This window comes from Mobula birostris, chromosome 11 (genome assembly GCF_030028105.1).
Source record: "Mobula birostris isolate sMobBir1 chromosome 11, sMobBir1.hap1, whole genome shotgun sequence".
NCBI classification, from domain to species: Eukaryota; Metazoa; Chordata; class Chondrichthyes; order Myliobatiformes; family Myliobatidae; genus Mobula; species Mobula birostris.
Window position 1 is genome coordinate 27,316,855 of NC_092380.1, and position 287,627 is coordinate 27,604,481.

At 43.1% G+C, this 287,627-nt stretch overlaps 3 protein-coding genes and 1 non-coding gene across 11 annotated transcripts; 3 read left to right on the forward strand and 1 right to left on the reverse strand.

Moving 5' to 3' along the window:
• The first annotated feature begins 36,411 nt into the window (after window positions 1–36,411).
• LOC140204954 (transcription intermediary factor 1-beta-like) lies at window positions 36,412–155,190 on the forward strand. Of its 6 annotated transcripts, none has more exons than XM_072271961.1 (20): window positions 36,412–36,804; window positions 100,656–100,771; window positions 111,565–111,712; window positions 114,812–114,944; window positions 123,154–123,270; window positions 124,801–124,915; window positions 128,108–128,254; window positions 128,811–128,928; window positions 129,392–129,921; window positions 133,645–133,989; window positions 137,920–138,087; window positions 139,992–140,183; window positions 141,170–141,239; window positions 143,060–143,108; window positions 144,013–144,199; window positions 145,898–146,229; window positions 149,212–149,335; window positions 151,825–151,902; window positions 152,439–152,573; window positions 154,557–155,190. In XM_072271961.1, the coding sequence occupies exons 1-20, from the start codon at window positions 36,531–36,533 to the stop codon at window positions 154,773–154,775; spliced, it is 3,597 nt and encodes a 1,198-aa protein (XP_072128062.1). In that variant the 5' UTR covers window positions 36,412–36,530; the 3' UTR covers window positions 154,776–155,190. The 6 variants fall into 6 exon arrangements, with proteins under 6 accessions (XP_072128062.1, XP_072128063.1, XP_072128064.1 ...); XM_072271962.1 differs by having other exon boundaries at window positions 114,815–114,944; XM_072271963.1 differs by having other exon boundaries at window positions 100,656–100,762.
• Window positions 155,191–164,922: 9,732 nt separating this feature from the next.
• ube2m (ubiquitin conjugating enzyme E2 M) lies at window positions 164,923–212,374 on the forward strand. 2 transcript variants are annotated; one of them, XM_072271968.1, is made up of 6 exons: window positions 164,923–165,116; window positions 179,622–179,716; window positions 185,689–185,727; window positions 196,739–196,842; window positions 203,506–203,569; window positions 209,821–212,374. In XM_072271968.1, the coding sequence occupies exons 1-6, from the start codon at window positions 164,936–164,938 to the stop codon at window positions 209,959–209,961; spliced, it is 624 nt and encodes a 207-aa protein (XP_072128069.1). In that variant the 5' UTR covers window positions 164,923–164,935; the 3' UTR covers window positions 209,962–212,374. The 2 variants fall into 2 exon arrangements, with proteins under 2 accessions (XP_072128069.1, XP_072128070.1); XM_072271969.1 differs by having other exon boundaries at window positions 164,923–165,110.
• Window positions 209,321–209,427, reverse strand: LOC140205630 (U6 spliceosomal RNA). The gene has a single exon (XR_011887898.1). It is a non-coding gene; the product is annotated as a U6 spliceosomal RNA (small nuclear RNA).
• Window positions 212,375–238,007: 25,633 nt separating the features above from the next.
• chmp2a (charged multivesicular body protein 2A) lies at window positions 238,008–256,608 on the forward strand. 2 transcript variants are annotated; one of them, XM_072271970.1, is made up of 6 exons: window positions 238,008–238,146; window positions 245,237–245,418; window positions 250,068–250,247; window positions 251,797–251,927; window positions 254,264–254,325; window positions 255,618–256,608. In XM_072271970.1, the coding sequence occupies exons 2-6, from the start codon at window positions 245,251–245,253 to the stop codon at window positions 255,734–255,736; spliced, it is 660 nt and encodes a 219-aa protein (XP_072128071.1). In that variant the 5' UTR covers window positions 238,008–238,146; window positions 245,237–245,250; the 3' UTR covers window positions 255,737–256,608. The 2 variants fall into 2 exon arrangements, with proteins under 2 accessions (XP_072128071.1, XP_072128072.1); XM_072271971.1 differs by having other exon boundaries at window positions 238,008–238,109.
• Window positions 256,609–287,627: the final 31,019 nt, after the last annotated feature.

Genomic DNA, 287,627 nt, shown 5'->3' on the forward strand with positions numbered 1-287,627 from the left:
TGCCTTTCATCACAATAGTTGTACAATAGATGTAATCTCACTGGCTCTTCTCTCAGCCTTGGATCACCAGGACAATAGTATTATTTATGTCGGGCTGCTACTTAGCATTCAACACAATCATAGCCTCAATTCTAATCAAAAAGCTGAAAAACATGGGCCTCTGTACCACCCTCTGCAACTGGATCTTTGACTTCCTCACCAGGAGACTACTGTCTGTTAAGATCAAAATTAATATTTCCTCTGCTAACAATCAACACTGGCACATCTCAGGGATGCGTGCTTAGCCCACTACTCTACTTTCTGTACACCCACGACTGTGTGTCTAGGCATGGCTCAATTCCATCTATAAATTTGCTGAGGACACAACTACTGTTGGCAGAATTTCAGGTGGTGATGAGGAGGCGTACAGAAGCGAGATCAATCAGCTGGTTGAGTGGTGTCGCAGCAACAACCTCGCACTCAACGTCAGTAAGACCAAGAAATTGATTGTGGACTTCAGGAATGGTAAGCTGAGGGAAAACACACCAGTCCTCATCAAGGGATCAGAGTGGTAAGGGTGAGCAGTTTCAAGTTCTTGGGTATCAACATCTCTGAGGATCTATCCTAGGCCCAACATACTGATGCAACTACAAAGAAGACTTGACAGTGGCTATATTTCATTAGGGAGTTGAGGAATGACACGTCGCCAACAACATTTGCAAATTTCTACAGATATACTCTGGAGAGCATTCTAGCTGTTTGCTTCACTGTCTGGTATAGAGGGGCCACTGCACAGGATTGGAAAGAGCTGCAGAAAGTTGTAAACTCAGCTAGCTCCATCATGGGCCCAAACCTCCCCAACATCGAGGGCACCTTCAAAAGGTGATGCCTCAAAAAGGCAGCATCCATCATTAAGGACCCACCGTCACCCAGAACATACCCTCTTCTCATTGGTACCATCAAGGAGAAGGTACAGGCGCCAAAAGGCACACTCTCAACATTGCAGGAACTGCTTCTTCCCCTCCACCATTGGGTTTCTGAATGGACAATAAATCTATAAACCAGCCTTAGTATTTTGTTTCCCTCTTTTTTTGCACTACTTATTTAATTTGTTGTTTTATATATACACGTTGCAATTTATCATTTTTATTGTTATGTATTTCAATGTACTGTTGCTGCAAAACAACAAATTTCACGACATAATATTAAACCTGACTTCGATTCTGATTCCTTGATCTAACATGCATGGCCCTAATTACTACGCCTCTGTAGTAACTCCATGAACTCTTTGCACAGCATGGACCAATTGTGTTCTTTCTTACAAAAAAAAACTGTTCATAATTTATGTTTATGTCATTTCTTGTGAATACTGCTGATCAGATATTGTGCCTGTGATACTTAAGGTAAGATGGACTCCTGCCCTCAGAACTTACCTTGTCGTGTCCTTGCACCTTATTACCTGCCTGAAATGGACCTTCTTGGCATTGCTTTACCCTGTACTACTGATGTGAGGAATGTTCCCTATGGATAACCTACCAAACAAGTTTTTACTGTGCCTTGGAAAAAGCGATTAATACACTAATTTACCAATGGTTGTGTGATATTTATACGGAACCCAACTATACTTTAATTAGCTCTTAAAATTAACCACCATATTTATAGAGACCAGTAGTAGCTACAAAGTTTAAAGTCCAAAATAAAATTTATTATCAGAGTACATACGCATCACCACATTTTTTTTTCCTGCAGGCATACTTAGCAAATCTATAGAAGAGTAACTACAAACTGTAAACATCAGAAACTATAAACTGTAAACAAACTGTGCAAATGCAGATATAACAAATAACAATAAATAATGAGCATGAAATAACAAGATAAAATAGTCCTTAAATGAGTGAACTTATCCTCTTTTGTTCAAGAGCCTGGTGGTTGAAGGGTAGTAACTGTTCTTGAACCTGGTGGTGTGAGTCCTGAGGCACCTGTACCTTCTACCTGATGGCAGCAGCGAGAAAAGAGCATGGCCTGGGTGGTGAGGATCTTTGGTGCTTTTCTACAGCAACATTTCATATAGATGTGCTCAGTGGTTGGGATGGTTTTCCCGTGATGTGCCTTCAGTCTGTACATAAGTACATGTTTAATCAGACAATAGATGTGATCTGTCCATGAGACATTCTGGGATGCCTGGCCACATGTACAGAGACCATAGAATGTCATGGTCAGGTGGATGAGACAAAGGTCAGTATGAACCAGAATCCACATTCTCACCTGGAGAGATACAGCCAACACAAAAAGGTAAATTGAAGATGTGTATCAGTGTTAAGGATCTGGCCTGAATACTGGGTCGAAGGGCCTCTGCTGGTAGCTCTGCATCACGACAGTCTTTAATTTCTGTTTTCTTTCACCTGGTCATGTGGGTTCTGGCCCAGTCCCTTTCCTTTTTGGACTTCCTCCAATTACCTGCTTGTCTCCTCATTTTGCACACACCTGTTTCTAATTTTCACTCATTACCCTGTCTATTTAAACCCTGCCTTGACTAGCATTCTCTGCCAGTTCGTCCCAGTTCTGACCTGTGTCATTCTAGCCCATCATTGTGACTTCTGCCAACCGATTTTGCCTGATTCTGTGTTTTGGACTTTGCCTGTTCTTGGACCTGATTTTTGCCTGTACGCTCTGGATTGTCTGCCCTCGCCTGACTGCCTTTCCTGGTTAAGGCCTCGGCCTGTCACTTCCAATTCGTGCCTGCCTTCTGTTTTTGAAAGATTGTTGCCTTTGTGCTCCCTAATAAATCCTGGTGAGAAAGTATTCATTGGTCTGCACTTGAGTCCCACCAAAACCTGACAGAACGAACTGGCCAAGATGGACTCAGCAGACCCCAACCAGATGGGTGAGGCCCTCTCCCGACAGGGCGTGTTGTTAGGGAGACATGAAACGCAGTTCGCCGCTATCAACCAGTCGATGGAAGCCTTCTCTGCCACTCTGACCAGCATACCCTCCCAGCTACAGCAGATTCAGCTGGCGCTGAGCTCTGACCCGCCTTCTCTTGCTGTGCCAACAGCCCCACAGACTCCAACCCAACCAGCCCGAGAGCCCCGTTTACCTCCACCTGAACTGTACAATGGTGAACCAGGCACCTGCAGACCCTTCCTGTCTCAATGCTCGCTGATTTTCAAGCTGCAGCCCACTACCGTTCCCACTGATCGATCCCGTATTGCTTATGTTATCATGCTGCTGTCAGGAAGAGCAAGAGAGTGGGGTACAGCCGTGTGGGACAGCAGAGCTCCTTTTTGCCATGAGGAGATGAGAAGAGTCTTTGACCGTTCGCAGCAGGGGCGAGAGGCAGCAAGGGAGGTGTTGCGAGTTCGTCAGGGTAACTGTTCTGTTTCGGACTACGCCATTCAGTTCCGCACACTAGCCGCCACTACCAACTGGAATTCGGCGGCCCAATCTGACGCGTTCCTCTATGGGCTTAGCGAAGAGGTTAAGGATGAACTAGCCACCTGCGACCTGCCTGCTGGCTTCCAAGAGCTGGTCGATTTGGCCATTAAGATTGACAGCCGCATAAAACAGCGTCAGCAGGAGCGTGATTTGCGGGGGTCACGAAGAACCACCAGGGGGCGTCTGACCTCTTCCCAGCCAGCACCCAGATCTCCTTCCCCGAGTCCTCAGTCACCCCCATCCAGCCCAACAGATCTCATGTAGATTGATCGTACCCATCTGTTTCCTTCGGAAAGAAGGGGGAGAGTCAGTACCAACTCCTGTCTGTATTGTGGTCAGGCCAGTCACTATGTATCTACCTGTCCTGTAAAAGCCAACGCTCGCTCGTAAAGAGGGGACTACGGGCGAGCGGTACTTCCTTCCCCCAGTTCCCCGTCACTCGAACCCTGCTACCAGCTTTTATACTGGCTGAATGGAGGAGACGCACCGTTTCAGTTTTCATCAACTCTGGAGCTGAGGGAAACTTTATCAGTTCCAGTTTCGCAGCCAATCTCGGGATGCCACTCTCCCATCTGAAGCAACCCCTGGAGGCCAGAGGCTTAACCAGAGTGAAACTTGCCATAGTTACCCACTCTACAGCTCCAGTGAGTCTCCTCATTTCTGGCAATCACCAGGAGAGCATTGCTTTCCATGTAATAGATTCCCCCAAAGCTGACATTGTGTTAGGCCACCCATGGCTAGCTCAGCACGGTCCACACATTGATTGGTCTAACAACAGAGTGTTAAGCTGGAGTCCTTTCTGCCGAAGTCATTGTCTGCATGTTGCTCATGCTACTCAAAGTCCGGTTCCTCTGCCTACAGAAGAGTTTCCCAATCTGTCCTCTGTACCCCCGGAATATCTGGACCTAAAGCTGGTATTCAGCAATCACCTCACCCCCACATCACCCCTATGACTGCGCTATAGATCTCCTTCCGGAAACCTCGCCACATAGTCTGTATTCCCTGTCTCCACTTGAAAGGGAAGCGATGGACGAGTATATCCAGGAGGCCTTGGCTGCAGGAATTATCCATCCCTCTTCCTCCCCAGTAGGTGCAGGGTTCTTCTTTGTAGCCAAGAAGGACGGGTCCCTGCATCTGTGCGTGGACTATAGAGGTCTCAATGAGGTCACTGTTAAGAACCGCTATCCTCCTCCTCTTATGTCATCTGAATTTGAATTGCTCCAGGGTGCTTCTATCTTCTCCAAGCGCGACCTCTGCAATGCTTACCATCTGGTCCGCATAAGAGATGGGGATGAGTGGAAGACCGCGTTCAATACGCCATCTGGGCACTACGAATATTTGGTAATGCCTTTCGGACTTTCTAATGGTCCTGCTGTGTTCCAGTCCCTGGTGAATGACGTCCTCAGAGACATGCTGAATCAATTTGTATTCGTGCACTTAGATGATATTCTGATATTTTCTAGGTCCCTCTCTGAACACATCCAACACGTCCGTCGGGTGCTCCAACGACTCCTGGAGAATCAGTTATTGGTGAAGGTGGAAAAGTGTGAATTTCACCAGAGTTCAACTTCGTTTCTGGGATATGTGATCAGCGCTGGAGGAATCCAGGTGGACCCTCAGAAGATCAAGGCAGTAGAGAAGTGGCCACAACCTGCCTCTCGACGAGATGTCCAACGCTTTCTTGGGTTTGCCAACTTCTATTGCCGATTCATTCGAAATTTCAGCATCCTGGCCGCCCTGTTGACTGCTCTAACCTCCTCCAAGTCGAAGTTCGCCTGGAATCCAGCGGCTGAGAAAGCCTTTTCTGATCTAAAGACTCGTTCCACGGCACCTGTCCTCCTTCAGCCCGATCCTACAAGGCAGTTTATTGTAGAGACTGACGCCTCTGATGTAGGAGTAGGGGCTGTACTGTCACAGCGTTCAGCACAGGACGGCAAGCTACACCCGTGCACCTTTTTCCCCACAAATTTTCACCCGCAGAACACAACTATGCCAATGGCAATCGAGAATTATTGGCTGTTAAACTTGCTCCTGAGGAATGGCAGCATTGGCTGGAGGGAACGACTACTCCTTTTCTAGTCTGGAGGGATCACAAGAACCTGGTATATATCCATTCAGCCAAACACCTCAACTCCCGCCAGGCTCGGTGGTCCCTGCTTTTTGCCCATTTTAGATTCACCCTGGCCTACCGTCCTGGCTCTAAGAACGGCAAGCCTGACGCGCTCTCCAGGCAGTTTCCAACAACCAACGAGGCACCCGAGGTTACGACCATTCTCCCCAGGCAATATCTGGTCGCCGCAGCACAGTGGGAGATTGAATCTGTGGTCCAGTCTGCCCAGCAGGGTGAGTCTGTTCCTAGTGCCTGCCCTACTAATCTATTGTATGTTTCCCAGTCTGTCCGCTCCCAGGTTCTCCAGTGGGGACACACCTCCAGACTGGCATGTCACCCTGGCATCAGAGGCACGACGGCCTTCATCAGTCGAAGATTTTGGTGGCCATCCCTGAGGAAGGATGTTGAGAGCTTCATTTCTGCCTGCCCAGTCTGTGCACAGAACAAGACCTCCAGCCAGCCACCAACTGGTCTCCTGCAAGCCCTGCCTGTTCCTAGAAGGCCCTGGTCACACATTGCACTGGACTTTGTCACTGGACTCCCTCCGTCCGACGGTAACACTACCGCTCTTACCATAGTGGATCGTTTCTCCAAATCGGTCCACTTAGTTCCCCTTCCCAAGCTGCCCTCTGCCAAGGAGGCTGCCAACCTGGTGATTCAGCATGTTTTCCGTATTCACGGTCTCCCCGTTGAAGTGGTATCTGATAAAGGTTCGCAATTTACCTCCCACTTTCGGAGGGCCTTTTGCAAACTACTCAGGATCAGGGTTAACCTCTCATCTGGGTTTCATCCACAGAGTAATGGCCAGACCGAGCGGGCTAATCAGCAGATGGAGGTGATGCTCCATTGTGTGACGTCTCAGGAATCTTCCTCTTGGAGGCAGCAACTTCCCTGGGTCGAGTACGCCATTAATTCTTTGCCTTCTGCTTCATCAAGTTTATCTCCATTCTAGTGCTGTCTTGGCTAACAACCCCCCTTATTCACGTCTCAGGAGGAGGTGAGCGTTCCCTCAGCTGAAGCGTTTGTCCAGAGGTGTTCACGGACCTGGAGTCGAGCCCGAAAGGCGCTGCTTCAATTTACAGCCAGAATGAAGCAGCAAGCAGACCGTCACCGCATCGAGGCCCCCCATCATCGCCAGGGTCAGAAGGTGTGGTTATCTTCGCATGATATCCCCTTGAAGGTGGACTCCCGCAAGCTGGTGCCACACTACGTTGGACCTTTCCCCATCACCAAAGTGATCAGCCCTTCGGTGGTGCATCTAAAACTACCCCCACCTTTCGCAGAATCCATCCTACATTCCATGTTTCAAGGATTAAGCCCTTTGTCTGCAGCCCCCTCTGTCTCACCCCCAAGCCCCCTCCCCATCTCATGGATGGCTCAGAGACCTTCACTGTGCGCCAATTACTGGACGTTCAACGCGGAGGTCGTGGACTGCAATACCTCGTTGATTGGGAGGGCCATGGCCCCGAAGAGAGGTGTTGGGTTGCCGTTCGAGATACCCTGGATCCCTCTCTCATTAAGGACTTTCATAGGAGCCATCCCGTACCAGCAAGTAGGGCGTCTGGAGACGCCCGTGGGGGGAGGGGTACTGTTAAGGATCCGGCCTGAATACTGGGTCAAAGGGCCTCTGCTCATAGCTCTGCATCACAACAGTCTTTAATTTCTGTTTTCTTTCACGAGGCCATGTAGGTTCTGGCCCAGCCCCTTTCCTTTTTGGACTTCCTCCAATTACCTGCTTGTCTCCTCATTTGCACCAACCTGTTTCTAATTTTCACTTATTACCCTGTCCATTTAAACCCCACCTTGACTAGCACTCTCTGCCAGTTCATCCCAGTTCTGACCTGTGTGGTTCCAGCCTGTCATTGCGAATTCTGCCAACCGATTTTGCCTGATTCTGTGTTTTGGATTTTGCCCGTTCTTGGACCTGATTTTTGCCTGTGTGCTCTAGATTGTCTGCCCTCGCCTGAATGCCTTTCCTGGTTAAGACCTCTGCCTGCCATTTCGGATTCATGTCTGCCTTCTGTTTTTGAAAGATTGTGCCTTTGTGCTCCCTAATAAATCCTGGTGAAAAAGTATTCATTGGTCTGCACTTGAGTCCCACCAAAACCTGACACTCAGATGGCCCATGGAAGCAGACAAGTTATGAATGGACCAGGCATTAAGGATTCAATGCATTTGTGAATGAAGATATCTTGTAATATTGCAAAACTAAAGCAGATGATAGGCACAGAACTAGGGTGGAGAGGTGATCACTGAAAAGTGACACCAGACTCACCGAAAATGGTTATAGATATATGTAATGCCCAATCACTCACCTGCCACACTTTATGGTATCTAGATTATGTAAAACAGATGCTGCATGCATTCGGATTCACCCAGTGACATTCCCATTTAATTTCTCTGAATGCATGCTTATTATTAAGAATGAATAAAGACTTCTCCCAACATTAAGTGGCTCTTCATCCACAACACCCAAGATTTCCAAAGGTTATCTATCGATCCAATCAGGAAATAGTCCCCACATAATCAGAAGCAGCCTCCATCCAATCAGAACATACACCAATCAGGAATTGGTTCCATCCAATCAGACACTACACTCATTCAACCAGAAACAATCATCATTGAATCGGGAAGGTTATCCATCAAATCAGAAACCCCGTCCAATTAGTGATCATACTCCACCAATATAAGAATTATTTCCCATCTTCCATTGTTCTACCTTATCAATTATTTTGCCATGCCCCCAAATTTGGAATATTTGGGGTTTAATCCTGTCTCCACTTGTCAGGTCTCAGTGGGAGTTAACCAATGGACATGCTCATGAGCCTGGTGTTGTCGGCTGTACTCATCCAGGCAAGTCGAGAGGCTTTTGTCTCTGTCCTCATTTGTGTCTTGGATTCTGGTTTATGAGGAGGCAAGACCATCTCTGCAAGTTTTCTAGCCTCTGAATGCTGTATGAGAGAGTGAGTTAGTTGTTAGTGACACTCCCTGACTTGGTAATGGTTTGCCACTGAATGTCAGTGGTAAATGATCAGACTTTCTGGTTGGAACTGGCCATTGCCAGGAACTGGTGTGATGCAATGTCAGAGTTGAGGAATTGTGGATGGAACTGAGCATTATGCTGTCATCAGACACTATCAGTATGTGATTTGAGCAAGAATATGTTCTTCAACTGTGACCTCAACAGTGAGTGATTTCATTCAAATTCCAGATCACCATGGAGACAAAGACCTAGCTGTAATGAATCAGAAGATATTGTTGTCTCTTCATAAACTGTTGTGATAGTTGCTGGACAAAGTATTTCTCACTGCAAACTGGAATTTTCATGGACCTGAGGTCTCTGTCACTTTAGCGAGCTTGAGGTGAGATAAAGTGTGAAATGGATCAAACTTATGGGGTTATTGCTGCTGACTCTGAACTTTAACCTCAGGCCCAACAAAAGGCACAGTTCACAAACACAAAATAATCTGCAGATGCTGTGATCAAAGCAATACTTTCAGTACGCTGGATGAACTCAGCAGGTCGGGCAGCATCAGTTAGAAATGATGAGTCAACGTTTTGGGCCGGAACCCTTCATCAGGACTGAAGAATGAAAGATGGGGAAGGATTTGAAGAATGCTTGTAGCTTCAGTTCAGCAAAGGTCTCATTCATTCATAGTCAGTGTGTGGAAGGTTGAGCCTTTATGTTCCCAAAGACAAAGAGGAGGAAAGCTTTGGTACACAAGGCAATGTGATGGGTGACTTTTTATGAAGTGCACACACCCGGCTCTGATGTCTGATGACAGCACAGTGCCCAGATCCATCATGAAGTCTGAGAGAAAATGGGTAATGGGAAAAGGAAGTTCTGGGGTTGGAGCAGCCAAGTACAAGTGATATGCAGTCACTGTGGACTGTGCCTTTGTTACTTCCTGCTTTCTATGTCCTGTAAACCTGAGGTCATCTGAAACTCTGCTACCAGTGTTCTTACTGCAGCCAGCTGCATTCACCTATCACCCTATCCTCTGACCTACACTGAAGCACAACTCAGATTAGAATTTCACCACTTTGTGATTTTCACCATGCCTTCATCCTCTCTCCTCTTCCCACCCACACCCAACCCCGCACTATAAAACCTCAGACACTTCCAGTTCCAACATCATTTCCCCTGATAGTGATTTCTCCACCATCAACAGACTGGGACTAAAGCTCTGGAACATCCCCTTTCCTTCCCCACTCTAAACTAGTGTCTGAGTGTCTTTTTCTTCATTTAAAATGAGTAAACATTTAATGTTTTCCCATCAGAATCTGCTTGTATAGTAAGGCTTAAATTCTCTTCATTTGATAACATCCCCAAAGCTAAGTGTTCAAATTGTTGGTAGTTATTTCTCCAAATTGTTGCAACTCGATAAAACTCTGGTCAGATGACTCTTGGAGCATTATGGTCAGTTCCAGTTGTGGAAGATTTGGAGAGGGTGCAGAGGAGATTTACCAGGATACTGCCTGGACTAGAGAGCATGCCTTATGAGGATAGTGTTATGTACCATTCAGCTAGGTCTTCTAATATACAGAAACAAACTACAACAAATTCAGATTGGGCCAATTTATAGATGCATTTATTCACTTGCAAGGGAAGCTACTACACATACGTTACACCTGGAAATAGCTTACACCTTATACTTATAGCTTAAAACAAACCACTTTTATACTTTTTACAGAGAACAATACTTAATTCTATTCCATAACATTCCTCTGTTATCTGCATCTTTATCTGGTCATGACATTTGTTCTTTAGAAGCTGTGGCCTATTGATCTCTGTTGTCAAAACGATCCCCCCAACATAAAACACATATCTCCTGTCATAAAACACACATGGCTTCCTATAAGCCTCCATCCAAACGAACAAAGCACTCTGGGATTTCATAGGTTCCATTTTGTTACATTGCATTTTTAAAAAGTTACAAATTCATAAAGGCTGCAGGATTATATTTCCACAATAGATTAAGTGAGTTAAGGCTTCTCTGTTTGGAGTAAGGAGGACGAGAGGAGACTTGATAGAGGTGTATAAGATGATAAGAAGCATAGATAGTGGACATCCAGCACTCTTCTTCCAGGGTGACAATGGCTAATACCAGAGGATATCCTTTTAAGGTGAGTGGAGAAAAGTTTAGTGGAGAAGTCAAAGGTAGTTTTTTTTTAACACAGAGTATGGTAAGTGTCTAGAATGCATTGTAGAGACAGGTATATTTAAGAGACAGTTAGAGAGGCACTTGGATGTAGAAAAATTAAGGTCTGGGCTGCGGAGGAGGGAATGGTTAGATTGATTCTGGAGGAGTTTTATGTAGTCTCAGCATAATTATATGGGCTAAAGAGGCTGTACTGTGCTGTACTATGTTCTAAGTTCAATCATCAGTGGTATTTAGTTTTCTAGAATCCAACTGAAAATGACATTGGAAGAATTGTTGGAAGGATATGGGAATGGTTGAGGATACAACTAAGAATGCAGGAAAATAGAAGCTGAAGGAGGCCATTTGGCTTCTAATGTTGGTCTGTAGGGTGTGGGTGAAGGGAGGAATGGTTGCATTCAACCTGACACCCAAAAAAAGGCAGAACAGTATCAACAAACTATGCATTTGTATAAGACCCTTTAATCTATCAAGATCATCCAAATATGAGAACATCACTGAGCAAAGACTGATGTGACCCAGAGTTAGTGACAGTGTTAGGTGTTGAGATGGGACCTTAAGAGGTTTAATGTCATTTCTTTCTCCTCAGTAACTGCTCTTTGTGTGTTGATATAGAGGCAGCAATGGACCTACTGCAGCCATACCTGGAGCTGCTCATCTCCTTTTATCTGCCAATGATAATCTTTGACAAGGAGATCACTGACACTTTACATTGGATGATTGGGATCTCCTCCTGTGGGATCAGGCAGATGTACACCATGACGGCCAACAAAATTGAAGTTCCCCGGCGACAAGTTCATGGATCAACTGCCTGCAGGTTTAAAGGTGAAGGATCAGCATTTTCCCAGAGACTGATGTTTGTAGCAGTTTCTACAGGAATCGTGGAGGACCTGCCCTCAGGTGCAGGGCTGGGCAGTGTGGATACTCCACCCATTCACTAAAAAGCACAGGTTCCCATTATGCATTGAGAGAACTAATCTTCTAGAAGGTTCTGAATGAGGGCTGTGGGCTGTCCTGTTGAATGACAATAAGGAAACAAGAGGCCAGGCTACCTGTGGCATTTGTATATCCCAAGAGCAAGCCTTTGTAATTGGGAGGCATAGGGACATCGTTTATAGAACCACTGCCTGATAGATCCAGAGACCAGGTTCAATCCTACCCTCAGGTGCTGTCTATATGGAGTTTGCATGCTTACCTCCAGTCATAAATTCATGGAATCAAATTCCCTTCAGCCCTCCCCCACCGTCTATGCTGACCAAGTAATTATCTCTACTCATTTCATTCACCAGCCCTTCATCTGTTCCCTTCTACCCATTGAGAGGTTGAGTACTTGCCCAGATATTTCTGAGCTCCTGCGGAAGTCGCTTCCCTCACCATCCCTCCAGAGTTTGCTTCACATATCAGCATGAGGTGCCTCACCAGCCATTGCCCATTCCACACAGGGATGTGGCAAAGAGATTCAAGGGGAGTTGATGGTCATGTTACAGGGGAAGAAGAGGGTGGCATAGGTGAATCTTATTGGGAGAAGGTAAGGACCCAATGGGCTGAATGGCCTTCCTCTCTAGTGGCAGTAATTAATTTATTTTCCAAACAGATGTAAAGATAAAATCCCAAAGGACCTTAATGAAGCTCATTGAGTCTCCAACCCAAATCCCTTATTTCACGCTCATCCTCGTCTATTGGTTTCTCCTGGTCATCGCTAACTTTGTGCCCAAGTGGTTGTACATTCCCTGGGTCCTACACTGCTCACTGGACCAGCTGGTGGTGCTCTTCCGCTGGTCGAGGTGCTACAGAAACTTCCATCAAGAGGGTCTACAAGATGTCGACACCTTCCAACAGTCTGGCAACTACCTGGTAAGTAAAGACTTCATGAGTTATCATTGTTTACACAATGTGTTGCTGCCAACAAGGCCAGAATGTTATACCCAGGATGTGATAGTGATGGTATCCCTCTTCTCTGGGAGGCCTGAAATGGAAATACCTATTACCTCAGTCTTTTGAATGTTATCATTAACCAGGTGTGAATCCAGTTAGTAATCATCTTGTGGTAGTTAGCAATCATTGTTAGCAATAGATGGATAGATACTTTCTTGACCCCAAAGGAAATTTCAGTGTGACAGTAGCATTACAAGTGCACAGATATTAATATTAGAAGTAGAAAGAATAAAAAATAAGTTGCCTCAAACAGTTGAGCAGGAGAGGGGGGACATCACTTCCCCAGCAATAGGTTGACTCATTATAGAGCCTAATGGCCGAGGGTAAGAATGACCTCATATGGTGCTCTTTGGAGCAATGTAGTTGTCTTAGTCTTTTACTAAAAGTGCTCCTCTGATCAGCCAAGGTAGAATGGAGAGGGTGAGAAACATCGTCCAGAATTGCCAGGATTTTCCATAGGGTCCTTTGTTCTACCACAGCCTCCAGTGTGTCCAGTCTGATTCCTTTCTAATCACGTGGCAGTCACAGCCAATGGGAGACGGAACCACCTACAGTACTTCTGGTGCATTTGGATCTTTTCCAGCACCCGATTAGTTTAATTTTTCAAAAATAAACCTTATTGATATGAGTATGTACAGGAATTGTTACCAAAATAATTGATGTGTTCTATCGTTATATTCACAGTGCCATGTTCTGTGCACAAAATACCACTGCCACTTGCAGCCCCTTTGAACAGTGCACTCGTCCAGTGTTTGTACCTCAGAATCAGTACCCGATGACAGCCAGGTGTTGGCTCATAATCCATTAGAACATATCATTTTTGAATTCCTGGTGTACTGCTGGTCTCTTCCACAGTGAAGACTGACGTAAAATACTTAATAAGTTTGTCTGCCATTTCTTTGTCGCTCCATTACTACCTCTCCTGCCTCATTTTCCAGCACTCCAATATCCACTCTTGCCTCTGCTGTCCTTGTTATGTAACTGAAAAAAGCTTTGTTTTTTTTTATATTATTGGCTAGCTTACCTTCATATTCAATTTTTTTTCTCTCCTTATTGCTTCTTTTAGTTGTCTTCTGTTGGTTTTTGAAAGCTTCCCAATGTTTATGGGGCTGTCAATCAGACTAATTATCCAATCACAGCTGGGTCTTGGCTCACAGACTTTTCCCTCAGTCTTTAAAGTGTCTGCACCAAGTTTCAGTGCATCCCTCATTTGGCAGCATTCCCTGACGGACACCTTACTGTACTGGAACATCAAGTTTGGGACAGACCAACGTGTGTTTTTCCTCGAGCTGAGGATCTTACAGCTGCTCTTGTTTGTGTTTGGTGTGTGTCCCTGGGAACAGCATGGCTGTCTGAAATGAACAGGGCCTTGGCATCATTTTCTATGACCCAAGGGCATTGCGAGTGTGATTCCAACTCGGCAGGCGTGACCACTCTCACCCTCAGCCAAGTAAGGTCTTGGTGCTTGATAGTGAGGTCCTATCATTTAATGAAGTTGTCACTTACCCAGTGCCCATTTCTACCTGTTTTAACATGAACTACAGCCAAAAACTCCACGTCACAGTCCAGTGGAACAGTCTCATCTGTGGACCAGGACAGGAAGCATACAGTGCCAGGTTATCACTTCTCGTGCTGGTTGAGAAGTGATAAGCTGATGTTGGGGACTTTGCTGATGTCGGGGACTTGACTGGGCAGTTTCAGGACTAACTGCAGAACTTCAGCACACGACTGAGGCCTGCAAAGCCTACAAGATCACCTCAAATACTGATGCAGCCGGTGCGTGAGAGGTGACACCAGGCTTTGGGTTCTATTACTGCAAGCATCAGTGTGCCTGTAACTGACCATTCAGGGTCCGTCGGGTCCTAGGGTAACTAATGGAATCCTGGCACATCAATAAAGAACTTATTTCCCTCCCATCTGTAGCCAAAATGACCACTTCTGCAGTTATTCATTGGGATTTTTTTTTCATTTACACAGCCTGACCTCCTGGGCATATCCCACAGCTTGCTTTTAGCAGCACTACACAAAGTGTCATCATCCCCAAATGATCCTGTTTGACTCATCTTCACCCAGTCAAAGATGGTTGACCCATCACTCTCCTCTCCACACAGGGTATGATCTGTGGATTCTCCCTGCGGGCTGTGGAAGCTCGATCGCTGGGCTATTCGACAATTCAGGGAGTTCAGCACTGTGGGCTGTGGAAGCTCGATCACTGGGCGATTGGACAATTCAGGGAGTTCAGCACTGTGTTCTGTGGAAGTTCAATCACTGGGGATTTCGACAGTTGAGGCTGATGAGCAAGATATAGTCAGAGCCCATGGTATTAAAGGGAAGATTCTAGCAAGGATAGAAGATGGCAGACTGCCAGGGGGCAAAGAGTAGGAATAAAGGGGGTCTTTTTTAGTTGGCTGCCGGTGACTAGTGGTGCTCTGCAGGGGGTCGGTGTTGGGACCGTTTCTTTTCATGTTATATATCAACGATTTGCATGACAGAATTGATGGCTTTGTGGTCAAGTTTGCACCAGATACAAAGATAGGTGGGGGGGCAGGTAGTGTTGAGTAAACAGAAGGACAGATTAGGAGAACGGACAAAGAGTGGTAGATGAAATATAGTGTTGGGAAGTGTATGGTCCTGCACTTTTGTAGAAGGAATAAAGGCCTGTTTTCTCAATGGGGAGAAAATTCAAAAATCAGAGGTGCAGAGGAGCTTGGTCCTCATGCAGGATTCCCTAACTTGTCAGTTGAGCAGGTGGGAAGGAAGGCAAATGCAATGTTAACGTTCATTTCAAGGGACGAGAATATTAAAACAAGGATGTAACGCTGAGGCTTTATAAGGTCTTTGTCAGATCGCTCTTGGAGTATTGAGAGCGGATTTGGGTCCCATGTCTAAGGAAAGGGTCCAGAGAGGTTCATGAGAATTATTCCGGGAATGAAAGGGTTAACGTGGGATAAGCATTTGACGGTTCCGGGCCTGTACTCACAGGAATTTAGAAGCATGAGGGGAGGATCTTCTTGAAGCCTATTGAATATTGAAAGGCCTAGACAGCGTGGATGTGGAGAGGATGTTTCATATAGTGGGGGAGTCTAGAACCAGAGGGCACAGGCTCAGAATAGATACAGGTCCATTTAGAATGGAGAAGAGGAAGAGTTTTTTTCAGCCACAGATGGCTGTGGAGGCCAAGTCATTGGGTCTATTTAAAGCAGAGGCTGATCAGTTCTTGATTCATAAGGGCAGCAAAGGTTACAGGGAGGAGACAGGAGAATGGTGTTGAGAGGGATGATAAATCACCCATGATGGAATGGTGGAGCAGACTTGATGGGCTGAATGGCCCTAATGTTGCTCCTATGTCTTATGGTACATGTGCCTTCCCAACCTGTGAAGAAGTGGTGGAGAGAGTGACCATGTATGACATTGGTATGGGGGCAGCTCACTACTGACCTGCTGTGCTTTTGCTTTGTTTTCAGCTGGCTGAAGACTTTCAGTGGAAGCAGCACCTCGAGAATGACTGCCTCAGAATCAAGAAGATGATAGAAAAGGAACAAATGGTATGGGTGACTGGGGCTGCTGAGGGAAGAATGTTTGGATGAATGGGGCTGCTGAGGGAGTGATGTTTGGATGAATGGGGCTGCTGAGGGAGTGATGTTTGGATGACTGGGGCTGCTGAGGGAGGAATGTTTGGATGAATGGGGCTGCTGAGGGAGGAATGTTTGGATGAATGGGGCTGCTGAGGAAGGAATGTATGGATGAATGGGGCTGCTGAGGGAGTGATGTTTGGATGAATGGGGCTGCTGAGGGAGGAATGTTTGGATGAATGGGGCTGCTGAGGGAGGGATGTGTGGATGAATGGGGCTGCTGAGGGAGGGATGTTTGGATGAATGGGGCTGCTGTGGGAGGAATGTTTGGATGACTTAGGCTGCTGAGGGAGGGATGTTTGGATGACTGGGGCTGCTGAGGGAGGAATGTTTGGATGAATGGGGCTGCCGAGGGAAGAATGTTTGGATGACTGGGGCTGCTGAGGGATAGATGTTTGGAGGACTGGAGCTGCTGAGGGAGGAATGTTTGGATGAATGGGGCTGCTGAGGGAAGAATGTTTGGATGAATGGGGCTGCTGAGGGAGGGATGTTTGGATGACTGGGGCTGCTGAGGGAGTGATGTTTGGATGAATGGAGCTGCTGAGGGATAGATGTTTGGAGGACTGGGGCTGCTGAGGGATAGATGTTTGGAGGACTGGGGCTGCTGAGTGAGGGATATGCTCCACTCCCAACCACAGCTGTATGTGACTTAACACACGTTACTGGGCCAATACAGCTGTTCCCTTCTGTGGCTTGCCAGTAGTAGTGTGGTTGATTATCTGCAATGTTTTAATTTAAATCTGAATACCAGATCTGGAATTGTGTCGGAGAATAAAGGCTGAACTGTGAGTGGGATTGGAACGGAACTGGGTGGAGTGGGGACTGAAGGGATGGTAGGTGGATGTTCAAAAGTTCAAAGGTTCATTATTAAAGTATGTATGCAGGAGACAACTCAGATTCTTCTTCTCCAGATAGCCACAAAGCAAGACAAACATGGAAGTCAGTTCAGAGAGAAACAGCAAGCCCACCCTCCTGCACAATAAAAGAACAGCAATATGATCATCGACCTCCTCCCCCACACAAAACGCAACAAGAATGGCAGCCCCCAAGCCCCCCCGAAACCACCCCCAACATGAAATGTAACAAGAACATTGGCCTCCTAATACCCCTTTCCTCGCACAAAAACTAACAGAAACGCAATGAGAACATCGATCCCCAGACCACACCCCCCACACACAGAACACCACAAGATCATTGACCCCCCCCCCCCACCAAACCCACTCCCCTGCACAAAAGAACAATGAGAAAGGACGGGAAAAAATCACAGAATATAAAAACCATTAAAAAATCCATAGCCCAAATCCATACATACAGAAACCTCAGTAACATCCTCCAAGATTACTGAAAGAGAGAGACGCAGCGATAGGCCACAAAGGCTCCATCTCCAGCAGCACAGAGATCCCACCAGCAATCAGAAGGCAGGCAGCTGGCTCCGCATTCACCCCGACGTTTCAATCTTCCTCGTCACTTTAACTGGCGAACAATTGGAGCTTTAATATGGAGTCAAACATCGGCGCATGCATAGAAGACAGACAAAGTAGAGGTGGTATTTTCACTGGAACCTTTGGAGTTTGAGAGGTATATGTATACATGCCAAGTATCATCTCATAATTTCTTCACCTCGAGGCTCACACTCACTGCTTTTTGAAATCTTCCCACAGATAGCAAAGTGGTGAATCACTCAATTGTAAATCTCCAAACTGTTAATTGCAGGCTCTAACAGATCCAGAAACACATTCAAGATGAAAAGCAGACGTAAACGAAATGAAATAAATAGTTTCGTAGTCTATCCAGAAGATGGCTACTGAGGGAGCATTGTACGCAGGTTCACACCTGCAGGGGGAGCGGGGTTATGGAGTCATGGAGAGATGCAGCACGAAACAGGCTCTTTGGGCCATTATGTTCACCGATCACCGAGCATCCATTTACACTTGTCCCATCTTTTCTTCTTGCCAAGTTCTCATTAACCTCCCCTGACTTTACCCCTCGGCCTACATGGTGTGTCGGGGGGTGGGTTTGGGAGGGGGAGATAATTTGCAGAGGTCAATTGACCCACCAACTTGCATGTCTTTGGGATGTGGGAAGCAATCAGAGCTCCTGGGGGGAAACTCAGGTGTACAGGCAGACTCCGCATAGTCAGCACTGAAGCTGGGTCACTGGCGCTGTGAGGAAATAGCTCTACAAATGTGCCACTGCTTCGTCCTAGTGCTGTGTAAAAGAAATCAATATCATCATGATAGAACACAAGTCCTTTCTCCATGGTGATCTGCTCAATGATTTTTACTCCTCGTATATGAAGGATATAAGTAATAAAGTCAAGTCAGGTCAAGTCAAGTCAATTCATTGTGTTTTTCCCTGTTGGGTGGCAGTTTTACAGCATCGAATCCCCGCATGTCATGCAGAGTCACGTGGGCATTGAGGAAGATGCCAGGCGCTTAATCAGAATCCGCAAGGCAGCAATTCTGCAGGAACTGAAGAAGAAGTTGACCCAGCAGATGGCCAAGATACAGGCAAGCATACACTGGGCTCATACTGAAAGGTAGACTTGCATCTTCACAGTGCCTTTTACATCCCCTTTGGGATGTTCAAAATGCCTTACACCCACAGACTCAGGTGGAGATACATTCACTGTTGTAATATGGGAATTTGCATAGCTCATTCCCACAGACAATATGATGACATCATTGTTAGTGATGCTCAGTGACTGATAAGTATCAAGCTCTATATGCCTGGTCATCAGCTAAACAGAGGAATCTTTTCCTTTCAACTAGACAATCACGAGTCATTTTAGTTTAACCTCTTTAGCCATGTAACATTTCCTCCAATGCCCTGTGATCCAGCATTTTCTCTAGTCAGGAAAATATCTGATAATTTGGCACACTCACCTTTGATGCCAGATGGGCAGATATTCTGGATTATTGATTAATGGCCCAACACACTTCAGATTTTTTTTTGTTTGACTATTACAAAGTATTATAGTAAATGCTAGATTTAAAGGGAACATGGGAATGGGAGCCCTGCTGTGTGAAAAGGGAAGCCTACTTTTACCTGGCGATCTGGGTGCCGAAACTTGGGATTTCCAAACAGCCGGTCAGCAGATGAGTAGAATTTAACTGGGATTACCATATAACCTGAAGAGGCAAAATTCCTTTTTTGTACAGATTGGAAAGTCTAGATTTGGACAAGCTCATCGTCCCCCCTATCAGAGGTTTCCACGCCTATGAGGACCCTGTAGAATCCAGCATCACATTGCCTCTTTATCTGTTTCAGCACTAATGCTGTCATTCTAGAAATCTTGCTCCAAACCCTTTTCAGGGAACCTATTCAGGAATCTCTCCTAAACACAATACTAGAATCTTTTATCTCCAAAGTCCTGACAACGAATCTGAGGTTCACAAAAATGAACCCAGGAATGAAAGGGTTAACATTTGAGAAGCATTTGATTGCTCTGGGCCTGTACTCACAGGAATTTAGAAGAATGAGGGGAGGAATGTCATTGGAAGCTATCAAGTGATGAAAGGTCTGAATAAAGTGGATGTGGAGAGGACGTGTCCCATAGTGGGGGAGTCTAGGCCCAGAGGACACAACCTCATAATTGAGAGATGTCCATTTAGAACAGAGATGAGGAGAAATTTCTTCAGCCAGAGGGTGATGAATCATTAGAATTCATTGCCACAGATGGTTCTCCAGGTCAAGTCATTGGATAGATTTAAAGCGGAGGTTGATAGGTTCTTGATTAATCATAGAGAGTCAAAAGTTGCGGGAAGAAGGCAGGAGAATGGTGTTGAGAGGGGTAATAATGGAGCAGACTTGATGGGCTGAATGGCCTAATTTGGCTCCTATGCCTAATGGACTAAGACAGGAAACAATATGGCCAATATCATTTTTCAACACTCACTATTCCTCCCAACTTTGTGGTCCTTTGAGATCTGCTTGGGTATCAAGTTAAAACCCAAACGCATCATGTCTAAACCCAAACTGACCCAGACCTAAGGACTTCCAATTTCCACATGTTCCCAAGAATATAGCAATCTCAGAGGTGCTCTTCATCTGCTTGAGGTTGAAACACCAAATAACGGAGGAACTGTGCAGTTAGACCACAACTCTGCAGGGCCAGGTCTGCCTGACTCTTCTCTCAGGATGTACACCCCACTGAACCCTGTTGCACACATTCAGGGCCCTAGAGGCCTGGGTCAGATGCATTCTATTATTTGTACGTTAACAGATTAAAGTGAAACCGAGCTGATGTGGGCCAAGCAAACGTAATGCATTGGTTTTGTTGCAGGAACTGATGAAACAATGTGAGCAAGCTGCAGGTCAGAAACACCGTCCAAGCCTTAACAGATGTTGATATTGTCAATAAAGACAAGATTATCTTGATATCTGTGGCTGCCTCAATCTGTCTTCCACCCTTTTCCCTCTCAAGCTTTCTGGTCCTCTCTCTTCCATGCTCCCCTCGCTCAGAGGCGTTTAAATAATTGCCCCGAGTTACACAAGGCAAATGAGCAAAAGGTTGCCCTAGTTTGTAGGAGGGAGGGTGATCAGAGGGTTTAGGGAGTTAATTCCAAACCACTGTCCAGGCTGCTGAAGACACGCCTTGCCTTGCGCTCTCTGTACAGCAACAGGAAATCATCATCATAGGCATCCGTTAGTCTCGTGAGACCATGGATTTGCACCTTGGAAGGTTTCCAGGGTGCAGGCCTGGGCAAGGTTGTATGGAAGACCAGCAATTGCCCATGCTGCAAGTCTCCCCTCTCCACGCCACTGATGTTGTCCAAGGGAAGGGCATTAGAACCCATTCAGCTTAGCACCAGTGCAGTCACAGAGCAATGTGTGGTTAAGTGTCTTGCTCAAGGACACAACACACTGCCTCAGCCAAGGTTTAAACTAACGACCTTCAGACCACTAGATGAATGCCTTAACCACTTGGCCATGCACCAACACTCAGGGAAGTAGCAGGTGATTATATAACACTGTGCAAAAGTCTTAGCAAGAGCACTTAAAGACTTTTGCACGGCACTGTATTTATCAACGTGGAGCAAGGCGTGTGTTTATAAATCTGGCAGGAGCAAAGGATGTTGGGAATGATGAGGGTGGAATGCTGCGGGAGGGCTGACGGACAGGTAGCAGAGAAGGAATGCCAGGTGCAGGTGGTGGCATAGGTGCAGTCACACCCAGCCCTGAGACTGCAAGCAGGGTTAGTTGTTTCCAAATAACTAGCTTATTGATCATTACAGCATGCCCTTCTGGTGCTTCCCTCTCCCTTCCTCTTTTCTCAACCATGATTCCCCTCTCCCTGTCCCCTTCCCTCTCTTAGTCCACAATAGTGACTGAGATCAGAATCAGGTTTATCATCACTCACATATGTCATGAAATTTGTTTCCTGCTGCAGCAGCAACAGTTGTTCAATACATAAAATTAGTACAATACTGTGCAAAAGTCGTACCCTATCTGTGCCTAAGACCTTTGCACAGTACTGCAGTGAAGGAATGCGGGGAACTCAGGAAGACTATTGGTTTCAAAACAAATGTGAAAAGAACATGAGTGCCGGTGTGGACAAGTCAAAGTGATGACTGTGGACTTCAGGAAGGCACAGGTCAACCACTCTCCCTTGCACATCAATGGCTCTGCTATGGAGAGAGTGAAGAGCACAAAGTTCCTTGGTGTGCACATAATGGACGATCTAATCTGGACCAGTAGTGCCTCCTCAGTAGTCAAGAAAGAGTAGCAACATCTATACTTTCTGAGGCGATCGGGCTGTGCAAGGCTCCACACCCCCATTCTAACAACTTTCAACAGGAGTACCATCGACAGTGTCCTGTCTGGCTGAACCATTGTATGGTAAGAAAGTTACATGGCATTGGAATGAAAGACCCTACGGAGGACAGTAAAAAACATCTGAGAGGATCACCAAGGTCTCCTTTGCCCCTATTTTGTGACATTTACTGGGGGTATTGTATAAAAGGGGCCCAAAGTATTGCTGAAGATCCCTACCACCCATTCCACAATCTCTTTGGACCCACTACCATCAGGAAGAAGGCCATCAGGACCAGGACTGCCAGACTGGGTAACAGCTTCTTCCCTCAGGCTGTGAGACTAATGAGTACCCTGGCACCACCGAGGTCTCATCACTAGGACAGCAAGCTGTTTACTATCTACAGTACTGTTTACTGTTCACCTGTGCTGTACAGTACATGCATTTTTAATCACATTTTATTAACTAATTGGTGGTACATTTTGTTTTATATGCTGTGCATGATATAAGTTTTATGCCACACCATGGTCCAGAGGAATGTTGCTTTATTTTGTTGTATATAATGTACAGTCAGATGACAATAAACTTGAAGTTGAACTTGGAGGAGCTAGGAGGGATTCAGAAAGAAGGCTGTGAAATTGAATAGCGAGTTTTGTTAAACAGGGACCTAGTAAGGACTTGGGGAGATGGATGAATGGAACAATGTTGATTTAGAATTTATTATGGGAGGCCAAACATGAGAATAGTCTCATTCTAAACATATTTTTTTTTTCTTTTCTTGGTGAATCTACACTGCCATCTCACTATGTCCTAGCCCAGATGATGTGACCCACTAATTCTTAATGTTGAAGACAAAGACTGCCCAAGTTCTTGGGAAAACAGCTGATGGGATATCCATAGTCTGTTGATTCGACACAATGGACCAATACAGTGCCTGGTGTTATTATTCTACGCAATATATCATCTTTATGAAAATAGGAAGTGGGATTTTGGGTATTGCAAACCAGATTTATATATGGTGATCCTCACTACAGATTATACCGTTCCCTTTAGCAGAACATTCTCTCCACTGAGTCGTGCTGCAAATCTGAAATCAAAGCTGCAATTGCTGGAAATAGTCAGCAGGTCAGGCAGCATCTATGTAGAGAGACACAAAAAGAAGGTCTCAGGCTGATGACTCCTTATAGTTACGCAGAATGCGTGGGTGATTTCTGTTGACCTTAGATCTCTTGGGTTCCTGTGATCAATTGGTGAGATGGAAACTAAGATTTCCAAATATTATCCCTGGTCAAGAACATCCTTCACCATTTCAGCCAGCTCCAATGCAACCCACCACCAGTCATAAGCTTCCTGCTTTCAGGGGGGATTGCTCTTCACAATAACTCGGTTAACCCCAACCACCCCTGTCTGTCTCCTGGCATTTCTCCCTGCTACCGAAGGAGATGTTACACCTGTCCCTTCACTTCTTCCATCACCACCATGCAGGGACTAAACGAGTGAGGCAGAGGTTCCCTTGCCCCTCTTCTAACTTGGTTTACTGCATTCAGTGTTCACAAGAAGGCTGTCCCTGCATTGTGCAAACCGGATATAGATTAACCAACTGTTTTGCAGATCATCTGTGCTCTGTCGCAACCAGTATCTCCAGCTTCCGGTTGCATATTTCCCACCCCCACAGTGACCAGTCTGTCCTCGGACTTCTCCACTGCATCCGAGAGGCCAAAAGCAAATTGAATTAACAACATCTCACATTCTGCTTGGGCAGCTGACAACCCAATAGCATGAGTATTTAATTTACGTGTTTCAGGTAATCTACATCCCTGGTGCTCTCCCCCACACACTCACCTAGCTACCTGATTTTCTTTGTTCACTCGTCCCATCCCCATTCCATTTCTCCACCTGGATTCACCTGTCCATTCTCCCCTTCCCACCTGGTTCACCTATCACACACCATCCTCCTCGATGTGCTATACACTGGCACTTTCCTCATCCGTCTCAGTCCTGATGCAGGACCCAAAACACTGACTATTCCTTTCTCTTCCACAGATGCTGCTCAGCCCAATGTGTTCCTCCAGCAGATGAATTTTTGCTCCACATTCCATCTTTTTTTGTCATTTTCAGGGAACAATGGACTTGCACATCGAGATCCCTCTTTATATCAATGCTCCCAAGGATTCTGTCTTTTACTCTATGCACTTCCTTTACATTTGACCTCCTAAAATGCAGCACCTCACACTTATGCAGATCAAAATCTTGTTGATTATTTCCTGCATTTTCTGTTTTCCTTTATTTCAGATTTTTAGCATCTTCAGCTTCTGAAACACAGCTGGGAGCTGTTGAGGTTTAGGGTGGACTTAACTCCTGACTCCACACTGATCTGGCCACAAACACATTTGTCCTGTGCTGTTCCAGAGGGGAGGCTGTAACTCTGAAACCTAACAAGGAATGGCACACCCCAGCCAGGGCCATACACCTAGCCCACACTCTGCACCCTGGTTCCAGTACTACCTGTGCACTAGTTGTAGTCTTCAGTACCTGTGCTGCGTTGGTGGACAAATTGCGGAAACATCCTCAAACTGCCCAGATCGCATTGAGATATCCAACCTCAGAGCCCAGATGCACAAGTATGGTGTCTCGTCCCAGTCATCTGTAGAAAGCTAAGTGTAATGCCCTGGTTAAGATTTCTACTGTGATGCTGTAGGTATTTCATTTTAACAGTTCTGTGCAAAAGCAGTGTGTCCTGCTGGTAGAATGTATTGGTTTCGGCTAAAGATAAGAAACCCTGCTATTCAACTTAGGAATATTGTGTCAGCCAATCAGGATGGTGGGGCCTAGAGAAAGTTCTAGAGAGAGGGGGGAGGAGAGAGATTTGATTTGTTAGTTATATTTGCTTAGTACATTGCTTTACTCTCTTTGCTCTCTCATGGCCCTGCAGCTAGACATAGCTTGTACACATCTATATATAGCTACTGACAGCAATGTTGTTGACGGAATCTCAGATGGTGACAAGGAGGCTTACAGGAGTGAAATAGATCAGCTGGTTGAGTGGTGTCACTCAATATCAGCAAGATCAAGGAATAGATTGTGGACTTCAAGGAAGTGATGTTGGGAGAATATACTCCAGCCATTGAAGGGCCAATGGTGTAAAGGGTGAGCAGCTTCAAGTTCCTAGATGCCAATATCTCTGAGGATCTATCCTAGATTCAACACATTGTCTTGGACGTTTTTACTGTGATTGCAAGACCCTATTGGAATTTAGTAATTGGAAATTAGTAATGTAGAATACTGCAAGTCTGGTTCACTGGGACATTGGTGAGGCTGACAGCTGGGGAGCTGCATTGCCTCGGTCATCGCAAGGACCAAACCTTCATGTCGCGGCGTTGCCTGTCACAGCCGACCAGGAGAAACGATGCCAGGGTAGTGTGGGTGGGAGCAAAGGCCTCTATGGGCATGCTAGAATATGTACTGCATTGGGAGTTGGCCCTTCCCGTTTGTGCTGCCCTCTAGTGCTCGCTCTGTGGAAGTCAAGCTGGACCAGGACAACATCCCACGTACCATCAATGTACAAGCCAAGCCATTCAGGGACTTGGGCTATATTTTTTTGGTGACAGATTGTATGCTTTTTTCTGCTATTGTAACCATATACAATGTGTACTGGTGCTGTGTGCTGTTGGTTATGTGTTTTGCAGCTCGGCCCTGGAGGAACCTGTTTCATTTGGCTGTATTCATGTATGGTTGAATAATAATTAAGGCGAGTGTGGCTCCCCACCCCCTCCTATTTTGACCAATTTTTACAGGAGCATCACCGGGAGTGTCCTGACCAGCTGCATCACCGTCTGGAATGGGAATTGCAAGGCATCTGACTGCAGTCCCTGCAAAGGATTGTGAGGACTGCTGAGATGATCACCCATAGGAGATAGTTATCAGGAGTGCTGTGTGTGCAAGAACCTTAGCATTGTCAATGATCCCTTCCATCCGTCCAACAATCTCTAACCCCCTACCATCAGGCAGGAGATACTGCAGTATGAGGACACCAACTGTTAGGCTAGGAAACAGCTTCTTTCCCCAGGCCATGAGATGACTGAACTTCTTGACACCAGATATGAATCTCGTCATAAGACCATAAGGTATAGGAACAGAATCAGGCCATTTGGCCCATCAGGTCTGCTCTGCCATTACATCATGGCTGATACAATTTTCCTCTCAGACCCAATCTCCTGCATCTTCCCGTATCCCGTCATTCTCTCACCAGTCAACAATCTATTAACCTGTGCCTTAAATATACATAAAGACTTGGCCTCCACGGCTGCCTGCGGCAAAGAATTCCACAGATTCACTACTCTCTGGCTAAGGAAATTCCTCCTCATCTCCTTTCTAAAATGGTGCCCCTCTATTCTGAGGCTGTGTCCTCTGGTCTTAGACCCTCCCACCATAGGAAACATCCTCTCCACATCCACTCTATCAAGACCTTTCATCATTTGATAGGTTTCAATGAATGCACCCCTCATTCTTCTGAATTCCAGTGAATACAGGCCCAGAGCTATCAAACGCTCTTCACCTGACAAGCCATTCAATCCTGGAATCATTTTCGTGAACCCTCCCCAGTTTTAACACGTCCTTTCTCAGATAAGGGGCCCAAAACTGCTCACAATACTCTAAGAGGGAGCTCACCAGTGATTTATGAAGTCTCAACAAGACATCCTTACTTGTATAGTTTAGTAGTTTTCTTGAAGTGAATGCTAACATCATATTTGCATTCTGCACCAGAGATTCAACCTGCAAATTAACCTTTAGGGAATCCTGCACAAGGATTCCCCAGATGCTTTGCAACCCAGTGTTTTGGTATTTAATCTCCATTTAGAAAACAGTCAACCCTTTCAGTTCTTCTACCAAAGTACTTCAGCATACACTTCCCCACACTGTATTCCATCTGTCACTTTTTTGCCCATTCTTCTAATTTGTCTAAATACTTCTGCAGTCTCTCCACTTCCTCAAAACTACCTGCCCCTCCACCTAGCTTCATATCATCTACAAACTTTGCAACAAAGCCATCAATTCCATCATCCAACTCATTTGCATATAATGTAAAAAAATTCAGTTCCAACACAGCCCCCTTTCGAACACCACTAGTCACTGGCAGTCAATCAGAAAAGGCTCCCTTTATCCCCACTCTTTGCTGACTGTCACGGTCTCATCATGTATGAAATGCCAGTAGCGTTATGCCGTTTACTTTTTAACTTGTATCATATATGCAGCTTATTATTTGTTAATTTATTTGTGGTAATGTTAAGTTATGTGTTATGTGTGTGTTGTACACCTTGGTCCAGAGTAAAGTTTTGTTTGGTGATATACATGTGTACGGTTGAATGACAATAAACTGAACATGAAAATGAACTTGAATTACAGTCAATTTTGTCATGATGCAATCATGACAAAGGCACTCAGCTGCTGTGCTTCGTTAGGAGTTTGAGGTAATTTGGTATGTCACCAAAGACTGTTGCAAATTTCTGCAGATTGGAGAGCACTTTGGCTGGTTGTGCAACGACCTGGTAAGGAGCCTCCAATGGGAAGGATTACTAGAGACTTCATCATGGTTGCAAGAATATTTTGAAGAGGCAGTGCTCCAAGACAGCAGCATCCATCATTAAGCACACTTACTAAGTGGGACATGCCCTCTTCTTTTTACACCCATCAGGCCTCACCTGGAAGGACTGTCTGGGGTATAGAAGGCCACATCGGGAGCACTGGACGCAGTATATCACCCCAGCTGACCCACAGGTGAAGTGTCACCTCACCTGTGAGTCGGCTGGGGTGATATACTGCATCCGGTGCTCCCAAAGCAGCCTTCTATATTTTGGCAAGACCCAATGCAGGCTGGGAGATCATTTCGCTGAACACCTATGCTCTATCCGCCAGAGAAAGCAGGATCTCCCAGTGGCCACACATTTTAATTGCATGTCCCATTCCCATTCTGACATGTCTATCCACGGCCTCCTCTACTGTAAAGATGAAGCCACACTCAGGTTGGAGGAATAACACCTTATATTCCGTCTGGGTAGCCTCCAACCTGATGGCATAAATATTGACTTCTCAAACTTCCGCTAATGCCCCACCTCTCCCTCGTACCCCATCCGTTATTTATTTATATACACACATTCTTTCTCTCTCTCTCCTTTTTCTCTCTCTCCTTTTTCTCCCTCTGTCCCTCTCACTATACCCCTTGCCCATCCTCTGGGCTTCCCCCCTCCCGTCTTCTTTCTCCCTAGCCCTCCTGTCCCATGATCCTCTCACATCCCTTTTGCCAATCACCTGCCCAGCTCTTGGCTCCATCCCTCCCCCTCCTGCCTTCTCCTATCATTTCCGATCTCCCCCTCCCCCTCCCACTTTCAAACCTCTTACTAGCTCTTCTTTCAGTTAGTCCCGACGAAGGGTCTCGGCCCGAAACATCGACTGTACCTCTTCCTAGAGATGCTGCCTGGCCTGCTGCGTTCACCAGCAACTTTTATGTGTGTAAGCCTGATTCTGTTCTGTCCAGCTGTTTCTGATTGTTTTAGGTGTGTGTGTCTTCGTGATCTTTTAGCTCTATTTTAATAAACAAATTTCAGCAATGTTTTTATTTTAACAGGTCTTGCTAGGTTTCTGAAGTTTTAAAATGTCAAACATGCCATCAAAATTAAAGCTTTGGCACCTGGTCTTCGAGGATGGTGTCCCTCTGCCTCTCAAACCCATCTTGTTATTGCAGCCAGGTCACTGTCCTGAGCCGGGCTCCCAGCAGCAGTTTAGGCTAAGGACCACGCTGTAGCCTTTGCCGACCTCACAGGCCACCTGACTGCACATATTTAGTATTGGTCGGTAATGCAGTCCTGATGGGTTCCTACCCTCCTCCCATCCGTTCTCCCCATCTCCCTCACTTGATTCCATGCTCTCCAATCAGTCTCCATCATCTTCAGCCCTTTGTTGCCTCCACCTACCACCTCCAGCCACTTTGCTCCCCCTACGCTCAGCTGCCTATCAACCCTGTCATGGCCAATTAACTGGACTCTGAAAACTTGCACTAGTTCCTCAAGCACAGTTTATTCCCAAGAACAGTATGACCCCTGTCACCAAACTGCTCTAATGTTTGAACAAAGTGATATGAGTTTTATACAGAAATGGACTAATTGTGTACAGATATCGACCAATCAGTAACCTCATGGATGTTCCAATTCTTTATTTGCATAATCAATCACCAATCACACTACGATAATACAGGTATTAATAGAAAACATAATCTCCATGTTAAAGCCCCAGAATCTGTAAAGTAACTGACCATTTGTAATGGGCACCCTAGAATCCTTAGCTTGCATCATAATCTTGTCTTGGTATGCCAAATGGCTCTGGGCCCCTGCTGTGCAAAGGGGAGATATGCTCTTCAAAGACCTTTCTTGACTGTGCTGTCTGTATACCACCTGTAAAATATCCTCTCCCATACATTATCTTAACTATTCCTTATTAGAGGACTCTCTGATCTATGGGCTGTTCCCGGGGACGCACACGGAGACCAACATCCGGTGCTGCTGGCAGATCATCAACTCGGTGAGAGACGCTCTTTGGTTGGCCCGAAACTTGATGATCTACCAGCACATGGAGATGTCTGTGGGAGAAAGCTGCCGACTGGCACATTCTTGGCTGCAGGAGTACGTGCTGAGGGACGCACTGAAACTTGGTGCAGCCACTGCAAGGGCCCAGTGGGGAAGGACCACAGTTTAGGTTTCTTCTCCTGCGGGAGTGGGAGGGGTCGGGTGGCGGGGAGTACACCCCTCAACAATGGTGTAGTAAGGTGAACCAACGGAGTGCCACGTGGGTGGCCAAAGTATGGATATGTAGAGACCATATGGGAAACATATGTAAAGGATTGAGAGTCATTGAATGGTTTATTGTATATAATTTTATTTTTGAATAAAGTATATTTTGAAAAACAAACTATTCCTTATCGCGATTTTCACACCCCTCCTCACCTGGATTCACCTATCGCTTGTTAACTCTGGTACTAACTTTTCCTCATACTTTTACACTGACTATGCCCCCCTTTAACTTTCAGAATCCACTTGAAAGAGGTACAGGAGCTTTATGACTCACACCCCAAGTTCAGGAACAGTCATTACCCCTCATCCATCAGGCTCTTGAACCAAAGGAGATAACTTCACTTGCCCCATCATTGAACTGTTCCCACAACCAATGGACTCACTTTCAAGGACTCTGCATCTCATGCGCTCAATATTTATTGCTTATTTATTTTTTATTATTATTATTATTATTATTTATATTTGCATAGTTTGCTGTATTCTGCAATCTGGTTGAATGCCATAGTTGGGCAGTCTTTCATTGATTCTGTTGTGGTTATTAGTTTATTGATCTATTGAGTATGCCTACAAGAAAATGAATCTCAAGGTTGTATATATGTCCTTTGACAATAAATTAATTTTGAATATTGATGTATCTTGATACAAAATGTTGATTGTTCATCCTTCTCCATAGATGTTACTTAGATTTCCTCCGGGGGATTTCCATAAGTTCTGAAAAGCTCTTCAAAACTTTTGCATGTCCATTCTTGATGTAACTCATGGATGTCATGCACTGCTGACCACAACTTTTTTTTCCATCAGCTTTTCCCATCACTGCAAGATGTTCGAGCTTCTCTTTCAGCTGATCCCAGAAATTCCAGCTGCCGTGTTCTGATTGATGGTAACATCTCTCTTCTTATTCCAGGTTTACACAACACTTCCTCATTTGTTCCTCTGTCCTTCCACAATATTTTCGCTATTCTTCTCAAAAACCACATTAAGGGCATAGATAAGTTGAATTGTCACAGTCTAAAGTGCATAGGTTTTATAAGAGAGAGGGAAATTTAAAGGGGATGTGAGAGACAGCTTTTTCACAAAGGATTGTGGGTATGTGGAATGAGTTTCCAGATGAAATGGTGGAGGTGGCTAGAATTACAGATTTTAAAAGACATTTGGATGAATACGTGGATAGGACAGGTTTAGAGAAATATGGGCCAAATGTAAGCAAATTGAACTAGATTGGATCTAGTGTTTTTCTGGCATATACAACGAATATATTCTTCTCGGGCTTTCAGCTGGTTAGAGATATTGACTTTAACTGATGTTTCGATGACAAGATCTGCCATCTTCATCAGGGGTGATGTCTGGGCACGTATATTCCGGTGGTACTTATACCCCCATCGTCCGTCCCTCCAGATTGGTTAGTCCACATCCAAGATGGGACAGCGGAAACCTGACTGGGTGAGGTCTAACCAATCAGGAGGGTCAGACAATGGGGGTATAAATTCAACCGGACTAGACTGGCTCAGGCATCATCCCTGATGAAGATGGCAGAGTTTGTCATTGAAACATTGGTTAACATCAATACCTGTACCTGGCTGGAAGTCCAAGAAGAGTGTATTGGAATTGCTTAGGTAGACAACATGGTTAGAATGAACAAGTAAAGCCAAAGGGCCTTTTTTCCCATGTTGTATAACTCTGTGAATCTATTGAAAATGTGACAAGCTACCTGCACACTAGATTCCAATAAATAGTGGTGTAATATTGACTAACCATGAAGAATTAAGATTGGTAAGGAGAACAGTTATTGTGATCCAAGCTAATGCAGTGGGATTCCCTGCACTCACAAAGAGATATGGAAATGTACTTTTCTTGTAGTAGTAACAAAATGGCAATTTTGTCTGTAACAAAATGGAACCTGTACTGTACCAGAGTGCCTAGCTAACAGAGTTTTTGCAACATTATGCCAATGGACCTTCAGTACATGACAAACTGCAGAAGGACAAGCAGATACGTTACTGGAAGAATGAGAAGTACACTAATTAAACAGGTGAACAGAATGTACCCTGACCTTGAACTGGCATGCAGTAGCTACCGCTTGTGCATAAAGGAGTGACTATGTTGTTTTTTTTTTCTTTTCGAAGCTATCACCAGCTCTTGTGTGGTACTCGTCTTCCCTTGCTGCAAGTAAAATAATTGATCCACTCCGAGTTAATTGTTGTTTGTTTTAAGACGTAGCAAAAAGGTGGGTGACAGAAAGCAGCCTCTGTTGAAAGCAATATCTTTGATATCCAGCAATCCCTCACTATGACATTATTTTCATAGTTTACAGAGTCGGGCTTGAACCCATTTCTGTTCGACATTTGTGGACAACTCATTGGTCAAGTACATGATAGCATCTGGATTGCTCGGCAGAGCAGTTTTTATTGAGGTGCAAAGCTGCTCAGGAAAAAGAACCACATTCATTATTGTATTTATTTATTTTATTAATTTAGAGATACAGCGCAGAATAGGCGCTTTTGGCCCTTTGACCAGCGACCCCCAATTTAACCCTAACCCTAATTACGGGTGTGGGCACGTGGCCAAGTGGTTAAGGCATTGGACTAGCGACCTGAAGGTCGTGAGTTCGAGCCCCATCTGAGGGAACGTGTTGTGTCCTTGAGCAAGGCACTTAATCACACATTGCTCTGCGACAACACTGGTGCCAAGCTGTATGGGTCCTAATGCCCCTCCCTTGGACAACATTGGTGTCATGGAGAGGGGAGACTTGCAGCATGGGCAACTGCTGGTCTTCCATACAACCTTGCCCAGGCCTGCGCCCTGGAGAGTGCAGACTTTCCAGGCGCAGATCCATGGTCTCCCAAGACTAACGGATGCCTTTACTTTAATTATGGGTCAATTCACAATGATCAATTAACCCAACTGTATGTTTTTGAACTGTGAGAGGAATCTGGAGCACCTGGAGAAATCAGAATCAGGCTTATTATGACCGGAATGTGCCGTGAAATTTGTTCACTTAGCAGCAGCAGTTCAATGCAATACCTAATATAGAAGAGGAAAAAAATAATCGATTACAGTATACATTGCAAAAAAAACCAAGAAATAATATATATTAGAAAAGTGAGGTGGTGTTCATGGGTTCGACGTCCATTTAGGAATCGGATGGCAGAGGGCAAGAAGCTGTTCCTGAATCACTGAGTGTGTGCCTTCAGGCTTCTGTACCTCCTTCCTGATGGTAACAGTGAGAAAAGGGCATGCCCTGGGTGCTGGGGGTCCTTAATAATGAATGCTGCCTTTCTGAGACAACGCTCCTTGAAGATGTCCTGGGTACTTTGTAGGCTAGTACCCAAGATGGAGCCGACTAAATTTAGAACCCTCTGCAGCTTCTTTCGGTCCTGTGCAGTAGCCCCCCCCCCACCTCCTACCCCCATACCAGACAGTGACACAGTCTGTCAGAATTCTCTCCACAGTACATCTGAAGAAGTTTTTGAGCGTATTTGTTGACATGCCAAATCTCTTCAAACTCCTAATGAAGTATAGTGACGGTCTTGCCTTCTTTATAACTGCATCGATATGTTGGGACCAGGTTAGATCCTCAGAAATCTTGACACCCAGGAACTCGAAACTGCTCCTCTCTCCACTTCTGATCCCTCTATGAGGATCGGTATGTGTTCCTTCGTCTTACCCTTCCTGAAGTCCACAATCAGCTCTTTCATCTCACTGATGTTGAGTACCAGGTTGTTGCTGCGGCAGCACTCCACTAGTTGGCATATCACACTCCTGTATGCCCTCTCTTCACCACCTGAGATTTGACCAACAATGGTTGTATCATCAGCAAATTTATAGCTGGTATTTGAGCTATGCCTAGCCACACAGTCATGGGTATAGAGAGAGTAGAGCAGTGGGCTAAGCACACACCCCTGAGGTGCACCAGTGTTGATCGTCAGCGAGGAGGAGATATTATCACCACTTCGCACTAACTGTGGTCTTCCAGTTAGGAAGCTGAGGATCCAATTGCAGATGGATGTACAGAGGCCCATGTTCTGTAACTTCTCAATCAGGATTGTGAGAATGATGGTGTTGAATGCTGAGCTATAGTCAATGAACAGTATCCTGACATAGATGTTTGTACTGCCCAGTGGTCTAAGGCCATGTGGAGAGTGATTTAGATTGCATCTGCCATTGACCTATTGTGGCAATAGGCAAATTACAATGGGTCCAGGTCCTTGCTGAGGCAGGAGTTCAGTCTAGTCATGACCAACCTCTCAAAGCATTTTATCACTGTAGGTGTGAATGCTACTGGGCAATAGTCATTAAGGCAGCTGACATTCCACTGGGAGCATTCCTTACAGGTGACACTGGGATTAAATTCTGATGCCCCAAGATGTAATAGCATTGCACCAAGCCATACACTACCATGGTGCCCAATTAGTGTCTTTCATGCTCCCTCCTGAAGCAGGTGACAATGAATGAAGTCACTTCATTCTCCTCTGTTGTCTTGTGGTTTGTTGTTTCACCACAGTGCTGTATTGTGGCAGCTGCTGGGTTACACCTGAAACACCAAACCTAAGCCCAGCTGCTAACACGATAGCTCCTGGAGAGGTATCTCCAGAGACTTAGTCAATAAACCAACCCTGACTGACGAAGGCCAGCGTGCCAACAGCCTTCTTACCACGTTGTCTGTCTGTGACGCCACTTTCAAGAACCAGGAACCTGAACTCCAAGGTCCCTCTGTTCTACAACACTCTCCAGTACCCTACCGTCTGCACCTTCTGAGGATTTATTGAGCATTTTTCCCCCGGATCACACACAGTCAATATGATGGCAAATTTCACATACGTGGTGAAGGATCCCACAACACACTGAAAGAATGTGAAATGCTCTACGTAGATGCGAAGCTCTCCCTCCAACTTCCGACAGGACTTGTGCCTAGCACAAAATGCTGGAGGAACTCATCATTGGAAATGAATAAACCATCAAAGCTTCAGGCTGACACCTCAATGACTATCACCCAGTAGCATTTACATCCACAGTGATGAAGTGTTCTGAGAGCTTGGTGATGAAACTCCTGCCCGAGAAGTCACTTAGATCCCTTTCAATTTGCCTACCACAGCACAACTCTTTACTCAACTCTAGTACATCTGGTCAGCAAAGATGAATATATCAGGATGCTCTTTACTGACTACAGCTCAGAATTCAATAACCTCATCCCCTCAAGACTAATCAATAAGCTCCAAGACCTTGGCCTCAATACCTGCTTGTTCAATTGGATCCTGGATTTCCTCACTTGCAGACCCCGGTCGGTTTGGATTGACAACAACGTCCCTTCCACGAACCCCATCAGCACAGGTGCAGCACAAGGCTGTGTGCCTAGCCCCCTGCTCTACTTGCTTTATGGTTATGACTGTGTGGCTAAGCACAGCTCCAATGCCATATTCCAGTCCGCTGATGACTCCACAGTTTAGGCCGATTCAAAAGTGGTGATACATTGACATATAGGAGGGAGATTGAAAATCTGGCTGAGTGGTGTCATAGCAACAGTGTCTTACTCAATGTCAGCAAGACCAAGGAGCCGATGATATAATTCAGGAGAAGGAAACCGGAAGTCCATAAGCCGGTCCTCATTGAAGGATCAGAGGTGGAGAGAATTAGCAACTTTAAATTCTTGGGTGTTATTATTTCAGAGGACCTGTCCTGGGCGCGTAAGTGCAATTCAAAGAAAGCACGATAACGGCTCTACTTCCTTTGGAGGTTACCGACCTTCGGCATGACATCTATAGATGTGTATTGGTGAATATATTGATTGGCTGGTATGGAAAGAAAAAACCTACAAAAAGTAGTGGATACGGCACAGTCCATCACGGACAAAGCCACCGCAACCATTGAGCACACCTAGATGAAACGCTGTTACAGGAAAGCAGCATCCATCATCAGGGACCCCCACCACCCAGGACATGCTCTCTTCTCGATGGTACAAGAACCTCAGGACTCACACCGCCAGGTTCAGGAACAGTTACTACCCCTCAACCATCAGGCTCTTTAAGCAAAGTGGATAATGTAGGTTTTCACAAATAAAACGGCGTTGACGTTTTATCTTTAGGGAAATACGTAACAATTATTTAACGTCAAAAAACTAAACACAAAGCGCCTTAAAAGTCCTGTACGTAATTGCATCATCACGTCAGATCCCCCTCTTAAAGATGAACCCCAACTCGATGTCGGGGGTTGTGAATTACGTTATGCAATAACCTCATTGAAATATTCCCTCAACCAAAGGACTCACTTTCAAGGACTCTTGATCATATTCTCGATACTTAATGCTTACTTATTTATTATTATTTCTTCGTTTTGTATTTTCATTCTGGTTGAACGTCCTAGTTTTGCGGTCTTTTATTGATTCTATTTTGGTTATTATTCAATGGATTTATTGAGTATTCCCCAAAAAAATCAATGTCGGGGTTGTATATGTACTTTGATAATTTACTTTGAACTTTGAAACCCTTCATCAGGACGTCGCTAATAGAAGCCTGACGTAGTCTCTATGTATGATGTCACAAGTGGAGGCCCCGCCCCTTGGCTCTCGCGAGAGCTGAGCTGGGCTGTGCTGCCGATGGAGGTGATGGCTGTCGAGTACAATGGAGCGGAGCGCTGCTGAGCGGCCGAGGGCCGGAGCGCGGGGACTGAGCAGCGGGGAGCCGCGCCATGGACGCTGTAGCCGCGCCTGCTGACCTGCTGGCGTGCGGGGGCAGCGGGGAGTCGAGCCCCGGGAGGGGAGCGGACGGGCCGCCGCCGGGCCCCGATGCCGATCCTGACGCAGTGAGGCTGGTAGAGCCGAGCCCGAGCCTGCTGGAGCGCTGCGGCGTGTGCAAGGGCTGGCTGCGGGAGCGCCAACCCCGCCTGCTCCCCTGCCTGCACTCGGTGTGCAAGGGATGCCTGCATGGCGCGCTCAGTGCGGGCTCTAGCCCGCAGGCTGAAGGTAAGGCCTGGGCTGGAGAGAGGAGGGCAGGGACCCGGGGCGAGTGCGATGAGATCGGGGCAGTGGACGACATGATTTGGGGGAGGGGCGCGAATGTGCTGAAGGAGAATGGTACATCTGACCGGACGAGGACTGGGTTGATGGAGTTTGTCTGAGTGGCCGTGAATTAGGAGAGTATCGCCGGAGAGTAGGGTGCGTAAGGGGACCAGGGGTTGTGATGTGGGCTTGTTGATAGGGAGAGACATGGGGGGGGGCTGCCGATCAGGAGGGAGGGCGATTGGGGGATGAGGAAGAGAAGACTGGGGCGTGGGACGGCGTGCGAGTTTGAGGGATGCCGCAAATTGTGTGGGGAGGATAAGAGGGAATGCAGTGGATCTGTGAGGCAGTACTGACGGAGGATTGTTGGGAATAGGGTATGGGTGACTGGATTTTGCTGGTGGAAGTTCTTAGAATAATGTGCACGTTGGAATGAGTGGACCAGAGAATAAATGGTCAGTCTGGTCCGATGGTGTGGCATTCGTACAAATGGTGGAGTAAAAAGGTTACTACAGTGAGGAGGTTCTGGAGCTGGAGAGCGGGAAGTTCAGCAAATTTCTGTAGTAGAAGAATGAAGGTGGGTGGTCTGCGATCGAGGCCAGTATCCCGTGTTACCTGCATTGGTGGAAGGGGGAATATGTGCCAGCGGCCTTGCTTCAATTTCGTGGAATACTGAAAGTTTGCATTGGGTGGATGACAAGTTGAGAAGGAAGAGTGATGATTAGAAAACGGAGTAAGTCTGAAGTTCAATATCTGTGGAAAAAAGAGGGAATTTTTTTGGATAGGGGATCAAGGAGCAGCGTTCAGACTCGGAAGTAAGAATAAAGTTACTGCTTTGAAGCTACACTGGATGTTTTTTTTTGGTCACTGAATGAATTGTAGAGGGGCTTGTTTTGTCATGAACAGGAACACGATTACTTCCCAAATGTGTTGTCAGAGTTAGTTGCAATAAAGTGCACAAGAATGATCTGATTCTGTTTCTAATTCAAGTGAGTTATTCAGTAACATCATTCAGTAACTGTCATTCAGTAACATCATCAGTACTTCGGCAAATTCAGAACTGACTTAATGGACCGAATGGCCTAACTCTGCACTTTTGTCTTGTGGTCTTACAGATTGCTGATTTGTTCTGAAAACTTGCTGTTCATTCTTGCTTGAGTTAATCCCATATGAAATAAGTAAGATATTTCCCAGTGGGATGCTGGATTTCTTTATTCATTTTTGGGGATCTGGGCATTTTGGCCAGGCCAGCAGTTACTGAGCACCCCTAACTGTTTGGGAGCAGGTGGGTGGTGAGCTGCTGCCCCTACATGCAGCAGTCCTTCTGGTGCCGCTATCATGTTGGGCCTTGAAATCCAAGACCTAGGCGATGTCAGGATTCTGTTCAACTTGTTGGATAGAGCAGTTGTTTTTTGCAATCCAAGTGTAAACTGCTAGGGGTGGAGTGCATTAGTTTGTAAGGACTGGATGAATATGCATCATTAGACAGTTTTTGGAAAACTCAATCAGCTTTAATTGAACTACTTATTGGCCAAGTATCGAAAGAATGATTTCTGTGCTTTAGTTCTCTTTCCTGTCCAAAAGTGCTTTCCAGCCTCACGCAGTACTTGTGAAATCTTGTCAATGTTGTTATGTTGTGTATCGTAGGCAGCCAATTTGTACAGATCAACCTCTCTCAAAGAACTATGTGATGTTGGGTGGATAATCTGAGTCACGGATAAGTGATGGTACTGATAGTGATCATACTGTCCGGCTTTTCAAAGTGGTGATGCACCCACCTGAGAGGGAAGACTGCCTTTCTCTGAAAGATGGCACTTAAGACAGCAATGCTTTTCCTCCCTTGTGTACAATCTAAATGTCAGAGTAGGTCTTGACCATATTATTTTGCCTCCAAATGTTACCAGCCAGGCCACACTGAGAGCTTGTAGGATTGCAAAGTCTACTGAATTTACCAACGTCATCATTCAATTGAAAGCTACTCTTGCTCAGACGCATTCAGTGGATTGAATAGTAGGTGGTTGGGGGGGGGGAGGTGGGGAAGAACAAGCATGCAGGAACAATGCAAGCTTCTGGCGTCTGGCATTAAAGGTACTAGGAGCTGCATTGTCCACAGTGGCTCTTGCACTACAAAAATGCAAGTAATTTTAGTAGTAATTTGTCATCATGCTTCAACTTTGAGGAAATTTCTTTGGATGCTAGCATTTTTCATTGTCCTCCTATCACATTTTCATGCTTCGTTGTACTCTGCTTGCATGAGTGATATTGATTGTACAGAGCATTCAGTAAATGAGTGATTGCCAACACCAGCTATTTCTGAGAGATCTGTGGATAGATGATCATTTTAAAGCACATGAAGGTGCATTAGCACCAGTATAACTTGTGGAGAATTACAGAGAACTGAGGTAATTCTGTTCAGTGGAACATGCAAAGAGATGTGTGGATAAAAAATATCATGTTAAGGTACCTCTCTAAATAGAAGACAGTGTTCTTATCGCTTATCACAGCAGACTTCTCAGTGAAAACAGGCCCGATTACTGGCCAGCAGAGAAGTTAGGAACTACACAGAAAGCAGTATTCTATAGGATATTTACTGAGGATGGTGAAAGCAGTTTCAGTTTCTCAGAAAGTACATCTCAAAGCATTAAAGGTTGTTGGTTGAAGTAAGATTTCTTGTCTGTTTTAATGATTAATACAGCAAAACATCTGACCATTGCTCACTGTCTTGTACAATTCTTAAGTATTCTCATTATAGCAGGTTAGACAAACTTGAGTTGTTTTCTCTGGAGTGGCAGAGGCTGCCGGGAGATAAATAAGATTATGAGAGGCATAGATAGAGTAGGCAGAGAGTATATGTGAACTGTACACATTACTCCAAGTGTGATCTCACCAAAAACTTTTACAGATGTAGCATGATGTCCCAGCTGTCTTCTCAATAGCCTGACTGAATACACCCTATCTGTGTCTCCACTTTGAGGAAACTATTCACCTGAAGCCCTAGGTCTTTCCGTTCTACAACACTTTTCAGGGCCCTGCCATTTATTGTATAAGTCCTGCTGTGCTTAACTTACCAATTTCAATATCTTACTCATGTCTGAATTAAAATCCATCTGCTGTTCCTTAGCACTTCCCCAGTTGATCTAGCTCCTGTTGTAATCATAGATAACCCTCTTGACTATCTACTGTACCACCACTAATTGTGTACTTGCAAGCCTACTAATGATGTCAATTTATTCTCATCCAAATCATTAATATTGGTGACAAGCAATAGTGGATCCCAATCCCTACGAGACACCACTGGTTACAGGTTTTCAATCTGATGAGCAACCCTTTACTACCACATTCTGACTCATTTCATGTAGCCAATTTTTTATCCAGTTTGCTAGCTCATCCTGGATCCTTTGATCTAATCTTCTGAACTAATGCATAGAACCTTGTCAAAACTCTTGCTAAAGTCCATGTAGACAATGTCACTGCCCTGCCCTTGCATTCCTTTTTATTATCTCATCTGAAAACTGATTTGTCAGGAAGTCATGTTGACTAACCCGTATCAGTCCTTGTCCTTACAAGTGCTCGTGGATCCGGTTCCCTCAAACTTCCTCCAGTAATTTACCACTGATCCTAGGTTCACTGGCCTGGAGTTTCCCTGGTTGTTTTTCAACCCTTAAAGACAGTTATAGCATTAGCCATCTCCAGGTGACTCACCCTTGTGTATAGATTTTGCAAGTATTTCTACCATGGACCCTGCAATTTATTTCCTACTTTCTCACAGCATCCTAGGATGATCTTCTTGGGCAGGTCTCGGGGACCTCATTACTACCGTAAGGGAGGAGGTACAGGAGATTGAGGAACAGCTCCTTCTCCTTTGCCATAAGATTTCTGAACTGTAAATGAACACTATTTATTAATCCTTTCTGAACTATTTTTATATTTTGTAATTTATAATTTTTCTCTTTGTACTTTTCTGCTGCCACAAACCAACAAATTTGACATGAATGGCAACACACAAAATGCTGAAGGAACTCAGCAGGTCAGGCAGCATCTATGGAAAGGAATAAACAGTCAACGTTTTGGGCCGAGATCCTTCATCGGCTTTGGAAAAACAAGATGAGAGGTCAGAGTATGAAGCACTTCCTCCAGTTTTTTGTGTTCCTCCAGCACTTTGATTTCCAGCATCTGCAGATTTGAAATTTCACATCATATAAGACTGTGATAATAAATCTGATGTTAAAGTATCCACCCTAATGCTTTAAGACTACCAGCATGTTTATTGTAATGTGGATGCGTTCCAATCACCACCATACATTTTCCTTAGCTTACATACCTCTGTTGTAAACACTGATGAGAAGTACTCAGTTCGGACCTGATGGTGAGCTGCTACTCCATTTACAGGACACCTGGGGGTATTGGTTGATTTGTGCTGAGTGTTGCAGTGTTTATGTGTAATCTCAAAAGATTAAAGATTAGTTTTATTTATCACATGTACATCAAAATAGTCATAGTCATACTTTATTAATCCCAGAGGAAATTGATTTTCGTTACAGTTGCTCCATAAATAATAAATAGTAATAGAACCATAAATAGTTAAATAGTAATATGTAAAATATGCCAGTAAATTATGAAATAAGTCCAGGACCAGCCTATTGGCACATGATGTCTGTCCCTCCAAGGGAGGAGTTGTAAAGTTTGATGGCCTCAGGCAGGAATGACTTCCTATGACGCTCAGTGCTGCATCTTGGTGGAATGAGTCTCTGGCTGAATGTACTACTGTGTCCACCCAGTACATTATGTAGTGGATGGGAGATATTGACCAAGATGGCATACAATTTGGACAGCATCCTCTTTTCAGACACCACCGTGAGAGAGTCCAGTTCCATCCCCACAACATCACTGGCCTTACGAATGAGTTTGTTGATTCTGTTGGTGTCTGCCACCCTCAGCCTGCTGCCCCAGCACACAGCAGCAAGCATGATAGCACTGGCCACCACAGACTCGTAGAACATCCTCAGCATCGTCTGGCAGATGTTAAAGGACCTTGGTGTCCTCAGGAAATAGAGACTGCTCTGATCCTTCTTGTAGACAGCCTCAGTGTTCTTTGACCAGTCCAGTTTATTGTCAATTCGTGTCCCCAGGTATTTGTAATCCTCCACCATGTCCACACTGATCCCCTGGATGGAAACAGGGGTCACCGGTACCTTAGCTCTCCTCAGGTCTACCACCAGCTCCTTAGTCTTTTTCACATTAAGCTGCAGATAATTCTGCTCACACCATGTGACAAAGTTTCCTACCGTAGCCCTGTACTCAGCCTCATCTCTCTTGCTGATGCATCCAACTATGGCAGAGTCATCCGAAAATTTCTGAAGATGACAAGACTCTGTGCAGTAGTTGAAGTCCGAGGTGTAAATGGTGAAGAGAAAGGGAGACAAGACAGTCCCCTGTGGAGCCCCAGTGCTGCTGATCACTCTGTCGGACACACAGTGTTGCAAGCATACGTACTGTGGTCTGCCAGTCAGGTAATCAGGAATCCATGACACCAGGGAAGCATCCACCTGCATCGCTGTCAGCTTCTCCCTCAGCAGAGCAGGGCGGATGGTGTTGAACGCACTGGAGAAGTCAAAAAAACATGACCCTCACAGTGCTCACTGGCTTGTGCAGGTGGGCGTAGACACAGTTCAGCAGGAAGATGATGGCATCCTCAACTCCTAGTCGGGGCTGGTAGGCGAACTGGAGAGGATCTAAGTGTGGCCTGACCATAGGCCGGAGCAGCTCCAGAACAAGTCTGTCCAGGGTCTTCATGATGTGGGAGGTCAATGCCACCGGTCTGTAGTCATTGAGGCCGCTGGGGCACGATGTCTTCGGCACAGGGACGAGGCAGGACGTCTTCTACAATACAGGAACCCTCCGGAGCCTCAGGCTCATGTTGAATACATAGCGAAGTACTCCACATAGCTGAGGGGCACAGGCTTTGAGCACCCTGGTACTGACACCATCCGGTCCTGCAGCCTTGCTTGGGTTGAGACGTTTCAGCTGTCTTCTCACCTGTAGAGCTGTGAAGCCCACCGTGGTGGTTTTGTGTGGGGATGGTGTATAGTCATGAGAGCAGGGTGGGGGACTGTGAGGAGGGGAGAGTGGAATATTTGTTGGTTTGGGGCTGACAACAGATGGCTCATGTGTGGGATGGACAGGGGTCACACTGTGAAATCTGTTAAAGAACAGGTTAAGTTGTACAGTGATATGCCTCCATTGCATCAAGACTTAACACAGTACGAAGGAATATGTGCTGCCTAATATTGAAGTACTTAAATATACTTTTTTTCTGAATTAAGAAAATAAATCGGTGTTTAGTTAATGCTTTTAGTACAAATTTCTTAATTGCGAAAATAGCATTTAACTTAGTTTTGCTACTTCGGCAAATACTTTTTAAATAGATGCTTCTTGGCAGTATCTTGTTTAATAACAGCTGCAAGAAACAGTTCAGGTCAATTTAAAGTAACTAATTTGCAGTTAATGGTTTTGCTTTCTTAAAAGAAACTTATTTTTGGGTCCTTTTGAAGTTCTATTTCTACTATTTGCTTTCCTGTTAATGCCATTAAGTATTTGCAAGGTAAGCAAACAGACAATGTATAATAGTTCTTCATTTTAGTTAACTGAACCGATTTTCAGATATTTCTGATCTGGAATCAGATATGTATTCTGGAACTGATTTCAAGTTCTGCAGAGTGCAAACACACAGGGTAAATGGTCTCCTGTGATGCATGAAAGTGTGGCAGAAATGTTAAGGTTGGTAGACCTTGGTAGAAATAGAGGGAATGTTAAAATGAGCAGATGCATGACAATTAATTTCATACAAAGTCAAAATGAAAGTGAAGTTTGTTATATGCACAGGTGCAATGAAAAAATTACTTGGAGCAGCATTCATAAGAGAAAGCAGGCAAAAACAAGGTGACAATTTTTAGAAGAAAGATGGGGGAAATGAGAGAAATAAAAGGCCTAATCTGCGCTGTATCTCTAAATGCGTATATGTGTGCGGTACATGCATACAAATTGTACAATGTTTAAAAAAGATTCAGAATGGTCATCTATGCATGGAGCCAAAAGAGATGGGGGAGATTTTAAATGGAGTTTTTGCATCTGTATTTACTTGGGAGATGGACACAGAGTCTAGAGGAGTGAAGCAAAACAGCAGTGAAATCATAGACTATTTATAAATTATAGAGTAGGTGGTGTTTGCTGCCTTGAGGCAAATTAGGGTGGATAAACCTCCAGGGTTTGACAAGATGTTCCCTCGGACCTTGTTGGAGGCTAGTGCAGAAATTACAAGGGCCTTAGCCGACATATTTTTAAAAAATTCCTTAGCTGCAGGTGAGGTGCCGGATGATTGGAAGATAGTTAATGTTTCTTTGTTTAAGAAAGGTTCTGTGAGTAAGCTGGGAAATAGTAGGCTGATGAGCCTGACATCAGTAGTGGGAAGTTATTGGAAGGTATTCTAAAGGACTGGATGTACAGGGTTCGATTAGGAATAATCATTGTGGCTCAGTGATTGGTAGGCTGTGTGTAACTATTGTCGAGTTTTTTGAGGAAGTTCTAAGAAAAGTTGATGACAAGATAGTGGATGTTGTCTATGTGGAATATAGCAAGGTCCATCATGGAAGGTTGGTCGAGAACGTTCAGTCACTTGGCATTCAGGATGAGGTCGGAAATTGGAATATTCATTTTCTTCGTGGGAGAAGCCAATAGTAGGTGGTTGATTCTCCTGACTGGTGGCTTCTGATTAGTGATGTGCCACAGGGATCTGTTTTGGGTCCATTGCTTTTTGTCATCTATATCAACAACCTGGATGGTAACGGCGTAAACTGGATAAGCAAATTTGTGGATTACACCAAGATTAGGGTGCAGTGGACCGTGAGGAAGGCTATCAAAGCTTACAGCAGTATCTGGGCCAGCTGGAAAAATGGCAGATGGAATTTAAAGCAGACAAGTATGAGGTGTTGCAATTTCGGAGGACAAACTAGGGTAGATCTTACACAGTGAGCAATAGGGCACTGAAGATTGCGGTAGAAAGGAGGAGTCTAAGAATACAGATCCATAATTCCTTAAAAATGGCACCACAGGTAGATGGGGTCATCAAGAGAGAGCACTGCGCATTGTGTGAAGTTCAAAACACAATGTTTATTTTTTTTTAAAATTGCAATCTGTCACAGAACCCCAGTTGAGAAACCCTGCACTATACTGACTGGTATCCCATTGCCCTGATATCTCTCTCTACTTGTTGGTGTCCCATTGTGCTGATATCTCACTGTACTACTGGATGTCAAATGGTCTTGGTATCTCTGTACTAGAGACTATCCTGTTGCCATGAAGTCTCGCTATAATGGAGAGTCCAATTTTCTTAAATCTCTCTCTATACTGGAGATTGTCCCTCTGCCTTTGTATTTTTGGTGGGGCAATATCTTTCTTTCCTGGTAGGTGTCCTGCTCTGTGTCTATACTGATGAGTATTCCACTGCCCTCTCCACTCTCCACAGTGCATCTCTACACTGGAGAGTCTCCCATTACCCTTGTATATCTGTATACTGGAGAGTGTCCCATTATCATGATATCGCTCTGTATAGTTGGGTGTCCTGTTGCTCTATGCTGTGGAGTGTCCCATTGCCCTGATATCTCTCTATAATAGCATCCCATTATCCTGTTTTGATTTCTCTCTCTTTGGTTGGTGTCTCATTGCCCTTGTACTTCTATACATGTGGATGTCCCAATTTCCTGATCTCTCTTATAGTGGAGAATTTTCAATTACCCTAATATCCCCCTCTACTGGACAGTATCCCTGTATGGCCACAATAATGGAGTGTGGCCATTGACATGATATCGTGCTAGACTGGAGAGTGTCGTGTTGCTCTGTTATCTCTTTGTACTGGAGAATGCATATTGCCACAATATCCTTCTTGACTGGAAAGTGCCCCATTGCCCTGATATCTGCCTATATAGGTGAGTATCCCATTGCGCTGATAGTTCTCTATTCTGGGGGTTGTCCCACAGCCCTGAAAGCTCTCTATACTGGTGGGTATTCTATTGCCATGATATATCTTTATACTGGAGGTTGTCCCACTGCCCTTGTATCTCTGGTGGAGCAATATCTCTCTATAATGGTGAGTGTCTCTTTGTATTGATATCTTGCTAGAATGGCACATGTTCAATTTCCCTGGTATCTCTTTATAGTGGAATGTGTCTTATTGCCATGATATGTCTCAATACTGGTGGAAAATTCACTGTCCCCTGATATTGTATTATACTAGAGAGCGTCCCACTGTCCTGATCTCTCTTTACAATGGAGTGTGTCCCATTGCTCTAATATCTTTATAATGAAAAGTGTACTTTGCCCTGATGTGTGTCTGTACTGGTGCATGTCCCATTGCCCTGCTATATCTCTGTACTGGTGTTGTCCCATTGCCCTGTTGTCTCTCTATACTGCAGATTGTCCCGCTGCCCTTGTAACCGTAAATTTGCTCGATCAAATAACAACAGTACAAAAAGATCGTTGTTTATCTTTTCACCCATTTATTTCTTTGAGCTCAGCCGGCAGGTGAACTTGGACCTGACATCAGGGAAAGAAACGTTCTCATCTCCCCGGCGGTTCAACAGATTCACTGCCTGATGTCAGAATTGTTAGAAGTTATACGGCCACCGATACATAAGAACAATCAGTTTGATAGACACTCCAGCCACCTTAATTAAAGAAAGGAATGTCCTACCTGGTTTGTTGGAGTCACAACTTAATTACAAAGATAAGAACATCCGTCAAATTTATGCTTTAATTAAGAGAGGAATGTTATGTCTAATTCCCATCAGGTACTGCCTTTTGTCAAAATCAAAAGGTATGAAAAGCCCAGAGACATCTTATGTGGATGTGGGTGAACTTTAACCCTTATCTTGCTCCAAAGAAACCAGCTGTGAGACAGTATTCTAACACATTGCAGTCACCCACAAAATACACAGACATAGTCGGTTCTTAACCCATTGTAAACAATCTGAGAATCCCCCGTTCCCTTAAACTTTATCACCCTTGCATTTCTGCTGGGGCAATATCTCTATACTGGTGGGTGTAACCTTTGCACTGACATCTCTCTGGAATAGAACACACCCCACTTCCCTCTTAGCTCTGTGGAATTATGATGTAGTGGCCATTACAGAGACTTGGCTGGCACCAGGGCAAGAATGGATTCTCAATGTTCCTGGATTTCAGTGCTTTAAAAGGGATATAGAGGCGGTGGGGAAGGGGAGGAGGGTGGCATTACTGGTCAGGGATACTATTACAGCTACAGAAAGGGTGGGTAGTGTAGCAGGATCCTCTTTTGAGTCAGTATGGGTGGAAGTCAGGAACAGGAAGGGAGCAGTTACTCTATTGGGAATATTCTGTAGGCCCTCTGGTAGCAACAGAGATACCGAAGAGCAGATTAGCAGATTGGGAGGCAGTTTTTGGAAAGGTGCGAAAACAACAGGGTTGTTATCATGGGTGACTTTAACTTCCCTAATATTGATTGGCACCTGGTTAGTTCCAAGGGTTTGGATGGGTCAGAGTTTGTTAAGTGTGTCCAGGACGGATACCTGTCACAGTATGTTGACAGGCCGACTAGGGGGAATGCCATACTAGATGGAGTATTAGGTAATGAACTGGGTCAGGTCACAGATCTCTCAGTGGGTGAGCATCTGGGGGACCGTGACCACCACTCCCTGGCCTTCAGCATTATCATGGAAAAGGATAGAACCAGAGAGGACAGGAAAATTTTTAATTGGGGAAGGGCAAATTATGAGGCTATAAGGCTAGAACTTGCGGGTGTGAATTGGGATGTTTTTGCAGGGAAATGTACTATGGACATGTGTTCGATGTTTCGAGATCTCTTGCAGGATGTTAGGGATAAATTTGTCCCAGTGAGGAAGATAAAGAGTGGTAGGGTGAAGGAACCATGGGTGACAAGTGAGGTGGAAAATCTTGTCAGGTGGAAGAAGGCAGCATACATGAGGTTTAGGAAGCAAGGATCAGATATAGCAAGAAAGGAGCTTAAGAAGGGGCTGAGAAGAGCAAGAAGGGGACATGAAAAGGCCTTGGCGCGTATGGTAAAGGAAAACCCCAAGGCATTCTTCAATTATGTGAAGATCAAAAGGATGACAGGAGCGAAGGTAGGACTGATTAGAGATAAAGGTGGGAAAATGTGGCTGGAGGCTGTGGAAGTGAGCGAGGTCCTCAATGAATACTTCTCTTCGGTATTCACCAATGAGAGGGAACTTGATGACGGTGAGGACAATCTGAGTGAGGTTGATGTTCTGGAGCATGTTGTTATTAAGGCAGAGGAGGTGTTGGAGTTAATAAAATACATTAGGATGGATAAGTCCCCGGAGCCTGACGGAATATTGTCCAGGCTGCTCCACGAGGTGAGGGAAGAGATTGCTGAGCCTCTGATTAGAATCTTTATGTCCTCGTTGTCTACGGGAATGGTACCAGAGGATTGGAGGGAGGCGAATGTTGTCCCCTTGTTCAAAAAAGGTAGTAGGGATAGTCCAGGTAATTATAGACCAGTGAGCCTTACATCTGTGGTGGGAAAGCTGTTGGAAAAGATTCTTTGAGATAGGATCTATGGGCATTTAGAGAATCATGGTCTGATCAGGGACAGTCAGCATGGCTTTGTGAAGGGCAGATCATGTCTGACAAGCCTGACAGAGTTCTTTGAGGAGCTGACCAGGCATATAGATAAGGGTAGTACAGTGGATGTGATCTATATGGATTTTAGTAAGGCATTTGACAAGGTTCCATGGTAGGCTTAATCAGAAATTCAGAAGGCATGGGATCCAGGGAAGTTTGGCCAGGTGGATTCAGAATTGGCTTGCTTGCAGAAAGCAGAGGGTCGTGGTGGAGGGAGTACATTCGGATTGGAGGATTGTGACTAGTGGTGTCCCACAAGGATCAGTTCTGGGACCTCTACTTTTCGTGATTTTTATGAACGACCTGGATGTGGGGGTAGGAGGGTGGGTTGGCAAGTTTGCAGACGACACAAAGGTTGGTGGTGTTGTAGATAGTGTAGAGGATTGTCGAAGATTGCAGAGAGACATTGATAGGTTGCAGAAGTGGGCTGAGAAGTGGCAGATAGATTTCAACCTGGAGAAGTGTGAGGTGGTACACTTTGGAAGGACAAACTCCAAGGCAGAGTACAAAGTAAATGGCAGGATACTTGGTAGTGTGGAGGAACAGAGGGATCTGGGGGTACATGTCCACAGATCCTTGAAAGTTGCCTCACAGGTAGATAGGGTAGTTAAGAAAGCTTTTAGGGTGTTAGCTTTCATAAGTCGAGGGATAGAGTTTAAGAGTCATGAGGTAATGATGCAGCTCTATAAAACTCTGGTTGGGCCACACTTGGAGTACTGTGTCCAGTTCTGGTCGCCTCACTATAGGAAGGATGTGGAAGCATTGGAAAGGGTACAGGGGACATTTACCAGGATGCTGCCTGGTTTAGAGAGTATGGATTATGATCAGAGATTAAGGGAACTAGGGCTTTACTCTTTGGAGAGAAGGAGGATGAGAGGAGACATGACAGTGGTGTACAAGATAATAAGAGGAATAGATAGAGTGGATAGCCAGCGCCTCTTCCCCAGGGCACCACTGCTCAATACAAGAGGACATGGCTTTAAGGTAAGGGGTGGGAAGTTCAAAGGGGATATTAGAGGAAGGTTTTTTACTCAGAGAGTGGTTGGCGTGTGGAATACACTGCCTGAGTCAGTGGTGGAGGCAGATACACTAGTGAAATTTAAGAAACTCCTAGACAGGTATATGGAGGAATTTAAGGTGGGGGGTTATGTGAGAGGCCGGGTTTGAGGTTCAGCACAACAGTGTGAACCAAAGAGCCTGTACTGTGCTGTACTATTATATGTTCTGTGTAGTGAATCGTGTCCTATGCCATAACATCTCACTGTAATGCCCAGATATCCCTCTATGCTGGACAGTGCCTCATTGCCTTGATCCCTCTCTAATGTAAAGTGCCTACTGCCCTGATATCTTCTATTCTGGTTGCTGTTCCATTGCCTAGATATCTGTTCATAATACATTGTCCCTCTGTCCTGCCCTAGATCTTGAGGGGGGATTTGATAGAAGTATACAAACTTGTGAGGAATATAGATGCAGTGAATGCAAGCAGGCTTTTTCTACTGATGTTGGGTGAGACTAGAACGGTGACAGGACAATTGCATCCTGGACAACTGTCCCGGTCAAATGTGTCCCAGTCATTGGCGTCCCTGGACATTTGCGTCCTTTTTTTATGTCCCAATATATATATGTCTCATATTAGATTTGTCTCCCAATATATGTATATTTCATAAAAGATATAATTTTACATATGTAATTTTTAAATCAAAAACAGTTTTATTAATTAAAAAAGGGATTGTGACATGCATTCTATTGATTAAAAAATTTAATTTATAAGTCCAAACTTAAAAAGTATGCATGTCGTGGGCAACCCCTCGTAAGAAACTTAATTTGTCCTCAGGATTGTTACATGCAATTCATGATTGAAGGCGCTTATTGATATCCTTATTTCTTGGTTGGACAATTATCTCTCTTTGGTAGTCAGTTTTCTTCTTTGTGGCCATGACTTTCTCTTTCTTCAACGCATCAGTTAATTTCCTAACAGAGGGGTGTTGACAAGTAATTGAATTTTCGATAGCATTATGCCACTCCTCTAAACTGTTGTTAGATCTAGGCAAGTCGTTCATTGTTCAATCATGAACATGCCAAGATGCAATGGGAAAGGTTGCAGCAATCTTGTGCCCACTTCTACCTCTTGCTTGGCCAATGTATGTAACTTCAAAGTATGCGAAGAATTTGGGAGGTAAGTCGTGATCTTCACTCAGATCCAAAAAGCCTGCTACAACATCATTTACTGGAAGGAAAGCTAATGCACAGAAATATCTAATTTTTAAATTGAATTCTTGATCTTCGTTATACTGTTGTCTTAAACCGAGGTTGCATATTTTCTTAAAGATGGATTGTTGACAAATGGAAAATACACGAGCTTATTGTTGCATTAGTATATGCTTCTGCTATACTCTTTCTTGCTCCTAGTTTAAAATCCGATTTGGGATTAAGTTGAGGGTGAGTCTGCGACTAAAGAGTGAATAGGCGGTCATATGCTTCTTTAGTCTTATTGGGTAGAAGAGCAAAAACACGGGGAATACTGAATGTATGGTCTTGGACATCGATACAGTACAATTGATAATAGATTTGTGGGCACATTTTAAAAGTGCCATTTGCTGCCCAATTCTGAAATTGTGTCAAGTCATCCAAACCATCTTCAGAAGCAAAGATGAGCATTCTGTTTTCATCATCTATGCTAGTATCAATTGCAAGAAACCTTTGTCTAGTGGGGAGAATACAATATTCTTCTGGTATTTCGTAATTACGTCTTTGGTTTGGTATAGGTAGAGCATTTTGTGTTTTCTGTCTCCAACGACGAACATTTCTCCCCATTGCTGAGACAGAGGGCATTTCTGCCATTGAAAATTCATCATGTTTTGACAAAGTTGTTCCAATGAGATGTCTTGTTGGTTCTTGTGAGGATATCGCTGTTTCTTTCAACTCTAAAATTGATTCTTTTACTCTAATTGCAGCAGCAGGAGAAGCATGGTTATGCTCATTAATTCATTTTGTTATTACATTGCTCTCGGTATGAACTGCTACTTTGCAAGATCGTACCACACATCTCCAGTAAGTTTTCGTGCCCACAGCATTTTTCTTATGATAGTGATAGATATAATTTTGGTCATCAGCAAGTATGTTTCCACCTTTGCTTGATTTCAAGCACTGTGACATATATAACACGGGGTTTGTTACCCTGTAATAGTACATATAGTGGGACGCAAATGACCAGGATGCATGAAAAAAAAAGGACGCAAATGTCCATGGATGCTAATGACCGGGACACAATCGTCCAGGACACATATACCCTAGTACCAACTAGAACATTATGGGCTAAGAGTTAGAGGAGAAATGTTTAATGGGAACATGAGGGGGAATTCTTCACTCAGAAGATGATGAGATTGTGAAACGAGCTGCCTCTGGAAGTGGTGGATGTGGGTTCAATTTCAACATTTAAGAGAAGTTTGGATGGGAGGGATATGGAGGGCTATGGTCCGTGTGCAGGTCAATGGACCTAGGCAGATCAATAGTTCGTTGTTGACTAGATGGGCTGAAGGGCCTGTTTTTGTGCTGTAGTGTTCTATGACTAGGGTATAACAGAGATAGGAGGCTTTGATGTATGTACGGTTGTAAGAAAAAGTTTGTGATACCTTGGCAATTACCTGGTTTTCAGAATTAGTTACACAGAATGTGGTTTGATCTTCATCTAAGTCACAATGCACAAACACAATCTGCCTGAACTAATAACGCACATACAGTTATACTCTTCATGCCTTTATTGAACACATTGTTTAATCATTCACAGTCCAGGCTGGAAAAAGTATGTGAACCCTCGTATTTAATAACTGGTAAAACCTCCTTTAGCAGTAGTAACCTCTACCAAATGTTTCCTGTAGCTGCTGATCAGACTTGCACGATGGCAAGGAGAAATTTTAGACCATTACCTCCAAACAAAATTGTTTCCGTTTATCAATATTTCTGGGATACCTTGCATGAACAGCCCTCATCAGGTCATGACACAGCTGTCCAGGCCCTGCGGCAGCAAAGCAGCCCCAAACTACAATACTCCTTCTGCCATGCTTTACAGTTGGGACAAGGTTTTGATGTTGGTGTGCAGTGCCCTATTTCTTTCAAACTTAGCGGTGTGCATTTCTGCCAAAAAGTTTAACTTTTGTTTCATTTTTCCACAGAACATTGTCCCAGAAGTGTGGGACATCCAACTGGTCCTTTGCGGACTTGAGATGTCCAGAAATGTTTTCTGTTGGAGATCGGTGGTTTCCTCTGTGGTGTCCTTCCACGAACACCATTCTTGTTCAGTGTTTTTCTTTGAGTGGACACATGAACAGAGACTTTAAGTTCTAGAGATTTCTGCAGTTCTTTTGCTGTTACCCTTGGGTTCTTTTTCAACTCTTTCAGCATTCAATGATTAGAACACCTGACTCCAAATAACTTTTGTAGAAAGCATTACCCTAGAGGTTCACATACTTTTTTGAACCTAGACTGTGATTGTTGAAATGGTGTACTCAGTCCTGATGAAAAGATTAAGTTCCTAGCTATAATGTCCAGTGATACACATTACATCGAATGGACTGGCAGGAAGGCATGGCTCTGTTGGTTTAAAAAAAAATTGAATCATTAGAAAGTGGTGTCATAGAATTGGAAGGTGTTGAATTATTGTGGATGGAGCTAAGGAACTGCAAGGGGAAAAAGGCTCTGGGAGTTGTATACAGACCCCCAAACAGCAATAAGAATGTGGTTTACAAATTACAACAGGAGAGAGAAAATGCATGCTAAAAGGGCAATTTTATAATAGTCATGGGGGATTTCAATATGCAAGTACATATGGGAAAATCAGGTTGGTGCTGGATTCCAAGAGGGAGAATTTCTATAATGCCTATGAGTTGGCTGTTTAAAGCAGCTTGTGGTTGAGCCCACTAGGGGATCAGCTATTCTGAATTGAGTGTTGTGCAATGAACCAGAATTGATTAGAGAGCTTAAGGTAGAAGAACCCCGAGGGGAAAGTGATCATAATGTGATCAAATTCTCTCTGAAATTTGAGAAGGAGAAACTAGAATCAGATGTATCGGTATTACAGTGGAGAAAAGGGAATTACGGAGGCATGAGAGAGAAGTTGGCCAGAATTGATTGGAAAAGAACACCGGCAGGGATGACGGCAAAGCAGCAATGCCTGGAATTTCTGGATATATACATCCCAAAGAGGAAGAAGTATTCTGAAGGAAAGATGACACAACCATGGCTAACAAGAGAAGTCAAAGCCAATAAAAAAGCCAAAAAGCGGGCATATAATATACCAAAAAATAGTGGGAAGTTAGAAGATTGGGTAGCTTTTAGAAACCAACAGAAAGCAACTAAAAATAGTCATTAAGAAGGTAAAGATGGGATACAAATGTAAGCTAGCCAGTGATGTTAAGGAAGATACCAAAAGTTTCTTCAGATACATAGTGTAAAAGAGAGCTGAGAGTGTATATCGGATCGCTGCAAAACAATGCTGGAAAGGTAGTAATTGGAACAGTGAAATGGTGAATGAACTAATAAGTATTTTGTATCAATCTTCATTGTGGAAGGCACTACTAGTATGGTGAAAATTCCATGTTTGGGGTCATGAAGTGTGTGGTTACCATTACTAGAGAGAAGGTTCTAGGGAAAATTAAAGGTCTGAAGATGGATAAGTCACCTGGACCGGATGATTTATACCCCAGGGTTCTGAAAGAGGTAGCTGAAGAAATTGTGGAGGCATTAGTAATGATCTGTCTAGAATCACTAGATTGTGGAATGGTTCCTCAATACTGGAAAGTTGCAAATGTCACCCTACTCTTCAAGCAGAGGGAGGAGTAGAAGAAAGGAAACTATAGGCCAGTTAGTCTGACCTCAGTTGTTGGGAAGATGTTGGAGTCGATTATTAAAGATGAGGTCTCAGGGTATTTGGAGGCACATGATAAAATAGACTGTAGTCAGCATGGTTTCCTCATGGGAAAATCTTGCTGACAAATCTGTTGGAACTTTTTGAAGAAATAATAATCAGGATACTCAAAGGAGAGTTGCTTGATGTTGTGTATTTGGATTTTCAGGCCTTTGACAAGGTGCCACACGTGAGACTGCTTAACGAACTACATGTATTACAGCAGCGGTCCCCAACCACCGGTCCGCGGACTGGTATCGGGCCGCAAAGCGTGCGCTACCGGGCCGCGAGGAAACGATATGATTTGGTGATATGAGTCAGCTGCACCTTACCTCATACCCTGTCATGCCAACTGTTGAGCTTGAATGCATGCAAGGACATGACCCGCGTGTCATCCATGTCAGCGCGGGAAGGAAATCAACTCCTCGAGCTTGCAAATGACGGCGGGCTGAAAAGCATGTTTGACATAACATCTCTGCCGGTATTCTGGATCAAAGTCATGGCTAAGTATCCTGAGATAGCCACAAAAGCACTGAAAACATTGCTTCCATTTCCAACATATCTCTGCAATGAATGCAACGAAAACTAAATTGCGGAATAGACTGGACATGAGGAACCTCCTTCGAGTATCGCTGTCTCCCATCACCCCTGGATAGGACCGTCTTGTTGCATGAAAACAAGCCCAGGGCTCCCACTGATTCAGCGATATTGGTGTGTTGCGATGATTTTGTATGTTCATACGGGGAAAATATGTGCTGTGTGTTTAATATCCAAACGTTACTTAAAATGTTATGATGCTATTGACTTATATAACCATATAACAATTACAGCAGGGAAATAGGCGATCTCTGCCCTGCTAGTCTGTGCCGAATGCTACTCTCACCTAGTCCCACCGACCTGCACTCAGCCCATAACCCTCCATTCCTTTCCTGTCTATATACCTATCCAATTTTTCTTTAAGTGATAATACCGAACCTGCCTCTACCACTTCTACTGGAAATTCGTTCAACACTTAGTTCAAGCTCTCTTGATAATTGACTTATCGCTATATTCATGTGAGGAAAATATGCGCTGTGTTTAATATTAAATTTGTTAGATAAACCCTTTTAGAAACGAAATTGAGTGTATTAACCACTTATCACCTATATTGTGTTCGTGATTAACACCCCCCTGACAGAATCGCCAAAACCGATTTGTAGAAAAAAAATTGGCACGTACACGCATGCACACTGGTGCCCGCGCAAGGCTTCATGGTCATTGTAGTCTTTCTCGGGGTAAACCCAATGTACTTGACTGCTACTCTTGTTCGTTGGCAACCCTATCCCCGCCCCCCCCCCCCCCCCACCGGCTGGTCCGCAAGAATATTGTTAATATGAAACCGGTCCGCAGTGCGAAAAAGGTTGGGGACCCCTGAGTTACAGGAAAGATCCTAGAATGCCTAGGAGGCAAAGAGTGGGAATAAAGGGAGCCTTTTCTGGTTGGCTGCTGGAGACTAGTGGTGTTCCACAGGGTCTGTGTTGGGACCGATTGGTTTTTACATTACATGTTAATGATTTGGTTGATGCAATTGATGACTCAGTTACGAAGTTTGCAGATGATATGAAGAATGGTGGAGGGGCAGGTAGTTTTGAGGAACTGGAGGGACTACAGAAGGGCGGACAGATTAGGAGAATGGACAAAGAAATAGTAGATGAAATACTTTGTCAAGAAGTGTGTGGTCATACACTTTGGTAGAAGAAATGAAAGGATGGACTCCTAAATGGAGGGAAAAAACAAAAAACTGAGATGCAAACCGATTTGGGAGTCCTTGTGCAGGATTCCCAAAAGGATAATTTGCATATTGAGTCTGTGGTGCGAAAGGCAAATGCAATGTTAACATTCATTTTAAGAGGGCTAGAATATAAAAGCAAGGATGTAAGTTTTAGATTTTATAAAGCATTGATGAGGCCTCACTTGGAGTATTGTGAGCAGTTTTGGGCCCATTATCTTAGAAAGGATGTGCTGAAGCTGGAGAAGGTTCAAAGGAGGTTCACGAAAATGATTCCAGAAAGAATAGCTTGTCATGTGAAGAGCATTTGTTGGCTCTGGTCCTGTCCTGTATTCACTAGAATTCAGAAGAATGAGGGGTGACCTTATTGGAAACTTATTGAATGATAAAAGGTCTTGATACAGTGGATATGGAGAGGATGTTTCCTATGATGTCAGTGTGTTAAAGACCAGAGGACCTGGCCTCAGAATAGAGTGGTGTCCTTTTAGAACAGGGGTCCCCAACCTTTTCACGCCACGAATGGGTTTAACAATGACAATATTCTTGTGGACCTTGCGTGCATTCAAGTTCAACAGTGGGCGTGACAGGGAATGAGGAAAGGTTCAGGTGACTAGTATTGGTTCGTATCGCCAAATCATATCGTTTCCTTGTGGCCCGGTAGCACATGCTCGTTGCCTGGTACCGGTCCACGGCCCGGTGGTTGGGGACCACTGTTTTAGAACGATGATGAGGAGGGATTTCTTTTGCCAGAGAGTGGTTAATCTGTGGAATTCTTTGCCACAGGCAGCTGTGGTGGCCAAGTCTTTATGTATATTTAAGGCAGAGGCTGATAGATTCTTGATTGGTCAGAGCATGAAGAGATACAGGGAGAAGGCAGGAGATTGGAGCTGAGAGGATCAGTGATGATGAGATGACCGAGCAGACTCGATGGACCAAATGGCCTAATTCTGCTGCTATATCTTATGGTCTGATGTAGACCGTATTTTCTGAGTAATTAATGCAAAAAACCAACTAGTTGTAAAAGGTTCACAAACTTTATCTTGCAATGGTACATGACTTGAATGTACAAGTTGGGAAAGCTTTTTATAAGATTTTAGATGATATTGGTTAGCTGGTAATTGGGATGTTCAGTTCACTTCAAGAGGGAAATCAAGATCTTGATATTTATGCTGAAGAGATCTGTGGTTTAAAAAAAAGTTTACATGGAGAAAAATTAGGGAAGTTGAGGTTGATCGGAAGGAAGGTTGGGAAATTATCATTGAAGGTCTTCAATGTTTTCAATATCATAGTAACTGTCGAAAGGAATTTTTCTTAAAATCTGTGCATGACTTTGTTTAAGGTGGGAGGCTGATGCAAGGGCACCCATCACACCATCCTTACACTGCTACACTGCTGTGGCCTTCCTCTATTTTCACTGCTGCTTTGAGGTGATATCTTCTTTCGCCAGCTCCACTGTTGAGGTCTTGGTTGGATTGCTCTTTATTTAGAACCTCTCTTGAATTTACTGTCATGGTTGATCCTACCAGTAGTTAAGCTGCAGGCAGCATCACTCTTGGATCTCAGCAACTCACAAGCCTCTCTACCATGACAAGGTGATGATCCTGAGAGAAGATTGTCCATGTATAAGTTAGAGAAGTGTATTTAGATTGATGGTCATCGTGTTAATTGCAGAGATTATGGCTATGTTTATTAGATAAATAAGCAGATGTTTAAGAAATAATTGGTGACAAACATTTGTAGTCATTGTGGTCATTGGGTAATGAGCACAGACTTCATACTGTAACACCTAATACCAGTCTATGGAAACATTCAGTGACTGTTCAAAGTGAAGGGGTTTTTAGAGAAGTATACGAGGGGTGATTGATAAGCTCGTGGCCTAGAAGGGGTCTATTTTAGAAAACCTAGCACATTTATTTTTCCTACATTTACACACTTAGTCCAGCGGTCGTGGAGCAAACGGATCCCTTCTTTGTAGAAGTCGGCGTCCTGGACCACCAGAAAGTGGTCCACAGCAGGGTGATTGATAAGTTTGTGGCCTAAGGTAGAAGGAGATGAGTTATTAACTTCAAACTTTATGCATTTTCAATGAGTTAAACTGCACGTGCATATAACCAGAGCTGTATGACTCATCTCCTTCTACCTAAGGCCACACACTTATCAATCACTCCTGCTATGCACCAATTCTACAAAGAAGGGATCCGTATGCTCCACGACCGCTGGACTAAGTGTGTACGTGTAGGAGGGGAGTATGTTGAAAAATAAGGGACTTCCTTTTGGAGGTGAATGGAATAACAGCATTTTACAGCCGCTCCTAGTTTACTTTTCTTAATTTCCAACCTGATTTGACATTATGACTACAAGAACTGCTAAGGTAAAAAAGAAGAAGATTCTGCTACATCTTTGTGTATTTTACCTCTGGTGAATCTTGTAGTCAATTTTCTTTTAGAAGCTCAAAGTTTTACTTTGAGATTATGATTTTAATGAGCCAATATTCTGTGTGTCCATATTATTTCATATTATACTTACTTTTCTAGAGTTTTTTGGATACCAGAATTAATTGTCTCTTTATTATCTGTTGTTTTGACTAGGTTGGAACATTCTACCCTTGTAATTTATTTGGAGCTAAGCCAGCAGGACTTTTGGGGAGGATGTCGTTATTAGTTGTAGACGTCGATTTTCGCTCTTTGGGAGGGGGGAGGGTGTTTGGAAGCTGTTTGGGATTTTTAGTCAAGCCTGTTTGGTTTTCTTATCTCATAGGTCATTGTTCAGTTTTATTAATCTTCTTAAGGATTACCCTTTTAATTTCTCTTTTAAATAATAATAAAATGGATTATAATATTAAATTAGTCTTAACGTGAAAGGATTAAATCATCCTTTGAAACGAAATTTTTGCCTATATTAAAAAATTTACGGTCCCAATTATTTTTTTTTACAAGAAACACACGTACGCAATTCTGATAACTCACGTCTTTTTAGCCGATGGAGAATATTGTACTTTCATTCAAGTTTTTAGGCCAAAGCTAGAGGTGTTTTGATTTTTAGAGAAAATACAGTTGCCTTTGTTCAACACAAGGTTGTTTCTGATACTAATGGACGATATGTTATAGTATCAGGGAAATTAGAGAATAAATTTTTGGTATTTGCTAATGTTTATGCCCCAAATATAGGTGATCCAGGATTCTTTGAGCGATTTTTTTCGTTTTTGCCTGATCCGAGTTTGTACTCATTGGTGATGGCAGGACACTTTAATTGCTGGTTAGATCCAGTTTTAGATCGGTCCTCTTCTAAACCAGCTTAGTTTATCTATTCATTTTTAATGAAATGTGGTATTGTTGCTATATGGCATTTCTTACTTCCAGCAGATAGAGAATACTCGTTTTTCTCTCATGTTCATCATAAGTATTCCAGAATTGACTATTTTTTTATTGATAACCAAATGATTCCATTAGCTCGGTCTTGTGAATATAAAGAGATTGCTATCTCGACCATGCTCCTGTGCTTTTATCCATAAATCTCCCTGGTTCTCCTCTGACCAACAGATTCTGGCGGTTTAATTTAACTTTGTTATCTGACAAGGATTTCTTAAAATTCTTGGAGAGGCAAATCACTTTTTTTGAGGAGAATACTGTGGAGGAGACTTCTAGCCTTGTCATATGGGATGCCTTTAAAGCATATATTAGAGGTCTAATGATTTCTTATACTGCAAGTGTTAAGAAAAAAGCTAATAAAGAGAGAATTAGTTTAGCAAATCAGCTGAAACAATTAGATGAAGAATATGCTTTGGCTTCAGATCCTGTTTTTTATAAAAGACGGGTTGAAATTAAAACTAAATATGATTTTTTTATTAACATACCCCATTGAAACTCAACTCCTGAAGGATAAAAGTCAATTTTATATTCATGGAAATACAACAGGTAAATCATTGGCCAACCAAATTAAACTTTTAGTGCTAATTGACAGATGAAAGAAATTTATAAAGCTGATGGTATTAGGACAACTGATCATTTAAAAATAAATGACACTTTTAGAGAATATTATTCCAAACTTTATAGTTCTGATCTTCTCAAAGATAATACTGTAATGGATAATTTTTTAGACCAAATAAATATCCCTACTCTTTCTGTTGATGACTGAAAACAGTTGGATCAATGTATTTCTCATGAAGAAATAGCCGAGGCTGTATGTTCACTGCATTCAGGGAAAGCTCCAGGTCCTGATGGATTTTCTGGAGAATTTTATAAGGCTTTTTCTTCTTTGTTTATACCTCATTTATGTTCAATTTTTTCAAATTCTTTTAAGTCAGGTAGGTTGCCACAATCTTTTTATTAAGCTTCTATTTCGCTTATCCTTAAAAAAAAATTAAGAACCCAACTGTTCTTCATATAGACCAATTTCCTTACTGAATGTTAATGCTAAAATTTTATCTAAAGTTCTGGCCCGTAGGATGGAAAATAAAATTTCTGACGATCAGACTGGTTTTATTAAAAATCGATATTCTCATTTTAATCTTTGTCAATTATTAAATGTTATTTATTCTCCTTCTAAGGAGATATTGGAGTGTATGACATCCTTAGAAGCTGAGAAGGCTTTTGATCGGGTTGAATGGCATTATTTACTTAAAATCTTAGAAAAATGTAATTTTGAGTCTAACTTTATTCAATGGATTAAATTACTGTAATTATCCTCTTTTGCTTGGGTTCTTACTAATTCTCAGAATTTTAAACCATTTAAACTTCAACGTGGAACCAGACAAGGTTGCTGTTTGAGTCCTTTGCTTTTTGACCTGGCTTTAGAACCTTTAGCTATTACTTTTCGAGAATCTAATGATATCACTGGTATTTTACAGAAGGGTACTATCCACAAAGTTTCACTCTATGCGGATGATTTATTGCTTTACGTTTCTAATGTCAAAACTTCATTACCTTCTGTGCTTTCTTTATTCTCTTGTTTTAGGTCAGTTTTCTGGATATAAACTGAACCTACACAAGAGTGAACTTTTTCCTTTGAATATTTTGCCATTAACTGATACTAACCTTCCTTTTAAAATTGTAAGAAACCAATTCACTTATTTGGGTGTAACAATTACTAAGAATTATAAATGTTTATTTAAAGAAAATTTTCTTACTTTATTAAATTATATAGAAAGAACATTATCAAATTGGTTGCCCCTTTCATTATCATTGATTGGTCGAATTAATTCTATTAAAATGTTTTCCCTAAATTTATATACCCCTTTCAGGCATTACCCGTTTTTATTCCTAAATAATTTTTTGACTCTCTGAACTCTATTTTATCCTCCTACATATGGAAAAATAAATGTCCTCGATTGAATAAAGTCCATCTCCAGAAAGTTAAAAAGAATGGAGGTTTAGCTTTACCAAATTTTAGGTTCTATTACTGGGCAGCTAATATATGAAATCTCATGTTTTGGTTATACTTATTAATCACGAGGGACTGTCCCAGGTGGGTTTCTTTAGAAACTAACTCGGTTAATAAATTTTCTATTATCTCCCTTTGGGGATCTTCACTTCCTTTATCCTTAAGTAAGATAACGGAAAATGTGGTAGTCAAACATGCTTTGAGGATTCGGATACAATTTAGAAAAAAAATTGGTTTATTGGGGTTCTCCCTTCCTAGTCCCATTTTTTAAAATTTTTTTTAAGCCTTCAATGACTGATGTAGTTTTTAAACAATGGGAAAGATTGGGCATTACATGTTTCTGGGATCTGTTTGTGGGAGGAAATCTTTCTTCGTTCGAACATTTGTCAACTAAATATAGTTTACCAAAAACCCATTTTTTTCGGTATTTACAAATTAGAGATTTTCTGTGATCTCAATTATATACATTTCCTAATAGTCCTGATAAGAATGTATTAGATGAAATTCTTAATATGAAATCATTCTATAATGGTTCAGTATCCAATATTTATGATCTGTTGTTGAGAATGAGAAATTATTCTTTAGATAAAATTAAAAATCTTTGGGAACAAGATTTACGGACCTCAATTTCTGAGGAAACTTGGAATGAGATTTTTAAATTGGTTATGTGCTCATTGTTATGTGCTCGTCATTCCCTCCTACAATTTAAAGTGGTTCATAGAGCTTATATGACCAAGGATAAGTTTTCTCGTTTTTGTATGGATATATCTCCCTACTGTGATAGGTGTAACAATGGAGAAGCTTCATTTATTCATATGTTTTGGACGTGCCCAGGTCTTGGAAAATATTGTAAGGAAGTATTCCAAACTTTTTCTGTACTCTTTAAAGTAAATTTTAAGCCTAATCCTTTGACTGCCCTGTTTGGTATTGTTGGAAGGAAAGATATCATTTTGAAGATATCTGATCTGCACATTCTGGCTTTTATCTCTCTTATGGCTAGGAGGGCGCTTTTGTTTGAATGGAAGGATGCTGTTCTGCCTAATCATGCTCAGTGGTTACGAGATGTTGTGGCATGATAAATTTAGAAAAGATTCGTCGTTCAATTTCTGAATCTAACCAAGATTTTCAAAATTTGTGGGGGCCATTTTTAAATTATTTTCATAACCTTTGAAATTTTGTTACAGAAGTTGGTTATAGTATATTTTATTATCTGATAAGTGTTTTTTCTTTTTTTTTTCCCCAAAGAGCTTTGACTTTGGTAGTGGGTGTAGATTTTTTAAAAATAAAATTGTTTATATTCTAATACGTGAATTAATCTAATGTATATGAATATAGAGTAAGGAGTTCGATAATGTGATTCAATATACTGTATCTGGTATTATTATATTTTTTCTTTTGTTTTATAATATGTATTCTCTTGGACTCTATTCTATATAGAAATCAATAAAAATATTGGAAAAGGAAAAGAAAGAAAAATGTACTAGGTTTTCTAAAATTGACTCCTTCTGCCTTCGGCCATGAACTTATCAATCACCCTCGTAAAAATAAATGCAATTCATTCTCATTAATAATATCTCAGGACTTCCGCAATCTTAGAGAAAGTCAGCAGTAATTAGTGGATGACAAATTGTGTCTCAGTGGTGACGAGGTTTTTGATAGTGAATCAGAATTGGAGGGACCGCTGGAAATAACCCATACAGTGGATCCGGTTAATTGGGCATTGGTTAATCAGGACAGTTGCTTATTTGGGATAGGATGCTGCTTAATTATGGCAGGACACTATTGCCAAACAGTTGCTAATGCACTTGTGTGGCCATTAGACACTGCATCGTGCTTAGATTGAACTGATTTTTGTCACTGGTTGATGAGAAATAAGCAGTAGGACAATTCAGAACTGTTTTACTTATAGCAGTTTCAAGCATTCAGGTTTGGAGATACCAGAAATGACTTCACTGTTTCAACAAGTGAGGAACTACAAAGGATTTGAAGGTATTGACAACATTTTGAATATTACAATGAAAATGTGGATTTGGAGGATACAGTCGTCAACAGTATTGTATAAAGGCAGTCCATTATCTGCACGTGTCGGCACTGAATTTGTTCATCTGCAGTCAATCAAAACACTTGGCAGCATACAGATACACTGGATGAATTCCTCTGTTGATAACAATTGGGACCGAATTTGTAGTCCTATAATGGTATTAGTAGTCTTCTAACTTGTTCAGAATTAGATTTAAATGCATAATTTGTTACTAAGTTAAATGATAATATGTTATTTTTATATACATTAACTACCATGAAACTTTGGCTGATTGGGGCAGCCACTTACTTTTGTGCTTAAATGCACTGGTCCTGATGTGTCCCAATTAACCGGAATCCACTGTATATGGATCTTTAATGGGTTAATGGGAGGCAGGCAGTGACTAGTGGGATACCGCAAGGCTCGGTGCTGGGACCTCAGCTATTTACAATATACATCAATGATTTAGATGAAGGGATTAAAAGTAACATTAGCAAACTTGCAGATGACACAAAGCTGGGTGGCAGTGTGAAATGTGAGGAGGATGTTGTGAGAATGCAGGGTGACTTGGACAGGCTGGGTGAGTGGGCAGATGCATGGCAGATGCAGTTTAATGCGGATAAATGTGGGGTTATCCACTTTGGTGGCAAGAACGGGAAGGCAGATTACTATCTGAATGGTGTCAAGTTAGGAAAAGGGGAAGTACAACAAGATCTAGGTGTCCTTGTTCATCAGTCACTGAAAGTAAGCATGCAGGTTCAGCAGGCAGTGAAGAAAGCTAATGGCATGCTGGCCTTCATAACAAGGAGAGTTGAGTATAGGAGCAAAGAGGTCCTTCTGCAGTTGTACAGGGCTCTGGTGAGACCACACCTGGAATATTGTTTACAGTTTTGGTCTCCAAACTTGAGGAAAGACATTCTAGCTATTGAGGGAGTGCAGCATAGGTTCACGAGGTTAATTCCTGGGATGGCGGGACTGTCATATATTGAAAGATTGGAGCGACTGGGGTTGTATACACTGGAATTTAGAAGGATGAGAGGGGATCTGATTGAAACATATAAGATTGTTAAGGGATTGTACACGCTAGAGGCAGGAAACATGTTCCCGATGTTGCGGGAGTCCAGAACCAGAGACCACAGTTTAAGAATAAGGGGTAGACAATTTAGAACGGAGTTAAGGAAAAACTTTTTCACACAGGGGGTTGTGGTTCTGTGGAATGCTCTGCCTCAGAAGGCAGTGGAGGCCAATTCTCTGGATCCTTTCAAAAAAGAGTTAGATAGAGCTCTTAAAGATAGCGGAGTGAAGGGATATGGGGAGAAGGCAGGAAAAGGGTTCTGATTGTGGATGATCAGCCATGATCACAGTGAATGGTGGTACTGGCTGGAAGGGCTGAATAGCTTACTCCTGCACCTATTGTCTATTGTCTTTAGAGGGCAGTTGATGTAATTTGCTTGCTGTCAAGATTGAGGACCTTAGAATAAAATATGGTGTTCAGTTCTAGTTGCTGCATAATGAGAATGATGTGGAAGCTTTAGAGAGGGTGCAAAGGAGATTTCCCAAAGTGCTACCAAAATTAGAGAGCATGCTTTATGAGGAAAATGGAGTGAGCTAGAGCTTTTGTCTTTGGAGTGAAGGAGGTTGAGAGATGACTTGATAGAGGTATATAAAATGATATGAAACATTGATAGAGTGGACAGCTGGGACCTTTTTTCCAAGATGGAAATGGCTAATGTGAAACGGCATAATTTTAAGGTGATTGGAAGCAAGTTTAGGGCGGATATCAAAGGTATGTTCTTTTATGTGGAGATTGGTGGGTATATGAAATGTGCTACCAGCGATGGTGGTAAAGACATGCATTAGAGACATTTAAGAGACTCGTAGTCACATGAAGGAAGGAGAAATGGAGAGTTATGTGGGAGGGAGGCATTAGATTGTTCTTGGAGTAGGTCAAATGGTCGGCCCAGTGTTGTGGGCCAGAGGGCCTGTGCTGTGCTATACAATTCTATGTCTGTTAAAAGTGGTGCAAAGGGGAAAAGAGGAAGATCCATTTGAAGCATTTGTTAATGAGCTGGGTGAGTAAAAGGAAAACATTTGTAGAGATCTGGGGAGAGGGTGGGGGAATGGGATGAGCTGGATTGTTATTTTTGTAACTTTCATGGACTACGATTCAAGCATTCTGTGAATCAGTATTTTATTGAACAGTGTATTGTAAATCCAAAGAACTGCTTCACTATTGTAGTACTTATGAAAGAGGAAATAATGTTAGATAACAGTAGGATTACACTGTGTAATCAGTATTTACTGCAGTGAGTGAGAAAACATATCCAGTATTTAGGGAATTGAGCAAGAGTGATTATGCATGTGAAGTTGCTGCATTTTATTGATCAGATTTAAACATTCAGCTTCAAACAACAGATTATAGAGAACTACTAACCAGAAATAAGCAAATTCTCCTGACATAATATGTAGGAGGAAATAGAATGAGCAGTGACATTTCAGACTTCTGGTGCTGGGCAGCAAATTGTTGTTTGCGTTTTTAAAATTACTTTTCTGCTGAGATTTATGAGGATGTTGCCAGAACTAGAGGACTTGAGTTATACGGAGAGGTTAGCCAGGCTCTGTCTCCAGTCCTTGGGCGGGATTTGAGCCCATGTCGCCTGTACTGTAAAGCGTTGTGCTAATCACTACGCTACCGTGCTGCCCCAAAATTATGAGGGATTTAGATAAGGTGGATGGTAATTCCCCAGGCTAGAGGACAGAGATTTTGGCTCAGGAGAGAGGTATTTAAGAGGGATCGGAGGGACAAATGTATCATGCAGAGGATGGCGTGTATTTTGAATGAGCTGCCAAAGGAAATGGATGGGGCAATTTCAACAATGTCATTTAATGTTAGTGATATTGCCTATCACTGAGATAGGTACACGACTTAGAGGGATATGGGTGCAAGGCAGAAAAGTGGGACTACGTGAGTGAGCACTGGTTTGCATGGACTAGATGGGCTGAAGAGTCTGCATCCGTGCTGTATTTCTCTGACTTTATGACTCTTTTCTGCACAGAGATTATGGCATAAAGAACCTCAGAAATAGATGCAGGGATAGACTATTCATCCCCTCATGCCCCTTCCTTGCTATTAAACAAAGCCTTCATTCACTGTCACGCTAGTTTCTTGTACTGACTCCACATTCCCTGACTGATTTAAAATCCCAAAATCTCCACTATCGGTCTTGATTATACTTGGTAGCTGAGCCTCTTAGGTTGTGTAATTACATTGTTACTGGGTACACTTGATCTCCTGCGCTGTCTGTAGGGTCAACAAGAAGGTGACAGTACAGTTTAACCTGAATCCATTGGCTGTCTTGCCAAGTCTGCACACAGAGACAAGTGTCATTTGTTAAAAGTACATCAGTGGTCCTATCCATTTGGGAGCAAACCCTGCTTTTTCAGGCAGCATCCTCATCCTAACTTACTCACCTGGTTGTGGGAGGACTATCCCCGTTCCCTTCAGCTCTCTCTGATCAGCAATGTGTTGTTTTGCTCGGTCCTGTAGCACTTCACCCTGGTTACAGTTTTCTTTCACTTCTCCATGTAATCTTACTAAATTGGCAGTTGTATTTTATTTCTGTTGCTTTCTGTTCTTCCGCTGCCCTCCACACACTGAGGTCTACCCACGCTGCACTTACCTATCCCCTTTCTGGTGAGCCTTTAATCCCTGCTACCTCCTCAGGCAGTTGTACTCCTCCTGCCAGCTCCTGACTCTGTTTGGTCTCAACTCTTTAGATCTCCGGACATGATCCCCACACATCACCCTGACTCTTCTCCCTCCTTGGGGCTGCTGTCTCTCTGTGGGCCATGTTAGCTGCCCTGTGTCTCACACATGTATGTAACGAAAACCAATTTCCCCCGGGATCAATAAAGTATGACTATGACTACTATGACTATGTCTGCTGTCCCTGACTTGTCCACACTATTTCTCCTTTTTCCTGAGTCTATGTTTGCACCTGCCTCAGTGTTTTGATCCTCAGGATAGGACCTTCATTGTTTGGGCACATCCAAAATTCGACTGGAAGCTGCACTTCCTCAGTCTCCATGATCGGTATCTCCTCATTGTTTCACCTTCGGCACTGATTATGTAAATTACTTATGCAGTTGTGGGCAGGGTAGATCAGTTACTGATACTGGCGATCTCGTGTTCACCAGCATTTTGCATTGCTGGCCCCCTAATAAACTTCTTGTGTACATACATGGATGACCACCACTGGCAACAGAGGCTGCCGTCAGCCGTTTGTCTGACCTTTCCAGCTCTATAATTTGGTCAGCAGCCAAACCGGAAAGGGAGAGTGCTGCTGTGGATTCTGCCTGCTTTGAGTGATTTTCATACCATTTTCGTTTCTCAGAGCACTGCCTCCAAGCGTGGCCTGAGAATCCACAGCTGTTACAAATCATCTTTACCCTCCCATGTCTCTTCCAGCAGTTCCTTGCTCTGCGTCCTGGCTGCTGGCACACATAGCAAGTTCTCTGTGACATCACCAGCAGCTATATTCACTACAGCCACTTTATGACTTCTCTTCCCCCTCTGGTCTATCTCACTGGCCCATGATACTGTCGTGGAGTAGGTCGATTGCACCGCTATCTCCAAATCTAAAACTTCCTGGTGGGCGGATCTCAGGCCTTCCTTCAGCATTTTCAGGAAGACTGGGTCATTCCTCCCTGGATTATCCAACCCTGAATACTACTCATATGCTCGTATGAGGCTGATTCATTAGCTCTTTGAATCACTGCCATTATCATTCTCCAGTTATTCTCACCGCTTTCCCCTGTTGCTGTCTCACTTCTGCTTTGAAGGAGTGATATCTCACTTCATTGCTGGCATTTCCGGTAGTTGCTCATTATCCTGCACTCCCTGGGCCGTACTGTTCCATATTTCCCTCGGGCACTTCTGTTTTACCAACACATGTATATCTTTGGGATGCATCTGGTGAATTTCAACCTTTCGTTTGACCTTACGCCAGAATTCTGCATTCCTGCAGGCGACCTTAAGTGAGGGCAACTTCTTCCTCCGGGTTAAATGCAATCATGAACAAAAGCCAGCAGAAATGCTGATCAAGTTAACTAGTTCCCAGAGAGAACTCTGATAGGCCAATCAGATGGTTCACTGCTGCTCAGTGATAGAATACAAAAAATCATATGTACGATTAAAAAATAGTAGAAATACTGGAGTCATGATGATCATGATGAAGTCTGCTGGAGAGAGACATTTATACACATGCTGTCCTCCATAATTCAAAGAGATTGAAAGATAAGGTTGCAGGGTGACAAAATGTGGCCAGAGCACTTGGAACTAAAAACTATAAACCGGGAGAAAACAGCACCTGTTCTTTCCGCACTGTTCTCCAGCAGTTTAAGGACTAAGTCCAGCTGGAACATAACTCACAAGTGCTCTTGAAAGTCGGGTATTAACCTACTTACCAACAGCCAAGCATTGCCATCCTGGTCCCCTTCATGATAGCTTATGAAGAAGCATGTGACTTCACTCCCAGAGATGATAGGTGTTTGTGCACTCGACTCTTGAAGGCTTGGACCCCATTGTCGCAGATGTTTCCAACCACAGCATCTGGAAGGCTGTTCCAAATTCTGATAGCACAGTGAAGGAAGCTCCTATCCAGTGTGTAGGTTCTCGCATCAGGCATAAAAACAGCATGAGCAGGCATAGATAAACTTGATCGTGTGGTGCGCCGTCTCTCATAAGATGAAGGCAGCATGGTGCGAAAGTCTGCAGGGCTGTGGCTGGTGTGCATTTTGTATAGCACAGTAGCTGCAGCAACCTGTCGTCTGGTGTAAGCTACTGATGGCTAGCTTCTCACGAACTGTGGCTTCATCTACATCTATAATCCTGAGAGCCTTTCTTTGAGTGAAATCAAGCTGGCTGAGGACACTCTGAGGCATTCATCCATGATAAGCAGGCATACTCCATAATACTTTGTACCTGGGCTTTGTAAACCGCGGCTCTGCCCTCTTTGTCTAGTTTGGATGCTTGTAATCAAGGTCAAGAGCTTGTTCAGGTCATTAGAAGTCTTATCCTGTCATTACTTGACCTCAGTAGGTGCCATCCTAACAGATATATCTGGGTAAAACCTCTCCCTGAAATATCTGCACAATAATTCCCACACTACAACTACCATTTAAAGCACACACACTTAAAACCTCAGTATGTTGTTCGTAGTCTGCTGCTTGTGCGCGTCTAAACTCATGATGCCTGCTGTATTTCTTTGCATCTGTTACACTAAGGGACACACACTTGCAAAGCGTGTATGCTAAAATACAGTACTTGGAACCAGTATACACGCCTCCACTGGCATCCCGAACCTTCAATAACCACCCTTTGCAACTGGTGGCCCTGTCTCACCAAAATAACACACAAAGTTTAGTATGCACACAGTCACAAATTTTACATCTACCAGTCAGTTCTCCGCCGTGTTTGTGATACCTAACGATCCTGTAGCCACTGACCCAAACAGGTCCAAGTGTGAGTGCTAATTTTAAAAATACCTGCTTAGACTGCTGAGATCACTGGCCAGACACTGGGTTGCAAAGGCATGCCGGACGAGCCCCCAAATGTTGTTGCAAAGTCACCGGAGAGAAGTACTGGTAGACATGAAGTAATCTCTTTAAAGGTTCAAAGGTCCAATTTAATGTCAGGGAAATGTATACAATATACATCCTGAAATGCTTTTTCTTCGCAAAACATCCACAAAGACAGAAGTGCCCCAAAGAATGAACGACAGTTAAACATGAGAACCCTAAAGTCTCCCCCCACCCCGCGTAAGCGGCAGCAAAGCAACAATATCCCCCTCCCCCCAGCAAAAAAAATCGCACCCACAGACATCTAAATAAATTTTAACCAGCATTATCTGGTCTATGATTCAAGGCTTTCAGGAACCTATTGTTCAGAGCTGCATTTTAAATTTAATCTACAATATATATTCAGATTTTAAAATTGGTGGCTGAAGATCATTGCTATAGGTGCTGAAATGCCTTAACAGGGCAACCAGAATTGAATGAGTTATTGCAGATATGCCCAAGCTGTAGTTTTATAAAGCTGCAATGTAACAACCTGACTATTGAACTCAATGCCTTGACTAATAAAGGCCAGCATCTTTACCACTCTTCAATCCATGTAGCCATCTTCAGGTAGGTTTGGTTTGGACCCCAATGTCTATCAACATTGCTAAGGGTCCTGTCATTGACTGTATACTTTCTAATGTTCATTATTTACCTTTCTAATTGACCCCAAACCTATATGCTGTAATTTTCTTTAATATGACATCTTATTAAAGGACTTTGTATACTCAGGTTCTCAATATCCACTGATTTCCACTATTGAAACCTCAGAAAAATTAACAGATTTAATTAATCAAGCAAGAATTCCGCTCCCTAAATGCATGTTGGGTATTTTTCCTGCCTCAGGCATGGGCTAACTGATCTGTGATTTCTTGTTTTCCCTCTCCCTTGGTTAATTAGTAGTTTGACATTTACCATTAATATAAATGGAAATGTTCCAGAATCTGAAATTTCGGGTGATAACAATTACAATTTCTATAGCTGCAGGGCATCATTATCAGAATCAGTTTAATATCATCGACATTGTTGTGAAATTTGTTAACTTAGCTGCAGCAGTACAATGCAATACATGATAAGTGTAGAAAATAAATAAATGGATTACATTAAGTATGTGTGTGTGTGTTTGTATATGTATGTGACATAAATATATATTTAAATTAAGATAGTTAAATTAAAAGTAGTAGTGCAAAAACAGAAATAATGAGTAGCATTCATGGGTTCAATGTCCATTTAGGAATTGTATGGCAGAGGGGAAGAAACTGTTCCTGAATTGCTGAATGTGTGCCTTCAGGCTTCTGTACTTCTTTCCTGCTGGTAACAATGACAAGAGCTTTCAGTAGCATTATTTTCTCCAGCATTATTAGTTTACTGAAGCTACTTTTTGCACCCTAAAACTAGTAGTTCTCCACTAGTGTCTCTTCCATGAAAATGGACAGAAGGTGTTTGTTTAATTTCTCTCTCACTTTTTCCTTATTCCCCAGAATAATTTCTCCTGCCACTATGTGCTTGGTACTGTTAACTTTGCTATTAACCCCCCCCCCCCCCACCTTTGGAAGGTTGTACTTTTGTTTCTTAAAAGGGTACTCTGATTTTCTATTATTCCTTTCCTGATTCATGCTTTTGTTGAAATTTTCCCAGGTTTATTCCTTTTTGCTAGCATTTTTCTTCATCTATTATTATCATAACTAATGTTAACCACAGTAAGACCACTTTTCCTTTTTTTGTTATTTTGACCATGTGACACGGGCGGATTTAGGCCATTCAGTTGCTTTGCCATTCTATCATGGCTAATTTATATTCTCTCTCAATCTGTTTTCCTGCCATCTCCCATTAACCTTTGCCCTTATTAATCAAGAACCTAGCAACCAAAAATACCCAATGATTTCGCCTCCACAGTGGCAATGAATTCCACAGATTCACCACTTACTGGCTAAAGAAATTCCTCTTTATCTTTGTCCTTGTATTCTGAGGCTATTCCCTCTGGTCCTAGGCTCTGTCATTATTGGAAACATCCTCTCCACGTCCACTCTGGCTGAATGTTTCAATATTTTGTAGGTTTCAGTTAGATCCCCCTTATTTTTCTAAAGTCTAGTAAATTTCAGGCCCAGAGTCATTAAAGACTAGCCCTAATGATACATTAACTCTTTCATTCTCAGGATCATTCTTGTGAACTTCCTTTGGACCTTCTCCAATGCCAGCACATCTTTTCTGAGATGAGTCCAGAACTGTTCATAAACGCAGTCTGACTAATGCCTTATAGAGCCTCAGCATTACATCCCTGTTTTTATATTCTAGCTCGCTGGAAATTAATACTAACGTTGCATTTGCCAACAACAGCAACAAAATCAAAACAGCAAAACACGTCCCTTTCCTCCCTCGCACACACAAGCAGGCTTCCAACTTCAGGACAGGTCACCTCAGGCCTTGAGTTCCAGACTCGCTGACTTCATCTTCGACCTTTGGGCTTTGATCTTTGATATTGGCCCCAGGACTCATCGATGATGCGTCCCTGAACTCCAGAATCAGACAGATCTCCAGCTGCGGGACTCGTGGACCTGGGGGTGTCACTGGCCCTTGACCTTCCTGCCTGCATGGACTTTCAAACCAGGGACTTGCTGGCCTGGGGAGTCACCAGCCCTCATCGATGGAGCCTGCTAACCTTGGTCACTGGCCATGGGGATTGCGGCCTTCAGACATGAGTGTTCTGATCTGGACTTTGGCCTGACCTTTCACTCCCCCTCATCCCTGAACCTAATCCCTATAATTTATCATCCCTCTCCCCTTCAACAAACAATGTTGTTTTGCGGACAGGAGCATGTGCAACCCCCTCTCTTCTCCTCCCCCCACCCCGAAGTCAATGACATTGACGAAGTCTTTTGTTGACATTGAGGGAAAGGTTATTGCCATGACAGCATGTCACTAAACAATCTATCTCCTTCCTGTAATCTGACTCATCGTTATTTGAGATGGTAATGATCTGCAAATTTAGAGCAGAATCTAGCCACAGTCATGAGTGTACAGGAAAGTAGACGAGGGAGCTGAGGACAAGACCTTGTGGAGCACCAGTGTTTGGAATGATTTTGGTGGAGGTGTTGCTGCCTATCCTTACTGACTGCATTGTTGGTTAGGAAGTTGAAGATTCATTTGCAGCAGGAAATGTTGTCTCCCAGGTCTCGTGTTTGATGAATTTACTTGGAATTCTAGTACTGAAGGTGGAGGTAGAACCTTTACTGTTCAGATGCTCCAGAGATGAGTTTAGGACCAGGAAGATGACATCTGCTGTACACCTGTTTTGACATTTGGGTGAATTGCAGTGGGTTGACATTGTCTACTAACCTGAAATTTATACGTGCCATGACCAGCCTCTCGAAGCACTTCGTTAAGGTGGAAAGCAGGTGACACTGGTTGGTGGTTGTTAAGGCATGTAACCTTTTTTTTCTAAGGTACAAGGTTGATAGTGGTCTTAAAGCAGGTGGGAACACAAATTGAACACCTCATAGGGAGAGGTTAGAAATGTATGCAAATACCCCCTCCAGCTGATTTGCACAGAATCTAAGGACACAGCCAAGGACACTTTTTGTGTGTGTACTCATCAGAGACTGACCTTGCGTTCACGGCGGGTGCATTGTTGGGGTGGGTGAGCACACATCATTTCCCTTCTGTTCGAGATGCGCAAAGAATGTGCTAAGCTCAGCGGGAAGGAATGTGGTGTTGGCAGTGCTGCCTGGCTTAGTCTTGTAGCCTGTTATAGCATGTAAGACATCTGGGACTTGATTTTGGACTGGTTCTGTCTCTTGGCATTTCAGATTGCTTTATGGAGGTTGTATCTCAATCTCTTGTAAAGGTCAGGGTTACTTCAATCCTGCAGACCTAGACTTCATTTGGGAGTGGAACTTCCTGTTCATCCATGATTACCAGTTTGTGAATATCCAGATTGTCCTCTTTGGTAGACAGAGTCCTCAACAAACTTGCTATTAAAGTCTGTGTTGGAGTGACATACTCACCTAGGCTGGCAGCTGAGTCTTTTAACACAGATCAGTGTACCAACTCAAAGCAATCATTTAGAAGCTCATCTGGATCCTTAGGTTTCAGCTTCTGTTTGTATGGTATGCAGAGAGTAGGAGTATAGTCTGGTGGTCTGATTTACCAAACTGTGAAGGGGGCGGCCCGGGAGTCATCTTTGGTTAATATAGCAGTGGTTGAAAAACCACCAAGGTAAAATTTTCAAATTCACTGGAAGGTTGAGCGAGCCAACATTTTTTTAAAAAAAGGTGCATATATTTTTTTTAAAAACTCCGTTCCTGCCACACTGGACACTCACCAATAATCTTACTGTCAGATGCCATGGCATCTGTCATGCACCTGACCCTGACACACCTTAAAAAAAAGGACACTTGTATCAGAATACTGTTTCTGTATGTCAGTTCAGCATTCAACATTATTGTCTCACAGATCTTGGCAAACAAGCTCCTACTCCTCGGTCTAAATGCACCATTGTGCAGCTGGGTGTTGGGCTTCCTAACCAACAGACCTCAGATAATCAGGATTCACAACCACGACTCCCGCCACAGGTGTCCCCCCAGGGCTGTGTGCTGAGTCCTCTGCTCACCCAGGACTGCACGGCCATAATACCCGAGTAATCACATTGTCAAGTTCACTGATGATACAACAGTGGTGGGGCTCATCAACAATGAGGAGATGACCTACAGAGAAGAGGTGGAAGAGCTCAAGACCTGGCATGAGGCAAATAACCTCTCCCTCAATTTCATCAGGAAAAAGCAGATGGTTATCAACTTTGGAAGTACCCGCACCACTCATACCCTTCTTTACATCGGCGGCATAGGAGTTTCAAACTCCTGGGAGGGCACATCTCGCACATCCTCCCATGGTCCCGGAACACATCCTATACAATCAGGAAAGCTCACCAATGCCTCTACTTTTTGAGGATGCTCAAGAGAGCTGGGCTAGGCACATCTATAACCAAATTATAAACTGGAGCTACCATATTCCGGAATGTTTCATAATCGCGACCACCTACAGATGCACTGTAGAGAACATCCTAACATGCTGCATCACTGCATGGTACAGAAACTGTACTACGGTAGACAGAAAGGCTCTACAACAGGTAGTCAAAACTGATCAACATGTCACCAGCCCACGTGTCAGAAGAGGGCCAGTAACATAATGAAAAATCCCACCAGACTCAAATACTGTTGCTTTCCCCAAGCAATAAGGCTGACCAACACCTCCACCCACTAACCCACCCCTCCACACTCACCACTGCCACTACTTTATCACTTCCTGTCAGTCACCTTGTGTATCGATACTGCTGTGCCTAGCGTCACTTAATTGGACATACAATCAATCTATGTACTGTGTTACCTGTCTCATGAGTATCTTGTGAGCATGATGTAATAGCCTTATGCTATTGGAATGATGTAATGGTCTTGTGATAATGGGGTGATGTGATGGCATGTTCCAATAGTATAAAAAGGGAAACCATAGTTGTTGCATAGTTCGTTTTGTTGGGAGTTCGTTTTGTCGTTATGTCACAGTCGGTGGTTACGTAATCGTGGAAGAAGAGAGAGTGAGTGTGAAGATTCGCCAGCTTCGACGAACCCAAGGAATTGGGTAGAACTCAGCTGTGTTCCGTAATTGACATTTGGTACAGCCCATACGGGTATTGTGGCACACACTGTCGGTTAACCCCTGCATGGTCTCGGGGAGTTGTGTAGTGACCACTTTCAATGAAAGGTCAATTACTTTGAGAAATCTTATTCTGCGTCATATCAAAGAACAAAGCGTTTCTCGGCTGTGAGCTGCGTCAGCAGTTTCATCTATGCTTTGGGAAGTGTTTCAACGCCGGTTTGGGAAGTCTCTCCTCTCGATTGTTTCAGGAATCATATGGACTTATTAAACTACCTCCTTAATACTGTGCTTAAATAAGATCTGTTAAGAATTGTCTTTAAGTTCAACTGTTTGATAACTATAGACGCGTAACACCATTAACTTCCGTTTAAGTTAGTTGTTCGTTTACTTTTCTATGTTTTGAGTAGAGGTTAATAAATTTTGTATGTTTATAAAAACCTGACTCAGTTTCATATCCATTGCTGCTGGTACATAACAACTGTATATAGCTGCCTAATGTATTTATATTTGTTGTTTTTTTTTTAATCATTATGTTCTTTATCTTGTGTTTTTGTGCTGCATGAGATGTGGAGCAACAATTATTTTTTCCTTTAAACTTGTTTAATGTCAATTCTAGTACACAATCTTGAATTCCCTTCCCATTACTCAATTGGCTACATTGGACGGGTCACATCATTTGCATGCTTGAAATAGAGATATTGTCAAGGGAAGAGATTATCAGGCTGCACACAATCAAGCTAAAATGCTTCTTAAAATCTGGTGTATGGCTACTCAAGTTGGAGAATAAACATTTAGAATGGTGTACAGAAACTCTGTGAAAGTGGCAGAAGGAGTGGGCGACCCAATCACCTTCCCCTCAGTCTCCATCCACTCAGTTGGAGAGTGGATTCATTGCGGTTTTAGCATGAAATCTGAAATGCTGGTCGTAACTGAGAAAATATTTTTCTGAAAGTTTTAATTGTTTCAAGTGCATTTAACTTGTTGCAGAAGTGCCAAAATTATTTCCAAAGTAAGTTCAATTTTTTTGAGAGCTTTCTGGGTGTCCTGACATGAGTGAAACACAAAACTGTAGAAAAATTTCATCTAAGTGTCTAATGAGTACTTTAGCGAAGACAACCAGTTCACACTCAACCAGAATATAACAACCCAATTGGTTTTAAGAAATGGCGTAACCATCGTGCAACTGTTAGGCTGACTGGAACATGGTATGCGTAATAAAAGAAGATTTTTACCAGATTTTCTGTCTGCCCATTTGAACAACTGGCAGCTAATCATTCACCTTTCCAAATAGCTACTGTAATCATGTGTCTCTAGGCAAGAGTATATTGGCAGGCAATTCTGTTGTTGAGCGAAGCAGAAATACGTAGCATAATCCTCTCCACTTGATAGTGAGATGGAATTTCCAGGAGAAGCTAAATGCAGGGGCCCTGAAAGATTCTTTTTTGATGCCTTGTACAGTATGTTTATTCTGGAAGTACCCAGCGGTTCCCTTCAGCCATTTGAAAGTACCTATTGTAACATAATTTGAGCATCTGCATTGACAGTTCTCACATTTAGGCCAATAAGTGAATATTGGTGCATGCCATCCTAGGAAATTATCTGTTGGGAAAGCAGGTACAATCCAACAAAAAGAACGTGAAATAAAAAAAAAGAAGACAGGAGGCACTTTCAGAGGACCCAGCAGTATCTGTAGTAAGATGAACAATTAAACTTTTGCATTGAGCCATCAGATCTGAGGAGCAGAGAAAATTTTTTGGGAGGAACAGTGTGATGGATTGGACTAATGGATGATACAAGGAGAGAATTGCCCTGGGGATGATCACAGCTGGTCAATGGATTAATTGGGGGCATTTGACCATAAGACGTAGAAGCAGAATTAGGCCATTCAACCCATCAAGACTGCTCCACCATTCAGTCATGGCTGGTTTATTATCCCTCTCAACCCCATTCTTATGTTTTCTCCCCATAATGTTTGATGCCTTGACTAATCAAGAGCCTATCAACCTCGACTTTAAATATACTCAATGACTTGGCCTCCATGGCCATCTGTAGCAATAAATTCAATAGATTCTTCATCTTCTGGCTAAAGAAATTCCTCTTCGTCTTTATTCTCTATGGATGTACTTCAATTTTGAGGCTGTGCCCTCTGGTCCCAGACTGTAGGAAACATCCTCTCCACATCAATTCCAGGTCTTTCAATATTCAATAGGTTTCAATGAGATCCTTCTGCATCTTCTCAACTTAAGTGGTTTCAGGCCCAAAGCCATCAAACACTTCTCTACTCCTAAACTGTTAAGTGTTTTGAACCAGCTAACCAGTTCATGATGTCTAATCAATATCCATTAGGACCCTTGAGTATATAAGCAGGCATTCTGAGGAGACAACACCTTCAATGAGGAAGGCTAGCATTCTCTGCTAGGGAGGCTGGCTGTGTTTTGCTTGATGCGTGAATGTGGTTTGGAACCTGTTGAGGGAAAGAGAGTGGGGAAGGAATGGAAATTGCTGGGAGGGGGTTGTGTGGGTCCGGTAATGGCGGACAAGATAAGAGGCGGGGTTGAGGGAAAGAAAGTGGAGAAGGAGAGGGATAGAGACTTGGGACCAGAGGTAAGCAGCTGGGGAGAGGTGGATTATTATGAAGGGAGAAATAAAGGGAATGAGGAGGTAGTGAGGGGTCGGGTGAATAAAAACCAAGACAAAGGGAATAAAAGAATAAGAAATGATAGTGGAGAAAGCTCTGAAAGTGAGGAAGATGAACAAGCTCAGAGAGGAGGTGTTGTCATAATTAGGTTTAATGAGAAGGCTCAGGGACATATGAAGAAAATTAACCCGTTTGTGCTAACAACAACTCTGACAAATAAGGTAGGGGAAATAGTATTTGCAAAAGTCCTTAATGATGGCAACTTATTGGTAAGATGTGCGAATGAGGAACAACTTGAGAAAGCACTCAAGCTAAAAGAGATAGGAAAATGCAAGGTGGAATACACTGGGAGGGTGGGAGCACAAAACAGTGGTTGTAAAGGAGTGATCACGGGGATACCAATGAGTATAAATATGGAGGAGATAAAGAGGAATATCAAAGGAGGGAAAGTAATGAATGTTCAAAGACTGAAAACAACAAAGGAGGGAGTGAAAAAGGAAAGTGAATCAGTATTGATTGAATTTGAAGAAGAAAGAGTGCCAAGGAAGGTGTTCCTGGGTTTCATGAGTTACCCAGTAAGGGTGTATGTGCCAAAGCCACTGAGGTGCTATAATTGTCAAAGGTTTGGACACGTGGCTAAAAACTGTAAAAGGCAGAGGAGATGTGCTAGATGTGGGGGTGATCATGAATTTGGAAAGTGCAGAACAGGAGTTCAACCAAAATGCTGCAATTGTGGAGGAGCTCATAATGTTGCATATAGTGGGTGTGAGGTTGTCAGGCGGGAGACTAAAATTCAAGAAATAAGAGTGAAAAGAAAGATCACTTATGCAGAAGCTGTAAGAATGTCAAGAGAACAGAATAATGCTCCTAATGAACAGGGAGCAATAGGGATACGAGAGATGCAACAAAGAACAAATGACAGGATTTATGTAGACAAAAAGGCTCTAGTAACATTCATTGCAGGAGTGATTAATAGTATGACTGAGGTAAAGTCAAAAAGTGACAAAATTCAACTGGTGGTAAAAGCAGCAGTAAACCATTTAGGGTTAGTAGGACTGACATGGGAGGAAGTGAGGGAGAACCTCAGAAATCAGTTAAGCCAGGAAGTGTCATGTGTTGGTTAATACTAATTATGGTGATTCTTTTACAATGGAATGCAAGGAGCTTACTGGCCAATAGCCAGGAATTCAAGCACTTTATTAAAGAAATGGTTGTAAAACCGGATGTAGTGTGTATTCAGGAAACTTGGTTGAAACCAACTTTAGACTTTGTGGTATATGGGTATACAATGATAAGGAAAGATAGAAATCTAGGGGGAGGAGGGGTTGTGCTATGTTAATCAAGCAAGGTATACCATATAGGGTACTGGAAAAAGGAGATGATCAGGAATACATAGTGGTGGAAGTGTGGGAGAGAGGGGAGGGAGTGGTTATAATTAACTACTACAATCCATGTAAAAGGTTGGATTTGGACAGCCTATTGAAGATGCAAGGACAAAACAGACATAAAGTAGTGTGGTGTGCAGATTTCAATGCTCATAGCACAATATGGGGGGGATCAGATTACAGATCCAAATGGAAAGGTAATTGAAGATTTGATGGAAGAAAGGGATTTGGTGTGTATGAATGATGGTAGCGGCACAAGGATAGATATAACAACAGGAACTGAGTCAGCGTTAGATGTTACGTTAGTGTCTAATACCTTAGCTGGCATTAGTAACTGGGGAGTTTGGACTGCTTCAACAGTAGGCAGTGATCACTACCCAGTTTTGTGTTCAGTGTGTGAAAGAGTTGAAGTAAGACCAGGTGGCGGAACCCCAAAGTGGGTGTTTGAAAAAGCTGATTGGGGTAAGTTCCAGAAGTTGAGTGAAGAAGGGTTGACAAAGATTGATATTTCTGGAAATGTAGATGAATTAAACAGTCAGGTGACTTCAGCAATTATCATGACAGCAGAAGGATCTATACCTAGGAGTAAAAATAGGATGAATAGAAAACTGGTACCATGGTGGACAGACGAATGTTGTCAGGCTGTAAAAAACAGAAATAGAGCATTCAGGCTAGTTAAAAGAACCCATAATATACAGCATTTGGTTCAATATAAGAAAGCACAGGCAGTGGTGAGAAGAACTATATGTCAAGCTAAAAGGGCAAGTTGGAGGAGTTTTTGCAACAAGGTAGGAAGAACAACACCTGTGGAAGAGATATGGGGAATGATTAAGAGGATGGGAGGAGATAGAAGGGAATGGGAATATCCAGTAATGATATCTGAGGAGGAAACTGCAGTCTCCAGTAGGGATAAGGCTGAGGTCATGGTCAAGTCATTTGTACTGATACACAGTTCAGAAAATTTGTCTGAAGAAGGGAAAGAATAATGAGCCAACACCCAGGTGTGTTAAGCAGGAGGGAAGGAACAGATGATATAATTGATGATCTATTTACATTAGCAGAAATGGTGAGAGCAATAAAGAGATCGAGACCAACCTCCCCAGGGAAAGATCTGATATGCTCTGTGATGCTAAAAAATCTAGGAGAAGGAGTGCTCTTGAAGTTGCTGCATTTTTATAACAGAGTGTGGGAGGAGGGAAGATTACCAAGTGCATGGAAAGAAGCAGTAGTAATTCCAATAAGGAAGCCTGGCAAGGATCTGTCAAAACCCACTAGCTACAGACCAATTGCATTAACATCAAGTATATGTAAGATAATGGAAAGGATGATAACAGAAAGGTTATCATATGAGCTTGAGAAAAGGGGAATGCTGGCAAGTTATCAGAGTGGTTTTAGAAAGGGAAGGAATTCCATGGACTCAGTGATTATGTTAGAGACTGAAATAAGGAAGGCCCAGGCAAATAGAGAGTCAATAGTGGCAGTGTTCTTTGACATTGAAAAAGCCTATGATATGATGTGGAAGGAAGGATTATTAATTAAACTGCACAAGATGGGGGTTGGTGGGAGAGTTTTTAATTGGATTAAAGATTTTTTGTTTGGTAGGAAAATTCAAGTTCGGATTGGATCAGAATTATCAAAACAGTACATAGTGGAAAATGGCACACCTCAAGGTAGTGTGATTAGCCCGTTACTTTTCATCATTATGATCAATGATGTCTTCACAAAGGTACCAGTGGATATAGGTAGGTCACTGTTTGCGGATGATGGGGCCTTGTGGAAAAGAGGCAGGAACATGGACCATATAATCAGGAAACTACAATAAGCAATTGATGAAGTAGTGGAGTGGGGTTATGATTGGGGATGTAGATTTTCAGTAGACAAAACTCAAACTGTATTTTTTACCAGGAAAAGGGTTGAGGTAGGGAAGACGTTAAGGATGTATGGGGTTGAATTAGAAAGGGTTGCATCATTTAAATTTCTGGGAGTTATATTTGATTCACGATTAACATGGGCAGACCATATCAGGAAAGTTGAGGAGAAATGTAAAAAAGTAATAAATGTGATGAGATGTTTGACTGGTAGGGAATGGGGAGCAAGTTGTTCAGCTTTGAAGAGAATGTATGTGGCTCTAGTAAGATCTGTATTGGATTATGGAAGTATAGTATATGGATCAGCAGCTAGGTCTCTTATAAAGAAACTGGATGTGATTCAGGCTCAGGCCTTGAGAGTGTGCAGTGGGGCTTTTAAAACGTCACCAGTGTCAGCCCTACAGGTAGAAATGGGAATAATGCCTTTGGAACTACGAAGGATGCAACTGATGGCAAACTACTGGGCTAACTTGCAGGGGCACAATGATTCTCACCCTACTAAAGGAGTGTTGCAGGAGTGCTGGGAAAATGGGAGGTTTCAGAGGGATACCCTTAATCGGGTAGGGAATGATATCGCGAAAGAATGTGGAGTATTTGATCTGAGGATAAGTCCTTCAGTAGTTTATCTGGTTGTAGCTCCATGGAAGCTTGTATGGCCTGACATAGATTGGCATTTGTTAGAGGTAAAAAGGAAAGAAAGATATAAAACAGATTTGGTAAATGCACTTAATTGTCATGTGATGGAAAAGTATAGTGATTATACTCACATTTATACGGATGGTGCGAAGGAACCTGAAACAGGAGTGACAGGGTTTGGGGTGGTAATACCAGCAAAAGAAATTGGAATCAGCAGAAGAACATCTAATAAGTTAGGGGTGTTTACAGTGGAGATGCTGGCAGTGTTGGTTGCGTTGCAATGGGTGCAGAAAGCCAGACAAGCCAAAGCATTGATATGTTCAGATTCATCCTCAGTTCTAGCAAGTTTAAGGTCTTTTCACACAAACAGTCGGCAAGATGTACTTTATAAAATCCTTCAGTTAGTTACAAGAATTGCAAATCAGGGAAGTCAGGTAAAATTTCCATGGGTTCCAGCACATGTAGGGGTGAAGGGGAATGAGAGGGTGGATGAGTTGGCAAAGAGGGCGTTAAAGAAAGAAAATGTGGAAATGCACATTAGTATCAGTAAAGCAGAGGTTAAGTGTGTAATCTGGGAAAAAGTCAACCGAATGTGGCAAGAAAGATGGGACAGGGAGGGGAAAGGCAGGCATTTATATCAAATACAAAAGAGTGTTGCAGTTACTAGGGTAGGTAATGGAAACAGAAGAGAGGAAATTGTGTGGACTAGGTTAAGGCTGGGGCATTGTGCATTAAAGAAAACATTGAAAATGATAGGGAAACACCAGACAGGATTGTGTGAGGATGTCAGGAAGAGGAGTCAGTAGAACATGTAGTTCTGAGTTGCAGAAAGTGTGGGATACAGAGAGAGATGATGAGAAATAAATTAAGGGAGTTGGGGATGCAGGAATTCACATTAAAAGGGGTGCTGGGCATGGGTGAGAGAGCACAAGTCCGGGTATTTTTAGCGTTTTTAAGGGGTACAGGGTTTTTTTTTATATAGAATATGACGAATAAACAGGAATAGGATACTAGGATGGTCAAAGATGGGAGGGTGAAGTGTAGGTTTGTGTGTGTGTGTGTGTGCACATGTGTGATTGGGTGAAGGGATTTAGAGTGTATGTCTAGTGCACATTCTGGAGCAGAGGGTGGCGGTAATGCACCATTAAGCTGGATGCCTATCGCCGTAAAACAAGATACAGAGAGAGAGAGAGAGAGACAACACCTTCACCTGAAACAGGAGTGACAGGGTTTGGGGTGGTTATACCAGCAAAAGAAATTGAATCAGCAGAAGAACATCTAATAAGTTAGGGGTGTTTACAGTGGAGATGCTGGCGGTGTTGGTTGCGTTGCAATGGCTGCAGAAAGCCAGACAAGTCAAAGCATTGATATGTTCAAATTCATCCTCAGTTCTAGCAAGTTTAAGGTCTTTTCACACAAACAGTCGGCAAGATGTACTTTATGAAGTCCTTCAGTTAGTTACAAGAATTGCAAATAGGGAGGTCAGGTAAAATTTCCATGGGTTCCAGCACATGTAGGGGTGAAGGGGAATGAGAGGGTGGATGAGTTGGCAAAGAGGGTGTTAAAGAAAGGAATTGTGGAACTGCACATTAGTATCAGTAAAGCAGAGGTTAAGTGTGTAATCTGGGAAAAAGTCAACCGAATGTGGCAAGAAAGATGGAACAGGGAGGGGAAATGGAGGCATTTATATCAAATACAAAAGAGTGTTGCAGGTACTAGGGTAGGTAATGGAAACAGAAGAGAGGAAATTGTGTGGACTAGGTTAAGGCTGGGGCATTATGCATTAAACAAAACATTGAAAATGATAGGGAAACACCAGACAGGATTGTGTGAGGAATGTCAGGAAGAGGAGTCAGTAGAACATGTAGTTTTGTGTTGCAGGAAGTATGGGAGACAGAGAGAGATGATGAGAATTAAACTAAGGGAGTTGGGGTTGCAGGAATTCACATTAAAAGGGTTGCTGGGCATGGGTGAGAGAGCACAAGTCCGGGTATTTTTAGCGTTTTTAAGGGGTGCAGGGGTTTTTTTATAGGATATGACAGATAAACAGGAATAGAGTACTAGGATGGTCAAAGATGGGAGGGTAAAGTGTAGGTTTGTGTGCGTGCGCGCGCGATTGGGTGAAGGGATTTAGAATATATGTCTAGTGCACATTCCGGAGCAGAGGGTGGCGGTAATACACCACTAAGCTGGATGCCGACAGCCGTAAAACATGATATAGACAGACAGACAGACAACACCTTCAACTGCACGCTGAAGATGGCTTCTCAATTGGAGCTGCAACTTCTGCTAATATTTTGTTAAGATCGGCGATCAACCAAACTTCCACTTCTCATATGCTAATCTTGTCATTTCTGGAATTATTCTCATGAACCTCCTAGAACCTCCCCAGTGCCAGCACATCTTTCCTTGGATAAGGGGCCTAAACTCTTAAAATCCACACATTCAGGTTGAGTATCGATTTTCCCTTTCCAGTAACAAACATTTTCCCTCCACCACCACCCCCCACCCCCCACCCCCCACCCCCCACCCCCCACCCCCTTCCTCGCTCTACTCACTCTAATTTCTCACCTGCCTAGGACCTCTCCACCTTCCTGTTCTCCTATGGTCCACTGTCCTTTCTCATCAGATTCCTTCCTCTCTAGCCCTTTACCTTTCCTACCTACCTGACTTCACCTAGCACCTTAGGGCTGTGCTCCTTCTCCTCCCCCCACCTTTTTATTCTGGTGTGTTGCTACTTCCTTTCCGGTCCTGAGGAAGGGTCTTGGCCTGAAACATCAACTATTTATTCATTTCCATAGATGCTGACTGACCTGCTGGGTTCCTTAAGCATTTTGTGTGTGTTGCTTTGGATTTCCAGCATCTCCGTAATTTCTCATGTTTACCATATTCAGATTGCCACCTCACTGGTGGAAGAATGTCGTCCATCACAAATATTGCAACACAATATCATTCCGCTGCTCTTGAAATCATAGCTTTAGAAACAGTCTATTCCAGTGAAAATCCTTGAAGCTCACTATAACAATCACCTGACTCTGTTTGGATCATTTGATTTGTTTTTGGTAAATGCTGAAAGAAATCCAATTGATTGATGTAATTCTTATTGGGCTCATATCTGGATTCTGTAAGGTGAAGAGCATCCTCTGTGTTACGGAGAAGAGGAATAAAATTAATGAATTGTAGTCACTGAAATTATTCTAAGAATTTGTAAGGTGAACATAGTTGGGCTGGTGTAAATAGGGGGTTTGACTTAGGGGAATGGGAGGGAATGGACAGCATCAAAGGAAAACCAGAAACGTTGTGGCAGCTTTCAGGGTGTTGTGGGGATAGATCACAGTAAAGTGACCAATTCTTGCAGCCTTAACTTTATCTAAGGTTTGGCAAGGATTATGCAGTGCCTATAAAAAGTATTCACACACCGCTCGGGGGGAGCATGTTCATGTTGTTTATTGTTTTACAACATTGAATCACAGTGGATTTAATCTGGCTTTTTTTGACATTGATCAACAGAAAAAGTATTCACCCCCTTAAAGTCAGTATTTAGTGGATGCACCTTTGGCAACAGTTGCAACCTTGAGCCTGTGAGGATAGGTCACTATCAGCTTTGCACATCTGGACACTGCAGTTTTCCCTCATTCTTTGCAGAACTGCTGAACCTCTGTCAGGTTGCATGGGGATCGAGAGTGAAAAGCCCTTTTCAAGTCCAGCCTCAAATTCTCAATTGTATTGAGATCTGGACTTTGACTTGGCCACTCCAGGACATAACTTGCTTATTTTTAAGCCATTCTTATGTAGTTTTGGCTTTATGATTAGGGTCATTGTCTTGCTGGAAACAAGTCTTCTCCCAAGTCGCACTCCTCTTAGAGACTGCATCAGGTTTTCCTCCAGGAATTCCCTGTATTTTGCTGCATTCATTTTATCCTGTACCTTCTCAAGCCTTCTAGGACCTGCTGAAGTGAAACATCCGGCAGCATGATGCAACCACCACCATGCTTCACGGTACGGATGGTGTGTTTTTGATAATATGCCAAATTTTAGTTTATGCCAAATATAGCATTTAGTCTAATGGCCAAAAAGCTCAGTTTTGGTTTCTCTAGACCATAGAATCTTCTTGCAGCTGACTTCAGAGTCTCCCGCATGCCTTCTGGCCATCTCTAGCTGAGATTTCACGTGAATTTTTTTCAACAATGGCTTTCTCTTTGCCACTCTCCTATAAAGCTGTGACTGGTGAAGCACCTGGGCAACAGTATGCACAGTCTCTCCCTTCTCAACTACTGAAGCTTGTAACTCCTCCAGAGTTGTCGTAGGTCTTGATGGCCTCCCTCGTTAATCCCCTTACACGGTGTCTCAGTTTTTGAGGACTGCCTGCTCTAGGCAGATTTACAGCTTATGCTATGTTCTTTCAATTTCTTGATGATTGACTTGACTGTACTCCAAGGGATATTCAGTGACTTGGAAATTTTCTTGTATCCATTTCCTGACTTGTGCTTTTCAGTGATCTTTTCACAGAGTTGCTTGTCTTCATGGTGTAGTTTTTGCCAGGATACTGACTCACCAGCTGTAGGGTCTTCCAGATTTAAATACTACAATCAATTGAAACACCTTGACTGCACACAGGTCTCCAAAAACAGATCTCTATTTAACTAATCATGTGACTTCTAAAACCAATTGCCTGCTCCAGTGATCATTTGGTGTGTCATATTAAAGGAGGGTGAATACTTATGCCATCAGTTATTTTGTATTTTATACTTGTAATTAATTTAAATCACTTTGTAGAGATCTGTTTTCACTTTGACACAAAAGAGTCTTTTTCTGTTGATCAGTGTTAAAAAAGCCAGATTAAATCCACTGTGATTCAATGTTGTAAAAACAATAAAACAAGAAAACTTCCAAGGAGGGTGAATACTTTTCATAGGCACTCCAGATTGAGGACACCAAGGCTTAAGTGCTTGTGTAAGTTTCAGTTGTTGAGCTTTGTAGAATAAAGGCTGTTTAGGTTACAACTTCAAGTTTGAATTCTTGATGTTGAATTAGTATTTTAATAGACAATAGGTGCAGGAGTAGGCCATTTGGCCCTTTGAGCCAGCACCGCCATTCACTGTGATTATGGCTGATCATCCACTGTTAGTATACAGTTCCTGTCCTATCCCCTTAACCTTTGATTCCGCTATCTTTAAGAGCTGTATCCATCTCTTTTTTGAAAGCATCCAGAGACTTGGCCTCTACAGCCTTCTGGGGCAGAGCATTCCATATATCCGCCACTCTCTGGGTGAAAAAGTTTTTCCTCAACTCCATTCTAAATGGCCTACCCCTAATTCTTAAACTGTGGCCTCTGGTCCTGGACTCACCCATCAGCGGGAACATGCTTCCTGCCTGCAGCGTGTCCAATCCCTTAATAATCTTATATGTTTCAATAAGATCCCCTCTCAGCCTTCTAAATTCCAGAGTATACAAGCCCAGTTGCTGCAATCTTTCGACATATGACAGTCCCGCCATCCCGGGAATTAACCTTGTGAACCTACGCTGCACTCCCTCAATAGCAAGAATGTCCTTCCTCAAATTTGGAGACCAAAACTACACACAGTACTCCAGGTGTAGTCTCACCAGGGCCCTGTACAGCTGCAGAAGGACCTCCTTGCTCTTATACTCAGTTCCCCTTGTTATGAAGGCCAGCATGCCATTAGCTTTTTTCACTGCCTGCTGTACTTGCATGCTTGTTTTCAGTGACTGATGTACAAAAACACCAAGATCTCATTGTGCTTCCCCTTTTCCTAACTTGACTCCATTTAGATAATAATCTGCCTTCCTGTTCTTACCACCAAAGTGGATAACCTCACACTTATCCACATTAAACTGCATCTGCCATGCATCTACCCACTCACCCAGCCTGTCCAAGTCACCCTGCATTCTCATAACATCCTCCTCACATTTCACACTACCACCCAGCTTTGTGTCATCGGCAAATTTGCTAATGTTACTTTTAATTCCCTCATCTAAATCATTAATATATATTGTAAACAGCTGCGGTCCCAGCACTGAACCCTGCGGTACCCCACTGGTCACTGCCTGCCATTCCGAAAGGGACCCGTTAATCGCTACTCTTTGTTTTCTGTCAGCCAGCCAATTTTCAATCCATGTCAGTACTCTGCCCCCAATACCATGTGCCCTAATTTTGCCCACTAATCTCCTATGTGGGACTTTATCAAAGGCTTTCTGAAAGTCCATGTACACTACATTCACTGGCTCTCCTTTGTCCATTTTCATAGTTACATCCTCAAAAAATTCCAGAAGATTAGTCAAGCACGAGTTCCCCTTTGTAAATCCATGCTGACTCGGACCAATCCTGTTACTACTATCCAGATGTGTTGTAATTTCATCTTTTATAATTGACTCCAGCATCTTTCCCACCACCGACATCAAGCTAACTGGTCTATAATTCCCTGTTTTCTCTCTTCCTCCCTTCTTGAAGAGAGGGACAACATTAGCCACCCTCCAATCCACAGGAACTGATCCTGAATCTATAGAGCATTGGAAAATGATTACCAATGCCTCCACGATTTCTAAAGCCACCTCCTTAAGTACCCTGGGATGCAGACCATCAGGTCCCGGGGACTTACCAGCCTTCAGACCCAACAGCTTATCCAACACCATTTCCTGCCTAAGATAAATTTCCTTCAATTCATCCATTACCCTTGGTCCTTTGGCCACCATTACATCTGGGAGATTGTTTGTGGCTTCCCTAGTGAAGACAGATCCAAAGTACCTGTTCAACTCATCTGCTATTTCCTTGTTCCCCATAATAAATTCACCCGCTTCTGTCTTCAAGGGCCCAGTTTTGGTCTTAACTATTTTTTTTTTCCCTTTTCACATACCTAAAGAAGCTTTTACTATCCTCTTTATATGCTTGGCTAGTTTACCTTCATACCTCATTTTTTCTCTGCGTATTGCCTTTTTAGTTACCTTCTGTTGCTCTTTAAAAGTTTCCCAATCGTCTTAGCTATGTTATACTTCTCTTTTATTTTTATACTGTCCTTTACTTCCCTTGTCAGCCACGGCCTCCCCTTACTCCCCTTAGGATCTTTCTTCCTTTTTGGAAGCTGCTGTCTCCCATAAATAAAGACTGAGAATGAAATAAAAGTGCTTTTTCCTCATTTGTCCTGATGCCAGTTGTGCATAGTCTCAGAATAGTATGACATGTTTTTTCCTGTATAGCAAAAAATTTCCATTTCTGTTTTCTTTCCACCTGAATTCGATTGCTACGTTGTTGTACAGATTACCATAAATCTTTTTGTCAGGATCAAAGTATTTCAGAATCAAGTTTGATCTCACTGGTATATGTTGTGAAATTTCTCTTGCGGCAGCAGTACAGTGCAATCTGTCATAATTTAAAAACTACAAATTACAATAAGAACATGTACATAATTAGGTTGTGCAAAAAGAGAGCAAAGAAGGAAAAAATAGTAAGGTTGTGTTCATGGGTTCATTGTCCATTCAGAAATCTGATGTTGGAGGGCAAGAAGCTGTTCCTAAAACATTGTGTTCAATCTCCTTTATGGTAGCAATGAAAAGAGGACATGATCTGGGTGATGGGGTACTTAATGATGGATATTGCCTTTTTGGGGCAACACCTTTTGAAGGTGTCTTGTAAGCAGGGAGGCTAGTGCCCATGATGGAATTGGCTGAGTTTAAACTTTCTTCAACTTTTCCCGATTCTGTGCAGTGTTCTTCCATACCAGGCAGTGATTCAACCAGTCAGGATGCTGGCCACCATACGTTTATAGAAATTTGCGAGTGTCTTTCATGACGTACCAAGTCTCCTCAGACTCCTAATTTGTCTGTGCCTACTTTGTAGTTACATCAATATGTTGGATCCAGGATAGATCTTCAAAGGTGTTGACATCCAGGAACTTGAAACTGCTCACCCTTTCCACTGCTGATTCCTTGACTTCCCCTTCCTGAAGTCCACAATCAGTTCCTTGGTATTACTGACGTTGAGTGCAAAGTGTTTGCGACACCATTCAACCAGCTGAAATAGCAAGTTACTGAATACCTAAAGATACCAGGCTGTCACAGACATGCCACAATTGCTGGTTGTTGTCACTGCTTTAATGTACTCTGCTCCAACAAGAGTTGCTACCAGTTTGTCATGGGAACTTGTCCTGAAAGCGAGAGCTGGCTGTGAGGAGTGTTACTGCAAATTAATGAGTTTTTGATGTAAGTCTTGAGCAGTATAAGTATCTGTTTTGTGTAATAGCCTGTTAGTATTCAAAACAACAGACTGTCAGGTCCGAAAGTTATTCATTTTGGTTTCCAGTTGAATTAAGTAAACTGTCATGATCATTATTTCACACTACTGAGTCTGGGAATAAATCTGGCAGTTGCTTTGCTTTGTTCATGGTTGCTGCTCAAAGGGGAAAGGAAGGATTTGGGAGAGATATAGACGATGTTGGGTGAGGAATGGTGAAAAAGAAGGGGTCATTCTCAATTGAGAGCTATCTTACGTAGCAATTTCACTTGTACTTTTGTGTCTTCTGTATTGTAATATATAGCAACATCATGATTAAGCTGAAAATAAACGCAACTGCAGATGCTGGAAGTGTGAAATAAAACTGAAAATGCTGGAAATACTCAGCCTGTCAGCACCTGTGAAACGTAAACTAGTCAGCATTTCTTGTAGGCGGCCATTTATCAGAACTGGAAAAGTGAGGAGAAACAAGTTTGCTATATTATGCTTGAGCGAGATTTCATTAGTCTCATCATGCTCAACCTTTGGATTTCTGACCTCGTCTGTAGGCTTAGCGACATCTTTCTCCATAACTACTCCACTGTATGTTCTGGCACTCTGGTTCCCATCCCCTTGCAATTCTAGTTTATACATCCTTCCACCGCCCCCCCAAGGATATATTAGTCCCCCTCCAGGTGCAAACCATTCCTTCTGTGCAGTTCCCCCCCCCCTTCCCTGAAAGAGGCCCAATGATCCATAAATTTTCCCTGTTGCTCCAACTCCTTAGCCATGTGTTAAAAGGTATGATCTTTCTATTTCTGGCCTCACTAGCACGTGGGATGGGTAGCAATCCTGAGATCACAAACCTGGATGTCCTTTCCTTTATCTTAGCACCTAACTCCTCAAACTCACTTTGCAGAAACTCATCATCCATCGTACCAATGTGGATCGTGACCTCCGATTGCTTACCCTCCCACTTAAAAATGCTATGAACTCTATCCTGACCCTGACCCTGGTACCAAGGAGGCAACAAACCATCTAGGAATCTCGTTCTTGTCCAGAGATCCTCCTTTCTGTCTCCCTAACCAACATATCCACTATCACTTCTGCTTCCCCACCTTTCTGAGTCACAGACCTGATTGCTATGGCTTCACCCTGCGCTCCCCCCCCCCCCCCCCATACAGCCATACTTATCATTGAAGGGAACAGCCACAGGGGTACTCTGCACTACCTATCTGTTTCCTTTCCTTCTGACAGTCACCTAGGTACCTACCTCCTGCAACTTGAGTGAATAACTTCTTGTAGCTCCTATCTGTCACCTTCTTATTCTCCTATATGAGCCGAAGGTCATCAAGCTGCAGTTCCGATTCCTTGACATGGTCTCTAAGGAGCAGCAGCTCAGTGCAGTGTGTGCAAATGTAGTTATTAAGAATTCTGGAGATCTCCCAAAGTTCCTACATCTCACACAAGGTGCCTCTAACTCTACACCCATTCTCAGCACACTGGCTGTGTACAACAGGGAAAAAAGGCTTACTGAAAATTTACTTAGAGCTTGTGTCTGTGCTGTTCAAGCCTGTTCTTGCCTAAGCCTGTCGAACCACTCTAATTCTGCCCCTCTCCCAAAATTGCTTCTCTGCTAACTCCTTTCTATTTATTGACTCAAACAGTGACTTCCGAGGAGATTTGCAGTTCTCAATTGTCTCCTGCCCTGTAGAATTAGGTCCATCGAGTCTGGTTCGCCATTTCATCGTGGCTGATCCATTTTCCCTCTCAATCCCATTCTCCTACTTTCTCCCTGTAACCTTTCATGCCCTGACTAGTCAGGAAGCTATCAACTTCTGCCCTAAATACACTCAATGACCTGGCTTCCAGAGCCACCTGTACCTACAAATTACATAGATTCACCACCCTCTGGTTTTAAAAAATTCCTCCACATCCACTCTAGACCTTTATATGTTTCAATGAATTTCCTCTGCATTCTTCTAAATTTCAGTACGTACAGGCCCAGACCCATCAAACGCTCCTCATATGATAACCCTTTCATTCCCAGAATCATTCTCATTAACCTTCTCTCCAATGTCAGCACCTCCTTAGATAAGGGGCCTCTATGCTTCCTCAACGCTACCTTTGTCTCCACCTGTCTTCATATTGTCCGCATACTTGCCCATAAAACCATCCATTCCATCATCCAAGTCATTGACACACAACATAAAAAGCAGTCCCAATACTGACGCCTGAGGAACACCACTAGTCACCAGCAGCCAACCATAAAAGGCTCCCTCGGAGTCTTTGCCTCCTGCCAATCAGCTATTCCTCTATCCATGCAAATATTTTCTTGTAATACCATAGACTCTTATCTTGTTGAGCAGCTTTATGTGTGGCATCTTGACAAAGGGCTTCTGAAAATACAAGTACACAACATAACACCAATTTTTCTTTGTCCATCCTGCTTGCTATTTCCTCAAAGAATTTCAACAGATTAGTCAGGCAAGAGTTTCCCTTGGAGAAACAATGCTGACTTTGACCTATTTTGTCATGTGCCTCCAAGTATCCCAAAACCTCATCCTTACTACTGGACTCCAACATCTTCCCAACCATTAAGGTCAGACTAACTGACTAATTTTCTTTCTCCCTCCCTCCCATCTTAAAGAGTGGAGTGCCATTTGTAATTTCACAGTCTTCCAGAACCTAGTGGTTTTTTGAAAGATCATTACTAATGCTTCCGCAGTTTCTTTAGCTACCTCTTTCAGAACCCTAGGGTCTAGTCCATCTGATCCAGGTGACCTGTCTACCTTCAGACCTTGCAGCTTCCCAAGCACCTACTGTTTAGTAATAGCAACAATGCTTGCTTCTGCCTCCTGATACTTGAACATCTGGCATAATGAAGATGGGTGTTAAACACTTCTTCAGTTAGTCTGGAATTTCATTGACTCCCCGTTACTACCTATCTAGCATCATTTTCCAGCAGTCCAATATCTGCTTTCGACTCTTTTATTCTTTATATATCTGGGGGAAAAAAACCTCTGGTATCTTCTTTGACATTATTGCCTAGTTTATCTTCATATTTCATCATCATTTCCTTCCTTTTGGCTTTAGTTGCTTTCTGTCACTCTCACTTGCTACTTCAGACCGTGACTCATGACCAATGAGACCTGTGGCTTTTAAATGGCTCCCACCCTACAAGATGTCACTCTCTCACTTGTTACTTCAAGCAACGAGTCAAATTACTACTTCATAATAGTCCTTACTCTAGGAATGGATTTTGTAATCAGTAGCACTTGCAAAGCTGCATCTGTTCATCCAAAGGGAGGAAAACATTGCATTGGGTTTTGTTTGAACTTCTGTTTTGAGTATTTAAGTATTTTAATACATAATTTTTCTCTTGTCAGGATGATCCTGTCTCCTGGCAAAGACTTACTGATCTTTATACTTAATTCTCGGCTTCATCATGAGGTGCCCACCATCACAAGTACCAACCTCCAGTCGGTTAATTCTATGTGTTATCGAGAAATGCTGAGTACTTTAGCTGCAGAAACTGCTGTGGGATCAAATAGCCTTGCTGTCCTACTGAAGGCTCAGAACTAGTTGTGCTTATTGTAACTGTTCAGGTACGGTGTGGGAAAGCTGCTGATGTACACCATAACCATAAAACCATTACCACCCGTTCAGCCTTCTTGTCTCAATCATAAGAAAATTGATGGAATATCATGCTTAATTACCAGTGCCTAATTATTCTAATTGGTTATGCTATCAGAGGAAAACTGAAATCAATGGGGTTCAAAGGAAGAAGTTCCAATAATTAGATTTGTAAGTTGTGCAAAGAAAGTTTATTCTGGTTTTTGATGACTAGTCATCCCAGGAACAGACATCACTGAGGAAATCATAAGCATGAGAAATTCTGCCGATGCTGGAAATCCAAAGCAACACACACATCAAAATAATGGAGGAACTCAGCAGGTCAGGCAGCATCTATGGAAATGAATAAATAGTCGATGTTTCGGGCCAAGACCTTTCTTCAGAACTGGAAAGGAAGGGGGAAGATGCCAGAATAAAACAGTGGGGGCAGGGGAAGGGGGATAGCTAGAAGGTGATAGGTGAAGCCGGGTGGGTAGGAAAAGTAAAGGGCTGGAGAGGATAGAATCTGATAGAGGAGAATGGACTATAGGAGAAAGGGAAGGTGAATGGTCACTGGGGGAGGTGATAGACAGGTGAGAAAAGGTAAGAGGTTAGAGTGGGGAATTCGTTTTTTATTCGTTCCTTAGGACAAGTGTCGTGGACTCAGCTATCTTCAGCTGCCTTCTATTTTTCCTTCCATCATAAGGGCCGATGTGACAATGTTTGCTGATTATTACAGTTTTTATTTCATTTGTAACTCTTCACTAAATGAAGTGGCAGTACCTTCATGTAGCAATATTACGTTCACGCCACAGAAGTGCAAGGCAGTAACCATCTCCATTAAGAGAGAGTCTAACCACCTATCTTTAGAACTCAGTATCTGTGTCCACGAGCATTAATATCCTGGGGATTGCCAATGAGCAGAAACTCAACGAGACTAACCACGTATAGGACTTGAGAGGGTAGACTGTAGATGCTGAAAGACGGAGCAGCAGTCTGCTGGAGGAATTCAGCAGTCGGGCAGCATCTGCTTGAGCCACAAAGTACTTGCACATAATTGTTGATGCTATCTGCAAAAACAGGTTAGAAACTGTTCACTCTTTGGGGAGAGACTTCACGATCTACAAAGCATTGTAGAACCTGATGAAATAATCTCCAATTAACTGGATGAGTGCAGTGCTAACAAGTCTCAAGCAGCTTAGTCCCATCCAGGTCAAAGCAGCCTGCTGGATTAGGACCATATTATCTGTCGTAAACATTCATTCTCTCCACCATGTACTCCTTATAACACTACTCCAACAACCTCTCTCAGCCCACAATCTCTTCCAACCAAAGACGAAGGCATCGTGTGTTAAGGGGAGTTAGGGGGTCAGATTAGGGTTTCCGAAACAGGGATGTGGGGATTTAGAGGTCAGGCCAGTGCCTTACTCTTCATTCGACATTCAAAGACCAGTGATGCAGATAAGGTTGGATGTCTGACCTTGGACCGGGCCCCTCACCCTTCCCTCCAGCTCAGCGAGGTCTCGGCAGGTTCCGGAGTTGGAAGTTCCGTGCTGGCAGGAAGAGTGAGTTTCAGTGACCCCCAGGTTCATAAATTAATGAAACCAGAGTTTGAGGCCTAGTGTTTGGGTTCCTGCCATCATTGATTCTAGACCTTCTCCCTGTAACAACCAATTTAGAACCTATTGATTTCTGCCTTAAATACGCCCAATAACTTGGCTTTAATGACCCCACCCTTCTAACCTCTTTCACCCTCACAACCCTCCCAAATCTGTTCTCCTATTGCAGCCCATCCACCATCTGCGGATTTCTGATCCCACTGTACAAAAGCACCCTATTTCAACATTTAGGAGAAGTTGGACGAGCGGGGTGTGGAGGGCTGTGGCATGGATGCGTGTCGATGGGACTAGGCATCTGGTCGTGGACTGGGTGGGCCGAAGGGCCTGTTCTTGTGCTGTAGTGCTCTGTGACTCTGTGGTGGTGAATTCTACAAATTCACCTCTCCAGCTGAAAGAATTCCTCCTCATTTTCAGTTTTAAACAGATGTTTGAGGCTGTACGCTTGAATCCTAGACTTTCCTTATCAGAATGGGAGATCATGGAGTGAGTTGGAGACAGTTCCTCATGAACCTTGTGTGCCAGTTTTAAAAAGTGAGCTGGGCTTGTTGAGACTTGCCTGTGGAGCGGGAGATTGCTTGGGTCCCCCATAACCAGGATCAATTAGCATGGGCCAATAAAAAGGAGTGGGGTTTGAGTGGAGCGGCATTGTGTGAGTGGACAGTGATAGCAGTCGGGTTTTGACTCAATAGACGGGCAAGAACAGGCATAGATGAAACTTAAGCTTGAAGTTAAAGGTATGACAAGTGTAGGCAGGATGGTAGGTCAGGCAGTGGAGTGCTTCTCCTGTGAGATGTGGGATTTCAGCGTACCTAACAGTCTGCCTGATGACTGTATCTGCAGGAAGTGCACTCAACTTCAGCTCCTGACTGACAGGTTTAAGGAACTGGAGCTGGATGCACTGAGGACCATCCAGGAGGCTGAAAACTTCGTAGATAAGCCTTTTACTGAGGCGATCACAGCCAGGATGCAGGCTTCAGAGAGTAAATGGGTGATCACCAGGAGAAGTAAGGGGAGTAGGCAGTCAGTGCAGGGTTCCCCTGTGGCCATTCCCCTCAGCAACAAATACCCTGATGGATGCTACTGGGTAGGGTGGGGAGGGGTGGGAAATGACCTATCAGGGCACAGCAGCCAGTCCAGTGACACCGTGGCCAGCTGTGAGGCTTAGCAGGGGAGGCTAATCAGTCAAAGTGGCAGTGATAGGGGATTCGATAGTTAGGAGGATGGATAAAAGATACTGTGGCTGTGAAAGAGAAGCCAGGATGATGTGTTGTCTTCCAGGTGCTAGAGTCCAGGATGTCTCAGATTGGCTGCAGAAGAGTCTTAAGAAGGAGGAGGATGAGCAGCCAGAGGTTATGGTTCACATTGCCACTGGTGGCATGTTGAAAGGGTCCTGTGCAGTGAGTATAGGGAGTTAGGGGAAGAGGCTGAAGAGCAGGACCTCCAAGGTCTGGATTACTCCCAGTATTACATGCTTGTAAGGGTTGGAATAGGATCATAGTACAGATGAATGAGAGGCTGAGGAAGAGGTACAAGTGGTTTCAAATTTCTGGATCATTGGCATCTCTTCGGGGGATGATATGACTTGTAGAGAAAGGACTGGTTATACTTGAACCTGACGGGGCCAATATCCTTGGGGATAGGTTTAAACTAAATTGGCTGCAGGATGGGAACTGAAGTGGTAAAGACTGAGGGTGGGGTAGTTTTTTAACAAGTTGATCAAGAGGTGCGTCACCTCTGATCTGGGCTGACATTTATGTGCTGGGCGGCACCTAATTAATTAGCTTATTTATTTCGGCTTTTTTCTTTAAGATGTGCTGGGTGCGTTCCAGATTCCGCTGCACCACTGCATGCTTTGCGGATTGGTATCGGTCCGCGGCCCGGAGGTTAGGGACCACTGTTGTAAAGTGACATTAGAATTGAGTCAGGTGCATTTCAGTGGATTGAGGATAGTTTCATAGATGGAAAATGTTTTTTGGGAGAATTGCACACTTTTAAGAACATCTGTAAGATTTTCTCTTTTTTTTGTTGAAATCACAAATTGTGTTCAGTGGGGAATGAAACTGTCACCCTGTGGCGGAACAGTAGGTATTGGAGCAGGAGCTGGAGATTTACTGAATGTTCTGAGTTTACTTACCAAAGACTATAATACTGTCCTGCATTCAGCTTGGTACCTAATCCATAGTATTGAAAATAAATTATTTCATCTGGGTACTTCAGCTGTTTATTGATGACCAACGCTAAGGGCTCTCATCTCCTGGGTATTCACTATACTGATTATCTTGGGGAGGTGTTGAGAGATCCTGTGCTACATCAGGTCACCTTCTACAGTTTGAATTGAATTGACTTTATATTACTTATATCCTTCATATACATGAGTAAAAATCTTTACGTTACGCGTCTCCGTCTAAATGTGCAATTTATAGTAATTTCTAATAAAGACAGTCAATATAATATAGAAATACAATTGTATCAGCATGAATTAATCAGTCTGGCCTGGTGGAAGAACCTGTTGGTCCTGGTTTTTATGCTGCGGTACTGTTTCCTGGATGGTAGTTTGTGGCTGGGTGACTTGGGTCTCCAGTGATCCATCGGGCCCTTTTTACATATCTGTCTTTGTAAATATCCTGAATAGTGGGAAGTTCACATCTGCAGATGCACTGGGCTGTCCACATCACTCTCTGCAGAGCCCTGCGATTGAGGGAAGTACAGCTCCCATACCAGGCAATGATGCAGCCAGTCAGGATGCTCTCAAGTGTGTCCCTGTAGAAAGTTCTTAGGATTTGGGGACCCATACAAAACTTCAACTGAGGTGAAAGAGGTGCTGTTGTGCTTTTTTCACCACACAGCCGATATCTACGGACCACATGAGATTCTCGGTAACGTGTATGCTGAGGAACCTAAACCTGTACACCCTGTCAACCCCAGATCCGTTGATGTCAATAGGGGTTAGCCTGTCTCCATTCCTCCTGTAGTCCACAACCAGCTCCTTTGTTTTTGTGACATTTGAATGTGTTATGCACCACCAGCAATGGATATGAAACTGAGTCAGGTTTTTATAAATAAACAACAAAATTTATTAACCTCTACTCAAGACATCGAAAAATAAATGAACAACTAACTTAAATGGAAGTTAACAGTTAGGCGGCTATATCGAACAGTCAAACTTATAAACTGTTCTTAATGAGTTCTCATCCAAGTGCAGACTTAAAGTGATAAATTCAAAAGTCCAAGTGATTTATACAGTCATTAAAGAGAGACTTCCCCGAAACAAAGATTCCTTCGAAGTAATGACGAATCTGCCGATCACAGCCGAGAGATGCATTGTCCGAAGAAATCACGAAGAAATAAAGTGTCCTAAAGGAACTGACCTTTTGGCTGGAGGGTGGTCACTGCAAAAACCTTTCCCACCTTGCAGGGGTGTAACTCAAATGTGCATGCCACAATTCCCGAACGAAAATTCAAAAAGGTTGATCATTCCCAAGATGTCGAACGACATTAACTTTACCCAGTCCTTTGGGTTTGGATAACGCTGGTAATGTCTTCACTCTCCAATACTGGACTATAAGGGGAAAATAAATGTGCAACAAACAAAGCCAATGGTGTCTCCAAAGCATCCGACCAGCAACAACAACGTTGCACCAAAAATAAAAATGAGAACTGCGTCACAGTGGCGGGCTTTTCTTTTATACCATGCCATCACGTGACATCACATCACTCTGCTATCATAAGACAATTACATCATGCCCATCACGAGATAATGACATAATGCTCACAAGATAATTACATCAAGCTCACAAGATAATTACGTCATGCCCACGGGTATGTAACAAGTGACAGGTTGTTTTCTTGACACCAGTCTCTCAGGATGATTTCACTTAACGTTGAGGGTCAGAGGGGCAGAGGTGAAGGAGCCCACTCTAACCACCTGCCGGCGATCTGACAAGAAGTCCATGATCCAGCTACACAAGGCAGAGTGAAGGCCGAGGTCCCTGAGCTTCTTGTCAAGCCTAGAAGGAATTATGATGTTGAATGCTGAACTGTAATGAAGAACAGCATTATGCCCCATGTACCAGAATTTGATGTAACGAGGGTTGACCAGAGTACGCTATCACAAAGTGAAGTTAACAGAGTTTTGACATCGATTTACCGGCAGTAAGTTTATGTTCAGTGAAAGGAAGTTTAACCACAAGCTGCGATTCTTGTGAGAATTTCCCTTTCATGACAGGCTGATTTTAGGGCCCCTGGCTTGATCCATGAGTTGGGAGCACTGGTTGAGAAAGTGAAATTATTAACTTTTTTAGCAATCTGACATTTAATCACTCTTAAAATTGATATTGATATCTTTGGATTGTCTTGTGGCATGGTTGCAGAGCCTTGAAATGGCATATTTCTGTTACACCTTTAATTTTGTATATGTTACTTCATGATGCTGTGCAGAACTCATCATGAAAGACTTCTACGTAGATTATGGTATAGAACTAACTTGCCCCTCCGGTAGGAAGACGGCGTGTTCGGATGCAGGGACTGCTCTGGGGCTGGCTCCTCCCATTGGTGCTGCCCTGCAGTGTTCACTTAGTGGAAGAATAAGCTGGACCAGGGCAACTTGGGGACTTGGGCTATATATTTTTTTCATTTTTTGTGACTGTTTTCTGAAATCATAAGCATGGATGCTATTTGTTCTATGTGTAGTGTGCTGCTGTGCTGTTGATAAATTGTTTTACACCATGAACCCAGAGGTTGAATGATAATTAAACTTGAAACTTTTTAAAGTAGTGTAACACTAAATTTGTTTCTCTTTTCTAGGGCTTATTTCCTGCCCTGTGTGCCGACAACAATGTTACATAAAGGATATTATTGAAAACTACTTCCTAAGGGACACTGGTGAAGTGGACACTAGCTCAAACAAGAAGGTTAGCCAGGTAGTATTTATTTTGTTGGTTTGCTTTTTCCTTGGTTTTTACGCACACAACTTCAGTCATTCTGTGAATCTAGCTTCCGCTTAGGATGATAGTTGCTATGGGTGGTGCAGACTGAAACTGAACCAATCATGGACCTTTAATCAGGCACTGACCATGGGTCTGTGGTGCAGAAGGGAAAGAGGGAAGAAGGGAGCGGTAGTGGTAGGAGACTCAATAGTGAGGGGAACAGACAGGAGATTCTGTGGACTTGAACGGGATACTGGATGGTATGTTGCCTCCCAGGTGCCAGGGTCAGGGGTGTCTCAGATCGTGTAATTTTGAAGAAGGAGGGGGAGCAACCAGATGTCTTGGTACATATTGGTACCAATGACATAGGAAGGAAAAGCAATGAGGTCCTGAAAAGAGAATTTAAGAGGTAGGTAGAAAGCTGAGAAGCAGGACCTCTGGATTGCTGCTGTGCCATGCACCAGTGAGGGTAGAAACAGGATGATTTGGCAGATAAATATATGGCTGAGAAGCTGGATCAGGGCTTCAGGTTCTTGGATCTTTGGGATCTCTTCAAACCTGTTCAAGAGTGATGGGTTGCACCTGAACCCAAGGAGGACTAATATCCTTGTGGGCAGGTTTGTTAGAGCTGTTGGGAGGGTTTAAACTAATTTGGCAGGGGGTGGGAAACTGGAGTGAAGGGACTCAGGATAGGACAGATGGTAAAAAAGTAAAGATAGCATGCAGTCAGACTGTCAGGAAGAGCAGGCAGGTGATGGGACTTACTTGCATCAGGCTGAGTATCAAATCACAGAATCAAAAAGGATGGCAAATACGGTACTCAAGGTGCTGTGTCTAAATGCGTGTAGTATAAGAAATAAGGTGGGTGATCTTGTTGCAGTATTACAGATTGCCAGGTATGATGTTGTGGCCATCACTGAATCGTGGCTGAAGGATGGTTGTAGTTGGGAGCTGAATACATGTTATATTGGAGGGATAGGAAGGCATCAGAGGAGGTGGTGTGGCTCTACTGGTAAAGAATGTCATCAAGTCAGTAGAAAGACGTGACATAGGATCGGAAGATATTGAATCTTTGTGGGTTGAGTTAAGGAACTGCAAGGGTAAAAGGACATTGATGGCAGTTATATACAAGCCTCCCAACAGTGGCTGGGAGGTGGTCCACAGGTTACAACAGGAAATAGAAAAGGCAAGTCAAAAGGGCAATGTTATGGGAGGTTTTAACATGCAGGCGATTGGGGAAAATCAGGTTGGTAACAGATCTCACGAGAGTGACTTTGTTGAATGCCTTAGAAACAGCTTTTTAGAGCAGTTTGTCATTGAGCCTACTAGGGGATCAGCTATACTGGATTGGGTGTTATGTAATGAACTGGAGGCGATTAGGGAGCTTAAGGTAACAGAACCCTTAGGAACCAGTGATCACAATATGATTGAGTTCAACTTGAAATTTGATAGGGAGAAGGTAAAGTCTGATTCGCAGTCTTCCAGTGGTGTAAGGGAAATTACAGTGGTATGAGAGAGGAGTTAGTCAAAGTAATTTGGAAGGAGCTGCTGGCAGGTGTGTGTGGGAAAAATGAGGAAAGTGCAGGACACTTTTATTCCAAAAATAGAGAAATACTCAATGGTAAAATAGTGCAACCATGGCTGACAAGGGAAGTCAGAGCCATTGTAAAAGTAAAGGCATACAACAAAGCAAAAATTAGTGGGAAGCTTTTAAAAGCCTTACAGAGAGCAACTTAAAAAAATCATGAGAGAGGAAAAGATGAAATATGAAAGCAAGCTAGCAAATAATATCAAAATGGATAGTAAAAGGTTTTTCAAATATGTTAAAAATAAAGGAAAAATGAGAGTGGATGTAGGACCGCGAGAAAATGAGTCAAGAGAAATAATAAAGGGGGACAAGGAGATGGCTGATGAATTAAATAAGTGTTTTGCATCAGTCTTCACTGTGGAGCACACTAGCAGCATGCTTGATGTTGTAGTGTGTGAAGGAAGAGAAGTGGGTGCAGTTACTATTATAGGAAAGAAGGTGCTCAAAAAGCTGAAAGACCTAAAGGTACATAAGTCACTGGCACCAGATGAACTGCATCCTAGGGTTCTGAAAGAGGTAGCGTAGGAGATTGTGGTGGCATTAGAAATGATCTTTCAGAAATTATTGGTGCTAGAGGCCTGGAAAACTGCAAATGTCATTCCACTCTTTTAAAAAGGTGGAAGGCAGCATAAAGAGAAATTATAGACCAGTTAGCCTGACCTCCGTGGTTGGGAAGATGTTAGGGTCAATTGTTAAGGATGAGGTAATGGAGTACTTGGTGACACAGGACAAGATAGGACAAAGTCAGCATGGTTTCCTTCAGGGAAAATCCTGCCTGATGAACCTGTTGGGATTCTTTGAGGAGACTACAAGTAGGATAGATAAAGGGGTTGTAGTGGATGTTGTATATTTGGACTTTCAGAAGGCCTTTGACAAGGTGCCACACATGAGGCTGCTTACCAACTTAAGAGTTCATGGTATTTCAGGGAAGTTACTAACGTGGTTAGAGCTTTGGCTGATTGGTAGGAGGCAGTGGGAATAAAAGGATCCTCTTCTGGTCGGTTGTCAGTGACTAGTGGTGTTCTGCAGGGGTCGGTGTTGGAACAACTACTTTTTATGCTGTATATAAATGATTTAGATGATGGAATAGATGGCTTTGTTGCCAAGTTTGCAAATGATGCAAAGACTGGTGGACAGGCAGGTAGTGTTGAGGAAACAGGTAGGATGCAGAAGGATTCGGACAGATTAGGAGAATGGGCAGGAAAGTGGCAAATGAAATACAATGTTAGAAAATGCATGGTCATGCACTTTGGTAGTAGAAATAAATGTGCTGACTATTTTCTAAACGGGGAGAAAATCCAGGGATCAGAGATGCAGAGGGACTTGGGAGTCCTTGTGCAGAACACCCTCAAGGTCAATTTGCAGGTTGAGTTGGCGGTGAGAAAGGCAAATGCCATGTTCGCATTCATTTGAAGAGGTCTAGAATGCAAGAGCAAGTATGTGAAGTTGAGGCTTTGTAAGGCACTGGTGAGGCCTCACCTTCAGTATTGTGAACAGTTTTGGGCCCCTCATCTTGGAAAAGATGTGCTGGCATTGGAGAGGGTCCAGAGGAGGTTCGCAAGGATGATTCCAGGAATGAAAGGGTTATCATACGAGGAACGTTTGATGGTTCTGGGTCTGTACTCACTGGAATTCAGAAGGATGAGGGGGGATCTCATTGAAAGTTTTTGGATGTTGAAAGGCCTAGACAGAGTAGATGTGGAAAAGATGTTTCCCATGGTGGGAGAGTCTAGGACAAGAGGGCACATCCTCAGGATAGAGAAGCGCCTTTTCAAAACAGATGCGGAGAAATTTCTTTCGCCAAAGGGTGGTGAATTTGTGGAATTTGTTGCCACGTGCAACTGTGGAGGCCAGGTGGTTAGGTGTATTTAAGGCAGAGATTGATAAGTTCTTGATTGGACACGGCAACAAAGGTTACAGGGAGAAGGCCAGGAACTGGGGTTGAGGAGGAGAAAAAAAAAAGGATATCCGTGATTGAATAGCGGAGCAAACTCAATGTGCCAGATAGCCTAATTCTGCTCTTATGTTTTATGGTCTTGTGAGTCACAGACACAGTGATTACAAGCTCTTTTAATCCTGTGTCTTTATCTTACAACCCACCCCAGATAACTCATGTCTGAAATTGGTCTTTATTTAAAACAAAGCTTTATTCCACATCTGACCGACCATTGCACTTGTCCTGACAGTGACAGGTGATCAGATGGAGAGTGTCCTCATTAACTTAAATCCTATTTATTATTTTTGTTTTGTATTTGCATATTTTGTTGCCTTTTACACATCGTCTACCTGCCCTGTTGGGTGCAACCTCTCATTGATTCCATTATGGTACTTGGATTTATTGAGTATGTCTGCAAGGAAATGAATCTCAGGGGCTGCATATGGTGACATGTGCACTTTGGTAATGAATATAGTCTACTTTTTTGCACATATTGGCATTTGAGAGTGTAAATCATACATGAAAAGTAATATATGAAAAATCATAACGGGTGAGAGAACTGAGCCCATTACATCAGTACAGATTCTACATTATCTATTACTGCTGCTAGAGTAAGTCATCCAAAATATTACTGTCATTACATGTTGAAGATTTGCTGCTCTTTATATTTTTTTCCTAGGCATTCTCAAAGCGTGAATGATTTAAAAGCATTGTGGCATAAAAATTTTTCCAGTTATTTATAAACTCGCTTTTCTTTAGAAAGCTCAGTGCTATTAGCCAATCAGATGCATATTTGATTCTTTAATAATAGATATGTTAAGTGTTTCTACTGAAGGTCTAGTTATTCTTTTCGTTACTCAGAAAGAAACATTTTTATCCGGAGCTTTGCTTATGGTTGCTTTTATAGTTTTATGTGTGTCTAAACATTGTTATGTCAAAAATTACATTATTCATTATTGTTTTAAAGATATCAATTTTTCTGTCGCTATTTATTCAAATTCTTTTTTTAAACTAGTGCTAAGTCATCATCCTAAACCCACTGAAGTAGTGTATGGCTTTATGCTTTATTTGAATTTCATTAGCTGATATCCCGGAAAATGGTCTTGAGAATTTTGAGTACTTCTGAGCTAATATGCTACACATTAGCATATGCTAAATATGTTCCAGTGTCACTTTTGTACCGTTTGAAATTGCTTCTGCTTGGTATAGGGTATCAATGATGTGCTGTAAATACAAAATTAGCTTTAACACTCATTTCCTGATGATCTAGATCCAGTGATTACGACTTAATTTCTTTATCCATGTTTAATTTGTGTATGCAGATGACATGAGATTAAAGCCTTGAGGAATCTGCATATTGTACTTGAATCTAATTTGATTAATTCTGCCAGTATTTTTACTTTCCCTATTTCTATATAATGCTCATCTCTTACATCAATTAATAGGAAAGTTCATGGTTTGCAAACAAACCACATTAGGTCCGTTCTTGTTCCTGCTTGCAAACTTCTTTCCATTCTCCCTTGTAACTGTTGTTCTAAATTATCAATTGATTTTCACAAGACTCCCAGTTCTTTCATTGGGGTATTGTAAGCCACGTGTTTTTATTTTCAAAGTATATCATATGGATATCTATTTTAAATTGTAAAAATGATATGCCAAAGTTTCTGAAATAATTAATTACCAACATTTAAAAAAATCTTGGCCTAATAGTGAGAGTCAAGATGGCTTTGCATAGGGCAAGTTGGAGCAATTTGATTGAGTTTTTTGATAAGATAAAAGGGTGATGGATGAAGGTAGAACTGTGGATGTTGCCTACGTGGATTTTAGTAAGGCATCTGACGAGGTCCCTCATGGGAGGCTTGCTCAGAAGATTGAGATGCAGTGGATACATGGTGAATTGGCCATTTGAATTCAGAACTGGATTCAACATGCAGGAGGGAGATTGAAAATCTGGCTGAGTGATGCCACAACAACAACCTCTGGTCCAGAACAGTTGGAACTCTGTCATTATTAGTGTTCCGCAGGGGTCTGCTCTGGGACCTCTGCTGTTTGTGATGCATATAAATAACCTGGATGAAAGTGCAGTTGGGTGGGTTAGTAAGTTTGCAGATGTTACAAGGTTTGGTGGTGTTGTGGATAGCAAAAAGACTGGCAAAGAACACAGTGGGATATAGATCAATTGCAGATGTAGGCAGAGAAATGGCAGATGGAGTTTAACCTGGCCAAGTGTGAAGTGTTGCACCTTGGTAAGTCAAATGTAAATAGATAGTACACTTTTAGGGGTAAGACCCTTAACACTGTTGATGAGCAGAGGGATCTCGGGGTCCAAATTCATAGCTCACTGAAAGTGGCTACACGTGTTGATAGGGTAACTAAGAAGGCATATGGCATGTTTGCCTTTATTTGTCAAAGCACAGAGTTCAAAAGTCTAAAAGTAACGTTACAGCTTTTCAACTGGAGTTAGGCCACATATGTTGTATTGCATACAGTTCTGGTCACCCCGTTATAGGAAGGAGGTTGACGCTTTGGAGAGGTGCAGAAGAGGTTTACTGGGATGCTGCCTGGATTAGAAGGCATGTGCTGTAATGAGAGTCTGAACAAACTTGGGTTTTCTCTGGGATGATGGAGACTGAAGGGAGATCTGATAGAGGTTTATAAGATTATAAGGGGCATAGATAGAGTAGGCAGACTTTTTCCAAGGGTTGAAATGGTTAATACCACAGGGCATTCATTTAAGGTGAGAGGAGGTAATTTTAACGGAGATGTGAGGGACAAGTTTTTTTTACACGGAGTAGTGAGTGCCTTGTATGTGTTGCTTGAGATGTTGGTAGAGGCAGAAACATTAGAGACTTTTAAAAGACATTTGGATAGGCATATGAATATGAAGAAAATGTAAGCATATGGCAGGAGAGATTAGTTACCCATTTTATTACTAATTTAACTGGTTTAGCACAACATTGTGGGCCGAAGGCTTGTTCCTGTGCTGTACTGTTATATAATTTTAGCATGTCAATTTGTGCCTACTGAAGTTTATGGCACTGGTCTCATAACCACTTAATTTCAAGTTTCCATTTCTTTATCTCCTTTCGTTTTTAAGAACTTAGAAGTAAGACCTCTTGCTTCATGTTTCATGCTTTCCAGTACAGCACCCTCATGTTTGTGCTTGTTATTTATAGTCAGGTATCTTCTCTCCTTCTGTTTGTGGACAGTCATAATTTGCCCATTCAGAACTCCAAAAACATCCATGCCTCCTTGGCTTCTGGAATTGCCTAAGATCTTAGTGAAATCCTGTTCTTCCCTGTGCCCATTTATTATATGGGTGAAATAAACTGATGACTTCAGAGGGACAGTATGAAGAACAAATAAAGTGGGGAAGACAACTGAAAAATATAAAAAGTGACGGAGACTGCAGTGCTAATTCCTTCCCCATACTAGAGGATGACATTGATTCATGAAGGCAGCTTGCACTGTCTTCATGATGACAATTAAGATAAACTGGCCTCACCAGTGATACCCACATCACATAAGTGAATATATGATTCCACCTTGCCTTGTGGAAAAGCAGATTCAAGGCAGGTTTGGTTTTTTAGACATCAATTACTGATGTCAGCAGTCATCATTACTGCTGGCCACGAGTGATAAAAGATCTCGTGGACTTAATTTGAAGGTTGGCTGTGGAGTTCTTCTGGTATCCATCTATATCTATGCCTTAGCCAACTAAGCTGGGGCAATGAATCTTGTAATTGGGCAGGATCTGAGGATGTGGAAATAAAAGTTCACATTTGTATTGAAATCTCTGATGACAAGCCTTTGACCTGAAGCATTAACACTATCTCTCAACACTGCTGAGTATTTTCAATCTTAAACTTTTTAATGTCAAAATTTCAGCATCCCGACAATTTTGTTGTGTCAACTCTCCATTGAAGTCAATGAAATTTGCCATACACAAGTCGACTTTGGCATTACAACACTTCAAAATCAAAGCACTTAGAGCTATTTTGAAGTAGAAAGGATCTAAATGATTTCAAGTTTTTTTAAGGTAAGTTGCAAGACCGCTGGCTAGTACTGTGAGGATGGCAGACTTTAAAGAAAGAAATGATGGAATTAATTCTTCAATGCAATTGTTCTCAACAAACTATTTGCCTCCCACTATTTTCTAAAAGTTTAAAATGCACGCTGCTTGCACTTTAGTCATGTTGGTCCAGGGGAGATTGGATTCCAGAAACTGCGCATTAGTTCAGGGTGTTGCCTTATTACGTGGGATATGGTTTTGTTGTTGCACTGTGGTTATTGGATGATCTTTATCTTGAGTAAGTTTCTTTGCCTGATCTTGCTTGAAATTCCATTGTAAACCTGACCTTCATAAGATGAAATCTTTTCACCTATCCAGTTTTACTGTGAAACAAACTCTCCTGTTCATGGTTCCTTGGTTGGCTGTGTGTTGATAGGGACACTAGCTAACCTTTTCTTGAATTGATGCACCATAAGAGAGGGAGCTAGATTTATTCAAATCCTGAAAAACTACGTATAGTTTCCTAAAGATTATTTTATAACACATAGTATATTTCTTTGTGAAATGGGAGACCATTTGGTAAATGTTGGCTTTGTGGCAGTCCATCAGATTTTCTCCATTATTTTCCAGTAATCTATTTCTTTCTAAAAGTTGAAACTGTGAAAAAGCCCTGGAGCTGCAGCTCGATGACTCGGGTCACATGGGAGAATGTGGAGGTGATAGGTAGGAGCTACAGGGAGATGGTCACGCCTTAGTTGCTGGAGGTAGTTGCCTGGGTGACTGTCAGGAGAGAGAATGGGAGTAGGCAGCCTGTGCAGAGTACCCCTGTGGTCACACCCCTCAATAATAAGTAAACTACTTTGGAGGCTATAGGTGGGATGCATGCCCTACCAGGGAGAAGCCGCAGCGAGCAAGTCTCTGTCAGTCAATCTGGCTCTGCGGTTGAGAAGTGAAGGGGGGGAGAAAGGGCAACCACCTTGCTAAAGTCCATTTAGACAACATCCAGTCTTTCCTTTATCAACTTTCCTGATAACCTCCTCTCAAATCTAAAAGTTTAATTATACATGACCTGCTACACACAAAGCTATCCCTAATCAGGCCCTGTCTATCCAAATGCTTGTATATTCATAGAATGCCTTTATTGTAGTTTACCCGCTGCTGACATCAGACTCACCAGCCTATAATTTCCCAGTTTATTCTTGAAGTCATTCTTGAACAACATTAGCTATCCTCCACAAACACAAGAGATTCTGCAGATGCTGCAAATCCAGAACAACTAGACTGATGAAGGATCTCAGCATGAAACAACAATCCGGTCAGTGCTGGAGGATAGCCAAACAGCTATTCTCCGATCCTCTGGCACCTCACCTGTGACTAAGGATGTTTTAAATAACTCTGCCAGTGTCCTTGCAATTTCTGCACCAGCTTCCCACAAGACCTGAGGGGGCACCTTACCAAGCCCTGGTGACTTATTCACTGTAATTTGCCTCAAGGCAGCAAGTAACTTCTGTTCCGTAATCTGGATACAGTCCATGTTCCCACTTTGGTTTTGCCTCAGTCCTATAGACTCTGTCTATTTCCTATGCAAAAATATCAATTTGAACTCTGTGTTCTTTTAGCCCTCTTGATTTCCCTCTCAAATGTTCTTCTGCATAATCTTTTACTCCCAGAGCACCTATTTTATTCCTTGCTGCCTATACCTGCTGTGCACTTCCTTCATCTTAACCAGGGCCTCAATATCCCTCAAACTAGGGTTCCCTAAACCTGTTAACCTTGCATTTTACTCTAACAGGAACATACTAATGCTGTGCTCTCAATTTTTCACATGGAATCTATGGAGACTTGTTAGATTGGATTTTAAATAGTCTTGGCCATAGAAGACAGAGGAAAGTAGAGGTGGTATTTTCATTAGATCTGTGCTGGAACCTCTAGTCTGGGAGGTATATGTATGCATGTATGTATATAAATGATTTGCAAGTGGACTCACAAAAAGTAGCAAACTTACAGATAGTAGGAAAGTTGTCAAAGGAGGAAGTGTGGACAGATGAGGTTTGATATGGAGAAGTGTGAGTGATTGCATTTTGTTTAAGGTTATTTGAATTAATCTGAATAACCTTGTGGTTAAGGCAACAAAAGTGGTTTCAGCATTCTTAGGATAGGGAGGAGAAATCTGGCCGAGGTTCCTGTTTCAGGTTGCTAACTGTAATTTTGATGTTACTGTATTTAGTTGCCATTTAGGATTGCCTTGTTTCTTCTTTCCTTCATTTCCCATCCAAACAGATTAATAAACACACTTAATTCTGCTGATGCTGGAAATCCAGAGCAACACACACTAAATGTTGAAGGAACTCAGCAGGTCAGGCGGCATCTATGGAGAAGAATAAACAATTGATGTTTCGGGCCGAGGCCCTTCATCAGGACAGTTCGAATGGGAGAGAGGAGTGCTGGGGTGGTATATAGAAAAGGGAAGAATGATAGAGACTGGAGGTAGATCGGAAGGAGACGGTAACACAGGAAACAAAGCGACCTGAAGGCAAATTCATTGCCCATATTCTGCACTACTCGGACTGAGTATGAGGAATTGCAGATTTCTAATAAGTGCAGCTGCACTGTACAGAGTTCAGTATGTAATATTGGTACCGTATCTTGCTTGTGAGACTAAGATGCTCAACAGCATCCAAGCATTGTATTTTTTAAAATAAATAGCAGTACTACTTATGATAAAAACATGGAACACAAGAAATACTCAGCAGACCAGTGGGGCGAAAAAAAACAGTTAACATTTCAGGTCCAAGATCTTCATCAGAACTGTTCAACATGGGTATCTCTAAACCAAGTCTATTTCTATCCACTCATTTTGTAGCAAAAGGCAGCTTTTCGTGATCAGGTACAGCAAGCCTTGCTTTGAGGAAAAATGGAAGAAATCCATTTCAACAAAGGGTCTCAGACCTGAGTCATTAACTGTTTTTCTTTCTGTGTTACTGCCTGACCTGCTAAGTGTTCCCACATTTTTTTGGCTTTTGTTACTTCTGAGTTCAAGAACCTGTTCTTGATGTTCAGTCCTACCTACAAGATGATTCCAACTTCCATAGGAGCAGTTTATATTGTGAGCAAGCTTTAAGATATTGAGTCTTCCAAATTCTGGAACAGATCTAAAATTTGTTTGAGTAGCAAATGTATTCCTGGTGTGGAGGAGGAAGAAGTGGTGAGTTAAAGGATGTTGACCCAAGTAATGATTTTTTTTGTTCCAGGTATGTACCAGCTGTGAAGACAATGCTGTGTCCTCCAGCTTCTGTGTGGAGTGTGCGGAGTGGCTCTGTGATGCCTGTGTAGAGGCTCACCAGAGGGTAAAATTCACAAAGGATCACACTATGAGCAAGAAGAATCCAGGGCTTACAGGTAGAATCTTTGAATACTTTTATTTGCGTGTTTTTTAGCCAGTCAGTCTGACCAAAATAAGCCAGCCTTTGATGTGACAAATCGCTTTCGCATTTATTATAAACTGTGAGTAAGAATCATAGAGTACTACAGCACACAAATGACCCATTCTGGCCTGGTTTTCTGCTTAGTCTCATCTACTTGCACCCGCTTAAGAGCTCTCCATACCCCTCTCATCCAGGTACCTATCCAAAATTACCTTAAATGTTACGGTTAAACCCGTATCCACTACTTCCTCGGGTAGCTCGTTTCACACTCACAGCACCCTCTGAGTGAAGAAGTTCCCTCGTTCAGATTCCACTTCAATATTTCTCCTTTCACACTAAGCTCGTCTCACCCTGAGGGGGATAAAGCCTGCATACGTTCACTCAATCTGTACCCCTCAATTTCATATAGCTCCATAAGATCTTCCCTCATTCTCCTGCACTTCAGGAAATAAAGTTCTAAACTATTCAGCCTGTCCCTGGAACATCCGTGTGTATTTTCTCTGTACTCTTCCAAGCTTTTTGGTACCTTTCCTGTAGGAAGGTGACCAGAAATGCACACAATACTCTAAATTCTTGTACTAGTTCAGCATAACATCCCAACTCCTGCACTCAATGCCCTGATTCCATTTCAAGATTCAAGCTTGCTTGTTATGTGTACGCCGAAACGTACAGTGAAATGCGTTGTTTGTGTTAACAACCAGCAACCCTCAACCATCATCCTCTTAGTCAAGGGAGAAAGTTTTAAAGGATATTTGCAAGGCAGTTGTTTTAGCCGAGGAATGATAGGTGACTGGAATGCACTGCCAGGAGAGGTGGTGGAAGCAGATACAAAAACAGCATTTGGAAGCATTTAGACGGACATATTGAGCATGCAGGAAATGGAGGGATAAGGACCATGTAGAGTCAGATGGGATTTGTTTCAATTAGTATCATGATGGGCTGAAGGCAATACTGTTCTATATTCTAGGTTCCAGATTTACTGTGGTAAGTGTATTTTTCACTTCCCCCACCCCCAATATATTCTCCAAAATTTGTGTGTTTTAACAAGACTTTGTTGCACAACTTGTAAACTGGCCATTTATTTGTGAAGATTTATTTTCGATCCAATGCATGTAATGTTTGCATTTATACCAAACACTTTCCATCTCCTCTGTATTTTTGAGCTGTACAGTGTTTGGAGTATATTCTGAAAACACACAGGTGAGATGCACTGGGAAGTGATAGGTGGAAGCAGTTGAGGGGTTTTGGGCAGATGGAACCATGTTTGGGAGAGGAGGGAGAAGGTAAATGGGCTGGCAGGTGGTAAATGGGCAAATAGATCCAAATAGCAGAGGGTAACAGGAAAGGAGGGGAATGAAGAAGATGATCAAAAGGAGAAGGAACGTAGATGGACCAATAAGGATAGGTTAGGGACACCCAAGGAGGGTACCTGAAACTGGAAAATTCAACGTTGGTATCATTGGTTACCCAAGTGGAATATAGGATAGTATTCTTTCAGTTTGAGTTTGGCCTCACCATGGCAGTGAATGCTTTCAGTGGCTGGCAGGTCAATGTGGCAATGGGGAGTTGAAGTGATGTGCAACAAGGAACTCAAGATGGCCATTGTGAACAGAGTGCAGATCTACAAAAAAAGTTGCCTTGCTTACGCTTCGCCCCGCTGTGTTGAGGAGGCAGCAAATGCGATAGATTAGGGTTAGGGGTGCATGTGAATCTCTGCCTCTGTTTAGGTCCTTGATAGTGAGAGAGTTGGTGTAGAGATAAGTGTGACACCTCATGATTGCAGAGGAGATTGCCAGTGGGCAGGGAATAATGAGCAGACTGGGGAGTTACGGAGAAGGTGATCTCTGCAGGGAGTGAGATGGAGGCTTAGATATAATGTTTTCTGACCACTCTGCGGCTGGCAGAAACAGTAAAGGGTGATATGCTGGATATGGAGGCCAATTGGCAGAAAATGAGGACCAGGGATACTGTATCGCTTTTTTGCTGCTGGGAGCAAGGTGAGAGCAGGTCTGGGAATGGAGGAACTGCTATTGAGGGCTCCATCAACTATGGTAGAGGGGAAGCCATTTTTTGAAAAAAGAATGGAAAACCTTGTCTTGAGAACAGATATGGCAGAGATGAAACAGAGAAAGAGGTGGTATTCTTGCAGAAGACAGGTCAGAAGGAGGTGTAATCAAGGTAACTGAGTTTATAGTAGATATTGGTGAGTAGTTTATCATCTTCAATGAAGACAGATCCAGAAAAGAGAGCTGATCATCAGAAATGGTCCAAGTGAATGAGGACATCTAGAATGGTAGTTGCAAAGATAAAAATGAGCAGTTCCTGACAGGTGAAGGAAGCAGCACTGATGCAGTCATTAGCGTAACAAAAAAGACTTGAGTGGTCCCTGGGTAGGTTTGGAGCATATGACAAACTACATAGACAACATAAAGGCAGGTGTAGCTAAGGCTCATGTGACTGTCCATGGCTACATCTTTGAATTCTAAGAAGTTGCAGAATTGAAAGAGATACTGAGGGCAAAATAAATGTTCTCAGTGGTTGACCACTTATCCTGAGGCTGTGCCCTTAGTTCAAGACTTTCCCATCAGAGCAAGGAAATCTCAATATCTCGCTTATCCGTGCTTCTCAGAATCATGCATGCATCACCTCTCAATCTCCTAAACTCCAATGAGGCTATATTTCTACAGAATGTAAACTCTCCTGATGTAGTACAGAGGGATCTGGGTTGTCCTCCACATGGGAAAGAAAGACAGCGCACAGATGTATCAAATAATTAGAAAGGCAAATGATAGCTGGCAACTTTATTTTCGAGATCTTGGTTAAATGTAGAAAATTCAGATGAAATTTCACCACCGTGGAAAAAGTTAACTTAATGGCACTCCTCTCCAATGCTCTCTAGCCATTTCCAGCACTTTCTGTTTTACTAACTAGCCGTTTGCAGAAATTGCCATAAATGAAGAATTTGGTGGGTAAAGGAAAGAGCTTGTTTTGACTTGAATAAGTTCTGCACTTTTGATAATATGGGATTGATTTTTTTTCCATGTTCTGATTGTGTTTGCTTTCATTCATCCAGTAGACGGGAGGACAAGCTGTGAGCGACCAATCTTCTGCTCCATTCACAGACAGGAGACTCTGAAACTATTTTGTGAGACATGTGACACACTAACCTGCCGAGACTGCCAGCTTCTCACCCACAAAGATCATAGGTAAAACCTACTCTAATTAGCAAACATTTGTTTTGCTTTTGCCTGTATTTGTCTTCTGCTGTCAATCCTGAAGCTCACTAGTGCCTTTACTTTCTGAGGAAGCTGAAGTGACATGGACTTTGTACATCTGTAGATACGTCATTCTACAGATATGCAGTAGAGAGCACCCTCATTGTTGCTTTGTGTGGTAACTGCACTGTGTAGTAGTACTGCCCAGTGTATCACTGGCACCAAGGATATAGATAGAAAGGTGCTGGAAAAGAGCCAGTAACATCAGGAAAGATCCTATCCACCTTGCTCATGCATTGTTAGTCCCACTCCCATCAGTAAGGAGGGTTCGTAGCATCCACGCCAGGACCACCAGACTCAAAAACAAGTTACTTTCCCCAAGCAGTAAGACTGATCAACACCTTCACCCACCAAATCCAAAATTACTTTATTATTTTCCGTCAGTCACCTTGCATGTAGCCTAGTCTCAGCTTGTTAGTATTCAATCAATCTATGGAAATAATGAATATAAATACAGAATATAGCTTGTGTTTTTTAAAATTATTATTGTGTTCTTTATCTTTTGTCGGGTTTTTTTTGTGCTGCATTGGATCCAGAGTACAATTATTTCATTCTTGTGTAGAAGAATTAACATTAAACAGTCTTAAATCTTGATGGTTGCACACTTGAGTGTTATTCTTAATATACATGATAAATGCGTAGTTATTTCTTCTTCCAGCTGAACAAGCGTGTATAGGTTTCTACGTATTGTCTAATTACATAGTTTATCTCATCAGCAAGACAGTGCTACAATATTGTCTTGTTTCATATCACTAAAACATGCTGTTCACTGCAGGGGTCTAAATCTGTTTCAGCTATTACATCCTGAACAGAAGTTTGCCGCCATTTATTCTGACTCACCACTATTTCATTGTTAAGCTGATTTTCAACCAGCCTTCACAAATCGGAGTATTTTGCTTCATTGAATGTAAATAACACTTAATTATTTAACTTTCTCCAGGGAGAATGGGGACTGCTTTGCTTATGCCATGTTAAAATTCGCAAAGACTGAGCCGGATTTCCCAGTCTGAGAATTGGGAGGCTTCCAGAAAATCAGCTTACCCCATTGACTGAGGACTCCACAAGAACATGCCAGCCACTTATGAGGCTGGGCTGGAGATGTTCTTGTGTGTGAGCACTTAGGTAGCTTACGATCCAATGGCATGGACATTCAAGATGGAACAGAAACATTGCAGGCTCTTTTAACTTTAAAGTCAATCTAATCCTTCCATTTTTCTATATTCCATGTGCCTATCTAAGAGTTCCTTAGATTTCTGTAATGTACCTGCCTCTCCTGCCATGCCTGACAGTGAGTCCCATGCACCCCCACTTCGTGTTTTTAAAAAAAAAACACTTACCTCTGACATCCCTCCTATATTTTCCTTCAGTCGCATTAAATTATGCCTCCTCATATTATTAATTTCTGCCCTAGAAAAAAGTCTGGCTATCCACTCAATTTTTGCCTATTATCATCTTGTACACCTTTTATCACGTCACCTCTCATCCTCCTTCGCTCCAAAGAGAAAAATCATAGCTCCCATTTGACTCCATCTGCAAATGGTTTTTCCTCACCTGTTTGCACCTACCACCCACCAGCCTGTCTCATATCTTCCTTTCTCCTCCCCCATCTGGCTCCATTTTGCCATCACCTCCACGACCTGGCTTTGCTTTGCATATACATTGAGAAGGGTAGGATTCCAAATGCGTTTGTGACCATCCTCCCAGGTTTGCTTTGTAAGTAAAAACTCATAAACTTGCTGCATCCCCACCATCCACCCCTGCCATCTGTCTATAAATCAGTGAACTGGACTTGCAGCATTCCACATTAACAATATATAACAGGGTCTTGTGATCTCAAGAAAAGTGACCAAGATGATCACTTGCTGTTACCCATAAGATGTAGGAGCAGAATTGAGCCATTTGGCCCATTGTGTCTTCTCCACCATTTCATCATGGCTGATCCATTTTCCCTCTTAGCCCCAATCTCCTTGTTTCTTCCTGTATCCCTTCATGCCCTGACTAATCAAGAATCTATCAACCTCTGCCTTAAATGTAACCAATGACTTGACCTCCACAGCCGCCTGTGGCAACGAATTCCACAGATTCACTACTCTGGCTCAAGAAATTCCTCCTTATCTCTGTTCTAAATGGACATCCTTCTATTCTGAGACTCTGTTTTCTGGTCTTTGACTTCTCCCAGCATAGGAAACATCCTCTCCACATCTACTCTGTCGAGGCCTTTCAACATTTGCTGGGTTTCAATAAGGTCCCCCCTCATTCTTCTGAATTTGAGTGAGTAGAGGCCCAAAGCCATCAAACGCTCCTCATATGACAAGCCTTTCAATCCTGGAACCATTTTTGTGAACCTTCTTTGAACCCTCTTCAATATCAGCACATGCCTTCTTAGATAAGGAGCCCAAACCGCTCACAATACTTCAGTGCTTTATAAAGCCTTAACAGTACATCCTTGCTTTTATATTCTTGTCTTCTTGAAATGAATCTGAACATCACATTTGCCTTCCTCACCTCTAACTCAGCTTGCAAATTAACCTTTAGGAAATCCTGCACGAGGATTCCAAATCCCTTTGCACCTCAGATTTTTGTATTTTTTCTCTATTTAGTCTATGCTTTTATTCCTTCTACCAAAGTGCATAACCATACACTTCACTGCACTGTATCTGCCACTTCTTAGCTCATTCTCCTACTCTATCTTAAGTCCTTTGTAGCCTCACTGCATCTTCAACATTACCTGCCCCTCTACCTATCTTTTATATTGTCCTTAAGCTTGGCCAATGCCATCAATTCCGTCATCCAAGTCATTGACATAAAATGTGAGAGAAACGGTCGCAACACCGACCCCTGTAGAACATCACTAGTCACTGGCAGCCGACCGGAAAAGGCCGTCTTTATCTGAAAGTATCCTTAGAGATAATTATCTGGATAGACGGGGTCTGATTAGGAACAGTCAACCTGGATTTGTGTGTGGAAGGTCATGTTTGACAAATCTTATTGAATTTTTTGATGAGGTTACTAGGAAAGTTGACGAGGGTAAAGCGGTGGATGTTGTCTATATGGACTTCAGTAAGGCCTTTGACAAGGGTCCACACGGAAGGTTAGTTAGGAAGGTTCAATCGTTACGCATTAATATCGAAGTAGTAAAATGGATTCAGCAGTGGCTGGATGGGAGACGCCAGAGAGTAGTGGTGGATAACTGTGTGTCAGATTGGAGGACGGTGTGTAGCAGTGTGCCTCAGGGATCTGTACTGGGTCCAATGTTGTTTGTCATATATATTAATGATCTGGATGATGGGGTGGTAAATTGGATTAGTAAGTATGCAGATAATACTAAGATAGGTGGCATTATGGACAATGAAGTAAGTTTTCAAAGCTTGCAGAGAGATTTAGGCCAGTTAGAAGAGTGGACTGAAAGATGGCAGGTGGAGTTTAATGGTGAAAAATGTGAGGTGCTATATTTTGGTAGGACTAATCAAAATAGGACATACATGGTAAATGGTAGGGCATTGAAGAATGCTGTAGAACAGAGGGATCTAGGAATAATGGTGCATAGTTCCCTGAAGGTGGAATCTCATGTGGATAGGGTGGTGAAGAAAGCTTTTGGTATGCTGCCCCTTATCAATCAGAGCATTGGGTATATGAGTTGGGATGTAATGTTGAAATTGTATAAGGCATTGGTAAGGCCAAACTTGGAGTATTGTGTATAGTTCAGGTCACCAAATTATAGGAAAGATGTCAATAAAATCGAGAGGGTACAGAGGAGGTTTACTAAAATGTTGCCTGGGTTTTATCTCCTAAGTTACAGAGAAAGGTTGAACAAGTTAGGTCTTTATTCTTTGGAGCGTAGAAGGTTGAGAGGGAACTTGATAGAGGTGTTTAAAATTATGAGGGGGATTGATAGAGTTGACGTGGATAGGCTTTTTCCATTGAGAGTGGGGGAGATTCAAACAAGAGGACATGAGTTGAGAGTTAAAGGGCAAAAGTTTAGCGGTAACATGAGGGGGAACTTCTTTACTCAAAGAGTTGTGGTTGTGTGGAACGAGCTTCCAGCAGAAGTGGTTGAGGCAGGTTCGATGTTGTCGTTTAAAGTTAAATTGGATAGATATATGGACAGGAAAGGAATGGAGGGTTATGGACCGAGTGCAGGTCAATGGGACTAGGTGAGAGTAGGCGTTCGGCACGAACTAGAAGGGCCGACATGGCCTGTTTCCGTGCTGTAATTGTTATATGGTTATATTCCCATTTTTTGCTTTCTGCCAATCAGCCAATGCTCTATCCGTGCTAGTATCTTTCCTGTCATACCATGGGCTTTTAACTTGTTAAGCAGCCTCATGTGTGGCACCTCATCAAAAGCCTTCTGAAAATCCATTTACATAGCATCCACTGATTCCCCTTTGTCTATCTTGCCTGAACGGATTTGCCAGACAAGATTTTCTCTTTAGGAAACCACAGCCTATTTTGCCATGTGCCTCTAAGTACCCCGAAACTAGATCCTTAATAATTGACTCTAACATCTTCCTAACCACTGAAGTCAGACTAACTGGACTATGATTTCCTTTCTTCTACCTCTCTCCCTTTTTTAAATAGTGGAGTAATGTTTGCAATTTTCCAGACCTCTGGAACCATGCCGGAATCCATTGATACTTGAAAGATTATTGCTAATGCCTCTCTTCAGTGACCTCTTCCAGAACCCTGGGATGTAGACCACCTGGTTCAGGTGACCTGCCTATCTTCAGACTTTCCAGTTTCCCAAGAGCCTTCTCCCTCTTAGTGGCAACTTCACATACTTCTGCCCCAACATTCTCAAACTTATGACGTATTGCTGTCTCTTTCACAGTGAAGACTGATGCAAAATACTTTTTCAGTTCATCTGCCATTTACTTGTTCCCCATTGCTACCACTCCAGCATCATTTTCCAGTGGTCTGAAATGTCGACTGTTTACTCTTTTCCATAGATGCTGCTTGGCCTGCCTGCTGAGTTCCTCCAGCATTTTGTGTGAGTTGCCGCTAATATTAAACCTGATTCTGATTCTGACATTGAAATCCCTCATGACATTGCCCTTTTGCCATGTATTTTCTGTCTTCTGTTGCAATTTGTAGACCACATCCTGGCTACTGTTTGGAGGACTGTATATAACTCCCATTATGGTCTTTTTCCCCCTGCAGTTTCTTAACTCTACCCATAAGAATTCTACATCTTCCATTCCTATGTCACCTCTTTCTAATGATTTGATTTCATTTTTTACCAATAGACCAATGCCTCCCCCTCTGCCTACCTGTCTGTCCTTTCAATAGAATGTGTATCCTTGGATGTTGAACTCCCAGCTATAATCTTTCGGCCACGCTTCAGTGACTGATTCGTGGCTGAAAGGTCAAGATCATACATGTCAATCTGTTACTGCACTACAAGTTCCAGCTTCCTTATTCTGTATACAGCATGCATTCAAATATAACACCTTCAGTCCTGTATTCACCCTTTTGGATTTTGTCCTCCTTTACGTTGCATCTCTCATCCCATTGACTGCCAATTTGCCCTATCATCAGCCTCTCGTTGCTAGCAGTCTCACTAAACACAACCTCTGTTTGTAATCCATCTACCCCATCCTTAGCCCTATCATTCTGGTTCCCTTCCCCCTGCCAAATTAGTTCAAACCACCTCCCCAGCAGCTCTGCCAAATCTGCCCACAAGGATATTGATCCCTCCCTCCTCTCCCCCCCCCCCCAGGTTCACGTGTAAACTGTCCCTTTTGTGCAGTCGTACCTTCCCTAGAAGAGATACCAGTGATCAATATATCTGAAACCCTGCCCCTTGCACCATATCCTCATCCACACATTCATCTGCCAAATCATGCTGTTCTTGCCCTCACTAGTGCATGGTATGGGCAGAAATGCAGAGGTCCTACCCTGAAGGTCCTGTTTTTCATCTTTCTACCAAGCTCTGCAAAATCTCTCTTCATGACCTCCTCATCTTTCCTATCCATGTCATTGGTGCCAATATGTACCAGGACTTCTGGCTGCTCGTCTTCACCCTTTAGAATGCCGTGGACCTGATCTGAGACATCCCTGACCCTGGCACCTGGGAGGCAACATAGCATTCAGGTGTCTCTTTCACAACCACAACCTTGTTTCTGTTCCTCTGTCTATCTTCCAGTAATTAACCCCCTCTCCATTCTCTCTTCCATTCTCCATTCTATCTCCTCTCTCATCCCTTCCCTTCCCTCCTCCTCACCTGAACATCACCTCCTTCCCTTTCTTCCATGATCCACTGACCTCTCCTATCATATTTGTTCTTCACCCCTTTACAGCTTCTACCTCCCAGCTTCCCACATCATTTCCTTTCATTCTCCTTCCCCCATCCACCCACCTCCCCCCTCACCTGTTCAAACCTATCACTTACCAGTTTTCCCTTCTAATTCTGATTTCTCACCCTTTCCTTTCCAATCCTGATGAAGGTTCTCTGTCCAAAACATCGACTGTTCTTCCCTTTCCATTGATTCCACCTGACATGCTGAGTTCCTCCAGTATTTGTGTATGTTCCTCAAGATTTCCAGCATCTGCAGAATCTCTTGTGTTTATGATAAACTTCCTTCAGTGCTTGCTTCTTCCACCTACCAAGTCTGATCTTGACTTTGAATGAATTTCCTTCCGGATCACCAGCAAATAAGTTGTCAAGCCTCAGCACTCTGTTTGACTATTTGTATCTGGTTTCTTGTCCATTTACACCATTAGGTTAAACATGCTCTCCATTAAACACACAGTTTGAACTTTCAGTATTATGGTTCAGGATGTTTGTTCCATTAAAGTTCTTCCTTTAATGAATCATACACCTAGTTTGACCCCTAATACGCATAATTCTGTACTGAGCTTGGATTACCATCTGTCGTTGATTCTGGGTATAATTAAACACTGCTCTGAAAAGCCCTGAGATATTTTGCTGTATTGAAACAACAGCAAGAAGGGTACAGGAGTGAGACAGTCAGCTGGTCTGAGTGGTGTCAAAACAAGAGCCTTGCTCTCAGCATCGGTCAGACCAAGGAATTGATTTTGAACTTCTGGAAGGGTGTGTCGGGGGAACCTCATCAGGTGGGAAGGGTGAGCACTTTACAGTTCCTGGGTGTCAATGTCTCTGAAGATCTGTCCTGGGCCCAACATATTATTGCAGTTACAGAGAAGGCATAATAGTAGTTGTATTTCATTCGGAGTTTGTGGAGTCTTGGTATGTCACCAAAGATTCTTGCCAATATCTGCAGATATACCGTGAATAGCATTCCAACTGGTTGCATCACAGTCCGGTATGGAGTGGCCACTGCACAGGATTGGAAAAAGCTTCAGACAGCTGTAAACTCACCAGCTTCATCGTGGGCACTTGCCTTCTCAGCATCAAGAACATTCCTGCCTGTGGCCATCAAACTTTACAACTCCTCCCTTGGAGGGTCAGACACCCTAAGCCAATAGGCTGGTCCTGGACTTACTTCCTGGCATTTACAAATTACTATTTAATTATTTATAGTTTTATATTGCTTTATTTATACTCTATTCTTGGTTGGTGCAATTGTAACGAAAACCAATTTCCCTCAGGATCAATAAAGTATAACTATGACAATGACTATCTTCAAAAGGTGATGCCTGAAAAAGGCAGCATCTGTCATCAAGGAACCCCATCACCCCGGGTGTTCCATCTTCTCATTGCTACCATCGAGTAGGAAATACAGGAGACTGTAGACAAACACTCAATGTTTTAGGAACAGTTTTTTCCTCTCTACCAGTTTTGAATGGCCAATGACCCCATGTACACTATGCCACTGTTTCTGTTTTTTGCTCTTTTTGCACTACTTATTTAATTTTTCTTATTTCTTGTAATTTTGTAGTCTTTATTATTATGTATTGCAATGTACTCCTGCTGCAAAACAACAAATTTTATGATGTATGCCAGTGATATTAAACAACATATTATCTAGGGTGATGTTCTTCATCAATTTCAAATGGCAGTCATTGATAGGAGATCTTTCTGAACAGGTTGAATATGAGGGTCGAAAACGTCATTTCAACAGATTTGTCCTTCACAGAATAACTACATTGCATATGGCTGCACAGGCTTAGATTAAAGAAAAATTACATCTGCTTTGAAGCATATATTGCATTACAGATACCAGTTTCTCGAGGAAGCTATTAAGAACCAGAAGATGACACTGGAAAACCTGGTGAAAAAGTTGACAGAGAAGAAAACCCAGCTGCAAGTGACCACTAAACAAGTCCGTACTAGGTACGTTCTCTGGCTTTGTCTGGAAATTCATGATTGTTTTTACTCAAGTTGAAAAAGTCCATTGAAGAAGCTGCCAGTCCTGGTTATAAGTCCCATCAGATGTTATACCATGAGTGGGTAAAAGCTTAGCCCTTTACTTCCTTGGCCAAGAGTAAAATAAAACAGCATACTACAGGGTTTACGCAGCCAATTACCATTTGCTATAACTCTTCTCAGCTGGGAGTTACAATTGGTTCAATCTCATGTATAATAGAGCTGCAGATTAGTGATGGATTTATAAGTGTCTCTGTCAAAAAGTGTCGGGTAACAGATGAGGCTGTGATGTGTTGCTCTTTTATACAAAAGTACCTGAATGACCTGTTAGCACTTGCTCTCCTGACTCGTATCTGCAGGTTGAGATAAATGGTGAGACCAATTGGTGACACAGTGGCACAGCTTGTAGAGCTGTTGCCTCATCGTGCTAGGAATCTGGGTTTAATCCTGACGCCTAGTGGAGTTCCCACATTCTTCCAGTGACTGCATGGATTACCTCCAGGTGCTCTGACTTACCCTCATCCCAAAGATGTGTGATCGGCACCTGTAAATTGACCTCCTGTGAGTTTTAGAATCTGGGGGTAGCCAATGAAATTCATGGGAGAATAAAAAATTGGATTAATGGATGGTTGGTGGCCAACATGAACTCGATGGGCTGATGGGCCTGCTTCCATGTTGTATTACTCTGACTGAATATTTTCTGATTTCTCAGTTAACTTGTTGAATTTTAAAGTAACCCATTACTTTAGTTAAACACGGTCTGTAGTACTGGGTGAGCACAGAAAAGAAACTTCATCTTGCCTTTTAATACTGTGGGGTTTTAAAGTCAGTTCAAAGGTGATACTTTTTTCAGGGAGGTGAACAGGTGGTGGGGTAGAAGGAGGTATAAGGCACTCAAAGGAGGTATAAGGCGCTCTTTCCCTCTGCTAGCCTGTAGGCCACCCTAGGGCAAGATGTAGCGCCTGCTTCGCCCCCTTCCCCATCAGGGTCATGTGAAGCCTTGGGAGCAGGTGGTGGATGGTCGTACGAGCAGCTGGTGTGCATCACAAGTGCTGGTTGCGTGACCACTGATGCCAGGCAGGAAGTCTATGAATTGCTAATGGTTGGGGTCACTTGTTTTGTAAAGACACTTCCCAGAAGAAGGCAATGGCAAACCACTTCTATAGAAAAAACTTTTCCAAGAACAGTAATTTTCAAAGACCATGATCACCTATGTCATACAATATGGCACGTAATGCTGATAATGAAACTGGTCTGTGTTGAGTTTGAAGAGTATTCAAGGAGAGTTTTTTAAAAAAAGACGTTTCCTTGTGATTGTATATAAATACAACTCTTAAGTACCTCAAAAGTAGTAGGCTCTTTCCTTCTCAGACTTTCTATTGTGCACAATAGGTCAGTTTCTTACATACATCGAAAACATCCAACAGAGGGGTATTGGGTTTTGTTGCAGGAGTTTTCTGATTACAATTGGATCAATATCCTGATTTCATTCATCAGATTAAGAGATGTTCAGGACATGCAGAAGAAAGTCCAGGTGGAGATCAAGATGGCTATCCTTCAGATAATGAAAGAACTAAATAAACGTGGCAAGACCCTCATCCAGAGAGTGGAGGTAATCACACTTATCTAACCTGCTGATGTTTGTGCCGTGATGTTAGTATAGAAACAGTTTTGGATGAGAAATCCAGTTGTCTGCTTTGAAAGAATCATGGAGCATTTTCACATTTGGTATGACGTGTGAGCTATTTTTGCATTGTTTTTAAATTCTGTAAGTAAAAGTTCAGTATAAGTGATGGTGCATATGAAATGTCATGCCACACCACATACTAAAGCGAACATACAAGTGGGAGGATAAGGTTAATGAGTGGCTGAAGAACAGGTGGGACACATCAGTTGCTTGTGCCATTGGGATTTCTTCCAAGACAGAGGCAACCTGTTTAAAAGAGGTATGGTTTACCTCAACTGGAGGGGGACCATTATCCTTGTGTGGAGGTTTGCTTGTACTACTCGAGAGTTTGAACTAGTCTGGCAGGTGGGGTAGAACCCAAAATAATGATGTATCAGGGCATCAGTCATTCCAGTGCCCAAGAAGAGCAGGGTGAGCTGCTTCAACAACTTGTCTAGTGACACTCACATTTACTGTGATGAAGTGCTTTGTGAAGTTGGGCATAGCTAAAATTAACTCCTGTCTAAGCAAGGGCCTAGATCTGCTGCAGTTTGCCTACTGCCACAATAGGTCTAAAGCAGACACAATCTCACTGGTTCTCCACGTAGCTTTGGAACACCTGGATAACAATAACGAATACATCAGGCTGTTGTTTATTGATTGCAGCTCAGCGTTCAACACCATCATCCCTTCAATATTAATGAACTATCTTCAAAACCTGGGCATCGCTACCTCCATCTGCAGCTGGACCCTTGACATCAGGATATGCATCAGGAGACCATAGTCGGTGTTAATCAGAAATGACACCTCCTCCTTGCTAACAGTCAATAAGTCTGCACCTCAAGGATGCGTGCTTAACCCACTACTCCTACTTTCCTTACACTCGTGACTATGTAGATAAACACAGCTCAAACCCATCTATAAATTTGCCGATGTTGTTGGCAGAATCTCAGGTGGTGACAGGGAGGCACAGTGAGATAGATCAGCTGATTAAGTGGTGTCGCAAGAACTACTTTGCATTCAGTGTCAACAAGACCAAGGAATTGATTGTGGACTTCAGGAAGTGGAAGGCGGGAGAACACACAACAGTCCTCATCAAGTGTCAGCAATTGAAAGGGTGAGCAGCTTTAAGTTCCTAGGGTTAGCATCTCAAGAGGACCCATCTTGGCCCCAACACATTGATGCAAACACAAAGATGGCACACCAGGGGCCGTCCTTCATTAGGAGTTTGAGGAGAATTGGTTTGGTAAGTCACCAAAGGCTGTAGCAGATTTCTGCAGGCATAACCATAGAGGCATTCTGACTGGTTGCATCACTGCCTGATATGGAAGCTTCAATGCACAGGATTGAAGAGGTTGCTGAGTGTTATAGACTCTGCCTGCTCCATCATGGGCACATCCCTCCCCACAATCAAGGACATCTTCAGAAGGCAGTGTCTCAAGAACGTAGAAGTTGTCATTAGGGTCCCTCTCCATTTGGGATATGCCCTCTTGTCATCACTACCGTTAGGGAGGAGGTACAGGAGCCTGATAATAAATCTGATTCTGATTCTGAGAAGGTGTAGCAAAGAGGTTAAAGCAAGCAAGCCCTCTGTGTTGGATGGGGAGTGCAGATGGTCTGATATGCTAAACTACATTAACTTTAAGGCAAGAAGCCTCACATGTAAGACAGATGAATATGGATCTCATATGAGATTATGATATTGCAGTTAGTATGTGAGGGATGGGAAGGAATGGCTGCTTAGTCTTCCAGTGTGATAGAGGTGGAGCTAGCGAGGAGGGGAGTTGTACTATTGATTAGGAAGAACGTCACATCCTGGGGAATTGTGCGCGAGGTGAAATGCGTGGAACAGCAGGAATTAGAGAAGCATACATGTAGGAAAATCACAGATAGTTGTGGAAATAATTGTGTAATAATAGTTGATTTCAACTTCCCTAATGTTGGAGAGGACAGACGTATTGCCAAGTGATAGGTTGGGATAGAATTTGTAAAGAGTGTCCAGGAACGTTTTCTAAAGTATTCCAGCCCAACAACCCACTTATTTAACTCTAGCCTAATCCTAGAACAATTTACAATGACCAGTCAACCTACTAACCGGTACATCTTTGGACTGTGGGAGGAAACCGGGTAATCCAGATGAAACCCACATGCACAAGGAAGGGATGTACAAACAAGCATTATGATGGCCCAACTGGAGAAGGGACAACGTTTGACCACCTCTTGGGAAGTGACATGCCATAAATATGGTAGGCCAACAGGTCTTTTTCTGTGCTGTACCAAACTGCCACACCTTCACCAGTTCCTTTACTGGAAGGAAATATTGATAGTCCTGCATAGTTTGCCCATTATGTGACCACATTACATTGTGGTATCCTCTAGAGTACCTTTGCAGCTTGGGCAGTTAGAGATTTTTTTTTAATGGTGGATTTGACTTTAAGACTGAGTCACTAATGCTTGAAAGCTTTTCCAATTACTGAGCTGGAGGAGTATGGCCTGTTATAATAGTGGGCCAAAGAGTTAAACCCTTGCTGATATCACAGCAGCATAGGAAGTTTGACATTTGGTGTCCATTTGTGGGAGTATAAAACTCTCCTGTGGTTTCAATTCTCAGTTTGTCTCACTGAAAATCAGTCATGTGGTGAAGTTAGTACACCTAACAACTGCATGTCAGAATATACTGCCCCAAGGGAAGAGCCTGCCAACAGGCAATGCCTCGCTGAATAGTCAAAAGTAGAATGAAATGCCATTGATAATGGGAGTGGAAGCATAGAAAGGGGTCAAATTGCACCATGTTCAACTTCCACATTTTATTTAAACTTCAGTTGGATTAGATTTTGTCTTATTTCTCCTATCTTAAAGTGTGAGTGACCGTGTTTACTGAAAACCTAGCTTTTACATTGAGCTAAGTGCTACGAATTTCATTGCACTCGTGCTTCACCACTCTCCTCTTAGTAATTGATGTTATTAATTGTGTTATTGATTCCCTGCTCTGTGCAGTTCATATATGTTCATATTACTGGTTTCCTTTCCTGGGAGAGCAGTAACAAGCATCAGATCTCATGCCCATCTTGTCAAGTGACAGGCAGCTAGGTGATTTCTCTGAGATGCCCAGTATGTTTTCTGCTTTGATTCCTGCAGAGATTGGCCGAGGAGCAGCAGCTGAAGTTGGAGCAGCAGCACCTGTCTATGTCCAAGCTGTACCGGCAAATGGACCACGTCTTAAAGTTTGCTTCTTGGGCCGTCAACACTGATAACAGCACAGCCCTGCTGCTCTGCAAAAAACTGGTATTGAAAGAATTCTGGTTTATGTATTTCAACTCTTGCCTTATTAGCATAAAATGTTTGTAGGCATACTAGGCAAGACTGATCCAGAATCAGATAATGTAAATATGCAGGCAGACTGTGGAGGATTGAGATGCCTCCCTGTTTGGATTGTGTTATTTAAGGGATGATGCTGAAGAAACTGTCCTGTTTTCATTATGATCAGGATTTAGTTTCAGGAACCCTCCATATGCATCTTCAGAATTCAGTACAAGTAGTTAATTCAGAATCTGATCTCAGCTGGGGGGCTTGATGCTGACTTTTAGGTGATGCAAAGTCAGTTTGTAGGAAAGTCAAACACGGAAATAGAGTTGCATTTAAATTCCTTAAAATCCCATCATGTTATTGAATGCAAAGTGTGAGAGCTGCCTGCCCCCTGACACCTGTAAGTCCACTGGCTTTCTTTGCAATGTGGGCTCTTTTGTTTGCACATTATTTACCTGTTAAACCTTTCCATGCCACAAAGCTCAGCCAGGAACTGCAGATAAAAGGATGATCTATAAAACCTTTGCTTTTACAGATCTTCTATCAGTTACAAAGAGGGCTGCAATCCAAGGTTAATACAGAGGAGTTGAAGAATGACATTATCACTTTTCTCTGGGACTCTGCTTTCTGGACTAAGAGTGCAGCTAATTTTGGTGAGTACTTCAAACCCTGATTGCAACAGAAGACTTGTGCTTCCCAAATTAATGCTGTAATTTGTTAGCTTCACACTTGACCTGTTTGACTAGCCTTTCATAGCTTGTACTTAATGTAACACTGGACTGCCTATACTCCAACCCTCTCAAAGTCCTCTTCTTTCATTGTTCCTGTACTCATCGATCTTTCTATGCTTCATTGTCCAACAGACCCTTGAGTTCTTAAATTTCTCATTTCTGTTCCTCCATGGTCTTGTCCATCTTAATCTATGTATCCTCCAGTCCAACAAGCCTCTTCCAATTTTGGTCTCTTATACGTTGTTTTTTTAATACAGCTATGTCACTTCCCGGTTGATGATTGTATTTTCAACGGCCTGGATCCCAGGCCGTGAATTTCTCCTCCTAAGCTAATGCTGTCTTAAAAAGTTAAGTGCATTTTTTCAAACGGTTTCTTTCCCAACAGGCAATGTTGTGATTGAAGTCCCCCCAACGTTGTCAACGCATGTTCCAGTTCAGCATCCGTCAGTGTCCAGCCATTGTCCTCAACCTGTCTCCCAGCAACACCCTATCCCTCAGCTCCAGCCTGTTTCCCAACACCAGCCTAACAATCGAATGATTGCAACACAAGGAAACTCTTGGCAAAGCCATGCACCTATGCAGTCTTCCCATCGCCTTCCGCCACCTAGTTACCAGCAGACACAGCTCCCACCCCCACGCCAGCTCCCTCCACAGCAGAACACACAGCAGGTCCTGATCCGCCAGCCTCACTCAGCTCCCCACTGGTCACCAGTGAGTGGACACTCACGGATGCAGCAAGCGGTGCAACTTGTGAAGCCAAAAACCACAATGCCAAGTACTAATGGCAGGTACCTTCAGCAGATGCAGGTGCAGGTGGTTCAACAAGGGAACATTGTGCAGATGCAACAACAGCAGCAACAGCAGCAGCAGCTCATGAATCAGGTGCTATTACTGCCACAGATGAATGGAGTACAAGTAAGTCTATCATTTTAATTTTTCCTCTCCCATTCCCCCTTTTGATAAAGACAAAGATTAGCTTTATTTGTCACACGTACATCGAAACATCAAAGTAATTGTAGTTTGTATCAGTGACCAGTGCACAGTCCAAGGTGTGCTGAGGGCAGCCCGCAAGTGTCGGCATGTTTCTGGCACCAACATAGCATGTTCTTTTACTAACCCTGATCTGTATGTCTTTGGAATGTGGGAGGAAACCAGAGCACCCGGGGAGAACCCAAGTGGTCATGGGGAGAATGTGTGAACTCCCATAATGTCTGTACCAGCAGCAATGCCAAATGAAGCTAATCCTATCTTCCTGCATATGGTCCATATACCTTCATTCATGTTCACAATAAAATAAACATAACGTCATTAGTATATGTTGTAAGAAATACAGTACGAGGTAGTGTTAGGGTTTTCAGGTTGGTTGAAGAAGCTGATGGTAACGGGGAAGGGCTGTCATTGAACCTTGAGGTGTGGGTCTTCAGGCTCCCTTACCGCCAGCCTGAACACAGCATCGAGAAGAGGACGTGAGCAGAACTGCATCCTGAACTGTCGGTTAGTCCACCACATGCTGTAGCAAGTTACGTTCCTGTGCTTTGGAGTTTCCATACCCGGCTGTGATGCAACCACTCAGATTCTTTTCACTGTAGTTCTGTAGAGTTTTAACAGAGTCTTTGATGACATGCTAAATCTCCTTAAACTTCTAAGAAAGTAGAAAAAGTACATGCTGTTATGGTTGCATATATATGCTAGTGCTTGGTAAGGTCCTCAGAGATGTTAACCCACCAGGAACTTGAAGTTGCTCGTCCTTTACACTGCAGACTGTTCATTGAGGTTCACCTGACTTCTTCATAAAATCCACAATCAGTTCCATGGTCTTGTGGGTGTTGAGTGCAAAGTTGTTGTTACAGCACGACTCAGCCAGCTGACCTACCTCTCTCCTGCATGCCTCCTTGTCACCATGTGTAATTCTGCTAGTAACAGTGATGTCATTGGCAAATTTGTTGATGGCATTAGAGCTATGCTTAGCCACAGACACACGTACAAATAGAGTAAAGCAGGGAGTATGTAGCCCCGAGGTGCATTTATGTTGATGGTCAGTTAGAAGGAGGTGGGCTTTCCAGTCCATGTGGATTGTGGTCTCCCAGTGAAGGAAACTGATCCCAATTGCAGAGCAAGGTACCATGTTCCCTTCACATCATGTGTCTGTGTATTTACCTCTGAAATACCACTGTTATATCTGCTTACTGATACTGCATTTGGTACACTGTTGTTTAAAAAATTGCTCGTTTAAACTTTCCCTCAGAATTACATGGCATATTAAACACAAACAGCTCTCTCATCCCCTTTGACAAATTTTGAAATTGCATTTTAAAAATACCTTTTTTAATTGCCTATCCCCTCTCCCTATCATCTGAAAGCTAGTTTTCTGACAGAATTGTGCTTGGATGATAATGACCTCTGTTATGACAACTAATGTTTTACTGTTGGACCAAGCCTACCCCAAATCCAAAAAAAAAAAAAAAAAAATGTGTTCGTATTTTGGGAGAGAAAGTTATTAGTAGCACATTTAATTGCCCTTGATGCCTCCATTCCTCAAATTTCTGGCTATGTACTGATATATTTCAACAAATTGGAGAGTCAAAAATTGAACAAGAGCTGAGCTATTTAGTTTTATTAGCCAAAGGAAGTAAGCGATATTCCATGGGTCAAAAATCAGCCATAATCTAATTAAGTGAGAGAACAGGTGTAAAGGGATAAATGATCCATTTGCTCTCTAAATGTTATAAGATGACTTTAAATAACTTAGCAGGAAATTTACTTAATTCACTCATTTAACTTTGTTAGTGACCAGATAAAATCCTAGCTCTTTTATTTTGGGATATATTCTGTGCCAGTTCCTTGGTAATCACTTGAAGAAGACCAGTATCATTCTGCTACCTAAGAAAAAGAAGATAATATGTTTAAGTGATTATCGCCCAGTGGCTGTGACATCTACCAGTACAAAGAGCTTCAAGAGGCTGGTCACGCCAATTCCAGCCTTCTGGACAACCTCGACACATAGCAATTCACCTACATGGGAAATGGGAGGTCTACGGCAGATGACACCTCCCTGCCCCTACACCCGTCTCTGGAGCACCTGGACAGTAAAGACACCTATGTCATACTATTAGTATTGACTACAGCTTGGCTTTCAATATTATCATTCCAAGCAAATTCAGCACCAAATTCCAGATCTTGGGAGTCAATGCCTCCCGCTGCAACTGGGTCCTTGTCTTCCTGACCACTGGACTGCAATCAGTAAGGATAGGCAGCTACACCTCCACTCCAATTATTCTAAACATATTGCACTACAAGGTAACATCCTCTGCCCCCTACTCCACTCCTTGGACACTCATTGTGTGCCAGGATTCTGCTCTAATTCTGTCTCCATTTTTGTAGATGACACCACCGTAGTGGACGCATTTCAAATAACAATAAGTCAGAGTACAGGAAGGAGATAAAGAGCTTTGTAACATGCTGTCATGACAACAACCTTTCCTTGACTCGGTCATTGACTTTAGGAACAGGGTGGCACTCATCCTCCTGTCTACATTGATGGAGTTCAGGTTGAGACCTTCAAGTTCCGAAGAGTGAACATCACCAATAGCCTCTCCTGGTCTAACTATATAGACACCACAGTCAAGAAAACTCAACAAAGTCTCTACTTTCTTATGAAGCAATCAGTAAGGATAGGCAGCAACACTTCTGCTACGATTATTTGGCAAATTCTCTTCGACCCTAACCAATTTTTACCAATGCACCATAGAAAACATCCTATTTCCCTGGATAACGGCATGGTGCGGCAAAAGCTCTGCACATGACCACAAGAAATTGCAGAGTTGTGGATATAACTCAGGACTTTACGGAAAACAGCCTCCTCTTTAGATTCTGACTATACTTCTTGCTGCATCAGTAACCTGGTTATTCTCTCTTCTCCCCTTGGGGTGAAGATACAAAAGCCTGAAAGCACACACTACCAGGCTTACGGACAGCTTCTACCCTGCTGTTATAAGACTAAGTAGATCCTTAGTATGATTGAGAGCTGATGAGTCCAACTTGTCTTATTATTATCTTGCTCCTTATTGTTCTTCTGTACTGCACATTCTCTGTGGCTCTTACCCTTTATTCTGCCTGATATTGTTTTGCCTTGTGCTACCTCAATGCATTTATGTAATGAAAAGATCTGTCTGAACAGTAAGCAAGGTGAGCATTTCACTGTATCTCGATACATGTGACAGTAATAAACTAATACCAATTCCAATTAATCTGTGTACTGCATATTCCTCATTGTCTCAGATTTTTATTTTCAAATGTTTAGTCAATTCTTCTTAATTCAAGTAGTGCATTCCAGTTTGGCCATCTGTGTAAAATAACTTTACATCACTACTTCACTTCTGCTGTCTGATTACTGAACTATCTACTACTGGTAACTATTCTATTTGAACTTATCATGGTTTGAACTCCTTTGACAACCTCTTTAATAAGAAAAAAAGCCCTGTCCTTTACAGAACTCCACTAAAGTATATCCCTCGTCCATCATCCCACAGACTATTCTAAAAATTGGCAAGCATGGATGACGGAGTGCTTATTTTGAATAATATTTTTGTCTTTTATATATGATTTTCTCATTGCCAGAGTTTGTTCCCTGTTTTGCAGATTCGCCAGCCTCAGGGACATACTCAGGGAGCTGTCAAGCAATCGATTATTGGGGGCCAGACACTGTACCAGCAAATGTCCGTCCATCAGCCTACTGCCATTAGCAAACTGCCTTCCCCAACACAGCGGCAGCAGCTGTCCTTTGGGCCTAGTGCAGCTGGTAGTGTTCAGTCCCCACCATCGCACCACCTATCTACGTCCACCGGACTGTCGAATGTTCCTGTGAGTCGACCGTCTCCTCCAGTGCAGCAAGCACTCAGATCAAATACTTCTACCAGCAGGCAGTTGCTAACAACTGCCATATCCCAGCAAGTGCACTCTAACAATTCTGCTACCAGTCAGAGTGTAAGTATGTTGCGTAATTTTATTTATTTGCATTGTCTTTATGCAGTATTTGGGAGCCTGTTTTTATCAGCAAAATTGCTTTTGAACAATATATTTTAGCATTGTGCTTTTTACCGTAACTCTCAAAGCTCTCTCAAATACCATTATTGATTAGAAGCAGAAAGCCAGTCAGCATCTTGGGATTTGACAACTTGCTTTGCAGATTTAAGTTTGAAAGAACATTGCAGATCTAAGAGCAGACTTTGAATCTAAATGCCAAGTGGTTTCCTCTCTAATTTACCAAAATGTTACTTTCCAAGTTCTTACTCATTGGTTGATTAATCTTTCTTGCTAATTGTGTAAAGTTAGTAGCTTTCTATCAATTGAAGCTATGGTTAGACATTATGCTGATTGAACCACCAGCATGCCAATTGTTTTGTAAATATAATGTTTTTTAATCATGTTTAATCCTTGAGATGGCACTGCCATAGTAGCAACAGTTTCTACTACAGCCTTTAACATTTAAAATGGTCTTAATATATTACCAAATGCAAGCCACCGTGTGCTATTAGGACAGATGACTAAAGGCACTGTCAAAGTTTAAACCAGAAGTTTAAAGCGACAGAGACTTATGTGTGGAAAATTTGCTAGCATAGTGCCAAAGCAGCAGAAAGGATCTCTGATGCTGACTAAGATAGAGGCCAGAATCAGAGATGGAAACGGAAGGATTGTAAAGCTAAAAGCTGTTATTGAAATCTGGTCACTCACTATCCCTGAGAAGCTCTAGCTGGTGTTTTTAGCAGTTGAAGCTGGGCAACTTGAATTGGAAATGTGCAGAGTGTGGCAGCTTTGGGGCTATTACCTGAATTTTGATCAAATATATTAGTAGCTTTCCACTGCTGTGAGGAGACTTGTGTGAGCTGTACAAGCTGCGTTTGTACTCATCGTGCTACTGCATCAGCAAATCTTGAGTTTCCAAGGCTTTAATTTTGTCTTTTTGCTTGAGACATGCTGACTCAGATAGACACGTAGCACTCTATAGCCTCCATATTATAATAGAGAAGTATGAAAATGGAGGTCTCTGACTGCCTTTTTAGGTACTTTATAGAGAAGTCTTTTTGAAGAAAATTCTTTTTGTGAGTACATCTGATCGGGACGCCCATTCCTTATAGTACTGAACAAGATTACATTGAAAAAATGAACTGAAAAATGACAGGTGGAATTTAATGTAGACAGGTATCCAGTGTTACACTTTGAGAGGACCAACCAGGATAGGACTTAGTGAGTGGTGAGACACTAAGAAGTGCGGTAGAACAGAGGGATCTGGGAATACAGATCTGTAATTCCTTGAAGATGGCATCATGGGTAGATAGAGTCATAATGAGATTTTTTGGCATAAATCAAGCTGTCGAATACAAGAAATACACATCAAAGTTGCTGGTGAACACAGCAGGCCAGGCAGCATCTCTAGGAAGAGGTACAGTCGACGTTTCGGGCCGAGGACTCCTGACGAAGAGTCTCGGCCCGAAACGTCGACTGTACCTCTTCCTAGAGATGTTGTCTGGCCTGCTGCGTTCACCAGCAACTTTGATGTGTGTTGCTTGAATTTCCAGCATCTGCAGAATTCCTCGTGTTTACGTTGTTGAATACAAGAGTTGGGATGTTATGTTGAAGTTGCTTAAGATGTTGGTAAGTCCTAATTTGAAATATTGTGACATGTTCCAGTCACCCACCTGCAGGAAAAATGGAAATAAGATTGAAAGAATGCAGAGAAAATTTACAAGGATGTTGCCGGGACTTGAGGACCTGACTTATTGGGAAAGGTTGAATAGGTTTGGGCTTTATTCTCTAGAGCGTAGGAGAATGAAATATAAAATTGAAGGGTATAGATAGGGTAAATAAAAGCGGGGGTTTTCCACCGAGATTGGGTGAGACTAGAACTAGAGGTCATGGGTTAAGGGTGAAATGTTTAAGGGGAACATGAAGAGAAACCAGGGGATGGTGAGAGTGTGGAATGAACTGCTGGAAGTGGTGGATTTGGGCTTGATTTCAATACTTAAGAGAAATTTGGGTAGATCCAAGGTGCTCTATGGTCTGGGTGCAGGTCGATGGGACTAGGCAGGTTAATAGACTAGAGAACTGACAGGCCTGTTTCTGTATTATGATTCTACGATTCTCTAATGTGAGCAGCTTATGGAGTATCTAGTCAAATGGGAATCATTGTTTTGGGAAGGAGAGAAAATAAGATTGCATCTTTTTGCTAGTGCCTACTGAAAGCTGTGCTGAACAGAACACCACCTGCACATTATGATTCTCTGTGTGTAAAGCTGAGCATTAAGCTGTTCATCTGCCAATTGACATGTGATACTTTCCCTGTTTTCCTTCAGGAATGCAGATCAGATACAAGCGTAATCCCTCTGTGACCCAATCCACAACGTGGATTTATGAATCTGTATTGCCTTGGAAGGTAATAGAGAGCCCATGACTCTGTCACTCTATTGATTTTCATGGCCATATAGATTTATAAAGTTGACCTTAGCTTTTCAGTCCTGATTGAGGTACCAAGGAATCTGATCTTGCACAAACTTTGAGCCCCCCCCCCATGCAGATTTGCCCATAGATTGTCAAATGCTGATGCATGAGCAAAAAAACTTGGTTGGTTTACTTGAGACCCTTTGCCTTGCTGTGCTTAGCTTGACTGTTAACATACAACAGTTAAGAACTCAATAGTCTTGACCGGGAAATACAGCCACCCACCACATTTCTACCCTTCCACACTCCTACATAATCATGTACTCTACGTCTGTTGCTCCAGATTTGGAATTGGATCCCTTTTCAACTATTATTTTGGTCACCAAGTAAAGCAGAGATATACAGCAATATAGCAGACTGGCACTTTGGCCTAATTCATCCATGTTAACCAAGATACTCATCCGAACTATCTGAGCTAGCCCCTTCTGACTGCATATGACTGATATCTCTCTAAACCTTTCTTATTCGAGTACTTGGATGTGACCAGGAGACCAAAGTTGTGTGGGTAACTAACTATTGCTTTTACTGCAATCATCTGGCTAATCACAGCTGATCTGTCTGGAGGAGTATACATAGAGAAATGTATAAAGACATTTGGAGAGGGTAAAATAACAGCTGAAGAAACTGTGACACATAGAATGCAGCAGTTAGCAGAAATTTCAGAATTAAATGACGTATTTACTCAACAGATGAGATGACATCTGTGAAGAGAGAGTAATTGATGTTGCAAATGGATAACAGAAATGACCAGTTTTGATACAAAGAGGAAAGGCTTGTAATGTTAAATGCATCTTCCTCTAATTACATTCCTCCAGACAAAACTGTTTTGATTAACTAGAAAGTACTAAAAACAATTGTGTCACTTAAACCTTGCTCTCCACCCTTTCACAGATGTTCCCTTTGTTCATTCTACCCTTTCTTCTATAAACTGAAATATACCTATTTCCTCATTTTTCCAGTACTGATGAAGGGTCTTCAACTTGGAGCATGAGCTCTGCCCTGCTGTCCAATGATATTGCCTTTACCTACCAAGGTCTCCCTGCTTTCAATCCTGGCATGTCTGTCCAGCTATGAATAACAACTGCTCCAGGAAGGGGCAGCGTTGTATTTGTGCTACAGCTGGTTACATACCCTGATCTGGTTCTTTATTTTCTACAACAAGATGTTAATCTAAACTCTGTAGGAATCACTTGCCTTTCTTTCAAACAGTAAAGACTGTCATGGAAGAACCACAAAGTTATATTATTGACAAAATAGATGATCCAGAAAGAAATCCAGTTGTGATGGAAGAGGGAAACCTTGTTCCCAGGCATCCATCCTCTTCCAATCCCATTCCCCAAACCATGTTAGTACCACACAGCTTCAGCAAGCTTGTGCGCCACCTCATTAAAACACTTATCTCCATTTTTTATCCTCCAGACTCAGGTTGGTGCAAATTGCCATCGTTCTCCAACGTCAAGCAATCGCCTTGGCAACAGCCCGGTTGACCAACTCAAGATGTTGGTGCAGCAGGCAACCTCGTATCCCCGTGTCATTCTGCCCCACAGAGATGGCCCGGCCAATGCCCACGATTTTGCACAGAAACAGGTAATTACTGATTGATAGGGTTCCAAAACCAAAAAAAAAAACAAGAGTTGTGTGCAAGTGCGGCGCGACTGGCTTGTTTCACCATGGCTGACCATTGCAGGGTTTTCCACCTCTGGTCTCCCTAGAATTTTAATGCAACAGAGATTGTTGTTAGCAAGCTGCAATTGTGTACAGAACTGTAAGCTGCAGCCATGATTCATTCCATTGTCTTTGTAGGTTGGCATGTAACTGCATCTGAAGTGCCATAAACGACTTACGAAGCAGAACTTCAACATGCAACATAAAACTTAAATACTTTCATACAAGGATGTAACACCACTTCACTCAACTTGTCAGCTTGTACTTGTTTAGTCAGAATGTGTGATCCCTCAGCTTCCCACTTTGCAATACCACAAAGCCTGTCCATACTAAATCATTGCTGACAAAAGCAAGTTCCTCCGATATTTTTTTTAAAGTTTTATTTGGCAATACAGTGCGGAGCTGGCCTTTCTGGCCCTTCGAGCCACGCGCCCCAACAACCCCGGACAAACCCGATTAACCCTAACCTAATCACAGGACAATTTACAATAACAAATTAACCTACCTGGTATCTTTGGACTGTGGGAGGGAACTGGAGTACCCAGGGGAAAAAAAAACTCATGCATTTCACAGGGAGGACCTAGAGACTGCCTACAGAACTGCACCAGAACGGAACTCCCCAGCAACTCTGCTGAAGCCTGGTTAATATTCTGTGTAACCTTCCAGAATCTCTGCAAATATTCTCCATCATCAAAGGCTCTTTAGAGCTGAAACAATCTTTCCTGTAAGCTGAATAAAATGAATGTAAACATAAAGCTTGTTAAGACTATATTAAATAAGAAAAAAAATCAGAAGATAATCTGGGGCGTTACTATTAATCTTCACCTTGTCTTCAAAATTCACAAAAAGTGCAGTTAATCAACAGCTGTATTCTTGGCTTGGGCATCATCTCAACTGCATGGCATTCTTTTCTGCTATCAAATGACAAATATAATGTTTCATTCCCAGTTGGGACTGCAAAGGGTGATAATAATTTTCATTTTGCCGTGCTCCCATATAATGAATTAGATACTGTGTTCCAGCATTAGCTTCAGTATATGATTTGACTTTGAAGCAAGTGGTTCAGAAAACTTCAGTCCCAATCTTGTAGCGTGGAAATGAAACTGTAAATATGGTGGTTAGTCTTGTGGCCGTGGGTGAAAGAGGATTAGGTAATCTGTTACATTAACAAAGTGATGCAGATCTGCAAGCACTCGATCCACAGACAAGAGCTCAGATCCTTTCATAACCCCTGGTAAATTTAATTTTAATTGCTTCTTTATTTCAAAAGGTAGTATCTGCTGTGACTGAACTCTTGGAGACTATGATTATTGTAAAAACCAATCTGATTCAGTAGTGTCTGTCAGGAAAGGATATCTGCTGTTCTCACATTTTTAAACTCTGGACCCATCAGTGCAGTTGACTAAAGCAATCCAGATGGGAACTTGGTGCAGGAGGATAGGTGACCAATATGGTCTTGCCAGTAAAGCCCACAATCTGTGAATGTATGAAATATCTCAATGTTGGGGTTGTGTTGTGGGCAATATAGGCTCCTATGGGAATGGTTAGGGAAAGCCGGGGGGGGGGGGTGGGCGCGGAGTGGTGGTGGGGAGTTGGGATCCCACTGAGGCACAAAGCAGTAGTGATGACTGGAGGCCAACTAGAAGTAATAGTTCAGATTGTGATGTGGGCATTCCTGTTGATGTAGCTGGTGAAGTACTTTTGTTGAGCATAGGGAGTGACATGAGCTTCTTTTCTTCTGTAACCTTTATGTAATTCAATCCCTTTTCTGAAATGATTTTTCCTTTTGCTGATATCTCATTACCAAATGCTGTCTTGTGTTACAGTATGCCTATCCGGGTCCCTCTCTAGTGCCACAGCAGGTTGGTAGAGATGATAGCTTACTGTACTCACTGATTCTCACCTCCGATGGAGCATTGGCCTGGTCTGATTCGGGAGCGGAAGGATTTGTTAAAGGGCATTCTACATGTCATGTTCCTCCTGCATTTTCAGAACCAAGGAGGGGTGTGTCCTTCAAGGTTAGCAAAAAACGAGCAATGCTAGATTCATGTCCTGTTCCCATTGTAGGGCAAGTCATCCCCTATTTTTATCTTCAGTTTAACTACCTTTTCTCCCAGTTTTATTTTTGTGAATCAAAGAATCAATATTAGACATTAACATCTACATACCTCCTAAATGTGCTTCTTCATTATACCACAATCCTTATACCACATTGTCCTAAAAAAATCTCACACTTCTTCAAAGCCACTATCTCTCTTTTGTTTACCTTGAGATGGCTAGGGAGCATAACAACCCTGAAATGATGCCTGTTGCAGTCCCTGAAAGGAGACAGTAGAATCCATGCACCTTGGGATGAAGCAAAAGAGTGGTCCCTGTGCTTCGAGAATAGATTACAGAGAATTTCCCCCCTTTTTTTTTATTTCTTGGGGTGAAGCAAGAATAGTTCCATACCCTTAGTTAGGAAAGGTCCCAGCTTACTGGGCTAAGGCAGTGGGTAGGGTCTTGCATCCCATAAAATGGAGGTGGAAGGGTGAGGGATTTCTCCCACCTGAGATGGTATGGGAAAACTTCTACTTATGCAGAGGGGTGAAGCGAGGAAGGTAGAAGTTGTTTTGCTCCCTTGGGATTATAGGGAGAGCAGGGAACATGGGCTAGTCCTACTTGACTGTTGGTGTTGACTGACATAATGACTTGTGGGAGCTCCCAGGTTAGGTGGGTGGGGATGGGGAAGGGAGGGTGATTCTGGCTGCTGCATATAATTTGAAAAAGTCCTTTTGGAGTATTGCTCCTGTGCTCTCAAACTGGGCCAATTTTAGTACCTTGTCCTTTCCACAGATGAACGTTTTATTTGTTTGCATTCCCTTGCACATACCATGAAACCATACCCACTTCAAACTTCCCAATCCAATCTTTCAATTATTTGCAGAGATGTCATGACTGTGTTTTTCAGATTTCAGTAATCAATCAAGGGAAATAACTGCTATATTTTCTATCTTATTAACAGCTGTCAAATGTCAGTACCACCACTGAGCAGGAGGAGCAGAGAAACATCAAAGAATTGCAGCAAGCTTCAGGTAATTGGTGTCAACATGAATTACTTGCTCTGAATAAAATTTCCATGATCACAAATCCATTCTATGAGCAATCAAGAAATCCTGTTTTTGCAGTGCATGGAAGTCTTCTGATTACAGTGATACCTCTCACAACTTTAGCGGCTTCCAAGGTGCTTCATATAACCATAACCATATAATAATTACAGCACAGAAACAGGGTGGCACCATCACCAGCTATAAGTAGTGCAAGGACTATCCTTACCTGATCATTTGTTATTTCCTCGTTTTGGTTCCTCAAGTGGTGTGCAAGACTACTTCAACCAATAGTCTGTCACAAATCAGATGACAGTGTTCCCTGCCTGGGTCTGTCACCTTTATTTCTGTCTCTAATGTTCTTCGCTGTGTCTCCTTGGGAATGTACTTTAAACTTTGGATACCTAGTCAGCTTCTGGGTACGTTTGCATATGTCCACACGATCTATTGTCCTTTCCAGTACATTGGTTTGGTTTTCCATTTATTCAATGCACCAAGGGCTTACTCAGTTGCTCACACAGGAACAGTCTATGACTGTTCCTGCCCGATCCACCAACTAACTCTCAATTCCCCTTACAGAATGGATATAGTCGTTCAGATACCACACACACACATCACCCCTCTCCCCCTAAAGCCGGAGTCAGACTTCTCTATTGCTTGACAGTACCGAAAGATAAATTACAGAATAGGTATTATGGCCTCATACACAAACAGGCTGGAGTGGTCCTATTTCTGCGCTTGACTGCACAAAGAAACAAAGACCTTGCAACGCTGTCTAACTCCGAGAAGAAATGTGGCTTAGCACATCTGTTGATCATCAGCGGTTTCTTTCAGAAAGAACAGGCTACTATTGTTTAACTAACGTGTTAACCCTTTTGACATACTTTATCATCATAAGCTGATGAGATCAGACAAATATGCCTCAAACCTGACACCTGGAAACCAAGATATCAAGAATTTAGGGAGACGTCCTGTTTGAATGTTTGAATTATCACGATTTAAGTTGGTGTCTTTTAGAGAGGAGTGCAGGAAATCACTGAAATCTTCGGTAGGTTCTTCATTCTGCACGTTTCTGGTATAATATAACAGTAGCTAATCATTAAGATCTAATCCATGATCCAGCTTCACATACCCTCCTTTTCCTCATGCCTCCTATTAACAGGAATTAATTTCATAGTTGTCAAGAGGATGAGATTAATATAAAATAGGTGCTTGGGGGTCAGCACAAACTCCGTGGGAAATGGAAATGTTTATAGTCCCCAACATTGAGCTGGTCCCAATTTGTAATGAAGTCCTAGACTCCACAGTTATTGAAAATGGTTCCTCTCTATCTACTTCGCCACGTAATATCTTGAAAACCTCAATCACAACACTTTTAAATTTCTGCATTCCACAGTATTTGTGTATTATCTAATTTACCCTTGAAGTTGAGGTGTCATTCTGATAGATCTGTACTGAATTTTTGTCTGGTCTGTTCATTCATCCATTAGTGTGGTGTGGTGCCCAGTATTGAAAATAATACTTCCAACTGTGATTTAATCTGATCTTTGCATAAACTGTAGTATTGTCGTATTCTAATGTTCTGTGTATAAAAGTTCATATTTAATTACATTGTATGACTAGTTTCTGTGTTTTTCCATGACAGCAGCCTGTATATGCCTTTGCTTTCGTAAAGCTTCTGAAATGCTTTTCAAAAAGTGAATATGTATTTAATATAGACTCGGTTTAAACTTGCTACAGCCTTTGTAATATTGACAAATAAAATACCTTGCTTATTATTTATATATTTATGTTTGCATTTATCTCAGAGTCCAGATGCATGCCTTTGCAGTGTACCATAAAGCACACTGGTGACAGGTAAGACTCTTTAGTTTGAATTTTTACAAGATGATCCCTTGGTGGATAGAGGCATAAACAATCCTTTGCAAGGATTTTCTTCCACATCCCAAAGATGTGCTGGCTGTTAAATTAATGTTCCACTGTAAATTTCCCAAGTGTAAGTAGTTGGTGGGAGAGTGAGTGGATATTAATGGGCATGTGTAGGGAAAATGGGTTACTAGGAAATACGGGGCGTTTGCGATTGATGGCAGTATGTTTTTAGACCTGGTTTAGATGTAGTGAACTGAATGGCTTCTATCTGTGGCGCAAGAAAATGACAGCCTGGGGCAAGCATTGGTCATTTGTGATACATCCTGCGGGAGGATTCATAGCGTGAAATCCCTTGCTTGGTATGCACTCCCTGAGACCAGATACACTACTCCTTGTACTTCACCTCATATTCCATGCCCAAACCCCTTTTGCCTCCTGCGTAGACACATACTCAAAATGGGAATGTTTACAAGGGACAAGTCCTTGTGATCGAAGTTCAGGTACATGGTCAATGGTGCAGGACTGCATGTTGCCATCACTGAGATGCCAAGGACAGCACACACAAACTGCAGAGTAAAAGGCTGTCATGTTAACCCTGCAATTCGCTACATCACCCAGAGAATAAACATTGCACCAGCTGCCTTGTGTATTGGTCTCAGTTTCTCAGATAGAGGATGCTGGGTGCACTCATGCTGGGGATAAGAGTTAATGTATCAAGTTGAGAACCTTTGTTAGAACATTAAATCTTATTCTCTTTCCCCATGTGTTACTCAGCCTGCTGAGTGTTTCAAGCATTTTCTTATTTCAGATTTGTAGTGTCTGTGTGATTCTTTTTTCATATGGATTTGAACTATTGATAATGTATGACCCTGTGTGCTTTTTCTGATTTTAGTTCGGACTCAAACCTTAAACCTAAATCGAACAAGAAGGACCCTTATGTGCGGTTAGAGCGATTGCAAATCGACTTGTCTACTGACACTGAGCTGCCAACCTTCAAACTGTTACCAGGCAGTGGACAGGATGAGTTCAACCTGATCATCATCGAAAGAGATGGCTTGCCTATAAATCCAACCTTCACGGTATTTATGGACTCGTTTAAATGTCTCCTTGGATTTTGAACTGAGATATTCCATTCCTTTCATACTGTTTCCATCAGCTTATCTGTGAATGTTTGGGCAATTAGTACAGCACAGGAACAGGCCATTAGGCCCAGTGTGTTGTGTGGAATTAATTAAATGTAACTAAATGCCTAAATAAACTAATCCCTTCTGTCTAAAGTATGTTTATATTCCAGAATTCTCTGAAAATGTATGTGCCTGTCGAAGAGCTTTTTAAGTATCTCTATCATATTTGCCTCCACTGTACCTGTGGCAGCAGCCACCATTTTGTGTTTTTTAAAAAAAAATGTTGCTCCACACATCTCCTTTGAACTTACCGCTCCCACCTAAAGTGCATACCCTCTAGCATTAGACATCGTAACCCTGGAAAAAAGATACCTCATAATTTTATAAACTTTTATTGGATACCTCCGCTCCAGAGAAAACCAAAGTTTGTCCAGCCTCTCCTTGTAGTTCATACCCTCTAATCGAGTAAACCTCTTCTGCACTCTCGCCGTAACCTCCACATCCTTCCTACAATGTGGCGGCCAGAGCTGGATGCAACGCACCAGATAACTTCCAGACCCTTGAACTCATTTCCTCAACTTATAAAGCCAAGCATGACATACACTTTCTTTATTACCGTGTCAACCTGTGCTGCTATTGGGAAGATGGATTTTATCCCACTTGTATATTTTTTCCCGCTTTATGTGGCTTAATTTGCGTCCATGAAATGTTTTGTAGTGCTAAACACAAATGAACAATTGAAAACCAGAGTAGATTTACAAATTACAGAAATGCTGGCAGAACTTTTTGCTGCTTTCAATTGTCTCAAAGTAGCAGTGTTTTCTTTCTAACCCATGGAGTGTTGAAGGCACATTGTAATGAATAAATAGTTAAGGAAGTATTCTTGTATATTGGCACCACTATGTACTATAGGGTTGTTTTCTCAAGGTAAGGCTTAGAATAGTAGAACCAGTTTGTGGAGTTGAAGACAGGGCTGCTTGGGTCATGGTGACATCTGAATGTTCAATAAGTATTCACCTCCACTTGGGCTACCCCTGTGATGCTGTGTGGATGAAGGGTTCCTTCCTGTGGGCTTGTACCAGATCTGTGGTGCTACCCATGAGGTGCTGTGTGGATAAAAGGGTCATTGCTGTGTACTGCTGTCTGTAGTGCCGAGCAAGACTGTATCACGTGATGGAAAGCAGATAGAGTACAAGGCCATCTGAAATAGAACATAGAACAATACAGCACAGGAGTATGGCCTCAGGTCCACAATGTCTGTACTGACTGTGATACCAATTCAGCCTATTCCCACCAGTCAATATCCCTTCTTCATGTTCATGTACCTTTTTAACTGCCTTGTAAACATTGCTACCATCACCTGCCCCAGCAGTGCATTCCAGGAGATACCTCTGTGCAAAAGAAAACACTAGATGCATAAATTCTTTTTTAAATTTTCTCTTCTCGTCAAAAATTTATGCCCTCCAGTATCTGACAGTTTGGAAGTAAGGATCTGCTGTAAGGCTTTCAGCTTCCTCTTCTGCTGATTCTACAAATGAATACAATCACGGCTGCGTAGTGCTGTACTCTTGCCTGATTAAAATCTTCTCTTCTTTACCTGTGATGTCCTGGACTTGCTCATCACAAAGTGGTAACTCTGTCTCTAACCCGCAGGCACCAACACTGGCGAGCACCTTGACGCCACCGAACTCAGTCTCTCCCGCATCAGTGACCGAAATCGAATTTGTCTTTAATGAGAGAACTGAGGTTGCAAGCAAGCGTACCCATCACACCCTGAGCCCCACACCTTCCCCCAGTGAAAAGTCACCCGGGAGTATAGCGGACCTCAAGGCGTCGCCGCTGTGCAGTGCCAGTGAGAAGGGTGAGGAGGCGGATGAGGTGGTCTGCGTTGTTTGTGGGAAAGGAGGCGAGTTGCCGTGTTGTAGCCGTTGCCTGAAAGTGTTTCACATTGGCTGTCATATCCCGGCTTTGCTCAGTGTGCCCAGGTAAGTCCAAGACGGAATGTTTCAAGGTGGTTAGTAAGCAGTGAGCTGATGTTCCAAGCTTGTTAAGGTAGCATTGAGGCTAAGCTGCGTGTTTCTTCTTCATTGAGGATACGCTGTTTGGTTTACTGAAGCAGCAGTCAATTCCAGACCATTGGCAAGTTCAAATTCTGTTGCAACAGTTCAGGAATTTAAATTGAACTAATTAATTAAAGTCAGAAATTTTTTTAAAAAGTTCAATTCATTAATGGTAACGATGAAGCTACTAAACTACTGGATTATTGTTGAAACTCGTTAGAAACCACAGCGGTGCAGCTACTAGAGGTGTTGTATCATTGCTCCTGTGACCTGTGTTCAATCCTGACCTCCCGTGTTGTCTTTGTTATCCCATGACTCTGTGGATTTTGTCAGCTGCTCCAATTTCCCCTCCCATCATAAAGACATGGGCAGCTTAATTGGTCACTGTAACTTCTCATGCACAGATGAATCAGAGCATTTGGGGGAATTGATGGGAAAGTTAGGTGAATAGATGACAGAAAGTCACTGGGTAATAGGATAAATCTTTGAACTGGCAGTGATTTGATGGTCCAGAATGGCCTCTTATATCATAACGAAATCATATTCACTTGTGAAATTTATCGATGAAACAGCAGTGAGCAGTAAGGCTGATCAATACCTCCACCAACTAACCCACCCCTCCACACCCCCCACCACCACTACTTTTCATTTCCTGTCAGATGTTCATGTGCCTAGTGTCTACATATACATAGTGGACTCCGGTTAATTGGAACACATAGGAACCAGTACATTTTGGCCCAATTGAGCAGCTGCCCCAATTAGCCAAAGTAGCTCATTATGCAATTAATACAATACAGAACAAATTAGAACACTACCAGTGCTACTACAGTACTATAAAACTCTGTATTAGATCCTAATAGATATGAACAGAGGAATTCATCAAAAGTACACTGTCATACCAGTGCCCAAGAAGAGCAGACTGAGCTACCTCAATGACTTTCGCCTAGTGACACTCACGGCTACTGTGATGAAGTACTTTGAGAAGGCTGGTCATTGCTAGAATCAACTCCTGCCTAAGCAAGGACCTGGACCTACTGCAACTAATAGGTCTCCAGCAGATGTAATCTCATTGGCCTTCCACTTGGATCACCAGGGCATTACTAATACTTAGACTGCTGTTCATTGGTTACAGCTCAACGTTCAACACAATCATATCCTCAGTTCTAATCAACAAACTCCATGACCTGGGCCTCTACCTCTTTCTGCAACTGGATCCTTCACTTTCTCACCGGGAGACCACACTCTGCGGATTGGAAATAATATCTCTTCCTCACTGAGAATCAAGACTGGTGCACCTCAAGGATGCATACTTAGCCCACTGCTCTGCTTGCTTTGCACCCATGATTGTACAGTAGAACGCCATCTGTAAATTAATAGTTATTGGCAGAATTTCAGATGGTGCCAAGAAGGTGTACAGGAGCAAGATAGATCAGCTGGTTGAGTGTCACAGCAACAATCTTGCACTGAACGTCAGTAAGACCAAGGAATTGATTGTGGACTTCAGGAAGGGGAAGTCGAGGAAACACACACCAGTCCTCATTGAGGGACCAGAAATGGAAAGAGTGAGCAATTTCAAGTTCCTGGGAGTCAACATCTCTGAGGATCTACTCTGGGTCCAACATATTGATGCAATTACAGAGAAGGCATCACAGTGGCTATATTTTATTAGGAGTTTGAGGAGAATCGGTACGTCACCACAGACATTCTAAAATTTCTACAGATGTGCCATGGAGACCACTCTAACTGGTTGAATCACTGTCTGATACAGAGGGGCCACTGCACAGGATTGGAAAAAGCTGCCGAAAGTTAAAAAAACTCCATGAACACTAGCCTGTTAGCATCTGGGACATCTTCAAAAAGTGATGCCTCAAAAAGGCAGCATCCATCATTAAGGACTCAATCATCCAGGACATGCCCTCTTGTCATTGCTACCATCAAGGAGGAGGTATAGGAACCTGAAGACACACGCTCAACATTTCAGGAACAGCTTCTTCCCTTCCACAGTCGGATTTCTAAATGGACATTGAACCCGTGAACACCACCTCAGTATTTCCCCCCTGTTTTTGCACTACTTATTTTTTATATACTTAATGTAATTGATAGATCTCATTATGATATATTGCTGCTGCAGAAGTACAAGTTTTATGACATGCCAGTGACATTAAAGCTAATTCCAATTCTGAATTATTGAAGTAGTGAATTAGTTTTATTTTCATCCCCAGCCATTTCTGGCAACTCCAAGCTTGAATGGTGAGCAAAACAGTCTGAGTTGTCTTACTACTTATTTCTCACCACTTATCAGTAAGAAAACAACTGCTTTTTGAACAAGAACACACACAAATGATGCTATTTAAAATCTATTTGCTCTAAGCACAAGTTAGTGTCTAAAGGCACACGGTTAAAGGCAGGAACATAATTCTGAACATTGTTACTGTTCTGGTTCCATTTTGTACAGTGCATCCAGAAGCATTGGGGAAAGTGAAAGTTTATTTGCGAGGATGATAAGAAACTAAAACTATCAGAAAAGATTGAGCAGGAAGATCATCTTTATCCAGGAATTGGTTAGAGTGTGGAACTCACTGGTTGAGATGAAATGTATGAATGCATCCGGGAGTAAGTTGGGTAAAGAGATGAGAGAAGGAGCAGGAGGTGTGGATGGGACATTATGAGGGAACATGGCAGGATGCTTATGTGTGACATGGATGGGACAGTCCAGGTGCCTGTGGTGTAAGCTCAGTGGAATCTTATTGCCAAATGCTTTGGTGTGCTTTGTGTAACATAGACACCAGAACAGTGGGCGCAATATCCACAATGATGGTCTGACATTAAATCTCATGCAGCAATATGGTGGTTAAACTGCTCGGGAAGAACTCATTATTGATGTGTGATTTATTTATTTTTCTTCAGTGTTGAATGGACATGTTCCTTATGTGTGGACTTGGCAACATCTGAGGTTGAGAGTGAAAGCTCAGCGACATTGGCAGACAGCAGAAATGAGGTTAAGGAAGGCCTTGCTGCTCTCGATCAGAAGGTTTGTATTAAAACTTGCAGTGGGTAATCAAGGCAATCAGAATTTGAAGGATTATTAGTAAAGGACGGCACAGTACCATAACAGATAGTGTAATGCTTTACGGGCCAGTGATTGGAGTTTGATTCCTGCTGCTGTCTGTAAGTGGTTTGTATGTTCTCTGTGTGGCTGCATGGGTTTCCTCCCGAGTTCCAAAGATGTTAGGGTTAGTAAGTTGTGTGCATGGCGATACTTGCAGGCTGCTCCCAACACATCTTTGGACCGCAACACACACAAAAGTTGCTGGTGAACACAGCAGGCCAGGCAGCATCTCTAGGAAGAGGTACAGTCAACGTTTCGGGCCGAGACCCTTCGTCTGGACGAACTGAAAGAAGAGCTAGTAAGAGATTTGAAAGTGGGAGGGGGAGATCCGAAATAATAGAAGACAGGAGGGGGAGGGATGGAGCCAAGAGCTGGACAGTTGATTGGCAAAAGGAATATGAGAGGATCATGAGACAGGAGCCCTAGGGAGAAAGAAAAGGGGGAGGGGAGGAACCCAAAGTATGGGCAAGGGGTATAGTGAGAGGGACAGAGGGAGAAAAAGGAGAGAGAGAAAAAGAAAGTGTGTATATAAATAAATAACGGAAGGGGGTACGAGAGGGAGGTGGGGCATTAGTGGAAGTTTGAGCAGTCAATGTTCATGCCATCAGGTTGGAGGCTACCCGGATGGAATATAAGGTGTTGTTCCTCCGACCTGAGTGTGGCTTCATCTTTACAGTAGAGGAGGCCGTGGATAGACATGTCGGAATGGGACATGGAATTAAAATGTGTGGCCACTGGGAGATCCTGCTTTCTCTGGCGGACAGAGCGTAGGTGTTCAGTGAAATGATCTCCCAGTCTGCGTCAGGTCTCGCCAATATATATATAGAAGGCCGCATCGGGAGCACCAGACGCAGTATATCACCCCAGCCGACTCACAGGTGAAGTGTCACCTCACCTGGAAGGACTGTCTGGGGCCCTGAATGGTAATGAGGGAGGAAGTGTAAGGGCATTTGTAGCACTTGTTCTGCTTACAAGGATAAGTGCCGAGGGGAGATCAGTGGGGAGGGATGGTGGGGACGAATGGACAAGGGAGTCGCGTAGGGAACGGTCCCTGCGGAAAGCAGAGTGGGGGGGTGGGGGGAGGGAAAAATATGCTTAGTGGTGGGATCCCGTTGGAGGTGGCGGAAGTTACGGAGAATTATATGTTGGACCCGGAGGCTGGTGGGGTGGTAGGTGAGGACAAGGGGAACCCTATTCCTAGAGGATGGAGTGAGAGCAGATGTGCGAGAAATGGGGGAAATGCGTCTTTGGACTGTGTTGGTTATTGGCACAAACTGTATACTTCAGTGTTTCGATGTACTTGTGACAAATAAAGCTAATCCTTTCAATCTTTAAGATCATTAAATTGGACAATGCTACAACTTCCGGTAATAGCCCTACCCCTCTCTCCCTCACCATTCCCATTTCCTCCTCTCACTTTATCTCCCGAGCTGCCCATCACCTTCCTCTGGGGCTCCTTCTCCAGCCCTGTATCTTTTTCACCAAATCGACTTCCCAGCTCTTTACTTCACCATCCCCACCCAGTTTCACATATCACCTACCACTTTGTATTTCTTCCTCCTCCCCCACCACCCCCATCCATTCTTACTCTGACCTCATGTTTTTTCTCCAATTCTGATGAAGGATCTCGGCCCGAAATGCCAACAGTTTACTCTTTTGCATAGATGCTATCTGGCCTGCTGAGTTCCTCCAGCATTTTGTGTGTGTTGTTTGGATTTCCAGCATGTGCAGATTTTTCTATTGTTGATGTTACAAGTTTACCTAGACCAGGATGTACTGAGCTGGCTTATTTCTAACTAGGGATGGGCAATAAATGCTGGCTTAGCTGGCGACACCCGCATCCCGTCAATGAATAAATAATTTTAAAAAAGTGATGTCACAAGTAATCCTAAGCAGATCTTGGCATAGAGAAGGGAAGATCATCAATATTCTGCACAGCTGACACTGGTTCTGGGTGACCCCAGTGAAAAACACTGGCTGAGCTCGAGCACAACTTTCTGGCCTGTGCTGCTTGCTGCTGTTAAACTGCTGGCTGGCCCTTGCTTACGGGTACAGAACACTGTGTCTCTGTCATGTGGCCAACTGCAGCCTCAGATGTGTCAGCAGCTAAAGTTACTACCTATTTGTGTTTGCCTACCTTTGGATGGCAGTTGTGAGAAGAATGAAAGTTCGCTTTAAGATACTAATCAGCCCCTCAGCATTCATTGACCATGATTAACTCACATTGCGGTCTCTTTGACCCAGTATCTACGAGACAGATCCTTTCAAAGTGTGGGAGCTGAGCAAGGGAGGGTTAAACCATCAGAAACAGTCCCTGTGATAGGGTTCACACTGTGTTTTGATTACTGTTTATAGACATGACATAGTGTAAAATGATAAAATTTTTCTCTCATTCTGATGTGATTTTACAGAAATGTGAACGCTTACTGCTGTTTCTTCTATCTCATAAGATGAGCCAGGCTCTCCATAACCCTAGTGGCTCTTCCCAGGTGAGTATTTGAAGACGAGCTCTTCATAGAATCTGTTGTTTTTAAGAAATATGTATTTTATTTCTTTGTCTCTCTTGTCTCTGAGCATTCCTGAGACTTGAGCACACATTGTTGGAGTGGCCCTCTCTATCAGAGGTGCTGGTAATATATTGAGATGTTCAACTGCAACTTTTAACAGCCATAGAAAGTTCCATGCCATCATACTGGAAAGGATAAGTAAGTTCTCCCACTGGTCTGCCTGATATCTGCATCATTATTTAGCGACTGTTGCTGTGCATGAATTGCTAAATCTCAATTTTTTAATAAATATGTCGTGGCTGTAGAGAGCTCTGAGAGATTGAAGTTGTGAAAAGTCTTGCATGAAAGCAACCTGTAAATATTTCTGTGTGTGTGCTACTGCTTTATGTCAGGTTTTTCCATTATGAATACAAAACATCAACCAAGTTCTCCCATTGTTTTTGTCTCTTCCCACCTTGCAAGGTCATTGCTGAACCCTCTGCTGCTTTGAACTAAAGACTAATTTTGTTCTTTTGCAGTTGAAAAGTCAGCAATTAGATTTGTCTTCCATTAGAGCAAAACTCGAGAGGGCAAGCTCGCCCCATTACTCCTCACCTGATGAGTTTGTGCTTGAGGCCCGACTGATGTTTAAGGCATTCAGTAAACTGAGTCAGGTAAGCAGGGAGTTTGGTGATTCTTTTCTATTCTGTGTAGGGAACTTGGTGCCAAGCCAAAATGAGATCACTGCTGTCTGTGAAATCCTCTGCCTCTCACATCACTTTCTTGTCTTGAGTGGCTTCTGATAAGTCCATTACCATCTCTGGAAAGTCATTGTGAAATTCAAAGTAACATTGGTGATCTCAGGAACATTTCTGCTCTTAAGCAATCTGAGTTGAAGGAACTTGGTTCTGGTGTTTAAGATGCATCATCACTTTCATTTGCTGCTTTTTTTCAGAACTTTAGACAGGTCAGGAACACTTCTCCCATATTCACCACGACATATAATTTATGTGCCAATCTTGGTGCATACTGTATGTCTCAGTTGTTTATCATTATGGGTAAGATCTGCATCTTTTTCCTACTGTATCAGTGCTTTCTTGTGGGAATGTTTACTCATTCCAAAGCCGCTGTAGTGCAGAGGAGCAAGGCCATTTGTAATGGCCAAAGACATTAACAACTCAGAGAAGCCTGTGATCTTTCAGAGCCTTGACACTGAGCTTTACTCTAACAGTGCGTCGACTCCTAGCCAAACAGCACCTTGAGTTTCCAAATTTTCATCATCATTTTCAAATCCTTCCACGTTCTTGTACCCCTTTCATCTCTCTAGACCTTTCATCAACCAAGGTCACCATATGGGCCCATTCACACATCTTTCATTTTATTCATTAAACCTGTTGTGAGGAGATAATCCTTCACACCATTTGAAATGAGGACAAACAGAATTTTTACTTATTTCAATGTCTTGCACTTACAAACAGTGAATGGCATTTTCATACCTAACCAGAGCCAATTGGATAAAATTGAAGGATGGTGGGGGGATCTCATTGAAACCTTTCAAATGGTGAAAGGCCTAGACAGAGTAGATGTGGAAAGGATGTTTCCCGTGGTGGGGGAGTCTAGGACAAGTGGGCACAGCCTCAGGATAGAGGGACATCTATTTAAAACAGAGATGCAGGGAAATATCTTTAGCCAGAGGGTGGTGAATTTGTGGAATTTGTTACCACAGGCAGCTGTGGAGGCCAGGTCTGGGTGTATTGAAGGCAGAGATTGATAGGTTCTTGATTGAACACAACGTCAAAGATTACAGAGAGTGGGGCTGAGGAGGAGAAGAAAGGATCAGCCATGATTGAATGGTGGAGTGGACTTGATGGGCCAAATGGCCTATTACAGTTCCTATGTCTGATAGTCTTGTGGTCAATCATTGTTGACATCACTGACCCTGTGTTTGTTAGCCCTACCCCTATCTGGATCTATATTGTGAGAAATGAAGTTGATGTCTTGCCAGGCTTGAGTACTTTACAAAAACACACTAACCCTCACACAGAGACCTCCATGGTGTCTGTGACATTTGGTGTAGAGAAAGTTACCTTCATTACTCACTGCTCTGCAGCTAATTCCTGTCACACCGTTGTGTGCAGCAGTCACCAACCCTTTCCATGAAGTCTAGGAAAGAGCTTACAATGTCCTCTGTCTGTTTCTGATTGTCATACTGTTCCTTTACCTATGCACTTTCTGTGACTGACTGCTAATGAATCAAAAGGCAATGAGTGCATTCTCATTGTCTTTATTGGCTCAAAAATTAACCCCCTCAGCTACTCGTGCTTGTAGAAAAGGAACTGGCATTGTCCCTCCACATTGACATTGGTACAAACTGCCAGCATTCAAACTAATGCAACTCCTTCCTTAACCTCTGCTCTCAAAATCCACGACATGTATCCCTGTGACCAGCCTCCGGATCACCTCTTGCAAGCCTCCTTCTGTGGTCAGATTACAGTGTGTCTGATGCCATGTGAAGTCTCTTAGATATTTAGTAGGTATTGAATGAATGCAATTAGTAGTGCCTAATTATGTCAAATGCAGAATCATTTATTATAGTTTGTGCTCATTTTCTTTTTTTTTAACTTAATCTAACGATGAAAAACTGGATTCTTTTCAAGGAAAAAAAGGAGGTTCTGACACTTGAGTCATTCTTTGAAGAAAAATTAGCAGATGTCTTCAGCGGCAAAGCCTTCGCCAGCACCCCAGCAGATCAGCAGGCAATGGAGGCGGGCAGCAAACACTGTGACCAAACTGACCAGAGGGACCCCACTTGTCCCTCGGACGAGGCTGACAGTAGCCCCATGCAGGCTAAGAGACGGCGGCTCGAGAGTGACTAACATCTGGAATGGGAAGCTTGAGATGGCAACTTTGAAAGGATGGTTGACAGCAGACTTGAGAGCTGGCCCTCAGAGCAACCTTGTTGGAATGAGGAGAAGCCTCAGCAGTCTTTGTTCTCTGCTGCTGAAAGGACTTGTGTACAAACCTGGGCTCAGGAAGGGCCATGTAAAGGCCTTCCCAGCTTTGAAAACCTCCAATACTGAGTTTAAATCCAGCTGGACAAATAGTACAAGGTTATTTTGATCCTGGGCATAACTGCAGAGGCCAGTGCTGGAGTTGTTTTTTTAATGTGTAAACTGTATGTATTAAAAAATTCCATAATGTGTAATATATATTGTCTGTATTTCATGTTGAAATTCTTACTGGATCATAGTAAAACAAAGAGTAAATAAACTCATTTTCTCTGAGGAATAATCCTACATCACTAAGTAATAAAAGCAAACCGTCTGCCAATACTGGGATTGCTGAAGTAAACCAGTCATGTGTACCATGGTCTGGAAGGCCTCTGATAATCTCTTGAATTCTAGCTGTTGTTTGTGCTCTGCGTTGTGGAATATGATTCCATGATAGGCTGCCTGTTTTTTTTGTGCCATGCAGAAGTTGGGTACTCCCAGGAATCCCGAACATTGAGGGCTGACACGGCAGATTGAACTGATCCTGGAACAACAGAACCATCTAGCTGGCTACCTACCTAGCCTGAGGAGAACATTAACACTCTACAAGTTCTTTTGCAATAAGAATGACATGAGATTGTTGTACTGCCTACCAGATCACTCACTTGAAGAGAGAAATAATTCTCAACCCAACCTCATGCTTGCATTGGAATAGCAAACTTTTCCTCAAATGGCATCCTACGTGACATTAATATAAAATTATGTATTAGGTAGATTTTTATCCAATATATCAATTTACATTTAGGAAGGAATTCTCGCCTGGCAGTCATTATTCGGGCTGCAATCTGATTAGGATCAGGTAAGTAGATTGAGAGGTAAGTCCGAATAAAGGGGAAAATGTACTTAAGTGAGATCAGATTTTAAAATTTACTCTGCAGGCAGATAGGATGTCCGTTAAAACATGGCATAAAAATCAAGTGTAATATTTATGGAATACCTGTTTTTATTAGTATTTAGGCAAAAGACCAAACAAGTCTGAGGTTGCAGTAATTTCAACTGGTAATCTCATGGAAACCTTGCATGTTTGGGGAAAATACAACATGAAAAAGGATCTAATACATTCCTGGTGTAAATGATGAATAAACCCTTCTCAGGCTTCCAGCCAGGTACAGGTATCGATTACAACCGACATTTTGATGACAAACTCTGCCATCTTCTTCAGGAATGATGCCTGGGTATTCTTCTTCTTCTTCTTGTTTTACGGCAGTTGGCACCCAGTTTAATGGTGCATTACCGCCACCTTCTGCTCCGGAGTGTGCAATAGACTTACATTCCAAATTCCTTCACCCAATCATACCCACACACATACCCTAACTTACATTTTATCCTCCCATCTTTGGCCATCCTAGTACCCTATTCCTGCTTATTCATCATATCCTATAAAAAAAACCCCTGTACCCCTTAAGAAAGCTAAAAATACCCTGACCAGTGCTCTCTCACCCATGCCCAGCAACCCTTTTAATGTGAATTCCTGCACCCCCAATTCCCTTAGATTAATTCTCATCATCTCTCTCTCTATCCCATACTTCCTGCAACTCAGAACTACATGTTCTCTTCCGGATTTTCCTCACACAATCCTGTCTGGTGTTTCCCTATCATTTTCAATGTTTTGTTTAACGTACTGTGCCCCAGCCTTAACCTAGTCCACACAGTCTCTTCTGTATCCACTACCTACCCTAGTACCTGCAACACTTTTTTGTATTTAATATAAATGCCTCCCTTTCCCCTCCCTGTCCCATCTGTCTTGCCACATTTGGTTGATTTTTTTCCCCAGATTACACACTTAACCTCTGCTTTACTGATACTAATGTGCATTTCTATTATTTTCTTTCTTTAACGCCCTCTTTGCCAACTCATCCACCCTCTCATTCCCCTTCACCCCTACATGTGCTGGAACCCATAAAAATAGATTTAGTCCAGTGATATTTATACCCTCATTGTCCCTCCCTCCTGATTGGTTAGTCCTCATCCAATCAGGTCTCTGCTCTTCCACCTTGTTTACAATCAAATTCCAGTTCTTTCTTGGAGTGAGACATCTGTCTTTGTTAAAATTCCTTTCTTCTAATTTTATTTTGACAGCTTCCTTCACCAGTGGTTGGTCCCAAAAGCCATTGGCCATATTTATCAACCCTTTAACAATTCACCGGGTTTTACCAAAAGCACTTTATATGGAAAGTTACAAGTTAAGATTTTCAAGCGCAGCAGTGGAATTTGACTTCAACGCAACCTCATGGTCTCAAACAGCTGCATGAGACATTGAGTCCCAGCTGATGAACTACAGGAGAGGGAAATGGTGGAATGAAAAGCAACGTAGGAAAACAGAATAACAACCTCTTGAATGTTTTCTTCCTCTATGTCCTTGTCAGAGGGTATCTTTTGTACCCAAATTTTTCTTCCTGCTTATGATATAACAGCACTTACATAGCCTGCGAAGCAGTTTGGGAAATCTTGAGTATCTGTACAAACTAGAAGCAAATCTAGCATTTTATTCATTGTGTTTTATAAGTTTCACCTTAATTTTAACATGACCATTAATGGAATACTCCTTTGGCCTGACAACAGGTATTTATTGTGGATGCCGTCTCCACCCCTACGGGATTTTGCATTAATGGTTTGATCTGTTCACTAGCTTTTCATCTTGGTTAACTTGGATCAAATTCTTATTTCGTGAAACTTGCTGTGTTTGTTTGTTCCACAACCTTTGAATACACATACACACACACACACACACACACACAATATATATATATGTATACACACACACATATATAGTTCCAAATAACACTCAACTCTGTTGTGACCATATCCCACTTTAGTTGAGCTGCCACGTTCCAGCACTAGAGACTTGCATTCCATCCTGACCTCAAGTGCTGTCGGGAGTTTGTACATTCTTCCTGTGATGGTGTAGATGGACTTCCTCCCACATTCTAAAGAAGTGCTGGCCAGTAAGTTAATTGGCCGCTGTAAATTGCCCTTCATTGTGTCTGTGAGAGTTTGTACATTATCCCTGTGATGGTGTGGATGGACTTCTTCCCACATTCTAAAGAAGCGCTGGCCAGTAAATTAATTGACTGCTGCAAATTGCCCTTCATTGTGTCTGTGAAGGGTGGAATCTGGGCAGAGACGATGGGAATGTGGGGATATACAGTTCTGTGCAAAAGTCTTAAGTAAACATATATAGCTAGGGTGCCTAAGACTTCTGCACAGAACTGTATTTGTCAACGTGCTGAGGAGAGCAAGTTTGTAAATCTGGTGGGAGCAAAGAATGTTGAGTCGACGTTTCGGGCCGGAACCCTTCGTCAGGACTGACAGGTTCCGGCCCAAAACATCGACCGACCTTTTCCACGGATGCTGCCTGACCTGCTGAGTTCCTCCAGCGTGTTGTGAGTGTTGCTTTGACCACAGCATCTGCAGATTATTTTGTGTTTAAAGAATGTTGGGAATGGCGAGGGCGGAACACCGCAGAAGGGGTGGCAGAGAAGGAGTGCCAGGTGCAGGGGTTGGTGTGGATGCAGACACACCCAGCCTTCAGACACCAGGCAAGGACATTTGTTCCCAAATATTTGGTTTATTGATGCCTCTTAGGTTCTTCCCACATCCTCCCCTCTCCCTTTCCCTTTTCCTAACCACGATTCCCTTCTCCCTTCCCCCTTTCCACTCTCCATCCACAATAGAGACCCATATCAGAATCAGGTTTATCATCACTCAGATATGTCATGATTTTTTTGTGGCAGCAGTACAGTGCAAGACATGAAAATAACGACAGTTCTGTGACTACACTTTCCAATCCTGAAACCTGTGATCAAATCCCAGAATGGCAGCTATAGCATTCAGATTCAGATGAACATTCTGGTACTAAGACACAAAAAGCTGGGCTTATTGATGATGAACACAAAAGCAATGGATTGTCATAAAAAACACATCGTTTGCAGAGGGAACCTGCCATCCTTGCCTGTAAAGGGACAGAAAGGTGTGCTATAATTGTCTCACACTGAAAAATGAGAAATATTAATTAAAGCAACTCTAATCACTAAATATTCAAAAATGTTTTTCCTCATGTCACTTTTGGTGCTTTTCAGATGACCTTCATTCTATCTCATGGAATTTTGACCTTGTAATGGGAATAATTCATTTTTACCTATTTTGTCTAGACATTTCATTATTTTAAATACTTCATCTCCTCTCAATCTTTGTCCCCACTCCACAAGAAACTATTTACATTAATCCAACACTGATTGCATTTTATTCTCCCCGCATTCCCATCAATTGCCCAAGAATCTAGCCTCCACCTTCACACCAGAGACTATTTACAGTGATCCATTAAACTGCCATCCACATAATTGTGGGACGTGGGAGGAAACGCACACAATCGGGGGGAGAATGTGCAAATCGTACAGACAGTGCCTGAAGTCATGATCAAACATAGGGCACTGATATTCCACCAGTGTTCCTGCAGTGCCTCCTTGGTGATCCAAAAATGAAATGCAGCATTTTTCTGTATTAATTTTCACTAGCTGCATGTCAGTTCATTTCCCCAACCTGTTCTTTTACTACCTTGAACATTTCCCTATGTCTCCAAGTTTTTTACCCTGGCAGATTTTAAAGTGTGTCCTGAACATTAACATCATTACAAATATACAAAATGCAGTGCCTTGAAAAAGTATTCGCCCTCCACAACTATTTTCACATTTTGTTGTCACATTTTCTAAATTTAAAATGTATTGAAGTAGTATTTTTGAGGTAATCTACAAAAAATATGTACCATGTCAAATCAAAAGAAAAATTCCAAATCTTGTGAATTTACTGAAAATTAAAAACCAAAATTGTGAGGCTAACAAAGTATTCATCCCCTTTGTAATTACTCACTAACTTTAAGAGCAATGTGTTACCTTGTTGGTGTAGGAAATTTGAGGATCACCTGATTTCAATGAATTCGTAAGAATGGGGCAGCACAATAGCGCAGAGGTTAGCACACCAGTGACCTGGGTACATTTCCTGCTGCTGTCTGTAAGGAGTTTTCAAGTACTCCCCGTGACTGGATTTTCCTCCAGGTGCTCCGATTTCCTCCCATAGTCTGAAGGATTAATTGATCACTGTACATGGCCCTGTGATTAATCGAGGGTTGCTGGTCAGCCCGGCTAGAAAGCCCTATTCCATGTTACATCTCAATAAATAAATACCCTCTCTCTCTCTGTAAGGTCCAACAGTATGGTAGATTTTCAACAGAAGAGCATTTAAGACAAGTCAGGGAATTGATAATAGAGAATAGCAAATCTGGGGAAGGGTACCAGACCACATCAAAGATACCGAACATATCTTGGAGCTCAGTGCAGTCCACACTGAAAAAGTGGGAGGAAAACTATGAAAGCACGACCACACTGCCTTGATTAGGCTGCCCTCTAAACATAGTCACCAGAGAAGAATAGCACGTAAGAGAGGCTACTGTGATGCAAACAGTCATTCTGAGTGACCTGCAGAAATCTGGCTGCAACTGGAGATGAGTTCATGGCTCCACAATCTCTTAAGGCCTTGACAAAAACGGTTTTTATGGAAGAGGGTCAAGGAAGAAGCCTGGGCTTAAAAAAAAAGGAAACCTTGCTCGTAAAGACTTTGCAAGGTTTACTTATAAGATACTGTAAAGATGTGGAAGAAGGTCCGGCGGTTGGATGAGACTAAAGTGGAACTTTTTGTCCTCAACATGTGTGGTGTAAACCTAACACTGCACATCAGTCAGATAATACCAACCCTATTGTAAGGTATGGTGGGGGTAGCATCATGCTATGGGGGTGATTTGCAGCAGCAGGGACTAGAGATCTGGTCAGGATTGATGGGAAGATGAATGCTGTTAAATACAGAGAGATCCTGGATAAAAATCTTCTAGCATCTGCCAGAAAGCTTGAACTGGGGAGGAAGAATCATGGAGTGACTTCAGATGAAGAAAATGGATGTCCTTGAGTGGCCCAGTCAGAGTCCTGACCTTAAGCTGATTGGACACCTCTGGCAAGACCTCAAGGTTGCTCACTGCTGCTCTCCAACTAACCTTGCACAGCTTGAGCAATTTTGCAAGGAGGAACAGGCAAATCCTGCTCAGTCGCGTTGTGTAAAGCCAACAGTGACTTATCCAGGAAGAATACTGACTGTAATAGCTGAGAGAGGTGTCTCAACTGCTAAGTAGTGAGTGAAAGTGGATGACATTTCAGGTTTAGAATTTTTAGTTTTTCATGCTTTATCATTTTCCCTGTTTTTGGGGTTCAACTGTAAAAAAAAAGTGTGTGATTCACAAAAATTCGTAGTTAAATTGATTAGAACTCGTGGTTGTAATGGTCATTTATGTAAACAATGTTGGGTGCTGAAGGCACTGTAAAGCAGAGATTCTAATACTGACTCTGGGAGCATTTATAACTGATGTCTGGTGTCTGAGACAGACAATTGCACAACTCACATTGGACTGCAACTCAGAATCCTTAGGTTTGTTCCCCAAAACCGAGATATAAACTTGAAGATTTTGGGAGGGATTTGGTTAATGGGGAGAAGAGATGCATCCAATTGCCTTTCACTTCCTTGTATACAGCCCTGAAGTTAACATCTCTCATTTACCAAGTCCCTTCCCTTGTTTTTCTTTCACATCTTGAGTGTGCCTACCATATTCTGAATGTACTTATTTAGAATACAACATGGTAACAGGCCTTTCTGGCCCAGTGAATATTCTACTGTCTAATTGTTTATCTCATATTCTAAGAATGTACATGCTACTTTGGGATGTAACTGGTGCCAAGATTATTGGAAGGACACCCAATCATAATTGCCACAAGTACCAAGTTACAGTGGAAAATTTTGTTTTGCATGGTGTCCATACACATCATTTCACAACATCAGTATATCAAGGTAATACACAGGAAAGGCAGAATATAGTGTTACAAAGTAATTACGGCACAGGTAGACAGTAAGCTACAACTCCACAAGGAGGTACTGTCAATAGTAAGGTCGAGAGTCCATATCGTACAAGAGGTCCCTTCAGAAGTCTTATATGAACAGAATAGAAGCTGTCCAGATTCTTCCATTTTCCTCACATGCAAGTGCCTATTTACTAAATGTCTCTTAAAAGCAACTAATTACCCACTTTCCCCTTAAAGCATGCCCTCTGGTATTAGACGTTTCAACCCTGGGAGAAAGATGCTGTCTGTCTGCTGTATCTACACCTCTCATAATCTTATACACCTCTGTCAGATCTTCCCTCAGCCTCTACCACTCCAGAGAAAACAACCCAAGTTTTTCTAACCTCTCATTATAGCACGTGCTCTCTAACCAGGTCACATCCTAGTAAACCTTTTCTGCACCTTCTCTAAAGCCTTGACATCATTTCTATAATGGGGCAACTAGAACTGTACTCCAGACTAGAGTTTTATAAAGCTCCGACATAACTTCCTGACTTTTGAACTCAATGCCTCGACTAATAAAGGCAAACATGCTATATGCCTTCTTAACGTTCCCATCAACCTGTGTAGCCATTTTCAGGGCGCTATGAATATGGACACAAAAATCCCTTTGCTCATCAACACTGTTAAGTATACTGTCTCTTTGTATTTTACCAACCAAGGTGCAACACCTCACATTTGGCTGGGTTAAACTCCATTTGCTATTTCTCTGCCCACATCTGCAACAGATCTATATCCCACTGTATTCTTTACCAGTCTTCTACGCTATCCACGGCATCACCACCACAGCAAACTTACTATATTTACATCCAGGTTACTTGTATACATCACTAACAGCAGAGTCACAGAACAGATCCCTGTGGATCCAGTAATGACAGACCTCCAGCTAGAATAAGTCCCTTCAATCACTACCCTTTGTCCTTCATGGACAAGTCATTTCTGAGCCCAGTCAATTCACCATGTTTCCTCTGCATCTTAATCTTCTGGTTGAGCCTCCCCTGAAGGACCTTGACAAACTCCTTATTAAAATCCAACTAGACAACATCCACAGCTCTACGTTCATCAATCATCCTCGTCAAAAAGCTCAAATCAGGTTAGGAAGACCAGACTTGCTCCACACAAAACCAAGCTGGCTCTCCCTAATTAGGCCATGTTCCCATGAACTGAAAGATGGGGTGGTGAAGGAGACATTGGCATTTTGGCTTGGAATGTAAAAATGGGACAGAACTTTACAAAGAACTGGTTTGTCTGGACTTGGATAATTGTGTTCAGGGCTGGTTACCACACTGTAGGAAGGATGTGGTTGTGCTGGAGAGAGTGCAGAAGAGATTCACCATCGTATTGCCTGGATTGGAGGACCTTATTTACAAGGAGAGATGAGATAGCTTAAAGTGAAATAAGCGGGGTAGTGACTCAATAGTCTATAAAGTTGTAGGTGGTACAGACAGGATAGTTGGAATCTTTTGTGCCATTGTAGAAAATAGAAGAGCGCATAGATTTAGGATGGGAGGAAGAAGCCTTGAAGGAAAGTTTTCTCACACAAAATGCTTCATAGCTAGAACATGAGGTGTTGGGATAAGATACGATCACGAGGTTTATAAGAGGATTTAGACAAGCGCTTGAATAGGCATAGAAAAGGAGGGTGTAAACAAATGGGATTAGCGTAGATGGACAAAATGTTGGCATAGGCATGATGGTCTGAAGGGCCTGTTTCTGTGATGGACCACTTTAGACTATATTCCTACGGTTTCCCACTCTCTGTGTCTCCTATATTCAACCTCTTTCACCGTCCAAGTATATCCTCATGCTCTGAACAACTTCCTGAATCTTCCGACTTCCTCATTGTCTACAGTATCCAAGATACCTCGAGGGCCACACCCAATGTCACGTCCGTGTTAAACCGACTGTCTCCTACAACTAGCGCGGCTTCGAGGTCACTGTGATTCCATATCCCAACCGCCTTCCTGACACTGCTGAGGGAGCTCCCCAGCCTCTAGCAGGAAGAATTGCACCCTGACAGTCAAGTACACATCAGCCTCCCTGACCCAGAGAGCCCACTCCTTTATATCCATAACTGTATCCCTGCCTATGCTACCAACCCCGTCATCAAATTTGCAGACCAAACCACAGTGATCCGATTAATTACAACTAACAACGGAACAGCATACAGAGAGGAGGTGCAGGAACTGTCTGAATGGTACAATAACCATAACCTTTCACATATATATAAAAAAAACAAAGAAATGATTATAAATTTGTGGAAATCAAGAAGGTATGAACAAGCTCTACCACGCATAAACGGTGAAGCAGTGAAAGGGGTCTCCGGCTTTAAGTTCTCGGGACCGAACATCACAGAGGAGCTCTTTTGGACCACCAACACCTCCTTGAAAGTAGGGAGGGCAGAACAGTGCCTATACTATTTTAGATTAAAGAAAGCTAATCTGCGCCCCCCGCCCCCCGGCTTCTGGTAAACCTTTATCGATGTGTAAATGAGAGTGTAATGACCCTCTGCGTGATGGTTTAGTACAGTATCTGCAACAAGATCGACCAAAAAGCACTTCGAGTGATCGGACTGCACAGAACATCACTGGAACACAATTACCTGATATGGAAAAATTCTCCGTGTCTCCGGCGGGCTCGCAAAATCGTGATGGACTCACCCCATCCCAATAATCACCTGTTCAATCTCCCGCCATCCGACAGGAGATACAGGAGCGTCTCTGCACGGACGTTCAGACCGAAAAACTGTTTTTCCCCGGGTCTGTCGAGCAACTGATCAATGCCTCATTTAGAGTTGCTTGTTTTTAATTCAGTTGTAACTTAAATGTCACTCCAAATAAATCAGGTGTTTTTAAAAATAATTTACTCTGTGTTTTTATGCTGCTTTTGGACTGAATGGAGTAGCACTGTAATCTCGTCCTGATCAATTGATAATAAGGCTGGAACTGAGAGAGTTTGAAGCAGCGAGACAGACGCAGCCTCAGACACTCAGCCGATGCTCCTCCCCTCCGCCGGCCTGACCCCTGACTCCGCTCCCATGCTGCTCTGCGCATGTGTCCGGCCCGAGCGGCGGCTCCGACTCTCGGCTCCCGGTTCCCGGCCCCGCTGCCCCGCACCATGATCAAGCTCTTCTCGCTCAAGCAGCAGAAGAAAGAAGAAGACGCCGCCGGAGCCACCAAGAGCGGCACCAAGAAGGCGTCAGCCGCGCAGCTCCGCATTCAGAAAGGTAAAGGTGAGGCCTGGGTAGGCCGCGCCGGCAGCCTCGGCCTCGAGTTACGGCTGGTGGGGCGGAGGGAGCTCGGGAGGAGTCGAGGGTCCCGGGAACGACCACGAACAGGGTCCGGAACTGTCAGTTAACACCCTCCTCACCCTCAGCCGCAGCTCACATACAGCCTCCCTAAGGGTGGGGACAGAGGGAGGGTGGATTGACCCCCAACCTCTTCCCTCACCCCACCCACTCCTTCCCCAACCCACCCACACACACCCCTACCGCCATGCCCCTACCTCCCGCCCCAACCCCCCTCCCTCACCCAAGCTCTTACCTCACCCCAACCTGCTGCATTCCCACTTCCCCAAACCCCTCCTCTATAATGCTCCCTGTGCCCAACAACCCTCCACTCTCATTCTCCACCCACCTTCCCCGGTATATCGTCTACATTTCCTGAGATCTTTCCACATCTAACCGCTCACTTCCTGTAGTCCCTTCACACGAGTGCTGTTTCACTCAGCGTTACCTCCCCACCAGAACCTTCTGCTACTTCACACTCCCCTTTCGTCTCCCAGCACCACCCCCTCACCATCTGGCCCCACTGCCCACTCACTAATACGTTGAATAACACAATAGTTTGATGTAAATAATTTAGATATATGCATGGGGGGGGTCAAGTTCATGTTTCCTTGTGTGATATTGACTGCTTTAATACTTCATTGTGATTAGTAAATCTCTTGCTGCCCAAATATCCACCGTTCTTGTGTTGTTTCTAACAGCTGATTGGTTGTTTGGCTCTGTCTTGCCGATCTGTGTTTGTCATCCATCCAAACATATGTGAACTCACCTGATAAGCTTATGTGCGTGATTCTCTCCTCGGTTGATATTTGTGTGTGCATATGCATCTTCCCAGCTGATTTCAGAGTCCTTTTTTTTTGAACCCTCTCCTATCCCTGCCAGCTGCTAGCACACCTGCCTTTTGCACCTTTAAACAGTGGCTCTAAAGATGGTGGTCAGACCCCCTGAGCATATAACATCCAGCGTTTCCAGGTCTGTGTCTACTTGTGGATTGTTGGGTTGGTTATGTGAATACCTATGACTGTAAGAGATTCATATTTCTCTATTAAGCTGCCGTGGTATGTGAGCGATGTATATACTCGATTTGTGTATTTAATTCATCTCAAGAGGCCTACTTCACGTCACGTGAAGTAACTATACAGAGCAGTGTCTTGTCTTGAATTTATAAATCTAAATATATTATAAATTCAGTGCTGAGCATCTAATATTTCACAGACCTGGATGAATGGTTGGCATCGTTGGGCACGTAGTAAATTGGATTACAACTTAAATCTGAAGAGTTTATGGTTTGGTAATACCTATTTGAAGGCATTTTGGTCCATTCTGTGTGAGTTCCGCACAGTATATGGAGAAAGGTGTTCTTGTGAAGTGGGTTTTGTTGACAACCAGTATTTGTCCATTAACAAGTGTCCGAAGTTTATTAAGACTAGTGTACAGAATGCACAATAGCCATCGGGAAGAAGGGAGACAGGAAATGTGAGTCATTGGTTGTAATGGAGCGGTAAGCCGAGAAGTCATCAAAGCACAGAAAAATGTTACTCAGCAGGTCAGGCAGCACCTAAATAGGGAAATGAGCAATCAGAGCTGAAAGGAGAAGGAGCATGAATAAAAGGGTAGGGAGAGGGTGCGAAACATGAGCTGGCAGGTGATTGGTAAGGGGGTAAGGGGAAATAGGAGAGGTGGTGAGGGAGGCATAGCAATTGGCATGTTTGCAGGAATAAGTGTCAGGAGGGTGATGACTGGGGGAGACAAGTAGACAAGGAAGTCACATTGAGAACGATACCTGAGGAAGGCGAAGGGAAAATACTTGAGGTGGGATCCCGTTGGAGGTGGTGTAAGTTGCAGAGATTGATGTGTTGGATGCGGAAGCGAGAACAAGGGGAACCCTATCCCTCTTATGTTGGGGAAGATGAGTTAAGAGAAGACATGTAGGATGACATCCCAGGTCCAGGAATGGAAAGCCTTACGATGAGAACAGATACGGCAGAGATGGAGTAAGTGACAGAAAGGAATGGCATCCTTGCAAGTAATAGAGTGGGAAGAGGTACATAGAACACTACAGGCCCTTCAGCCCACGATGTTGTGCCAACTTTTTAACCTACTCTAAGATCAATTAAACCCTTCCCTCCTACATTGCCTTCCATTTTCTTACATCCCTCGCCTAAGAGTTTCTTAAATTTTCCTAACGTATCTGCCTCGATCACCACCTCTGGCAGGATGTTCTATGCATCCACCACTCTCTGTGTAAAAGAACTGAACCCTGACTCCTTTCTCTCCCCCCCCCCCCACGCCCAGTACTTTTCTCCAATCACCTTAAGTGTTCTGCCTGCTTATATTAGTCATTTCCACTCTGAGGAAAGTCTGGCTGTTCACTAAATATCTGCCTCTCATCATCTTGTACACCTCTGTCAAGTCAAGGTACAGTTGAAGAAAAAGTTTGTGAATTCTTTGCAATTACTTGGTTTTCTGTATTAAATACTCAGAAAATGTGGTCTGGTCTTCATCTTATTCACACTAATAGACAAACACAATCTGCCTAAACTAATAATACACAAACAATTGTCTTTATTGAACACATTGTTTAATTATTCACAGTCTAGGCTGGAAAAAGTATGTGAACCCTCGTATTTAATAACTAGTCGAACCTCCTTTAGCAGCAATAACGTCCACCAATGTTTTTTGTTGTTGCTGATCAGACTTGCACAATGGCGAGGAGGAATTTTCAACCATTCCTCCAGATAAGACTGTTTCAGTTCATCAATATTTCTGAGATACTTTGCATGAACAGCCCTCTTCAGGTCATGCCACAGCATCTTAGTTGGGCTTAGGTCTGGAGTCTGACTTGACCATTCCAAAATACACATTTTCTTTAAGCCATTCTGTGTTTGATTTACTCTTGTGTTTCAGATCATTGTCTTATTGCATCATCCAACTTCTATTATGCTTCAGGTGACGGACCGCTATCCTGACATTTTCCTGTAAAGTGAATTGATACAATTTTGAATTCATCGTTCCCTCAACAATTCCAAGTTGTCCAGGCCCTGAGGCAGCAAATCATGATGTTCCTTCCACCATGCTTCACAGTTGGGATGAGGTTTTAGTCTTGGTGAGCAATGCCCTTTTCCCTCCAAACATAACGGTGTGCATTTCTGCCAAGAAGTTCAACTTTTGTGTCATCTGTCTACACAACTTGCCTCAGAAGTGTTGTGGAACATCCAGGTGGTCTTTTGCAAATGTTCAGTGATTTTTTTTTTGGAGAGCAGTGGTTTCTGTTGTGTCCTTCCATGAACACCATTCTTGTTCAGTTTTTTTTATGTAGTGGACAGATGAACGGAGACTTCTGCAAGTTCTAGAGATCTCTGCAGGCCTGTTACTCTTGGGTTCTTTTTCTTACCTCCTTCAGCATTGCACGTTGTGCTCTTGGTGTGATCTTTGCAGGACGCCCACTCCAAGAGAAAGTGGCAACAGTACAGAGTTTCCTTCATCTGTAGACAATTTCTCTTCCTATGGACTGAATGTCTAAAGACATTCAGGTCTTTAGAAACGCTTTTGCAGCCTTGATGCTTATGTACAATTCTTCTTCTAAGGTCCTCTGAAAGTTGTTTTGATCGAGGCATGGTGCACATAAGCAGATCTTTCTTGAGAAGAGCAGGCTGTGTCCCTAACCTTTGTGTGTCTTTTTTATAGGGCAGCTCACCTCTACAACCCACAACTCCAATCTCATCTCATTGATTGGAACACATGACTCCAGATAGCTTTTGTAGTAGGCTTTACTCCAGAGGTTCACATACCTTTTTGAACCTAGACTGTGATTGTTTAAATGGTGTACTCAGTATTGACAAGAAGTACAATTGCTTGTGTTTGTCTTTTATTGTGACAGCTGAAGATCAGACCACACTTTATTAGTAATGGATGCAGAAAACCAGGTAGTTGCAAAGGGTTCACAAACTTTTTCTTGCAACTGCAGCTGTGGCAGTCAGTGGGTTGTCGGTGGATACTCTTTCTTGAGAAAGGGGAGAGGGGTGCTGGAGATGGACCAAGTGAACTTGAGGGCAGATTGGAAAAGCTGGAGGCAAGTTCATGAAATTGATGAGCTCAACATGGGTGCAGGAAGCATTATCAATGCCGTGGTCAGTGTAGCAGAGAAATGGTTGTGTGCGGGGTGCAGGGTGCAGGGGGGCATTAACGGTGTAGGCTTGGAGCATAGACTGTTCCACAGAGCTGGGAGCCACTTGCATGCCCATGGTGACATCTTTAGAGCAGCCTATGAAACAGGAACCTTGCAGGGGGAATTAGAGTAACATGGGTTAGATGAGTTAAGGATGACAGTTTTCGTTCCCTAAGAAACATTAGGGAATTAGTTGACTTGTGACATCTTTCATGTTCTTTCAGTGTGGTTCAAAATGATACAGGGTAATGTAGTCAAGATAATATTGTATCATTTCTTAATGCATGCACTACTAAATGACAATAAAAGAGGACTGTCTTCATAATCTAATAGCAAACATGGGACTGTAAGCTCCCAATAACTTCAGTGTGATCTTTACTGCAGCATCACAAACATCGGCCAAGTCCCATCGCATAATAGAGGGCTCTGACACCTCATCTTTTTTTCTCCAGTCCTGCTGAAGGGCCTCGGCCCAAAACATCGACTGTACTCTTTTCTGTAGATGCTGCCACTTCTGCTGAGTTCCTCCAGCATTTTGTGTGTGTTGCTTGGATTTCCAGCATCTACAGATTTTCTCTTGTTCGTAATAGAAATGCTGGGAATACCCACAGGCCGGGCAGCATCTGGGGAAACAGAAAGTGTTAGCCTTACAGTTGCTTCATTCTTCTACATAGCTCTATCTGCTTCTGCCTTCAGACCCCGAACGTTCTACCAACACTATCTCTTTTGCACTATGTATGACATGTAGTAATCTGTTCCATCTGTACTGCTGCCACAAGGTAACATTTTTTCACAATTTATGTCAGTGACAATAAGCCTGATTCTGATCTTTACCTGAGACCATGTAACGTTTGATAGTTTTATGGTTACTTTTACCAAGATCAAACTTTTAATTCCAAAGTTACAAGAGTTGAATTAAAGTCCATATTGTGACACATGGCTCCTCACAGCTCTTTTATGGGTCCCCTTAAGTAACTGTAATGCCATTGGTGTAGTGTCATCAGCAGGAAGCCAGCACCATACCTGTGTGTTATCACACATGACAGGTTAACTGAGCACCAGCATCGTTAACATGACAGTTTAACTGAACACTGTACCTGTGTGTTATCACATGCGACAGGTTGACCGATCACTGTACCTGTGTTTTATCACACGTGACATGTTGACCGAGAGTTGAGCAACAAACAGCTAGAGAAGCTCAGTGGGTCGAGCTTCTTCAGCGGGAGGAAAGGAATTGCTGACATTTCAGAGCATCGCTTGTGTCTCCAAAACCAAGAGTTGGGTTCAATCCTTATAAGTTGAGGCAATTATCCTGGGAATCGCATCCACTGATCTAAGGACTCATCCAATAAGTGATGCTGCAGGTATTTTAGTATAAAGTTGGCCTGTACTCAGTGAGGGGAGGGTAAGACTTCCATTGTTTAGTCAGATCAGATTGCATTTGGACTGGAGCTTGGTATGTCACCAATGCCTTGGGCAGGTGGTTTTAAATTCTCTGATCACTTGTACATGAGTGAGAATATATTTCAGAGTTTCTGAACAATCAGTCCATTCATTTCCATTCTTGGCTTTCTGTTGCTCCCCTTTAAATGATCCCTTTCCAAACATTTGTTTTTTGAGGAGGTCCCATGCTGTTTCCTACGTGCAGGTTGCAGGCCTGTCTGCCTCTGATCAGTACATGCTTTCTGCTGACCACTTCTGAGGGCGGCCGTACGTTATCCCACAGCTGCAGATCTTTCCTTGATCCAATAAATGGCTGTGCTGATCCAGTAATGCCCAGAATAACATTTTGCCCAGTTTCCCACCTGTTTCCTTCAGTGAAATGTAATGTGGGGTGATGATTTCACCCAGGGTTTGCGTCTCTGATTACAGCTAGAATTTTCCTACCAGTATTTTGAGCTGATGAACACATAATAAGAAGCAAAGGAAGAAAACACTTCTGGGTGGTGCTTTTCAGTGTGTACACTGAATTGCAATGTTCCAGCGGTGTGCAGAATTCCAGTCAGGATCGTGATTATATTGTGCTGCTTGGCCAGAATTTTTGATGGCCTTCTGATTCCTCCATAGATGCACATAACAAGCAGCCATGGTTTGGTTAAGTTCTGAGATGAAGCCAATCCCATCTCAGGTGAATGTTACAGTGTTTCAGCGCCTCACAGAGACGTCATCATATACCAAATTCTCAGTTGCTGGTTAGACATTCTGAAATGAGATCAAGAAGTGCTGGAAACACTCAGCAGGTCAGGAAGCATCTGTGGAAACAGAAACAGTTAATGTCTTGGTCAGACATTATAGAGCTCTTAATGATAGCGGAGTCAAGGGATATGGGGAGAAGGCAGGAACGGGGTATTGATTGTGAATCATCAGCCATGATCACAGTGAATGGCTGTGAAGGGCCGAATGGCCTACACCTGCACCTATTGTAAAAGAAAAGAAAAGAATTCCAGCATCTGCGGTTTTTTTCCCTAAATTTTCCGTTTTCGGTTAAATGTTCTCCAAAATCTGAGTCAGAATGAGAGGAATGCAGAGCTCAGAACTGTTGTAACAATGTGCAGGCTCCGGAGGCTAAGTGGCCAGTGTACAGAGAAATGAGGAAACAATTGGGGAAAATATAAAATTGCAGTGTTGGCCTGTAGAAGGTTCTGGGGAGGATGGAGTATGGCAGCATAGTGGTTACACTTCTAGATTAGCATCAGAGACTCAAGTTCAAATACCACCACTGCAGGTATTAGAATCAGAATCCGGTTTATTACCAGCATCACCTGAGACACTGCTTCTTGAAACTGCCTTGGATACTACAGAGGCTAGTATCCAAGATGGAACTGACTAATTTTACAATTTTCTAGCTTTTGATTCTGTGCAGTAGCCCCCCCCCCCCCCAATACCAGACAGTGATGCAGCATGTCAGAATGCTCTCCACGGTACATCTATAGAAGTTTCTGTGTTTTGAGTGACTAAACAAATCTCTTCAAGTTGCTACTAATGAAATATAGTCACCGTCTTGGCTTCTAAATAGCTGCATCACAATGTTGGCACCAGGTTAGATCCTCAGAGATCTTGACACTCAGGAACTCGAAATTGTTCACTCTCTCTACTTCTGATCCCTCTGTGAGGATTGGTTTGTGTTCCCTCGCCTTTCTGAAGTATTAGCTTTGAGAACTGTGAAACTTCCAGATTGGACTGGCACATGGGATTCTGATTTTTTGGCTATACATAAACCTGGTGAAAAGAACGTCAGTACTGGCAGCTTTATGTTCTGGGACAACAATGCTTTCGACAAAGTTGATGGGATGGAATTTAATTGTGTCCAGGAAAGATTTCTGAAGCAATATGAAGCTGCCCCTACTGGAGTTGGGGCCACATTCAACCTTGTAGGAAATTAAGCTGGTTCATGGGTCCGTCAGGGAGCACTTTAGGGCCAGTTACTATATTTTTATTAGTTTCAGAATGATCACGGAAAACAAACTAGGACTAGTCCTCAAGTTCGATTCCTAAACTGGGGGAAGGCTAATTTCGATGACATCAGACAAGAACTTTGAAAAGTTGACTGTGAGGAGCTGATGAAAAAGACATCTGATCAATGGGAGACTTTTAAAAGTGAGAGACCATCACCACGAATAAATAAAGATCAGAAAAGAATTTTGGCTGAATAGTTAGTGGGGGAAATGATAGACTGGTATCTTCACATCTTTGTGTTGTAGTGCACAAGGACGATTGAGGGGAGTTTGGTGTCACGATCTAGAGTGCCCCATTGTTTTGAAAGGAGAGCAGCAATTTTTGATCTTGCAACAATGTGCACATTTCCAGAATAAGTTAACCTTTGAAATATTAGGGTTGTTACACTGATGCTTAGAATTAAATGAACCATAGGAATTTTCAGCACAAGAAGTGTTTATGCTAAATGCTCAGAGAACATAACAGTGTATATTGATTATGGAAAAGACCAATAATCAATACTTCAAAGCTTCTAGTAGGATAGCGGTGCACTCGGACACAATGGCTACTCTGGGTCCAATCAAAGGTGTAATTGTTTATCCTTTGTCTTTTTTTTAATCAATTGCAGTTCACTGCTGGATACAGGAACATCAAGTACTACAGGACAATCCCACCAGCGAGTTGCTTGGCAGCGCTAGAGCTGGACTTGTGTACCTTTGTGCCGCCATGGTGTGAGTGATTGTCTTGGACGTTGTTATGCCGCCATGGTGTGAGTGATTGCCTTGGACGTTCTTATTGTGATCGTGATGCTCTGTTGGTCATCGGTAGCATGGAGTGCTGCCAGTCTGGTTCACTAGTTCACTAGCAGGACCGATGGTGGGGGAGATGTGTTGCCTTGGTTGTGCAAGGACTGGGACTTCATGCCACGGGGTCACCTGTTTCAGCCAGGGGAAGAGAGACCAGAGGCAGCGTGCGAGAGAGCAGAGGACTCTGGGTGTGTTGCAATCTGTGCTGGGTTGGGGGTTAACCCCTCCCACGTTTGGTGTCGTCAAATGCTCTGGTTGTGTCCGCTGACCACTGAAGCATATGATTAGGGGCATTGCTTTAAGGGCACTATACAAAGGGGGAATAATTTCAGCAGCTCACAGAAAGAAACAGTGATAGAAATTCACCATACCTAAAAGCACTTGCAGTGATTTGGTAATGTGGAGAAATGGAAAGTCCATAATATTGGCATCTTTTGAATGCAGGGGTATCGCACCTTCTGCGGAGATGCGGTGACAGAGAAAGTCAATAGTAGACAATCCAAACTGGCATCCACAGAGTTAAGTGCTTGAAAAATGTGCGGAGATCTGATAAGTATTCCACTTTAGATGCGCTGGCAACAAGTATGTCATCCAAATAAACAGATGGAAAATCTGAGGTTTTTAACACGGTCCATTAGTTGCTAGAAAGCTGAACTGCACTTTTCAGCCCAAACAGCATGCACAGAAACTCAAATTGGCCAAACGTGGTTATTACAGCAGTTTTGGGAATGTCCTCAGTGCACATAGGCACCTGATGGTATCCTCTGACTAAGTCCATTTTAGAAAAATTACCTTTCCAGCTAAACGTACTGAAAAGTCTTGAATATAGAACCAGCTAACGATCAGAGATTCGTGGCCTCGTTAAGGCGGGGATAATTGCTGCGTGGACAGCAACCACCATCAGGCTGAGAGACCATGTAGAGAGTTGAAGCCCAAGGGCTACTCATCCTGTGTATAATGCAATATTTTCCATGTTAGCAAACTCCGTCCTCGTGCTGGCCAGTATTTCTAAGTCCAGTCTACGTGCATGGGTGAGCCAGTTGTGGAAATGTGGTGCTCGACCCCATGCTCTGTGATTTTGGTAGAAAATGTGGGCTTGGTGAGGTTTGGGAATTCACGCAGCAGGCAAATTAACTTGCATGTGGTGGTGCATGTGTTAGACAGAGTCATTGGGCTCTTACTGGGGGGGTACAGGATAATGACCCAAAAGTCCTTTGTGTCCATAGCCCGACAGTTCTTAGATTTCCTGTGTGCCAAAGGGTTGTTAGTACATTTTTAATATCTACTAACAGTCCTTTGGCATGCAGGAAATCTGCACCAAACAGAGGTCTGGCAACTTTAGCCAAGACAAAGCCCATGTGTAGCATCGTCCACTGAGGCACAGCATCACGCGTTGTGTCTCATAGGTCTGGATCCTGCTGCCACCGGTGGCCTCCAGCAAGGGTCTGTCACTCTCTGGCTTATAATCAGTGGGTGATGCTGACAGCCCACTTGAGTGCCTGTGTAACACGGGAAGCATTGCCTTGAAAGGGTGTCTACAATGAACAACAGGCGACCCTGGCAGCGGAACCCACAGTATCCACTGACCTCCGATGTTGATGTGCTGGCACTGTTGAAGCTCCATGGTGGCTGGCACTTCTTGGCGTTTGTTGCAAAGCATGTGTGGTAAAAACATAGACCCAGTCTTGTCTGGTTCGGAGCCATGGGCATGAGTCTGCTGACAGGAAATTATTGAGACAAGGAAAGGAGGAGGAACGATGCACCTCTACCTTGCTATCAGCCATTTTAGGAACGTCCTCAGTGCACACAGGCACCTGATGGTATCCTCTGACTAAGTCCATTTTAGAAAAATTATCTTTCCAGCTAAACGTACTGAAAAGTCTTGAATATATAGAACCAGCTAACGATCAGAGATTTGTGGCCTCGTTAAGGCAGGAATAATTGCCGCGTGGACAGCAACCACCATCAGGCTGAGGGACCATGTGGAGAGATGAAGCCCAAGGGCTATTTATCCTGTGTATAATGCAATAAATTTCCATGTTAGCAAACTCCGTCCTCGTGCTGGCCAGTATTTCTAAGTCCAGTCTAAAGGGGGTGGGGGCTCCTTCACCAAGTGAGTGGTGAGTAGCTGCAATGTACTGCCTAAGAGTGGTTGAAGCTGGGTATACTGACAGCATTTAACTTGAGCCGCTTAGGCATAAAGGGTATGGATCAAGTTCTGGCAATGCAGTTGGTGGAAGAATGCCCAACGGTTAGTTTGGGTACATTTGTGCAATTTGATAATAGATTGTTGGACGTATGTCTTCATGCCAGACAAGATCACCTTTCCAGCCTAATTTGGCTTCCCAGCTCTGTCTTATCACCTGCAGGCTGTGGCTGTTCGGTTGCTCAGTCCAGCTACATTTTAAATGAGAGTTCTGCCTCCATCATTTTGTAGGTTGGGAGGGGGGTGGTGGAGGAAACTTTTGCATTTCTAATCCACTCCCAATTTTCTACCAATTACCATAATTTCATGCCTTCTATCACCTAACCGCAAAGCTGATGAAAATGAGCTTTTTTTTTATTCAGCTGAGTTAAGTCACTGCCCCATAGTAAGCAATACTAATCCTAGCTCATTTGTACTCATAGCTATAAATTCTCCCGTGCTGGAAATACCCTTGTAGGTATCCGTATCTCTTTCACGCCATATGCAATCTTACTGTGAAGAGACCAGACCTGCATGTAGTCCTCCTTTCATGGGCCAGCCACGCTCCTGCACTATCACTTCTGGCTGAAGGAGCTAGTGAGATGGTTAAGTTTAAACACTCTGTCCTGTGTTGATTTTATTATTTCCATTCACTCTGATTTGTGCGTTATTTGCGATATGTTGAGAAATTACGCAAGAACTCTTTTATCGAGACTTTCTCTGTATTTAAAAATATAGTTGTGCAATAACAGGAAAAACCGGGTAAATCTAGACCAGCTAATCCTCAGACATCACAAATACAGGTAATAAACTACCCAACAATAAAAAGGGGCGGTTACCATCTCACACACACAGGCAGTAAACCACCCTAAACAAAAAGGGACGGTTCTGGGAAAATCATAGCGCTAATACACTTAGCAGCCCAGCCATTAAATGTCTGAAAGTACCTGATTTGAGTGTTCCTCATTAACCGAGTTAAGTCTATTACTGAGTCTGGACAAGAGAACATATCTGTTGATGATAATGGTTGTAGCCCACAAGATAATTAGCAGAAGATGAATGTTATTGAGTAAGCCAGAGGAAAATATCAGGATCAAACACCAGAACAAGAAACCTACAGTGGCTGGAAATATGAAATAAAAGCAGAAAATGCTGGAAACGGTCGACATCTTTGGCGCGAGGAACAGAACTAATATTTCAGGTCCAGGAGCATACATCAGTTTTGATGAAGGGTCGCAGATCTGAAATGCTATGTTTTTCTCTTTGCTGAGTTTCTCGGTATTTTCTGGTTTTATTGAATGATTTTACATTTTTTGTTTTCTTGAAAAAGAATTGTACAAATATACTCCAAACTATAAAACCATAACAGATGAATGAGAACCAGATCTACAACTGTTAAAATTTTAAGCTGATACTTGCCCTCAGAAATCACCTGTAAATGAAGACAGATAAGTAACTTGGCCTATAACAGACAGGTTGAATTTGGGTCCTTGTGTTTTAATTGTCAGGGATACACTTTAGTCCCTATCTGTCCTTAATTGACTGGTGTAGTATACAATGCCAACCTGATTATCTACTCCTGAGTTCTATCATTGAACTCTAGTGAAGGAAAGCAGCTAATATGCTTTCTTACCACGTGCAACACTTCCTTCAGTCAGTCAAAATAGATGACCCTTTGGAGAGAGAACTGGCTGCTTGTGGGTCTGTCCCTGGGCTAGTAACCTGACATTGAAAGAGTCTCCATCAGTATGTCAGCCTCCTCTGTCATACCGTCCTTTCATAGTTGCACCATTCTTTTCACCTTCTTACCTCAAAACAGAAATCTAGGAGTGTTGTCAGCTCTAAAGTGGTAATTTTAACATGCTAGTCAATGGATTACCTTAGATGAGTATGTTATAATCAGCTTGGACATAGTGGGCTGAAAGCCCTGCGACTTTTGATGTATGATCCTTTGATAGGTCGTCCCATGCTGGTATGTGCTTTCTCAAAGACACCCTGACTTCACTGTGAGCTGAAAGACTTTGCTAGGATGTTGCTTCCTCTGTCTCAGGTCGGATGTGTCGAAGATTCTCTTTACACTCCTCCACTTGATTTGCTTTGATCCAGTCTGAGTTCCACATATCTTTAGAATGAAATGTTAAAACCTGGCCTCATCTCCTTCCTCAGGAAATGATCTGGTATTTTTGCAGAGCTGTGGAGTGTTCCCCAGTGTCCTAACCAGTATTTGTATCATAATCTGCATTGCTATTAATTACCATCTTGTTCTCTGTTGGATCTTCCTCTGAACAAGTTTGGCGTAAATTTATTTTTAAAGTACATATATGTCACCATGTACAATCGTGAGGTTCTTGCAGGCATTCACAGTAAGTACAAGAAACAATAATATCAATGAAAGACCATCCCCAACAGGATGGGCATATAGTCAATATGCAAAAGGCAACAAACTGTGCAAATACAAAAAAAATAATAAATAAGCAATTAATATTGAGAACATGAGATGAAGAGTCCTTGAAAGTGAATCCATGGGTTGTGGGAAGTTCAGTGATAGGGTGAGTGAAGTTATCCGCTGTAGTTCAAGAGCCTGATGGTTGAGGTGTAATAGCTGTCTGTGAACCTGATGCTGTGGGTTCTGAGGCTCCTGTACCTTCCTGATGGCAGCAGCAAGAAGAGAACATGGCCTGGATGGTGGGGTCCTTGATGGTGGATGTTGCTGTCCATGTAGATGTGCTCAATGGTGGGGAGGCTTTACCAGTAATGGACTGTGCTGTATCCACTACTTTTTATAGGCCTTGTCTGGTCAAGGGCATTGATGATACAACCAGTCAATATACTCTTCACCACACATCTATAGAAATTTGTCAAAGTTTTAAATGATGTGCCAAATCTTTGGAAACTTATAAGAAAGTAATTGGCCACTGTGATTCCTCTATGACTTCATTTCAGAGGCCTTTATCTGGCTGTAAAGTACTCTTGGAGATTGGAGTCATCCCTTCGACCCAAGTTGCCTATGCGGATTGTGCTGCCCAGTGAGCTAGTCCCATCTTTCTGCTTTTGGCCCACAGCCCTCCAAACCTCTTCTATCCATGTACTCATCTATATGTTTTTCAAATGTTGCTAACGTGCCTGTCTGCATCTTTCCTAATTCCAATATTTCCTATAACAGAGTGACCAAACTGTACAAAGTACTCCGTGTGGCTCACCAACGGCTTGGTTAACTGCAACAAAATTCTCAATTCTTGTAGTCAATGCCCTGACTGATGATATTCTGAAAAGGCTATGACGTATATTTAAAATCCAGGCTCTACCCATTTCCCTCCGTTCCTGATGCTTTCAGCTTTTCGCTGGTCATGGGGTGGATTTGTTTAATTCCTAAACTTTGACGTATGGAACTTGTATGCTAACTGTGGTTGCAAAAAGCGAGGCTCTTTACTGCTGAGCCCTGTGTATGCTAACTCCAGTGACAGTGCAGATGCGAGACTGCAGAAGCTAGAGTCTGGAGCAAAACAAAATTTGTTGGAAGAGCTCAGTGGGCTCAAGCATCATCAGCAGAGGGAAATGGACAGTTGATGTTTTGGGTCAAGACCCTTTAAAAACAGTTCCTTTTGAAGGGTTAATGTTACATTTCTTGTAATTTTTTCACAGCAGTGATATTTCTTAAAAATTACCTAGATATTCTGTAACTGCAAGGCCACAGGCCAAAAGTTGGGATGTTAAGTTGGACTCAAAAGCACAGTAAATCTCTGTTTTGATATTACATTGCCCACATCTAATTCACAGCTTCATTGTCTGTCTGCTCCTGTTCTCCTCACTGTTTATATTAAAGTCCTTACTGCTTTTTTTTCTTTTTGTTTCCTTAGATATAAATGAATTGAATTTACCTAAAACCTGTGAGATAGTTTTCCCAGATCCTGACGACCTCCTCAACTTCAAACTTATTATCTGTCCAGATGAGGTGAGTGATGAGAACTTGTTTTTGCCCTGTTGTTGGAGCATTACAGGCAGATTTGGTGGGATGGTGGCTTGTGTGTCTGAAGCAGGAGTGGTGAGAGGAAGGAAACATTAATTTGATCTGTCATGCTTGCTGCGTCATGTGCCATTCCAGGCAGTAAAGTCAACTTGATTGGCACTCTGTTGACAGCTGGCGTACTGTGACAGCAGTGTGTCTACAAGATTCACTGTAACTTGTCACTGCTTCCTTGGCAGCACTTGTAAATCTGTGTACAATGAAGAAAATGAGACCAGTGGGTGATGGGAACACCACCATTTGCAGGTTCCCCTCCAGGTGGCAATAATCGTGTCTTTAAAGATCATTGCTGTTCCTTTGTTGTTGATGTGCCTAAATCACTATGAAGCACCACTGTACCTGCACTTCAGCTAGAGTGCTTTTGAGAAGGCAGCTCGCCACCGGTTTTTTAAGGGTGATTAAGGATTAACAAATCCTGGCCTTGCCAGTGAGATTCAAACCCTGTGAATGAGTAAGCAAATAGTCTTCAGCCACTACATCACTTGGTCCTGTTGACATGAGGTAATGCTGCTGCAGTAGCTACACAGGCATTTACATTGTCTCCACTTGATAGAAAATCATTCAGGCCAGGATGCAAGTTTTATCTGTCTGATGGGTGTTATCTGAAAACAGTACCAGTGCTTAAAAATATCCATGCATGAAGGCCAGTGTTCTTGGACCAGAGTCTGCTTCATTATAACATTCCAGGGGGAGTGTAGCTGGAGAGTTACTCTGCAATGAAGAAATTACACAGCGGCACTGATAACCTGGGTGAGGTGCATTCTTTTTCAGACCACGTGTACTGCAGCACTGGTGAAGTCTCTGGGAAGTAATTGAAATTTTAATATTAAACTTGTGGATTTGAAGTACTCAGTTGTTCCTGCAATGTGATGGTTTCTTCTTTAACTCAAAAGCTGGCCCCAGCACAACGGGCCCAAGGTTCAGTTTTTCAGATGTTTGCTGCTGGCAGTTGAAGAACAGTGAAGAGCGAAAGTTGTATGGATTGTGGTGAAGTAAGGGGGAATCCTCCCCCACAGCTCATCACTCTTGTCCCATTAGCCCTACAGGAAGCATTTGTTGTAGGCGTAGTTTGGTCCCACAAATACAGTTGCAAGAAAAGGCTTATGAACTTGGTTTTCTGCGTTAATTACTCTGAAAATGTTGTCCGATAATCTGTCACAATAACAAACACAATCTGTCTAAACTAGTAAACACAAACAATTATACTTTTCATGTCTTTATTGTTTAATCATTCACAGTCTAGGCTGGAAAAAGTATGTGAACCCTTGTATTTGATAACTGGTAGAACCTCCTGTAGCAGCAATAACCTCCACCATATGTTTCCTGTAGCTGCTGATCAGACTTGCACAATGGTGAGGAGGAATTTTAGACCATTCCTCCATACAAAATTGTTTCAGTTCATCAGTATTTCTAGGGTATCTTGCATGAACAGCTCTCTTCAGGTCATGCCACAGCATCTCAGTTGGGTTAAGGTCTGGACTCTGACTTGGCCATTCCAAAATACACATTTTCTTCTTTTTAAACCATTCTGTTGTTGAATTACTGTTTTGGATCATTTGTCTTGTTGCATCATCCAACTTTTATAAAGCTACTGTTGACCAACTGCTACCTTGACAATCTCCTGTAAAATGTCTTGATACAGTTTTGAATTCGTTGTTCCTTCAACGATTGCAAGCTGTCCAGGCCCTGAGGCAGCAAAGCAGCCCCAAACCATGATGCTCCTACCACCATGCTTCACAGTTGGGATGAAGTTTTAGTGTTGATGTGCAGTTCCCTTTTCCCTCCAAACATAGTGGTGTGCATCTCTGCCAAAAAGTTAAACTTTTGTCTCATCTGTTCACAGAACATTATCGCAGAAGTGTTGTAGAAGTCCAGGTGGTCTTTTGCAAACTTGAGACTTGCAGCAATGTTTTGTTTTTAGAGAGCAGTGGTTTCCTCTGTGGTGTCCCTCCATGAGCACCATTCTTGTTCAGTGTTTTTCTTATAGTGAACAAGTGAACAGAGACTTTAGCACGTCTTTTGCTGTTACCTTGGGTTCTTTTTCACCTCCTTCAGCATTGTACGTTGTGCTCTTGGTGTGACCTTTTCAGGACACCCACTGCAAGGGAGAGTAGCAACAGTACTGAATTTCCTCCATCTTTAGACAGTTTCTCTCCCTGTGGACTGATGAACACTCAGATCTTTAAAAATGGTTTTGTAGCCTTTTCTAGCTTCATGCATCTCTACAATTCTTCTAAGTGCACATAAACAGATCTTTCTTGAGGACGGCAGGCTCTGTCAGTAACCTTACTTTGTTCGTCATTTTTTTAGTAGGGCAGGGCACCTCTACAACCTATACCTCCAATCTCATCTCATTGATTGGAACGCCTGACTCCAAATAGCTTTTGTAGAAGGCATTACCCCAGAGGTTCACATCATCATCATCATCAGGTGCCATGCCCGGTTTGAGTTTGACTGCCATGGCCCACACACTCCTGTTTCGGGTCAAGTGGATCAGTTCATTGGTATTCATTTCCAGTTCTCTGGCTGCTGTCTCCATCATTTGTCTTTGTCTTCCTCTTGCTTTCTTCCCTTCAATCTTTCCCATAATTACTGTGCATTCTAACTCCTCTTTCCTAATCACATGTCCAATGAAGTTACGTTACCTTTTCATGATCTCATACATTAATTCTCTTTTTCTGTTTGCTCTGTTCATGACATCCTCGTTAGATACTCGTTTCGTCCTCCTCAAAGATCACATCTCTGCTGTTACAATTCATTTCCTCATATTACTAGATATTCTGAGCCATATAACATAACTGGATAAACGTAGCATTTCAGGACTCTGAGGCACGTTGTCATGCCTAGTTTATTATTGGTCAGTATACTCATTCTCGTAAAGGTATCTTTTGCCATCCCTATTCTTCTTTTGATGTCCATGTTGCACCTGCCATCTGATGTCACCCAGCTTCCTAAGTAGCAAACGTTCTGTACTTGTTTTATGTCTTCCCCATTTAGTCTCAGCCTGCAGATAGAATTCTCCTTCTTTTTCGATATCACCATACGTTCTGTCTTTTTGCAATTAATAGATAAACCCATTTTTGCACTTCCTTCAACAATTATATCAATTTTTTGTAGTTCTTCCTCCATACTTGCAATTTACACAGTGTCATCTGCATATCTGAAGTTATTGATGTCTTCGCTGCCGACTTTGATTCCCAAGATGTCTCTTATTTTTTGTAATATTGTTTCACTGTACACATTAAATAAATTAGGGGAGAAAACACACCCTTGTCTAACGCCCCTCTTGATTTTCGTAAACTGACTCACTTCTCCATCTATTACAGCGGCAGTTTGTTTCCAGTACAGATTTCTGATTAGGCAGAGGTCTTTCGAATCTAGATCTAGAGTTTCCTGTTATATTTCAAATAACTTATTGTGCCTCACTTTATCAAATGCTTTTGTGTAGTCGATAAAACAAACAAACAAATCTTTTTGCACTTGAATAGCTCATTCTGATAGTATCCTTAACATCAATATTGCATTTCTTGGATCTTTGTCTTTCACAAAACCACATTGTTCTTTGCCTATTTCAGCTTGTATCTTACTTTTAGCTCTTGTCATCAAAATTCTTAGAAGTATCTTAGTGATATGACCCATTAAACTTATGGTCCTATGTAATTCACATTCTATTGCTCCAGCTTTCTTAGGAAGAGTGATAAATACTGTTTTTTTTCATCTTTTCTGGTTTTATTCCAGTCTCACAAATGTCATTGATTAAATCAGTAAGTTTTTCAATTCCATAATCTTCAAGGGTGATAATTTGTTCTATTACTAATTCATCAGGATCCTGCTTTCCTTTCCTTTCTTCATCTTACTTATTGCATTACGAACTTCAGATTTTAAAATACTTGGACCTTCAATGTTTTTCTTAATTTCTGGTTTTTCACCTCGATCATCTTCAAACAATTCCTGAATATACTCAGTCCATCTGTTCATAATCTCATCTTTTTCAATGATAATGGTACCGTCCTTTGCTTTCAAACATCCACCTGAAGAGCAGAGGATCTTTTTACCAGTGATATTCTTGATTTGTTGATGTATCCTTTTTGGATCAGTAATAGGGATTCATTTGCTCACATTCCTGGTTTAACCATTCTTCTTTGGCTTTTTGACATAAGCTTTTAACTTTTTTATCTAAGGACTTATATTCTGTAGGATTTGCTTTCTTCCGTCTCGTTTCTTCTATTAGATTTTTGATTTCATCTGTCATCCATTTATTCTTTGCTTTTATCTTTTTTAGGAATCACTGATTCTACCAAGGCATCCTTCAGAGAGATAAACTTCATTTCTACATGATTGCTATCATCTTCAACAGATTCTATTTTTAGACTTCGAAATCTATTCCTTCAATTGTAAATTTTTGTCTTAAGTTTTCTTTAAGTAATTGCAAGTAGTCAAGGGATTGTTCAGATTTTTGCTTTAGTTTTTTAAGTTTTACTTTTACATGCCATACTACTGGGTTATGGTCACTATTACAGTCTGCACCTGGATATGTTTGCATTGAGTCACTGAGTTTCTAAATCTTTGGTTTATAGTAATAAAGTCAATTTGATTTCTGGTGTTATCACCTGGACTTTTCCAGGTCCACAAGCGTCTTGGATGGGTTTTAAAGTAGGTATTCATAATGACCTGATTATTCATCTTGCACCATTCTACCCGTTTCTCACCTCTTTCATTTCTTACCACTAGTCCAAATTTTCCTGTGGTATTTCCATCAGCACCTTGTCCTACTTTAGCATTTAGGTCTCCCATGACAATAACAATATCTTGAGATTTGCATCCATTCTTTGCTTTTCCAAGCTCTTCATAGAATTTATCTATATCTTCATTTGTTCCATCTGTTGTTGGTGCATATACCTGTATAATTGCTAAATCAAATGGTTGCTCTCAGAATCTAACAAGGAGCACTCTTTCTGATATTGCCCAATGTCTTAAAACACTTTTTGCCACGTTTTCATCCAGAAGAATTCCTACTCCATTAGTATGGGATGTTCCACAAGAATAAGTGTGTTCACATACTTTTTTTTAAACCCAAACTGTGATTACTTAAATGGTATACTCAGTATTGATGAGAAGTAGTAGAATTGTTCGTGTGTTATTATTATTAGGCAGATTATGCTTCTCTATTGTTGTGACTTAGATGAAGATCAGACCACATTTTATGAGTAATTAATGCAGGTAACCCCAGGTAATTGCAAAGGGTTCACAAACTCCTTCTTGCAACTGTAGCTTCTGTGATCAAATAGCCATATTTGTTCACCAGTGAAGATTTTGCAAATAGCTACGGTCCCCAATAAACCATTCTAACAGTCACAGGATTGCTTAGGTTGATGAGTGGAGTAATTTATATAGGTAAAAGAACTTCAGGTGGGAGGGACGTTTCATTATCTGTAGGTAGGGTCTTATTGGACCTAGATTCACAACAAAGTTGTGTATTTCCCTTCTCAGTTTACTAATAAATAAAATAATTTAAAAAGTTTAAGCCCAAAATGGAATTCCTGCAAAATATAGCTTGTAATTTTCAATACCACAAGCCAAGGAGAAACCTGCTTCGTACAGTGAGATATCCTGGTAAATCAGTTCTTCCCTGGAGTGCCAGTGTTTAAGGAATTTTATCCCTGTGATAAGTGGGTGTATAAGATGTTTTGGATTGTGCATTCTTGGAGAGGGGAGGGGGTAGGTTAATGGGATATTGGGAAGGTTGTGCCCTATAAGAGTGAATGCTAAGATGTTCACTTCATTGATCGTGCATGCAAATCATTTATTATGATTATTAATCTGGTTTAATTATTATGTGTGATGCTTATAAATTAAGTTAGTAATTTCTGGTTTAAATGCTTTATTCTCTTTGCTTTTAGGGCTTCTATAAAGGAGGCAAATTTGTGTTTAGTTTTAAGGTAAGTGAGCCCGGATCTAAATAATTAATTACATTTTGGAATAGTTTCATTGTCTACAAAAACTAGCATTGAAATTGCAGTGGCTACTAGCCACTGCTGTGTGTTGGGTCTGGTTTCCCTATACTGAATACTGATGCAGGATTTGTACCTCAACCCATAGGAAACAGTAGAACTGTGCCTTTTCCTGATCACTATCAACTGATTGGGTAAGGGTCATGAATGAAGTATTTCTGCACAGTGTTATTTGTTCCTGACCCTTGGTTTCACATGCGACATCCCTCCCTTTTACAGTGAAAATGGCCCTTTTGTCCATTATGTCCATATCAACCAAACCAGCCGTTCAATGTAATCCTACTCTTTAGCCATATAGACTGTAGTTTATCAAGATACTTACATTCAATGCCGGTTTCCACCTTTTTAGGCAGTGAATTCCAGATCCTTGGCACGTTTTTAGAAACCATAGAAAAACTACAGCACAGAGACAGGCCTTTTGGCCCTTCTTGGCTGTGCCAAACTATTTTCTGCCTAGTCCCACTGACCTGCACACGGACCATATCCCTCCATACACCTCCCATCCATGTATCTGTCCAATTTATTCTTAAAAGTTAAAAAAGAACCCGCATTTACCGCCTCGTCTGGTAGCTCATTCCATACTCCCACCATTCTCTGTGTGAAAAAGCCCCCACTAATGTTCCCTTTAAACTTTTCCCCCCTCACCCTTAACCCATGTCCTCTGGTTTTTTTCTTCCCTTGCCTCAGTGGAAAAAGCCTGCTTGCATTCACTCTATCTAAACCCATCATAATTTTATATACCTCTATCAAATCTCCCCTCATTCTTCTACGCTCCAGGGAATAAAGTCCTAACCTATTCAACCTTTCTCTGTAACTGAGTTTCTCAAGTCCCGGCAACATCCTTGTAAACCTTCTGTGCACTCTTTCAACCTTATTAATATCCTTCCTGTAATTTGGTGATCAAAACTGAACACAATACTCCAGATTCGGCCTCACCAATGCCTTATACAACCTCATCATAACATTCCAGCTCTTATACTCAATACTTTGATTAATAAAGGCCAATGTACCAGAAGCTCTCTTTACGACCCTATCTACCTGTGACGCCACTTTTAGGGAATTTTTTATCTGTATTCCCAGATCCCTCTGTTCTACTGCACTCCTCAGTGCCTTACCATTAACCCTGTATGTTCTATCTTGGTTTGTCCTTCCAAAGTGCAATACCTCACACTTGTCTGTATTAAACTCCATCTGCCATTTTTCCGCCCATTTTTCCAGCTGGTCCAAGTCCCTCTGCAGGCTCTGAAAACCTTCCTCACTGTCTACTACACCTCCAATCTTTGTATCATCAGCAAACTTGCTGATCCAATTTACCACATTATCATCCAGATCATTGATATAGATGACAAGTAACAATGGACCCAGCACTGATCCCTGTGGCACACCAGTAGTCACAGGCCTCCACTCTGAGAAGCAATTCTCTACCACCACTCTTTGGCTTCTTCCATTGAGCCAATGTCTAATCCAATTTACCACCTCTCCATGTATACCTAGCGATTGAATTTTCCTAACTAACCTCCCATGCGGGACCTTGTCAAAGGCCTTACTGAAGTCCATGTAGACACATTCACTGCCTTCCCTTCATCCACTTTCCTGGTAACCTCCTCGAAAAACTCCAATAGATTGGTCAAACATGACCTACTACGCACAAAGCCATGTTGACTCTCCCTAATAAATCCCTGTCTATCCAAATGCCTGTAGATTCTGTCTCTTAGTACTCCCTCCAATAACTTACTCACTACCGACATCAAATTTACTGGCCTATAATTTCCTGGATTACCTTTCGATCCTTTTTTAAACAACGGAACAACATGAGCCACTCTCCAATCCTCTGGCACCTCACCCGTAGACACCGACATTTTAAATATATCTGCCAAGGCCCCTGCAATTTCAACACTAGGCTCCTTCAAGGTCCGAGGAAATACCCTGTTAGGTCCTGGGGTTTTTCCACTTTAATTTGCCTCAAGGTAGCAAGCACCTCCTCCTTTTCAATCTGTACAGTTTCCATGATCTCACTACTTGTTTCCCTTAATTCCACAGACTTCATGCCAGTTTCCTTAGTAAATACAGACGCAAAAAACCCATTTAAGGTCTCCCCCATTTCTTTTGGTTCCGCACATAGCCGACCCCTCTGATCTTCAAGAGGACCAATTTTATCCCTTACAATCATTTTACTCTTAATATACCTGTAAAAGCTCTTTGGATTATCCTTCACTTTGACTGCAAGACAACCTCATGTCTTCTTTTAGCACTCCTGATTTCTTTCGTAAGTATTTTCTTGCACTTTTTATACTCCTCAAGCACCTTATTTACTCCGTTTCCTATACATGTCATACAACTCTCTCTTCTTCTTTATCAGAGTTGCAATATCCCTTGAGAACCAAGGTTCCTTATTCCTATTCACTTTGCCTTTAATCCTGACAGGAACATACAAGCTCTGCACTCTCAGAATTTCTCCTTTGAAGGCTTCCCACTTACCGATCACATCCTTGCCAGAGAACAACCTGTCCAAATCCACGCTTTTTAGATCCTTTCTCATTTCTTCAAATTTGGCCTTCTTCCAGTTCAGAACCTCAACCCTTGGACCAGATCTGTCCTTGTCCATGATCAAGTTGAAACTAATGGTGTTATGATCACTGGAACCAAAGTGCTCCCCTACACACACTTCCGTCACTTGTCCTAACTCGTTTCCTAACAGGAGATCCAATATTGCATCCCCTGTAGTTGGTACCTCTATATATTGATTTAGAAAACTTTCCTGAACACATTTTACAAACTCTAAACCATTTACACCCCTAACAATATGGGAGTCCCAATCAATATATGGAAAATTAAAATCCCCTACCTCCACAACTTTGTTTCCTGCAGTTGCCTGCTATCTTTCTGCAGATTTGCTCTTCCAAGTCTCGTTGACTATTGGGTGGTCTGTAATACAACCCCACTAATGTGGACATATCTTTCCTGTTTCTCAGCTCCACCCATAAGGACTCAGTAGACAAGCCCTCTAATCTGTCCTGCCTGAGCACTGCTGTAATATTTTCCCTAACAAGCAATGCTACTCTCCCACCTTTCATTCCTCTGCCTCAATCACATCTGAAACATCGGAACCCTGGAATATTAAGCTGCCAGTCCTGCCCCTCCTGTAGCCAAGTTTCACTAATTGCTATAACATCATAATTCCACGTGCCAATCCACGCCCTCAACTCGTCCGCCTTCCCCGCAATACTCCTAGCATTGAAATAGATACACCTCAGAAGATTTTTACCACCACTCACAGCCTTTCTATTTGTGGCTTTGCTTGAACTTTTAACATCATTTATTTTCACCCCAGCCACACTGTCAGCTCTGGCACTCTGGTTCTCATCCCCCTGCAAATCTAGTTTAAAGCCTCCCCAATAGCACTAACAAACCTCCCTGAAAGGATATTGGTCCCCCTGTAGTTCAAGTGTAACCCGTCTCTCTTGTACAGGTCCCACCTGCCCCAGAAGAGGTCCCAATGATCCTGAAATCTGAAACCCTGCCCACTACACCAGTTCCTCAGGCACTTGTTCATCCTACAGAGCATCCTATTCCTACCCTCACTGGCACGTAGCACAGGTAGCAATCCTGAGATTACCACCCTCAAGGTCCTGCTTTTCAACTTCCTACCAAGCTCTCTATACTCACTCTCCGGGACCTCCTCACTGATGAAGATTCTCCTCTGCTCATCATCAGTATCCTTCAATCTATGCTCATTCTCTCTACTTCTTTCATAATTTTTCACATTTCAATTAAATCACTTCTCAGTTATTCTAAGAGAAACCATTCTAATTGAGCCAATCACCCCTCAAAAATAATTCTCCTTCCAAATCTTCTTTCAATTTGGATTGATGTTACCATCATCATCACCGTCACCACCACCTTCATCCCTGCACCAAAGAACTCTACACTTTCAGAACTAAACGATTACTGCGCAATGGCACTGATATCAATCATGAAGTGCTTTGAATGGCTGGTAATGGCATCAATCCAAAATTCCATTCCTGCCATTTTGGACACCCATCAATATGCTCACCAACAGAGCTGCTCTACCACAGATACCATAGCATTTGTCATGCACCTGGCACTGACAAACCGTTTTTTTTTAAAAAAGAAGCACAAGGACACCTATGTCAGAATGCCACTTCTGGATTTTAGTTCGGCACTCAACACTATTATTCCACGAACAAACTCCTATTCTTCGGTCTAAATACACCATTGTGCATCTGGGTGGTGGACTTCCTAACCACCAGTCCTGAGATAATCAGGATGTACAACTGCTCCTCCCTTCCCATTATCCTCAATGCAGGTGCCCCCGCCCCCCCCCCAACGGTTGTGTGCTGAGCTCATTACTGTACACTGCTCACACAGGACTGCATCGCCAAACCCCTGAGCAATCGTATTGTCAAGTTCGCCAATAATATCTCAGTGGTGGGGCTCATCACCAACAATGATGAGACTGCCTACAGAGAGGAAGTGGGAGAGCTTGAGTCCTGGTTCTAGACGAATAACCTCCTCTTTAAGGTCAATATGCCGAAGGAGGTGGTTCTCAACTTAGAGAATTCGCACCACACCCACCAAACTGCAAGCTTATCCACACCTCTACTTTCTGAGGAGACTGAAGAGAACTGGATTATGCACACCTATTCTTGCATCATTCTGCAGATGTACAGTAGAGAGCATCCTAACAACCTGCATGGACAGCCACTGCGGCAGACAGGATGGGTCTACAGTGGGTAATCAAAACTGCCTAACGCATCACCAACCTACCCACCATCAAGGACGTTGGTGTACAAAGACTGTTGTAAATCTAGTCAAGAAGAAAAGAAGAGCTTACGAAAGGTTCAAAAAAGCTAGGTAATGATAGAGATCTAGAAGATTATAAGGCTAGCAGGAAGGAGCTTAAGAATGAAATTAGGAGAGCCAGAAGAGGCCATGAGAATGCTTTGGTGTACAGGATTAAGGAAAACCCCAAGGTATTCTATAAGTATGTGAAGAGCAAGAGGATAAGACGTGAGAGTATAGGACCAATCATGTGCGACAGTAGAAAAGTGTTTATGGAACCGGAGGAGATGGCAGAGATACTTAATGATTACCTTGTTTCAGTATTCACTATGGAAAAGGATCTTGGCGATTGTAGGGATGACTTACAGCGGACTGAAAAGCTTGAGCATGTAGATATTGAGGAAGAGGATGTGCTGAAGCTTTTGGAAAGCATCAAGTTGGATAAGTCACTGGGACCAGACAAGAAGTACCCCAGTCTACTGTGGGAAGCGAGAGAGAAGATTGCTGAGCCTCTGGTGATGATCTTTGCGTCATCAATGAGGATGGGAGATGTTCTGGAGGATTGGAGGATTGCAAATGTTCCCTTATTCAGGAAAGAGAGTTGGGATAGCCCAGGAAATTAAAGACCTGTGAGACTTACTTCAGTGGTTGGTAAGTTGATGGAGAAGATTCTGAGAGGCAGGATTTATGAACATTTGGAGAGGCTTAATATGATTAGGAATAGTCAGCATGGTTTGTCAAAGGCAGGTCGTGCCTTACGAGCCTGAGTGAATTTTTTGAGGATGTGACTAAACATATTGATGAAGGTAGAGCCGTAGATGTAGTGTATATGGATTTTACCAAGGCATTTGATAAGGTACTCCATGCAAGGTTTATTGAGAAAGTGAAAATAGGATCCAAGGATAGGATTATTTTGTGGGTCCAGAACTGACTTGCCCACAGAAGGCAAAGAGTGGTTGTAGATGGGTCATATTCTTCATGGAGGCCGGTGACCAGTGGTGTGCCTCAGTGATCTGTTCTGGGACCCCTACTCTTTGTGATTTTTATAAATGACCTGGATGAGGAAGTAAATTTGCTGATGACACAAAGGTTGGGAGTGTTGTGGATAGTGTGGAGCATCTGAGAGAGGTTAAAACAGGATATTGATAGGATGCAAAACTGGGCTGAGAAGTGGCAGATGGAGTTCAACCCATTTAAGTGTGAGGTGGTTCATTTTGGTAGGTCAAATATGATGGCAGAATATAGCATTGATGGCAAGACTCTTGGCAGTGTGGAGGATCAGAGCGATCTTGGGGTCCGAGTCCATAAGACGCTCAGAGCTACTACGCTGGTTGACTCTGTTGTTAAGAAGGCATACAGTGTATTGGCCTTCACCAATCTTGGGATTGAGTTTAAGAGCCGAGGGGTAATGTTGCAGCTATATAGGACCCTGGGCAGACCCCACTTGGAGTACTGTGCTCAGTTCTGCTCGCCTCACTACAGGAAGGACGTGGAAACCATAGAAAGGGTGCAGAGGAATTTTTTAAGGATGTTGCCTGGATTAGGGAGCATGTCTTATGAGAATAGGTTGAGTGAACTCGGCCTTTTCTCCTTGGAGCAATGGAGGATGACAGGTGACCTGATAGAGGTGTACAAGATAATGAGGGGCATTGAACATGCGGATCACCAGAGACTTTTTCCCAGGGCTGAGATGACACAGTTTTAAGGTGCTTGGAAGTAGGTACAGGGATAAGTTTTTTTACACAAAGTATGGTGAGTGTGTGGAATGGGCTGCCGGCGGCCGTGGTGGAGGCGGAAACAATGGGGTCTTTTAAGAAACTCCTGGATGGATACATGGAGCCTTAAAAAATAGAGGGCTGTGTGTAAGCCTAGGTAGTTCGAAGGTAAGGACATGTTTGGCACAGCTTTGTGGGCCAAAGGGCCTGTATTGTGCTGTAGGTTTTCTGTGTTTCTATATATATACAGAAAAGGGCCAGTAACATCATGAAGGATCCCACCCACCATGCTCATGGACTGCTTGTCCCACTTCCGTCAGGGAGAAGGCTATCCACGTCGGGTCCGCAGACTCGAAAACACTTACTTTCCCCAAGCAGTAAGGCTGATCAGCACCTCCACCCAATAATCCACTCCTCCTCACCCCCACCACCATTTCTTTATCATTTCCTGTGCATAACTTATGTACAGACACTCATGGGCATAGTGTCACTTTATGAGAGTACAATCAATCTATGTATATAAGCGATCTGACTTATTTATATTTATTGTGTTTTTATTATTATGTTCTTATTGTGTTTTTTTTTGTGCTGCATCAGATCCGGATTAACAATTATTTCATTCTCCGTTACACTTGTGTACTGGAAATAACGTTAAGCGATCTTGAAGTTTGATTCTTGATGTTGAAAAACTTCCTGTAATGTAATAGCAAGATCTATATGCGTTGCTCTGATGTAGCTCTCTACTGTATTTGCAGCATTCTGTCCCTAAATTATGTCTTGCTAATAAAGGCAAGACAAGCCTACATGTCTGTCTGCCTTTGTGATCTGCGAACATCTACTTCCATCTACACCAGCGGTTCCCAACCCTAGGTCCACAGACCCCTCGGTTAATGGTAGGGGTCCATGGCGTAATAAAGGATGGGAACCTCTGATCTATGTCCTTCAGTATCCTGCCACTTATGGTAAATCCTCTTCACCTAACCATTGTTGATAGCTCCCTGAAGCTTATAACTTTGGTCTTTACTGTCAGCCGCACTGTTTTTCTATCTCTTTGTTGTGTAAGTGATGTAAAATTTGTTAATTTAAGTGTATGTAATTTATGTTTGTCATACTTGTAATCTACTGTGCTGCTGCTGTAAAAAGCTCATTTTCATGATATTTATACTCTTGGTATGTATACCCATGACAATAAAGTTGAACGTGATAACTTGCAAGGTTTTAACCCTACTTGTAATTCTTGATCTTGCAGGTTTGGGAAGTTTTGCTACCTGGTGAGGGAGGAAATTTTTTTGCTCACGAGCACTAACCCTCTTAATCCTCATCTTAAATTTGTGCCCTTCTGGTTTTTGACATCACCATTCTGGGGAACGGTTTCTCACTATCTGTGCCACTCATAATTTTGTGTACCTTTATCACTGCGTGATATCTTGGGAGTTCCTCACTCTTTACTGCCCGAATTTTACAATATAGGTTGGCCTTTAGCTTGATGTATAGCAACATCATAGGCACATGGGCTGTGATTAATTTTTTTTTAATATAACTGGTAGTATTGTGATGCAGCCTGTAGAGTCTCTACCAATGACCCGCAATCAGTCCTGCCCTTAGATATTGTGTAGAGATTCCACATTCTCCCGTCCAATGGGGATTTCCTCAGTACTCCAATTTCATCTCACATCCCACAGGTATATGTGTTGGTATGTTAATTAGCTGCTGGAAATTGCACGTAGTATGTACAGTTGGAAGAAAATGTTTGTGACCACTTTGCAATTACTTTGTCTTCTGTATAAATTACTCATAAAATGTAGTCTGATCTTCATTGATGTCACAATAATAGACAGACACAATCTGCATAAATGAATAACACACAAACAATTGTGCTTTTGATGTCTTTATTGCTTAATCATTGACAGTCCAGGCTGGAAAAAGTATATGAATCCTTGTATTTAATAACTGATAGAACCTCCTTTGGCAGCAATAGTCACAACCACGTGTTTCCTGTAGCTGCTGATCCTTGCACAATGGCGAGGAGGAGTTTCAGACCATACAAGACTGTTTCAGTTCATCAGTATTTCTGTGATACCTTGGTAGAACAGCCCTCTTCAAGTCATGCCACGGCACCTCAATTTGGGTTAAGGTCTAGACTCTGACTTGGCCGCTCCAAAACACACATTTTCTTAATACTTGCAAGCTGTCCAGGCCCTGAGGCAGCAAAGCAGCCCCAAACCACGATACCCCTTCCACCATGCTTCAGAGTTGGAATGAGGTTTTGGTGTTGGTGTGCAGTGCCCTTTTCCCTCCAAACACAGCGGTGTGCATTTCTGCCAAAAAGTTCAACTTTTGTCTCATCTGTCCACTGGAACATCCAGTGGTCTTTTGCAACCTTGAGACGTGCAGCAATGTTTTTTTAAGAGCAGTGGTTTCCTTCGTGGTGTCCTTCCATGAACACCATTTTTGTTCAGTGTTTTTCTTATAGTGGACACATTGACAGAGACTTTAGCAAGTTTTAGAGATTTCTGCAGCTCTTTTGCTGTTACCCTTGGGTTCTTTTTCATGTCCATTCATTGTATTGGACTCCAAATAGCTTTTGTAGAAGGCATTACCCCAGAGGTTCACATACTTTTTTCAACCTAAACCGTGATTACTTAAATGGTATACTCTGTATTGATGTGAAGAAGTACAATTGTTTGTGTGTTATTAGTTTAACCTGATTGTGTTTGTCTACTATTGTGACTTAGATGCAGATCAAACCACGTTTTATGAGTAATTAATGCAGATAACCAAGTAATTACAAAGGATTCACTAACTTTTTCTTGCAACTGTATGTGAGTTGAGGGATCGGATGGGGGTGTGTGGTTTGAGTCTGGGGGAAACATAAAATGGGATTAGTATAAATGAGCAGTCTATGGTTGTCCCAAGGTTCATGGGTCAAGGGGCTTCTTTCCATGCCTTGGTATTGACTGGAGACAAGCAGTGAATGTAGGACATTGTTAGAACAAACATGATATAAACCCAGTTAACAAGGATAATTAGATAACAACAAGGACCATTAATCTGTGATAATTTTCCCCCCTTCCTCCCGCTAAAGGCACTGGGCCCATGTATAAAAATCTTTGAAGTCGTTTCTGAGATTGATCAGTAGTAAACCAAGTTTAGGTCAAAATTTAAGCTGCAACTAACAGATTTTTAATAGGTTTAAAAAAAAAAAGGGTTTAAACAACTAACTTTAGAGAGATGTTGGAGTGCACTTAAAGTTTTGCATACAGTCTGGGTATTGTCACTGAAATGTAGGAGACTGAGAGGTGAACTTGTAGAAGTTTATAAAGTTATGAATGGCATTGATAGGACAGAGCCTTCGCCAAGCACAGGGGTCTAGAATTAGAGGGTATAAGTTTAAGGTGAGAGTCTTTAAGATCTGAGGGGTAAGTTTTTTTTTACACAGAGGGTGGTGAATGTCTGGAACAGGCTGCAGAGGAGATGTGGAGTAGATATAGTTACAACATTTAAAAGGTGTTTGATTGGCTTAGATTGGAAACACATTGCAGAATTTGGGCTAAATGCTCACAAATGACATTAACGTAAGCATGGCTGAGTTGGGCTTTCTGTGCTGAACAACTATATGATTCTATAAGGCAGGGAGTTTCAGAATCAGGTTTATTATGAAATTAGTTATGTGACAGAGCAAAGCAAGAAAAAAATACTATTAATCACAATACAAAAATAAATCATTAAAGTGTGCGAAAGAGGAATAGTGAGTAGCATTCTTGCTTTATGGACCATTTAGAAATCTGGTGGCAGAGGGGAAAAATCCGTTCCTAAGATGTTGAATGTGGGTCTTCAGGCTCCTGTACCTTCTCCCTGTTGTTAAGGAGGAAACTCAAACAACTGGAATATTAGTTGACATTGTTGTATGCAAATTGAGGAAAAGGAAGAGGGAATAATTTGCGGACTGTAATTATTGCATTGAAGGCATTCTTCCCGCCATCTTGCCAGATCTGTAAATATTTTAAACTGGAATTGCACCAAGGAGGCTTTGAAGGACAGTAGAATATTATGTATTTGTAACATGAGGAAGTCACGGTGGGTAAAATATGGGAACACATAGCTACAAGACTTCAGCTCTGTAACAGAGTTTTCAAGCGGCGTTGATAATGCTGGCTATAATTGAGGCCAGTGTTCAAGAATCTCTATGCAGTTAGCTTTTGGTAGTCCTTTGCTCTTAGCTGAGTTTGAAGATACCACCTTTCCCAAAGTGTGCTTAAAACTGAGCTTTCCTGGCTTTTAAATGTCAGGTAATAATCTCCTTCCATTGTCCTCGGGTAATTGTGCTGTGTTTATCATCAGATTGAAGAGTTCTTAGTGTTCTTGCATATGGTGGGGACAGTTTGAAGACTCTTGTATATGCATAACTGTTTGTTTTCCAGGTTGGACAAGGGTATCCTCATGATCCTCCGAAAGTGAAATGTGAAACCATGGTGTATCATCCAAATATCGATCTAGAAGGCAACGTTTGTCTAAACATCCTCAGGTAGGCTGAGATGAGATTTGAACTTTGATAGTTTCATTGTTTAGTTTTAGCTTCTAGTGATTTATAACTGTTGTATCCTTCGGCTGCAGGTTGCCGTGCTGTAGGCTGAGTTTCAGCTGTGACTGGCTGAGCAGTACCCTAATCTCTGAGTCAGGACCAGAGGCTGACCTTCCATCCTAGATCAGAGGGTGGTGCTAATAGAACGGATGCCTCACAATGCCAGAGACTTGGGTTCAATCCTGACCTGCCTGTGTGAAGATTGCACATTCTCTCTGTGACTGCATAGTTTTCCTCTGGGTTGTTGATGGTTGGCGTGGGCTGCAGGGCCGGTGCTGTGCTGCGTCTCTGAATGTTCGGTGTCTCGGCGGCGCGGTGGCACAGTGCTTTACAGTAACAGCAGCCCCAGTTCAATTCCCGCTGCTGCCTGTGAGCAGTTTGTACCTTCTCCCCATTACTGTCTGTGTTTTCTCCAGGTGCCCTGGTTTCCCCCCTCAGCCCGAAAACGTACCAGTAGGTAGGTTAATTGGTCATTGTAAATTGTCCCGTGATTAAAGCGGAAGTTGCTGGACAGCACGGCTCGAAGGGCTGAAAGGGCCTACTCCACACTGTTTCTCAACAAATAAGTAAATGTTGCTCTTTTGCAAGAGATGACTTTGGATGAAATGTTAATTGATGTCTGTCTACTCTCTCAGGTGAATGGTACTATTTTGAAAAAGGGCGTCAATTATTCGTGGTGACCTGACCTTTCAAACTGTGAGATTTAAAATGGGTTTTTATTATGTGGGAGATTGCTCTATGCATTTTAGCTTCGACGTAGAACCTTGCAACAGCTACTTTTTAGTATTTCATTTGCAGGAAAGTGCCTTGAGATTCTCAGAGAGGATTCATATAGGGCCAAGTCTGTTGGGTAGACAATGTACAGAGGCAGAAAGTCAAAGATCTATAGATGCTGGTAATCTGAAATACAAATGAAAAATGTGTGAAATACTCAGCATTTCAGGTAGTGCCTGTGGTGACAGAGGAGGGCTGCTGTTGCAGGTTGATGGTTGTTGTTTAATTGGAATAGGAAAACATAGCAATTAAACCTGTTTTATTTTGCAGAGAAGTAGGACAGGATAAAAGGGAGTGTCTGTGATATGGTGAGAGCAATAAAATATGAGTGTTACATGCCGAGAAAAGTTGATGAAGCTTGATAATCACATTGGAGGAGGTGTGAATGGACAGAAGAGGGGAAAACACTGCTGAAGGTGTGAGAGGCAAATAAAGGAAATGCCCTTTATTTGGCATTACATGTGGAGAGGGAGTCTGGTTTTCTGAAATGGCTGAATTTGGAGTCTTGAAGGCCACAGGAACATGCTATAGAGGTGGTGCATTATATATGCATAACGTGTTATAGGGCACGAGATGACATATTGATACAAGACATCACTTAGCTGGACACTCCATTTCAACCTAAACGAGTTACTTTTGCATGCCTACAACTGTACAGTTAGAACCCAACAGACCCCTGATTTTAGATGAAGGTGGAGGGGGGAGTTTCACTGTGTTTGTGTTTCATCCCTCTAGAGATTAACATCAGTGGTATAAAGTCTCAAGTTCAAGTTTAATTATCACTCAATCATACATGAATACCCATGAATATAGAGCCAAACAAAACCAGCATTATACTGCGGTCAAGGTGCAAAACACAGTACCAACTGCGCAATACCAAGGTGCAATTAACAGCACAAGGCATGTATAAGATAGCAGGTAAAATACAGTCATACAAAAAATATATATAGTTCAATTCCCTGAGTCCATGAATGTTGCAGCAGTCTGCAGTCAAACACAATACAGCTACTGCTGAGAGAACACTGGGGCAGCACCAACTCCAGCATAGACACCGCGACACACCGCCTCAGGTCTTCGATGCCTTCACTTCGGACTGCTGCAAACGGGTGACATCATGGCTTGAGGCCTAGTCCTCGCTATGACCAAGGCCACGCAGCTCCCCCGCTGTTCGCCAGTAAGTCAATGAATTGGACCTGCAACATTCCACACCACCACTATCAGTAACATTAGTTATTGAGTCACAATTCATGGGGTAGAAAGGGTTCAATTTTAAAGGAGAGTTTTAATGACAAGAAACTTCCATTAGTGTGTGCCTGTTGCGGGAAAAAAAACCGAAGTGTTAAGTGAAGTATTTTGGAACAAATAAAAGATAGGTGATACATTTTTAAATGAAGGATAGCAATAATAAGTTCTGTCCGAATGTGTGCAGAACTTTGTAAGCTTCAAGCTGGGGCTGGTGTAGTGGGGAAAGCAAAGGCTCAAGTCCAAACAATTGGAGCTGTGATTTGGAAATTAAAAGGCAAATCCAAACATTACAAGTGAGAATGGGGCCTCATTTAATTAAGTAGCTTCACAGCCATGGTGACCAGGCTCAGTCCCAGCTTCTGGTGCTGTCTGTGCACATTCTCCCTGTGAATATGTGGGTATTCCCTGGGTGCTATAGGTTCCTGTAACATCCAGGGACTTACCAGTTGCTGGAGTGATTAACTACTGTAACTTACCTTGAGTGCAGGTGTGTGGGTAGAGTCGGGGGTCAATGGTCATGTGTGGGGAATGCAGAGGAACTGGACTGGTGGGTTTGCACTGAGACCTACTGTGCTCAAGGGCCATGTGGTGACCATCGGGTTCAGAAGGAAATATGAGTCAAGAAATTATCAATTTGAAGAGTTGCTTAAAACCCTGAGACAATTAATAGAACAAGTGAGAAACAATATCCACTGCCAGATACAGATTTAAATCACCCGCCAGCTCTTGCATCATGCCCTTACTTCTTGTACTAGCTATGTCCCCTCTTTTCTAGTGTTGATGAAGGGTTGAACCCATCACGTCAACTGTCTTTTGTCCTCCAAAGATGCTGCCTGACAGAGTCCCTCCAGCTTTTTGTGTGTTGCTGCAAATTTAAAGTGATTGGCTAAGGAACCAGAGCTTTATCCTTTATGCAGGGCGCTGTTGCTGTCTGGAACTCTGCTGGAGGTGGTGGTACGAGCAGGATCAATAGCTGTCTTTAAAAGAGAATTGCTTTGTAGGGATTACAGAGTGACAGACAAGAGCAAATGAGCACAATTAGCAGGGTAGCTCTGGCTAAAGACTGGCACGTACATTGTCTCTGTCCCCTATTTTGCTGGGATCAGCTGTAGGTCAGTCACATGCCTTTGCTGTGATATGGAGACCTGTCATTTTTATACAATCTGTGTAGCAGTAGTGTCTGTGACGCTTCTGTTTTTTCGCTTTGGATTGTCGATTCCAGGTTTGCTTCTGTTGATGCTTTTGCCTTACTAGGCCAAGGCAACCCGGTGAACACTGGGGAGAGGACACTGTGCATTTAGCGTTTGCTACTAAACTGTCTACATGAGAGTTTGTTGGAAAACTATCTTAATTTTCTCTGTGCTGTCTGGATTTATTTTCTGCATGCGTTACTTGTACCTACTAAGATGTCAGTCCTCTTATGAACCAGCTCCATCAATATCATTCTGTCTGTTTACAGGCTGCTTCGCTTGGGCAGCTCTAGCTGAGTGCTTATTACTAGGGACAGCCTGCCATGAAATGTTGCAAAATGCAAACTCTGCAAATACTACTCAGTTTTAATTCCTGGTAAGATGACAGTGCACTCGGACACAGCGGCCACTTCGGGTTCAACCAAAGGTGCAATTGTTCATCCTTTACATCTTTTTTTTAACAATCGCAAGACACTGCTGACATCAAGTACTGCAGTTCTACTCCACCAGCGAGTCACTCGATAGCGGAGGAGCTGGACTTGCTATGGACTGTGTCGACACCTGCTACAGGAAGGTGTCAGAGTTCGTGTGCCCAGTCGGTGTGCAGAGCAAATGATTGCCCTAGATGTTTCTCTTGTAATTGCAAGATCTTGTAGGACACTGGTAATGTAGAATACCGCAAGTCTGGTTCATTGGAAAGAGCAACGTAGCCTTGGTTGTGTGTGAACCAGGCCCTCGTGCTGCTGGATGGCCTGTGGCAGCTGCCCATGGGAGAAGCACCGGAGGCAGTATAGGAGACAGCAGAGCTGGAGTCCACGCTGGGTTGGTGCTGCCCTCTAGTGTTCATTTGGTGAAAGACAAGCTGGATTGTATTCGTCTGCAGCTGTACTTGCACGTGATGAATGGACTGCTGCAGGCTTGTTCTTTCCAACAACATCCTACACCATCAGTCTATAGGACTTGATACTCGGACTTGGGCAATAAATTTTTCTTTGTGACTGTAAGTTTACTGCTATTTTATATATGGCTTCTGCTGTGCATGATTTTTGTTTCTGTGTTTTGCACCTTGGCCGCAGAGGAACACTGTTTCATTTGGCTGTATTCATGTATGGTTGAATGACAATTAAACTTGAATTTCTTTGTTTAAAAACTTAAATACAATTCTGAATTTTTGTCAGGACTTTTAGATCCTCAAATACCAGCCCTGATCTTGGCACTTAAGATTTGCATTTTAGAAGTCATCGTCTGTGAAAGATAATGCAACATGCTGGAAACCTGAACTAAGAATTTAGAACAGAACAGTGCAGCACAGCACTGGCCCTTCAGGCTACAATGTTTGTGTCAACCTGTTAACCTCCTCCAAGATCAATCTAAAGCTTTCTCCTAATGTTTATTGCACATCCTTAATTGCCCTTTAGCTCAGGGAGGCGGTCAACGGCCAACCCCACTGATGGGTCTAGAAACTCTGAAATTTCATTTACAGAGACATTGAAGTTTTACAACAATTGAGTGGTTTCATGCTCACTGTTACTGACACTTCTATTTTCCTAAACTGCAGATTTACTTAATTGCTGTAATTTTGATTCTTCTGCTGCCACAGTGGGATTTGTATCTGTCTGTAGATCAATGCTTCAGAATTCGCTGCCTGTCCAATCAAGAAAAATGCTGCAAATACTTGGCAGGGATTGGAAACAGTGATATGGATGTGCTGGTGAAATAGGCTAAGAAATGGCAGATGGAGTTTAATCCTAATTAATGTGAGGGTTTACTAATATTGATTTTGGGATTACTAATGAGGCTAGGACATGGTATGGTCCCAGGAACAGAGGGGCCTAGATGTACAAGTCCAAGTAACTTTGAAGATAGGAACATGGGTAGGTAACATGGGATACTGGCCTTTATTAGTCAGTGCATTGAACACAAAGGTAGTGAGATTACATTGCAGTGTGAAAAACATTGCACGGAACTCAGCTTGAATACTTTGTGCGGCTCTGCTCACTGCACTGGGGGAAAGACATGATGGCACTCTGAGAGATTTCACAGGAGATTCACTAGGTTACTGCCAGGGATGGAGCGTTTCAGTTTTGAGGAGAAATTGAGGATGGGTCTGTTTTCCTTTGAGTTGAGGCTAGGAAGGTACAGGATTGATGTACATGATATTGAGGGGTATGGACAGGAGAAACTCCAGGGAAGTTTTCCCCCAGAGTTGTTGGAGTGACTTTTTCCCCAATATTGACTAGGGCTTCTGTAGTATCCAAGGCTTAACAAGGACAGAATTTGGATACATCCAGGAGGAGTTTCTTGAAACAGTATGTAGACAATCCAATCAGGGAAGGAGATAGAGTAGACCTTGTGTTGGGAAGTGAGCCTGGCCAAGTGATTGGAGTTTGAGGGAGAGCATTTTGGGAAGAAGGGTGATCATTACTCTTTTTGGATAGTTATGGATAAGGATACTGGACCTCTGGGGAAAGTGTTCAATTAGGGAAAAGCGAATTGCAGCAGTATCAGGAAAAAATTGTGGAATTATATTGGGAGCTGCAAGTCCACATCAAAAACATAGGTTTAGGGTGGCAGGGTGGGGAGAATCCGGGATATGAGAGGGACCTTCTTTACCCAGAGATTAGTAAGTACCTGGTACACAATGGTTGTATCTGAGTCACTGATAACATGTAAGCAGTGTCCTGGTGAACATTTTAATTGCCTCGTTTTAGAAGCCAGTGGGATCACTGGATTAATACGAAGGATGCCCACAGATCAGGATGGCCATAGTTAGCCAAATGGCTTGGTTTCATTATGATCTTTTATCAGAAAAGTAAATATTCAGAGATTTCACAGTTGATTAGTATTCGCACTAAGGATAAAGGAAAGGAGCAGGAAAGAGGAAACCTGTAGTAGAGTGGAGGGCAGGAGAAATTAAAGAGCAAAATCCACAATGGTACAAGGTCAGTTTGTTCACCCAAAATGGTGGAGGAATTTGGAACTCTGCGGGTCAGGCAGCATCAATGGAGGGGAATGATCAATTAATGTTTCAGGCTGGAAACCCTTCATCAGACCCCTGAAATGTGGGCTGTGGATTTCTCCTCCGTGGATGCTGTCTGACTTGCTGAGTTCCTCCAACATTGTGTGTCCCCACAGTCCCAGCACCTGCAGAATCTCTGGTGTGTCTAGTTTGCAATGTTCATCTGAAGTTAAGTTGAAACTTGGCAAGGTAAGAGTTATTACTGTAGCACTACTTCCATTTGAACAGCAAATGTTTCATGTCACTGAGAGAGTTGTAATTTATTCAGTAATTGGTGCTGTATAACAGAATTACTCTGCTTCTGATTGAGACAGGTTACTTGCTGTGTGATTGTGTAAACACTACCTGACTCTTTAATTCTCATGTTTTCTTGTACAGAGAGGACTGGAAACCCGTATTAACGATAAACTCTATAATTTATGGGCTGCAGTACCTGTTTTTGGTAAGTGGATAAAGGACCACCATCGATGCTGCACTCACTCACAACCCCTCCATTTCCCACACATGTGCCCTCACCCCATCCTCCTGCCATCAATATTGAAATTTACAGCACATTACAGGCCCTTCAGCCCACAGTGTTGTGCTGACCATGTAACCTGCTCTAGAGACTGCCTAGAATTTCCCTAGCGCAGAGCCCTCTATTTTTCTAAGCTCCATGTACCTATCTAAGAGGCTCTTAAAAGATCCTATTGTATCCGCTTCCACCACCACCACTGCCAGCAGTGCATTCCACGCACCCACTACTCTCTGTGTGAAAAACTTACCCCTGACATCCCCTCGGTACCTATTTCCAAGCATCTTAAAACTATGCCCCTCATCTTAAACACCTTGATGAGGTTACCTCTCATCCTCCGTTGCTCCAAGGAGAAAAGGCCAAGTACATTCAACCTATTCTCATAAGGTACGCCCTCCAATCCAGGCAACATCTTTATAAATCTCCTCTGCACTCTCTCTGTGGTATCCACATCCATCATGTAGTGAGGTGACCTGAAATGAACACAGTACTCCAAGTGGTGTCTGACCAAGGTCTTTTATAGCTTTACCCCATGGCTCTTGAACCCAATTCCATGGCTGATGAATGCCAACACACCATACGCCTTCTTAACAACATTGTCAACCTTAGATTTCTCTTGTGATTGTCCCCCACGCCACGAGGCTCTGTAACCTTCAGATCATTCTCCCTAACTTCCACCCTCTACAATGGGCTCCCACCACTAAGCACATCTTTCCTCCCCCCCCCCCCTTCACTTTCCTTCACTCTCTGTAACTCCCGTGTTCAGTCATCCCTGCTCAGTGATCTCCCTCCTGGCATATACTTCTGCAAGCATGACATGTACTACACCTGCCCCTACACCTTCCTCATAACCATTCAGTACCTTTCTGGGTGAGGCGACATTTTACTTGCGGTGAAATGTCAAGGTCATTTATTGTATCCCAGGCTCCCGTCCGCCAAGAAAGGCAGGATCTCCCAATTGCCACCCATTTCAATTTTTCCTCCCATTCCCATTCCAAATGTCTACAGCCATGATGAGGCCACACTCGGGAAGGAGGAGCAACACCTTATATTCCATCTGGGTAGCCTCCAACCTGATGGCATGAACATCGATTTCTCCAATTTCCAGTAGCTTCTCCCTCTTTTTCCATTCCCCATTCAGGCTCCCCTCTTACCGCTTCTCTTCTTCTCAGTTTCCCCTCCTCCTTCCCTTTCTCCCATGGTCTGCTGCCCTCTCCTATCAGGTTCCTTCTTCAGCCCTTTTCTCTTTCACATACCTCTTCCCAGCTTCTTCATCCCCTCCTACACCTTCCTCACCTTTCACCTGCCAGCTTTTGTACTTCTCCCCTTATTCAGGTCTCTGTCCCCATCCAGCATATCAGAATTGGGTTTACTATCACTGACACACATTCAGAGAAACTTGTTTTGCAGGAGCAGTAGAGTTCAATACATGAAATATACTACGTTACAATAAGAAATATAAAAATATATGTAGTGGTTCAACGAGAGAGCAAAATAGTGAGGCAGTGCTGAAAGGTTCAAGGACCATTTCGATATCTGATGGTGGAGTGGAAGGAGCTGCTAACAATTTGAGTCTGTGTCTTCAGGCTCATGCACCCCCTTTTCTCCTGATAGTAATGAAAAAGGGCATAGCCTTGATGATAGCCATGGAGAATGGATGCTGCTTGCTTGAAGGCATCTCCTACTGAAGGTCCTCGATGGTTGGGAGGGTTGTGCCCACAAGGAAGCTAACAACCCTCTGCAGCTTTTTCCCGATACTGTGCATTGGCGCCGCCATACGAAACCGTGTTGCAACTGGTTAGAATGCTCCCCGCAGTCCATCTGTAGAAATTTGACAGATGTCTTTGGTGACATACAAAATTTCCTCAGACTGAGTTAAATATAGCTGCTGGGGTGGCTTCTTTGTAATTGCATTAAGGAGAGGTCTTCAGAGATGTTGATAGCCAGGAGTTTGAAACTGCAGATTCTCTTGTGTTTATACTTGTTTCTAAGAACGAGGAAGCAACTTTTAAGTATTATTTAAAAGAATATATTACATCAGCAGCAAACAAGATTGTTGTGCAGCCTCAGTTGTGTCAAAATTGCTGAAGAGTTGTAACAGTCTTAGAATGGCACTGGATGTCAGTACGTTTGAGTTTTCAAATGTGTACTGAAGAGATGCTTGTTAGCCAGGGGCATTGTAGAAAAGGCAGGTATATAGAATTAGTTCACAAGCTGGCCATGATCTTGGGGAGCAGAGTGGCTGTACAGAACAGACCAGAGCTGAAACCCTGCTCCTGTTTATATGATCCTTCTGTTCCCATTCATTGCATGTACAGAGCAGAGCACGTCCTTGGTGGTCTGATTTGGGACCTATCCACCATTGCTGAACAACACCAAACTACCTCTGGGATTGAACAACATAAATCAGCAATAAGAGAATTGAGTGCCAATGGAATGGTGTTGGGATTTCATGGATTGGATAGGTAACTTCAGTTCTGCATAGTGACACTGGAGCTAAATTAACCAAAGCCAATTAAGCTAGCCCACGGCCAAAGACTTCCCATATCTGACCCGACCCAGCCAGTGGTATGAACCCTCTTGTCTGGAGAATTCGAGGGAAAAATGCTGGCTGAAATGTGTTTCATTCATTTCAAGTCAGCAGAAGACTGACTTGCCCAAGCCACAGCACTTCCAGCTTCTTATCAAGCCTGGTCTGACCCAAATTTCTCACATATTTCGGGTTGAGTCTGGTCATCAGGCCAGCCCTGGTGAACATAATTTGGTTACAGCTTTTCCCTCCTTCCTTTCTCTGCAAAATGTGTATTAAATGTTCCATGTATTGTCAATTGTAACTGCTCATGTGACAGGATCCCACTAGCAGCTGAGGTCTCCCAGTGGTAGATGGAGCTCTCCAGTTGTTCTCCTGATATAAAACTTGCTAGTAACTAGCTATGACTTTCTGCATATGGGTCTGTTTCAGATTCACTCGTTACTGCATCCAGAACTGAAATAGCCAATGTGTCAGTTGTAGCCCAGCAGACGTGTCTGGTTATTGTGGGACACTTCAGAATGGTTTACTTTGGCTATAGTTATTCGCCTAGTTTCCCCCAGCCTTTCCCTCATCTGTTGGCATATTGGAAATACTGTATGTTTACCTGGATGAGTATAGCTCAGCAAAACTTGGAAAGCTCAACCTCAACTAGGCCATATCTGCCCATGTTATTGACACCCTAAACTTTCATCATTTTGCTGCTCTAAACACAACTGATAGGGCACTGGAGGGCTTGTGGGCAAGTATCAAGAATGCTGTACACAAAGAGTGTGAAAAGACTCTGCATAAGGTGAAAACGTAGAAGACACCGAAACGGACGAATGAGGAAAAACTCTGAAAATTGCACAGGAAAGAAGAGAAGGATACGGGGAAAGGGTAGTAGTTGCAGTTCTCAATTGAGCTTTCCAATGTTCTGCTAGGTGAGACAAAACTACAATAATAACTTGTGAGGAAGTAGAAACGGAAAATAAGAAGGAAGGACAAGGTCAGTCTTAAAGCTACGAGATCTGAAGAGAAAATTCCAGCCTCAGATGGGAATGCTGAAAGATGCACAAGGTGCCATGCTCAATGAATCTGAGAAGATCAAACAGCGATGGAAGGAATACTGTGAGTCATTATGCCAGAAAGATTAACTAGATCAGGAGTACCATCCTATATCTTACAATCAGGTGCCGACAGTGATGAGGATGAAATTAAAGCAGCATTAAAAGTTCCACGGAAGAACAAAGTGCTGGGCATTGATGGAATTCCAATTGGAATACCACAGCAATCAGACACAGCCTGTTGCAATACTGACGACGCTCTGTCAGATGATCTGGAAGACAATGTCATGGCCAAGTGAATGGAGGAAATCAGTGTTTTTACTAATATTGAAGAAAGGTGATCCAACAGAGTGTGGAAATGATTGTACAACCGCCCTCATTCTGTACACCAGCACCATTTTACTGAAGATCATTTAGAAAAGACCTGAAACCTATTTAGAGTGGGAGCTTCCTGAAGTGCAAGCAGGTTTCAGGAAAGGAAGGTGAACAAGAGACATCATTGCAAATGTGAGATGGATTCTCAAGTGGACAAAAGAACACCAGAAGGACATCTACATGTGCTTTATTAACAGCAGCAAGGCCTTTGACTGTGTTGATCATGTCTAACTGTGGATCACATTAAGACACATGGCTGTACTGGAACTTTTGATAGCCCTCGTGCAATCTTTATATCAATCAAGAAGCAGTTCAAACGGAACAAGGAGAAACAGAGTGGTTCAGCATCTGTAAAGGGGTACGACAAGGTTGTATTCTCTCCCCCTGCCCTTTTAATTTCTACACCGAACAAATCTTCAGGGAAACAGGAGTATACGAGGGGACTCGGGGGTGAGAATTGGTGGCAGAACCATCAATAACCTTTGTTATGCTGATGACACAACAGTACTGGCTGGAAACGAAGAAGATCTGAAGTAACTGCCAACCAACATCAAGTTACGTAGGCTGAAGATGGGTCTGCACCTTAATCTGAAGGATGCTAAGATTTTGAAGACTGGCAGCACAACCGATTTCAATCCTGATGGAGAGGAAATTGAAGTGGTTGACAGTTTCAATTTACTTGGATCAATGATTGACACTGAAGTGGTAAGCAGTCAAGAAATCCAGTGAAGAAGCACCCTTAGCAGAGCAGTCATGGAGGATTTAGAGAAGATCCTTGGAAACAGGAATCTATCTCTACGTACAAAGATCTGACTTGGGCAGGCGATGGTGTTCTCAACAACATTATATGGATCTGAAAGTTGGATGGTAAAGAAGGATGATAGGAAGCGAATCGATGTCTTTGAACTGTGGTGCTGGAGAAAAATACTATGCATCTTGTGGACTTCTTACAGAAGAAACAAATCTGTCCTCAACAAGATCAAACCAAGATTAAATGACAAGACTCCGCCTATCACTCTTTGGGCACATCAGGCAAAGAAACAGCTCTCTGGATAAGGATATCACGCTCGGCAAGGTGGAAGGACAACAGAAGAGAGGAAGGCCACCAATCAGATGGATGGGATAATAAGGACAGCTATGAACGCAACGTTATCTATAATGAGCCGCCTTTGCGAGTATCAAAAGTCATTTTGGGCAACCATCCTTAGGGTCACCTGGATTTGATGGCACTTACTGCCAACAAACATTCATTCTCTACCACTAGCACGCAGTGGCTGCTCCAGCAGCACCTCCCAGTTCGACATCTTCTACCCCCAATGAAGATGAGGGCAGCTTGTTGACAGAACTCCACAGGCTGCAGGCACCCCTTCCAAGCTGCTAGCCAGCTCATCTTGGAAATATCTATCTACCCACTCTATCTGTGCCTCTTACCATCTAGTACACTTCCATCAAGTCACCTTTCATCCACCTTCACTCCAAAGAGAAAAGCCCCATCTTGCTCAACGTGTTCTCACAAAACATGCCCTCTAGTCCAGGCAGCATCCTGGTAAATCTCCTCGGAATCTTCTCTAAAGCCTCCACATCCTTCCTATAATGTGGTGACAGAAATTGAACACAATATTCCAAGTGTGGTCTATCCATAATTTTATAGAACTGTAACATTACCTAGCGGTTTTTGAATTCAGTCCTCTGGCTAATGAAAGCCAACATGCCATTTGTCTTGTTAACAAAAATATGGAATACTTCACACATTTACCTGTCATCCTTGCACGGGGGCTGTGCTAATTTTCTGTATATCCTTCCAGTTTTAGTATATGTGCTGCCGAAGTGAGCATTTGAAATCTGAGATTGTGTTTTTACCCAAAAAATATAAGGATATGGGGCAGAGATGGAGATTTTTAATGTCACAGATAATTGATGTGCTCACGAAATAAAAAGCAAAAAAAAAGGAGTGTAGCCCAGGTGTGTAGGACTAGCTGAAGAAGGCACCTTAATCAGCATGAGCAAGTTGGACTGAAGTGTCTGTTTCCATTCTGTATAGCTCTTTAACCTCGTGACTTGGCTAGTGTTTCCAGCATCTCCTGTGTTTATTTCATCTATGATGTTGTTGAATTGCCTCTCAGACTGGGCGGGAGTTTTAATGACCTTGGAATTTCTATGGGCAAAGCTGTTGTAAAATTTAAATCTCATTTCTTTCCTTCCCCTCTCTCTTTCTCTCTTGCTCTCAGGAACCTAACCCGGAGGACCCCCTGAATAAGGAAGCAGCAGAGGTCCTTCAGAACAACAGACGCCTCTTTGAACAGAATGTGCAGCGATCCATGCGGGGCGGCTACATTGGTTCCACTTACTTCGAGCGATGCCTTAAATAGGGCCCAGAGCGCACAAACTGAAGCCACAGAGAGAGAGAGAATCTGACATACTTAAACATATAAACAAACATTAAAATAAACTCGACTGAAACCAGGAGGGCATAGAGTGGATGAGGAGGCATTTCTCAGCACCCCTCAGCATAATGTCACAGGAAGAAATGGAATTGGAATTTTTATTTTAAAAAAAGAGGACTGCTTGATTGTTGTCATAGCTCTAGAGCATGCCAGGAAGTTTGAACTAGATTTTCGCCCCTGACCACTGCCTCCTCCCCCCCCCCCCCCCCACAATTAAACTAATTGTAAATGTATTTCATGAGGAGTGCTGGCGTCTTTGTTAATAAAGGTTTCTTAAATGGCTCTAGAAAACTTTTGGCCCATTGACCCTCTCGGCCACTGCTCCCCACCCATGCCCCCACTGTTCAGTTGCCTCTGCCGACTTTTGTGTAGGTGAAAGCATATGCAGGATGCCATTGCCTCGCTCCAGCAGAGGAGGAAGGTGCCAGATGGATCCGGAGAGAAAGAGACATTTACTCTAATGCTGTGTCCCGCCTGTTTTGAATGTTTGCCTGTTCATTAAGTTGTATAGTTATTTTTTAAAATGAAATGTTCCCTCCCATTTTTATTTGTGCAGTAGGTTATTTCCTTGACCGTGTAGTACATTGTTGCTAAAGGTATAGATTCCTCTCCGTATAAGTGACCACAGACTACGGGCTCCCATTCTTCCCAGCCAACGTGAGAGCCTTGTTTAGCTTGGTCCAGTGTGTTGTCTTGCCATTACAGCTCATGCAGTGCTGAAGCCATTACGTTCTGCTGTAAATATAACCAGCGTTGAGGCAACGCTGTCCGTAGGGTGCGTGTCTGTGCAGCATGATGCAAACGGGGCTGCCCATCAATAGCGAGTGCTGATGTAGCTGGATGTTTTAGTCATGCCGGTCTGCCGGTCGCGAATGCACCTGCTTTCATATCACCCAGTTATTCTGATCTGTTTTAAACTAGCTCATGGTTCAGTTTTAATTTAAAAGATTCTTACCCAGTCTGTGATGTTTAATTTTTACCTACCGCAGTCTTATCTTGAAAGTAATAAAAAAAAACTCAGTTACATCGAAATATCCCATTAAATGTAATTGCTCCTGCCTATTATTCTGCCTATTAATTTAACTCCAACAGCCTAATCAACTAACTTGTGTGCGTTTCTCCCCCTTACCCCCCCCCCCGCCATTTACCTCCCACTTCCCTTTTGTCTGGCATTGTGCCATAACTGGACCAGGGACATCCCGTTTAGCTCGGGGGGCTCATGCTGTGAACGCAGTTGGGAAGAAAGTCATAGTTGGATTGAAAGCCCCGGTTTCTGTTTGGAGGAGTTAGGGATGCAAGTGGAGGAGGAGAGAAATCAGTCAGGCTTCCCAAAGGACACAGGTGGTGTCACTCGCCCACCAGGTTGAAAGGCGATGTTCAATCAGCAAATTTGGGAACTGTGCTGTAGCAAGAAGAGCAAAAGCCATTGAGGCATGGCAGAGTGTTGCAACTCCAGTTTTACCCTGGATCTTCTCAACAGCACTTACCAAATGAACTGTATGAGTGATGTGAAGCAGGGAGACAGATTAAAACAACTTTATACTTTGCACAATGTCTTCCTCCGCTTGAATTGCTCCATGTCCATAGTGTGACTTTAACCAGAAATTTCTGACTCCCGTTACAATTCTGGGTGCTGCCTGAATCTGGAACCCATGTCACATCAGAATAGCCTTGAGTTCTTTTTGCCTTTAGCCTGGAGACCTATTTGCTGCCAAATCTTCCTCCTTGGCTTTCTGTGCATTTGGGCCCTGTACTATTTTTCAGTGTGCTGTTGCAGGAATTCGCCCAAATGCCCAGCAGAGCCCCTGCTTGTCCCGTGTTTTGAGCGTTACTGACAAATCTCAAGGAAGATGTTGATGCATATTGCTGTGGATGTGACTGCTCTTGCTATTCTGTGGTTACAGATTTAATTCTGTTGGGCATTTGATCTTTATCACTCAACCTGAACAGCATGGATCTAGAACAATGTAAAATACCCAATGATCAGCACCAAAGGAATCCACCCCATTGTTTCTCTCCTCCTGAAGGAATCTTGGTTTTCTTATGAAGTTCAGGCCTGTGATCCACTCTATCATGTGTAATGCATGGGGTTATATGTTTATACTGAGGGGGAGAGAGGATCTTTTGTTGTAATGATGCCACATAGGGAGTCTGGTTTATTTTCACGTAATATGAGAAAAATCACATTCTCCAAAACAAAAAAGTATAGATGTATGATTCTTTGGTAAGATTGTACCTCTTTAACTTGTGTTTTTATTCATACCACCTGCACATTGGCACACTATGTTCATGCTTGAGGAGAATGTACTGTATTTCAATTAAAAAAAAATGCAGTTGACTATTCCAGGTTCACTGTTGCAATTTTTAAGGATTTTCAAATTGCTAACACAATAGATTTACAACAGGAGTACTTGTTAATGAAAGTGCTGCTCTGATCCACATCTCTCAGGTAAGGGTAGGGGTATTTAAAATGTCTTTATTTAAGGTACAAGTTCGCCCTCATCTGCAGAAACCTTTTTTATAACCTCTACAATCTGTGTCCTAACTTGCAACAAGTGGAAAAATAACTCAAGTCTTCCAACAGATAATATTTGGTGTTAGTACATGTACGGAGATGTTAGAATGGATAGCCAGAAGCTTGGCCAAAGTAGAATGGCTTAAAGATGAGTAATGCACTGGTTTAATTGGAGGGGGGGGGGTGGAGAGGTTGGAAATACAGAGTAGAACCCAGGTAGCTGTAAGTTTCATTAGATTAAATGTCAGAATTGCCTGCGATACATGGTTGGAAATTAGTGTAACAGTGAGAAATGGTCTGAAGCTCCTCTTGTGATTAAGGTTTCAATGGATGCTCAGGCAGGAGAAAGTGTAGATTTTTTTGGGGAGGGTGGCTTGTTCGAGAACAAGACAAAGGAACTCAATAAAAGTTAAGATATTGGCAAGTGTAGGGGAACAGAGATATCTTTGCACACATCCACAGAGAACTGGATAGGAAGGCATACGAAATAATACTGAGATTTGGAGCATCTCCAAATTCAGTCGTGAGCTGTTGAAGATCTAGTCACAGCTATTACAGCATATAATTATGGTCTACATATTAGGGCAAGGAAATGATAGAGTCTGAGGAAATACAGAAGTGATTAATGAAAATTTTGCCACACAGTTTTGCTGAGTTCACTTAGATTTAAAATGGTTGAAGAATTTTTTGTTATATTATTGTTTATTAGATTAATTTTATTAATAATTAAATTAGAAAGCACTGTATCACTCCTGGGATCTTGCAGGGAGAGAGTAATTTTAATTCAGTTAATGAGTTAAAAGATTAATGAGTCCCAGTAAAATTTCAGGTTACCGTCATGTTCCTTGTGTCTAAACTATGATGAGGAATCTGGGATGTTGGCTACAAGATCAGGCTGTTTGATTAGCTTGTGGGATCGTTCTCCCAACAAGACAGCAGTGCATGCTTGTGTGTGAGCAGAAATTGCTGAGAGTTATTTTTGTCCTGCTGAATTCTGGTTTTGGGGCTGATAGGCAGAGTATTCTAGTGTGATTGTTATTTGAACCCTGTGCTTTAATGTGAATGATGGCACATTTCAGAGGGCCGTGAAGACTCAGCGATGTTAATTTGGGTCTAGAGTCACAAGCCAGCTGGCATGAAAAATTAGGGCTTTTTTTAAATGGTAGAACAGAGAGACACACCCACAGCACTTAGAGATGTGAGGCATGCCCAATTGGAAGGGGTGGGGAGAAGTTTAAAATGTGAGGCAACAAATGCAGTTCTGGTCACCTACCTACAGGAGATATATCAATAAGATTGAAAGAGTCCATAGAAATTTTACAGGGATGTTGCTGGGACTTGAGGATCTGAGTTATAGGAAAAGGCTGAATAGCTTACAACTTTATTCCCTGGAGTATAGGAGAAAGATAGGAGATTTGATAGAGGTATGCAAAATTATGAGGGGTATAGATAGGGTAAATGCTTTTTCAACTGAGGTTGGGTGAGACTAGAAGTAGAGTCACAGGATAAGGAAGAAAGGTGAAATGTTTATGGGTACTCCTTCACTCAGGATGGTGAGAGTGTGGAGCAAGCTGTCAGCAGAAGTGGATGCGGGTTTCATTGCAACATTTAAGATGAGTAGATGGATTAGAGGGATATGGAGGGTTATGGTCCACGTGAGGGACGATGGGAATAGGCAGAATAACACTTCAGCATGGGCTAGGTGGGCCTGTTTCAAAGCTATGAATAAACGTAGCAATAGCTACTTTAGGATTGTTCAACTATTATCGTGGTAGGAGGGGGACTGAGAATAAAACCAAGACTGAGGTGGAACTCCAGGGTTTTGTGCAAGGGAGAAAAGGGGGTAGGAGAACTAGTAGGTGTGTGTGATTAGTAGATGGAACTGAGTAGGGGCAGAGCTGAGAGAAAGAAGTGAGTGGAGTGTGGGTTATCTGTGGAAAATTCAATATTCATACTATTGATTTTTTTTGCTTCAGATTCCAACATCTGGATTATTTCCAATGCCTGGTTGACCAAAGATCAGATGGTGGAAAATCTGACCTTCCACTATCCTCCACACTAATCTTCCTCCTGGCATGTATCCTGTACATAGCCAAAGTGCTACACCTCATTCACCTCCTCCCTCACCTGCATTCAGGAACCCAAATAGTCCTTCCAGGTGAGGTAACACTTCACCTCCAAATCTGCTGGGGTTGTCTATTGTATTTGGTGCTCCTGATGCAGCCTCCTCCACATGGGTGAGACTCCTCGTAAATTGGCGACCACTTTGTTGAACACTTCCACTCCATCTGCTTAAAGTGTAATTTCCTGGTAGCCGGACATTTCCGTTACGATTCCTATTCGCATCCTGATGTGTTGGTCTGTGCCCTCCTCTTGTGCCACAATGAGACAACCCTTAGGGCAAAGGAGCAACACCTTGTATTCTGTTTGGTTATCCTCCGACCTGATGACATGAATATTGATTTCTCCATTGGGTAAAATAAATTCCCTCCTCTCCTCTTCTATTCCCCACTCTGGCCTCTTACATCTTCTCACCTGCCTATCACCTCCCCCGGTGACGCTTCTTTTTAACCTATGTTCCACTCTTCTCTCCTTTCATCTTCAGCCCTTTACCTTTTCCACCCACCTGGCTTCACCTATCACCTTCCAACTGTATTCCTTCCCCTTCCCCCTACCTTTTCATTCTGGCATCTTCCCCCATTCTTTCCAGTGCTGAAGGAGTTTTTTTTTTCATTTCCATAGATGCTGGTTGACCTGTTGAGTTCCTCCTGCATTTTGTGTGTGTTGCTTTGGAATCTCTTGTGCATGGTGGAAGATATGCTAATTTATGCAGAACATCATGTCCTTCGGCCCTTGACGTCACTGTTGACCATGGCTATTTAAAATAGCCCCATCTGCCTGCACATGGCCTATATCTGTCCAATCCCTGCCTGTTCTTGTGCCTCTTCAGTGTTGCTATTGGATCTGCTTGCACCATCTCCTCTGGCACAGTGTTCCACTCACCTACTGCTATCCAGGAACCTGCTGAAAACAAACAAAACAAAAAAGCTTTGCAAATCTTTAAAATTTCTCCTTACCTTGAACCCAAGACATCTGGTAAATGTTATCTCCATGCCCACCATCTCCCCTCGCCAGTGTCGGCCCTGATGTAGGGCTTCGTTGTGAAAAATAATCTGTATCGGGTTTAATATTACTGACGTGTTATGGAATCTGTTGTTTTGTGGCAGCAGGACATTGCAATACATAATAAAAACAACAAATTACAATAAGTGGTGCAAAAAGAGACCAAAAACAAGCCAGAGGGGTAGTGTAGATGGGTTCATTGTCCATTCAGAAATCTGATGGTGGAGGGAAAGAAGCCATTCCTGAAATGTTGAGTGTTTGTCTTTGGGCTCCTGTACCTCTTCCTTGATGGTAGCAATGAGCAGTGGGCATATCCTGGTTGATGGGGGTCCTTACGATGGATACAGTCGTTTTGAGATGAGAGAAATTCTATTTGTATTAGATGGACTTAGCCTAACATCGGTGGTGGGGAAACTGCTAGAGTCAGTTATCAAAGATGTGATAACAGCACATTTGGAAAGCGGTGAAATCATCAGACAAAGTCAGCATGGATTTGTGAAAGGAAAATCATGTCTGACGAATCTCATAGAATTTTTTGAGGATGTAACTAGTAGAGTGGATAGGGGAGAACCAGTGGATGTGGTATATTTGGATTTTCAAAAGGCTTTTGACCAGGTCCCACACAGGAGATTAGTGTGCAAACTTAAAGCACACGGTATTGGGGGTAAGGTATTGACATGGATAGAGAATTGGTTAGCAGACAGGAAGCAAAGAGTGGGAATAAACGGGACCTTTTCAGAATGGCAGGCAGTGACTAGTGGGGTACCGCAAGGCTCAGTGCTGGGACCCCAGTTGTTTACAATATATATTAATGACTTGGATGAGGGAATTAAATGCAGCATCTCCAAGTTTGCAGATGACATGAAGCTGGGCGGCAGTGTTAGCTGTGAGGAGGATGCTAAGAGGATGCAGGGTGACTTGGATAGGTTAGGTGAGTGGGCAAATTCATGGCAGATGCAATTTAATGTGGATAAATGTGAAGTTATCCACTTTGGTGGCAAAAACAGGAAAACAGATTATTATCTGAATGGTGGCCGATTAGGAAAAGGGGAGGTGCAACGAGACCTGGGTGTCATTATACACCAGCCATTGAAAGTGGGCATGCAGGTACAGCAGGCGGTGAAAAAGGCGAATGGTATGCGGGCATTTATAGCAAGAGGATTCGAGTACAGGAGCAGGGAAGTACTACTGCAGTTGTACAAGGCCTTGGTGAGACCACACCTGGAGTATTGTGTGCAGTTTTGGTCCCCTAATCTGAGGAAAAACATCCTTGCCATAGATGGAGTACAAAGAAGGTTCACCAGATTGATTCCTGGGATGGCAGGACTTTCATATGATGAAAGACTGGATGAACTAGGCTTATACTCATTGGAATTTAGAAGAATGAGGGGGGATCTGATTGAAACGTATAAAATCCTAAAGGGATTGGACAGGCTAGATGCAGGAAGATTGTTCCTGATGTTGGGGAAGTCCAGAACGAGGGGTCACAGTTTGAGGATAAAGGGGAAGCCTTTTAGGACTGAGATTAGGAAAAAACTTCTTCACACAGAGAGTGGTGAATCTGTGGAATTCTCTGCCACAGGAAACAGTTGAGGCCAGTTCATTGGCTATATTTAAGAGGGAGTTAGATATGGCCCTTGTGGCTAAAGGGATCGGGGAAGGCTGGTACAGGGTTCTGAGTTGGATGATCAGCCATGATCATACTGAACGGCGGTGCAGGCTCGAAGGGCCAAATGGCCTACTCCTGCACCTATTTTCTATGTTTCTATGTTACCTCTGTCTATCTCACTACAGCCTGTGCTGTACTTTGTAACTGTAACACTTTTCAAAGTTCAAAGTAAATTTTCTTATCAAAGAACATACATGTCACCACATACAACCCTGAGACACATTTTCCTGTCAGCATGCTCAGCAAATCTATAGAACAGTAACTGTAAAAGGTCAATGAAAGATCAACCAGAGTGCAGAAGACAACAAACTGTGCAAATGCAAATATAAATAAATAGCAACAAATAATGAAATCATGAGATAATGAGATAGAGTCCTTACAGTGAGATCATTGGTTATGGGAACATCTCAATGAATGGGCAAGTAAGTGTAGTTATCTCCTTTTGTGGAAGAGCCTGATAAATAAGTGGTGGCCACTGTTCTTGAACCTGGTGGCCCAAGTCTTGAGCTGCTCATACCTCTTGTGGTCTTTAGGAAGGTGCAAATGAACCAGCCTCCTTCTGAAAATATATGGCTTCTCCATAGAGAGTGTTAAGTGCACCAAGTTCCTGGGGGTTCACATCATGGATGACCTCACCTGGTCCCTTAATATCACCTCCCTGAACAAGAAGGCACAGCAGCGCCACCACTTCCTGAGCAGATTGAAGCAAGCAAGGCTCCCCACAACCCCATCTGAACTGTGTTTTACAGGAGCACCATTGAGAGCATCCCGACAAGTTGCATCTCCATCTGGTATGGCAGCAGCCAAGCATCAGACCTGAAGTCTCCATAAAGGACTGTAAGAACAGCTGATAGGATCATAAGGGTCTCCCTACCATCCATCGGGGACATTTATCAGGAGCGTTGTGTAGGTAGGGCCCATAGTATTTTTGAGGATGCCACCCACCCATCTAGCATCTTCTTTGACTTTCTACCATCAGGCTGCAATGCATGAAAACAAGAATAGTCAGGATAGGAAAGATTCTTCCCCCTGGCCATTAGCTTTTGAGCTCCCAGCTGCATCGTATTCAAAAGGTCACTGGTTAATCTGTTCTGTGCCTTAGTGTTTAATTTATGCACATTAGATTATTATTTATGCATGATTCAGATGTAGATTTTATCCTTGCCTTCATAAGTTATTGTGTGTACTACTGTGCTTTACACCCTGGTTCAGAGAAACATCATCTTGTGTCTAAGTGCATTATATGGTTATATACATGTATATAGTTAAATGACAATAAACTTGACTTCTACCTGTTGGCAGCAGCAAGAAAAGAGCATGGCTTGGGTGGTGGCAATCTCTGATGATGAAGGCTGCCTTCACGTGGATGTGTTCAATGGCTGAGAGGGCTTTCCCGTGAAGTACTGAGCCAAATCCACTCCCTTTTGTAGGATCTTCTGTTCAAAGGCATTGGTGCTCCCACACCAGGCCGTGAAGCAGCCAGTCATTATACTCTCCACTACACATCTATAGACGTTTGTCAAAGTTTGAGATGCCATGCGGAATCTCCGCAGACTACTAAAGGAAGTAGAGGCAGTGCCGTGCTTTCTTTGCAATTGCATTTACGTGCCAGGTCTAGAAGAGGTTACTGAAGTAGTAACATCCTCTCCACTGCTCATCCTCCAATGAGGTCAGGCTCATGGACCTCTGGTGCCCTCTACAATCTATTCATTGGTTTTGCTGACACTGAGTGAGAGGTTGTTGTCACAACACCACTGAGCCAAATCTTCCAGTCTTCCTCCAGTATGCTGATTCATCACCACATTTGATTCGGCCCACAGTGGTGTCATCAGGAAACTTGAATATGGTGTTGGAACTGTGCTTAGCTACACACTCATAAGTGTAAAGCAAGTAGAGCTTTTAAGTTGAAAGTAAATGTATTATCAAACTATATATATGTCACCATATACCTGAATTCATTTTCTTGTGGGCATTCACAGTAGGAAAAGAAATACAATAGAATCAATGAAAAATTACACACAAAGACTGACAGATAACCAATGTGCAAAAGACAAATTATAAAAATACCAAAAGATAGATAGATGGACAATTAATACTGAAAACATGAGTTGGCTAGTCCTTAAAAGTGAGTCCCTAGGTTGTGGAATCCATTCAGTATTGAAATGAATGAAGTGATCTTGATGGTCAAGGGTAATAACAGTTCCTTGAACCTGGTGGTGTGGAACACAAGGCTCCTGTACCTCCTTCCCAATGGCTGCATCAAGAAGAGACATGGTGTGGATCCTAGATGATGGATGCTGCTTTCTTGTAGTAGTGCTCTTTACAGATGTGCCTAATGGTGGGAAAGGCTTTTCCTGTGATGGACCGAGCTATATCTACCATTTTGTTGTAGGCTATTCCATTCTTGGCAGTGGTGTTCCTATACCCGACCATTATGCAACCTGTTAGGATACTCACCACTGACAAACTTCTATAGATGCACAAAGTTTTTGAAGACATGCTGAATCTGTGCAAACTTCTTTTTCTTTTTCAATATTTTTATTAATCACTTGCATAGACGAATACAAAATGCATTATGATATTATGGAAACAGAAACAAGATTGAAATGCCCCATAACTATGTATAGTTAATTAACCATAATATTGGAAAGGTGTATTTTATTCTAATCTAAAGCAAAATCAAAACCCCATAACAAAACAAAGAGAGAAAACAAACAGCTGTTTGGTTAAAAGAAAATAAAAAAATCTGACATATAGTTGTAAATTCAAATGTATAACAGCCATCATCATTGCTGAACAAGTTGAAAATTGTGAAAGTAGTTCCAAAAAGGTCCCCATAATGTGAGAAAATCTTGTCTTGGTATAGAAATAGAACACCTAATCTTCTCTAGATTTAAACATGACATAACAGCAATCAACCAATGGGCGTGAGTAGGCGGAGCAGCATCTTTCCATTTAAGCAACAAAACTCTTCTGGCTAAAAGAGAAATAAAAGCCAAAATATGCAAATCATTCGGCTTAAGAGTAAAATCATTTCCTCTAACAATGCCAAACAAGGCAGTCAGAGGATTGGGTTTAAAGTTTACTTTAAAAAGCTCTGAGAAAGTTTGAAATACTTCTTTCCAAAATTTATCAAGATGCAGGCAGGACCAAAACATGTGAATTAGAGAGGCCTCTTCGACATTACACCCATTACAGTATGGAGAAAAATCTGAGTAAAAACGACAGAGCTTATCTTTAGTCACGTAGGCTCTATGAATCACTTTAAATTGTAAAAGAGAGTGAGGCGCACATAACGAAGAGGTGTGAACAAGTTTAAAAATTTCATTCCAATTATCCTCATCAATTGAAATCTGTAGGTCTCGTTCCCAGAGGTTTTTAATTTTGTTTAACAGAATGTTTCTCATTGCCAACAACTTACTATAAATATTAGAAATAGATCCATTATGAAAAGGTTTCAAAGTAAGAATTGTATCAATTAAATTCTTATCTGGACATTTAGGAAATGTATGAAGTTGAGAACGCAAGAAGTCTCTAATTTGTAAATATCTAAAAAGGTGAGCTTTACGAGGATTATATTTAACAGATAGTTGATCAAATGAGGAAAGGCTATCTTCAATAAACAGATCCTGAAAACATTTAATACCTAGTGTATTCCACTCTTTAAAAACTACATCAGTCAAATAAGGTTTAAAAAAAAATTAGAAAAACAGGGACTAGAGTGTGAAAAACCAAATAACCCAAAGAATTTTTTAAATTGTAACCAAATCCTCAAAGAATGTTTAACTACATAATTATCAGTTAAATTACTTCAGGATAGAGGAATCGAAGAACCAAGAAGAGAAATAATAGAAAATTTATTAACAGAATTAACTTCTGAAGAAATCCAAACTGGACAGTCTTCATGATTAATATAGTATAACCAAAACGTAAGGTAACGCATGTTGACTGCCTGGTAATAAAACCTAAAATTGGGTAGGGCTAATCCCCCATTTTTTTTTTAGTTTTCTGAAGATGAATTTTATTTAATTGGGGGGTTTTATTCTTCCATAAGTAAGAAGATATAATAGAACTAAAGAGTCAAAAAAGGATTTAGGAATAAAAACAGGTAGGGCTTGAAATAAATATAAAAATTTAGGCAAAATATTCATTTTAATAGAATTAATACATCCAATCGGCGATAAAGAAAGGGGAGACCAATTTGATAGTACCTTCTTAACATATTGCAAAAGAGTGATGAAAGCTTTGTTTTAAAAAAATTATAATTCCTAGTAATTGTTATACCCAAATAAATAAATTGATTTCTTACAATTTTAAAAGGAAGGTCAGAGTTGACTGATACCAAATTATTCAAAGGAAAAGTTCATTCTTATGAAGATTAAGTTCATATCCTGAGAACTGACTAAATTCAGAAAGTAAAGAGTATTGAATGTAGAGAGGACTCCACATTAGAGATGTACAGCAAAAGGTCATCAGCATAAAGCGACAGCTTATGAGTGATACCTCTCCTTAAAATACCCGAGATGTCAACGGATTCACAAAATGCGATGGCTAAAGGCTCTAAAGCCAAATCAAAAAGCAAAGGACTCAAAGGACACCCTTGTCTGGTTCCACGTTGGAGATTAAATGGTTTAGAACTCTGAGAGTTAGTAAGAACCTGTGCAGTGGGAGATGAATAAAGTAATTTAATCCATTGAATCAAATTGGACCCAGATTTAAATTTTTCTAATATTTTAAATAAATAATTCCATTCAACCCAGTCAAAGGCTTTCTCAGCATCCAAAGAAATCACGCATTCTGAAGTTTCTTTAGAGGGAGAATGAATAACATTCAGTAAATGACAAATGTTAAAATGAGAATAATGATTTTTAATAAATTCAGTCTGATCATCAGAGATAATAAAAGGCAGGATGTTTTCCATCCTATGAGCCAAAAGTTTAGATAAAATTTTAGCGTCAACATTAAGTAAAGAAATAGGTCTGTAGGAAGAGCAATCAGTTGGATCTTTATTCTTTTTGAGAATAAGAGAAGTAGAGGCATTGTAAAAAGGTTATGGCAACCTAGCTAATTTAAAAGAGTCAGAAAGGACAGAAAGTAAGTGAGGAATAAGCAAAGGAGCAAAAGCCTTGTAGAACTCTTCAGAAAATCTGTCAGGACTGGGAGCCTTCCCCGAACTCAGAGAATGGACAACCCAAGCAATTTCCTCAGGAAAAAAAGGTTGATCTAACCATTTTCGATTAACCTCAGAAAGTGAGGGGATGTTTAAATGATCTAGAAAATTATTCATAGCAAAATTGGCTTTAGGGGAATTGGAACTATTCAGTTTAGAGTAAAATTCTCTAAAAGTATCGTTTATTTCTAATTGATCAGAAGTTATATCACCATTTGCCTTGGAAGTTTCCTTAATTTGACATTTAACTGTTAAAGTTTTAAGTTGATTAGCCAAAATTTGCCCGTTTTATCACCATGAACATAAAATTGACTTTTATCTTTTAAAAGTTGCATGCCATCTTGGACAATGTCTCCCATCCACTACATAATGTACTGGTTGGGCACAGGAGTACATTCAGCCAGAGACTCATTCCACCGAGATGCAACACTGAGCGTCATAGGAAGTCATTCCTGCCTGTGGCCATCAAACTTTACAACTCCTCCCTTGGAGGGTCAGACACCTTGAGCCAATAGGCTGGTCCTGGACTTATTTTCAAGCATAGTTTACATATTACTATTTAACTATTTATGGTTTTATTACTATTTAATTATTTATGGTGCAACTGTAACAAAAACCAATTTCCCCTGGGATCAATAAAGTATGACTATGACTAAACGTTGAGTTTCAACAGGGTAAGTTAAGAACAGATCATATTTAGTTTTAACTTCCACATGTCTTTTATATAAGATGGGTTCTGGATCAGAAGCATATTTTTGATCTAAATGTTTCAGCTGATTGGCTAAACCTGTTCTCTCATTAGCTTTTTCCTTAATATTTGCTGTAAAGGAAATAATTTGGCCTTAATATAAGCCTTGAAAGCATCCCAAATAATAAGGCTAGAAGTGCCATCTAGCGTATTCTCTTCAAAGAAAAAAGTAATTTGACTCTCTAAAAATTGTAAAAAAAAGCCTCATCCTATAGTAAAATTGGATTAATACACCAAAATCTGTTTGATCAAGAAACACCCGGAAGATTTAAAGATAAAAAAAGGGGGCATGATCTAAAACAGCATTTTCTTTATAATCACAGGATCGAACAGAGGGTATCAAATGACTATCGACAAAAAATAATCAATCCTAGAATAGGTATGATGAACATGAGGAAAAAAAGGAATATTCTCTACTTGTTGGGCATAAAAAACACCCAGTATCAATAATAACACATTTCATTAGAAAAGATTGGACATAGGAGGCAGACCTACTAAAATTCAATCGTTTCAAAGAGGAATGGTCTAAAATAGGGTCAAGACAGCAATTAAAATCAGCTCCCAAGATTAAAGAGTACAAATTTAAGTCTGGTAGAAAAGAAAAAAAAATGTTCAAAAAAGCCAGGATCATCTATATTCGGAGCACAGAGATTAGCAAAAACCATTGGTTTGTTATCTAATTTCCCTGAGACTATAATGAACTGCCCATTGGGGGTCAGACATTATACCATGCTGAACAAAAGCAACTGAATTGTCAATCAAAATCGAAGTACCTCTGGCCTTGGCTTGAAATGAAGAATGAAAAGCTAGACCATTCCAACATTTGAACAAATGCCCACAGTCAGATCTGCGGATATGTGTCTCTTGTAAAAAAAAAATAATTGAGGAATTCAATTTCTTAACATAGGTAAAAATCTTATTGCGTTTCACAGGGTGGTTTAAACCTTTCACATTTAAACTAAGAAGATTAATATTGTATAATAACCATTTAAATATGTTTAAAACAGAGTTTAAAATAGAGGTATTTAAAATTATGAGGGGGGTAGATAGAGTTGACGTGGATAGGCTTTTTCCACTAAGAGTAAGGGAGATTCAAACAAGAGAACATGAGTTGAGAGTTAGGGGGCAAAAATTTAGGCGTAACACGAGGGGAAACTTCTTTACTCAGAGAGTGGTAGCTGTGTGGAATGAGCTTCCAGTAGAAGTGGTAGAGGCAGGTTCGATATTGTCATTTAAAGTAAAATTCGATAGCTATATGGACAGGAAAGGAATGGAGGGTTATGGGCTGAGTGCAGGTCAGTGGGACTAGGTGACAGTAAGCATTCGGCACGGACTAGAAGGGCCGAGATGGCCTGTTTCCGTGCTGTAATTGTTATATGGTTATATAAACCATTGGAATATACCAAAAATCTGATCCTTAACATTCAAAATACTTAACCAAGCAATAGATGAGGCAGGGATAACTAAACAGCTGATAAAAAGGAAAAAGAAAAATACAGCCCACTCCTGTCCACCGTCCCCCCAAAGAAAAAAAAATCACCCAAGAGAGGGTGAAAGCTGATCTACTGATAATTCCCACCCCCAACATCCTACTGGCAGAACTCCAAGAGAAGAAAAGATTATTACAGAATGAATTGCCACTTAGACTAAATAACCTTCAAAAGGACTAAAAAAATCAAAACATAATGTTTGCAAAAAATAAAACAAAGGAAACTTACTGAAGTTAAATCTATTAACTTCCTAAACAGAAAAAATAAAAGATGAGAATTATTTATGAAAATATATTGAAAAATAAGAATTGTTCAAAGAAAGAAGTAATAAGCAAATAAACTGCACAATTGCAACAAGTTGATCAGTCAAACTGAGGGGACAAGGTTATATGAAGCAGAAATAAACAGTTAAACTTCTGGAGTTGATAGACGAAATATTATTCAGAAGAGCTAAAGAAGAGTTCAAAACATCATGTTGAAAAAAATTAACTCAAAGAAAATACGTTAAGAACAGAAACTAATTATGCGAGTATACGAGAATAGAAGAGAGAATTTTTCAAAAAAAAAGACGTACTAAACCATTAGATTGCAAACTTCCAACAACAAAGAATCAGTTAAGCTAAAGAAGCGTAATTTATATGATAGAGTATTAAGCAATTAGTCTTCTGGACTTGATTTGGCCTGAAGAAAATCGTGCACTTCCTCAATCGACAGAAACGACTTAGGAGATCCATTTTCCAAAATGATCCTGAGGTGAGCAGAGTAATTTAGTGAACATTTATAGCCTTTGCTATATAACTCCACCATGACCTTTTTACACTTAAAACATTCATTTAATACCTCAGGGGAATAATCTTCGACCAGCCTTATCTTATAATCTTCAAAGTTAATCATACCTAACCGATGAGATTGGCGAATTACAGAAACCTTAGTCTGGAAGTCATGAAAAGCAACTATCACAGGTCGAGGTTTTTGTTGAGAAGCGGGTCTAAACACTGGGACTCGGTGTGCCCGGTCTATTCTTGGTGGAGTATCCAAGACATCAGAAAACAAACGAGCTAACAGATTTGCAAAAAATTCTGAAGGTCGTTTGCATTCGACCAACTCAGGAAGACCTAAAATTCGTATATTGTTCCTTTTTGATCTATTCTCCAAAGCGACAATCTTTTGTCTTAAAGATTTTTGATTGTTTATCTCCAAACTTTTCCAATTCATCCCTCTTAGTATCCGGTCTGGTTAAAGTATCTTCATGTTCTTGAATCTGAGTAGTATGTACCTGTAAAAGTTTTTGATAAGTCTGCAGCAGAATCTCCATTCGTTTAAGCTCTGCGGTAACTTTTAAACATACATCTGAAAGTTGTTCAGACGTTTCGCTCTGAGCTTTCCGAATTAACTTCACAATAGCTTTCATAGTCACAGAAGGATCCTCTTCCTTTTTAGAAGTTTCAGCATGAGACATCATAATACTCCAAAAGTAAGTTTTTGAAGCAGATTGGACTCAGTAATTTAAAAAGATTGGAGCCGTTCAAGAAACACGTCTACTCCATGCAATGCCAGTAGGAGGAGTGCAAACTTCTAAGAAAGTAGAAACTCTACCATGGCTTTTTTCTAATGACAATTACATGCTGGTCCCAGGACAGACCCTCTGAAATGATCATTTAAAATCACTGAACCTCTCCATCTCTGATCCCCAAATGATAACTCGCTCATGGACCTTCAGTTTCTTCCTCCTGTAGTCAATAAGCACTTTTTGGCCTTGCTGATGTTGAGTGAGAGGTTATTGTTGAGGCACCATTCAACCAGATTTTCAATCTCCCTCCTATATGCTTCCCTCCTTTATTGGGCAGTCTGTTGTTCTACTTTGTACTACCTTGATGTACTCGTGTGACGAAATGATCAGTATGGAAAGCATGCAAAATTCACTGTATCTCAGAACCGTGGCAATAATTAACCAATTTACAAATTAAATGGCATTTCCTCCCTAGGAAAAAAGATTCTATCTATTCTATCTTGGCCTCTCTCGATTTTATATATTCCTCTCAGGTTATCCACCAGCTTCCAGAAAAAATGATCAAAGTTTGTCTAACCTCTCCTGATAGCAAATATCTAATTCAGGCAACATCCCAGTGAACTTGACTGCATCTTCTCCAAAGCCTCCAAAATTCTTGTAATGCAGCAACCAGGACGGCAGAAAGTCCAAATATGGCCTAACTGAAATTTTACAAGCACGAGAAAATCTGCAGACACTGGAAATCCAAAGTAACGCACACAAAATGCTGGGCGAATTCAGCAGGCTAGGCAGCATCTATGGAAATGAGTAAGCAGTCGAGACCATTCATCAGGACTTTTGTATATGTTGCTAACCGAAGTTTTATACAGCTGCAACATGACTTCCCCACTAACACTTAGTGCCCTGAATGATGGAGCAAGTATGTCATAAGCTTCCTTTCCCACTACGTCTACTTGTATCACATTCATGGAACAAAGGATTTGAATCCTGAGAATGGTGAATCTGTGGAATTCATTGCCAAGGACAACTGTGGAGGCTAAGTCATCTGGTATATTTAAAGCTGAGGTTGATAGGTTCTTCATTCATCAAGGTGTTAAAGGTTGCAGGGACAAGGCAGGAGAATGGGGTTGAGAGCGATAATAAATCAACCATGATCAAACAGCAAGACAGAGTCAATGGGCTGAATAGCCTAATTCTGCTACTATGTTTATGGTCATAGAGTCGAACTTCTTCACTGGCCATAAATGTCACCCTTTTTATTCTGAACATTTACTAATCAATTCATCTGTATTTTCAGCCAAATCAGAAGCATCACAAATAACACTTCTAGCACTGATCCCTACAGAACACAGATCTCCAGCCATATTATCACCACTCCAACACTACCTTTTGGCTTCAATTGCCAGGCCAATTTTAAATTCAATGTAACCTGATGACGTCTTAATCCTCTGGATCTGACTGCCATGAAGGACTCAAGAGGTCACACCTGTCATCAAAGATCCCCACTGTCCAGGCTACACCACCTCCTCACACCTACTGTCAGGATGGAGCTACAGAAGCCCCAAATCCAACACTACCAGGGTCAGGAACAGCTACTTCCCTTCAATCAATCTGGCATAATTCTGATCACCAATGTTTTAGCAACACTATCACCACTTTGATGCTTTGCACTAAAGTTTAAAGTTGAAAGTAAATTTCTTATCAAAGTACATATATGTTACCTTATACAGATTCATTTTCTTGTAAGCAATCACAGTAAATACAAGAAACACAATATAGGTATACAGATAGATGCTTTATTAAAAGGAAATTAATGTCACAGTAGCATTACAAGTGCACAGATATACAAATATTAGAAGAGAAGAAAGAAGGAATAAGATAGGTTACTTCAAACAGTCTAACCGAGGCGGGTGGGGGGGGCGGGGGTCATCACTTCCCTGGCTATAGGTTGACCCATTATAGAGCCTAATGGCCGAGCATAAGACCGACCTTATATAGCGCTCTTTGGAGTGGCACAGTTGTCCTAGTTTGTTAGTAAAAGTCCTCCTCTGTTCAGCCAAGGTCACATGCAGAGGGTGAGAATTGTTGTCCAGAATGACTAAGGTTTTCCATAGGGTCCTTTGTTCTACCACAGCCTCCAATGTGTCCAGTTTGACTCCTATAACAGAGCCAGCCTTTCTAAGGCTGTGATGCCATTGCCCCAGCACACCACCACAGAGAAGATTGTACTGGCAGCAACAGACTGGTAGAACGTAAAGGAGAGGCTGCATATTTCAAAGGCCTCAGTCTCCTCAGGAAGTAGAGTTGACTCTGGGCTTTCTTGTACAGAGCCTCTGTTGTTGGTGCTCCACTCAAGTCTGTCATCCCAGGTACTTGTAGGTGCTCACCACATCCACGTCCTCACCATCAATAGTAACAGGGAGCAGTGCAGGCTTAGTTTTCCTAAAGTTCATCACCATCTCCTTTGTCTTACTAATGTTCAGCTGCAGCTGATTCAGCTTGCACCATTTGACAAAGTCCTCCACCAAGACCCTGTATTCATCCTCCCATCCTCCCCTTATATGCCCAACTATTGCCGATTCATCAGAGAATTTCTGCAGATGACATGACTCAGTGTTGTATCCAAAGTCCGGGGTATACAGGGTAAACAGGAAGGGAGCCAATATAGTCCTCTGTTTGGCCCCAGTGCTGCTATAGCCATGCCTGACACACAGCCCTGAAGTCACACCAAATATGGTCTGCCAATCAATAACCAATGAAAGACAGCCCCCAACAGGATGGACAATCAGTGTGCAAGGCACAACAAACTGAGCAAATATGAAAAGAAAACAGTAACAACACCAAGACCACAGGCTGAGACTGCCACACATTTTCACAGGGAAGCAGTCCACTTACAAATGAGACCACTCAAACAGTTAAGAGAAGAAAGTCACGCAGAAAATGGTCACTGGAAGTAAGCACATTCGTAATGCATGCATATTATTGAGTAACAGAACTTGAGATTGACTTGGCAGCATGCAGGAACAAACTTCATCAACAGTATTCCTTCATGCAAGTAAATGCACAATGAACAGCAGATCAACGTAGAATGATAATGAAAAAATAACTTAATCCCTGTTAAATCAAATAAAACATGGTTGCACAAAAGCTAGAAAGAAACCAACCTAAAGACCACAACAATGCTACAGAAGAAAATAAGGAAGATGTCACCCTTGAAGCGCTGATGAAAATAGAATTACTTCAACAATTGCTCCACAACCTGATGGTAATAGCAACAACACAGATATAGAGTCTTCACAGAATGCTGATGACCAAGCTGAGCTCACAGACAAAATTATCCTAACACTGAACATCACACTAACGGAATACATGGGCACTGACCCAACAAAAAAATACCCTACGTACTAAGACAAAACACATCATCAAAATTTGAAAAAAAACTGTTAACACTCTCAAAAATATTATACTACCACAATATTTAGGAAAACTCGAAACATTTGAAGAACTACACACAATAAAACATTGCACAACATTTACAACAGTGCAGTGCAATGGCTCCAGAATAGATGCACTCATTAATAGAAACCCAAAACTCAGTAATGAATTGAGAACACCAGAATAGCAGAAGAGATTAAGAAGCAAAATTGAAACCTTAAGAGCAGAAATAGCCCACCTAATGGAATATAAAATAGATTACCCGAGCAAGAGAATTACAGAGAAAAGCTAAGGAATTATAAGGTCCATACAAGATACGAACAGCCTAACAAAAACACTGTAGAATATGGAGATACACTAAAACATGAAGCCAGACTAAATAGATACATGAAATGTGCCAGATGAAGAAAACAGAATTATCAGCTCAAGAAAATAGAAAAAAAAGGTTGATACAGGACATTAAAACTAAATATGACAAACCCTAGCACAGAATTACCAACAAGCATAGAGATAATGAATATTTGGTCTAACATCTAGTCAAATAGGGTGACACGTAATCAAAAAGCAAGCTGGATTAAGGAGGAAAAAGAAAACACTCACACAATTGAAGACATACAATTCATAATTATTGATATAAAAAAGTCACTTGCCTTCTTCTGTACCTAGTAATACATATCAACAATTTTCTTAAAAATCGTGAAGAAGTGCCCGAATTTTTGACATAAGGTAAAACATATCTCTTACCTAAACGAGAAATCACACTGACCCATCAAAATATCATCCTCTTACTTGTTTACAAGCTCTGTACAAAATAGTAACATCATGTATCTCACAACTAATCACCACTCACTTCGATAACTACAATATTCTTACAGAAGAGCAGAAAGGATGCTGTAAGGGTATGAAAGGATGTAAAGAACAACTGATAATAGAATCTGTAATTCTAAATCATGTCCCAGCAGAAAAGCAGAAATCTTCCATGTTGTTTTATTGACGACCAAAAAGCATCTGATTCTGTCCCACACTTAACAGATGTTCTTAATATATAAACTACACCCAATACTTATGAAATTTCTACAACACCCAATGAAGCATTTGCAAATTCTAATTACCCTATTTATTAACAACCAAAATAGAACAACCACCATTATCAAAATAAACTGAGGCATTTTCCAAGGCGATTCCCTAAGCCCACTATGGTTTTGTCTAGCTTTAAACCTGCTCTCTAATTTACGGAATTGGACGAAAATAGGGTATTAAATCTGATACAAATTATGCCTGAGCAACACACACGAAATGCTGGAGGAACTCAGCAGGCCAGGCAGCATCTATGGAAAAGAGTACAGTCCACGTTTTAGGCCGAAACCCTTCGGGAGGACTGGAGAAAAAAGCTGAGTAGTTTTGAAAGGTAGGGGAGGGGAGAGAGAAGCACCAGGCGACAGGTGAAACTTGGAGGGGGAGGGATGAAGCAAAGAGCTAGGAAGTTGATTGGTGAAAGAGACAGAAGGCCATGGAAGAAAAAAAGGGAGTGGGATGAGCACCAGAGGGAGGCAACGGGCGGGCAAGGAGGGAGGGAAAAGGGGATGGGAAATTGGGAAACGGAGAAGGTGGAGGGAGGCATTACTGGAAATCGATGTTCATGCCATCAGGTTGGAGCCTACCCAAACAGAATACAAGGTACTGTTCCTCCAGCCTAAGTGTGGCCTTATCACGACAGTGAAGGCGGCTATGGATGGACATATCGGAATGGGGATGGGAAGTGGAATTAAAGTGGATGGCCACTGGGAGATCCCACTTGTTCTGGCAGATGGATCGTAGATGCTCAGCCAAGCGGTCTCCCAATTCCATCGGGTCACACTGATATACAAGAGGCCACACCGCGAGCACCGAACATGCTATATGACCCCACAGACTCACAGGAGAAGTGTCGCCTCACCTGGAAGGACTGTTTGGGGCCCTGAATGGTAGTGAGGGAGGAGGTGTAGCACTTGTTCCGCTTGTAAGGATAAGTGCCAGGAGGGAGATCAGTGGGGAAGGACGAATGGACAAGGGACACGCGTAGGAAGCGATCCCTGTGGAAAGCAGTAGGTGGGGTGGGTGTGGGGGAGATGTGTTTGGTGGTGGGATTCAGTTGGAGGTGGCAAAACTTTCAAAGAATTATGTGCCGGACACGGAGGCTGGTAGGGTGGTAGGTGACGACAAGAGGAACCCTGTCCCTGGTAGGGTGGCAAGAGGATGGGGTAAGAGGAGACGTGCGTGAAATGGAAGAGATGTGGTTGAGGGCAGCATTGATGGTGGAGGAAAGGAAGCCCCTTTCTTTGAAAGAAAAGAGGACATCTCCTTCATTCTAGAATGAAAAGCATCATCTTGAGAGCAGATGCAGCGGAGGCCGAGGAATTGAGAGAAGGGGATGGCGTTTTTATAACTAACAGGGCGGGACGAGGTATAGTCCAGGTAGCTGTGAGCGTCCGTTGGTTGATAATAGACACCGGAGATAGAGACCGTGAGGCCAGAAAGGGAAGAGAAGTGTCGGAAATGGCCCAGGTGAATTTGAGGGCAGGATGGAAGTTGGAGGCAAAGTGGATGGAGTTGATGGGTTTAGGAAGCAGCACCAATGCAGTTGTTGATGTAGTGTAGGAAAAGTGCTGGACGGTCACCAGCGTAGGCTTGGAACATAGCCGACAAACAGCCAAGCCTAGCTGGGAGCCATGCAAGTGCCCATGGCTACACCATTAGCTTGTAGGAAGTGGGAGGAGCCAAAGGAGAAATTATTTAAAGTGAGGTCAAATTTCTCTAGGTGGAGGAGAGTGGTGGTGGAGGGGAACTGGTTGGGTCTGGTGTCCAGAAAAAGCTTTGAGGCCTTCCTGGTGGGGGATGGAGGTGTATAGGGGCTGGACGTCCATAGAGAAAATAGGATGATGGGGGCCAGGGAACCTGAAATCCTTGAAAAGATCCAGAGTGTCACAGACGTAGGCAGGAAAGGACTGAACTAAGGGGGAATAAAACCGAGTAGAGGTATGAAGATACGAGTTCAGTGGGACAGGAACAAGCTGAAACAATGAGTCTACCTGGACAAGCCGGTTGGTGGATCTTGGGAATGAGGTAGAAATGGGAGGTGTGGGAACTATGAGGTTGGTGGCTGTGGATGGGAGATCCCTTGAGTCAATAAGGTTGGTGATGGTGTGCGAGACAATGGCCTGGTGTTTCTTAGTGGAGTCTTATTCGAGGGGTAAGAGGAGGTGTCTGAGAGCTGGCGTTGGGCCTAGCAAGGTAGAGGCCAGTTCGCTAGACTACTACAGAACCTCCCTTGTCTTTTTAAAATAGTGGAGAGCCGTAGGTTTGGAAGGAGTGAGGTTGGAATAGGAGAGAGGAGTGTTATAGTCTAGACGGTTAATGTCCCATTGGCAGTTGGCAATGAAAAGGTCCAGAGCAGATTCCACTTTCCATTCCCATTCCAATCTGTCCATCCATGACCTCCTCCACTGTGTGATAAGGCCACACTTAGGTTTGAGGAACGGTACCTTGTATTCTGTTCGGGTACTCTCCAACCTGATGACATGGACATTGATTTCTCAAACTTCCAGTAATACCTCCCCCCCCCTTCACTATTTCCCAATTTCCCGTCCCCTTTTCCCTCTCTCATGTTAGCTCCTTACCCACCCATCACCTCCCTCTGGTGCTCCTCTCCCCCATTTTTCTTTCTTCCATGGCCTTGTCTCTTTCACCAATCAACTTCCTAGCTCTTTGCTTCATCCTTCCCCCTCAAAATTTCACCTATCACCTAGTGTTTCTTTCTCCACTCCCCCCCCCCACCTTTCAAATCTACTCCTCAGCTCCTTTTCTCCAGTCCTGCCGAAGGGTTTTGGCTCAAAACATCAACTGTGCTTTTTTCCATAGATGCTGCCTGGCCTGTTGAGTTCCTCCAGCATTTTGTGTGTTGCACTCAGATTTCAAGTGTCTGCAGATTTTCTCGTTTGTGATTAAATTATATCTTGATACAGTTTCTACACAAAGATGATTTGAAATTATACATTCTTTCATCAGTAAAGCTAAAAAAAATTTAAGTAGTAGAACTTTTTTTAAAGTTATAGACATGAATTTGGATTGGATAAATGCAGAACATTACACATAAAGAAAGGTGGAATAGAGTTAGTAGAATATAAAACAGAGCAGCAGGACACAATACAACCAATGGATGGATATGAAAAGTATCTGGGATATCAACAAGCAAAGAAAATAGATCATAGGGTGATAAAGGGAAAACTTTTGACAGAGTTTACTTCAAGGCTCAAGAAAATCTGCGAAACAGAGCTCAATATATTAAAAAAAATCGAAGGCCATAACACTTTTGCTATACCCATATTAACATTTTCTTTTGGCATAATATCTTGGTGTGAAATAGATCTGGAAAACTCATGAAGAAAACTAAGAACTGACATGACAAATTTTTTAAAAACACTGTACACGCAAATATAGGTTAACTAGGACAGAAGGAGGAAGAGGAATAACAGACATAAAAAAAATTCACAAAAATGTCAGATAAAACTTCTCAGGATAAATCTTCTTCAATGAGAATAGGTTTCAGCACTCCACACGGGCATTGCAATGCTGTAAAGAAATACACACCGCTAAACTTAAATGAAAGCACACCCAGAAAAATGAAGACATTATCATCATTGAAGAAAATGTTAACCATTGGAAGAGCATGACCCTCCATGGAAGATACCCCACGATCTGAGCAGACTAGATTGTGGGCAAGGAAGCATCGAACGCCTGGCTCAGAGTTGGAGACCTCTTCCCAGAAACAGACTTGTGGCAACACAGGGCCAGGTGGCTCACACAAAGAATGATCAAAAATACATAATAAAAGACCAACAAATTCAAGATGATAAATGCAGAAAAATGCCAAGAAAAACCAGAAACAATCCAACACATTACAGGTAGAAGTTTATCTCAATCTGATTACTTTCACAGGCACAATCAAGTGGCAAAGATCATTCACCAAAATCTTGCTTTTAAATACAAACTCAAAAGAGTCAGAGACCTACAAACTACATCACGACTGATCCATTATTACAGATAGGACAATCCATAATAATCATCTGGATATAACACTACAGGATTAATAAACAAGAACAATTTACTTAATAGATATAGCCATTCTAAACACAGAACAGGCAAAAATAAATAAGTGAAAACCACCAGAAACATGCTGAATTAAAGAGGAAATTGAAAGACTATGGAAGATGAACAGGGTATACATTGTTCCGACAGGAATACCTATAACTGGCATCATCCCAAAGTCACTACACAATAGCATTAAACAATTAGACCTACACAGCAATATTTATGTAAATCTCCAGAAAGCCACAATACTAAACACCAGCAGAATAATCTAGAAGTTCCTAGCAATTGCAAAGAGAGTGTGCTTGGCTATGCCCGTAGCTCAGGTTTTACCAGCTTGAGCTGAGAAAAAAATAAAAATATAATAATAATTAATATTATATACAGTAAATAAGCAATAAATAGGAAACATGAGATGAAGAGTCCTTAAAAGTGAGCCCATAGGTTGTGGGAAGAGCTCTGTGATGGAGTGTCTGAAGTTATCTTCTCTAGTTCAAGAAGCTGATGATTGAACAGTGATAACTGTTTCCAAACCTGGTGGTGTGTGTCCTGAGATTCTTGTATCTTCTACCTGACGGCTGCAGTGAGAAGACAGCATGACATGGGAGGTGGGGGTCCCTGATGATGGCTGCTGCTTTCCTTCAATAACACACCGTGTAGATATGCTCAGTGGTGGGCAGGGCTTTACCCATGATGGACTGGGCTGTATCCACTACCTTTGTACAATTTTCCTTTCAACCGCATTGGTGTTTCCATACCAGGCTGTGGTGCAGCCAGTCAACATACTCTCCACCACACATCTACAGAAGTTTGTCAAGAGTTTCAGATACCATGGCAAATCTTCACAAACTCCGAAGGAAGTAGAGGCACGGCTGTGTTTTCTTCGTAATTGCTGGGTCCAGGACAGGTCCTCTGAATGATAACACCAAGGAATTTGAAGTTGCTGACCCACTCCACCTTTAATCCTCGATGAGCGCTGGCTCATGGACCTCCTCCTGAACTCAATAATCAGCTCCTTGGTCTTGCTGACATCCAATAAGAGGTTTTGTTGTGGCCCTGTTCAGCCAGATGTTCAATCTGTCTCCTACACGCTGATCCACCACCACCTGTGATTTGGCCTGCAGCAGTGATGTCATCAGCAAACATAAATACGGCATTGGAGCTCTGCTTCGCCTCACAGTCATACAGTAGAGCCAGGGGGCTGAGCACACAGCCTTGTGGTGCACCTGTGCTGATGGAAATTCTGGAGGAGATGTTGTTGCCAATCCGAACTGACTGGGGTCTGCACATGAGGAAATCGAGGATCCAACTGTGCAAGGAGGCATTGATTATTTTTCAGGGTATGATAGTTTTGAATGCTGAGCTGTAGTCGATAAAGAGCATCCTGATGTATGTATCTTTACTGTCCAGGTGTTGAGTGAAGAGCCAACGAAATGGCATCTGCTGTGGACCTGTTGTGTTGGTAGGGAAACTGGAGTGGATCTGATTTGCTTCTCAGGTAGGAGTTGATATGTTTTATCGCCAACCTCTCAAAACACTTCATCACCGTGGATGTACAAGCAACACACATCAAAGTTGCTGGTGAACGCAGCAGGCCAGATAGCATCTCTAGAAGGAGGTACAGTCGATGTTTCGGGCCGAGACCCTTCGTCAGGACGAACTGAAGGAAGAGCTAGTAAGAGATTTGAAAGTGGGAGGGGGAGGGGGAGATCCAAAATGATAGGAGAAGACAGGAGGAGGAGGGATGGTGCCAAGAACTGGACAGGTGATTGGCAAAAGGGATATGAGAGGATCATGGGACAGGAGGTCCAGGGAGAAGGAAAAGGGGGAGGGAGGGAAAACCCAGAGGATGGATAAGGGGTATAGTCAGAGGGAGAAAAAGGAGAGAGAGGGAGAGAAAGAATGTGTGTATATAAGTAACGGATGGGGTACGAGGGGGAGGTGGGGCATCAGTGGAAGTTAGAGAAGTCAATGTTCATGCCATCAGGTTGGAGGCTACCCAGACGGAATATAAGGTGTTGTTCCTCCAACCTGAGTGTGGCTTCATCTTTACAGTAAAGGAGGCCGTGGATAGACATATCAGAATGGAAATGGGATGTGGAATTAAAATGTGTGGCCACTGGGAGATCCTGCTTTCTCTGGCGGACAGAGCGTAGGTGTTCAGCAAAACCATCTCCCAGTCTGCGTCGGGTCTCACCAATATACAGAAGGCCACATCGGGAGCACTGGACGCAGTATATCACCCCAGCCGACTCACTGGTGAAGTGTCGCCTCACCTGGAAGGACTGTCTGGGGCCCTGAATGGTGGTAAGGGAGGAAGTGTAAGGGCATGTGTAGCACTTGTTCCGCTTACAAGGATAAGTGCCAGGAGGGAGATCAGTGGGGAGGGATGGGGGGGGGGGGGGAACGAATGGACAAGGGAATCGCGTAGGGAGCGACCCCTGCAGAAAGCAGAGGTGGCGGGGGGGGGGGGGGGGGAGGGAAAGATGTGCTTAGTGGTGGGATCCCGTTGGAGGTGGCGGGAGTTACGGAGAATAATATGTTGGACCTGGAGGCTGGTGGGGTGGTCCAGCAATGATCATGGACTGCTCCCTGTGGATGTAATTGCTACTGGACAAAAGTCACGAAAGCAGGTTACCACGTTCTTCTTGAGCAATTGAAGCCTGCTTGAAGCAAGCGGGTAGCTCGGATAAGACTGCCAAAGATCTCAGTGAACACTCCAGCCAGTTAATCAGCACAGGTCTTTAGTACTTGGCCAGGAACACCAACCAGTGGTGGTCTAAATTTCCCAGTTCGTCCCTATTGCCCTTTAGCTACTCTCCAATCATCTGGAACCTGGTGTTTTTCTCAAGCGGATATGTAGGGTAACAATCTTTTCTCTTGTCTCTTTCCATAACCTGCGATAGAACCCACCACACCCATGGAATTTATCCGCCTTCAGTAGACCCAACACCACCTCCACCTTCAAATCAATATGCCCCTGGGCTCCGTGCCTCTCTCCTTAGTGCCACCCATGCCGTGTACTCGTTTGGAGTCTCGCCCTTTCCCCCGGCTCTGATTCCCTATATCACCCGCCCAGGTCTGCGGACAGAAGGTCGGGCCGAACATGCTCCACCACCGGGAATCGAACGCTCGATGCGGGGCTCCCACTCCTCCCATTAGGTGACGTCATTACGCAGCCGGCCTCACGAGTCTCGAGACGGGTGCGCCGGCCGTGGAACGAAAGTTGATTTGTTATTGTTGGATGACGTTATTCTGACGTCGCCGGCAACAACAGGAAACGTTTTCCGTGAGTCGGAAGGGGGTCTCCGCTTCCCCGGTGAAAGGTGGGGGTCTCAGGACCGCGGTGGGCGTCACAAACACTGTGTGCGGCCTTGCGGGGCTGCCCGGTTGAGTGTAGGCTGGGGACGGGGCAGTGGAAGGGAGTGAACGTGGAGGTTGGCAGAAGGCCCGGGATGGGGGGCTCGGGAACAAGTGAAGGGGAGAGGGAGAGGTGGTGGGAGTGAGGAAGCGCTGGCCGGACACCGAGTGGGTACCGGTGGGAGGGGAAGTGTTCTTCTGCTGGGATTCTCCTTCGGCGAGCCTCACTGTGTCCAGGGCTGGGCCTGAGCCCTTGGACTGGGAGCCCCGACTCTAGGAGGCTTGGTAGGCAGCACTGGCTGAACGTTTGCTGAACGTTTTCTGTTTAATTGCCACTGCAGACACTTGCGCACCAAGATCTGGTCAACGGTCTCATTGCAGTTCTAACTGACTGCTACACAGTCAGAGGGGCTGTCTTCCGCGTGAAACGTTGGGTTAAATGATCATGTGGCCTGATAGGAGTGAGCAGGCGTCTGGATAATAATTCTACTTCAGACTGTAGAAGTAAATAGTAAATCCTGTCGAAGCCTACAAATCTGTAAGAACCTGCTGGAGACTGAAATGCAGAGATGGGGTTGGGGGACTGTGGGAGGGAGGAATAGGGCTTGTTTTGCTGTTGGTTTCTTACTTGTGTTGTTGTGAGCATTGTGGGCACGCTGTGTTGGTGACAGGATGTCTGGCAACACTTGCAGGCTGCCCCCGGCACATCCTTGGGCTGTGTCGGTTATTAAGACACGTTTCCCTGTATGTTCTGAAGTACACATGATAAATAAAATTAATCCAAATCCTGTTACAATGGAGCATGCAAGACCTACCAGCACTCTGGGACTTCTTTGTGACTCACTCGACCCTCCTTCCTAGTGAAAGGACTTGGGACTGTACACTACTGATGTCCCAAATGGGCTCAGTGAAACTTCTAAATGGAGTCATCGTGGACCTGCCACACACAGCCCAGTGTTTTCAGTCTCCGATCCGACATGAGAGTATCCTTCAGGAGGCTGAGCCCATGGGAAGCGTCCGGCCCAGGCAGGGTACATGGCCAAGTACTAAAGACTTGTGCTGATCAACTGGTTGGAGTGTTCGCTGATATCTTTAACCGCTCGGGGGATCAGAGGTGGGGAAGGTCAGCAACTTTAAATTGCTCAGTGTTATCATTTCAAAGGCTCTCTCCCGAGTTCAGTATGCAAGTGCCATTACAAAGAAAGCACAACAGCACCTCTACGCTTTTTTTTTAGAAGTTTGTGAAGGTTTGGCATGTCATCTTAAACACTGACTAACTTCTGTTGATGCGTGGGGAAGAGTATTTCAACAGGCTGCATCACGGTCTGGTAGGGAAACACCAATGCCTTTTTGAATAGAAAAACCTACATATAAAGTAGTGGATAAGGCCCAGTCCACCACGGGTAAAAACCCTTCTCACCTTTGAGTGTATCTACATGAAACACTGTCGCAGGAAAGCACATCATCATTGGAGCACCCACCGTCCAGGTCATGCTCTCTGCTCACTGCTATCATCAGGAAGCAGGTACAGGAGCCTCAGGATCCACACTACCAGGTTCAGGCATAGTTATTACCCCTCAACCATTAGGCTCCTGAACCAGAGTGGATAACTTTACTCACCCCTTCACTGAACTGTTTCCACAACCTATGGCCTCACTTTCAAGGGCTCTTTAACTGATGTTCTCGTTATTTATTGCTTATTTACTTCTTTAAAAATTCTCTGTTTTTGCAGTTTGTTGTCTTATACATTGGTATTTCTCCATCCTCTTGGGTGTGATTTGATCTTTTGTTGATTCTGATATGGTTCTTGAATTTACTTTGAATGCCTCCAAGAAAATGAATCTCAGGGTTGCATATGGTGACATATGTGTATTTCCTAATAAATTTACTTTGAACTTTCTGACAGTAAATGCACCTGCAAAGATAAAACAGCTGCTTCAGAACTGGTCATAACTTAAAGTATTAATAATATCTTCATTCTGCACAAAATCTGGAAAAATAAAGCATAATTGGAATAAAAGTAAAGTGAAGGAAGGTAGATAATTATCAACAACATGGATGCCTTTAAGATTTGTTGTATTGCAGCAGCTACTTTAATGAAGTCTGCGGTGGGGGTCCTCCGAGGCTCTGTGGCAGACTGGTGGTAGCCTTTGGGACTTCTAGACTTGTAGCTATCTCTGAAAACTTACAACCAGGCTTGGAAATCTGCTGTTGGTGAAAAAGAAGGATTAGAGTTGTAAGCTATTGGAGTCTCCTTTCGGCAACCCATGGAGTAAGACGCGTGTTGGTGCTACTCCTTCCTTTAACAACTTACTTTCCACTGCTAGGTTTGTTTAAACTTTGAAGATTTATTACTTTTAGTGAAGGATTTACAATTTACTTACGATGGCTGGAACCCGAACTAGAGTCGAATTAAGAGGTGGCAAAATTGTTTCCGAAGCCGAACAAACAAAGGGATCAGAGGAAGTCTCTAATTCAGAAAGAATGTTTTCTTTGATGCAAGATATTAACACCAAGATCGGAATGGTGGACACCAAGATTGATAATCTGATGAATGCTAATGAATAGCTTGAAACAACCGTTTCTGCTGTCCAGGAATCTTTGAGGAATCTGGAATTTCAATATCAGACTCTTAAAAAGGACACTAATAGAATCGGAAGAGAACAGGAGACAGTGAATCAAGTGATTAATGAACAAGAATTAAAGATATCTACTATGGAAAAGAAAATTGTTGAGCTTTCTTCAGAATTATTAAGAATTAAGAAAACGACAGATTTGGAAAGCAGAAGTCGTAGGATGAAGTTACGCATACTGGGTTTGCCTGAAAACATGGAAACCGGCGAGCCACTAAAGTTTTCATGAATATGCTACACTCACTTTTTAGTGAGATACTTGAAGCTCCTCCGATGATAGATACAGCTCATCGAATCCTCCCCCGAAGCCTTCCGTTGAGTTGAAACCTCGACTTGTGATTCTATCTTTGCATTACTTTGCTACTAAAGAAGCAATTCTTCAAGATGCTAGGAAGTTGGGGGGGGGGGAAGCTAATTTATAATGGAGTAGAGATTTGCAAGGTTGAAGATTTTGCCCCAGAGGTTTATGCAGAAAGAATTAAATATCGGGAAGTGATGGCTGAACTGTATAAGAAGAACTGTTGTCCCTCTTTGTGTTATCCAGCTTGTTTGAGAATTTCCCTGCCTAATGCCCACCCAAAATGATTTGACTCCCCAGAAGAGGCTTGGAAATTTATAAAGGAGTTTAAGCCTGTCTTGTAGGCAATTTAAACACTTAATCCTCGGCTGGGAGTCGTTTGTAGCTGGATCATTGAAAGTTCAATCTGCATTTTATGACTGCCCACACATCGTTTTTAGGATTTGTAAACGTTTAACACTAGTAGTAACATATTATTTGGTTGGATCTATCTTTTTTGAATGTATGATCAATTTTTATTAAATGAGTTTAAGATGGCCACTGTTAACTACGTTTTAACCTGTGTTGGACATAGTATCAAAATATTTGGAATTTGTTTATTTCTTCATGTATGTGTTGTGTCTTTAGTCAGTGGTGTTAATGTATAACTTTTTAAAAAGAGTCTGCCTATTCGAGAGAGGGGTTAAGGGATTATAGTTTAACATGCTGTTGGATGGTTTTCAGGTTTGGGGGGAGGGGGGTGGAACTATTAGTTTAGGTTATTTCGACTGGGTGGTCCTGAGAGGTTTTCCTGTCAATCATGTTGCTTTTTTTCTCTCTGATCCAATCCATAATTTGTTCTTCCCTGCAGGAGTGGTCTGTGCCAGCGCACTAACTTATTTTTTAAGATCTTAAAATAAAGCCTTATTATGGATGTTAATAAAATTAATATAATCTCTTGGAACCTGAATGGCTTGAACCAACCTATTAAGCGTAGAAAGATCTTTAAGAAATTAAAAACACTTCCATGAGACTATAAGACAAAGGAGCAGAAGTTGGCCATTTGGCCCATCGAGTCTGCTCCGCCATTTTATCATGAGCTGATCCATTCTCCCATTTAGTTCCACTCCCCCGCCTTCTCACCATAACCTTTGATGCCCTGGCTACTCAGATACCTATCAATCCCTGCCTTAAATACACCCAATGACTTGGCCTCTGTGGCAACAAATTCCATAGATTCACCACCTTCTGGCGAAAAAAATTTCTTCGCATCTCTGCTAGTATTCAAGCTGGTATTATTTTTGTGCAAGAGACCCATATCCGTAGGGAGGATGAAAACGTTTTTTTAAAATTTTCGAGGGGTTCTCAGTTTCACTCTTCATCAGTAACTAAAGTTACAAGGGTATCTATTTTTATTAATTTTAAAATCCCTTTTGTACACCTTAAAACTGTCACTGATTCAATTGGAAGATACTTAATTGCTACTAGTTTGTTATGTGGTCAAAACATGGCTTTGGTGTGTGTGTGTACGCACCTAATGTAGATAGCCCTGAATTTTTTCTTTCTTTATTAATCTTTTTATTGATTTAGAAAGAGCATATATACAAACAAGAGGAGAATTATCTCGAATATATATATCAATAACAACACACAGAAAGTAAAATAGACATTATCAAGATCATACATAGTATAAGCAAATATGTAATATATAATAAAAAAGAAAGACAACTAATTCTTCTCTTATCAATTCATAGAGAGAGAGAAAATAAACTAAATTTTAAAAATGAGAAGGAAAAAACCCCACCAAGCTGTAAGAAAAAAAGAAAAGGAAAAAAGGGGACTGGGCAGTCCATTCTAAGGATATGACTTTCTGATCAAATCTAAAACTTCAAAAAGAAATAATTGGAAGAGTAATAAATGAAATCAAATGAAATATTGATTAAAAAGTCGTCAGACTTGTTCAAATTTAAAGGATGTATCAAATGTCCGACGACTTATTTTCTCTAAACTGAAACAGGACATAATGGACAGGCCAATAAAAAACAATAGGTGGATTGGAATCCTTCCACTTCAACAAAATGGCTCTCCTAACCAATTAAGTTGAAGAGACTATCATACGTTGAGCAGAAACAGGAATATTTCCTGCGTCCGATGGGATAATCCCAAAAATTGCCGTAAGTAAATTAGGTTGTAAATCCAGATCCAAGACTTTTGATAGCATTTTAAAAACAGCTCTCCAAAAATTATCTAGCTTTATACAAGACCAAAACATATGAGTTAAAGTGGCCACCTCACTATTACATCTGTCACAAATGGGATTAATGTTGGAAAAAATACTTGCCAGTTTATCCTTTGACATATGAGCCCGATGCACTACCTTGAACTGTATCAAGGAATGACGGGCACAAATAGATGAATTATTCACCAAATGAAAAATTTTACTCCATTGATTATCTGAAAATGACTCTTGAAATTCCAATTCCCAAGCACGTTTAATTTTATCATTAGATATCATTCGTCAATTCAATAACCGTTTATAAATTTTAGCTATCAACCCTTTTTGAAGTGGTTTAAGCTGAAAGAGAGCATTTGTCATATTAGGTGGAAGCCCTGAATTTTTTTGAGAAGTTATTTTCTGCATTGCTGAATTTAAATGAATGTAAGTTGATCATGGGCAGTGACTTTAACTGTTGTCTCAATCCTTCGATTGATAGATCATCAACCAATCCATGACTTCCTAATAAGGTTGCGACCTGTATTAATTCTTTTTTACTAGAATATGGCCTGTTCGATATTTGGAGATTTCTCCATCCGAAAGATAAGGAATTTTCTTTTCTTTCACATGTACATCGTAAATATTCAAGAACTGATTTTTTGTTGGATACGTGACTGGTGCCTTTTGTGGCTGACTGTGCGTATGACGCTATTGCGTTGTCGGATCATGCACCCACGAAATTAATACTGAAGTTCCCTGATAATATACGGAATGCATCTCAGTGGAGATTTAATGCTACATTGCTGCATGGTTCAACATTTGTAAGTTTTATTAAAGAGCAAATTTCTCTATTTTTTGAATTAAATACAAATTTGGTTATTTGGGATGCGATGAAATCTTTTCTTAGGGGATAGCTAATCTCATATTCAATAGCTTTAAGAAGGAAGACTAAAGATGAAGTTTTAGTGATTACTAACAGGATTAAAGAAATAAAGTTTATTCAATAACACCTAGTGAAGATCTATATAAAGAAGGGGTGGAACTTCAAGCACAGTATGATCTGCTTCTGACTTTTCCCATTGAGCAGCAACTTTTGAAATCTAAAAGTCAATTTTATATACATGGGGATAAGTCAGGTAAGTTGTTGGCCGGTCAACTTAAAGCATCTATGGCTAAAAGGCAGATTTTGAAAATACGAAGAACTGATAGAACTGAAACGTCAGATTGTCACGAAATTAATAAGATATTTCTGGATCTTTACTCTAGCCTTTATAAATTTGATTTTCCAGACAATACTACTTTTATGAATAGATTCTTGCAAAGATTGAATATACCCAAAATTTCTATTCAAGATATGAATACATTAGATGTGCCTATTAAACGAGAGGAAATAGGGTTATATCCTCTTTTCAATCAGGTAAAGCTCTGGGACCAGATGGATTTACAGTAGAATATTTTAAGACTTTTACTGAAATACTTACATGCTCTTCCAGTTACTTTCTCGAAACTTTGGATTTGATCAGAAAGTTTTTCTTTTTTCTTGCTTTTACTCTCAATATGGGCTGCCCAGTCCCCCTTTTTTTTCTTTTTTCTTTTTCTATTTTTTTTTTTATTTATAGAGAATAATGGATTTTTATATATATACACACACATATATATTAATTATAGAAGTTTCTTTATCTTTTTTCTTTTTAGGAAATGATGAGAGGAGAATTGATTATCTTACTTTTTATTATATACTATTAGATTAATACTGTGTGTGATCTTGATAATGTTTATTTTACCTTTTATATGTATTATTATCAATATAGATATGAGATAATCCTTTTGTTTGTATATATGTACTTTTTTTAAATTAATAAAGCAATTGATAAAGGCAAAGAATTGTAAGCTACGCCGACCCTGATATTCTTTGCTTTCCTCTGCCACAGTTCAGTGAAGCACCATGAATGCCATATTCGGAAGAAGAAAGACCCCGGAGGAGATGCTCCGGCAGAACCAGCGGGCACTGAACCGGGCCATGAGGGAATTAGACCGCGAGCGAACGAAGCTGGAGCAGCAGGAGAAGAAGATCATTGCTGACATCAAGAAAATGGCCAAACAGGGGCAGATGGTATGTGCACACAAAGCCTTTTCAGGAGCTAATTCTTCAAGAGGAGAGTAAACTGATGGGCTATTTCTGATGTGAGCTGGATCACTTAGAACAGAGATCAGAAAAAAAAAGATTTGTGCAGAGGGTGGTGAACCTCTTCCCGACAGAAAGCGCAGTGGTGCGTCTGGGAGAGCCACTCTCTCCCGGTGACCTGGGTGTGTGGAATTTGCCTGTCATTGTGTCAGTTTCCTCCAGGTGCTCTGGTTTCCTCTCACAGCCCAGAGGTTCACTGTAAATTGCACCTAGTGTGTGGATCAGTGGTGAAATCTGGAGGTAAAAGGGAGGACACAATGGACAAAGTTGAGCTAGTGTAATTGTTTGCCCACTACACCTATCAAGTACACATCTGTAGGTTTCCATAAGATACAGGAGCAGAATTAGGCCATTTAGTGCATCAAATCTTCTCTGCCATTTTATCATGGCTGATCCAATTTTCCTCTCAGCCCCAATCTCCTGCTTTCGCCCTGTATCCCTTCATGTCCAGACCAATCAAGAATCTACCAAACTCTGTCTTAAATATATATAAAGACTTGGCCTCCAAATCTGCCTATGGCAAATAAATCCACAGATTTTCTACTCTCCACAAATTCCTCCTCAAATCCATTCTAAAAGGACATCCCTCTACTTTGAGGCCGTGCCCTCTGGTCTTGGACTCCCCCATCATAGGAGACATCTCCTCCATGTCCACTCTATCAAGGCCTTTCACCATTCAACAGGTCACCTCTCATTCTTCTGAATTCCAGTGAATGCAGGCCCAGAGCCGTCAAATGCTCACTCTCAAGATGCATACCTTGCCCACCTTTCAGGGGTCCCCAACCTTTTTTATGCCATGGACCCCTACCACTAACCGAGGTGTCCGTGGGCCCCAGGTTGGGCACCCCTGCGAGATCCAGGAGTGTTGGGGAGCTCTACCAATAATAGCTCTACCTTCAGGTCATTGCGATTGAGAAACATCAGCAATGCTTCATCAATGCACAGGTTTAAATCATGATTCTTGTCCTCAACAGTACTTGACTTCAAGCCTCTGCATTACCAGCGCAGTAACTAAACCACGGTGCCATTAATATTGTCAGGTATTGTAATCATTGGCTATGTCTCTGTAAGAGAAACATGAAAGCACAAGGACAGGCCTTACAGCCCACAATGTCTGCTCCAGCCAAGATGGTGAATTAAACTGAGCATCTGCTTACGCCTGTGTACGTCAGTACTTCTCAGGGTCCTGCCATTTACTGCTTTTGACTTCCATTAGAATACACCCCATCTGCCGTTTCCAACTGGTCTATATCCTGCAGTATCCTTTGACTTGCGATCCACAGCTCTTCCAATTTTTGTGTCACAGCTAACTTACTAATCATTTTCACGCTGGTGGTTCACAAACTGAAAAACTCTACGCATTGATCCTTGTGGAACACGAGTATTCCACCTTCATTTTCATCCTGGTCATTCACAAACAAAAAAATCTCCTAGTGTTCATCCTTGTGGAACACGAATGGTCACAGGTCCCCAGTGAGAATAATAGCCCTGCACTCCTGCACTACACTCTGACTTAAATGGCCGAGCCAGTTTTGAATTCAGTCCACTAAGTTTTCATGAATTGCATGTGTCTTAATCACATGGATCAGCCTAAGGGACTTTGTCAAATGCTTTTTTTAAAGTCTATATATACAGCATCTACTACTCTACCCTGATCAATCATCTTTGTCACTTCTAAAAATAACTCAATTATGTTTGTAAGCCATGACTGCCCATACACCAAGCCATGCTGGCTATCCCTAATAAAGTTATGTTCTCCCAGGTGTGAGTAGATCCTTTGCCTGAGAATCTTCTCCAGTAACCTCTCCACCATTGATACAAGGCTCACCGGCCTACAATCTTTTCAGGTAGAGCAGTGTCCTTCCATTGCTGATAGGGAAATTGGCTGGACGGGGTTGCACCACAGCTTGGATCAGCTGTGAGTGCGTACCTGACACCAGCAAATGCTTTGCCACCGACTCTAAGTTCAGCAATGATCAATGTCACTTGGTGTCCTATAGCAATACTTGGATACAGGCCCTTTGGCTCAGTGAGTCTATGATGACTACAGTTTCCAACCAGCTAGTCCCATTTTCTTGGTTTCGACACATGTCCATTTAAGCCCTGCCCCTCTATGTACTTATCCAAGATGCTTATAAATGATAATGTTGTACCTGCCTCACTCACTTCCTCTGGCAGCTCATTCCATGTACTCACCACCCTCTATGTGAAAAAGGACCCTTTAAAATCTTTTCCCTCCCACCATTAACCTGTGCCCCCATGGTTTTGGACTCTTCTGCCCTAGGGAAAAACTTCTACCATTCATCTATCTCTCTCATAAGTTTAAACATTTCTATAAGGTCACCCCTCATTCCCCTACACTCCAAGGAATGAAGACCTGTCCCAGCTAACCTTTCCCATAACTCTGTTGCACTAGTCCCGGCAATGCTCTCGTAGATCTTCTCTGCACTCTTTCCCGTTTAACCATGTCTTTCCGATAACAAAGTAACCAAAACAATACTCCCCAGGTGCGGCGTCACCAACAACGTGATGTCCAGCTCCTGTCTCAGTGCTCTGACTGATGAAAACCGGTGTGCTAAATGCCTTTTTCACCACCGTCTACCTGTGATGCTACTTTCAACAAGCTACACTTGTGCTCCAACGTCCCTCTAATCCGTTACACTTTATTGCTCACATTACCAGCACTCAGCCGTTCATCATCCAACTCCTACAATGGTTTGACTTTCTAAGTTGTATTAACTCACACTTACTTGTCTGTATTGAAATCCATTTGCTACTCCTCAGGCTCTTCCCTAACAGATCAAGACCCCACTATAATCTATTATAACCTTCACTATCAACAACACCAAGGTCTATGTCATACATAAGCTTGCTAATCTAACCTTGTGTCCCCTACGTCACTACACAAGTCACTGGCCTCCATTCTGGGAAACAGCCTTCAGTACCACCACCTTCCGACCTCCGAGCCAATTGTGAATCCATCTAACTGGTTTACCCAGGATTCCATGGAACCTAACCCTACGTTACCGTGCTGCCCCAGTGTCATAGGTGGGAGAGACAAAGGGCTGAAGAAGGAATCCTTTATTCCATGGCCCTAGTGGATTATGGAATAAAGGGAAGGAGGTGGGCAACCAGAGAGAGGAAGTTGAAGGTGATGGGCAGTTCTTGAAGATGCGGGAGTAGAAATTGAAGGGGTAAAGGGGTCAGGAGGATAGGAGGAATAGAGGGGAATGGTTACTAGAAGACAAAGAAATCAATATTGATAAAATCAGTTGGAGACTACCAAGATGGAGTATTATCTCACTCTGTTTTAACTGCCACAACTTCCCTAACCGAGCAGAACCACTCGGTGTGTAAAACAAAAACCCTTCTGCTCATGTCACTCTTGGTTCTCGCCCAGACTATCGAGGACATGGGTTTAGTGTGAGAGGGGAGCAATTAAGAGGAAACTGAGAGGGTATTCTATACATGGAATGAGTTTGAGGCAGGTACGTTAACAACGTTTAAAAGTCACTTGGGGAAGTACACGGATAAGAAAAGTTCATTGGGATGTGGACCAAATGGGTCTAGCTTGGATTGGAAATGTGGTCAGTATGGAGTAATTGGGCTGAAGGGCCTGTTTCCATGCTGTATGGCTATGAATCCGTTACCGACGGTGTGCACTCCTTGCCCTACACATGTAGTGGACCGTGCGAGCTAGAAAAGGGAGAGCTGAAGGATGATGTGATAAAACCCTTGCTAGGTCTTCCAGCAGGCTGATGAAGCTGTGGTTTTGTGGAGGAGCCTAAAGTCAGGACTATTAAACATAGTAGTTACCATGACATCTGACTTAAAGGTCAGGGGAAAATCCTCTGCTGAGTGTAGACAAAATGGAACTGGGGAAGAATTGAAACAAGTAGCAGAGAAACCTGTAACAGGGGATTGAATGAATAACTGAGGAATATGCAAGAGGGGATTGAATGAATAACTGAGGAACATGCAAGAGGGGATTGAATGAATAACTGAGGAACATGCAAGAGGGGATTGAATGAATAACTGAGGAACATGCAAGAGGGGATTGAATGAATAACTGAGGAACATGCAAGAGGGGATTGAATGAATAACTGAGGAACATGCAAGAGGGGATTGAATGAATAACTGAGGAAAACGAGGATGCAGTGAAGGGATTTGATTTGGAGTCTCATACCAGGCCTTTCAGCCCACCAAGTCTGTGCTGACTTTCACGCTCCCAATTACATTAATACCAATGCCACTTCGTGTTCCCCACTTAATTAAAGCTGCACATCTTTGGGATGTGGGGGAAGCCGGAGTCACAAGGGAAGCTTACAGACAGTATGGGATTGAAGGACGGGTCACTGGAGCTGTGGAGTAGTGACTTGAATAAAGTGGAGGAAGGAGCTGGATTTCATGGGTCTCGTTTTGTGCTCTGAGTTTTTCCTTACTTTTATCCATCTATCAGCTTTAGAATTCAACATTATCTAAAAAAAACACTTTTTGTGGGGAACGAAATGGCAGCTTGTTTCTGGACTGAATGTCTCGACAGTACCCATGAATGGTATTCTTTTGCCAACCCCTAGGATGCAGTGAAAATAATGGCAAAAGACTTGGTGCGGACACGTCGCTATGTGAAGAAGTTCATTATGATGAAGGCAAACATCCAGGCCGTGTCACTGAAGATCCAGACTCTGAAATCGAACAACACCATGGCCCAGGCCATGAAAGGAGTCACCAAGGCCATGGCTACCATGAATCAACAGGTAAGTTTTTGCTTCTGAAGAGTGTTGGGTGTGTGGTGAAATATTATAGTAAAGATGAGGAAAGCAGCTGAATCAGTTCCTTATTTAAGAAGACATTAACTGGCATTGGGGATGCTCCATACATAATTCACCAGGCAATTCCTGGGATGAGAGGGTTGTCCTATTGTGTGGCTTCGGAAATTAGATCTACATTCTTCTGATTTGAGAAAAAATGAGGATTTTATTGAAGTGCATAAGCTCCTGGGGGGGAGGGCCACGGCAGGATTATGCAAAGATGTCTCTATAACTGGGTGCCTCTCAAATGAGGGGTCATGGTTAAAAAATTAGGGGGCAGTTATTTTAAAGAGTGGAATTTTATATTGGAGAGTGAGGAATCTCTGGAAATATTTACCTTGGTGGGCTGTGGAGGCTGGGTCACTGGGCCTGTTGAAAGAGGAAGCAATTAAGCTTCTGAAAGACCAGGAAATTGAGCACACTGGGTACCAGGCAGAGAGAAGGAACGCTGAGACCTGGGTAGGTCAACTGGGGATCATACGGAATGGTGGGTCAGGTTTGAGGTGCTGAGTTGGCCTCCTGCTCCTATTTCCTGGTTTTCTTTGGTGTGTTGAGGAATGAATTTAGTGACTGAAAGCAACAAGAATCGTGAGGTGTGGATAAAGAACATGAGGAAAGGAACGCAGAGAGCAGGGCTTTCGTGGTTGCCAAGTCATAACAGTAGCACAGTGTAGTAGTGTCAAGTTAACTGGCGGCTGTTCATTGAGCCCCTGACAGCCTCAGAAAATGCTATAAATATAATTCATCAGCAGCTGTGAGGAGCTGGAGATGAGTTATTCTGGATGAGGGAGAGTGATAACGTGCCGAATCATGGTATCTATCTAGCTAGTCCCAATTTCTGAATTCCTCCAGCTCTCACCCTCCATGTAGCTGCTGCTGTAATGATTCTGTTGTACCTGACCCAACCACTTCCTGCGCTCATTCTGTATCCTCGCCACCCTCAGCATGGAAAAAATTGCCCCTCAGAACACGTTTAGATCTTTTCCCTCTCAAGCAAAATCTATGCCTCCTAGTTTTGGACACTGCTACCCTGTGATAAGACTTATCATCCACTTATCTATCACTCTAACACTTCCATAAAGTTCATTCTCCTACGTTCCAAGGAATAAAGACCCAGCCAGGCCAACCTCTCCCTATATCTCAGGCCCTCGTGTCCTGGAAACATCCTCGTAAATCTTCTCTGTATTCTTTCCAGTTTAACCACATCTTTTCTATAACAGTGATCACAACTGGCATCTGGGTGCTGGCAAATTCTGCCCACATTAAGCACTAGCTTCTCTTTGATCCTGGGGCACCTTCTTAATTTTTTTCTTTATGATCAATCATCATCATAACTCTTCCTATTTCAATGCACTGTCCGTCCAAACTCTTCCTATTTCAATGCACTGTCCATCCGTGTTGCTGGGGAGGATCCACTGCAGAGAAACGTTGTTGAAAGTTTAGATTAATCAAGTCTTCTTGTACTCGAAGTCCTGACCTGTCCTTCTCCTTGCAGCTGAAGTTGCCTCAGATTCAGAAGATCATGATGGAGTTTGAGAAGCAGACAGAGATCATGGACATGAAAGAGGAAATGATGAATGACGCCATTGATGATGCCATGGGCGATGAAGATGATGAAGAAGAAAGGTAAGTGGAGAGTATCTCATGGGTTGTAACTTTTTAGTCCAAGGAGCAGGCGCAATCCGCTTCATAATTTGGGATTCTTTATTATTCATCTCCGGATGTGGTAATGTTGACAAAGCTGGTATAGAGAAGTCAGTTGTAAGCCCATCGTTTAGAACCACTGCATCTGTTCCCACAGCAATTTTGGGTATGGCTGTGATAATTTGGATCCAGTTACAATGATAGAATGTGGATGTATTTCCAAATTGGGATGGTGTTTCTTGGGGAACTTTTTGATGTTTCTTGGGGAACTGTGCTCCCACACAGCTGCCAGCCATGGTCCTCTGGATGGTGATTGTGGCTGATGGTTGGCTGCACCTTTACTTCCACTCTTGTCTGGGTCTCCAGCTCTGAGATGTGTCAAACTCCCAGCAGTGATGGCGGTTCATTACTTTGGTTCCCTGTCTTGAGAACTGCTGATGTCCAGTGCTTCACCCTGCTCCAGAGGACAGTATAACACTCTGCCTGTTCCTGCAGTTCAACAGAGATTCACTATCCATACACCCATCCTTCTTTGAAGGTATTCTGCTTAATCTTGTCTCTTGGTTAGCAGACTTGGAAATTGTTTTTTCTTCTTCGTCAAAGTACTGACTGAAGGCACTGTGTGTATGCGTACTCAGCAGGCAAGCTCGGAGCTAGATTACTCTGCTAGTACCTGGTGCTCTGCAATAGCACTGTATCCATGAACACAGGGGTTTGTTGGTGATGGAGGCAGAAACACACCTCTATCCTTCAACTGTGACTCAAATCCAATCTCCCTGGAGAGTCAGTGATGGGTTATCAGCTGCCTGGGCAAAACGAGAGCTAATTGGGCTGCTGATACCCAGGGAAGTGAAAGGTGATTTAAGCGTGTTCATTCCACAGTAAAGCTGTATATGTAGCATATCGCTGTGTTCCTTCCAAGCTGCAGGGTTTTCTCTGTTGCACCATGCATATAGCTGTGGTGGCTTTGCGCTATGAAAAGTTTGTCACCACTTTACTGACAGTGGTGGATAAATCTTAATCATCAAAGTCATTCACCTAACAACAAAAAGCTTTTATCTTGAGGCCCCAAGTACAAAGTAGTGGAACAGGCAGAGGGTGCTACTGCTCCCTGGAGCAGGGTGAGGCGCTGGCCATCAGCAGTTCTTTAAACAGGAAATTCCCGATCACCAGCAACCAAAGCAGTGGAAATTCGGTTAAATCTGCACGTGGCTGTGGTTGCATTTTATAGTTGCGTCAGAGGGCTGTATTGGCCTTGACTTGGACACAGAGTCAATTCGATAATACAGAAAGATCAAAAGAGTTGGATGTTAAGCTTGTGTAGATTGTATACTGTGGGGTTATGGTATTTACAGTAATTGAGAGGAGTTTAGAAAAGAAGCAGGCAAAGCATTAACATTATTCATAGTCATTATTGATCCTGAGGGAAATTAGTTTTCGTTACAGTTACACCATAAATAATTAAATAGTAATAAAACCATAAATAATTAAATAATAATATGTAAATTACGCCAGGAAATAAGTCCAGGGCCAGCCTATTGGCTCAGGGTGTCTGACCCTCCGAGGGAGGAGTTGTAAGGTTTGATGGCCACAGGCAGGAATGACTTCCTATGACACTCAGTGTTGCAGGCTGGGGCAGTTTCTGGAAGCATTTCACACAGGATGGATGGAGAAAACCTGTAATACTCTTTCCTACCCCCCCCCTCCCCCCCAAATCTGAGGCTGGAGACTGGTCATGAATAGTTCCATCTCTCAAGTTGAGTGTGATGCTCTCCTAGGGTGGATGTAGAGACTGGTGCGGGATCCATGGATTCCAGCGCAGTGTGCAGGTTGGCAATGGGTGGCTGTTATTAGTAGATTTGGTTGCTGGCTCTGAGTACTGAGGAATGTAAAAGGAAAGAGGTTTGATTGTCACAAGCACACCAAAATCTGCAGATGCTATAAATCTAATGCAACACACACAAAATGTTGACTGTGTAGCCTTTTCCATAGACACTGCCTGGTCTGCTGAGTTCCTCCAGCATTTTGTGGGGATTTGAGTCGGCTGTGCTGCAGTGGGATGAGGGAACAAGTTGGAGATCTGAATGGAATCTCCTGTTCTTGTGTGCAGATGGGATTAAACAGCCTGCGTGCTTATAGTCTGGGGAGTTGGGTGAAGCTGCAGGAGGGCGAGGCCATCATACTTTCAGGGACTGAATGTTGTTTCTCAACTCAAATCCCCAGAGAGAGAAATCTCGGCATCAGGCTCCACATCTCTGCTCCCTCCACAGTGAACGCCAAGAATAAACTAGTACGTGTCTATCTCTCTTGTATTTCAGTGACGCTATTGTGTCTCAGGTCCTGGATGAACTTGGATTGACCCTGACTGATGAGCTGTCCAGTAAGTATCACGGGGGGAAAGGTGGGTTTGCAGGATTTTGCCAGCTGAATAATGTTATACCATCCAGCCGACACATTGAACTGGTGAGCTAATGAGCAGACTGAGCCCGTTTTCTTCTCTCCATCAGAAGCTCTTGAAATTTATTGCCTCCTGGTATAGAGGGCTGTAGCACAAACTCAGTATGGGATGGCTCATTAGGCGACCTTTTTGGCATGGAGTTAGGTGAAACGGCCTTCTTCCCTGCTTCTTGACTACCCTACAGCCATACACAGTTCAGTGAAGTCTACCTGACAGGCAGGAAGTTCCAGTGTATTAGTGAGACCTTGGGGGTGGGGGGGGGGCGGTGTGTGTGGAAGGAGCCCCTGCATTAAAACCCTCACCTGACCCCTAACCCTTTCAAGACTGCTGGATATGCCTGAGCACTTTATACAGTATCCAGTTCATATCCAATGATGTCAAAGGAACTTAGGGTTATGGGGCTCAGTAGGAGAATATTGTGGCCAACACTCCAAGAGGACCACAACCTTATCGTGGGGTTCGGAAGCTTGTGTGCCTCAATGACCGAGAGAGCTATGTTGGCCGGAGTCAGGGCCTTGTGATATGGCTCTTGGGTCACTCATGCCAAACAGGTCAAAGGGTAGAAGCTAGACTAAGAGTGGTCCACTGCCAGGTTTGTGGGTTTGGCTCAGGGCTAATGACCCAGACTGGTCCAAAAACAATTGTTATGGAAACAACAATGAAGAGTCCTTCCAAACGAACTGAATCCTTCATTGCTGCCCTAAACGCCAGCAGCATAATGGCTGCAAGTATTGTGGCCAACACCAGATGGGCGTTGATCTTATTGAATAGTGCATAGCAGGTCTATGCTCTTGTGGTTGCTTTTGGTAAATGTTTGTTAGGCTTTGTCTGATAATATAACTAAAACAATAACCAGGTTGTGCGATTCAGACAGGTAAATGTGATGTGTTGTGAGAAGTAATTGCTGACCATGGCTCAGAACGCAGCCCTAGGATCTTCCCTGTCGAGCTGAGGTAGCAGACAGTTGTCTCATCTGAAAACCATTACCTATCGCAGAGTAGATTTCTCTTGGAGAGCAGCGTATCAGGTTAAGTGTCGTGTCTAACCTTCTGCTGTTGGGATTGTATCCAGTGCGGGTGTGATGGGTAAGAGGTCTGGTCTGTGGAGCCCTGTGATCACAGTAGGAAGGCCGCCTCCAGCTGTAGCTGTCAGAGGTCTCTGGCCTGCTCCATTCCCCGGGCAGCTAACCCCAGGATGTTCCTTTCGCCTTTCAGATCTGCCAAGTACTGGAGCATCACTCAGTGTCGCCGCTGGGAAAAAGGCAGAGCCGGTGGTGTTGGAAGATGCAGATGCTGACCTGGAAAAACGGCTGAAGAACCTCCGTAAAGACTGAGTGGGTCGCCACGTGGTTGTTTTTTAAAACTTAAATTAGCTGTATAATATAGACTGCACGGAGCGATTGTGATTTGGTATTTCTTTTGGTTTGTGGGAGTGATCGCCAAGCTGATACATCTGGGGGGGGAGGGGGTAGCAAGTCTGAAACAGTGCAATGGGCAGGACACACCAACGTAAGAATGAGGAAACTTAAGTGAATCCGCTATAGCTGAGAGTCAGTGGCGGAGAGAGTTGGAGCCTTGTTGCTTGCCAGTGTCTATTATTCCCAAATCTTTATTTTTCTTTATTCATCCTTTACCAGTGTTGTTTTAATGCTCACCAAAGTTTCGGGCAAGGAACACTCCAAATCCAAACCCACCCCCTCCCTACTACCACTTTAAAGGAAGTATTTAAAATGCACCTGTGATTCTTGGATCGTTTGGAGGGAGATGAGCAAATAAGTTTAGTTGCAGAGGCTGGAGGGTGAACACAAATTCCTTGGAGGCTGCAACACTATTGTGCCAATCGACATTGAGCTTTATGGCCACTGGCTCAGTGTGGACTATGTATATTCCCATTCTCAGTCGTACACAGGACTGCACTTCCTCTAACTCCAGTAAAAATACATCAGCACTTGAACCCCGTGCCAACCACTCATCTCGGCTGGGAGAAGGAGTAGAGGGATGTTGTAGCCCACCCGGTCGCTCAGGCATTAAGGCTGACAGATTATTTTTAAAAATCACTTAGTTCCAAGGAGATTTGTGCGCAGTGAAGTGAGCACTAGACCCAAAGAAAGAGCAGCTCCAACCTTATGCTGGTGCATCTAATCCTATTCCTGTGGGGTGACTGGAAATGACATTCTATGTGCAATTAAAAATCTCACCTCACTCATCACTTTGTCAACATTGTCCTTTGTACATTCTTCTGCCAACGTTGATTATGGAATGTACCGATCTATTGTATTGTCCTGGAACAGGGCCACCACTGCTAAGACAGTGTCATTACAGCGTAACTTGCTTATGTGGCTAGATTCCATGGTAAAAAGTGACAGAGATGAATAAATATGAGAGTAGAATAAAGATGGCCTGGGTTACGTTGCAATAGCTTGTCCTAATTCTACTCCCATCTCTAACTCCATTTACATGATGTGGTCACTCCTCAATGTTAGACAATAGGTGCAGGAGTAGGCCATTCAGCCTTTCGAGCCAGCATGGCCATTCACTGTGATCATGGCTGATCATCCACAGTCAGTACCCTTTTCCTGCCTTCTCCCCATATCCCTTCATTCCGCTATCTTTAAGAGCTCTATCTAACTCTTTCTTGAAAGAATCCAGAGAATTAGCCTCCACTGCCTTCTGAGGCAGAGCATTCCACAGACCACAACCCTCTGTGTGGAAAAAGTTTTTCCTCATCTCTGTTCTAAATTGTCTACCCCTTATTCTTAAACTGTGGCCTCTGGTTCTGGACTTCCCCAACATCGGGAACATGTTTCCTGCCTCTAGCGTGTCTAATCCCTTAATAATCTTATATGTTTCAATCAGATCCCCTCTCCTCCTTCTAAATTCCAGTGTATACAACCCCAGTTGCTCTAATCTTTCAACATATGACAGTCCCGCCATCCTGGAATTAACCTCGTGAACCTACGCTGTACTCCCTCAATAGCTAGAATGTCTTTCCTCAAATTTAGAGACCAAAACTGTACACGATACTCCAGGTGTGGTCTCACCAGGGCCCTGTACAACTGCAGAAGGACCTCTTTGCTCCTATACTCAACTCCCCTTGTTATGAAGGCCAACATGCCATTAGCGTTCTTCACTGCGTGCTGTACCTGTATGCTTACTTTCAGTGACTGATGAACAAGGACACCTAGATCTCATTGTACTTCCCCTTCTCCTAACTTGACACCATTCAGATAGTAATCTGCCTTCCTGTTCTTGCCACCAAAGTGGATAACCTCACATTTATCCACATTAAACTGCATCTGCCCACTCACCCAACCTGTCCAAGTCACCCTGCATTCTCATAACATCCTCCTCACATTTCACACTGCCACCCAGCTTTGTGTCATCTGCAAATTTGCTAATGTTACTTTTAAGTTATATTATTAACATCCAGCTTGTTGCTTACTGACTGAAACACTAAAAACCCAGCGACATGAGATGATGGAGTGAATTTTCAGCAGTGTTTGAACCATAAGATGAACAGGTAGTGCTTTGGTTGCTATTAAATCAATGAATCACTGTCAAGGATGTACAACAAGCAAGTGAATCCCAGGCTGTGTCGAGCGTAACTCCCAGCGTTGCCTCGTTAAGATGTCCCATGGTGTTATCTATACTAGGTCTGTTCCTTTCAGCCCTGTTCTGCTACCCTGGAGTTGATGGTGTAAACCTGACTTCTGCGCATTGCAGACCCTGCCCTTGGCCTCTCCAAACAGAGTCGTAGAAGTTTTCTTTTAGTGTTAAATTGCTGCTTGCAGTGGAAGGTGTGCAGGAGAGCGTTGCGATTTGATGGCCCATGTCATTTTGCCGGGCTGCTCCCAGAAGACTGCAGACTCCTGTGCACGTTCCTGCCAGCCACCTGTTAAGACTGGCTGGGCATCCCTGCTCAGTGCTGTATATTATCAACATCCAGCTTGCTGCTTACTGACTGAAACACTAAAAACCAAGCGACACGAGATGATGGAGTGAATTTTCAGCAGTGTTTGAACCATCAGATGAACAGGTAGTTTGCCTTCAGCTTGTCTATCGTTCAAACGAATGTACTTGAAGTAAATCTGTTGTTATATCCTTGATATCAACAGCCCATTGGTTGGTGTTTGAGTTTGGAAATGACTGAGCAAGTGTGACACGGTATCAGAAGCCTATGTCGTATCTCTTCATTAGTGTTCCCTATCTCTGTCAGAGTGCCCAAGGAACTCGCACTATCCCTGCAGTCTATCTTGTGAGCTTCTCTTTACCACAAGATCTCAATTGCTCATGGGGAGGGAACCTGTGGAGTCCATGGTGTAAAAATATTCAACTTCTAACATAGCTAAAAATGAAATCTTGTAAAATAACTTCTATGGAAGTGACCGTTATGCACTTTTGTTGAATCACATCATTCTTGAAGCGAACCTGCACAATTATATGTGTGTGTGTGTGTGTGTGTGTGTGTGTGTGTGTATGTGTGTGTCTCTAATCTCAGGAGATGAGTGTCAGGGCAATGTGCAGTCAGTTAAATTTCTCGCAAAGCTTTTTTATTAAGGCAACCTATTTTCTTTGGTTTCCACATTTACGATCAACCTGATGTGCTGTAATAAAGTGTTTACCATTTGGTTATTTTTGAAATTTGACCAGAGTCCAGCATCTTTGTGGATTTTCATTTCAATATTGTTTTCTGTTGCTGTGCAGTGATTGAACAAGTGGGTGATGGGCTGATGAACTAGGTAGGGAGGAGGTGGGCAGTGAGCTGGTGGATGGAGCTGGGAGGCGGGCAGTGACCTGGTGGACGGAGCTGGGAGGCGGGCAGTGAGCTGGTGGATGGAGCTGGGAGGCGGGCAGTGAGCTGGTGGATGGAGCTGGGAGGCGGCAGTGAGCTGGTGGATGGAGCTGGGAGGCGGCAGCGGGCATGTAGATGGAGCTGGGAGGCAGGGAGAGGGCTTGTGGGTGGAGAGAGTGGGGGAGAGGGAGGTAGGCAGTGTGCTGATGAATGAAGTGGGGGGAGAGATGGCAGTGGGCTGGTGAACCAAGAAAGGGGGGAGGTGCTCGGAAATGAGAGGGGCTGGGCAGTGGGTTAGTGGACAGTTGGAGGGAGGGGGAGGTGGGTGGTGGACTGAGTGGGGGGCAGGTGTGTTGGTGGATGGAGGGAAGGGTAAAGCTGGCAATGTCTGGGGTATGTAGGACAGAAGGTAACATGAGGATAGCAGAAACCTGATTGGTTGAGGACCAGCCTATCAGGAGGGACAGATGACAGGGGTGTATATATAGACGTGCCTGATGAAGATGGCAGAGTTTATCATTGAAACGTCAATTAAAATGAATACCTGTACCCGGCTGGAAGCCCAAAAAGAGTTTATTTATCTGGTTTCCTTATCATTAAGACTTGCATAACATTTTCTTTCCTCATTGCTTGGTGTATCTTTATGCCTATTTTCTGTTGTACATCCCAAGACCTCACCCCTAACAATATATACTCAATGGTTTAGAAAAATATTGCCCACCATTCAAACAAATGAATGTAGTAGGTCACTTGACCCTTCAGTCATTCTCCCCCACTCAGTGTGATCAATAGTCCTCAGTTCTCTGAACTTTGGAAAAAAAATTGTCAAACCTTCTCTTCAGGTACCTCGTGATTTCACCGTCACAACCCTCTAGGGCCAAGAATCCCAGAGATTGATCACACTTGGTAAAAACAATGACATAACCATTTCCTAAAGAAACGATCTGCCTCCTTTCTGCTCTTATTTGTCCATATTTTGTAATGTTCCACCACTCTTTCCCAGCTGGCTTTGTATCAACCGCAAATTTCAATGTGCTAAAATATTCTGTGTTAAATATATTACTCCTCACATCTCGTTTAAAACTTTACATCAAACCCATGCCCTCTTTTTCTTTTGCTGTGCCCACCACTGGAAAAAAATATTTGACTGTACATCTCATAACTCTATCTATTTCTATCAGGTCACAATTCAGCCTCCATTGCCCCAGAGGAAGTAAATCTGATCTATCCAATTTCTCTCCATATCTGGAATCCTCCACCCCAAGCAATACCCTGGTGAATCTCCTCTACACTTTCTCCTGTACAGCTACCTCCTTCCGGACCTGCACTCAATACTCCTAATCATCCTTTTGTGAAGTTGCAGCATAACATCCAGCTCTTATGTTGTAAGCTGTCTGCACAAAATATGATTCTACCAGTAAGCTGTGGGCGATTGGAACCTGTGAGTTACATTTTGATGGTGATTGAGCGATCTGGTACTTTGCTGTCTCCAAGAGAGTTCGATGAATTTCTTTTCTGTGTAATTTATTGTTTTTTCATTCATTGGGTGTTTGATGTTCTCTTAAACGGGTTCCATGGTGTTCCTTTGTTTAGTGGCTGCCTGCCCGAGGACAAATCTCAAGAGTTGTATTCTCAAGATTCAAGTACATGTATTGTCAAAGATTTGCTTACTCACAAGTAGCCACAAAGCAAATAGCCTGAAAGAACCCAATTAAAGAAAAAGAATAAAAATAAAAAACAAGCCACCAACACCCGATGTGCAGAGAAAGAAAAAAAACACAAATTGTGCAAACAATTGAAGCGAACAACAGCATTCCGAACCAAAGTTGAGTCCTCAGATCTGAACCTTGGAGTAGGCCCAAAGTCTTGCCTCTCAGTTCATCATACTAGTGGGCACAGAGCACAGCAGCTGGTGCAGTCTTCATAGTCTCAGCGCTGTGGAGAGGGCCATCGCGAGGAACAAGTGAAATGGGTTCTCGCCCCGACCGACACCCTGCCTTTTCAGTCTATCTGAGCCAGCGTTGAAATTGACTGAACAACGGAACAGCAAAAGGCTTCAGCGCCCTGGAGAAGGGTGAACGTCGCACAGAGTGAGCGAAATCGGCTCTCACCTCTGATCTGGGCTGGCGTTTAAATTGTCTGAATAGCGCACTAGGGCCAAGGCACCGGGCAAAAGGCTCCGGTCCTAGACCACGCCACCCAGCAACTTGCTCCAGGCCCGGATTTTGCCACCCAGCCTGAAGCTGCACTCAAGCTCTTCAAATCAGCTCGGTACCCAGAGTGATCCAACCTCGCACACGGGCCAGTTGTACGAGCATCGGAACTCCATCTGTGACGTTTCTGCAACACACTATCTCTGCCCATCCCCCGAACTCACCTCACCATCTCCGCCCCTTCACTGTTTGTGGCGACAATTTAATACAATTTACCTCAGAAAAGGTATTTTAAGTAATGCTTTTAGTCGGACTTCTTAGGTTTTTGACACCAGAAAGCTGTCGCACACGATCACCAGCACCATCTTAACCATTTTATTCAGTTTGTATACTTTGATAATAAATGTACTTTCACTCTTTCATTCAAATTAAAAAAAAACACGCTGGAGATTGGCACCAATTCAGAGCTGCTGCCGATGTGCTGTGACTTCTTCAGCGGTTGTGGAAAGTTGCACCCTTGGTCAGTCCTTCAGCAGAGATGAGTTGATCCACTTGTTCTGGCTGACGTCAGCAGACAGCAATGACTGGGGTTGTGGGAATGGATAACACCCCTCTTGCTTGTTCTAGGCTGAGGGGGCTGGGGGTATTGCTGGCCACACTGTTCACTTAAAAAAAATTGCCCAGTTGGAATGGTGAAATAAGGACAAAGAAAATTAAGTCTCAAGTTCAGTTTGGGCAGTGACATGGTTAAATTTTCTCACCAGGACAGTATGCTGTCAGTTCAAGTGTCATATTGCCCATGCACTAACCTTTTACCTTGAATTGCTCAGTTTTTATACACTCTGAATTGTGAAGCCTGGTCATTAGAGGTTTTTAAAGACTTAAATTTTTATTGAAATTGGGGAATCGAAGGCGATGGAACTGGCACAGAACCACAGATCAGCAGTGATCAAATTGAAAGGCAGGACAATTGAAATTGATAATTTTTCAAAACTCATTAGATTCTGGACTAGTTCCTGAGGATTGGAGGGTGGCTAATGTAACCCCACTTTTTAAAAAAGGAGGGAGAGAGAAACCGGGGAATTATAGACCGGTTAGCCTAACGTCGGTGGTGGGGAAACTGCTGGAGTCAGTTATCAAAGATGTGATAACAGCACATTTGGAAAGCGGTGAAATCGGACAAAGTCAGCATGGATTTGTGAAAGGAAAATCATGTCTGACGAATCTCATAGAATTTTTTGAGGATGTAACTAGTAGAGTGGATAGGGGAGAACCAGTGGATGTGGTATATTTGGATTTTCAAAAGGCTTTTGACAAGGTCCCACACAGGAGATTAGTGTGCAAACTTAAAGCACATGGTATTGGGGGTAAGGTATTGATGTGCATAGAGAAGTGGTTAGCAGACAGGAAGCAAAGAGTAGGAATAAACGGGACCTTTTAAGAATGGCAGGCAGTGACTAGTGGGGTACCGCAAGGCTCAGTGTTGGGACCCCAGTTGTTTACAATATATATTAATGACTTGGATGAGGGAATTAAATGCAGCATCTCCAAGTTTGCGGATGACACAAAGCTGGGCGGCAGTGTTAGCTGTGAGGAGGATGCTAAGAGGATGCAGGGTGACGTGGATAGGTTGGGTGAGTGGGCAAATTCATGGCAGATGCAATTTAATGTGGATAAATGTGAAGTTATCCACTTTGGTGGCAAAAATAGGAAAACAGATTATTATCTGAATGGTGGCCGATTAGGAGAAGGGGAGGTGCAACGAGACCTGGGTGTCATTATACACCAGTCATTGAAAGTGGGCATGCAGGTACAGCAGGCGGTGAAAAAGGTGAATGGTATGCTGGCATTTATAACAAGAACATTCGAGTGCAGGAGCAGGGAGGTACTACTGCAGTTGTACAAGGCCTTGGTGAGACCACACCTGGAGTATTGTGTGCAGTTTTGGTCCCCTAATCTGAGGAAAGACATCCTTGCTATAGAGGGAGTACAAAGAAGGTTCACCAGATTGATTCCTGGGATGGCAGGACTTTCATATGAAGAAAGACTGGATGAACTAGGCTTGTACTCGTTGGAATTTAGAAGATTGAGGGGGGATCTGATTGTAATGTATAAAATCCTAAAGGGATTGGACAGGCTAGATGCAGGAAGATTGTTCCCGATGTTGGGGAAGTCCAGAACGAGGGGTCACAGTTTGAGGATAAAGGCGAAGCCTTTTAGGACTGAGATTAGGAAAAACTTCTTCACTCAGAGAGTGGTGAATCTGTGGAATTCTCTGCCACAGGAAACAGTTGAGGCCAGTTCATTGGCTATATTTAAGAGGGAGTTAGATATGGCCCTTGTGGCTACGGGGATCAGGGGGTATGGAGGGAAGGCTGGGGCAGGGTTCTGAGTTGAATGATCAGCCATGATCATAATAAATGGCGGTGCAGGCTCGAAGGGCGGAATGGCCTACTCCTGCACCTATTTTCTATGTTTCTATTTTACTTCGTATGTCTTTTTTTAATGAGAAATGCATCCTGAAATGCACTGATGCATGGCTGTAACTCCAAGTCACAGACATTGGCAGGTGTGGGTGAGTTTTACTTCACACTGCCCCATTTGACAGGGTGTGCAGCAGGCAAAAAAAAAAACAGAACGAGGCAGCTCACTGTGATAATTTTGCTGTGGTTTATTTACCAAGCAGTTGACAAATTCTGGGAGGAGGAGGGGAAAGAGATATCAGACGGGGGAATCTGCAGAAAAAGAGAGGCGCAGCGCAGTGCAACCAGCTGCAGTTTAGGTCACGTGGAAAGAAAGCTGTGTGAACATAGCACAGAACCACACAGAAAACAGAGTGTGCGAGTTGGTCCTTTTGAAGCAAAGAAAACAGTGGGTCAGGCAAGATATGTGGAGGAAGAGGGGTAGTCATTAGGACCTGTGCCTCCCTTTGAAGGCAGTTTGAGTGACTGGGGAGAAAGAGGCTTTGATACAGTTTTCCCAGGGCATAAATGGCTAATCTGAAACGGCATAATCTCTGGTAATTGGAGAATACAGAGGGGAATGTCAAAGGTAGTTTTTTTATACATTGAGAGTGGTGGGTGTGTGGAACACATTGCTGGGACTGATGTTAGAAGGAGATACATTTGGACTTTTGAGATAATCTTAGGCGCATGGATGAAAGATAAAAATGATCGGCTGTATGGAAGGGAAGCATTAGACTGTCCTAGAGATGGTTAAGAGGTTGGTGCCATATCGTGGACCAAAGGGCCTGTGCTGTGCTGTACTATTCTCAGAACTCAGAATCAGGTTTATTATCACTGGCATGTGTTGTGCAATTTGTTAACTTAGCAGCTGCAGTACAGTACAATACGTGATAATATAGAAAGAAAAAAATAAGTAAATCAATTACAGTCAGTGTGTGTATGTACATGTATGTGTGTGTGTATATATAAGATTAAAAATATTGCAAGAATGGAAATAATATATATTTTTCAAAAGCGAGTTAATGTTCATGGGTTCAGTGTCCAATCAGATGGCAGAGGGGAAGAAGTTGTTCCTGAATTACTGAGTGTGTGCCTTCAGGCTTCTGTACTTCCTTCCTGACAATAACAATGAGAAGAATACACGTCCTGGGAGATGGGGGTGCTTAATAATGGACACCGCCTTTCTGAGGCACCGCTCCTTGAAGATGTTTTGGATATTACAGAGGCTAGTACCTAAGATGGAGCTGACTAATTTTACAACTTTCTGTAGCTTCTTTCGATCCTGTGCAGTAGCACTCCCACCTCCCCCCCCCCCCCCACAATAGCAGACAGTGATGCAGCCTGTCAGAATGCTCTCCATGGTACATCTATAGAAGTTTTCAAGTGTTTTATCTAAATATGAGCCCAATCTTGATATAAAACTGATAGTTACAATAGATGCTTCTTTGTAGTTTTTCTTCCCTTTTTACACAATGGTGAAAATGGCTTGAAATCAAACAGTATCAAAGATGTTTTGTCAAAAGTATGTGAAATCCTAAAACTTTATTTACTAGCCAAAGCTTTCTCAGCTTGCCAAGGACACCAACATTCCCTGTAGGGATGAGCATGGAAAACACAGTACCAAGTGGAAAGCAACTACTCACCATGTTAATCAACAACTGTTGTTTGAATGAAAGAAACCAGGCTGAGTAACATGAGGAGAAAAGAGCCAAGAGCTTGTCTGTGTCTTTCTCCATATGTGGAACTTGTATTTTAGGAGTACCTTCCCTGGGTTCATCGGACTTTGCCCAAACTAGAAATCGTGAACGGTGCCTGGGACCCAGGGGTGGTTTCACAAGTGAACTGGAATTCGGAATACCCCCGACGACAGCAACAATCAAGTGGTGACCAAGAACCATGTGCCCTGGCATCATTGTGAATGACTATGTTCTATTTTGTGTGGTTTATCTGTGCTTTCTATTTTATGATAGTAAATTGGGCTTGGCAACACACACAAAATGCTGGAGGAACTCAGCTGGTCAGGCAGCATCTATGGAAACGAGTCAATGTTTCGAGCAGAGACCTTCATCAGGACTGGAGAAAAATTATGAGAAGTCAGAGTAAGAAGGTGTGGGGAGGGGAGAAAGAAGTACAAGGTAGTAGGTGAAAGTGGGACGGGGGAGTGGTGAAGTAGAGAGCTGGGAGTCGATTGGTGAAAGACAAAAGGCTGGAGAAGGGGAAATCTGATAGGAGAGGGCAGAAGACCATGGAAGAACCAGAAAGAGGGGGAGCACCAGAGGGAGGTGTTGGGCAGGTGAGGAGATAACGTGAGAGAGAAATGGGAATGGAGAATGATGGGGGGGGGGGATGATCATTACCGGAAGTTCAAGAAATCAACGTTCATGCCATCAGGTTGCAGGTTACCCAGACAGAATAATAAGGTGTTGCTCTTCTAACTTGAGTGTGGCCTCATCACAGCAGTAGACTGACATGGACCCATGTGAGTGTATATGGCTATACTTCTTGTTTGAAGGAAGTGGGAGGTGCTGAAGGAGAAATTATTGAGAGTGAGGACCAATTCTGCTAGATGGAGGAGAATGGTGGTGGAGAGGAACTAGTTAGGTCTGGTGTCCAGAAAGAAACCGAAAGCTTTGAGGCCTTTCTGGTGAAGGATGGGGGTGTATAGGGTTGGACATCCACAGTGAAAATAAGATGATCAGGGCCAGGGAACTTGAAATCATCAAAAAAAATCAGGAGTGTGTGAAGTGTCATGGATGTGGGCCGGAAGGGTCTGAACCAGGAGGGGATAAACCTGAGTGAGGTATGGGGATATAAGTTTGGTGGGGCAGGAACATGCAGAAACAATGGGTCTACCTAGACAGGAAAGTTTGTGGATCTTGGGTAGGAGGTAGAAATGGGAGGTGTGGGGTGAGGGAGCTATGAGGTTTGTGGCAGTGGATGGGAGATCTCTAGAGCTAATAAGGTTGGTGTTGGTGTAGGAGACAATTGCCTGCTGCTCCTTAGTGAGGTCCTGTTCGAGGGGTAAGTAAGAGGAGGTGTCTGCGAGTTGTCATCTGGCCTCAGCAAGGTAGAGGTCAGTCCGTTAGACTACTACAGCGCCCTTTTATCTGCAGGCTTGATGGTGAGGTTAGGATGAGAGCAGAGAGTAGAGCATTTGGAAGGGGTGGGATTGGAATTGGAGAGAAGAGTGGTGGAGTTGAGACAGTTCATGTTTCGTCAGCAGTTACCAATGAAAAGATCCAGAGCAGGCAGAAAATCAGAGTTGGGTGTCCAGGAAGAAACATAGAAACATAGAAAATAGGTGCAGGAGTAGGCCATTCGGCCCTTCGAGCCTGCACCACCATTTATTATGATCATGGCTGATCATCCAACTCAGAACCCCGCCGCAGCCTTCCCTCCATACCCCCTGATCCCCGTAGCCACAAGGGCTGTATCTAACTCCCTGTTAAATATAGCCAATGTACTGGCCTCAACTGCTTCCTGCGGCAGAGAATTCCACAGATTCACCACTCTCTGAGTGAAGAAGTTTTTCCTAATCTCAGTCCTAAAAGGCTTCCCCTTTATCCTCAAACTGTGGCCCCTTGTTCTGGACTTCCCCAACATCAGGAACAATCTTCCTGCATCTAGCCTGTCCAATCCCTTTAGGATTTTATACGTTTCAATCAGATCCCCCCTCAATCTTCTAAATTCCAACGAGTACAAGCCCAGTTCATCCAGTCTTTCTTCATATGAAAGTCTTGCCATCCCAGGAATCAATCTGGTGAACCTTCTTTGTACTCCCTCTATGGCAAGGATGTCTTTCCTCAGATTAGGGGACCAAAACTGCACACAATACTCCAGGTGTGGTCTCACCAAGGCCTTGCACAACTGCAGTAGTACCTCCCTGCTCCTGTACTCGAATCCTCTCACTATAAATGCCAGCATACCATTCGCCTTTTTCACCGCCTGCTGTACCTGCATGCCCACTTTCAATGACTGGTGTATAATGATACCCAGGTCTTGTTGCACCTCCCCTTTTCCTAATCAGCCACCATTCAGATAATAATCTGTTTTCCTATTTTTGCCACCAAAGTGGATAACTTCACATTTATCCACATTAAATTGCATCTGCCATGAATTTGCCCACTCACCCAACCTATCCAAGTCACTCTGCATCCTCTTAGCATCCTCCTCACAGCTAACACTGCCACCCAGCTTCGTGTCATCCGCAAACTTGGAGATGCTGCATTTAATTCCCTCATCCAAGTCATTAATATATATTGTAAACAACTGGGGTCCCAGCACTGAGCCTTGCGGTACCCCACTAGTTACCACCTGCCATTCTGAAAAGGTCCCGTTTATTCCCACTCTTTGCTTCCTGTCTGCTAACCAATTCTCCATCCACATCAATACCTTACCCCCAATACCATGTGCTTTAAGTTTGCACACTAATCTCCTGTGTGGGACCTTGTCAAAAGCCTTTTGAAAATCCAAATATACCACATCCACTGGTTCTCCCCTATTCACTCTACTAGTTACATCCTCAAAAAATTCAATGAGATTCGTCAGACATAATTTTCCTTTCACAAATCCATGTTGTCTTTGTCCGATGATTTCACCGCTTTCCAAATGTGCTGTTATCACATCTTTGATAACTGACTCCAGCAGTTTCCCCACCACCGACATTAGGCTAACCGGTCTATAATTCCCCGGTTTCTCTCTCCCTCCTTTTTTAAAAAGTGGAGTTACATTAGCCACCCTCCAATCCTCAGGAACTAGTCCAGAATCTAACGAGTTTTGAAAAATTATCACTAATGCATCCACTATTTCTTGGGCTACTTCCTTAAGCACTCTAGGATGCAGACCATCTGGCCCTGGGGATTTATCTGCCTTCAATCCCTTCAATTTACCTAACACCACTTCCCTACTAACAAGTATTTCGCTCAGTTCCTCCATCTCACTGGACCCTCTGTCCCCTACTATTTCTGGAAGATTATTTATGTCCTCCTTAGTGAAGACAGAACCAAAGTAATTATTCAATTGGTCTGCCATGTCCTTGCTCCCCGTAATCAATTCACCTGTTTCTGTCTGTAGGGGACCTACATTTGTCTTTACCAGTCTTTTCCTTTTTACAGGAAGAGGAAGAGGGTTGTAGGTGGAAGAAGGGGTCAGCGGTGTGGGTGCGAGAGTCCTTGCCAAAGAGGTAGGCACAGAGACGGAGGCAGCGGAAGAGCAGCTTAAAATCATGATGGACGTGGAACTCACTGAGGTGTGGGCACAGGGGGACAAAAGTGAGGCCTTCACTGCAGACAGAACGTTCTGCCTCACAGGGGGAAAGGTCAGGGAAACGGTAAAGACCCGGCATGACTAAGAGCTGGGATCAGAGGGTGGAAGAACTAAGGAAGGGAGGATTGGGTTGAGAGGAAGGTGGAGTCTCTGAGGACCCAAGAGCTGGCGGTGGTACCTGAGAGACACGGGATTGCTGAGTGGTGGTGGTGGAGGGGGGAGGGGTTCCAGTGGCAGCGTGTAAAGTCCCGGCCTGGAGGTGCTGTTGGTCAAGGTCCAGGCTGGAGTTGGAGGTACTTTGAAGATGTCTGGGGTCGTGGATTCCAGGTTCTGAATCAGCTTGAGATTGTTAGAACTGTTGAGGTCGGCAGCAGGGATTACTGTCTGGGGACATCCATGGCTGCGGTGTTGGAGAAGACAGCAAGTTCTCTGGTCTGTAGACAGGCAATCTTCCAATCCACTGAGGATCAGAAAAAGCGGGATCTCCCAGTGGCCATCCATTTCAATTTCATTTCCTATTCCCATTCCAACATTTCAGTCTCCTGCCATGATGAGGCCACACTCAGGTTGGAGGAGCAACACCTTATATTCTGTCTGGGTAGCCTCCAACCTGACGGCATGAACATCAATTTCTTGAACTTCCGGTAATGCTCCCCTCCACCCTTCTTCACCATTCCCATTTCCTTCTCTCACGTTATCTCCTTCCCTGCCCATCACCTCCCTCTGGTGCTGCTGCCCTTTCCCTTTCTGCTGTGGCCTTCTGTACTCTCCTTTCAGATTCCCCCTTCTCCAGCCCTGTATCTCTTTCACCAATCAACTTCCCAGTTCTTTACCCCAACCCTCCCTCTCCCGGTTTCACCTATCACCTACTACCTTTTACCCCTCTGCCCACTTTTTTACTCTGACTTCTCATCTTTTTCTCTCCAGCCCTGATGAAGGGTGTCAGCCTGAAATGTTGACTGTTACTCAGTTGTGCTTCTATGCTTATTACTACAGCTCCTGGACATTCAAATTGTTTGGGTCTGATCAACCCAGCCCTTTAGAGATATTAACATATCAGTGGATTTTTCCTGGGACCAGTGCATAACACAAAGAAGTTTGCTTAGATTTGTCATATCATCAAAAACTTTGACAAACCTGTAGACAATGGTGCTGGAAAGTTTGTGAATCCTGTAGAGTTTTCTCTGTTTCTGCATAAGTATGACCTAAAATGTGATCAGATCTTCACATAAGTCCTAAAACTAGATAAAGAGAACCAAATTAAATAAATTACACAAACACATTATAGTTGTTTATTTATTTATTGTGAAAACTGATTCAATATTACATGTATTTGTTGGGAAAAGTTTGTAAACCCCTAGGATAATGGCTTCTACAAAAGCTATTTGGAGTCAGGTGTTCTGATCAATGAGAGGAGATTGGAGGTGTGTGTTCTAGAGGTGTCCTGCCCTTTAAAAAAGACACACAAAGTCAGGACACACAGAGTCAGACACACAGAGCCTGGTCTTTTCAAGAAAGATCTGTTTATGTGCACCATGCCTCGATCGAAACAATTTTCACAGGACCTTAGAAGAGGAATCGTAGAAATGCGTGAAGCTGGAAAAGGTCACAAAAGCATTTCTAAAGACCTGAGTGTTCATCAGTCCACAGGAAGAGAAGTTGTGTACAAATGCAGGAGACTCTATTATTGCTGCACTCCCTAGGAATGGACATCCTGCAAAGATCACACCAAGAGCACAATTTGCAATGTTGAAGGAGTTGAAAAAGAACCCAAGGGTAACAGGAAAAAACCTGCAGAAATCTCTAGAACTTGCTAAAGTCTCTGTTTGTGTGTTCACTATAAGAGAAACACTGAACAGGAGTGGTGTTCATGGAGGGTCACCAGAGAGGAAGCCATTGCTCTTCAAAAAAAAACACATTGCTGCATGTCTCAAGTTTGTAAAAGACCAGCTGGATGTTCTACAATACTGCTGGGGCAATGTTCCATAGACAGTTGATACAAAAATTGAACATCTTGGCAGAAATGCACAATGCTATGTTTGGAGGAAAAAGGGCACTTCACACCAACACCAAAACCTCATCCCAACTGTGAAGCTTGATGGAAGGCTCATCATGGTTTGGGGCTGCTTTGTTGCCTCATGGCCTGGACAGCTTGCAGTCGTTGAGGGAACCATGCATTCAAAATTGTATCAAGGCATTTTGCAGGTAACTTAATAGAAGTTGGATAATGCAACAAGACAATGATCTGAAAGACAAGAGTAGTTTAAAAAGAAGAAAATTCATGTTTTGGAATGGCCAAGTCAAACTCCAGACCTTAATCATCTAGAGAGGTGGAAGGATCTGAAGCAAACGGTTTATGCAAGGAAGCCCACCAACATCCTAGAGTTGAAGCAGTTTTGTAAGGAGGAATGGCCTAAAATTCTTCGTAGCCAATGTGCAGGACTGATCAACAGTTACCAGAAATGTCTGGTGGAATTTATTGCTGTACACAGGGGTCACACACCAGTTATTGAAAGCAAACATTCATATACATTTTCCAACAAATATATGTGATATTAGATTATTTTTCTCAATAAATAAAAGAACAGGTATAGTGTTTTGTGGTATTTATTTAATTTGGATCTCTTTATGTAGTTTTAGGACTTACGTGAAGATCTGATCACATTTTCGGTCATAGTTATGCAGAAGTAGAGAAATTCTACAAGGTTCACAAACTTTCTAGTACCACTATAGATGCAGTGTTCAGTATTCTAACTAATTGCATCACGGCATGGTATGGAAACAGCAATGCCCAGGAATGGAAAAAAAATCTGTAGGAAATGTTTGATACAGCCATGTCCATCACAAAGGCTTCCCCATCATAGAGTCAATTTATGTAATGTGCAGCCATAGAAAGCAGCATCGATTTTCAAAGATCCTTCCCATTCAGCCTAACTACTACCATTGGGCAGGAGGCAAAGATGCCTTACGTCCCACACCATTAGGTTCAGGAAAATGTATTACCCTACAACCATCAGACTCCTGATACAGAAAATAAAACTGTTTATACCAAGTTAGTGATTTTGAAGAAATTGGAAATTTATGCTTTTTACTTCTGGAAATACTACTTTAGATTCTGTGTAATTTTTTGTTTGACAACTGGATATAACATCTCTGGCATAAGTGTCATGATCAAATATATTCTATAGTAATCAGGACCATAGGATGCACAAGAGAAAGTTATTTACGACAAGTTATCACATAACATTTTTGAGGAAAGTGGAAATGTATGCTTTTGCTCTAGTCCAATACCCTCATTTAGTTAACAGAATGTGCAGTTTTATTACACAACTGCACGTAACTGCAATGAATTGAGATGCACATTCAACTAACTGATTCTAAAACACTCTACAGCATGTGATGCATAAATTACAACTAATTAAAACCAATTACCACTTAGTGTTTTTGAAGACATTGGAAATACATGCTTGTTTGCTCTGAAAACATTACATTAGATTCTCTGCACTTTTTGTTATGCAACTACATCTACCTTCTCAGATTTAAGTGCCACTATCAGACAAAATGGTTGTGGAATAATAAAGACTATGGAATACATAAACTTGTTTATTACAAAATATCATATAGCATCTTTGAGGAAAGTGGCAATATATGTGTTTTACTCAGGTAAAATTCATTTAGCTTTTGTAAATACAACAGATTTGACAGATGCTGGAAATCTACAGCTGCAGACATATAGTGCTGAAGGAACTCAGCAGGTCAGGCAGCATCTATGGAAATGCATAAACAGTCTTTGTTTCAGGCTAAGACCCATGTATTTAATTGGACAAGAGCAGGTCAAGTGGCAATAGGCAGAAACTTGGGAGCAGGTGTTCTCAGAAAAATGCACAGCAGAAAAGTAGAGGTTATTTAGGGAACACTTGCATTGACTTCTAGATAGGTCTGTCCCACTGCGAGAGGGAAAGGACGGTAGCTAAAGGAACAAGGCAGGTGGAACATTTCGTTAACAGGAATTATATTTAAAGTTTAAAAGAAACAAAAATTCGACAAAGCTTTTGAAAATTATACATTGGCCAATAAAGGATCTATGAGAGATAGAAGGGGACGTAAGGAGACCTTGGCAGTAGAGATACAGTAATACAGCATGGATTCAGGCCTTTCAGTCCAACTAGTCCATACCAACCACATTCTCCAACTGGCTGGCCCCAATTTCCTCCATTCAGCCCATTTCCCTCCACGTTATTGCTTCTGAATAGATGCTGTTGTAACTTCAAACCCCCTCCTCTGGCAGCTCATTCCATATACAAACCTTCCACTCTCTATGTGAATAAGATGCTCCTCTGGTCCTTTCAAATCTTTTCCCTCTCACCCCAGTGTGAGACTCCATTAGTTTTAGACTCCCCAACCCTAGGGAAAAGATGGTTGCCATTCACATTACCTATGCCTCACATAAATGAGAACCCTTCTACAAAGTCACTCCTCGTTCTCCGACAGTCTAAGGAATAAAGACCTATCCTGGCCAAGCCCTCCTTAATACTAGCAGCAACTAGCATTCATTCCAATGTAACCATGCCATTCTGAAACACGGTGTCAAAACTGTAAACAACACTTCAAAGATGGCATTTGGCCCATATCTTTCTAAAACTTCCCTATCTACTTACTGGTCCAAATACCTTTCAAATGTTGTAGTTGTACCTGCCTCAATCATTTTATCTAGCAGCACTTTCCAGAAATGCTTCATTCTCTCTGTGAAAAAGTTGCCCCTCAGGTCCCATTTATATCTTTCACTGCTCAACTTAAACATGTGTATAAGGTGATGAGAGGCATTGATCGTGTGGATAGTCAGAGGCTTTTTTCCCAGGGCTGAGACGGCTAACACGAGAGGGCACAGTTTTAAGGTGCTTGGAAGTAGGTACAGAGGAGATGTCAGGACTAAGTTTTTAACACAGAGAGTGGTGAGCGCGTGGAATGGGCTGCCGGCGACGGTGGTGGAAGCGGATACAATAGGGTCTTTTAAGAGACTGTTGGATAGGTACGTGGAGCTTAGAACAATAGAGGGCTATGGGTTACCCTAGGTAATCTTTAAAGTAAGTACATGTTTGGCATTGTGGGCTGAAGGGCCTGTATTGTGCTGTAGGTTTTCTATGTTGCTATGTGTCCTCCAGTTTTTAGTTCCTCTTCCCTGGGAAAATAACCATGACCATTCACCTTATCCATGCCACTCATGATTTTATACACCTCTATAAAGTCACCTCTCAATTTTCTATGTTTCAAGGAATAACATACTAGGCAACCCAACCTCTCCCTCTGTTATTGGCTCTTGAGCCTTGGCAGCACTCTCATAAACCTCTTTGCATTCCTTCTGGTTTAATGATGTATTTTTTTCTGTAACAGAACGACTGAAACTGAACACAATACTCTAAGTAATGTCTCATTAATATCTCATATGACTGGAACATAATCTCTCAAATTCTAACTAATTGATCTAACTAATGACTAATAGCCGGCTGGTGAAAAAAGGAGATCGAACCTTCCAGACTATGCTGCCATGTGGGACCTTGTCTAAAGCTGTGCTAAAGAGCATGTAGATAATGTTCACTGCTCTATCCTCATCCATCCTCTTGCTTAACATGAAAAACACTAAGATATTTGTCAGACACTCAGAACAATTAGACCTCAGATGCCTGCAAATGGTTGAATGTGGCCAAGAGTTAGTGGGGGATTAACATTGATTTTGTGGGACTGGAGTGTGGGTGCGAAGAATGAGGTGTTTGAAACTATATGTAATTCAAAGGAAGCATTGTAGGTACATTGTAACTATAGAATCATGCTGCTGTTACCTTTGATTATTAGCATATAAAAACATCACGTAATGGTGGATCGAGCAGGCTGCTTCTTACAAAAGTGTGTGAATATGAAGCCTGTTGCATGATTTTGCTGAATAAAACTCTTCTATACCCACTAGTCACTAGCTTCAGTGTCTCTCCAGGAACTGTTCACACTACAGCATCTGGGGCCTCATGCAGGATATGTCTGTAATCCATCGTGTGGCAGCAATTTTAGCAGTCTGACTGGGTGAGTATTTTTAAAGATAGCACTCACATTTGGATTTGTTCGGGTCGGTCACTGGGATGTCACAAACGTGGCAGAGGACTGAACTGGTTATAATTGTCGGATTGCTAACATTTCTATGATCACCTCAGCCACCTGAGTCTGGGTGCCTAACAGAGCACTGGCAGTTTCATTTACCAATTCGTCCAGGGCAGCTGCCAGCTTAATGATTTCTCGGGAGTTCCTAGCCGTGGCCTAAGATGGGAAGGCCTCTCTGATTCTGTGATTCCTCGTTTCTGCCTCTGCCAGTGGGGATGATCCCACAGCTCGGGTACTACCCTTAGGTTGGGAACTAATTAATCTAGATAGCAGCACCCACCCCATTTCTTCTGGGGCGGCTGCAGGTCCCACCTATTGGTCGCTTCCCTGGGTAGCCACAAGTAGGCTTTATCCCCACAAACCCAATAGGTGCTATTCGAAGGCTGAGGGAGAAGCCTGCCATTAACATTATAATTATAGATGCTGCAAGTGCTGTTTCCCAGGAAAAATTTCCAATGGCGATTACAGTAACAAGTTGTATTTGTTACTTGGGCGCGGGGCACACGTAAGTGTTGCCAAGAGGCTTCAGGGGAGGAGGTCATATTCAATGGGGACCTGAGGTACCACCCTTCAAAATACTGACATTTGCAATCGCTCAGGGTCCCCTTGCAATTCTGGACCACTACCCCGGGTGTTATTAGAGAATCCCCAAGCAGAGAGAGTTCCTCGCTAGAATTGAGGAGGATCACTGACAACTGTACCATAGTCTTTCCATGCGAGGGTAGTTGCGCACATATCCAACATTCCCCTGCTTCTCAGTGTTTGGTATAGTTGTGGTAAAAGGACAGGAAAGTATTATGGGCAAAATCAGACAGCAGGGGATGTTTTGGGGAACTACTCCGTGTGGGGCCTTGGGGAAAAGATGGTTCTAACCTGTGGGGAGCTGCCACGTCTTCGGTGGCCACTGCTCCCGCCCTTATACATGATTCTAGTTGACTGGAAGTCCGCAAAAGAAGGCAAAAGACAACGGCCCAGTACACGGTGAAGTCCGTAATAGCCTCCTTGGTCCATCATGTTTTACAGTCAGTACCACTGCAGCTGTCCTTCCAATTTGACTGCCGTGGGCGGGGTGAGCAGTACTTGGAATGGTCCCTTCCTTCGTTGTTCTAATTTGCCACGTAGTCCTCGAGTTCAATGTTGGGGCAGTCGCCTTCTCTTGTTGTATCGTCTTCGTCCTTGTATGCCTGACGCACCTGTGAATGTAAGGCTAGAAGAATCTTAGTTAGGTAGCCCGTTTATATCAAGAGTGAGAGGCCGCGCGGAACCCCATGGAGTCCTTAAGGGGCTTTCCGAAGATGATTTCAGCTGGTGACAATCCTGTTTTTTTTTCAGGGGGTAACCCTCATATGGAATAATGCTAAGGGCAATACCTTTAACCAATTAAACTCTGTTTCCTCCGTAAGTTTTGCCAATTTGTTTTCTTTTTAACTTGCCATCTGCCCTTTCCACTATACCTGCAGCCTGGGGATGGTGAGAGTGATGGAATTGTTGTTTAATTGCAGATTTCGTCATTTGACTAGCGGCGAGGATGCACAAATGAGGGCAAATAATTCATTCTGCTTTTTGTGCTGGCATGGCTGGTTGAGAGGCTGCCTGCTCGAGCACCGTTATCACCTGTACTGATACTCTGAACTTCAGGACCAACGGAAGAACTACCATTGACAATACAAGGCTATGTCGGGGTCCTGTAACGGTTGGTCCGTGAAGTCCTCGTGGGCTGTGGTAAGGAATTGATTTCGCAGCACGCAATCGTGTTCAGAATCGTTTGCAACCTGGGGGGCGACTTTAGGAAAGTGGCCGGGTTTAAAGTGGAGCTGTGAGAAAATGTCAGCAGCGGGTTGCTCAGTAAAGCTGTGTCATAGCGATTTTGTCGTGCCTGAGTGAAGTGCTGTGTCTGTCGAGAGGTCAAAAGCTCCACCACTGAGTGGAAAGAGAGCACATCTACAGGATGATGTAGGGTAATATTAGAAGCCGCAGTTACCAGGGTATATACTGCCTTCCCTGCAACTTCACCCATAGGGGTCGCGTCCGTTGGTATGTTCGTTCAGACCCCTCGAACCCCGAGAGGGCAATGGTGGCCCCGGAAAGCCGGAATCCGTGTTCCGACACTATCTCATGATCGGGGGTGGAAGTGGATGCCCCCGCATCAATCATAAATGGAAGATGAATTCTAGCTGGCTGAAGGATTATGCTGGGTTCCTCTTGCGGGTCGCTACTTACAACGGGCAACATTTCCGCGGGTCAGTTAGCATAAGGATTGTTCATGGAAAATGGGGTGACTGTCCGGTTTGAAACTGGGTGTCTCTGCTGTCACAGGGGCCCCTTACCTTCCAGTGTCCTGGTCGGCCACAGTTAAAACACAGTCCAGGCTGACCTCCCCCAGGCATGGGCGCATTTTATTTCGCTCAAAGGGAAGGTCGTTGGGGTGGCCTTTCCAAGCCCTGGATTATCTGGTTGGTCTGATCCTCATCGTTTTGCAACCCCTCTCTCAGTTCTTGGCAAATCCGGTATCCCAGTTCTGCGTTCCATTTCCGCCCCTCGTCCGCAGATAATATCATGCAACAAGGTCCGAAAAGACCCTGGGGGGTAGCGTTATACATCTGAATTATGCTCCTTGCATATTGGGCGAAAAGCGCCGGTTTCTCCTTCCTGTCAGGGGCCCGATTCTTTATCCTGATCATCTCTTGTGGCTTCCATGGGGCACAGACAGGGATAACCGCTGGCTGATCTTGCTCCCCCGCCCTGGGGTAAGGCATCATTCGGGTAGGTTACTGTCTGTGAGGTTCGGGCGGGGGACATTTCTCGGGGACTGAGCTTATCCGTTCTTCAGTATCACCTCGCGAGATGGTTGGATATAGGGGCTCTGTCTTCCCCCTCCCCCTTTTTTTCACCCTTCGTCCCACGGTATCAGAGAACCCCGGAGAAATTTCAGGTCCCCGGGGCTTATTATTAGCCAGTCTTTATCGCGACCACTTTCATCAAACAGGGTCGGTAAGCCAGCCATGCTCCCGGGATCCCGTACTTCATTCCCCATTTGTCCCTGCGTGTGTCGCTTTTGGCCTTCGGTTTTGTTCCTTGATCAAGGTATTACGACTGATCTTTTTCCGGACCATTTTTACAGCTCGGTCACAGCTTGTCACATCCCAAGTCCCTCCCCATGGCCACACTTCGTCCCCCAATTTATTACGTAAAATACCACTAAAGACACGTAAATCTCTCTCTTTATCATGAATCAACTCATACATTTTGCCTAGTGAAGTTCCTGTATCACACGATAGGTCTTGCGCATGGTATCTACTGTTCAAATTTCCTGATTCGTTTACCCAACTTTAATTCTTAGACGGCTTCAAATTTCACCCGACCTGTGCCACCTGTCCAATTTTATCCTTTCTTTTTTTTTACCAGACACGGTGTCTACTGTTCAATTCTCCTGGTTTTTCTTTGCTTGACTTTAACTGTTACCTGATTTTAACTTTTGCCCGACACCTGTCAGCTGTACAATTTTCAAATAATTGTCCTACCTTATAATCTCAGCAGATTCGATCCGGGCCCCGGCAAGGTCCTGTGCTGAGGTCCAGGTGAGGGGCAGATACTCACACCGGTATCGTAGGGAGCGACAAAGACAATTCGGCTTTTCAGGCCCGATCGGTCCCCGAAAATAGGATGTCCCGCTTCCGTGTCACAGTTCCTGTGTTGGTACCCTGCTCGCAACGTCAAATGTGGAAGTCGAATCCGGATAAACTCACTCAGAGACCCTATAAGTACAACCTCTTTACTCAAAGCACCCGGGCTTACTCAGTTAGTCGCTCAATCAGGAAAAGTCTATGACTGTTGCTGCCCAATCCACCAACTAACTCACAATTCCACTTACAGAAGGGATATAGTTTTCAGATACCCCCACACATACCAAGCTGGAGTCAGACTTACCTATTGCTTGACAGTACCGAGAGACAAATTGCAGAATAGGTACAACGGCCTCATACACAAACCGGCTGGAGTTGTCCTATCTCTACGCATGACTGCACAAAGAGACAAAGACCTTGAAACACTGTCTAACTCCGAGAAGAAATATGGCTCAGCATGGTTCAGCATAGCTTAGCACAACTGTTGATCATCAGCAGTTTCTTTCAGAAAGAACAGGCTGCTATTGTTTAACTAACGTGTTAACTCTTTTACATACTATATCACCCCCCTCTTCTCCCCTCCTCCCCTCTTCTCCCCTACTCTCCTACCACCTGTTCTCCCCCTCCTCCTCCCCAGCTCTTCCCCACTCTCCCCCTCGTCACCCCTCACACCCCCTCACGCATCCCCCTCTACCCTCTTCTCTCCCCATCTCTCCCCCTTCTCACCCCCTCCTCACCCGCCCCCACTGCCTTCCTTCCCTCTCACCCTCCTCCACCTCCCCCACAACCCTACCCTTTATCCCCTTCTCCTCCCCTCCTAACCCTTCCTACCCCTCCTAACCCCTTCTCTCTCCTCTGACCCCCATCTCATCCCCCTCTGTCCCCCTCTTCTCCCTCCTACCCCTTCCTCCTCACTCTTCAACTCCTCCTTCCCCTCTTCTCTCCCCCTCTTCTCCCTACTCTCCCCTCCTCCACCACCTCCCCTGCCTCCCCCTCTTGTCCCCACCTCCACCTCCTCCCCTGCTCCCCTCTCCCCCTCTTCTCACTCTTCTCCCTTCCCCTTCACCCTCCCCCTTCTTCTTCCCCTTCACCCAACTCCCCCTCTCCCTCCCCAGTCTTCTCCTACCACCCTCTTCTCCCCTCCCCATCTTCTCCCACCTGCCCCTCTCCAGTCTTCTCCCCCTCTCTCTCTTCTCCCCTACCCCCTCTTTGCCCTACACCCTCTTCCCCCTCCACCTCTTCTCCCCTTTCTACCCCTTTCAGAAAGTTAAAAGAAATGCTGACATCTGACACTGTACTGACACATTATGATCCACATCGTCCAGAGAAGTTTTCCCAAACCTCCTCCTCAACCCTCCCCAACTTCTCCCTTTGCTCTCCCCTCCTCTGTCCCCTGCTTGCCTCCTCCTCTCTCCCCTCTCTCCCCCTGCTCTCTCCTCCTCCCCTTCCTCCCTCCCACTCCTTCCCCTCCACACTCTCCCTCATCCTCCCCCTCTCTCCCCCTGCATCCTCCCCATCTCTCCCTTCATTCTCCCTATCCCTCCCCCTCATTCTCCACAGCCATCCTCCTCATTCACCCAATCCCTCCCCCTCATCGTCCCCTTCCTCCCTCTCATCATCCCCATCCTCTCCCTCATCCTCTCTCCTCCTCCCCTGCTCCTCCTTATCCTCCCCCTCATCAACCCCTCCCTCCCCACCCTGCATCCTCCCAATCTCTCTCCCTCAACCCCATATCCTACCCTCATCCTCCCCCTCTCTACACCTCATCTTCCCCATCTCTCCCCCATTCTTCCCCTCCTCCCTCTCATCCTCCCCTCTTCCCCTGATCCCCATCTCTACCCCACCCTCTCTTTCTCTCTGCCAATTCACCCCCTCTCTCCCCCATCCTCGCCCCACTCATCCTACCACCCTCCTCCCCTCATCCTCCCCTTCTCTCCATCACACCCTCTTTTTCCCTCATCTTTCACCCTTATCCCCATCTCTCCCCCTCAACTTCCCCATTTCTCCACAATCCACCCCCTCTCCTCCACATCCTCCCCTCCTCACCCTCATCCACCCCCACCCTCATCTCTCCCCTCATCCTCCCCATCTCTCCACCTCATCCTCTTCATCGGTCCCCCTCATCCTCCCTACTCCCCCCTTCTCCCCCTCATTCTCCCACATCCTCCCCATCATCCTCCTCATTCTCCCCATCCTCCCCATCATCTTCTCCATCCTCCTCATCTCTCCCCTCCCTCCTCATCTCTCCTCTCATCCCCCATTTCTTCTCCTCATCCCACATCTCTCCCCCTCATTCCCATCTCTCCCCAATCCACCCCCTCTCTCCTCCACATCCTCTTCTCCTCCCCCTCATCCTCCCTATCCTCCCCCTCATTCTCCCCCACATCCTTCCCCATCCTCCCCATCTCTCCCCATCATCCTCTTCATCTCTCCCCCTTATCCTCCCCCTCCTCCCCATCTCTCCCCTCCCCATCTCTCCCCTCCTCCTCCCACACTTCCTCCCCCTCCTCCCCGATCTCTCTGCCACATCCTCCCCCTCACTCCCCCGCATCCTCCCCATCTCTCCCACTCATTCTCCCTATCCCTCCTCCTCATTCTCCCCATCCCTGCCGCTCATCGTCCCCCTCCTCTCCCTCATCCTCTCCCTTCCTCCTCCTCATCCTCCCCTGCTCCTCCTCATTCTCCCCATCCTCCCCCTCATCGTCCCCCTCCTCTCCCTCATCCTCTCCTCTCCTCCCTCTCATCCTCCCCTCTCCCCCTCACCCTCTCTTTCTCTCCGCCAATTCACCCCCTCTCCACCACATCCTCCCCCCATTCATCCTACCCCTCCCCTCCCCATCCTTCCCTTCTCTCCATCACACCCTCTTTTCTCCCTCATCTTTCACCCTCAAAACCCTATCTCTCCCCCTCAACCCCTATCTCAGCCCTCATCCCCATCTCCTCCCCTCATCACCCCATCTCTCCCCCTCATCCTCCCCCCTCTACCCTTCATCCTCCCCTCCTCCCCTTCATCCTCCCCCTCTTTCCCCTCATCCTCCCCCACTCCCCTTCACTCCCCTTCCTCCTCTCTGCTCCCTCTTATCCCCCATCTCTCCCCCTCATCCCCACCCTCCTCCCCTCATCCTCCCCCTGCTTCCCCTCATCCTCCCCCTCATCAACATCTCCCTCCCCCACCCTGCATCCTCCCCATCTCTCTGCCTCAATCCCCATCTTCTACCCTCATCCTCCCCCTCTCTACCCCTCATCCTTCCCCTCCTTCCCCTCATTCCCCCTCTTGCCCCTCATTCTCCCCCTCATCCTCCCCCCACCTCCCTCTCATCTTCCCCCACCCCATCATCCTCCCCGTCAGCCCCCTCATTCTCCCCTCCTTCTCCCTCCTCCCCCTCATCCTCCCCATCTCTCCACAATCCACCCCTCTCTCCTCCACATCCTCCCCTCCTCCCCTTCATCCCCCATCCTCCCCCCACCCTCCCTGTCTCTCCCCTCATCCTCCCATTCTCTCCACCTCATCCTCCCTATTCCCCCCTTTTCCCCCTCATTATCACCTCCTCCCCCTCATCCTCCCCATCATCTTCCCCATCCTCAACATCTCTCCCCTCCCTCCACATCTCTCCCATCATCCCCCATCATTTCTCCTCATCCCACATCTCTCCCCCTCATCCCCCATCTCTCACCAATCCAACCCCTCTCCTCCACATCCTCCTCTCCTACCCCTCGTCCTCCCCATCCTCCCCCTCATCCTCCCCCACATCCTTCCCTATCCTCCCCGTCTCTCCCCCTTATCCCCCCAATCTCCCCCACTCCTCCCCATCTCTCCCCTCCTCCTCCCACTCTTCCTCCCCCTCCTCTCCGATCTCTCTGCCACGTCCTCCCCATCTCTCCTACTCATTCTCCCTATCCCTCCCCCTCATTCTCCCCATCACCTCATTGTCCCCTCCTCCCCCTCATCGTTCCCCTCCTCTCCCCTCCTCCTCCTCATCCTCCCCTGCTCCTCCTCATTCTCCCCCTCATCACCCCTCCCTCCCTCACCCTGCATCCTCCCCATTTCTCCCCCTCAACCCATCATCCTCCATCCTCCCCTCCTCCTCCCCTCCCCCTGATCCCCATCGCTCCCCCTCACCCTCTCTTTCTCTCCACCAGTCCACCCCCTCTCTCCCCCACATCCTCCCCCACTCATCCTACCCCCTCCTCCCCCTCATCCTCCCCTTCTCTAAATCACACCCTCTTTTCCCCATCTTTCACCCTCATCACCCCATCTCTCCCCCTCTCTACGCTTCATCCTCCCCATCCTCCTCCCCCTCTTCCCCTCATCCTCTCCCTCATCCTCCTCCTCCTCCCCCTCATCCCCCATCTCTCCCCCTCATCCCTGTCTCTCCCCCTCATCCTCCGCGTCTCTCTCCCTCATCCTACCCCTCCTCCTCCCACCCTTCCTCCTCCTCCTCCCCCCTGATCCTCCCCATCTCTTCCCCCTCCTCTTCCCCATCACTCCCCTCATCCTCCCCTCTTCTCGCTTACTGCAGATTGGAAGAAATGGCAACGAACAAAGCAATGTGAGATGGCTTTCAAAAAGGTAAAGGAAATGGTGACGTCAGACACTGTACTGACACATTATGATCCACATTGTCCAGAGAAGCTTGCCTGTGATGCCTCATCTTACAGGTGCAGTCATGTGACATATTATGAGCGATGAAGTGACCAATCCATGGCCTTTGCATGGTATTCACTTACCACTGCAGAGAATATATATTGGATTGGAATGACAGGCAGTAAGGAAGATGAGTAGTGTGGCTCTGCCTTCTGATCCTATGTCACCTCTTTCTAAAGATTTAATTTCATTTTTTAAAGGTGCAGAATTATTGTGGCTTGAGTGAAGAAAGTGCAAGTGTAGAAAGAACCTGCTGAGAGTTGTATACAGGCCTAAGAACAGTAGCCAGGATAAACGCTAAAAATAACAATGGGAGATAGAACAGGGACATCAGAAGGGTAATGTTGTGATAGTCTTGGGGGGGCGTGGTTTCAATATGCAGGTAGATTGTGAATATCAGGTTGGTCCTGGATGACAAGCGAGGGAAATTGTAGAATATCTATGAGATGGCTTTCTAGAGCAGCTCATGATTGCTCCCATTTCCCATTAGAGGATCAGCCATTCTGGATTGGGTGCTATGTAATGAACTGGATTTAATTAGGAAGCAAAAAATGGTGAAGAGGTGATGCTGATTGAAAGAAAGGGCCGTGCATGTGCATTTCAAAGCCAAGGTGCGGCTGGAGTTTGGTAACGCTCTTGGAGTTAGAGTGAGCAATTCGGAGAGGAGTCGATGTGAAAGTGTTTCAATGCCCATTCATCTAACCAGGGTGTGAGCTTGGATTGATCCAAATGCTGAGCCAATTTGGTGAGCATGAGTACAGTTCTGGCCTGTGCAGCCCAAGGTTGTCGCTGCGCTGGGATCTGGGTCCTAGAGTGGGGTACTACCCGGTGCCTGGAGATTTAATCGACGGTCCATTTAGACTGGGAAGTCCGAGGGTCAGGACCAGAGGCGAGGGTCCGGCTGATTTTGCTCGCTCTCCTGTGGTGTTCATTCCTCCCTCTGCAGCACCGAGGTTGTGAGCTGATAATCTGAGAGGTTGTGAGAGATGAAGAACTGAGATCAAGGCTTGGGGCTACTCTGGCTGCTCCAGGGAGCGGATCTAAGGACTCAGTATGGTTTGGAATGCTGTCATTTGCTCCGATTGTTTGCATGGTGTGTGTGTGTGTTTTATTTTCTCTTTCTCAGCGCAGTGGTTATGGTCGTTTTTTAAATTGTGCTCTTCAGTTTTCTTGCTTTGTGTCTGCCTGTAAGCAATCAAATCTCAAGGTGTACAATTTATACATTCTTTGATAATAAATGCTCTTTGAATCTTTGAAATAGATACTGGCCAGAAGATGTTGACGGTCAGTCATATGATCCATAGCCAATGACACTGAAGTGTAACATCTGATAAGGAATGAATATAAAAGCAGAGGCTTTCAAAGGCAAAATAGCAATAACTTCGAAGATTAGCCATCACAGAACAAGGGTGAGAGACCCTACATGGAACATAAGGAGAGTGGATTGGGGTTACAAGGAACACCTGGCCAGTGTAGATTCTTTTTACTGTTTGGCTATTCAGGAAAGTCAGGAAACCGAGTGTGTGGACACGCAGGTACTTGTTTGTTTGTTAGTTTTCACGTACTTGTTAGTTTAGACAATGAAGGTACTTGTTGGTAATCACAGATTCTCTCTGTGTCTCTCTGATCATTATTACAAGGGATGATCCTTGTAACAGTGCGGACAGATGCAGACCAAAGATGAAGTATTCTAAAGGGAGGATGACACATCCAAAGTTGACAAGGGAAGTCAAAGACAGAATAAAAGTAAATGAGATGGCATGTAATATGATAAAAATTACTGTGATTCTAGAGGATTGGGAAGCTTTTAAAAATCAATAGAAGGGAACTGAAGAAGCCATAAGGAGTGAAAAGATAAAATATGAAGGTAAGCTAGCCAATAATATAAAAGAGGATATAATTTTTTTTCACATATACTGTATAAAGAGTAAAAGAGAGCAGAGAGTGGATATCAGACCGCTGGAAAACGACACTGAGGATGTAGTAATGGGATCAAAGAAATGATGGACAGATTTACTAAATGCTTTGTGTCTGTCTTCACTGTGCCAGAAATTGGAGAGTGTTGGTGGCAGAAATGAGTGTAGTTGTTATTACTAAGGAGAAGTTGCTTGAGAAGCTGAAAGGTCTGAAGGTGCATCAGTCACCTGGACCAGATGGACGACATCCCAGTGTTCTGAAAGAGGTAGCTGAAGAGATTGTGGAGATACTTGCAATGATCTGATGACTAGTGGTGTTCTGCAGGGGTTGATGTTGGGACTGCTTCTTTTCAAGTTATATGTCAGTGATTTGGATGATAGAATAGTTGGTTTTGTGGCCAAGTTTGCAGATAATACAAAGATAAGTGGAGCGCTGGTTGAAATGAGGAAGGAAGGGAATTTGCAGAAAGACTTAAATGAGAGAAATGGACAAAGTATTAGCAGATGGAATATAGTGCTGGAAAGTGTATGGTCATGCATTTTGGTTTGTTTCATGGTTATCTTGAGAATAAGAATATCAGAGTTCCATACTGCATACATAGGATGGGTGATTGATAAGTTCGTGACCTAAAGCAGAAGGAGTCAATTTTAGAAAACCTAGCACATTTATTTTTCAACATAGTCCCCTCCTACATTTACACACTTAGTCCAGCGGTCATGGAGTATATGGATCTTGGACCTCCAGAAAGTGTCCACAGTCCGGGTGACTGATAAGTTCGTGGCCCAAGGTAGAAGGAAATAAGTTATACAGCTCTCATTACATGCACATGCAGGTCAACTCCTTGAGTGATTATGCAGAAAGTTTGAAGTTAATAATTCATCTCCTTCTACCTTAGGCTACAAACTTATCAATCACCCCTCGTACTTTGATAATAAATGAAGCTTTGAACCAATAATCTCTAATCTTGCCTACAAAGGTACGGCCATCACATTCTTCTACTCCCAGAATGTCCTAAGTGCAATAGAGAACAACTTTCTTCTTCACAGAAATTTTATTGAAATTTCACAGATTTACCAGCATATACAAACTGCTAGCATTTAAATCCACACTTCCATGTGTTGGGACAAGGATTCAATATCTAAGTTCATCCACACGTATATATCCTGATTCTTATTATTGCAGTGACATTGATTTGGCTAATTGGAAAGATTACTGATTTGTTCATAAAGTTATATTGTGGTTAAATGTAGCATTTATGTTACTTAACAAATCTATTAGCTAAAACTATTTACTCAATTTACAAATGTTTGTATATAAAGCAATAACCTGCTGGACGAACTCAGTGAATCAAGCAGTATATGTGGTCGGAAAGGAATTGTCACCATTTTGGGCTGAGACCCTGTGCTGAGGATACCTCTATCAGTTCTAATACATGATCTTGACCCAGTGTCAACAATTCCTTATCCCCACCCCCACCAACAGATGCTGCTCAACCCACTGGAGATTCCTCCATCTTCCTGTTGTTGTTCCAGATTCCAGCGCCTACAGTCTCACGTATCTCTGCTGAATGTACATCTGTTCTCCCATTTCAGCTTCCAATTGTTCATTGCTGGTGGTCAGATTTATTGCCTGGATAATTAGCGTGATCCAGTAATCACACTGATCGTGGATTGATGGTGGGAACGTAACAGCCAGAGGGAGATGACAAGCTCCCATCAGCGTCTGGGAGGAAACTCTGCTGGTGACAGAGATTCACAGAACACAGAGCAGAGCGGAGGAAGGCCACATTATCAACACAGGCTCAGTATTGAATAGAGCTGACCGCTGATCCAGAACACTGAACCAGCTGATAAGGACATTGTAGGAGGTGACATTCTGTGTCAAGGAGAGTTTGATGAATTGCTCAAGGATAAACAGAGCTCCTTATAATTGATAGTTCAGGTAATTGTGGTACAGTGTGGACAGGTATATGAGAGAATTGAAAAAAACATGCACAAGAACTGGACATGTAGCTTTATGTCCATGGGCTGTGGAAGGGAATTCATTGGTTGGGGTGGAGGAAGTAGGTGGTGGGGGAGAATGTAGACGGGCTGTCGGAGGGAATTCAATGGATGAGGAGGGTGTCTGTGAGCTGCAGGAGAGGATTCAGTGAGTGGGGAAATGCTGGTGGTCGGGGAGTGACTGTGGGCTGCAGGAGAGGATTCAATGGGTGGGGAAA

Coding starts and splice junctions, on each gene's coding strand:
- ube2m (XM_072271968.1), top strand. CDS start 164,936: ATGTGTCCGGCCCGAGCGGCGGCTCCGACTCTCGGCTCCCGGTTCCCG. Junction 165,117..179,621: donor CCGCATTCAGAAAGGTAAAG/GTGAGGCCTGGG, acceptor TTGTTTCCTTAG/ATATAAATGAATTGAATTTA. Junction 185,728..196,738: donor AATTTGTGTTTAGTTTTAAG/GTAAGTGAGCCC, acceptor TTTGTTTTCCAG/GTTGGACAAGGGTATCCTCA.
- chmp2a (XM_072271970.1), top strand. CDS start 245,251: ATGAATGCCATATTCGGAAGAAGAAAGACCCCGGAGGAGATGCTCCGG. Junction 245,419..250,067: donor TGGCCAAACAGGGGCAGATG/GTATGTGCACAC, acceptor GCCAACCCCTAG/GATGCAGTGAAAATAATGGC. Junction 250,248..251,796: donor TGGCTACCATGAATCAACAG/GTAAGTTTTTGC, acceptor TTCTCCTTGCAG/CTGAAGTTGCCTCAGATTCA.
- LOC140204954 (XM_072271961.1), top strand. CDS start 36,531: ATGGACGCTGTAGCCGCGCCTGCTGACCTGCTGGCGTGCGGGGGCAGC. Junction 100,772..111,564: donor CAAACAAGAAGGTTAGCCAG/GTAGTATTTATT, acceptor TTTTTGTTCCAG/GTATGTACCAGCTGTGAAGA. Junction 149,336..151,824: donor TTGCTGCTCTCGATCAGAAG/GTTTGTATTAAA, acceptor GTGATTTTACAG/AAATGTGAACGCTTACTGCT.